This window comes from Neolamprologus brichardi, chromosome 18 (assembly GCF_056152115.1).
Source record: "Neolamprologus brichardi isolate AB-2024 chromosome 18, ASM5615211v1, whole genome shotgun sequence".
Classification (NCBI taxonomy): Eukaryota; Metazoa; Chordata; class Actinopteri; order Cichliformes; family Cichlidae; genus Neolamprologus; species Neolamprologus brichardi.
Genome location: NC_142121.1, coordinates 17,866,886 through 18,139,654, shown reverse-complemented (window position 1 = coordinate 18,139,654; position 272,769 = coordinate 17,866,886). Strand labels below are relative to the sequence as shown.

Here is a 272,769-nt window from a genome sequence, read left to right as displayed (position 1 = left end):
TTTCAAAATTAGAGAAATTACTTCAGATAACAAGTTTATGTTGAAATGGCTGTTCTAACTGCTATTTACAAGGAATATCTTTATGGGAGATATCGCAAATTAGCAGGAAGAACAGTTTTATTGGATAATTTGATCAAATTTGTTATGATTTCTCTCTTTACTCCAAGTTACACGACAGAGCAGTAAAGATAAACCGTTAGCCAATGAAGAAATACAGCTGTTTCATTATTTTATGTGAAAAACATCAACGTAAAATCCAACATGTGCCTTTATAACAAACTGTGATCTTATGAAATTTGTAATCTGACATTTACAGTGTTTATCCATCCATCCATCCATTTTCTAGAGCCTGTACTCGCCTTTCTTTTTTGTCTTTCGCTCTCACAACCGAATGTTTGAGGCAGATGGATGCCCCTCCCTGGGCCTGGTTCTGCCAGAGGTTATTTCCTGTTAAAGGGGAGTTCCTTCTTCCCACAGTTCCCAAGTTTTTGCTCACAGGAAGTCATCTGATTATTGGGATTTTTTCCTCTATCATAGGGGCTTTACTGCCCTGAAGCAGCTGTGAGTTGGAGTTAAATAAATAAAGAAGGTGGGCTACATCCTGGACAGGTTGCCATTCTATTATATCAGTGAGAGACAGACAACAATTTACAGTCATATCCACATTTGCCAAGTAATCTAACACACGTCCTTGGTGTTGGAGAGGAAGCTGGAGGACCCGAATGGACACGTAGAGAACATGAAAATTCCACTCAGAGAGGACCTAGCCGAACCTTTCTTGCTGTGAGGTGATATCTTCATACCATATTCCTGAATGTAGCCAAAATATTATGACAGCCATTTAGATAGCCCTTGCTACGAGCATGCACATTATCTCTGCGTTTATACCTCTCTTTGAGCTAAATGCTAAGATTAGCAAGCACCCGGTCTCAAAGGGGGATGCTGGGGACAAAAAACCAGAACATTCCTTTCCTTTCCTCTCCATCCCGGCCACTTTTGATCGTTTGCTGACAGATGTGATAGAGACAGTAGCTATTTTTATTATTTATTTATTTGTGGATATGGGTTGCATTAAAATTCCTCTCTATAAGTGTTAGTAAAGTCAAAGCACTGGTGGCCACTTCATGGCTGTTTTGATTTCAGGCACGACGCAGCAGCAGCCACCTGACAGCAGTCCTCAGTTGCCACTTCTTATGGACTCGTGTAAGTTTCTGGTTTGATAAAGCCAAGTTCCTAACTTCTGCTGTAGCTTACTATTTAAAAACCTCAAGGATGCCAGATAAAGAATGTCACCTTGTAAATTCTTAATGGCCCATGTGTTGGCAGAGCGTTTTATGGGCTAAATCAGTTTCTCTGTAAGAACAATTAAAAGACTTGTTTCACTTTATTTCAGACATAACTAATACACACACACACACACACACACACACACATACACACACATATACATATACATACATATATATATACATATATACACATATATACATACACATATAGGTCAGAAAGAGGTCAGTAACCTTTAGTAACTATTGGTTTTATTGTGAGGTGATAAACTATTAAGTATAAAATAGCCTATCAACATTACTAATATGTGGAAAGATTTGCATTTTAAATAATAATTAAATAAAAAATAAATAAAGAAAAACAAATTTTTATATAATTTTGATTTAAGTCAAGACAATTTCAAGCCTACAGGTAAGCCAGCAGCACAAATCTGTCCACAAACTGATAAATTATTGATGCTCTATTTTTCTCCACAGCTTTTATTTTTTTATTTATTGGATTTGAGAGACTCGACACCAAACTGTCATGTGTAAACCTCCGTCCACCCAAGAGGCTAAGGTGATGTAGGATATAACGTGCATATTAAAACAAGATTTGGCTACACACGAAATGTGAAAATATGTAGAAATGTGTAATAATCACACACAGAAATGTGAAATATAAATCAAAATTACAAAAGAACAAAACATCGTTCATTTCTATGGTCAAATCCAGTTTTATGTCAAAGCCACAGGGAATCAGCGGCGATGAGGAAAATGAGCCACATGTGGCCGCAGGTTCAAGACTCCTGCTCCGGGTGAATTCCACAGTGGACAATGGGATAAATTAGAAATGAGGAAGCTCGTTGTAGTTAACCTCTGTGTTAACCTTGTTTAGCGCTGGCATGCTCACTGACATTTGCAGACAGAGGGCAACAGTAAAATGTAAACACACCAACTCTGTCAAGTGATTTTCTAGCTTTAGGAACCACTCGGAGCGCTCTGTACCACACACGCCACATTCCCCCATTCACACGCACTTTGACAGAAGGCACACTGTTTATCATAAACACCCCAACAAAACATTAGGGAAAAGTGCAGGGGAAGCAGGTGTCACTGTTATGCTAACAATTTTTTTTCCCTGGGACTTGGTCATAAATTAAACATCAAGTAAATGATAATTTTGAAGCTGAATTTGATAAACAGGTACCACCCAGGCAGGAGGGATTTATCCTTGGGAGGCAGGAATGTCCTGTCAAATATGAAATGACAGTCCAGTTGTTCACTACAAATCAAAAGTGTCAACCTCAGATCATCTCCAAAGTCGAGCTCTCGAACTGAGGAGTACATTTTGACTGGCTTCCCCTTCATGACACAAGTTTTTGAGTGACTAAGTAATGATACAAGCAATTTTACAGAGTGGGGAAATATTTTTCTACTTCAACATGTCTGGTACTGCTGGAACAGTAAATAAAGCTCCACTCTGATATGCAAACATTTCAGACAAATAAAACGATGCTGGGATTAATACCCCGGCTGCCAGCGAGAAAGCTGCTCACATTTTGTGTTTGTTCAGTCTGTTGTTCCTCCTAAAGGTGAAGGCTGCTGGGAAGTTTCTGTTATGAATACTTCACCACTGATTCGCACACAAACATGAGGTCATTGCAAGGTTGACAAATTCTATTCGAACCCATCGGACTTTTAGTCAGACAAAGCTTTGTTAGTATTATTATTAGATTTGTTATTTGTATTGCATTGTAAGGTATGACAAAATTGAGATGGAGCTTTTAAATTAATTGGTAAAAGGCCTGTTTTTAGACCTCCATTGATCAGACAGTACTTTATGAACAAGCACTTGGAAACTTTTTAACAGGAAAAGACCTCCCACAGAACCATGGACTATATATACAAAGTGAATTTCATTGTAAATGATAAAATATGCTATAATATTATAAACTATATACAATAAAGGGAAAAGACTTTATCTACAGCTTTATTAGTATTTTATATTATAGCGGAGGAATTTTGGCAACCTCATCTTCACAATGTTGCTTCAGTTCATTTAAGTTTACGAGCATTTGTTTATGCACAGCTCTCTTAAGGCCCGCCACAACATTTCAATCAGTTTGAGGCCTGACCTTGGGTCTGACTGGGCCATTGCAACACCTTGATTCCTTCCTCTTATAGACATCATGTTGTAGATCTGCTCCTGTGCATGTGATCATTGTCCTAATCATTGCATCTACTAATTTGGGCCAAGAATTAGCTGTCAGACAGGTGGCTTCATGTTGTTGGTATACAGAGCAGTTCACGATCAACTCAGTGGCTGCAAGGTGCCCAGATGCTGTGGCTGCAAAACAAGCCCGACTCATCACCCACCCCTCCACCACCATACCAATAGTTGGTATGAGGTGTTTGTACTGATATGACATGTTTGGTTATCAAATGTGGTGTTGTGCATTACGGCCAAACATCGAAACTGTGGTGTCATCTGTCCAAATTACATCACTGGAGAACTCTTGTGATTTGGTCAGATGCAAATTAACAAATTTAAGATGTGCTTTAATGTTTTTGGGTTTTTTTGTTTTTTTTTTCCAGAGAGACGAGACTTTCTCCCAGCAGACCTTCCAAACAAAGACACCTGTTCAGTGTTTCCATAAATGTACTGTCAGGAACTTTAACATTTCACATGCTATGTGAGGCCTGTAGAGTCTGAGATGTAGCTCCTTTAAAAAAAAAATTCAGATTCTCTGAGGGTTGCACAGTCTGATCTTGGGATAAATTTACTTCCTCATCCACTCCCGGGTAAACACTGTGTACTGTGTTAACACGTAGTTAACTGTAAAAACTTCTGTTTTTATAGGGGAGCTCACACTTTTGGATGATCAATTACTCAAGTGCATGTTATTAGGAGCACCTGGCTACTGGTTACCCTCTTAACTCCCGTGGGAGCATTAAAGGTGTATATAATTTTCCACAGTCCTGTGGTATGACATTATGCACAAATGGTGACTAACAGCAAAAGAATCAAGTTTTTATCTTTCACTCCCACTCAAATTACTATTATTGTGACAAATCACATCATATTTATCTTAAGATTTATGTTCAAAAGCTTTTGAGTACAAAAAAGGCTGATATTTTTGGTGTTGCTTTCTTTGTGGGCTCATCTACTGGCTGCCAACCAGTTTAATTATTATTATTTTTTTTAGTAAAGACCATCTAAAGTCATGCTAGTGGCAGTGTGCTAAATATAGCCATAGCAATACACACTTCTCCAAAAATGCTCTGTTGATGTGGGTTATAATATTAATGTATTATTATTATAGTGCGTAGAAAAAAAATATTTCACAGGGGGTCTCCTGCGATTACATTTTTTGACACAAAGAACTTCCCTGCTTCAGCTATCAGTGTCACTGTTTAAGTATTGTCAGATAAGTGACTCTGTATGCTGATATACAGAGGGTCTGCCTGCACCAATCACGTTAGCTAAAGTGACACAAACACATTATTTTCTGTTAGAAATGAAGTAAGCTATATAACAGCTTATAATACTAAGAACTTCACTATGAGTTCAAGTTTCACCTGTCTCTTATTTCTTTTTTGAAACCCAAACTTCTTTCTTAATGGAGCCATCCCACAGGCTAACCGCTCTTGCGCTCAGCATGAGCTAGAAGCGCGTGCACCCGGACCAAACCAAATCATGAAATAAGCAGGGGGGAGGTGGACTGGATTTTGTTCTTTGTTGTCAAAAAACAACCAAAACTAATGATAGGAAACAGAAAGATTTATAAGTACCTTGTGAAGAAAAATTATTCAATGCTGACAGGTTAATATTTTTTTTGGGAAAAAAGACCAGTTGACAGCTCTACTTTTTTCTAGGGCTCCTGTCAGTCATGCCCCACCCCCCCTCCCCAATGGCGCCCCTATTAACATCTCTTTGGGTTATTGGCTGTTGGCTTTCTCTATCACCATTGGAATTTTTGTGGCCTGGGTAGCTTGCACCTTTTGTGCAAGAATTTATTTATTTTTCCATATCGCCACTCCTCAAAAGTTATAGACCTTTCAACCAGTCACCTCCTCCATACACACAAACTGAAATCAGCTGATTGCAGGGCAAGTGTTGAGGAAGAAGAAAAAAAAGCCCACAAATGAGAACATTTGAAACACACCTAACAATAAAACTTATATTACTGCATTACGGAAAAATATAGTGAAATTGGGTGTGATTACATCTAACTCTGCTTATTTAAGGTCAAAGACTGTATATAAAAGTAACAGCCACATGAACGAAGACATTTTCTTAGTTTATTATTTTGCCTGTCTGGGTTTGTGATTAATTTCCGGTGTTTATCAGCTGGTGATGTCATTAAAAAGTGTTACCTGAAAAGAGTAGCAGAAAGGGGCTTTTCAGGACTCTGTGGAGCCATGTTCCTGTCCTGGTCCTCCTCTAGCCTTGTTGCTTTCCACTTTTTGTGTATATTTGCAGGGACAAAGCAAAGTATGTGATGCCTGTGACAAGCATGGCAAACTTTGCATATCAAATTAGTTCCTCTTTTGAAACAATGCAAGGGCAGTTTTGTTGGGGTAGAGCTCTCTTAGTGTCTCATGGAAAAGTTATTTCACTAGCAAGCCCTCTGCCTAAAGGGCTTTGAAACGCTTCCCACTAAATCATGTAACTTGTGTAAGTATTTTCTGCTGCTGTGATCCAAAGGAGTACACTGAGATTCTTGGGAGTTCAGTGCAAGGTTACAGCTATCTCTCTCCCTCTTACTAGCCCAACAGTCAGCCTTGTGTCCAAGGCGCTTTGAATTAAGTTCAGTGCTCTTGTGTATGGGAACTCGAGCTCGCCGCCAAATGCAATACTTCCCCGAGTATTTCTGTCAGAACCCCGGCCTTTAAAAACAAAACACAGTGAAATCACAGCAGACCTGTTTTAATCAATTAAACATATGTCAACAAGCAATATGCTAATCATTGACTCCACAGGGAGACCAAATTCTCTCCTGCTGAAGTATGATCAGAAGTCAGTTGGGATTTTCATGGGACACTTGGACCAACGTTTTTTTTTGTTTTGTTTTTTTAAATGACTGACTATTGTGAAAAATAATGGGATTTTCCTTTTTCTTTTTTTGTTTGTTTTTTGTGACTTTGCCATTGTTTGCTCTTTATTTTCACCAGAAAAGCTATAATAAGTCAGACATGGTGATTTCCATGCTCCATACTCACAATTTTATATTTGTTATATGTGTGTCTGTGTGCCTCTGTTTGGCTTGGATATACAACAGGGGAAAATCAAGCCTTCCTGGCTGGTAGCAGTTGTTTAGCTTAACGTCTCCAGCCTTCCAGAGAGTCACAGCTTTAGTCACCCGGGTCGCTGTAAGGCTATGAATTTTTTGATGGGATTTCACCAACTGATTCTCAAGAATTCAAAGCAGAGCCTCATAGTTTAGCACCCACACTCTCTCAGAATGAGGTATGCTTGTGTAAACACGGTTCGGCTCACAGGAGTCTGGAAACTTTATAAATTTTCATCTGCAGCTCAAGATATCAGAGCCACATCATGAGGAAACGACAGGATGCTGCATCCTGACAGAGGAGACCAGTGAGGTTTCCTCTCATGTCTGCTGATTGGCCGTTTATCCGCTGAGAACTCTTGTGAACGCTCCTGATAACCAAATGAGCATTTAAAGTGAATAACTAGCTGACACATGGCAGGCTCCCAAACAGAAAATACACAAGCTCATTAAAATCTCATGCTCTGTTGAGAATAATCCAGAAAAAAAAAACACCCAAGTATGTGCAAAATAATATTAATAGAATATAACAAATTAATTTACTTGCTAGTTTTAAAGCACACTCTTTGATTTGTTAAAATGTCCACGTTTGACTAGCTTCATCCAGTTAATTATCACTTTAGTATTTTAAGTCATCAGTTATTGAGGGACATACCACTAAACATGTGAAGTTAAGCGTGTGCGTGATGTTGCTTGAGACATCTCAATACCGTTAACCCTAACCCGCTCTAAGCTAACATTTATGGGGAAATATGAGTACAAATGTGAACTCTTCCATAAAATATCACCACTAATCCCCATTGCAGTCCATGGGAGACTCTCCAAAGACACTTGATTCAGTTTACACAGCAAGTACAATATAGCTGATAGGGTTAGCAGAGCTAGCACAAAGCTAAAGTAGCAAACTCCAGAGGTGGAGATACCAAAACTTGCATTACCTCGAGCTGCCAATTGAGGCTGGCTTGAGAAATATGTCAACCTGTATAAACTCTCATTTTAAATACTGAAAATTAGACAAAAATTCAATATACTCAACTGGACTTTTCAGCCAGCATTATGATGTTGGTGGTTTTTAGAGCATTTTTATAGGATACAAGTGTAATTAATAACTAAAAGACCATCTGAGAAGTCTGTGATTCATTTGTAGAGTCTGTAGATGTCACGGACCCAGCTCTGGGGACTCGGGGTCCGTGGGCAGTGGGGACTAGGACGGTTGTTATTGTTGTTGTTATTATTGTTATCATTATTATTTGGTGTGTTGTCTGCACTGCCCCTGTGCACATCTGTATGTAGGCAGGTGGCTGTGTTGCCTGTCTTCTGTGGCCAAGTTACAGGCACCTTCAGCCCTGGGGGCGTGGCCTGACTTGAGGGCTGGCCACACCCGAAGTCCTTGCCGCACACCTGCTCCTCATCTGGGCTCGTCGGTGGAGCTATTTAGAAGAGTGATGGAGCTTCCACCGACGCTGGATTATTGCGTTTGACTACACGTCAGTCTTCGAGCATAGTCAAGTGTTAGTGTATGCCTGCATGGATACAGTGTGTAATGGCTGCCTCTATTGTTTTCCCCTCAGGAGGAGTGTGGGACGAGAAGGAGCAGTGAGCACGGGGAGTGCAGGGACACTGGGGCAGAGAGCACTATACGGGGACTTTTAGGAAGAAGACACTACACGGGAGTCTGGGAAACTGGGGAATTATTTTTGTTTACTTCACCACCTTGTAAATAAACACTGTTGCACTGAAGAGTCCGGCGTTTGGGTCCTATTTCCCCATCTCCCCACGGTCTGCCAGCCAGACCGTGACAGTAGATGCACGTTGCCAGCTGACCTTCTGACTCTAACAGGATAAATCTCAGCAGGCTTCAAAACAGCCAGTTCACAAAACAAAAGGTGATGGCACAGTGGTTAGAGCTGCCTTTTGTATACAATCTGTGGAGCATATCTACTAGTGTAATGACTGCTTGTTATCTTAGGCTGGAAGTGAGTCTGATAGTGGTTTTTGTGGGTTTTTATGTGTTACAGGAAATATGTTTAGCATATTTTGTAACTCTGCTTGAAATAAACTATTTTTCTTTCTACTTCACTCTCATCAAAATCCTGTTATAGACTGGCAATGTGTCCAGGATGTACCCACCCTCCCTGAACTGGGTAAGTGGTTAACAGAATGGATGGATCAGCTGGTAGAAATACAAGCCATATGCAATAAACTAAAAGAGATGTATGTGCACAAATGTATGGAGCTTTTGTAAGAAGCTGTAGATTTATTATATTTATCCTATTTTTATTGTAATAATAATATAAAGCCTAAGCAGTTCCAAATACAGGCACAAGTCCCTGTCCTATTGGGAACACACACATAGAATCTTATTTTTAGCATTTCAGTGCTGACAGAAAGTTGAAAACAAACCCAAAGACCTCACACAGAAGATGCTGTGGCCACAGTGACGATAGAAAGAGGTTTAAACAGAGACTTCAGTGCTACAAGTCTGACTGCTCATCACTGTTTTTATTGCCTGCTGAAGATCAAGCTTGGAGTCAGCATACATGACTGTGGCTCTCATGCATGCTCTGTGTTAGCACACAGTTTATGTCACGGGCACAACTGCCATTTTTCTTCCATTAAATTATTTTAAAAAAAAAGAAAAAGTACTGTCCACATCTCCACTCCTGAAAAGCTGAAGACGGCTTTATTATTTTTCTCATCTCGCAACAGGAACTGAAGTCAGCTGATTGCAAGAGAAGTGCAGGAAAAGGGCACTCTTGATGATTTTTTTTCTATCTGTCTATTGTGCACATAATTGAACAAGTCGAGTAACGACATCATTATTTAGTAACTGTAATGTGATTACTGAATTACAAAAAAGCTATATTACACTGAACCCTACCCTGCTTCCCACTGTGCTCTGCTCTTAAACTGGGCCAAACTCCATTTGTTGTTTTCTTTAAACAAAAAAAAAAAAATACATTCCTTTCTAAAAAATCTTTCCTTGCATGGTAGTTTGCTGCTGTCAGTGTATGTGTGTGTGAGGGTGGGTGGGTGTGCGAAACCTTGAATGAAAGGGACTTCTTTGTGTTAAAGCGCTATAGGTTATAAATACATCCACTGCCCAGCGTTATTGCTCAGCTCTTGTCTTCGCTTTTTTGTGTTTCAGTCATTTTTATAAAGAATAACAACTCTCAGTTGGTGTTCAACTTCCCAACGGATCCTATTTGTTACTTATTTTGGTGTGCACAAAGTCATCACAAATGACACACAATGATACAAAAATTAACTTCAAACTGTGGTTTCTTTTTAAAGTATGCCAACAGTTTGACTGTAGTATGAACCCAGTGGCTCAGTTCAACAACAGAGCTGCTTCCTTGTGCGCCCCTGACCAGGCAGACCCTTTGGCTGAGGCAACCAATTAATTATAGACGTGACTTTAAAACTTCCTGTTTTTCCCTCTTTAATTAAGCCAATCTGCCCTGCTGCTCTAAAGAGAGGAAATGCCTCAAAATAGTTCCTAATTTCAGCACATTCAATTATTTTGCGCCCAGTACAGATTGCATCTGTCGTGTTAATGTACGGATCAACAGTGTTTGATCAGAGGGAAATTATGTCTGTCATTTCTTCCTGCTTTACCTCCGCGTAATGTGGGAATTGTGGGGAGAGCTGGTGCCCGGGCTGGGCACAGCTAAAGCACAATTTAGCTACTACGTGCCTTCAGTCAGACCCATCCAACATCAATCTCTGACAGAGATGTTTATTATTACACTCATGTAAGTCCCTTATTCTGAGGGAAGAGAAAAAAAAATCCCTGATTTATGCTTCTACTGTTACCCTTTCCTGTCCTCATTTATGAAAACAAAATTCCTGAAAATGAATTCCTGCAGTATTTAAAACTAAGCAGTTATGAGGTCAAGTTTTCACTTACACTGCACAATTCAACTGGCTGGCCTCGATCCATGCACAGATATACATACTGTGTCTGCAGCAGCGGCACACTTCAAATCTCTCTCTCTTTCACTCTCTGTCTGCCTCTTTTTTTTTTCATTTACACTAAATCTCCAGTGAGTGTTTTAGAGCAGAAAGCCTGCTGGTGTTTTTCAGCGTTGTGCTCGTTTCAACTTTGAACCTGAAACTCCAGGCCTCACCCTTTGTGTTCACGAGGAAACAGGAAAAAGGTGGGGAAAGTGAAGACGTACGTGGACGCAAATGCAGGGCCGGAACATTTCTAATGAGGGAATATACATGAAGTACTTCATCAGAAACAGCCCTGGCTTGGCTTTCGTTCCAGTGTGACTCATTGTTTGATAAGCCACAGCAGGCTGTTGTGTCACATCAGTGATGTTACAGGAGAAAAATAAAAAAAAAACACGACTGCTTTCAGTTCCACACAATGACGGTGAAGAAGCCATTAAACTTTGATTGCCAGAGCAAAACGGTTAGAAGGTTCAACAAACCTTATTGTTTGGGTGCTGAGGTGACAAGTACTATGCAATGTGACACAGACAAAAAGGTGTTATCTTCACACCGTTTCCAAGGCCTGATGATTTATAACTTTATTACTTTAAAAATGCTGTGATTCAAAAAGTTAATAGTAGTCAGTATTAGAACGGTCACAGGCACCGAAGTCAGTAAGAAATTATAGTTTTTAAGTCAAGCATATTGGTTAACTTAAAAACAATACCGTGCAAAGAAAAGTCATCCCCCATTTTTTAAATATTTTGCTGTTTTCAAGGAGCCAGACTTTCTTGTAAATTTTTAAGTGGTCTTGAGCAATAGTTCTCCAGGCCTTCTGAAGGTCTTTGGATCTTTGGACACTGGCTGCTTTTTCACTCATTTTCAGTCCAGTCGTTAAACCTGACACTTTTCATAGGAAGTTTTCTTTTGTTTACTAAGTCACTGAACACTGATCTGTGAACCTTTGAAGCATAAAACCTCATCTAACTTAAGGGATGAACCACTGTTACACGTCACAGACAACAAAGAACCAATTGTAAACTGTATCTTTAGTCACTTTGTACAAATGGCCTGTTACACATTCTGTAACAAAAGAAAAATACCAAAGATAACAAAGTGTGACAGGCATCAAATAGTATTTTTGCACCAGCAAAGAGATTTCCGTGGCAAAAAATTCAGAGGAAACTAGACAAGTGGAGAACAAAAAGACAAAGTGGCAGGCCTAAACAACTACCAACAGCAAATGAACAGTATCTAAAAGCAAGGGCGTAGATTTGGTTTTGGCATTGGTGGGGACGGATGATTCAACCACTGAACTCTGCCCTGTTTCTTTTCCCCCCTTTTTGTCTTTGCTTCTTGATTAAAAAAAAAGTGAAATATACTTGCCTATATGCTATTCTACATGCTTTTAAATCATTTAAAATTACAATTCATAGTTTTATATGTGAATTATATAATGTTAAATTACTTAAGTATTGTAGGCTTTAGTTTACTTCAGCCATATAAATTAGGTATCGTACAAAAATAAAAATAGAGTCATGACAATAAAAGAATATGACTTTAAGGATTTAACAACATTACTTCAGTTATAGTACACCAACATCTCTGATACATTAGCACTAAGGGAACACTGAATGACCTGGTGGTTTTTGTCCATGAAACTACTCATTTCAAAATTATGCAACATTTTAGCCACACTATTGCCCCGATCAACTCAGTGAGCTGGGATTTTTTTATTCTAAACACAAACTACTGTTACAGCAACAGACATGGACTACTGGTGCCCCACACAACAACTCAATGTCCACTATGTGAAGGAGCCAAACACATGCCTCTCCTCTCGTTAACTGAGATAAACTGCTGGCATATTTGTTTTACATCTATACTGTCCAGTCTCTCCTAGTGGACATGGCATACAGCAGCATTGTTTAATTTCACTTGAGTCATTGTTAACCTTAGCCATCTTTTTAGTCTTCTGAGAGCACTGAAGCTTCTTTCAGCCTCAGTACCTGCATTTTATCCTCAGATTAAAATTATTATTCTGTGCTTGATGTGCCTCACCTTTGGCCCTGGCTCTTCCCCTCTGACTGCACTAGGACATATTGCTTCCTGATAAAATAACACATTGATTCGTGCCATATAAAAAGTGAGACATATCAATTCAGATTCTTTGTCAAATATACACTAATGAATCAATTTACATCAGCAGCCTAACAATTGTCATGATAATAAATACTAGTTAATCTATAGCACCAAATCATCAGTCAGTCACCTGTGACCTCGCCTCTTCACCTCTGTCTGAGCTACAACATGGCAGAGCTGCCTCTGTCACCTGATAAATAACAGTGAGACATTCCAAATACATGCAGTCACACATGTGCTTCAAATACAGTCATGAACCAACAAGTCATCATCCAATTTCACCTGTGATCTTGTATCACCATTGCTCTCTGAGCTTTGTGTTGGTTCTTCTGTCACCTGACAAATAGGACATACATGACAATAAGAATAAAATGGGGAGCTGCTTCAGTGTTTCTGTCAATTTGTGCAGATCTTGACTCATTCCACTACAAGGTAGAATATTTGCAAAATCATGACTACCTCATGATATATTGTCTCAAAAATTAACCCTATGAATATGTCAGTACCATTAGGATGAAATTGTTGTGTCACCAACATTTTAACGTTAGACATATAATTTTAACTTTCTCTGTAAACTAATATCCTGGCTTGCTTGAGGCTGCCGTTTTCCTTGACATTTTCAATCAAAATTAGAAATGCTACTCTGGGAGACTGAGAGAACTAATAGTGCTGCATGTTGTGCAGTTAGTTTCCAAAACACGTTAATCGTGGTTGCATACAATTTTAGACTGATGTGGGCCAAAGCCTAGCATAGCCTGTAACGTTATTATGACGGACACATTTTATTGGTTTACTTGGCTTTAAGTGACTTACAGGTTTCTTTGAAAAATACTTTCTTATATCCAGGTTCTTCCTTTGTGCTGCCATCCTCCTCTCCTCCTTGCAGGTCCTCGCAGCGCAGGCTTGCCGCTGCTAAAACTAAACAGAGCTCCCTGAAAGGCACAGCCAATCACATTGGCCATATTTGTCACGTGACGTAGGACTCCATTAGAGAACGTAATTTAACTCTGCACCGCTGGGTGAATGAGACGTTTACAGATGTTTTTTTCTTTTTATCGGGTTTGATTTTCTTTACTCGAAGAAATCAAATTATTGGTGGGCACAATTCAATAATCGCTGGATATTGGTGGGGACATGTCCCTTCCGTCCATGCCAAATCTACGCCTCTGTCTGAAAGTAATTTCCTTAAGAAATAGAAAAACACTCCACAACAAGCTGACGCAAGGCCTGATAGAAGTATCAGGCCCTTCAGCTGATTCATCTATTGTTCACTGAAGCCTCATCAGAAATGGTCACAGTGGCTGTCAAGAAGCTATTTCATTAATCAAAGGAAACAGGAACAGAGACTGAGACTTTCCTAAATTACACAAGTACTGGACAGCAAATCAATGAGAACAGGTTTTATGAAACATCAATGCAAATTTAAAATTTCTGGTTCTAATCATCATGAATCCAGAAAAGTACCATCACATTTTGATTCACCTTGCAATACCATCTGGAAAGTTTCTGATTGGCAATCGCTTCATTTTTAACCACGAGAATGATCCCAAACACACTGATAATGCAGTAACAGCATACCTGCATAGAAAGGCACACAGTGGTTCACCAGCCTGGACCTAAACATACAAGCAGTGTGAGAAAAGAACAAAAGGCAGAATGTCCTTCAAGAAACCTGGAGAACTCCTGAAGACTACTTAAAGAAATCACAAGAGGGCTTGCAGGCTGTGTTGAACACTAGAGGTGGTCATACCAAATACTGACTTTTGACTTTTATTGACAATATTGATGTTGACTTTTAAGCTCGTCAGACTTGTACAAACTCTTTTTTTGCCTTACATACTGCATTTCCACCTGTGTTTGCATGTTTCAATAAATTGCTGCACCGATTTCCCATCAAAACATAAAGCATGAGGGGTGGCTCAAGACTTTTGCATAGTACTCTACATACACAGCCCTTCCTGTCTCCCAGTGGTTCATTGTGTTCTTAACCCTCTGAGGTCTAAGTCATGATCAGCGATGACCCTAATCTTAAACTTGTTAAATTTGCTGTCCCAAGTATTGGCAGTTAAAGGACAAAAAGTAATCTGGCACAATAACTGACACACATCAAAATTATTATTATTTTAATTCCAATAAAGTTTTTTTCTTGTCTCGAAAACATCGAGTTAGGGTTTGGAGCTAGGAGCTGTCACCAGTGAGAATTTAGACCTCAGAAGGTTAACATAAATGCATCATATTAAAAGAGAAAAACATACAATCATGTCGCCATAGTTACATACTGTTGCGATGATTAAAGAAGTGATACATGAAAAAATTAAGTAATTAAGGTTGTTCTACACAAGACACTGCTAATAAAAAGACACTGGTATATACTACTCCCTCAACAGAAAATACAACCAGGCTTTAACCAGAGTAGAGAGAGAAACGGGAGGCCAGGGTGCACCACTGGATAGCAGTTCAAGAACATCAGAATCTCTAGCTTGAGATGCATTACAAGCTGCCAACTGGTAATAGTTTCGTATCTCCAAAACACTAGTCTGAGTGTATTCTCTGAAGGTTGCTCCTGTATGCTTAGTTCAAAATTTTAGTTGTTCCGGTAATAAAGAAATATGTATATTTGATATGTAGAACAAATAACAATACACGAAAGTCGTTCATCTGTCAAGTGTTTTGGAGGAGGACATTTGATGCTGTGCTGTGCTTTGGAGGTGATGAATTGGGAATTTTGTACAAAATTAAAGGGAACTTAATAAAAGGAGGCTATTGCTCTATTTGGCAACACTATGCCATACTCCATATGTATGTTTAACTGAAGCTGGTTTCCTCCTACAGCAGGGCAATGACACAAAGCACAGCTCCAAACTATTCAAGAACTATTTCAAAAAGAAGCAGTCACAGGATATTCTGTATAACGACGTGGCCAGCATACTCGCTGGATATCCGCTAATGAGCTGTTGTGAGAACAGTGTGAGTGGGGGGCAAGTAGGAAGAGTCCAATAAACATTTCTGGAGAAAGTTCTTCACATTATCTCAATTAACAGCTAGGATGGAAAAAAGGCCTGTGATTCATACCATCCTACCAGTCTTTATACAAAAATATATTTTTTCTAACTTAACTATGTTTTTATTACATCTACAGGCCATCTTATTCGTAGTTTAGTTTTTATAAAAACTACAAAATAATTTAACTATAGTTTTCCAGAAAATTCTAAAAACCAGAAAAATCTGAACTTTTGTGAGCTTCATTTCTGCCATGATTCCTTTACATGCGACTAATATTTGGTTGCATCGACATGCTTGCATTAAAGCTGATGCCATACTATTCAAGTAAAAACACAAGTGGATCATTTTAAATTTCATTGTTATTAGTTTACATGTATTTACATTCATAGTGATGTGGAACAGAAAGTTGTGAAAACCTAAATACACCCCATGTTTCAATAACTTAGTATTGTTTTCTATATGATGTCATCAGTCTCATACATTATTATTATTTTTCTTTTCGTACTTTTATTCAGTTCTTAATTTTAATCACATCACTTGCTGTTTTAAAGAACTTTATAAGCTGGTTTGGCTTAACATTCAACCTTCAAACTGGGGCCTGCAGAACCTGAGTTGCAGCTCTTGGGTTGTTTGTCTGACCTTGGGATGAATTTGCTGTGAAATCCCTTCCTGGGAAGAATGAAGCATTGTGTTAACACATACCTGAATATTCCAGACCTGCGCATTTTGCAAAACTTATACTTTTATAGAGCTGCTCACACTTATAATGTGATGATCAATTAATCATTTGATTAGCAGTCTCTGGCTGCTACTTAAACTTTTAATTCATATGGAAGCAGTAAGGCTGTACTTAGTTTTTGACAAGACTGCATAGAGTCCTGTGAAAATGTTTTTTTACATGACTGTATAAGAGCAGATGAGACAAACGCTTTGGCTAAATCAGTGAGCTGGTGGTATGACATCATCAGAGAGGAAACCCAAGCAGGCCTACTAGCCGTCCTGCCAGAGGCCCCTCAGTAAACAGGGTGGTTATCACACCACTAACATTTATTTAACCTCTCTGCAGAAGGTGTTCTCTTAGAGGGAGTGCAGGGAAAAGGAGCTGTTCCCGAATCTCTTCGGCTGACCTGTTGCCAACATTAACCAACAAACTAAAACCTCAGAAGTACACACAGGAAAGCTGATGGAGATGCATATATTGGTATAATGTAGAAACACATAGTTGCTGTCTTCTCTCAAACATTAAGTGTTTTTAGACTGTTCTCAAGATGCCGCCGCCCCCAACTCCCTTGGAACACCTCTAGTCTTGAGCTCCCACATCATCGAGTTCTCCCAAGTTTGGCTTTCTCTCTGGGACACATGACTGAAAACATGACTTCAACAGAAAGAAAGGCTGTAAGGTCAAGAAATGAAAGGATGAGAGGATGAAAGGATGAGGGGAATGCTTCTATCCTTGGATACCTCACAACCCCAACACTCCCCAGCTCCATTCTTTACCCATTTGTAGCGAGACAGCGCTAGCAGTTCTCTCCCACACATCTCGACATCCCAGCGCCAGGTCCTGTGTTTTCTTAATTCATTACTTAAAGGAAAGAAATGTAGCCCATACCAAAATAAATATAGCCCTTTTGGATCAGACTATGTGTCATAGCGATAGCTCCTCAAAAGAGGCTGTTGTTTTAACCGGAGGAGGATGGAACTCTTTGGCTCTGCAGAGTGTCTGTCACTCTGCTCTCTGTCTCTATCACACAGCGCAGACCAGCAGCTCACACTCTTATCACATGATTTAGACCTAAATACATTAATTTAAAGTGGATTGCCTACATCCACAACACTCAGGCTTGAAACCAGATTCCCTGGCTGCAGATTGGGAGTTGTTCTGGTTGAACAAGAGCTCGATTCCTTGGGTTTTAGGGGTCATTTTTGTATCTTCTATAAAACCTTTAAGTCATGTTGGCTCTACATTTCTGAGATTGGTTATGTTGGTTATATCCGCAGGTATCACGCCAAGAAGACGAGAATAAAATAAAGGTAAACACAAGACCTGTAGTTGCTATAACTTATTCTGACCTGCCACTTATCCCACATGGTGATACGACTCTTGAGGGTTTACAGCGGTTACAGTAGAAGTTTTTTAAGTTTTCTCTGGTGAATTATCAGAAATAGACAAAAGCTTGTTTCTGTTATTCACAGTCACAGTCAAATATAATTGTACAGGTTTGCTATAGCTATCCCATCATACTGATGTTAAATGTTCGTGAAGTAGGAAGTAGGTACATCGATTTACTGAAATGTGCAAACATGAATTCAACCCAATTCAGTTTTATTTATATAGCGCCAAATCACAACAACAGGTGTCTCGAGTATCTTTATATTGTAAGGTAAAGATCCTACAATAATAGAGAGAAAACCCCAACAATCAAACAACCTGCTTTGAGCAAGCGCTTGGTGACAGTGGAAAGGAAAAACTCCCCTAAATTGAATAAATAAATGGAAGTACAATTCTTATTAGCTTGAAAGTCAATATTTAATATTTTCAATATTTACTTGAAATGCAGGTTTCCTCTTCATTACAGCCTGAACTCTCCCAGGCAAACTTTTAGTAATTTCTTTAAGCAGTTTTCAGGAATATGTCTCCAGACTTCTTAAAGAACATCAAAAACTCTATTTAAGACCTGTTACTTCTTCTTATCCACTTTCCTAAATTTTTTTTAGAACACAACAAAGATATGCCATGTTTTCAGCTAATAGGTTTTTGGGAATCACCGTGGTGGCACAAAAATACTATTTTATGTCCGTCTGTGTCATGTTTGGCATTTTTCATATATTCAGCTGAAGAAATTTTAAAAAGTTATGTTTTTGTGAGTGGTTGGTAGTAAAAATGTGCCTAAAGATAGAATTTAAAACAAGTTCCTTGCCAAGGTGTCTGTTATGTTTACACACACTGCTAATTCATCAGGTCAGTGTTAAGTGGTTTAACAAACAAATTAAAGACATTCCTCTGAAAAGGGTCAGGTTTAACGACTGGACTGAGAATGAGTGAAAAAGCAGACGATGCTTAAAGAAAACCTTTGAAAGACCTTCAAAAAGTCTGGAGAATTATTGCTCAAAAACACTTAAAAAATAGTGCCTACTTGGAGGCAACATATAAAGAAATTAGGGTGGCCTCAGATTTTTGCATGGCTTTATTAAGTAGGAAGTTAACATGTTACAATCCTTTAATTTAGTATTGCAGTGTTAGCTACGTAAAAAACTCTTAAACTTGATTTAAATGTTGATACATTATTTCCTTAGTTGCTTTTTAAAGTTAGTTACATTTTTTAACTTTCATAATTTTGTGTTAATGTGTTAGTACTTAGAATACTGAGATTTCTAGGAACTGCACTTGAACAATAAAAAGGTCCGTGGTACTAGTCACTAATTATTATTTAAATGCTAAATTTCTTTTTAAAATGATGGAACATTAACAAAAATAATTAATAATGGGATTTTTCCCTCCTATTTACAGATACTTTCTATTTATTCTAGGGAAATCCAAGCACTTGTCATTAGGAGTCTGTAGATGTTCACTGAGTTTTCTCTTCGGGTGAGGTCTGTTAAATGGCCAATTGAATGCTCTGTCAAGCAGGACCTTCCAGTGACCCTTAAACACACGCACACACGCATGCACGCACACACACACACACACACGCACAAACACACACAAACATTTACCACGCTGGCACGGTGCAGCACAATCCTTAGCTAGAACATCAATAGTTTGTTTATAATTAGCCCTGGCACCTCTTGACTACTTAGAGAGAGTGATTGTTTTTGAAAATGGCCCCTGGGGTCCTGTTGACTGATTGGCCTGAGGTGGTTTGGGGGAATAAGGAGGGAGAACTGAGGGTCCGCAGAAGCAGAGGAGAGGCTGTTGCTGGCCCACTATTGTAGACCGCATTCCTCTCAAGCTTCTCTGGACCCTTGTCTGACAGCCACTCCGATAATATCCCAGTCAGAGTCGCAGGGGCGTCGTGTCTGAGCCCTGTTATGAATCACTCAATTAGTGCATCGAGGAGAGGAGGAGGGCTCTGAAAGGACTTTGTTCTCCAAGGCCAACAAGAGCAACACATAGCAATATACAAACAGCGGGCACTTAATTAATAGCAGCAGTGTTTATGCAGAGAACTGCAAGGTGTAAATACAGTTTGTGTGGTCCTGTGGCAACCTCTCTGTTGGTGGGAAGAGGTGTGAGACTGTTTGCGTGTCTTTGTGCTCACTCTCTTGTTGTTTATGGAGAGCAACAGCATCGGGACCCCACTTGGTTTCAGCCACCTGCCAAGTACAGCTATCACCTCAGTATCTAAAAGGGCTTGCACCTGTATCTGCAGGACAGAAATACATTTTTATAAAGCATAAAGAACAAACACAGTGGAAATAATATCTCAAAGTGAGATATTGCATGAGATCCGTTCACACAATGGTGGCTCAAATTTGGACCAGGAGCTTTGATCTGTAGTTGTGATGTATGCTTAAAAGTACTAGTTTTACATTACATTATGGTATGCCATGATATTCAGTATGCTAGTTCAACTAAACGTTATCAACCTGAATTAGTCCACTGATTTTAAAAAAGGAAACATTTTGGTTGTTCAGCTTTGAGCAGCTCTCCAACACTTCAACTTGAACTTCAGTTTCATTGTAAGGGATTGGATAAAGTTAAAGTGAGCTAAACTGGATGTGTAGAGGTGATAATGAGATCATTGTGTTGGAGGGAATTTTTAGTGTGTCCATGATGGTATGCACCTCGGTGAAGGTCATTTGTGCTGAATGTTCTCCTCACTCTCCTGACCTGATGGGAACCCCCCACTTGTGAATACTTTGGAGTTCTTGATTCAGCTGTTCGATGATTTTTTTCTCCCACAAGCTGAAGAGGAGATTGACTAAATCCTTCAATTAAGCAAAGTTGCTACACTTGCTGACTGGTTGCTTATAATTGTTGTCTGTTGTTGTTGTTCTGGCTCCTAGAACTTTGCTGCAGTTGCCCGTAGTTTGCATCGGAGATGATGCATTACCTGCAAACACTCTGAAACTGAGAAGTAGTGAAATTTTAAAAAGTGTAATGCAAGATAGAAAGAGAGATCATTTGCCTTAAAAGTAACACAACCAAGACATGCTACTTTTACTTTGATGAGGAACTGTCTCAATTATTTTTCATTGCAATTGTTACAGATTCACCACCACTTGACGAGTGTTTACAGACACAGCAGACTGCAGCAATCTGCTAGCAACCAAAACAATCACGTGACGGTTTTCTTTGAAACCAATTTCAACTGCTAGCGAGCTCCTGTGGTCCTGTGTGACTGCGGATGAAAGTGTAGTCCTTGAACTATGAACAACTTCAAGTGCCTCCTCTTTTTTCTGCATTTCTGCCTTTTTTGCACAGCTGCATGAGGTTGCAGAGGAATATGTCTGTAAAGGTTCTCAGCTATCCACGTCATCGTAGTCTAAGGAGCTTGGAAAGAAAAGCATCTGGACTTCTTTAAGTTGCTTGAAGATGTCTCACCTCTCATCCGAGAAGCTTCTTCAGTTCAGTTGCAGAGCAATAAACATTCAAAGACCCAAAGTGCACTCAACTAGAATGATCCTTTATAATCCAGGTCTTGCAAACTGGACTTTCAGAGTATACGGTATGCATAAGGAACAAAATTGAAAGCTAATGTAACAACAGACAGACCGACAACACATTACAGCAAACCAAAGACTAAGAAAACAAATCATTTATTAAGCTGTGTGAACCATGCAGGAAAATAATGTTAACAAAAACATTTCATGTCATTAAACATGGGTCTGTTTTGTATTTCCACCTTCACAGGCAATTTATATTAGTATTGGATATGTTTTACAGACTTTATGAGTGTATATTAAACTGTGGAGAAGACAGCTATTGCAAAATAGCCAATTACAAGAACAGCGTCTTAAAATCTGTGCCTACCCCAGACACACAGCTTACTCAGCCAGTTCTTTGATGAATGTGTCTTGTCCGCTTTATCACATAATGACCAGCGGCAGTGTTTGTTGGTTCGTTTTTCATCAGGCACATTGGGACGATTTGGTTTTAAAGGCAGCAGTTTCATTTCAGCGGAGGAGCAAGAAGGTTCAATAGTAAAATCTTAGGCTGTTCTGTCAACCTGCAACTGACCCCTCACCTCTGGCTGACCCGTCACCTGCAGACTCCCTCTGTGGCTGGCCTTTGATGGTGTATTTACTCTTATGTACAGTAGGGGTTAATCACACACCTTGAGAGAGCAACGTGGAATTCCATACAATGGATCCTCTGGCTCGTGTTGTTTTATGGCTCAGAGTAGGATCAGAGATTAAAAGGCAGTCACTGTTTGAGGTAAACAGCAGAGAACCCACTTCAGGTTTAGTCAGCGGATGTTGGTGTCAGTCAGGTTTCTTTCTACTATTTAGTTTTGAGTAAAAGGTTTCAAGGACTGTGAGCATGCAGTTTGTTCTCACCATGTTTTTACTTTTAAGCTGTAAGTTGTAAAGCTGGGTGTAGAAGAGTGGCAAAATAGAGCGTTCCTACTTTCTTAATGCTTGTTATTATGACATATGAACATGTGCAGATTATTGGTGTTAAATTAGGCTTAATTTAAGAAAGAAAACTCAGTAAAATATTTAAATAAGGAATAACCTTGGCCTAATCACTTGACATTCTCCTAATTATTAACAACGAATGTATTTCAAAGCATATGCTTTACCATTACCAAACATGTTTGGTAGCCTAAAATTAAATAAAGATGTTTTTCAGTAGAAACTGAACAAAGTTCATCCATAACTGCAGCAAATATGCCACATCTGTCATGCTAATGTTTCTGTCATTCTCAGAAGAGCCAAGGGAAAAAACAATTTGAACATCATTGATCTTCTAATCTGGGAAGTAACCCAACGTTTTTGTAATATTCATTAAATCTTTTAGCTTGGAAAACCTTGCCCGTGCTGAAAGACAAAGTCTTAAGACCAAAAAACATATTCCCGTGATTGCCGAGCACAGTACATGTACATGCATGTTAACTGCAACAAGAGCCTTCCTGAGGACCATGGTGATACACATACTAATGTGACTTATGGCGTAACCAATTCTCATAAAAAGCATTTTGTATTAATTTTCATGGCACAGAAAACAAACAGGAAGAAGTTATCTGCGACACGCTCTTAGTAGACAGTGAGAGCGCATTACCTAACACTGAACAAACACGGTTAATCAGAGCTTTTCTCAATTTGTAACTTCAGTGATATTAATCTTACTAAGGCAGCAACATGCAAGCAGAACTGAAATGCTGATGCCGGTTGAGGATGAGCTAGTTTCAACTAAATCTTTATGTTTACTTAACTACAGTTCTTATGTAAACAAGACTGAATGGTGAAGAAGAAAAATAACCGCCACCACCCGCAACTGGCTGCGTAGATGGCTGCCCCTCCCAGAAGTTTCTTCCTGTTAAAAGGAAGTTTTTCCTTCCCACTGTCACCAATTGGTTGTGCAGAGGGGGTTGATTGTTGGGTTTTCTCAGTATTACAGTCTTGATGAGTGTTTTCTGTGTCTGCATTTTCTCACCATGTCTGTGTGGGGTTTCTCTGGGTACTCTGCCGTCTTCCCACAGTACTAAGGCATGCAGTTAGTGGGGTTAGGTTAACTGGTCATTCTAAATGGGCCGTAGGTGTCTCTCTGTGGTAGCCCTGTGACTGGCAACCTGTTTCTTGAAGCAGTGTGGGATCATCTTGATAGAGAACAGAACAAAAGGCAGTCAACATCCAAAGAAGATCTTTTAATGTTCTTCAAGAAGTCTGGAGAACTATTCCTGAAGACTACTAAAATAAATTACAAGAAAGCTGCCTAAGAGAGTTTTGAAATTTCTGGTTGAAATCATTGTCAGTATGTAAGAAACTCAGGAGAGAGTTGCAACAGTGGAGGCTCTGTCATGGTTTGGGGCTGCATTGCAGCCAGTGGTGTTGGAGATCTTGTCAGAATTGATGGAATTATGAATGCAGAAATGTGCAGTCAGATTTTGATCCACCATGCAATGCCACGTGGAAAGCATATAATTGGCAACAGTGCTGTTTTTCAGTATGGCAATGATCTCAAACACATCGCCAATGCAGTAAAAGCATACCTAGATAGAAAAACACACAATGGAGCACCATCAGTCGTGGATTGGCCTCCCCAGTGCCAGGACCAGAACATTACTAAAGCAGTGTGGGATCATCTTGATAGAGAACAGAACAAAAGGCAGTCACCATCCAAAAAAGAGCTTTGAATGTCCTGTAAGCAACCTGGAAAACTACTCCTGAAGACTACTCAGAGAAATTACCGAAAGATTTGCCTGGGAGTTCAGGCTGTGTTGAAGAATAAAGGTGGTCATACCAAACATTGACTTTCAAGCTTGTAAGAATGGTACTAACTCTGTAAGTTACTGTATTTCTATTTGTTTGCACATTTTTTAATAGATAAGTGCATTTATTTCCCATTTTGGAAAATAGGCTGGTACTTTTATATAACCTTTTCACTCAAAGCCTCGTTCACACAGGCATTCATAAAAGCACGTTTCCTCTGTGCCTAATCAAACATTCACACACATCTACAACCTTCGGCATGCAGGACACAGGAATCTTTTCCTTGTTAGCTCTACCTGCCACAATTAGCGTAGCTTTAGTCTTAGAAAAAAAACAAAACAAAACAACTAAACATGTAAGCTGCGAAGTACTTCAGTACTTAGTTACTTTCCACGACTGAGCTCCAGCAGGACTCTCTGCACCTATAGACTGAATCTAATGGTCATGCAACGAACGCTGATATAAAATATAATACAGTTTAGTTTTGACCCTGACACGAGATAATACATTTAATACACTCCCACTATGACATAAAAACACACCACGCTACTGCGTCCAGGGACAGAAGCATACTGATGACTAAGAAAATCGCCATTTAAGCGTTGGAGAGTGAATCATGTTAGGGCAATATTTACTCTGGATCACAGCCTCTCAAATAATGAGCAATGAAACAGGAAATTCATGGGAAGATAGAAGGGAGTGTGACTGCTTGCATTACTTCTGTTGTAAAGTTATTATTTTCAGCCACAACAATAGATAAGCAACTTCACTGACTCTGTTACCTCCACATGTTGCTGTCAATATCTAAATCTGCCTCATTTGCCTGCATGAATACATGAGAAAGTGAGTATGATGCTGGCATTTGTTTCGACGCTGGCAAAAATAGCTTTTAATCACACTGACGTACTTTAAAATGATCTTTTTACACAATCAGGTTAAATGTTGCTGTAAATATAAGAGTTTTAGATCCACAGAGCGATCATTCAAAACATAATCAGAACACATCTGCTGGCTGCAGACTTTTTAAGTGTAATTCTCTCCCTCACAAGAGTTAGTGACTCACCTTTGTTGACCTTGGATGTTTTAAGTATTCTGGGAGCAGACCATTTTATTTTACTTGACACAGTCATAGTGACAGATTACAATAGGGTCATATGTGAGTGACTACATTTTAAACCAGGACCAATCCTAGCTTGCTGCATTTTACAGCCTGTGTGACTCACGCACAGTGAAGTGATTGAGAAAGAGATGAACTAATTTCAGTGCTCCACCTGCCAGTGCCAAGAGTTCATTTTACCATAGGTTTAACAATGCTCACGCCATTTGTTTCCACATTTGAAATACTTAAAACTAGAGTATTAGCCATGACTTTTTAAAAGCCAGATGTTCACATTTATATATTTAAATGAGAGGGTTAGTGCTAAGTTATCAGCTAACACTAGCAAGCCTGGTTGCATCCATAGAAGCAAAAAGTTGCTAATTTTTGGCAAGTAACATACAAATATTTAAATTCCACTCACCAAAACTGAAACACCAAGTTCTTCGATAGCCTGTACTATTTCCCAGATAATTTCATTAAAATACTCCAAAACATAGTCAAACGTCCAATTCAGAAAGTGGATATAGCAAAGGTAACACCTAGCAGAGACAACCATCACCTACAGCAGCCTGTGTGGACATGACTCTTCATTAGGCAGGAGTACACACCCAATGTTAAAAACCAAAACTATAGAAATGTTATTTTCGTGGTTTAGACTGGGTATTTTAACATGCGACCGGATGGGGATTGAGATAATTGTGGAACTGGCCTCTAGTGACCAAGAGAACTATTTTCAGAGCCACCATGTTGGTTGCAATTTTCAGCCTCAGAGGGGCTGCCTAATTTTCTTACGTATGTATTAAGGTTTTACAGTCACCACGTGTAACTATCTGACATTACTGTGTTCGCATTTTGGACATGTGGCAATGTAGGGTCAGGTGAATAAGGACCCGGATACACAGGCCTATAAGTCTATTGAAGCGTAACTAAGGCTAAGCTATCGTTGGACTAGCGTATAGCTAGCATATAATCTGTTGTTAGCAAAGATGTAACAATACTGTAAATATTAACTGGAAAACTTTGAGGTACTGTACATAGATGTTGTTAACTTTGGGGAGTAACAGTTTGTTTTATCTTACATGCATTTTATACTAAGCTAACATATCTTTTTAATGACTCCAGATTTACTCCAAAGAGTAAATGTGCACCTGTTGGAAAAGCCATATAACGCTTCCTTTTTCACATTTTTTTTGGCTCCAGATTTATATTAGACATATTAATACATACACGTAACAGTCAACACTTAGAACAAAATATGTCAAGCTTTCCCTTAAAATCCATTTATTCAGTCACAAACTTGTGTAATTTTGTTTTGCATTTGCAGGTGTTAGGTAGAGACCAGTGAATTGTTATTCAATAATTTTCCCAGAAAAACTACGGAGCAAGAAGAGGACTCATATTAAAAGTTATGAAGCATCTGGTTTTAAAGGAAATTTGCTGATGAGATTTCCAAGAAAAGGTGTCAGTAGGAGTCTGACTCTGCCTGTTAACAGACCTGGTTGCTCTTTGCACAATGTCTTCATCCCTCCCTGATGACAAACTAGGTTTAACCTCCCAGCTATGAGGCGCTGGGTTTAGCTTCATATTGCTTTGTGTGGAGGAGTTGCTTGTCTAGTGAAGAGATGAATTCTAGTGGTGGTTTATGATTCAGAGAAGAAGGAAGTGTAGAAGTATTTTCCTTTGAGCATACTGTGATTTGACTCACGACAATCCTTAGTTGAACTGCAATAGAGAACGTGCTGTCAGTCCATTCTTTGCAGCTATAATAGCTTCAACTCTTCTGGCAAGGTTTTCTACAAGGTTTAGGACTGTGTTTATGGGAATTTTTGACCATTCTTCCAGAAGCGCATTTGCATGAATATGGTAGCCATTTGAATACTGTAAACTCACTGTTTCCTGTTGTTAGCTAACAGGAGTTGCACCCAGTGTGGTCTTCTGCTGCTGTAGCCAATCCTCTTCCAGGTTCAACGTGTTGTGTGTTGAGAGATGTTTGTCTACATACTTTGATTGCCTTCCTGTCAGTCTGCACATTCTCCTCAGCCCTTTGACATCAATAAGACATCAAAAAGATCCTCTTTTGTGTTCCTGACCATCAGGTGGTAAATTTGGTTATTTTACTTTACAAACCTAGACTGGCTAAACTGTTATATATTGTGTCATGATGAGTTTTGTTTTTTTTTGTTTGTTTGTTTTTTTTGGGGGGGGGTTACACAATTTATTGTCTCTTTAGATTGTTTTCCATTATATTATGTTTATGAGCTTTATTGTTAATTTTACCAGGACTATTTTTGGTTGCAATGTTTTGCATTAGTATTAGTTTAGCAAATCTTTGATTTCAGTTGCTGTAACTGAGGTCTGCATGGTAAAACCTTCCTTTATACTAATGCAAATAATGGAAAGACAAAAAATTCTATGTCTACATTTACTGGGAAAACAGAAACAACACATGATTGAGAGTAATACACCCGTCTGGCACTAACAAATATTCAACAATCAAAGTCACTTGAATCATCTTTCTTCCCCATTCTGATGCTCAGTTTGAACTTCAGCAGATCATTTTGACAAATACCTAAATGCATTGCTGCCGTGTGAAAGGCTCATGAGATATTCGCAATAAGGATCAGTTGAACAGGTATACCTAATGAAGTGGACGCTAAGTGTGGATTAAAATTGTCATCCCTGTTTGTGAAATGCTGAGGTATGACTGTCAACTACTGTTTGAACTTCCCTTAAATACAAACTGCTGTAATAGTGCAGTATGCATGATTTCTGTTTAGAGAGATCTGGACACTCATTTGCTGGCAAGATCTAAATGACATTGGCCAGCGCACACTGGTTTAAATATAGTCACAGCAGGAGGAGATAAAAACTAGTGAAAGCTCAATTATCTGTACTTCAAAGCAGCCAAATTGTCAATACTTCCGCATAGCATTTCAAGTTGTGCCAGTTCTTTCATCTCACACATGGTTCTTGAGAAGCAGGCACTTAGATGGAGCCAGGAAGTCATTGGTACCAGTTGGCATTCTGGGATGTGGAAAATCAGACAGAACACTGTATACGACATAGAAACAACCATCCTTGTAGGAGCACTTATATGGCCAAACTTTCTTTCTGTAACCTGTGATCTAATGGTGCAGTTTGTCCTAACTTTACTTTCAGTTATCACTGACTCCCTGAGTCAGTGTCTGCAGACAGGAAGAAATCCTGTTATAGACTACATTAGAACTGTTGGGGGGAGAAAAAACCCTGACTATACAAAAACGTAAGCAACTTTCTCTCACAGTCACCACTTGGTGCCACCAGCTATGCTTTCACATGACAAATCATTCACATTTCCAGCCAGCCTAGGTGCTTCCTCCAAAACCATTCCAGGGACAAAAGAAACCAAAAAGTGCTGATGCAGCATGAAAGATGGTGTTTTCATAAGTGGTTCGACGTCTCTGTCACAAAGCCTGCCACACAACACCATCCATTATCTTTCTCTGGGACAGGGGAAGTTGTCTTGGGGACCTATTGTGTGTCTGGTGGAGTTTTGACTGTGTTTAATTGAGTTGGTGACACTTGTACTGTGCTTGGGTATGGGTGTTGGGGAGACCAAGGCTGCAGCCTTGGATCCCAGGGGAAAGTTGTGGCTCCAGGGGGGCCTGTCCTTCCCTCTGCCCCATCCTGGGCTGCCTGGGGAAATCAGGCGTGGAGACAGTAGGATAGGGGTGGAGGGGTGGGGGGCAGCATGGAAACATATGAACAGAGGAGGTGCTGGGCCGGCTCTTGCCCTCTCACTGACAGGATCTGGTCAATGTCCTGCCGCCGAGGGTCGCGGCCTAGCTTACGCACACAAACTTATCTCCAGTGCATCTGCCGGGCCGCCTGCGCAGTCAGGCTGTCTCCATTGCGGGCCACGAGCGTTTTCCTGCTAGGGGGTGAGAGCAGCATGGTTGGAGGATATAAGAAGGAAAGAAGAGGGGTGGGAGGGGGTGGGGGTGATGGGTAGGAGGAGGGAAGGATAAAGCAGGGAACGAGAGGGGGGCTCAATGTGAAACTGCCCCTTCCAGAGGCCTGCCAAGTCGCTGAGCTATATGGAAAACACGAGCCGCCTCCAGGGTAACAGGACCACTTCTGAATTTCTACAAACAAAAATAGCTCTGATGTCTGGCTACGACCTCTCTGTTTTCTGGCCCTCGTCGCTCTCTGTGCGTCTGTCACTTTTGAATTCCCACACGAAGACCAAGCTCATGTTCGAATCTAAACAGCCCTCGAGAACAACTTCATTTACTGTTGATGAGAGAGGGGGGGGGGAAACACAGAAATTTAATAATTGTGTGGAGCCAAGCGTATTTATCATTCCTTCTCTTCTCTCGAATGGAAATGACCTCTTGGTGACCAAATCGTGTAGACCTCAATTGAGGTCCCTTTGGTGAGCCATTTCATCATTTAAACAGTGCGAGTTCCAATTCTCATGACCTAATGCATTGTAGAATGCCTGAAATCTGCTGCTTGTGTTTTCTCTTCTCTCCCTCAACCCTTTCTCATCAACAGAAAAAGGGATAGCAGGACAAAGAAAGTCGGCAGTTCTGATTTACTGGGACAAAGTGACACGCGATTAACATCCCCAAACAAAACTGACCTGCAGACGCTGCATGTAAATTATACAAAATACCACTTAGCCACCAACAAAACCCCCCAATCGTTTACATCTTTTATTTTGCTCTGAGACTTATTTTTGTAATTTTGGCCTTCGTTTCTTTTGGGTATGATAATATTGTGCTTGGCAACAACGGTGCAATGGAGCTGAGAATTAAAACAATCACAGTCACACACTCACATGTTTTTAACAACACTTATAGGAGAACAGATTATCAAAACGTATTTACTGGAGGCAAAACTGAAAGTGAAAACAGCAGTACCTGTAGGTACGTACAGGAAAACTGTACTACAGGTCATTCACCTGTGATTTATCTTTGAAGTAAGCTTGATTACTCTCGACTCTTTGGTTCAAACACTGTTTTCTATACTAGTTGGACAATTCTGTAACATCACCGGACCAATATAAAGAAAGTTAAAAGGTTCACAGTGTTGTTGTTATCATTCAGAATCACAACTTAAAGGTCCTACATGATTTTAAAAAGCTACTTTAACTTTGACATGTCGCCGGATTGTGTTTTTCAAGTTCCAGCTCAAATACCGTACAATACCCATGGTATCCTGGCCCATAATGGCCATAATGCCGGCACCCTTTCTGCTGGAACATATACGGTTGAACTCCAATGAAGGCTGTACATCTTTCACCCAAATTTAACTGAGACACTTTAGAGTGAGAGTTAGCAGAAGCAGCTTTGGAGTGCGATTAAAAATGAATTAAATGACAGACAGCAAAGCGACTGCTAGGTTGGAATTTAAGGGCACAGTTTCCCAGAAAACATTTCAGTGCTGAATAACCGTTGGCTGACCGTCCATTTCAGACATCTAGTCCTGGTTGAAAAATAGTTTCAAACTTAAAGTTGTGTGGATGTCGCCGACATTACCTCACCGTCTGTTCAATGTCCTTCTTTATTGTTGGCTGGACATCCATCCTGAACATTTTAGCAAGGGGAGGTTTTTGCAAATAGATTTGTTGGCTGCGCATCCATGATTGGAATCTCCTATTCCATCACATCCTAAAGATGCTCTGTTTGATTGAGATCTGGTGACTGTGGAGGCCATTTGAGTACAGACAACTCATTGTCATGTTCAAGAAATCAGTTCGAAATGAATTGAGCTTTGCGCCATGGTGTATTATGTGATGGAAGCAGGCATTAAAAGATGGGTACACTGTGATCATAGAGGGATGGACATGGTCATCAGCATCACTCAGGCAGGCTGTGGTGTTTAAATGTTGCTCAGCTGGTACTAAGGGGACCCACACACATTAAACCACCAAGCAATGTTTTACCAATTTTGATGAACCTCAGTTTCCTGTACCTACCAGTCAGGAGTCTGGTAGGTACACCTGGTGTGATGTAATCAGCTATCTGCTTTAAGGTGATTGGCTGATTAGATATTTGTGATGATGAGCAGTTAAACAGGTGTACCTAACAAAGTCCATATAACAGACAATGCAGAAAGAATATAATTTACGTGTATACTGTATATACATAAATGTGTTTTTTCATCTTTAAAAACTGCTTTCAATCAAACAGATACCAGTATGTGCATTAATTGTTACAATATCATTAATATTTCCTGATTTTTAAGAAATGGCCTAACTGTATGCTTGTTTAGCTCACTGGGTGAATGTTGGAAGTCTTGTGCAGAGGCCCAAGTTTGAATCTGCTTTAAGATGTCGATCCCTTGGGATTTCACCTAGCTTTCCTGTCCTAATGCAATAAAGGCTAAAAAGTCTCAAAAATATGTTAAAAAAAGGAAGAGTCTAACTGGACCGTTACTGCATGTGGAAACAACGTCACCATCTGGCTGTCTAACCCTTTGACAGTGCACAGCTGGGTCTGTTCCAGCTGGGGAGGAGCCTCGCCTGTTTTGACACCACAGCAGGGTCCAAATCAAAGCATCATATTCATAAGAAACACTGGGGGTATGTAGTTATGCTCAAAAACAATGACATGTTGAAATTCTCATGTCATCTTTAAGCTGTAAAGCCAAGACCTCCAAACCTCTAATAAAAGAGAATTATCCTTTTATAGGTGCAGCTTTTTTATGCTTCCTTGGCTTTAAATTCTCTGCGTTCGGTGGGTCAGTTACCTTTAAGGATAAAGTTTGACATTTTAACTGCAAAACAGAGCATTGTTCTCCTCATACTAATCCTACATTACCAAAGACCTGCAATAGATCCTCCACGTCCAGCATGACAGCACACCTGACGCTGACACACAGACACCTAAAACCCTTACTGGCACAACTGCCGTCATCTGCTCCTCATTGGGTGAACTGTTAAAGCAGAACCTTTAACACAAAGGTAAAACCCTCTGATGGGTGTTTACAAGGCAAAGTTTACCCATGTGACCTCCCGCGCTTGAACTGTTTGACAGTGAGTGAAGGAGGAAGGGAGCAGCAGGGCGAGGGCTCGATTATGGCGTAGTGCTCTTCAACCTTTAAACGCGCCTGATGTTGAGAAGCAAACATTGCTGCAGTAAAATGGAGGCGATGCAGGTTGCGCCACTGAAAAAGCAAGAGGGAACAAAGTTGCCTAAATGAGGAAGAGAATTTGGGGAACTTTTCGGCCTCACCGTGAAGTTAGGAGAGAGTTTTGCAGGAAGAGAAATAAGAAGAAAGGGGAGGAGAAATTCCCTCCTTAATGTACATTCTGTTCTGCTTTGACTGTGATTCCCAAGGTTACCTATCTAGTGTGTGCACGTGTTTGTGCATGTGTGTGTGTGTGTGTGTTTGTGCATGTGTGCGTGTGTGTGTGTCTCCGTGCCAGGCACAGAGTCTCCTCCACAGTGCTCACCCTGCCCTGCACTCTCCTCCTACTATGGGCGAGGCTTGGCGGCGCAGCACATAGCAGCACTGTTAGCTGTGAACCAGACATCGCCTTGCAAGCCGCCAGTCGAATCAGCTGAATGATGATAGTGCATAAAAGAAGTCAGCACAGGTCACATTTCTCCTCTACTGTATAATTATTATGGATTGGCTGCTCCACAAGAACAAAAGAACTCAAATAAAAGTCGTCTTTCTCCTTCATCTCGCTCTTCCATTAACATCACCAGACACTCTCAGCCACTGATTTTATAAGTGAGACAAATATTCCCACGTGAAAGCAACTGCAAGGTATGCAAAGCTACATTCCTGAGGATGTTTTATCCTGATTTAAGGCCGTCTCGTTCATGTTCGGGCTCTCAGCTCGTTTGAAAACCTACACGTTAATATGAAAGGAGCCACGTCATCCAGTACCTGATTGTATCTCGCTACCAGTCCACTTTGTCTCTCACCCACTTGAATTCCAAATGAATATAAATGAGTGTTTTCACTGTGGGACAGACCAAAAACAGCAAACTATGTGACCAAAAACACTAATACTCTTAAAAAGAGCAAGCTCGTGTAAAAGAAAAACAAAAGAAGGAAATTCGTGCCAAGAAAAAGAGAGAAGTAGCTAAATTGTTTTTTTCATGTTTGCATTCAGTACAAACTGCAGAACAGCTGGGGCGCAAGAGTAAGGTGAGGAAGACCGTTAACATGAGAACAAGGCACAAATTCAGTAATTATGTTCATGCTGGAAACCACTTTCTACATATGCAGGTTTGTTTTTGGCATTTAATCTGTTAGATTAGCCAAACTGTCTCAGCCAAACAGTGAAACAGTGAAACCAGGCTGCATTCCTAGACCCAAAAACACTACAAAGTGACTAATAGGAAGGAGTGCAAAGGTCAAAGCAACAGGAACAAGTCACTGGACGTGACATGAATTTGTATAAAGGCGGTTCCGATTTTCACGTACATAGAGTCCAGCGTACCATTTAAAAGGGAAACAGGAAAAAATAATTGACCTTAATGTTCCCAAAAAGTGATTTCCTCATTACTGAGGAATCCTGAAAGATGCCAGGAACATGTCAGAAATATAAAGGAGGTTTTGAATAACCCTGCCTGACTTAAGGTCTGGCAGAAAGTATGCGCTAATGTGTTTACGGTGTTGCTGTACATGCAGAAACTACTAATGTATCAATCATCGCTGACAATCATGAGTATAAGCTAGGATACGTCTGATTTTAAGCGTTCTCCTGGTTCTTAGTACGACATGAAGCTTGTATCAGTTTAAATCTCTCAGTTCAGGACCCAGGCTGACCCTCAGAGTTAGTCTTTGTTTGGCAGACGCCTTGGCCTCCTTTAATCTTGTGAAGAGATAAATCCTTTGATGGACCTGGCCTGACTCGGTTGAAAGTGCTGCCCAGCCATCTCCATAGATCAACGTAATACGGCACGTTTGATGTTGGGGGTGGGGGTTGTGTCACATGGGTGGGCCTTCTATGACGGAGACATCAATCCTGGGACACCACTGCACATCCAACTACCTCGTCACACCGTCTGCCAAATATATCCACCACCCCCCTCCCTAAACCCACCTTCTCCTCATTTGGTGTATCCAACCACAACCGGCCCTGCCCTCTTGACCACAGAGCATTAACACTCAACCAGGATAAGCATATCTGCCTGTGTCAGGCACAGCTGTGCAGGCAGGGAGGCTGTAAGCTTTTGACACACAGACACACATTCCTAAATCAAAACGCACAGTGGCAACAATTTCAGGAAGTCACTGTCGCTGGAATTTGCAAGAAATAGTGTGGCACACAACCCTCCTGTTGAAACACAAGTTTCTGAGAGTTAGGTGTGCTGGTAAGATAGAGGCACGCTAGCGGTTTACTCTTGTTTTCTAAGCTGACAGCTGGTTTCATATTTTCTATATGAGGTGTTGTATCCGTTCTAAGTGTTGGCAAAAAGTCCCCAAAAGTCCAATATTCCTAATATTTATTTTCTTATAATCTTCAGTTTCTAGTAGAATCCTCAGGGATTTAATGAATATTAATTTAATCCCCCCCCCTTCTCTGTGTCACAAACTTATTTCCCATGATGCTCACTCTGGTGAAAGTGAATGGTCCTTGTGCCAGAGCACATCACTGAGCCATATAAGTGTCATTCAAAAGCACGTGGTTAAACAGAGGTGAACTTCAGGGAGCTCGTTAGATTCCTCTGATAAGACCCCAGCCCATTAAGACCGGCCATCCCCGTTTGAGAGCTCTGTGCTGGCCTCACACACTTGCTCTTATCTAAATCCTTCATCAGCACACACCTAATCTGATCACAGTTGTTAATGTTGATAGATTTCTCTCTCGGGAGTAACTCAGTGTCAAAAAAATCAAAACCTTTTTTTTTCAAATCTCTGAATAAAGACTTAATGCTCTGCTTTTTTTTTTCTTCTTTCTGTCATGCATTCCTCTGTGTGTGTGTGTGTGCGTGTGTTTGAATGAGTGTTTGTGTGATGTATCAATGTCAAATGTGTGTTCCAGCAAGGCCAGCTAAGGCAAGCAGTGACATTAGCACGCCTGAAATAGCTTGACAGGCATTTTAATTGCTTTACCCTGCAATGGCTCAAAATTTTGCTGGCATAGAAATAAAACAAAAACCAAAAAGGCTAACCTTTCCTGGGTGTAAATTACCAGGAACTCAAGTGCACGTCATGGCAACGACTTTCTCCCACTGACAGTGAAATTCCATGATTTTAATAGTACAGTAAATTTATGGACGATTCAACTTTATTTTCCCATTGTTGTGGCTGATCTTTACCCATTTCCTTCCACATTCTGCCCTCTCACCTTCATCTCATTTTTCTTTCAGACCTCTCCTTTCTCCTAATTATTGCTGTGCTGCACAGTAATATATCCATGACGAGTTGACTGTATTGTGTTTATACCTCTTTGGGCAAGGAAAATGTATGATGCATGCTTGCATGTTTTTCTTTAATCATTGTGCAAGTAATAGCAGAGTCATGTGCGCAGAGCCTCACAATGAGGTGCTGAAGTACTTCATGAGTAGGAAATTTCACACAAACACAGGAAGCTCACTGTTTCTCACCAAGGGCAGGAGTCTTTGCTGTGGCGCTGCAGGGACTGATGGGCTGCTCAGATTAACGGGGGCCAAAGAACCTGCAGTTCCTACTCTTCATTGTTGTCCAGACTGTCTACAGAAAGACGTCGCTGCATAGATCTATATGGTATAGTGTTCTAAAAAAAGAGCCTAATGTTAAATTTAGATATATACATATATATGGATTTCAATGTTGGGAACCAGGTCAGAAGGTAAAATAGTATTATCTATGTAACTATAATATATTATCATGGCCCTCTCTGAGCCTAGTTCTACCAGAGATTTCATCCTGTTAAAAGGGAGTTTTTCCTTCCCACCATCACCAAGTGCTTGCTCACAGGAAGCTGTCTGATTGTTGGGTTTCACTGTATTACCAGGTCTTTACTTTACAGTATGAAGGATCTTAATGCAGCTATTCTTGTGGTTTAGTGCTGTATAAATAAAATAAAACTGAACTGAATTAATTCAGTCTTTAAATCTGTATAGTTTTAAATATCATTAACATTACCTTAAGTATAAGGAATCGTCAATGCCATTATTATATTAACCTAGTTATGATATATCTAAAATTTAAAAAAAAAAAAAAAACCACTGCCAGGATTTTATTACTAATGTCATTATATACATGTGGCGACAAGTGTCACAAACATCAGTTAGTATAAATTAAAATTAAACTCTTGGCAATGCAGAGCATTCAGTCGGAAACATGCAACACAGTGCAACAGAGACCTCTAGTGGTAACAAAACGTTATGCTACTTGCAATCTTTTAAGAGCAGAACGACCAGTAGGCCCAGTTTGTCTTTTTTATAACATCTGCTCTAAGTTGATTTAACAGGTTTTCTTCTTTAGGACAGACTGTATTATTTTCTTGTTTTCTTTCCATTACCATAATGATAATTTAACATTTTGGCTTCAAGTGTGTATTTTCTCACAAGTTGCACACATTGTTAAACAGACGTCACACAGGTCACAGTGTAGGAACAGGTGCAAATAAACGAGCAAATAAAGGGATTGATGGCAAAACGAAAGTCGGTTATTTTGGCTTCAGTGAGATGATATGGCTTGTTGTCACACTGTCAAGCCTTTCAGAGGTTCTTGAGTCTTTGTTAAAGTTATCGGTTACACCTATGTTTACCTACTGTGTAAAAAAAATCATGTTAATCGCTTCTTTGACATCAGGTAGTCAAGTATGGTTTAAACTCCTGAGCTGACCTAAAGGAAAGCTTTCATTCGCCAAGAATGACAATTATAAAACTAGATAGATGCAGATATAATTTATTATACTGTTTTTCAAATTCTTTTGAATACATTTACCAAAATAAACCAAACTGTGGTTACTTTCTTTTGTTCTATTTCCTGTCAAGATGATCCTCAGTAATGTTGATCTCCGGGCTGTGGGGAGCCCCGTCCATGACTGATAGTGTTGCACTGCATGGTCTTCTATCCAGGTATGCATTTGACAATTTTGGTTTAAATTGTCATCAGTGTGTGTTGAATTCATGACTCTATAAAACCTGTTGCCAATGATTTTTACTCCAGCTATTGTTTAATCTGACATATTACAGATTTTTGCCCTGTTGCCCTTAAGAATGGCTTCTTGACAGCCATCCTTCCTTTGAGACCATTTCTGATGAGGCTTCAGCAAACAACTGAAGGGTCAGATATATTTATCCGGTCCTGTGTCAGGACTTTACAAATTGTTTCCTGTTTCTTAAGAACATGATTTTCAGGAACTGTTCATTTGTTTCTGTCCTCGACTTGTCCAGTTTCCTCAGTTTTTAAGAACACAGTGAACACTATGATGAGATATGCAAAGTTTTTGCCAATAGTTCTTTGTGAATACTGTTTTTTTTCCCAGTCAAGTTGTGCTACCTATGTCCAGTCAATAACATTCATTTTGGATCCTTGAGGTAGTTCTTCACCAGGAATGATGTATCTTTTGAGTCACTGTTGCATTGAAAGACAAAGCAAATGTCTCTCAAGCCAGTCTTGCTGCTAACTGCTGGAGGTTTTCTTTCAAAATCTTCACTTCCCTGTTTCTTCATGACTCCTTCTGCCTTGACAAGATTTTGGTGCATACTCAATCATCCAGGTAAGTAAATCCCTAAAAGTTGATTCTGATAATCTGGACGTAGCATTTTCAGTGGGAGAAACATTTCGTCACCCCAAACTTATAAACAGTACATTTGCATAATTACTTAAACTAGCACCACTGAAGGAGCAATGGGCTGGAAGGTCAATTCCTTGATGATTAATATGCAAATTCTCATGACCACTGATCAACAACCACTGATCAAAGCCCACTGATCTATGGCCATGAGTACCATTCACAGAGAGTTGGGGAATGACTGCAAAATGGCAAAAGATGTACCCTTAGACTCCCTCCTCAGTTCAGAGATGGTCTTTCTCTTTTCACATAAATGGCCTCCTTGACTCCCCGCTCAAACCAGTGTTCCTCCCTGTTTATAAGATTGGGGAAACCTGCAGTCGGCTGAGACTGAAGAAGTCACTTGGATGGGTGACGAAATGTTTCTCCCACTGAAAACGTTACATCCACATGAACAGAATCAACTTTTGGGGGCTTGACAAGATTCCCAGTTCCAGTGTTACTCCACTGGTTACTCCATCCATCTTACCGGGGGGACTGGACACTCGCCCAGATGTCATAGGGTGAGAGGTGTGGTACACCCTGGACAAGTTCCCAGTCTATTGCAGGCTAACACCGAGAGACAGACAACCATTTGCACTCACATTCACACTTATGGGTAATTTAGAGTTACCAATTAACCTAACCTCACTAACTGCATGTCTTTGGACTGTGGGAGGAAGTCGTAGTACCAGGAGAGAACCCAGGCAGACATGCAGAGAACATGCAAACTCCACACAGAAAGTGCACCACCAAGCTGTCAATCGCTACTTTAAAAAAAGTAGGAAAGCTATGACGACAAAGCTTGATACAGAATCTTCTTTAGATTTTTGTTTTTGACAGGTTAAACCATAATAAATACTAATAGCAGACAAGTGTGCATGTGCTTTTCTGCCTCTTATAACCCCAGTGATTTCCTGTGGTTTGAAATCTCATGTCATCTTGTGAATTTCATTAGATTTTTTTGTTCAAATTACAAGTTAGACTCTTGTAAAAGTAACAACCACTCAATATATTTTTTTCTGAGTGCATCTCTGTGGCCAAACCAAAGCTCTGACCAAAGAACGAGCTTCCAGTATGAGTAATCTTTCCTCAGGTTGTTTTTAGCATACCTCAATTTTCTTTCCAGAGTCTTCGAAATCTTTCACTTCCTGCCTCTGACAGGCTTGTGCTGCACTGTGTGGCTCTCTTTGAATTTCTTGATGATGCTTCTCACTCTAGTTCATGACGCAGGAAATGCTGTGATAACTTTGTATATCAACTACTCTACTCAAGTCTAAACCGATTTCTTTTGTTTTGTGCACGATGCTTTCTCAAGCTCAAATCCTTCTATATTGTGTGCAAACTTTTAACTGGATTTTACAAGCTTTGACCATAATAATGTTAAAGAACACCGTTGCACAACAGTGGTTTGTGCTATGGCTCCATAAAGAGGTCAGTTTTTTAGGTGGCTAATAATGTTGACCCTGGTAATTTTTCATTGTTCTGAAATAATTCTGTTATTGTGTGCAAATAGAAATAATTTACACTTTCTAAAGAAAACTAATATGTTTAGAAATGCCTTGTTGATAGGGGAATATATTTTTACTACTTCTGTGAGTGTAAATTGATTTCCAGGTTCTGAACATTTATTTCTAAGGAATTTAATTGAGTACAAATAATAAAAAAGGATCTTGGTGTTTCACTCTTAGGCCTGCCCTCTAGAGAGTTGCATCTACCCACAGCACATTACAGACATCTGGAGAAGCTTCTTTTAATTGGCAGAAAGTCGGTTTTACACAACTGAATCAAAGCGTCTCTGCCAAGAATTTTTAATTTATCCACATAAAAAACTACATGCAACTATAAAAGGAAATGATGAGCTGTTTTTGAGGGTCTAGTCACTTTTTTATAGTATCTACCTTCAGGCCTGAGAAAAGGGCGTCTAGAAGAGAAGAACTATGGTGAATAATACCATAATATCACAAACATATGAACTTAACTGATATCCCATTCCTTATCCATAGAGTTTAATATGATGCCAGCCCACTCCGAAGCTGTAACAGCTTCAACTCTTCGAGGACATCTTTCCACAAGCTTTACGAGTGTGTTTAAGCGAGTTTTGGACCATTCTTTCCGAAGCACATTTGTAAGGTCAGACACTGATGTTGGATGGGAAGGCCTGGCTTGCAGTGTCCGCTCTAATTCATCCCAAAGGTGTTCTGATGGGTCGAGGTCAGGACTCTGTGCAGGCCAGTCGAGTTCTGGCCACATCTTTATGGACCTTGCTTTGTGCACTGGTGTGTGGTCATGTTGGAACAGGAAGGGGTCATCCCCAAACTGTTTCTTACAATGTCTGTAGAAGCAGTCTGCACACCTAGGTGCTTGGTTTTATTCATCCATGATAGTAATTGGAACACCTGAATTAAATGATTTGGGTGGGTGAGTGAATACTTTTAGAAACATAGTGTATATGTAGTAGACTACAAGGCATGGGACAAGATACCCCTTTTTATGTCTTCCTGTCATATTTAATTTTTTATTATCACTGTTACAACCATTATTATTATTATTATTGTTAATGTGTGTTTTCTATTCGTTATAATTGATTTTCTAACTATGTAGTACAGGGGTATCAAACATTAGGCCCAACACTGAACATGCTCCAAATTTCCCTTTTTAGTTCTAGACTAAAATATGCTGGTTGCTGCAAGCACCCGTCAAAAAACTCCACTAGATGGCATATTTAATTGGGTTATGGCCAAAAAAAAAGCATACCCAGTACATGACAAGCGGACAGATGGCGCTATCGCTTCAGATATGCTGACTCATACGGTGCACGAAACCGATGGATTTTATCAAAACAAACAGAGCAAGGCCCCCATTCTATCAGCACACACCGATCCCCGCACATAACACATGTCTGCACATTTAGAAAGCCCAGTTTCTAAACGTCTGAATAAAATTAGAAATGCACAAAGAAGGATAAAAAAAAGTTTTGACCCTGCAGGAGTGTGAAGGCTGCAAAAACAATACAGCAGGTAGAAAAAGTTTATTGAAGATGTTACGAACATCTCGGAGTTTATGTAATTTTAGCACGCACTATCAGAGAAGTGGAGGCTTCAGCAGTCAGGAAAAAGAAAAAAAACACATGTATTCCCGACAGCTCATTGGTCCAAATTTTCCCTGTGCTGCCACAATACTGCGCACACGTGACCTCGCTGTTTTCACCCAGTTTAACGCGTGTACTTAAAAAGACGGGCGCCACCGTTCACCAACACAAGCGCGACCATCCCATCAGCACTCATGCCCGCGAGGTGAGACCGCTGCTGAGGGTGGGACTCGGACACCTGGAAGTGGACCATGGCGGCTGCCACGAGCAGCAACACATCCACAGCCACGCTTCAGATAAAGCACTCCAGTCTCGAGCATACGCGGAAACGCATCGACCCGAGGAGGAGGCAAGCGGCGCTGTCCTTTCTCAGCAACATTTCTCTGGATGGACGGCCCGTGCAGGACGATGCGGGTAGTCAGAGCGAAGGGGAAACCCCGCTGGAAGCTCGGACTAGACAGAGCCTGGTTTCTACGGAGCCCTCCGCGTACGGAGCCGCTGCTGCTGCGGCCGCGGCGGCTGCAGCGGCGGCGGCCACCACCACAGCCACCCAGGCTCTCGCTTTAGCAAACCAGGCTCTCCATGCCAGCAGCAGGGCCAGTTTTGGGACGGGTCCCACTGCTCCCCCCGCCGGTACAGACGCGGAGGGCGACGCTTTTGTGCCCTCGACGTTCAGCTCGCCTTTCTCCGCGGTCCCAGCCTCGACTAGAGGGAGGCTGCAGACGTACACTCAGGGAATCCTACCTGCGACCTACTCCAGGCAAGTCTCCCAGAACTACTGCCCGGAGGGCGGACAGATAGAGCAGCAGAGGTCAAGGTAACTGTGTACACAACGGTTTTACTTCACTGTCTGAGCGCACAACGACCAAAGTTCACTTCTGCACTGCAGGATCGCCATAGCCCGCTCATTAAACTGCACACGAAGTGCATCTTGCAGGCAAACCTTTTTTTTTCACTTCTGAAATCGCGCCAGCAGAATAGAATAGCCTTTTATTGGCATTGTACGTGTACAACGAGATTGTGGGTGCTCTACAGCAACTGTGCAGGAATGGAAATATTAATAGTAGGCAGCAGGAATATATACACAATCAAGAGACGTGTATATACAAAAATAAGAGAAAGGCACACATTAGAGAACAAGTTGCAAAGTGTTTGCACACTCACTGTATGTTGCATATCTGTTAGTATTTCTAAAGCACCATGGCACTTTTCCAAAATCAGTTTTATTGGATGTTGTGTTCCAGCAAGTTCTTAAGGAAATGTTAAGGATGATTAGCTTTCCAGACTTCAGACTTTCCTGCATCAGTTGTTATTTATTATGTTATGATTTAGAAATGGGGTGTCAAACATAAGGCCCCAGGGGCCATATTCAGCCAGTCAAGGACTCCAATTCGGTGTTGTAAATGACTTGTTGGCCCATGATCTTTGAAACATTTGTCAAACTTATCTCTTGTCAGTGATATTGAGCAATTTTAGGCCAGAAAGAACATTTCTGTTAGGGGGTTGAAGCTGCTGTCACTTTCTTGCAAAGTGACTTTTATACATCCTTTTATTTATGAATGGAAAACAATCAACGGCACTAAGAATGTCTTTTTCAAAAGAGATGCAGTAGAAGTTGCAACAAATATCATGTAACAGTTATATGAAGATATTTTAAGCCATCAAAAAGGACTTGATTCATCCTAAGGTACAACACAGGTTATGTTCAATAACGAAGAGGCATAAAGATGCTTGCAAAACAGGTCAATTCTTTATCTCATATATAACCCCTTCAGAAATCCTGTTGACTGCAGACTGCTTATCAATAATAAACAGAGGTGTTAGACATAAGAACACATAGAAACACTGGAAATCACTTTTTGGGGCACCAGCCCCACTGCATGGGTCTTGAAAATATGAAGGAGATTATTTTCTTAAGCTAAGCGTCCCTGATTTCGTAGTTTCTCATTGTTGTGTGACAAAAAGGGAGGGGCGTCCAAATAAATGAACTCTTGGCAATTTTCTTGCAGGTTTCTTATGATCAGCTGTTTTCAAAAGATACTTGCACTTCTGAGAAATCAGTCTTTCCAACACAGCATGAGGAAAAAGTTCAGCTGTGTGCTTTACTCCACGCAGGTGCCTGCAGGCTTATGACTCACTGATATGCACAGGGGATGGGGGGCAGATAATTTTGATCACAAGTCCAGCAAACCGTGGAGCTGTGCACCCTCGTTTCCCCCCGAGGAGAAAATCCAGCATCGCATCTTATTCAGTCTCTGTTTGTCTTTCTTACATAAACGTTCTTCAGCTCCTTGTCAAATTGTCCTCAGCTTATTTTTAGTGAGTGTCTTGACAAAACTTGGCACACACCTGCTGTCTACTTCATTTCTGTGTGACGTAAACATCCCGTAACTCTGCACTGCCGTCCAGCTCCGCATGCAACAGGGGCTTGTTGTTTCACACGAGTGTCTTTTTATTTGCCTTCTTTGTCTACTTTATTTTCACACAAGGGGGAGAGTTTGGAGGTCTCCACCTCGAAGAGGGACGACTGTCAGTGCGGGTCATCTTGTGGTTCTCTCACTGTCACAACCTGCCGTCAGATCTTCTCTGTTCAGAGCCCCCTCGTCTTTTATCCAAATCCTCGCCTCCTGCTGAAGGTCGCGCCAGACTTCTCAGGAAGTTCTGCTTCACAGGGAAACGCTCATGAGCCTAGTTACCTCACTGAAATTGATTTGTCAAATCAACTTGTTTGGAATGTCTTATTCTCTACTTTTCTTTTTTTGTGCTATATATTTAAATAGAGGGGGGGGGGGGGAGAGGAGAATGCATGGCTGACATCATTACATCACTAACACATTTTAACTGGCTTACAAGAGGCAGTATTATTGAACCAAACAAAATATCTACTAATGACAGTTGCTATAATAAAAAAAAAAAGAAAGAAGTGGTATTGGTTCATATGTTGTGCAGTATTCACTAGTATGAAACTTACCTATAGAACATGCAGATCTCGGTTAAGTTGATCAGGGTGTCATCACATAGTTTGTCCAGCAGAGGGCTTCAGCTCCTGTTTACTCTATGCTGTCTGTAGCACAGGTAGCAGAGTAGCATCAGAGCTCATCATTCAGTAGAAAGGGGAATCATCCCATATTTCACTCTCAATGTGATATTGTTGCGATTTTTAGCTTTTTTTCACTAAGCTAGCTGATTTAATATATTGCAGGAGATTAGCCCTCTTCTTAAAGTATAGTAGCATCACCAGAGTATTTACACACACAATATCGCTATGCATAATAGCGCCATACTATGCTGTATTGTTGCCCCGTCCCTAGTAGTGAAGCAGCGTCTTCACAGTAAGCTGCAGGTTGATTTGTGACATTCATTGCTGATATCATATATATATATTTTTTTTCACCTTTAAAACATTGGTATCCAGTATTGGTCAGGCTCCAGATCAATAGAAGCCAAACTTTTCAAATGTTAATCATTACACATTTTAAAGATTACGATAAGCTTTTGCTTTTAAATGCTGGTTTTAAATACTTGGAAGTCAGCTTGTACAAACCTGCCAGCTTTTCATATTTTGCGCTAATAAGCTCAGCACGAGAGAAATACTGAGTTCCAGCCACAGTGTTGCACATGTTGGATCCAGTTTCTGCTTTGCCATGTGATGTACCAGCGACCGGTTTGTGTTTTTTACCCCGCCTCTGCTGGGAGAGACTCCATCCCCCAAAGATCCTCAGCTGAATAAGCGGTTAAGAAAATGGATTTGATTCTTCTTATTCTGCTTTGCAAATACAGTTGGCATTTGTTAAAGCCTGACTTTACCCCCTGTTTTTGATATCCGCTCGAAGGACGCCCACATAAAATGAATTCTGATTTCGAGAAATATGCAACCTGCTGATTGAACGCGGCCATATTCCACCAGCGTGCGGACAGACGAGCGCTCTGCACAGTGCCTGGTCTGTTTTCTGAGGGCAGCTGGTGGAAACGTGTACAGAGGTCCCTCGCCGGGAGAGGCAGGATGCCCGGGCTTTCTGAGGAGCAGCTCTGGCTCTCAGCTCTGTATTTTCTGTCCTCCACTTCCTCTCCCAGGGGAATCGGAGACACACTCTCCCCTCAGACTTTTTGGCCTTCAATCCTGCTTTCGTTGAGGAAGCCGAAGAGCCTCTGATGTGTCGCCAAAATAGACTTTCTGAGCCCAAAGCTGCTTCAGACAATATCCTCATCAGAACCTAATGTGTGGAAACGATAGCTAATTTCATATTCCACTCCTCAGCGTTCATCCATCAAGAATCAGCCAAGAGCTGTGCTTTAAATATATAATAGTGAGTACCATCTGGTGCTGTCTGCCTGAGGTGTAGAGCAATGTTCATTATATTGTTTCCCCTGTAAAACACAGGCAGGTTGAGTCTTATCACGTCCTGCGTGGGTTATATTCCCATCACTATTAGATTACCCAGAAACATGTACTTTAAAGTATTTTAACAGGACTTTTTAAAAATTGTTTTGCATGTGGAAGCAAAACTGTGGCTGGAAAACAAGCAGCATAAGCCACCGTAATGGCTCTCTGGAGTCTTGTGTGTTCGGGTCACATACTTCTGGTTATGGGGCCGATTGCTGTTCGCTGAGATCATGGTTGGCATAATCTCAGGATTATATAATAATGCCTCATTTTCCTTCCCTGAATCTTTCGGCGTCTGAGTCGTGGATAAAAGGAAAGCTAAGAAAAGCCCCCAAAATTAACCAGGATCAGCCTGTGTGTGAAACGTGTTTTGAAAGTTATTTTGATGTAATTATTGTATCATTATTATTTTTTGTTCTCTTGTTTCCTTTTTGCTCGTTCATTCCTCGCGTTTGTTGCTACATCCCGTTTGTACTCATTATACTTTTGAACCTTTCCGGACCAGACGGGCTGAACTCCCCAGACTGCTATTTTTTTTGTATCACAGTAATCACATTTCCCTTTTTCCTGACTATATTTGTGTGAATAAGCCCACAACATTACATGTATTTTTCACTCAGCGACTCTGCAGGAAAATGGAAGACTGTGTCCTTTGGCAAGCTGCCAACAGGTCGTACGCGTGAAACGGTTTAATCTCCACATCTAAACAGTCAACTTGAGTTTCATGGCTTCATTGCTTAGCAGGATTGTCAATAGCATTCAAAAACATTTCTTTCTTATATTGCAGGAGCGTGGTGTGCATTTGTAGTGAAAATAATGTAACGGTATGCCTGACTTCATTCAAGAAAAGGTGTTTAAATCAAATCACTTCCCAGGCAACAGTGGCAGGAGTTGCTTTCAGAGACTCTGCTGTTGATTTACACGGACGCTTGTCTGACCCTTCTCACTGGGCCTAGTTAATGCCAGACTGGATGGAAACGGATTGCTCTAACCCTCCCTGGCAGGGTCTGAAGTGAATGAGTGGCCTGTCCCATGCTATTGTTTCCAGGATTTGCACCAGCTTGGAAAACATCTTTTGCATTAAAAGCACGTGCTGCTGCTGATGTTCATGTAGAGAGGCTCAGGCGAAGTTCAGTTCAGTCGTGAAGTTATGAACTGGCAATGTGCCCTTCGGCTAACAAAATTACTTTCTTTTTTTTTTTCCCCCTGGTATAAAATTCAGAGATTTAGACCGGAAAATGCTAAAATTCCATGAAGAATGGAGCCAAAAGACTGCAGTAGACATTATTTCTTATTTAGCACACTCTTTGCAGAGTTTTAAGGGGGGTGGGGGGGTTCTTCCTGTTGTAGTCCTACATGCATATGGAGCGGTTGGTAACTTGATTGATAAAATTTGGAAAGAAATGTACCTCCGAAACTTTCAAGATAGTGAAATGAAGCAGGTAACTTGCAGAGTTGTGGGCTTATAATGCAATTATTCACTGCAGCACCACATGGTCATAAAGAGAGACTGCCAAGAATGTAAGTTTGAAAGCTTTCCTGATTTATCTAACAAAGAAACCAACTCTATCCGTCCCAGTATTAAATTAGCTTTAGCTCCAATATACATCGTCTTGGTGGAATGTGGATTCTATCTTCTCTCTTTACATCCACGTGGAAGAACAGTTACAGTAAAGAATAACTTTTTCAGTGGATACGTTAGCATGTGAGTAATACAAGCAGATAAACTTGAAAAGCAAGCAAAACCTGTTTAAAGATTCATTTTGTGACTTTTTAAAATTTTTTCCTTCACGCGGGCTGTTAAAAACAACATGGAAATCCCCTTAACATGGGTCTTATTGCTGGGAAACACTGGCTTATTTACACAACCAGGATACACTAGTAGTAGTGGAGGGCTTTTGGAGTCTGGTGTGCGTTTTCTGAGTTGCTAAAATGCTGCAGCTGCAAACAAAGAGGATGAAAGTGGTGAGCAAACCAAAATGGTAGTTTGCCGGCCATAATGTCAAAACAAGGAGCTGGAAAAGCCTAAAGTGCTCTGCAACGCTGAAGAGGACGGTACTGTTAATTGATAATTATCCATATAAAACGATCAACCTGTTTTGAATCGCTCTAAGAGCTTCATGCAGCATAAAGTAGTTTAATGAATGAAGCGATGTTCAGTAGAGAAGCCTTTACTTTCCTCCGTATCTGCACTCATAGATCCCAGATCACCCAGCCAGTCCATCCCTCAGGGTTATCACTGAAGGAGGATGATGTAAGACTGGCCATAAATCACATTACACCACTTGTCTGACCCTTACGGAGAGGTCAGGCCAAACCCTTTTATTATGGCCCTTTCAACTCACGCAAGCAGGAGACAGAGTTTGTGTCAGTTGCCCACAGGTCTGATCATTCTTATCATTTAGACTCCGATTTTACTGCTCATGCCTTTTATGAAGGCTTGATGTTTTCCCCTTCAGTTTATGATCATTAAGCCCATTATATTGAGTGCAGAAGGTTAGTCAATACAAAGGCCTTAAGCTTTTTTTGTCTGCTCCAGTGGCCTGGCTTCTCATGTAAACACTCAGCTCACCCAGTCTCCTCTAGTATACACTGTTCACTCAGCCCGTGTTGGATCCTCAAGGACGGAGCTATCTTTTGTTCATTTGTCTGCACGCTCTGTCACTTATTAACCAGCTGCTTTACTTTACACGATACCGTCTCTCCCTTTGGTCAGCTGAAACGCTCCGGCGGGGGGGGGAGTGTGTCCGGTTGGATGTCTTCGGTTTGTCTTGATGCTGCAGCATCTTGCAGCGCTACAGCACGTCTTGATTTATGAGGAGAATTGGATGCTGCACAATTACAGGCTTTTTCCTTGCTTAGAATGGGCATTTGGGGGGAGCGTGCCTATGCACATAACCGTTATCTGTCCTTGTACAGTAGAGTCAAAGTGTTGGCAACCTCTGTTTAAGAGATAAGAGAAGAGAAGAGAAGACTTTATTGATCCCACAACGGGGAAATTTTTGCATCACCTCAGCTCAGGTACAGATATCAGAAGGAAATACAAAAATACAAATAAGTACAATCAATGAAAAAAAGTAAGATGATACACTATATACAATGGTAGCATACACAGTATGTGATTATGGATATAGTTGGAAATATGGAAGGCATAAACTATATAGCTTGGAAATGACAGAAATGTCTGCATTTGCTAATTTTTATGCTAATTCAGACAGTTTGCTCAAGCGAGCCAAACCCCAATTAACACAGACTGCTTACGAATTTGTCTCTGCAGGAAAAAGTCCTGCGTTGTATACAGTAGTAAGTATATTTACCCTCTTTCTTGGTAATGCCAAAGTGGCACTGTTACAGATTTGTCTTCTACGTCATGACAGATAACCCGCTGGGAAAATGTGTGAGCTTTTTCTTATCTGACCTCTAATACGTTAATTTCCACTCCTTTAAATGTAGACACTTTTTTTTTTTTTTTTTGAAGGACAACTAATTGGAGCCGGATCGTGTTGTTATTGTGGTGCTAAACGTGCAATTATAACCTAATTTTGGCACGGCTCAGACCTTCTTAGCTGTCACATGTGGGTTTGTTCTGAAACTGGCAGCTGATCATATAAAAGCGATCCAGCAGAATTAGACTGTTGAGTCGAGCAACTTAAGTGTGAAATAAAGGCCATCTGTGACAAAATGTGTTACACAAAGTGCTCGCAGAGCCAGCTCGTTATCCTCTCAGCAGCTCTGATCCTGGAAAATTCGCTGTGATCCACGCAAGACTTAGTGAGGGGGGCGATCATTGACCACACAGGGGCACAGTGGCGTTCGCTGATGACAGTTATAAGTCAACCATCCAAAACCGGTGTTTGCAAATTAATCTCAGAATTTATAGAAACGAGTTAAAATTGGAAACCACAGTTTAACCTTTGTTCCAGGCCACTGCTGACCACACGTATTGTTTTTAAAACTGGGTGTTAAACATTCAACCTTTTTGAGTACAGGCTAAAAATATAACATTGACACAGTGGAAAGAATTATTCAAAAAGTAGTTCCTCTTAAAGCTGACTGTTTAACTTGTGAAGTGTTGGTGTGATGTTGATTGATATTTCTTCATATCCCGTAACATGTAACTTCCCCTCTATGTCCCCCCCCCCCAGACGAAGGCTCATCTCTCAGCGCTCGTCGCTTGAAACTCTAGAGGACATTGAAGAAAATGCTCCTCTGCGCAGGTAAACGCTTTACATGTTCACACTGTGCTACTACAGTCATGTGGAAGGGGGGGGGCGGGAAACCCCTTCTTTCATTAAGCTTTTACATATTTGGACGTGTTTAAAGACAAAATCGTCACACATTCATTTAATGAAGACATATTCAAAATGCAGAAGCATAGTGTGGAAAAACTACGTGCACAGCTGCATCAGGTAGAAACGTTAGCAGCAATATCTTGACTTTATCAGTCTCTTCAAAATTTTAGAGGAAGTTTAGTCGATTTCAACGCTGCAGGCATTCATTTTTGCACAGGTCCGTCCACAGCGTTTTAATCCGGTTGAGGTCTGGTCTTTGACTGGGCCGTTGCAACGCCTTGATTCTTATTCTTTTTTTTTTTTTCTTTTTTTTTGCCTCAGTGGTTGAAAGTTACCCAGATCCTCTGATTGCAAAAACCACTCAAATCATCACCCCTCTGCCAAACATCTCAGCTTTGGTCTCGTCTGTCCAAAGGCTTTGCAAGAAGACATTGATTTAACACACACCCCAATGCCCCAGACATTGCAAACTGCCAAAATGGCTGTCTTTATAGAGGTCCTCACATTTACTCATGATTAATAAAACAAATGTATTTGATTAACACAACCTGGATGTTTCTTTCCCTCTTAATTCTTATGGCACTTAGCTTTTCCCACACTGCTTCTGCATATTGGCTTAGTTTTTCTTAACGAAACAAGGACTATGTGTTTTCTGAGGCTGTATGTAGCTTATTTTAAGGTCTGGTATGTAGAGGTGGGCAGATCAATCCAAATATCGATTAGTATCAGTGCTGGTATTGGATTGATAATAGCACGATAAGATCGTTACTTTGTTTCTATCCTCTGAGTTCAGAATGTAGCTCACTGAATTTAGTTAAATAATTTGCTTTTTTGGAAACAGACACTTTTACATCCCTGGTCTCCAAAAACCTTGCTTCAAATACACCAAAAGATGAAGTAAAAAAAAAAAAAAGTAAAAATCACAGAGATTTAGCCGTCCATTAAAATATGTTTACAATTTGCAAATTGATGGTGATCATCTCAGCAACCATGACACACTGCTATCGCCTACATAAGGTGCTTTCGTAGGTTAAAAGTATCTATATCAGTGTTGGTATCGACATTACTGGCTCTGTATTTACCTGGTTTGATACCAACATTTTTGCAGTATTGCACAGTATTACTTAGGGCTGTTCGATTTAACGATATAAATCGGATGACGATATAAAAACAGCTATCGTTTCATTTGACGCTATCGTTTGTTTTGTGGTGTCGCAAAATAAACTTTACGGCAATATTTTTTCATCATTTTGATGGTCACTGTAGTGGCTATATTAATTTCTTAAAGTTCTCTCTTTCTCTTATATTTAATATAACACTACGGATGGACAAGCGCCTGTTTTTAATGTGTTGTCGTTAGCAACAACGACGGTAACACCATAGCTGTCCGCTTGTTTATGTTCCACATAAACCTTTCACAATAAAGCTCAAGATCCTGTTGAGACTTTTCAAAATAAACTGAATCACGTGAAAGAGCAGTTTATTTACGGATGAGAAGTAAAAAGGAGCCGCCAGGTGCTAATAAATAAACCATAGACTCAAACGTTAGAACAGGCTTTTCCCCGCAGCACGCCGTGTAATAAATACTCACAAAGAAAACGGCGGCCGTTACAACTTATGTCTAAAAATGTGTAGTTTCATGCATCGGTTAAAACACTCGACTCCAGCTACATGACGCGCAGCTGGAAACACTTCATGCAAGACGAGCTTCACAGAATTTACAGAAAATGTTACATTTTTGTGATTTATATCGTTATCGGACGATAGAATTCTTATATCGGGATATGAGATTTTGGTCATATGGCACAGCCCTAGTATTACTGGTAAGGATTATATGATTTTTTTTTTTTTTTTTTTTTTTTAAATATGTATAATGTCCCAATATGTAAAACCTTAAAACTAAAAAAAAAAAAAGGTTTGCTTTCTTTTTACCATTCCTGTCTCAACATGAGCCACTTAGCACAGTGTCGTGCGCCCCACTTGGGGAACTGTCTGTTTCTAAGTTTTTTGTTTGTTTTACATTTCAGATGTCGAACCCTATCGGGTTCACCCCGACCAAAGAGCTTCAAGAAGGTCCACTTCGTAAAGAACATGAGGCAACACGATATGCGCAATGGAAGGTATGAAGCCAAACATCGCCTCCCCGGAGTCGATACAAGTCCTCACTGAATAATGGAGGCTGCCCCAGTCAATGAACTGCAGTTTGGATGTTTCTCACATTACAAGCCACATCGCAGACAAGCAGGCCAGGCCCCGGCCACAGTTTCAGCTTATAGATAGATGCAACTGCCTATCCTGCACGTGCAGAGGAACCTGATGAATTTTGATGTCAATCTTTATTTGATCACTGTCACAAATTCTGTAATCACGCCACAAATCACTCGCTACTAAATTATAAGATGACTGTGCTGTAGCATGAACGCAGCACGCAAATCTTTAAATGCAAACAAATTTTGGCAGAAATGTTCTGATGTTGAAGTTGAGGTCAACGTATCTAGGGAGCGTTTCTGTGTAATACTGACGGGGTGACTCTTATTATCACTGCCACTTCGTTTGGATTTAGACGAGAGTTCAGTTAGCTTTTATTTATCGGTGATTTGCGTGGCACAATCGTGCCCTGGTGATTTTCAATTGTCTCCTCTGAAATTCTTATCCAGTTTTCAGCTGATGTTGAAAGACTCAGCTTTTTGAGACCCTCGTGTGGAGTTTGTTTCCTGATGCTGATTTGTAGTAATAAGGTTCACCACGTGTCTGCGAGCCCGAGTTAGGAAGCTGGAATTATGAGGTTGTTGTAGTTAAAGTCAGAGCCGTTCTGCTCGCTGTGCTGTTGACCTCAGGTCATCGGGAAATGGGCTCTGATTGGATGCCTTAGTCATTAAAAATAAGGTCTTGTAACAAATGCATCACTGTTACACACAAACTGAGTGTATGTGCCAAACTGCAAGAAACTCAGAATAACACACCAAGAATGTTCAGTTCATTCTGTTACTGCAAACTATTACCAAGTGTAACCTGTGCATCTTGTCCGATAGATGTTGATTAGCTTGTTTGCCATTTTTGTTTTTGTAGGATAGTCCTTATCAGTGGCAGAAGATCCTTCTATAGTGTATTTTCTGTCCTGCCCTATCGAGATTGTAGCCAAGCGGGGTATGTATTCTACGGCATGCCGAACGTCGTAACGTCCTCCAACCTGTGCTTCCTCTTTCCCTTTGTTTTCCTCATCCCTCTTGTTTTGGTGGATGCATTTTTATCTTAATAGGTTAATAAAAATGTTTTTTGTTTTTTTTTAAGTAATCTAACAAGGACTTTAAGACTTAGATTGTGGCCTAATGCTTGTTGCTTGCGATACTTTTCCCGTGGTGGCTCTTGGGCACTCATCCTTCTTTGTTCAAGTCAACCCATTCTTGTCTGTTGCAGCTGTTGCTGGCTTCGCTGTTCAGCATTTAATATGAAGCCTTCCTGGTTATTAGAAATAGACGTTTTCGGTGTGTAGTCATCTGATTTTAATTCTCCACTGTGCTGACAGTCTAGGATTTCTATTGTCTGCACACTCATAACATGTTATTAACCACTTCTTTTTTAACTGCCAGGGTTTACATGTCTTAGCGGCGTAGATCTTATCTATAGATAATTTTTCCTGCTTTTCTTTTAAAGCAACATGAGCTCTGTGTTGGGGAGTTTAGCTGTTGTATGGCCTTGCTCCTGACGTGCACCCCCCCCCCCCCCTCCCCCCGCCCAAAGAATTACCGGTGTGTTTTGGAGGAAGCGAAAGAGAAAGGGCGACAGATAAACACCAGAGGAAACAATGCACAGAAAGAAAAGCAACACACCACGGCTTAGTGAAGAGCGGGGAATTTCCTAAGCCAGCCAAACAGTGCAAGGTCAAGGGTTAATAAACCTCCCGGGGCCGATAAGCACGTTTCACTGCTCCTTCACGCTAATTGCCCGTTTCCAGCTCGACATTGGCTGGGTCAGCCAAAACTCAAAAATATTTTATTAGACGACTTGTTACTTCAATTATTTATTTATTTTTAGAGTACATTCAGCAGACCGGTATCCCTTGCATCTTGAGTAATTTTGCAAATTTTCAATACAGAAGTTAAATACATGGTTAAATCTGCAGCTCAAAGTCCAGCTCGGACTTTCGTAAACTAAGAAGGTGGAATGCAGCAGGCTTCAGGCGGATAAACCTCAGGCTGTGGGTCATCACTGTCTTTTCATGGGCTAATTCTTTGAGTTCAAACACTTCCGTGTAGACTTTGCATGTTTCCTCTTTAGCAGCGCTGGATTCCAATGTTTCTCTGGCACGTTAAGGAACACTTCTGGCATCGGAGTGGAAAAAATTACATGGATCGAATGCGGGATAAATTTCCTCACAGGGATATTTGAAGTTAAAAAAAAACATACTTTGGAATATAATTGGAAGCAGTCACCCTCGACTGTTCGTGTGAACTATGAAGTATTTGTAAGGGGTCAAAGTTGTTTAAGCTGTGGTTATTTTTACTTTCTTGACGCTGAATTTCGAAGCATGCGTGACGAGCACTTTGCAAGAATTTCACCAATACTAACATACAGATGTTTGGCGCCAGTGATTCCTATTCGTGCATGCTGCTGAGCAGCTTTTCCTATCATTTCCTTTCATTTCTCTGTATTCTCAACCAAATGAAGCAAAACCTTTTTATTTTCTGGATGGCTTCATAGAAAAGCGCTCTCCCTAGAAAGCTTCCCATCTCTTCTTTTCCCCCCTTTCTTCTTTGATTTTCACTGTTCTGTAAGAGGTCCACTGCCTGGGGATCTCCGTGTCTACGATGCATCTGTCATCATCGTGTCCTGCCGTGCCTGTCTGCCAGATAACGCTGTTTTCATTAAAACCGATTGGCCCCACATGTCAACAAAACACTGGCATAGTCATGTGAGGACCCGCCGTGTCGTTAATGCTTTGTGTATGAACGACATTTTAAAGAGAATGCAAGACAAAGCAAAGGAAAGATAAGGGAGCCGCAGAAAAACAAGACGGTGTAGAGCCTGTACTTTCTGCTGCCGCTGTGAAATGTTGCAACAGTACAAATATTGAGATAAGGCTAAAGTTAATGTAACACAAACACAGGTGGAAATTTATCTGTCAGCAAACAGGCCACATTTTAATAGCTGTGGACTTTATTTCAACCCAAGGAAAAATGGGAGAACATGAATATCAGCTCCTGCTTAGAGCATTTTAATTTTCTACCAACCTTTTAATCACAAATTGCTGGAAAGAGTTAGCCTTCAGCTTACCATCAGTGTTATCAGTTATTCTTTGTGGCAGACTGTAAATGAAGTGGACTGCAGGCATGTAATCTTCTCTGTCACTGTACACAATTTAAATTAGCTTTTACTGACAGCGACCTAAAAATATCGCATCAAGTTAAATCTTAGCAGTAAACAGTGTTTACTTTAATTATGGTATATTTGATTTGGGCCATGTGTCGGTCAAGCTCCACCGACACACTTCCCTCCTTGGCCATCTGTTTTCTGCTTCAGGAGAGCTTTTGACCTACAAATCTCCCACAGCAGTATGGCATTTCAGGCAGCAGCTGAGTTTGAAGAGGCTTGCCTGCTAGAACGAAACCGTACTCTCCTCCGTCCTGCCTCCCAAGGGCGCACTTTATTACTGATTGCTCCGAGATGCACCCAAAGACACGAGCGGTTACAGAAACTAGGCCAGCTGATGAGCTCAGATCGATGCAGGACCCAAATCTGTGAAATGGAGAGTGTGTAAGTGAAGAGGTGAGCTAGAACAGGCCTTTGAAAGATTGCTAAGGAAAAGGAGTTTAAAGAAGCTGCAGGAAAACTTTGTATCATGAAAGATCTGTTTTTAAAAAAAAAAGTCTTGTGCTCGTTAGGGATGCAAAGCTGGAAGGAGGGCGTCAGCGGCATCCTTCAGGAGGCGCCAGGGAGATGGTGATTGGGCTGGAGGGAGTGGAGTTGGGAGCAGATGGAAAGGTGAGAAACCAGCAAATATGTGTATGTGTGTAAATATAGATTGGTGTGTTTACTGGGACACTTCACTGGATACTTGATACAGAAGTCTTAAACCACCACTCATTTCTTTATATCTTGTTTCCAAAAGTCAGACTTTGGTATAACTTTTAAAGCGGTCTTGAGCAAAAGTTCGACAGGCTTCTGAAGGTCTTTTAAAGTTTGTCTTTGATAAAAAGGCACCTAACTCGAGGGTGTCGTCGACAAATACCCAACAACTTTGCAAAGTATCTTTAGGAACTTTGTTACAAGTGCCTTACTTTTTACAAAACATATAAATTGTTCTCACTTCTTTATTTGAATCTACAAGAAAGCCAAAGATAACACAGCTTGAAAGGCATAAAATAGGATTTTTGCACCAACAAGGGGTTTCAAAAGAGCTATTAGCCAGAAACTCAGAGACAGGTGGAAAATAAAAGAAGTGGCTGACCTAAAACAAGGACAATATCTGAAATGCATGGCCTGAAGAAATGAGTAAAAATGGAGTCTAGAGCTACATCTGTCCTTTCAGTTGATCCATATACTATTTGCTAAAATTGTGTCAGTGAAAGTGTTTACATCAAGACATTTTTAGGGAAAGGAAACTGGGAGAAAGGGGCAAAATGCACAAGAACTGGACTGAAGATCATCTGCAACAAGTCTTATGGAGTGATTAATCCATTTTATTTATTTATTTATTTTTTGTTCAAATCGTCATCTTTATGTACAAAGGTCAGGACCGAGGTATAACAGTGAGTGTCTACAGCTGTCTGTAAAACATGGTGGAGGCTCTGTCGTGGTTTGAGTCTGCATTTCAGCCAGTGGTGTTTGAGATCTCATCAAAACTGATGGAATTATGAATGCATGAAGTGCAGTCAGATTTTGATCCTGGCCTCTCCAAAGCCAGAACGTCAACATTTTTGAATCAGTGTGTGATCGTCTCAACAGAGATTGGTAGCCAACATCCAAAGAAGAGCTTTGAATGTCCTTCAAGAGGTCTGGAGAACTGCATATATGTTTTAGCAAAGATTTCTCATTTTTCCAGCAAAATTTAAAGAAATGAGGGGTCGATCGAGACTTGTGGACATTATTGCACATACAGAAAGGCCAAAAATGGTTAAGGTTGGCTAAAAATGGCACATTAGCACCGTAATAGTTCAGAAGTGTTGTACTGTTGATGGACGTTAGCTAGCAAACTAGCTTGTTAGTTGCTAGTTGCTACAGAAGCTAGAATTTTATAAAAGTTTCTCCTCGCACAAATTACTTCCATTTAAGTATTAATGTTGGTTATAAACATTGTTTATTTTTCATAAATAAGGAAAATGAAGTGAAAGGCTTTTATTTTTTAGTGCTTAGCAAGATGATTTTTTTTTTCCAGAACCTAGTGCAATGAGCCTTTTTTTTTTTTTTTTTTTTTTTTTTTTTTTTTTTTTTGGGCACTATTTTGCTGTCAGGGGAGTCCAAACGCCCCATGTGCAATTAAGCACATTAATAACAACTGCATTCCTTTTAGCCAAGTCAGTTCCAGTCTCTTGTTATTGTGTGTGATGTCTCATGGGTACGTTATACTGGGACACTGTTAGTGCTAATACTTATTTTTGGTCCTCTTGTGCTGGAAAACGGATCTGATAACATTGATAGGTTGAACGGGTTTAATATCAGAGCGAGCAAGTCTTCTTTTGGCTCTACTGAATAGACATAATAATTTGTATCTGTGTTTGCAGACTGTGTCGTACACCCAGTTCCTGTATCCCACTTATGTGCTGGGTGGCCGAAGAAACACAATCGACTCCACCTCGTCCTTCTCTCAGTCTCGCAACGCAAGCCACCGCAGCCTCAGCTTGGCCCGAGCCAACAGCAACCAGAGCAGCTTAGACACAGGTTGGTTTGCAGGCTTTACCTTTTCATCGTTTACTACAGTTAGGTCCAAATGAGGGCTTGTTTTTTGTTTTTGTTTTTTTGGCAATTTTGTCTCTGTACACCACATCAGTTTATTTTAAATCAAGATGTGATTGAAGTACAAACATTAAGCTTTAATTCATAGGGTATAACAAAAGCCTTGCACATCTTTCAGAGGCACAAAATGAATTGGACAGCTCACTGATGAGCATTTCTAGGCCAGGTGAGACCCTGTTATTCACGACAAACTGATTAGATAAAACGTCTGGAGCTGAGAGGCCGTAATTAGGCTAAAAAGAGAGAGAGAGCAAAAATCTGGCTCATTCTTAAAAAGAAGCGTTTCACCAGCCAGATCAGCAACAGCTACTGGTTACACATAAAAACAGGAAGGACAAGTTAGACTTTGTCAGAGAGCATCTAAACAAACTTAAAAGAGCCCGTACAATCCAAAAGAAAAATCTTGAAAGCAAGATTTCCTCATATCAGAATAGTGTACAAAATAATGATAATAATAATTATAGTCGAATAAAGTGAAAAGAAACAGTCTGTGATTCAACGCATACCACATTACCTGCTAAATGTGCTACAGGAGGTGTTGTGTTGTGGGCTTGTATTGTTGCCAGTGCAACTGGGCCACTAGTGTTTGTTTATGATGTGAGCGCTGATAGCAGCAGCAGGCTGGACTGTGACGTGGCCAGGGCTATACTCTCTGCTCAGATTCAGCCAAACCCCGCAGAACTGATGAGACGACGCTTCTCAGTACAAGTGGATAAGGATCAGTCAGTCACCTGATTGTTTGAGCCTCTGAACATGGGGGACTACAAATAAAAATGGCTGTTAATTCCTAAACATTTATAACTTTATTTTATTTGCTTTGCTTATGTGTAGAAAAACAATGAGTTGGAGCAAATCTGCCTCTTCTAATAATTTAAGTTACTTTAATTCAAGTCATTTCTTCACTTATGGCAACTATTTCTCCCAGTCTGGTATTCTTCTTCCATTTTCAGTCTGCATTTGCGTTTTTCCACCATAATCACCCGTTGTCTATAGCTCGGTGTAATTCCTAAACATTTAATGCCAAATATTTTGGGTAAAGTTGTCGAATTAAAGCTCAAAGTCCACATGTCAGTCACACCATGATTATTTGATCTTAAAATGCTCTGTGTTGGTGTACAAATAGAAGAACGGTCTCACTGTCTGAGCACTTTTGGCCCTAACTGTACATTTTTATTGAAAAAGGAAATGCATGAAACTCTAAATCTGACTCAACCTTCGTTGTTGTCTGCGTGGAAATGGCAGGGAATGATTTCGGGGACTTTCGCGAGTACGACCCTAATCTGCTGGATGACCCACAGTGGCCTTGTGGTAAACACAAGAGAGTCCTCATCTTCCCCTCCTACATGGTGAGAAAATACTAATCTAATTCATCACAATCACAACAGCAGCAGCAACTGCTGCCTCGTAGCCTCTTGAGAGCAGAAAGGAATGGTTGTTTTTATCCGCAGCTTCATTTGCTTTGAGATGTTTTGTTCAAATGTTCTGAAATATCTCACTGGTATTTTTTATTTATTTATTTTTATCATGCTGGGCTTCTGTGCTCAGTTTTCCCACCACAACAGAGAACAATAAAACCAGAAATATTTGTCTAAGGGTTCCTTCACCAAAAATAAAAAATCCTCAGTTTTATCTGCTTATTTAGTCTTTATCAGCAAGGTCACTGGATGAGATGCTCTCCCACCGCTTTGGGCTTGATAGGATGCAGATACTTTATCTCTGTGTAGTTGGCAGTAGCTATTAAAGAGCTACTGTGGCTCTCCCTCAACACTCAACACTAATCATTCTTTTTACTTTTCCGGAAAAGCGCGGATGTTTTATTTTGGTTTGAAAAGCGGGGGGAAAAACAAAACGGCCCGATTCCCTCCTCATTCTTTCCGGGGTTCAGTTTTCGCTGTGGAGACTGGCAGAATGCACAACGAGTACTGACATAGTTGAAATGTTAGTCAAGGCCAGGCTTTTTTTTTGTCCTCTCTTCCTCCAATTACTCTTGACAACAATAGCTATTGTGTTTACTACCGCAATGGAAGCAGTGAATTCTCAGCACTTCAGGAATTGGACACAGGCTGCTTGGGAGACCTGACTGACAAGCTTTCAGGTTCAAACAGGGGATAAAATTATCTGTGCATGTTCAAAGTCTTCTTTGTATTTCCGGCGACGTTGCATAGTAAATGGGTTACACCCAAGGAAGGTTCCCTATTTGGTCCTATCAGCTCTCAAACTACAAATTCACCATCCCAGAGCAACAAAAGCAATTTTGTTTATGGACCTTTAATCCTGGGATTAATAGACAGGCCTCGACAGGGATCTAACTCCTAGCCCAAACTCACACCCACACATTAAGCTCTCCCAGTGTGACTCAGCGCTTGTTATGGCATGCTTTGAGTATGATGTGGCTAAGGATTGTTTAACAGACATTAGAAAGATAATAGAAAGGCAAGTTTAAAAAAAAAATAAATAAACCATATAAAACTGAAAACTAAGAATAATTCTAAAATAAGATGGAAAGATGCAGAGAAACTGAAAATCCTGCTTTTAGCAGCAGAACCATCTGTGTGGGATTGACTGCTAAATAGTCTGTGGCCGTCATGATGAATTAAAATTTGGCCAAAGGCATCAGTTTATCTTGTTACTGTCTTTTAATGCTACTTTTTGTGACACGGAGCAATTTAAAAAAATTTACAGTCTTGGTTTTTAAAAAAAACAAAACACAAAAAACCCAAAAACAGACCACACACTCTTTCATCATTTCTATGGCTTTATGTGTAAGGACATAATAAAAAAATTAATCTGGTCTCTACTAGGTTCTAAAATCATTTCATATGCAACCTCAGAAGAACAACATATTATATAATGTCATTATTTATTTAACGAAGGCAAAGTCAAAATGCAGAAGCAGTGTGTGAAAAATTAAATACACCCTCACTGCTTCCATAGGAATTAAGAGGGAAAGCAGCAGCCAGGTGGTGCTGCTCTAATGCACTTGATTAACTGATTCTCAGCAGGTGTGAACACCTCCTACAAAAGCTAAAGTTTTGGCAGTTTGCTGGCCTGGAGCATTTAGGTGTGTGTTAACACAATGCCGATGAGGAAAGTCGCCAGCAATGGTCTTAGAGAAGCCTTTCCAAATAATTTGAAGTGCTATAGTGAGAAAGATTACTTATTATTAAGTGTAAAACGTTCAGGACAGCTGCCAGTCTTCTAGCAAGTGGATGTCCCAGCGAATTCACCCCAAGGTCAGAGCGTGCATTGCTCAGAAAAACTGCAAAAAACCCAAAAATCCTACAGCCGTTGGTTAATATGTTAAATGTTAAAGTTACTGACAGTACAATTAGAAAAAGACTGAACAAGTTTAGCTTGTTTAGAAGACTTACCAGTCATGCCAGGAGAAAACGGACGAGACATAATTGGAAATTTTTGTGGTTGTTTTATTTGTTTTACCGTGGTGCTGTGCATTGTGGCCACACACTTACTGCCATACTGCCAACTGTCAGGCACGGTGGTGGCGGGGTGATGATTTGGGCTGTAGGACAAATTGGGTCATGCAACAGGACAGTGATGCCAAGCACAGCAGCAAACCTACAAGTTATTGCTGCTCTGCAACTACAGCTTTGCACACAGCTGCTCCTGCATTTAGTTTTTTATTTTTCTTCAAAAAAATATTGGCACGGTATAATGTATCATGTGCGGTTGTTTTTCTGAGGTTGTATTTATCTAATTGTAAGGATGGAATTTTTTATTATTATTATTATTATGTCCTGATATTGAAACTTTGGAATTGAAAGAATGTGGACTGTAGACTTGAATACAGTCAGACTTAATCTTTCAAAGTAATTTGTTCACTTTTAAAAAGAGATAAAATATCACCAGTGATAGAGGTGACAGCAGTGATGTGGGCATCCAACACTGAAGTGTTAGGATTAATAACTCGATTGAAAGTGTGGTCATTTTGACACCACCTCTGGTTTTCTTTTCCAGACTACGGTCATCGAATACGTGAAACCCTCTGACCTCAAAAAGGACATGAATGAAACCTTCAAGGAAAAATTCCCACACATAAAGCTGACACTCAGCAAAATAAGGAGGTAAAACAAATACCACACAGAATATATTCACCTTAACAGAAGCTCTTTTGTTTTCTTTACCAACTTCTTTCTCTTCATTTTTCCTTCCTTGTTCTTTTTTTTTTTTTTTTTTTTTTTTTTTTTTTTTTTAACTCTGTGCAGCTTGAAAAGGGAGATAAGAAAACTGGCCCAGGATGAGTGTGGCTTTGAGGAACCGACGGTGGCAATGGCTTTCGTCTACTTTGAAAAACTCGTTCTCCAAGGCAAACTAAACAAGCAGAACCGTAAACTCTGCGCTGGAGCTTGTGTCCTGCTGGCAGCCAAGATCGGGGGTGATCTGAAGAAACAGGAGGTCAAACTTCTTATAGATGTAAGCTTCCTCATGCACACATCCAACCCTCCCCCATCCAACCCCAATGTTTAATTACAGTACAAGAGATTAAAGGGTCAGTTCACTCAAATCAAAGGGAGAGGGCTTTCTTTCCAAATATTTGAGCATCATTTTTCACTGCTCTCAGTGACAGAGTCCACTGGGCTGGGTGTGGGTAGCAGATGAGGCAAAATCGACCCCTCAGGGTTCAAGTATAACTTTAAACAGGCTACACAACATAACATAATGGAATAAAATCATCTGTAATAAGCGGTCTACAAGATAAAGTGTTTCAAAAACTTACTAATATTTAATTGTGAGAACAGGGCCTGAAGCTCGAATCTCTAAATAGGAGAGCTTTTTGTTTTTTTTCCCCCTACAGGGTAACACATTGCTAGTCTCTTCAATGCTTTAAACAACAGCTTTGTTTAACTGGGAATCCAAGGGAATTAGTGTTGAACCCTTAACCTCTGGTTGGGTGTGGTAAGCTATGTGCTGAGTTGCACCTGGCAACCTGGTACCTGGATGCACACCCCACCCAGTTTCCCAGGGTCCTAAAGTCCACCTCAACATTACCACAGCGGCATAATAAAAACAAACCTTTTAAATATTTTTAGTTTTCAATGTGTTTAATCTCCAAAAAGTGCAGTTTCAGGTTTTCAATTTCAAGTGAATAAAAGAAGTGCATCGTATGATTATGAGTGAAGGAAATATTTAATATATAAAGCCCTGTCAGAGTAGCAAATGCTCCACTTTTTGTGACCATTTGTTGGCTTCTTGCACACGGTGACTAAATATAAAGCCTTCACTTTCACACTTCTGAGCCAAGTGTGCTGTGTGCAGTGCAGGGCCAGGTGTTACCACATCCAGGGTTAAAAATAAATAAATCAAAATAAGAAGATTATGAGTCGAGAAGCATTTTTTTTTTTCCTCTCACACTAACTTGCTTTATTTTTCTGCCAGAAACTGGAGGAAAGGTTCAGAGTGAACCGCAGAGAGCTGATAGCCTTCGAGTTCCCCGTGTTGGTGGCGCTGGAGTTTAATCTGCACCTGCCAGAGCACGAGATCATGCCTCACTACAGACGCCTCCTGCAGACCTCCTAGCATTAGTGATCCATCAGGAGGACGACCGCCAGGTTCTCCTTCTGATCTCCCAGCTTTCCAGTTACCACAGTATCCATCCTCTGTCTTCTCTCCTCGTCTCTGTTTGATCACTTCAAGGTACCTCTGGCTGTTGGCGAGCCACAGCCACTGATCACTACAGACAGCCCCCTCCTTCCCCTCGTTGGACCGACATCAGCCAAAGGGACACGTGTTTTTAAGCAAACTTTCCTCCACTGTTTGACTTCTGCATTCGGCATCACTACATGGACTGAAAGAAAAGGGTTCAACTGTCTGGAAGCAAGCTGGTTTTTCTAGTTTGCATCTCTCACATCGCATCCTTCATCATTTTGTATTCTTAGTCCTCATGTTGACACGAGGCTCTTTTTAAAAAAACAACTGAATCTGATAGTGATCTTTGTCAGTTAAAACAATCTGTGATTGTAACAATTTGATCCTTTCTTTAATCTTTTTGTAAACTTTTTATGATTGGTTGCCTCATGAGCTGCATACAATTTAAACAGAAGCCTTTTAAGAGGCTGGTTTTGTGGCTGGACTGTTATTCCTCAGCGTGAATCATCTTTTCATTAAAAGTGCACTTTTTTTGAAGAAGACACTGGGGCAGGGTGACAGTTTTTCAGACTTTTAACAAGCTTGAGAAGTAACCCTGAAGTAGCCCCTGCTGAAAAGTACGCGGTCTTCGTAAGCACTGTACAGAAGACATTGGAACGGACCATTTAGTTTTTATTTTCTCTCTCTCTTATGGTTTATTCACAGTTTTCCAACCACAGTCTGCATGAAAAGTAGTGATTCTTTGTACGCAGGTACCTGCCGAGAAGTTTCGACTTCCCATTTTTCACTGAAGTGTTCCATTCATTTTTCTACCACAGACTGTCTTTTATCAGAGTTGAATTTTCTGTGCTCTATGTTAGAGTGTATCGCTAGCACGTTTACAGTGCTTTAACAGATGCTTGTTCTGAGGACACGCTATTGACCAGTGATCAGTATCAGCAGGATGCTCGGGTGCCGAGAGGACATGCCAGTAACTATAAGTGTGTTTGAGCCCCTACAGGCTGCAGAGATGCATCTCTTTAGCTGACCCTGACCTCTGACCTCTCTCTGATCTCTGCAGAGGGGAAAAAATCCAGGCAAAATCTCACGTGGGATCTAGTCATAGATCAAACATTTACGTATACCTTGAATCATCATTTGATTTGAAATCCACAATGTTTTTTATTAAAAAAACAAAAAGTACTGAACATCTTGACCGCCGCGACCACTTAAAGGTGATTCATTCCATTTTTCTGGCATGTCACTTTCACAACTTGATCTTTTTGCTTCCTACCTTGCACTTGTCTCACACACTACCACAGAGTGTTTCACTGAATCAGAAGCTGAGGAAACCGAGAAAGATGGTATTTGATGCTGCTCAGAGCATTATGAGCTGAAATGATCACGAGACGAAACCAAACCGCTTTTGATTGTCTTGATTCAAAGTTGGGTAAAAATGCTGAGCTTATTTTTGTTTGCAAGCCCAAAGACGTGTTTGTAAGATGCACACTAAATGCTCCGCGAGGAAAGACTCACGGGTGACTCGCCGTTTACCTGTGTGTGTGTGTGTGTGTGTGTGTGTGTGTGTGTGTGTGTGTGTGTGTGTGTGTGTGTGTGTGTAAATAAATTGCTTTGCTTGTTCAATCAAAACAGAAAAAGACTGACGCATGCTTCTTTTTTTCTTTCTTGCTTTACCCAAATCTGCTGCCCATAACTGATGGTGACTAGATTTAGTGGAGTGTGTCTGTCTTTGTTTTCCAATAAGTTTCAAATTCTTTGGCTCCAGCGTCATCAAACTTAATATTGTTCAGATATCTGATAAGTTTTTTATTACTAGTAAATGAGGGAATGAATATTTCCAGCTAAAAATATTAAATTGAACCATGCTAATCATTACACCTACTTAGCATGTTAGCATAGTGACCATAGTTGCAGCACCCCCTTAGACCTCATGTCTCCCCCTCTCTTTCCATTTGCCCCGTTTTGTAACTACTGCTTTAATTTAAAAATAAATAAATCAACAAAAACAAAATCTGGGACTCTCCACCTTTTGACCTTAGAACTGAAGAAGCCTCTCGGATGAGAGGTGAAACGTCTTCAAGTAACTTAAAGAAGTCCAGACGCTTTTCTTTGCAAGCTCCTTTGACTACGATGACCTGGATGACTGAGAACCTTCACAGACAACAAAAACGAAACATCGGGCCACCTTAGTTTTTTTTCCCATCTAAACCTGATATACCAGGTCCTCCCACGGTTTTCAGGCTCAATGTACCATAATTTCAGGCTTAACCAGTGCAAACCGTCCATCTGAAACAGACCTGAAAGCTTTCCCTTAGTGTTGCACTGTTGCAGGATATAGTCTACAATAGGCCTGCATGCTGAGATACATTAATCATGTTGTAATGCAAGCTACACTTATTGCATACTTGACCTGAGCTCATGCCATAATAGAGAAAGGGAAGAAAGTCGAACTGTAAGTATTGTTTTTATAACTGTACAGCACAATCGAGCTGGCAGGTAACTCATCTTTTAGACAATTCATATTATTTTATTGATAAATAGTCTTGCTGTACACTTAAAGTTGGGTATTGTCAGTTTGACGTGCCGATATTGTGGATTTATTTTGAGCACATGTAATATTGCACAAAATCCAAAATAGCTCTGGAACAAACTGAGCTACTTGCACAGTGCCTGCACCAGTATCTCTCTTAGGTACATGAAACCGTGCTTCCCTTCAGTTGCTTTCACTAAAAATCTCTGCACTTGCTCCTCTGATGCAATCTGAGAGGTCTGTTTCTTATCAAGTGGGAACTGTCCTCTTCCTGACACGTCCAAAGTAAACAAGGCCTGCAGTCACGCCGGTCTCGTGCTGCCATCAAAACAAACAGGTCAGGCCTGAGTGTGGGCACATGTCCTACATGGCTTAGTCCCCTCCATTGAGGGCCTAATTCCCCCCTCACCACCTCATAAAGGGATCTATTGACAGCCCTTCCTGAGCCCTGCTCACACATAAGTGACCCTCATTGTGAAAATATGTGTACCATCGTTTGGGGCAAGCTGCAGCCTATTGCCCTTCCCTTTAAAATAACAACATTTGGCTGAAATGGCATTTTGCCCCCTTTCCTGTCATGATACAGTGACTCAGGGCTTTTCCATCATGTACAGTTTGTAAACAAGGAAACGATGAAAGCTAAGGATCGAGGCAAATTACTGTTGAGCAGCGAGTTCGGTGGTCTCTTTGTTCACATCTGCTTCATCTTTCAGTAACCACTGTGCTATTTTTCTAATGCTGCTGCATGGTCAGGAGGGGAAAACTCTGCAGGCAGACCTAAAAATCTGATCCTCTCCTCATGTTTGACGAGGCTACCTAATCTCTTTTGTTCCACCCCAAGAGTCTATTTCAGGGACAACTGAGCCCACTGTAACAAAAAACCAGTGACGCAAAGCAGGCCATTAAACGCTTCTTCCACTTATTTATTGATGGACACACAGATCAACTTTTTAAGTAGGTTGAGTGGACGCTCCAGTGCGAGTTCAAGGACGAGGCTTTACGGTTGATCTTTGAAAGCAGATGCGATGGTGATAGACGACATTTCAGAATTTAAAATCTACCAGGATACACTTGTGTTAAAAACAGTCAGTATTAGTTAACAGATTATTTTCTAGAACAGTCCTGTTACCCAAGAAAAAAATAATATAGTTTCCAGCTGCTGATAATCCAGAGTCACCTTCATCCAGACAGCAGTCACTGTCACAGTACAAATTATACAATGAGTTTTTTTTTTTAAATAATAAAATCATCCCCGGTGACTTTGTATGTGGGGGATTTAGACAACATACTGTAACCTTTTCACAGAAATGAAATCTACCTCGAATAGATTTGCAATTAGGTGAGCTGGCACACTTTGCACAAAAAGTAGATGGTATTGCAAAGATGAAATATAAGTGGTTATTAGAAAATATACACAACTAGACCCATTTTTTAAACCAAAAATCATTGTTTACCATGTTAAAAAGCTGATTGACTTGAAGAATCCTCTTAAGATGCAACAAATTTCGATGTCCAAAATCTATCCGGAAGAAATTTCTTCAGAAACATTTTGTTCTATCGTTTATTGTAAGAGATGAAGAGAATGACTAAAAACACTTGAGACCTTTGACGAAACCGTGCACACTGGCTCCAGACAGAGCAGAGCAGTAGAAAAGAACTTTGGCTCTTTTTGTTCAGAGGTTTATCAGGATCCCCGACTCTCTAGTCTGACAAACGGACACCTCAAGGGTTAACTTAATGAAAAGTTATCAGAGCCAAGCTGTGCTGGTTTGTGCAGGGAGTAGTAAATATGGAAGCTTCGGCTTTAATTGACAATTTCCCGCTTGCAACCTTCATCTGTTAAAAGCCTAAAAATGCTGATGAGTTGCAGAAAAACACCCTTTTTTATTGCTTCTTTAATCAGTAAAACAGCTTTAGTTGTGCCAACACAATAAGCTTACATTGCAAATTATAAACAATGTGTCATGAATGACACTGTTAATCATGGTCATGTACATTTTTGATCAATTTAATGTAGCTAGATAAAAACAAATGTGCTTCTCTTTTTTTGAAAAAACAAAAGATGGGTAACCCAAACTTTTCAGCAGCTGTAATAATAACTAGAATTTTATTGGGCTGCAGGTAAATTATGGATTACAATCACACTAATAAATCAACTAATCTTTAGTTTCAATTCCAGACCACAATTTTCGATTTTCACTTTAGTTTCAGGTTTTGGGTTTCAGGAATAATCATGAGTCATCATCTATTCTGGGCGTTACTACCAAGCAAAATTTGTCTAGTATTTAAGAGATATTCTTGTACAGTAGTGCAGAGGAAATAATTTCACACCAGCTGATTTTAGCCACGCACAAAGGGTTGCAGCGAAATGTTTGCCATGCTTCCCGTTTTTCTAAAATAACCTTACTGTGCACATCTGTCTCTGTCATAATGAAAGATGAGGAGAGGTCAGAGTCCAGTGAGAGGCAAGCCTCGCACATCTTACATAATAGTACTCCGACAACCTGTCTGCCTGATTCAAAGAACACTCCCTTCTCTCACGGGGCAGTGGATAAATAAGTCATGAGCTGGAGGATAGTGTGACAACAGCGCTCGACAGACAGTCACAACAACACATGCTGGCAGGAAGAAGACAGCTCTAGGTTTGGCAACTGCTTTCAAATGGGATGCGACTGTGACTGACGGCCCCCAAAGTGTTGGTGTTGATTTCCAAAAAGCTGCAAAACTTAGATGCTAAACTGTCAGCTCCATTAAGACGTCTGTGTAGCTGTGAAATAGTGACATGCTGCAGAAAACTAACTCACTGACTAATTAAAAGCACTGCAGGACCGCTTCTCTGCAAACCATAAAAATTAGGTCACTTCCACTACATAACTGAGAGCGTGATGCAGACAGAGCTCAGTGCATGGATTCAGGCGCCACACAGTGGTCAGTCTGAGCAGCCTCAGCTACATTTACTGAGTGGGTTATGCTACATTAGCGTCTGCTACAGTTACAGTTCACAGCACTGAAAATAATGAAAAACAACAACAACAAAAAGCTACATCAGCAAGATTTACAGCATATACTCTGAAAACAACATGAAGTAGGCTCTGCAGTATTTTTAAAAGTACTATTTATTTTATTTTAAAATATTTAAAAACTTAAGAATCCCAAAGGTTTGTTAAATTCAATTTTGACAACAAAATTCATCATTTTTAGACGCGATTAACTGTGTTAAAGCACAGCTCTATTAAAAGAAAACAAAAAAACACCACAATTCATTATTAATGATTACATCAGCTGTGCAAAAGCATTCTTCACATCCAGTTTAAATTCCAAACAATATCACTGCATCACTAAAAAACAAACACGGAACCATAAATGGAAAGCAATGGGAGGTATCAATGGTGTCAGCAGAGTATACTGTGGGTGTAAAAAAAAAAAAAAAAAAAAAAAAAAGTTCACCTCCTTTAGTGGAGAGACGCCGTCACCCGAATCAGACGTGCTGCGACCTGGGTGAAGCAAGTGAACAAGGTCCTGGAATGTAGTTACAATTTCAGAGTGCCCACAAATTAGTTGTTTTTGTTTTTAAAAGGACACCAGAAGGAATTCTAAGACAGTAATGCATGGTAACAAAACATTAATAGTTAAAAAAATCAACTACATAATAAATTAAAAGGTGAAGGGATGACTCTAGATGAGCACAGCACAATAAGTGTATTTTAATTCAGTCCTGTGAAAGCTTTTTCATGGCTGAATGTGAAGCCGCATCTCTCCACCTTCTTGGTGCAACACGTTGCACTGTAACTGTATCTAAACACTTCAATATAAAACCGTTCCAAGCACCATGGCTCCCTTTGCACCTGGCATCAACATGCATTCTGGCTGCATTTAAGTCCAACAATCCACATCTGCAGTCACTTGAGGCACTAAAGATAAATAAGCAGGTTTGAAAGTAAAAAGCGACAACTACCAATGTGGAAGCAAACAATGCGGAATGCACATATATGGAATGTTTTGGTTGGGCTTTGTGTCACAGTGTTTCAACACTGATGGCGTTTATATCCACCAGATGCAGAAAACGTCATCCTTCTTTAACGCTGCTGCTAAGCATAGTGTGAGCTGCAGTTTCTGTATTGCTTTGTAAAACCTGATTAACCTTAGATAATGTTTACACGCAGCCCACTGGGGTCAAATCGCTGGAATTGGAAAATGTGGTGATGTGTTGTTTTGTGTGATGTGAAGCTGAAGTTATGATTCATGCTAATGCCAGATATCATAAGAGCCTGTGATGCCATTATCATCATTAGCTCTAATGTCGTATAATATCAAATAGCTACATAAAAGTCCTGCTTTGACAAAATCCATTTACATGTTTTTGTGGTTATATACATTTATAATAAAAGTAACCAATATCACCCTTTTTAGTTTTCTCGAATCAGAACCACACGCACCATTTGGAACTGACTGAGGGTTTGTCTGTAAAATGATGCCGGGGGCGGTGAATCTCCCACATTCAGACTGGCAAAGTGTCTGTTCTGTGGTATGTTGCTCAAGCTTCAAACTCTGAAGTCATACTTATCCTGTAGTGTGAGTAGGCGGAGGAGGAAGGAGGAGGATTGGTGGGATCCAAAGTCTTCTGAGGAAGTTCGGTAAGTATGTATTCGGGCAAGGCCTCTGGCGCTCCCATTCCCAAAGTATATTCCTGAGTGAAATCCATGCATAGTAGTGGCAATGACGATGAGTGTGTCAGTGGTCACAGAAATTGCTCGCGCTCACACCCACGCATGTCGCTCACAGACAAATAGTTAGTTCATTGTTCACTGGCTCAAGCAAGCTGCTAGTGGTTGAGTAGGCACTCCCTTTCTGTGCCAGAGAAGCGCTTCTTAGTGGCGAACACCTTTGCTTTGTTCACTGACGGACCTGTGAAGAGTCAAACACGTTAAAGTCAGTATAAACAGCCTCTATATTGGTGCACTTGTTTCTTCTATTTACCGCATTACTGACCTATATAGCTGAGAAGTACAGGGAGGAAGATGAGGCCGTGCGCCGCCCCCAGCAGCACTATGGCCAAGTACATCCTAAAATAGAAGACCTGGAAGATCTGCGACTTGGAAAGTGCCAGAATTAAGATGCCTCCAAACTTTGTTAATGTGATCCCACTGAAAACCTGCAGAAAGAGGAAAAAGTTACATGAGGGAGTGATAATTAAAAGTAAACATGACCCTTTCATCTAGCAGTTTTTATGCACTGCATTACCAACATTATTCTTTAAGCCAAAAGAGATCATAATACGACGCCCTCTTGTGGATTTAATGAGAGGTGAAAAACTTACTGAGCTGCCCATGTGAGCTAGGGCCTCCTCAGCACGCTCCACTCTGTTGTTCTTCACGCTGACGGTGAAGGCTCGCACGATGTGACTGCAGAACTCCACCGAGATCCCACAGCTCTGCAACAGAGGACAGGAAACACCTCAGTACCACCAACATGAACATTCAGGAGTTCTATTCTGTGTGAGGTTTTCTAATGTTTTTTTTGTGTGTTTTTTTTTAATTAATACAACATATTACTTTGCCAACACATCTGCAAACCTTTAGGGACACTGTTACATTGCAAAGACAAAATCCCTAATTGGAGGACTAAAAATGTAAACAGTCCCAGTTTACAGCGTGTGAACCAGATGCAAACAGGAACAAAACTTGACTACACCTACATTTTTGTTCTATTTCACCTATTCTACAGTAACAATTGGGGAAACAGTGGCTGGAGGCAGCAGCACAAAATGACATCGGCCATGTCAACCTTGCTTTTATATACAAATATAACGAGAACAGTCAAGCTGGCAGCCACCGCGATCATTGATTGCAAAGATGTGTTGCCAATCTATAGGCGTTTAACAGTGAGAGAATTCTTTGGAAATTTGTCTCACTGATTGCAGTCAGACTGTGATTGTTTGAAGACAGGTTGCCTCCCACAAGTCAATCTGTGCAATTGACTCAAGTAGCTGCTGGAACTGCTTACAATGAGTTGCTGGATGTTAAAGTTTAAAAAAAAATAAAGAATTCAGTGCAATCACTGGGCAACCACAGATTTTACTCCTATTTGCAAAAAAGATATTGGCATTTTTCTCCTACTGTGACTGAGCTATTAAAGGTTATATCTTTAATAATATCACAAAAAAACAACACCTATATAAAACACTTAACGCTCAATGAACCAGTATATTAGGATTAGTTGTTACTGTATTGTGAAAAGCATGCAATAGAAAACAAAATCAACAAAATCTGGGTTTTAAAATACAAAGCTTTTTGGTTTTTCACTGTATTAAAGTGGATATTTTGGTTAAATAATAGACTTTCACATGATTACAGTGTAAAACAGGCTACCTCTATCAAACCTAACCTCAGAGTCCAGTGAATTCAAGGTGCTCTTACCATAACCAGGTTCACAAGTGATACTGCATTGAGACTGATGTCCCACAGCCACATGACACCGAACATGTTGACCAGAATCATCGCGATGGTAATGCTGACCAGCACGCCTGCCCACAGCTCAAAGCCCAGCAGCACTGTCGTCACCACAAATATGGCTGCCAGCGAGACGCACAGGTTCAGAATCGTGTCATTCATGATGGTGAGGTACTGCTCATAAAACACGTAGAAGACGCTGCAAAGGAGGAGAATACACATTAGTTAGCAATAAACTTATCTCAATAGATAAAAGAGTATGTGTTTAATACTTGTATTGAAATATTGGTCTATACGTTTAAAAACAACAAGGAACTGTCGCTTTATTACATTGCATTTTAAACTAGTTACCAATCATCCTGTTCTGACAAACAGCAAATGTAATTTCATAAAAAATAAAGTGAAATTTGTAGAGAACAGAAAACGCTTTAATGTCAAACATCTGCATTTCCATAAATGTTAACCTTTCACTGCATTATTCCTGATTCTCCTAGATAATATTTTTATATTTTGAATTGACCCTGAGGTGCGGTACCTATTTTATTTAGCCCCCACTCCTGGTTTAATTAGTGCTTCCCATCTGTTAGTATTAGTACTGGTGCCTGTTTTTGTACTTCGTTAATGTTTTATATCAATAACTTATTGCATTATTGTGAAGCACTTTGGTCTACCTTTGGTTTTAAATCTGCTATATAAATAAAATTGTACTGTATTGTATTGCAATGTTGTTTTCTTTGCTGTGTGCTTATCTACAACCTACTTCCCCACCTCTGATAACCCTAAAGTTTCAGTTCAAAAAATTCAGCATACACCACCATAAACCATAAAACAGTGGCTGAAACTGAAAACTTTTCATTTGGAACAAACTTTAATAAAGAACTATAAAATTATATATATGCGCGCGACAGGTTGCTACAATAGGTCTTACCTGTAGGCGAAAACTTTGTGGTCCATGGACTGACTGATATTTTTGGCCAGAATTCGAGCCATTTTCAGAGCCTCTATATAGTCTGAGGACTCCTTTAGGATGGTGTGGTAAGTCATGAAGTACGTGGCTCCTACCCCTGTGTTGTTGGGATACAGGTCAACTGCGGCAGCATAGGCTGCATGGCCACTAGAGGAATATGGAAAGAAGTGAAACATCATAATCCACAACAAAACTGGTACACAGTGCTTTCAATAGAAGAAGGAGATGCTGACAGAGCTTTAAAATTACCCTTTTCCGCATTTCAGGTTGGGGTTGTCAGACAGGAACATAGGTAAAAAGTGCATGAAGTCTTCTCCTTCAGGCCTCTTTTTTCCACTGGGAGTCATCGGCCGACAGGATACACAGGACGAGTTCACCACTGGAAAAATACATTAATAAGTACAAATACTTCTGCACATTTATTCTGACAAAAAACACAAGAACTGAAAACTAATAAAGCAACAAGTGAATGTTTTGGAGAGTCTGATATACAACATGGAGGTGATTAACATACAATATATACAGATCACACTGTCAACATTATTACTAAGATTACCATACCATATCATCACCATGGATACAGATTCCTGCACCTGTTTTTTGTTTTTGTTCTGAAAAATGTAATGCACCTTACTTTAACCGTTTGAGTTCTTATATTGCCTTTTTGTTTTGGCATGAATTATATGTTTTACAGCCATTGTTTCATATGAAGAACGAGAAATAAAAACCTTTGGCCAGACTGGCCCATTGTAACGGCAGGGTTATGGGGTTATGAAACAAGCGTTCAAAGCACTGAATAAAACTTTACCGGAGGCATTGCAGAAGGCCCCGGTGGTGTTGTAGTACCGACAGCAGGTGGACTGAGGCTTCACCCAGTCAAAGTAGTCATCCAGCCAGGAGGATGGTGTGCTGGCAATGCTTGTGCTATAAGCAGAGGAAAACATAAATAGCTAGCTCTGGCATCACAACATCAGAGCAGACAGGTTTCAAAACCTTTGCAGGATCTAAACTTAAACAGTGTCATCCTCAGCTCAGACTTACTAGTTGCTAATAAGTGAGGCTGTGTAGACCTGCTGCACCAGGGAGTTGTTGTTACACCCCACCCCTCCACACACAGCATTCTGACCCTCTGGGCTACTGTAGTTGAGACCGTCCTCTACCACAAAGTAAACAGGTGCTCCAGTGTGGAGATACTCGCTCATGTTCTTGAAGTACTCCAACACATACGAGTCCTAGAGAGAAAAAAACTGTCAGAGCTGCCCGCAGGAAAAAGGATGTGAGACAAGATATCATGCTTGTTCCATGCCCCCACACACACACACACACAGCTGTGAGAAATTATAGCACATTACATGCATGATTTAGCTTCCTGAATGACTAAGCAGCAAACTAACCAGACAACAAATTTCAACGTCACTGCTGAGTGTTGCTACAATCAACCTGTAGAAAACTTTTCCAAAAGTATCAAAATGGCTGAAATGGTGTACATAAAACTTACATCCGGCATGGATAACTTCTGGTCCAGTCCGATCTCAACTTTATTCACCACAGCAATACTGAAGGAGAGCATTCCCACAAACACTGCCACCTATAAATAACAATATGATCATGAATGCATGCTCATGACAAACAATTCTTCAAATCAAACCTGAAAACCTGTTTTTTTTTAGCTAATTATTAAAAGGCAGGTGTGCATGACTGCACTGAGGTACTCACTATGACTGGTCGCACCCACTCTGTGAGGATGAATGGGGCGAAGACTTTCTTGAAAAACTGGAACAGGAAGCCATCTGTTTTGATTTCCTGTCCTTCTGGCAGCGTCACGCAGCAGCAGATATCAAGTCGATTCCTCTATTAGACACAAACAACAAAGCATTTGATAAGTGTACGTTACAACTACTGACCTAGTCGGAAACTATCAAGAATATACACGCCAAACTCCACTAGGAAATTTGAACAATAATAAGAGACATCACTGCATCAATTTCATTTTAAATCTCCTCAAAATTAGATTAAGGGTTTGCTGGGACTAAAACTTTCAGCTTAAATATTTGGCAAAACATCTCCATAAACCCTCAGTCTGTAAATCTCTAACTCTGTTCATATGATCGTCTCACCTCTTGCCTTTTAGCGTCCAGACCGAGCAAGCTGACAAAGCAACTGATCTGCAAAAGGAAATCAATAAAAACAGCCAATCCAGCAAACATGGAGAACGTCCTGACTGCTGGCATGCTGGACAGCGCTCCTGGAAAAGAAAAAGAAAAGGATTATTTTATCAGTATGTGACTCACCAGGGCACTTTGACACATTTTGTGGCCATGGCAACAATTCGGACCAAACCAAAAAAAAAAAAAAAAAAAAAAAACAGCAAACGAAAAAAAATTATTCTAGCTTTTAATGGCTTTAATAAGTGTAATGGAAACAAACACTATTAGAATCAAGATTCAGACAATCAGCGTTACACAGCCTTGGCATACAGTCAGAAGAGTGAAATAAATAGCACCGTCACTGCCAAGTGACTCAGTTGTTAGAGATCTGAAATAGTCCCATCAGTACAAACAGTGTTACAGAGCATTCATTATACAATCACTGTTGTATAAACACTCTATGTCAGGGTAGGTATTGATGATAAAAAGAGCAGTTTGATCTGAGAGCTGTCTGTGTACTTGATGTAGTAATAAAGGAAAATTTAATAACCGATCTATTTTACCCAGGAAGAAGGCGACAGTCTCAGAGAAGGAGGACAGAAACAAGCTCGGGGCGATGTCTCCAAGAATACGACCGATCTGCTGGTGGAGTTCTTCCTGTGGCATCCGCTCATCCCTCTGTTCGAAAATACAAATGAAGAACCAAATTAGTACACGTAGCTGGTACAAAAGGGACCCATTTTTATTTACAGCTCCATTTTTCTATTCTTGGACTCACCAGAGTACCTTAACATGATTCACCGTCCAAAATAATCCTTATTAATCTTACACTGGGCTTGAGCGCAGACCCTCAGATCATCATCCATCTGAAACATGCCATCTTATCTCCCCTTCTATTTAGACCACCCCCTCTTTACTCTGATTGGTTGTCAGCCTGACTTTATGCATTTTCAAAGCCTGACCTTTTGGCAAACATGGATCACTTGCAAATAAGCTAACCTCATTATCTGAACATTTAGTTATGCTTATAAGAAAATAATTAAAAAAAAAAAAAAAGCAAAAAAGCATATTAGAGAGACAGAAAACTGGACAATAATTCATATTTAATATTAATAAAGGTCTAGAGTAGCACCACATTATATGGCAAACCACTTGTTAATTATGTGTCAGTTTAATGGACTGGATTGAAAGAGCTTACCTGGTATGTCTGTACTATGATAAAGATGTTGTCCACTCCAACAGCCAGCACAAGGAAGGGAATGACCTCAATCACAATGAGCGTTAGTGGGACACCACAGTAGCTGAAGATCCCCAGTGAGCAGGCCACAGAGCTCAGCACAATCAGGATACCTGCTATACCCAGGGAAATCTTAGAGTCCACCTGTAGGGGCAAAAGTATAAAAAGCCCATGATGTGCACATTTTATGCACGACTAGAAAAAAAGCTGCCAATCATGTTGATCCAGTTTAGCTAAATTAAAGTGTTAAATTCTATGGTCACAAACAGGAAGGAGGAGTTACAAAGCATAATGTGTCAAACTATTTCAGGCATGGATTATGTTCACTGATCATTAAAAGCACATGCACAGTGAAGAAAAAGAATTTAATTTTTACCAGCACTCTTCTAAAGCTGTGGATGTGACCCAGGGCCAGGGAGATGTAGATGAACATAATGCCATAGCTCAGGACCACAGTGCTGATGTCGCTGTTGCTCTCTCTGTTGATCTCATCTTCAATGCTCCTCTCTGCACTGAAAGCGATGGTCAGGTTGGGGTTGCTGAAGTTCTTCATAAATTTGATGAACCTGAAATGGAAGCAAAAAACCCAGATGTTAACGTACGAGCAGCATCTTGAGCTACCGTGAGCTTATTGATCGTTTGTTGTCTCACTCGTTTTCCCATGCCCGAGCTTTCTCCAGTCTGACGGTATCATTCAAATAGTTGTTGATGGGAAAGGTGATCACGAGCGCAGTGGCATTGTTGTAGTTTGTGTCTGTAGTGGGGAAAGAAGGAAAACCAAAAAACAAGATGCATGAACCACTTAAAATGCCTCTCATTTATCAATCATAATAATTAGGATTACTGAACTGACAGTTATTGCTTAATGTTCCTTTTGAAAAAGTGTACAGATTAAAATGGCTGGGGAAAAAATGGCTTCTAAATTACATTGTCACAGTTGGCGTAAGACAAAAATGGGAAGTTGTTCTTACTTTTGATTTAGGCTTTATTTGGATGCAACATTTCAGATCTAGTAATGCTCCATATTCTTGCTATTAGTACTTAATTCATTTGTTTTTCATTTTCTAATTGTAGTACAAGATCAGTTCTAATGATGTTGCACTACACTATAATAAATGCAATACCAGGGTTTATTCTGAATCAACACTACTACAACTGCAACATAGCCCAACACCACCTAAACCTCGCCCCGATACTTGTCTCCAACCTGAGCTGTCCCCTCTAAAGTTATTACAAAATGTATCCTTCCCTGGTAACTCCAACAAAATATTACAACATAAAATGAATAAAATTAAATTAACGTAGGTATTAATGAATTATATAATCAGTCATTTGGAAGGCCAGACATACGTTCCTATCTTTGTCTTCATTTTCTTCTACAACAATCATGCACTGTATTATTATTATTATTTTTTAATTTACCCATTTATATATTTTTTAACTTAACAACATTGAAATTTAGATACGTTATTTCCCCCGTTGGATTTTTCCTGCTTTTAACTTGCACAGAATTATCTTTCTTCTTTTTTCATTGTTTTTGTTTTGTATGCATTTCATGGCACTTTTTTCTATTTTTATTTTTAAATCTATTCCATTATTTTATTATAATTTTGAATTACATTTTTGGCACTTTAGGCCCTCCATATTCTGCTACAAATGGAAAGTTTATATGCAGAGTACAGCAAGTGATCAAAGACCAAAGTGTTTCTTTCAGCGCAGTAAAACTCAATAAAGGAATAATACGAGAAGCTGTAAACCAATTATGTAACTACTGTAGGGGAGAGAAAAAAACTATTCCCACAGTTCTGGGGCAAACAGCAGTAATGATTTGCACTTAGAATTGCTTTTCTATGAAACGTGTTGCATGCAACTTAAATGTACAATTTCATTAAAAGAAAATTCAGAATTGGTGAATACGCAAGTTTTTTTCCCCCCCAATGCAACAGTTTAACTACCAGGATGGCGTTCAAACAACTTTTAACATACAAAGCTGTGCCAGTATAACCCCCATGCTCTGATTGAAGTTGTAAATGCTCCCAACTCAAATTAAATTAAAAAAAAAAAAAAGGTTATCTAGTGTCAAACCGAAGTCATGTGAATATACTTCACAACTCACCATCGTATCCTCCCAGTGCAAGCCAAGGGAAGACAGGACCACCAAAGGTGCCTAAACAAGGGTCATGTAGCACAGTGGTGTCGTTGAGGGAAGCCGGTGCACTGCACAAGCAAAAAGTAAACAATTAGGTTAAAGACAACCGTCAGTAAGGGTTTGCAGAAATCTGCGTCAGATAAACATCTATTGCACATGACAGCGAATGAGGAAGTTTGAGTGTACTATTTTAAGAAGACACTTTTTTCAGTGACCTCAGCTGCACAAAGGAGATTCTTGTTAACTGCAGGTGCCATTTTTCAACGGTTGGTTTGCTTTTTTTAACTTTTAAAAATATTTCTTAGACATTTAACACAAATATGACAGCAACAAGCTGATAAGAGAAGTAAAGGCTAAATCTATCAATAAAACAGATACAAATACTTTTACCTGACACAGTAGAGGAAGTGGTCATGATAGTCAGCCCAGATATAAAAGTCATCTCCCATAGAGTGATCCAGTTGAGCGTGGCTGTTCTGGAAGTAGTTTAGGACACTAAGAATTGTACAGTTGTCATTGTACGGGGCCAGAGGAGCCAAGCAGATGTCCTTCAGGGTAACGGGTTTTTGATTATATGAGGCTACAAGGCCTTCAATTTCAAGCTGCAGATCCAGGACCTGGTAAGTTGAAAGAAAATGGAAAAAGAAAGGAGAACCTTTTAACCACTGTATGAAAAATTTGCTTGCTTTTCACGTGCAAAGCTTCTATTTTATCTAACAAAGGAAACAGTGACGTTGTTACAGAATTTACACACTGACAGCATTGTGGCTCGGTGGTTAGCAGTGTTGCTTCACAGTAGAACGGACTCTGGTTGAAAACCTGCGTGAGTCTGCATGTTCAGCCAATGGCATTAATGTGGAATACATTAGCCAAGGATACGCCCAAAACAAAGACACCATGGTGCTGTATTTATTTATTTCTTGAAGATAAGAAAGTCGCTTGTGTACATTGGGAGAGCATTAAATCATATTTAACCTCCTTGAAATATTTGGATGGTTCATTAATACCTTTTGTTTAAACTTCTATATAGTTTATATGTGTCAAAAATAGTCAAAGTAGACTGAACAGGCTTCCAAAATAAACCAGTGTGTGAATGGGTGAATGACTGAATGTAGCGTAAAGCGCTTTGGGGTCCTTAGGGATTAAGTAAAGCGCTATACAAATACAGGCCAATTGTTTTTTTCAAACCAGTCTGACTTCAACTCACCTGATGCAGGAGAGTTATGTTCAGAACCGAACCGAATGGGACAGATGGTCCTCCAAAATACGGATCGTAGGTATTATTGAGCTCGAGTGGAGTAGTTATGATGAGCTGCACAGTTCTAAAGAAAGGTCCAAAGTGTTTGTCGAAGTAATCCTTCTCTTGACGAGCTTGGCTCTTGGGAGATGACCAGAGCTCAACGGGGTCGGTGGTGATGCGCATGTAGGCCAGGCCCCCAGCTGAGGCTCCCACCAGTACCAGGCAACAGAAGAGGATGAGAAATGGATGCCTCACGCAGAAGGAACCCCAGGAGCTGAAGAGCATCCGCAGGCCATTCTCAAAACGCTCACCCAGCGTTTCACAGCATGATGCATTTACTGAAAGGTAGGAAATACCTAGAACTTAGTTTGGGCTGTGTGGTAATTACATCAAGACACATTTGGAGAAATTATGCAGTCTCAATGATATTTCATAGCTGTACCTTGATCAGGATCATCACTGTTAAGCGACAGTGGGTTATTACTGTCCAAAATGGGGCCATACTCAGATGTGATAGCTCTTTTCCTGCAAAGAAGGACAAACATACGATATCATCCAAATCTGTTTTCCACTCTGAAATATATTGAGCTACATTATGTACTGTTTGACACAGGACCCAACAGTATACAATCAGAAAAATTTGTTATTTTAATTATTCAACGAATTATAAGATGCAGTTACAATTTCAATGTAAAGCACAGACTTATTAAATGCATTAATTTAAGGATATTCCAACCCTTTTCCCAGGGGATCAAGGGTTTGGTGCAAGGCACTCTGCCCCCCGCCCTTTTTCTTTTTAAATTTGCTTGATCAATTAGTTTATGACCTTTTGCCTGCTTAACTTCAGAGATTGGCATTTGCATTTGGAAGTTGCGACTAAATGAATTCTCAGGGCAAGTAAATCAGACAATTCCTATGCTGCAAAAACAACACAGGTTCCTGCTCTTTTCATATGAATGCTTGAGTGAATGAATGAGAGAGAGAATATCAGGAGTGGGCTAAACAGTCTGGTAAACCTGTGGGAAAAATAAAATGAATCACAAAACTTGGCAACTTGAAAAGGCTCGAGTTGCAACTCAAGGCAAAAGTGGTGGATGCTTGCAGGATCCTTTGAACAGTAATGATAATTTAAAAGAATCACATCAACTCTTTGGACAGACAAGCGCAAAATCAGCATGAGTGACGATGTATTTCCCCAGATGAAAACCAAACCATAAGCAGAAAAACAAAAACAAAAAAAAAAACCCTGACAACTGAAATCAGCTGCAGTTAAGGCCTGGCAAAGCGTCACAAACCTCTTCACACAGTCATCGCCTTTACCCATCATGCGCGTGCAGTCAACCCTCAAGGCTTATCTCGTACCAGAAAAACCCTGCTTAACCTCGAAGTGTGTCATCATACAAATCTCTCCACATCCAACTATACAGTGTGTGTTCAAAGCTAAAAAATTCCATTACCTGTAACACCACACTCCCAGAAGAACTCCAAAAAAGATGAGCAGGAAAGCCATGTAGGAGATCCACATGATGACAGCCATGGCATCGATACCAAGGATGGTCCATGGAGGCGGGAGCGGTGGAGGTACGGGTTTCGGGCCACAGGACTTGGCGCAGTCCTGACAGGAACACGGACCTGAACCATCGTCCAGGCTTTCGTTACAGGCGTACGTATTGTTGTTCATCGGAGTGTAACCAGCCAATGGGACATCTAGAGTAAAGACATTGCACATCACAGGACAATAGAGGGATCAGACACTTAAAAATACTCAAGCTCAGAAAACTACTGCTTTTGGGGGGAAAAAAAAAAAAAGTACTTGAAAAATACTGACCTGTGAACACTGGATCGATGGGAAAAGGGGTCTGTTGATTGTTGGTATTGAACATGAACTGGATCCAGTTGGTAGCATTGCATGCTTTTGCAGTCTTGCCACACAGAAGAGATAAGGCCTTCACATTGCTAGATGGTGCCTGGACATCCTTGCATGCATTGTACATGGCTGGCAGAAGTCAAATGACATAATTTTAAAAACAAGGCAAAAAACAAAAAGGTGGCATATAAATAATTAAGTCAACTCCAAATGTTATAATTATCAGTCACCAAAAATTAAACAATTACACAAGAATTTGTATAGAACTGATAAAGCTCCCTACTGTTACAATACTGGGAATTTTGGCTAAAAACCTCACCGTTAGAAAATGTTTGTCCAATGTAGTATTGCACTGCCATTACGTCTTCGCCAGTAATATTGGTGACATTCATAAACTGACTCTGGTGTGGACTGCAAGTCAGCTCACAGAAGAGGTTCATGAGATTGTAGAAACACGCCGGGCACCTGCAGGCAGCCGCACAGTCAGACAGAAACAAGGAAACAGATTTGCTGCTATAACTCACAAAATAATAAAACAAGTTAAAGTGTAAAAGTCTGTAAAAGTTTCTTGGAGAAAACAAAAGTGTGCTGACATAAAATGAAATTCCTTTGGCCTTTGAGCGAGTCCATGTCTAAACCAATTAACGGGAAAATGCAAAGTTGACACTTGAAACATGGAAGACTGTCAGTATACTGTGTGTGCCACTGCAGAGTTTATCATCAGAAATTTAAAAAAAAAGGGAACAACGATGCCAAGTCAAGCAGGTCATGTGTTCTGGCAGTTTATTATATAACATCTTTGCGTACCGAGACAGGAACTGAAGTGGCAGCTGGAGACTGCCTTTGAGGGTTCGCAACTGGTCAACGTTGCAGCAGAGACTTTTGTTTCCATAGTCGTACCCAGGACAGAGCTCCTTCATATTCAAACACAAAGAGAATGACAACACTTGATAAGAAGATTTCTGTAAGAGAAAACCTGTGGCATGCTTTAGGTGTCAAAAAATGTGAGCAATAAGAGAAGAAACCCCCCCAAAAAAAACATCGAAGGGCTGTACGTACGGTGAGAAGCTGATGACCATCAGGTGGTAGTGGCTTAGGTAGACCAGTGTAGTTGCAGTTGTACTTTTTTCCAGCCACCGTCGAGTTACCGCACTCGCCGTACCACACGCAGTGATGGGCCACAACATGATACTTGTAAAACAAGAAAATCAGAAGTTATTTATTTAGTGATCGCAGCGAAAACTGCAGTGCAAGTTTATGCTCGTTTCAGCTGCACAGTCCAGTACAACATGTTTTTTGTTTTTTTAACTCATGTGACTCAACTTCAATTTTCACCAAGTGAGGATATGGTCAAAACCAAGAGAGCAAAGAGAAAGCCCAGACACTTAGTTTCTCTAAAGGCTACAGCAGACCATATGACTTTGTAGACCAATGACCTGACTTCCTTTAGATACATTTCCGCCTCAAAAACTTTCAGAGTGAGTGTGCTTTGAGAGCTGCAGAGATTTATGGAAAAAAAAACAACCAAAAAACTAAAAGTGTGATTAAATGTAATTGATAAAAGTTTACAAGATTAAATATCAGCTCAGGCTGTTGGAATGAGACTTGAAACAGTGGCAGCAGTTAGAACCACTTACACAGTGATTTTTTTTTTTTTTTTTTTTAAATTCGTCTCACTCACTCTCAATCACTTTTTTCTATAAGGTCTAATATTCGTACTCACTAACTTAAACTGGGGTTCAGCATTGTGCCCAGGCTGGGGCTAACTGGGGAATCGATACACCAAACTACCTCCTGAGCCACAGCAGAAGTGGGTGGCCCTTACGAGCATTCAAATATGTGTGAAAAGAGACCACCCCTTAACAGAGCCACATTTATGTATTCTTGTATTTGTGTTTGAGAGTAATGAGAGTTCATCGGTACGTCACTGCAGATTCTCACTTCCCTTACACAAACGCAAAGAGTGGCCACATTTGTCTCTCTCCGTTCCTCTCCTGTCATCCCTCCAAGAGGGTGAAGAGCTGAAGTGAATAGAGGGAGGTTTCCTTGCTTTCACTCCTCTCCGCCAGCTTTTCCTCCAGCAGACTGTGTGACTTTCATTGAAACTGCTTAAGGGGATTTAACAAATTTGGATGCAGACGACATTTAATAGAGTTAAATATCAGACCGGGTCTCATTTCCTGTGTTTCTAGTATCTTGTGCTTTGTATGTCCGAAAATAGTCACCTCACTTCTGCAAACATGTTTTCTTTTCATCTGGTATTTTTAAGAATACCCTTTGAAAAGCAGACAGACACATTTCTCAGTTTTTGTTTTCCAATCAGTCAACCGTGGAGAGATACTCTTACATAAAGATTTAAAACTAAACTTTTTTTTTCTGTTTATTCAGCATCAGTGCGCTCTCACATGCTTTTTTCTTTCCGATGAGTAACTTAAGGAAGTTGATTCACTTACTCCACAAACTTTTATGGGAAAGCCTGTCACACTTTGTCCTACTCGTGTCTTGTGGTGCGAAGATGACACTTGGCATTAGAATATCACTAAAAATTGAAAGTGCAGCCAGAGCTGGTGACCAAACTCTGCATCTATCAAAATTAAGTCTTGTTAATTCAGGGTAAAAAGCAAAACTTCACCTGGGAATATTCAGAGAAATTCACCTCAACTCAGGAGTCATGCACACTCAGAGGCTTTGCTAAAATACTTTCAACTTTATCCACAGCAGCCACAAATCAATACTCTTTTACTGATTTTGACATTCCTGCTGCTTCTGTCAGGATATCTTATCCTAAAGAGGTAATGATTAATCAGATTCTGGTGTTTTAGCAGGATTTCAAAAAAGTGCAGTCACTGGACTGACCCAATTACATCATGAGGAGGAGAGCAAACAATGCAGTGACAGTCAGGAGCTGGGAGGCTTAGCATTATCTACATTTGATTAAATCACAGACAAATTCTTTTTTGTCTGCTTTGATCAACAATCTCTTAAACTGATCTTAAATAATTTTATGGGTATTTCTTAAGGAGATGCAGTGATTTAAACGTTTATCAATACATGCAGAAGTTGAAGCTGGCACACAAAACTGTGCTTTTTTTATGTGAATTGATGTTAATCTCAAAATAAACCCCAGTAGTTTCAAGTCTCATGAGCTTCTGTATTCTCTCATTGCACTATTTTTTTATCAGCTCCGCGGTTACTACATCAGCTACATGACGTGTAGTTCAAATACTTGATACATCCAAATAAAAAGCGAATTTTTCACCACAGCTATTAATTCTAACTAGCTAGCTTTTAACTCGCAGGTTTTGTTCACCCTTTGACAGGCTTGAGATTTTAGCGACATTTATCATAGCTATGATGACATTTCGGGAGCCATTAGTCAGCACACGAATCTGGTTTCGACACTCGCTGAACCTGAAACCTGTACACGCACCGCCGGTCTCGTGTTAGTCCGCCACAAAGCAGCAGTACTAACCGCAGCTATATGTTCAAACCGACATTAAGCCAATTATCGGCTAATGCTGTCTGCAAAATAGGGTGAACACTTTTAATAGCTCAACTCAGCCTAAATCCGAGTTTCCCTCGACAACTGATAAACAAACACTAGCTACGCCTGAGCTGAGTCATTAAACAGTCACGAGAGCGGTGACGTTAAATCAAACTTACCGATCTAAAATAACCCTCGGCCAGGAATATAACGAGGAAGAGCAGACTTAAGAAGCTTCTCCCTGCCATGAGCCCCATCTCGGTGCCTGAAACGATCAAATTGAACTGACTTGCTCAGGTAAACTTTACATTTCCTCACAACTGTCTTCTTCTTCTTCTTCCTCCCAATATTTATTTGGGGCGGAGATAAATATTTATCCCAGCGCTGCCCCCTAGCGACTAAGATGACTCACTGCACCACGAAGGCCACGAAAGGAACTTCCCCATTTAATTTAATAATCCCCGTTACCTTTTTTTTTTATTGTCTTCACGTGAATTCACACGATTAAACTAGGAATTAGAGTGTTCTTGAGTCAGATACATTTGGGTTGTAGTGATAGACATCTGCTTGCTGCAGCTTACATAATAAAAGATTTACCTTATTTTAAGACAATAGAAAAATTATTTAACCTTACCTTATAAGGGGAAACCATATATACCTTATAATAAAATCTAACATTTTTTTTTAAACATCTATGGAACATATCATACAGTAGTCAATCATCAGTATCAGTTTACCACTCACAGCCCTACCCTGACCTATGTCATAAATACAACCATTAAAAAAGAGAAAGTACTTTATGTAAATATGTGTGCCAAGAGTTTGTTTGTTCCAAGATTTGTCCCGGGGTTGATGTGGCATTCCTTGGCCTTCCTTTTCCCAACTATTTTTAAACACTGCCAACCAGGAAGTGAGCATTTCTATTTTATTCTGATACCACAAACCACATGTGTTTTCAGCATTCCTTTGAAACACACAAGTTTGAATATTTTACCAAAACAGGGCAGAGTTCTGGCTCATGTGTCACCTGAACAGCTTTACATTACTGTTATAATTATGTATTCTGGAAATGTCCAAAGACAGGACAGAAACTTCAAGAAAGCAGAGGACATTTCCACATTTCCCCTGAAGCCAAACAATTTAATTTACCTTTGATCCTGCTGTGATGTTAGTGGCTCTCTGCAGTCGCAAATCTAATTTAAATAATTATTTCCTGCAGGCTGACATTTTAATTTCAAGTTTTTCTGCCCACAACCCAGCAGTCATTACCTTATCTCATGTCCTGGTACTGCAAGAAACCTTTTGTGTTTTTTGTAATGACTCTGTTTCCCTTCACATTCCTAGTTTTTGAGGTCCACCAAAAGTCATCTGCTAGGACAGAAAAAAGTGCATAAGCGACATATAAACCTGTCATTTGTTCTGCCGAATAAATTGAATGTTTTAGTCTATGCACAAAGCTAAAATTCAATCAAGAGCATATCTTGATGTCCGGATCTCTTTAAAGCTGTGAGCAGAACACCTTAATGCATCGTTGATTCACTAAAACAGAAACAGGAAAGCATTCAGGCTGCACTGAAATAACAACAAACAGGAGACATGTCCATAGAAAATAAGATTTATTCATTTACACTTTTGAATGAAATAATCACAATTCAGGAATAAGTGCATATTCACATATGATATGACAAAACTGTGTACTGAGTATAAATTACAGGCGACTATGCCGGGTTATATTACAGCATACACACTGTTACCTGTACATGTACCTGTGTAAAATCTGCAAAGGTAGGTTTACAGGCTGCTACAAAACTATATTCCCTTAAAACTAGGAATAAATATTTGCGAGGCTTAATGCTGCTGCAGGACTAAAAAAGGCTTTAAAGCTAGGAACAGATTCATAGATGCACTGTCAACATTTTGTGCGGAACAACAAGGAACCAGCCAAAGGGGTTCTGGTGATAATAACAGACCGCGGGCGTCAGAAACATTCATCTCTAAAATATTTCCCAGGGAAGTGCAACTACTGCTACAGTTCAAACAATTTACTCAAACAGCCTAAGACAGGTCAACCAGCATTTTAAACATGGTACAAACAAGACAAACGTACTATATATCTAGATCACAACTGGTGCTGCTGAGTTTTTTCCCCAACTTGTCTATCTATGATGCGGTTTTTGCTTGCCAAAAATAAAAAACAAAAACAAAAAAAACCCCAGCTGTTTTCTAAAAAGTACTCAGTCATGAGGGATACAAATGACTTCCTTAATACTCAGACTTTAGTATGACACACTGATAAAAAACCTCGGACTATCTCGCTTTGTGGGTCTCCACAAATATGCTTCATGTTACAAGAATGCTGCCGAATCTGAGCTACAAAACACAGCAGGACGAACGGGAACATTTGCTGTATTTACCATCACATTCTTCACATAGTTATGACAGGGAAAAACAAGAAGCTCAGCTCTCTTGTTCTATGCCAGGTGATGCGACAGTCTTTTTTAATACATACAGAATTAATTTAGAACATAAAGATCACACATTAATTCACACAATTCACCAGAATTCCCCTTTATGCCGACTGTACATTCCCTACATTCCAAGGTATCTGACTAATCCTCTACGAGGGGTGTCAAAGGAATTCTGGGGAATCTTTTAAAAAAAAAAAACTCCCTTTAATCTTTTTGACTTCACCACAGAGAAACGGCCTCTAACTAGCAAGTCTACAATGCATGTACCTCAAGTTGTGTTTTTGGGTTGCGCTGCCCGCTTCGGCATTCTTAAAATATTACCGGAGGTGTTTACACGCTTTTAATAGCATTCCTCCACCAACACATTTGGATCAAAAAATCTTTTGTGCATAGCATCTACGCATTTCTACTTCTCACATTTTCAGAAGAGAGTTTCCCTTCCTTTCAGGAGGTACGTCACAAAGGTGGAGTCTATCTGGTCTCTTAAGGTCAGCTGAGACATGCGAAACAACTTTTGTCGTTCTCATTGGTAGTTTGAAGGTGGTGTGAAAAAAAAAGTCTTTGGAATGAGACTGGTTTAACTTGAAAGCATGCCAACAATGCTGCTCAAACTGTCAGCTGACTCCATAAGATAGGACAGAGTAGGGTGGTACCACTCAGCAATCCAGCCAAGATACTGAAGATAACGCCTTTCATTGAAGGAACAGAAAGTAGTCTCTTATTTCCTGTCACATTCCACTAAGTCAGTCCGGGCCCAGGTACTCTGCATTCTCCGCGGCCGGTATGTGTCCATTGGTGTGGGTCTTGAAGGTGGGAGTGAAATCCTGTTGGTAGTCGGGGTTGTCTATGCTTTGCTGAGGCAGGTATTTCTCAATGCTGTGGACCGTGCCGTTTGACGTGAGCGGGAGGACGGCCGGGGACAGAATCTCATTGAGATATTCTGGTCCGGCAGCCCCGTTCTTAAAGTAGTTCAGGTACTCTGTCTCCGTATGGTCCGAGGAGATGGTGGGAAGAAGGGTGCGAGGTGGACCGGGATGCTGATAGATAGGATTCACCACATCTGAGATGGGAGTCTGGTTCATGTAGCCTGCAAGAAAGGCATTTACATTAACAAGGGCACCAGACAATTTCTCTTTCCATAGGAAAAAAGTAATGATCATAACAGGAGTGCCGCATATTTTAGGGTATTTATTTATTTAGATCAACTGACTATTTAGACATGGCATGAGTGAAGGCTAAAAGATGAGTCATGACATGCAGCAGAGACCCCTGGTTTGATGCGCCATGAGCTGAAACCATCAGTGCAGATCTTTTCTGAAAGCTCCCAAATAATGCTGTAATCTTTACGTTGAGCTATTTGCATATATTAGAGCTATTTCTTATATTTTGTAACATATATATATATATATATATATATATGTATATATATATATATATATATATATATATATATATATATATATATATATATATATATATATATATGTATATATATGTATATATATGTATATATATGTATATATATATATATATATGTATATATATATATGTATATATATATATATATGTATATATATATATATATATATATATATATATATATATATATATATATATATATATATGTATATATATATATATATATATGTATATATATATATATATATATATATGTATATATATATATATATATATATATGTATATATATATATATATATATATGTATATATATATATATATGTATATATATATATATATATATATGTATATATATATATATATATATATATATATATATATATATATATATATATATATATATATATATATATATATGTATATATATGTATATATATATATATATATATATATGTATATATATATATATGTATATATATATATATATATATATATATATATATATATATATATATATATATATATATATATATATATATATATATATATATTAGGGGTGCAACGATACTCGTATCGATATCGAACCGTTCGATACAGTGCTTTCGGTTCGGTACGCATATGTATCGAACGATACAACATTTTTAATTTATTTTATCAACTTTCCTTCTGACGATGCTGTCTGTGTTGAGCGCTCAGTGGATCTGCGCTCGACAGTGCAGCCTAGGCGGAGTAGTCGAACACAGATTCACTGAGCGCAGGGCAAGCTAGCTAGACAGAAGTTAAGCTCGTTGCAACATGGCAAATTGAACCTCCCCCACCCTCATTCAGATCTGGCGTTTGGAACTATTTTGGTTTTCATGTGACGTATGACCCTGAAGGTAAGCGTGTCATGGACAAAAGTAAAACAGTATGTTGGATGTGCCAGCAATGCTCAATTGGTGGGAACTAGTGTGTTAGCGCAGTTAGCTCGTTAATGTGTTGACGTCTTCCAGCCCCACTCATGAGGCGATCCGCGGTAGCTCGTTAACGGAGATTTGCCGTGTTGTGACCTTAACGTCATTTCAGATTAACGCTGACAGCACTAGTGGGAACACAACCAATATGACTGCACATTTACTCCGACATCATCCTAGTGCAAAGACAAGTGGAAGCAGACAAAAACAAGCACGCATGCTACAAACTTTACCCGAGTCATTTAGACAGCCGTTAGCACATGATTCTCCTTATGGGGACCTGATATGTTTAATATGCTGCTGAGAATATAGCCCAGAAGAAGCGTATAGTATAGCTTTTATTTTGGAAAGAGACATTTCTCCATAATAAACTCTCTTTTCCAAAGATGAGTGATTCCTCAATCAGATACAGGGCTCGCAAAATCGCTAGCCCGACGTCCTAGGGCTTTTTTCCAGTCGGGCTACCAAAATCTATCTCTGCCCTGCCCGTCGGCCTATCGTAGGAAGGAAAAATATATGTCAATGCTTTTGCATTCTTTCGGAAATGTAGCTGGGTAATTATGTCATTGGCATCGGCCACTGTCAATATGTGACATACTGAAATCGCGTTTGAGTTTGCGCTTGTTTTTTGCTTTCACTTTGCAATCGCGTGAACTGTGTATAGAGAGCGACAGTACTGATTGGTGAGTGATGATAATTTGCGCACCAATTCCTCTGACATCGTCTTATCAATCGTTAGCTTACTATGCAAACATGACAAGTGAAATCTCCTGCAGCTTAAACATGTGAGAGGTTGATCGCGCAGAGAATCGCTGAGCGTTATGTGAGTGCGTGTGTAAAAGCAGCAGGATATATATTTTAGTTCTGCTGAGCCAAATAAGACAGGTCAGGGTGAAGAAGTGACAAAACGGAAAGGTTATGACAAATCAGACTATAAGGCAAAAAGAAAGTGCAGCTTTATGGTTTCATGGACAAAAGAATTTCTGTGGCTGCAATATGACGAGCTAAATAACCAGGGCTGCACATAAGTGGTCCGCAGGTGCGCATTCGCTGTCAAAATAAAAACCCGCACAAGATAAGAAGTTGCAACGCGTGTTTGCGTACATAAGATTTTAAGGAAGAGGACAGACATTTGTTTAGAACTTTTAAAGATGTCGAAGAAGCTCCTTTAAACAATTACTGTGATGTTCCTCCACCTCCAAAGAAATGTCAGAAGGAGTCCGAACCACAAAAGAAGCACGTATTCTCGGAAAAGTGTTTGCAGGAGGTGAGCTGGCTTCAAACAAATGATGAACGCACAGAGATGTGGTACAGAATGTGCCGTGAAAATTTAATAAATGACAAATTAATAAAAAGGCATGAACATTTTTTTTGTATCGAAAAAATATCGAACCGTGACACCAAAGTATCGAACCGAACCGAACCGTGAATTTTGTTGTATCGTTGCACCCCTAATATATATATATATATATATATATATAGTATTATTTAATTTAGTTCAGTCTGTTACTGTTCTTATTATCTTGGAGCCACTGCAACCACATAATTTTCTTAGGGATTAATAAAGTATTCTGGTTCTGAAGACAAAATGCTACAAATCTACAAATCTATGCAGAAAGGCATTAATAAGACTCATTTTATCCAATAAAGAAAGTCTTCTTTTTCTTGTTTTTCTTCTGCCTCTATCTCACCTTGTCCCTATCATCCTCATCATCACTAACCCTCTCTCCATGTCCTCTTTCATTACATCCATGGCAGCTCCATCTCTCACATCCTTTGTCCAGTATATCTACGATCCCTCCTCTGCACATGTCCAAACCATCTCAGCCCTGCCTCTCTAGCTTTGTCTCCAAGCCTGAGCCGTCCCCCTGATGCACTCGATTCTAATCCTGTCCATTCTTTTCACTCCTGATGAAAATGTTCAACTCTGCCACCTCCGGCACCACCTCCCCTTTTTTTTGTCTGTGCCACCGTCTTAAGACCATACATCATAGCAGGTCTCACCACCATCCTGTAAACCTTCTCTTTCACACTGCTATCCTTATCTCACAAATCACCCCTGACACTTGTCTCCACCCACTCGACTCTGCCTGTACTCTCTTGTGCGCTGTCTGATCTTTGGATGGTCGACCCCAGGTATTTAAAGTCAGCCCCCTTTGCTACTCTACTTCTCACATCATGCCTGCTTCACCTGCCTCCCTCTCATCTCCAAAGAAACTGGTTTGGATAATCCTATTTGCTTTCATATTTTCAGGTGTTTTCTTAAATTTGATTATTTTACTGCATCTCTTTGAGTATTTTACACTCTTATTGCGTCATTATATGCTAGATGGTTTTACAGGCTGAAGGATAATGAAAGTAACAAGTAGCCAAAATGACAAGAGGACATGAATAGGTGTGGCACGTCAAGGTTGATTAGCATTAAAGACACATATGCAAAAGCCTTACAACGTCTGACAAAAAGAAGCGGTCAAATCACAGTGGAGATGGTAATAATAGTTGCTCATAAATTCTAATGCCTGATTGCTAAGCATTTCTCATTTTAAGTTCCCCACTAGAGGTTCTTAGGCTAAAGATCTGAGTGGTAACACTAATGTAACTAGTAAACAATAGATGGGTTACTGCATGTTCTGCTAACAGCATTACAAGAAGAGGGGGGCAGTACACTTGTTGGCCACTAGATGTCCCCCTTCCTCACTTAATCACACAAAGAACACAGAGGCAAGCCATGCTGAGATTTCTATTGAACTAAATTAAAAAGTAATGGCATTTAGTTGAAGGTTACTAACCTGGAGACGGCTGGAAGGCTTCATCAAGAAATTTGTCTGTGGGGTCTGGAATATATCGCAGGGCCATGCTTCCATCTCTGCTCGGGAATCCGTTCTGTAACAAAGAGCAGAGGTTTTCAGGGCTGTGGCACTCCCTGTGAAAATTTTGCAAAGAGGCCAGCACAAAGAGAAAAATCCTTTTCTTTACAGGTATAATAAGGGTTTAATGCATTCTCACCAGTAAGCCAGTTCTGCTGTGGCACGTCCCGATGCTGCTGTTGAGGCTCTGAAAAATAGGAAGGGCAAACGTTTTGTTAATCATCAAATGATGATGCCACATCAAATGCGACACAGGAAATTGTGTTTTATGAAGCCATAACATAATTAAATAATCCTCTATAAACCATAACGCAGCCACTGAGTGAAGAGGAAGGTTTAACATTTTATTAAGCAGGCACCGTACAAAGACAGGCTGCTTTGTTTAGTTTCTTTTATTCTTATTTTTTGTTACTGCATGTTTCTTTTGGACACAGGGACGGCAAGTTCTCTCTGAACTGTGACATGAAAGTGTTTTTGTGGTCCCCGAGAAGTTATGGCTGCCATTCTTAGTACAAGCTGATAGGGATCAAAATAAACGTTCGCCATGCAGATTCATATGGATTCAGACAATCTGACAAGCTTTGCTGTGTCAAAGTCAAAGGGCTGTGAGCGTCATAAAACCATGAAAAATGGGAAAACAGGGAAAACAGGGTGACAGCTGTGGCAATGCAATTACTTTCAACAAGAAAAGGAAATTAAATACGCTGAAGCACTGACCATGTGGGGAAAAAAAGAAAGAAGGCCTTACTGGGCCATGTCCCAACAGTAATATTACAAAAACAGACCTATTCTGACGTTTTATTGGACAGAAATATAAAAAACAACAAAGGAAAAAAAAGGCGCCTGTAAAGGTAATCAAACCTGAAACCTCATATGGACTAACCAGGCTGTCAGTGGCCGGCAATAATCGCAGGTAAAAGAGCCAGACCTACGCATGGCCTTCACTGAACCTGCAGTAGAAGAGTTCTGCTTATTCCACCTTCATCAATCACAGGACAACTGGGAGGAAACGTGGGAGAGGCACTGATTAAGGAGGGCGAGTGGGTGGCAGTCACGACAGGCCAGGTAAACAGAAGCAGGGCCGCTGGGGTCAAAAGCAGCCTTTTCCCACTTCAAGTCAGTAAAATTAGTTAAATTCTGTCTAAACACCTCTGGTAGAGTTTAACAGCTGCAACTCTGTTTCTCCTGACTGAAGGCATGAGCAATTGTTTTCAACACAGTAAAAGAAAAAAATGACTGTGTTTATTTCCATCCAGACTCACAGGGTAATGATTTATGCTGAAATCTCATTTCCCCAAAACACAGTTAACACAGCACAATTACATTTTCAAACAGTTGACTGCCTGTTGGTAAAGTGTTCACAGCTAAAGCTGTGTGAACCAAAAAGGTCAGTGTGAGTGAATCTGGTGTGGGTGTGTGTCTGTGGTAAACGCACCATTACATGGCTCATTAGGGGCCTTACAGCTCACAGCACAAACTACAGCGCCAATATTTTGCATGTGGATCCTGTATTTGTGTCAAAATCTTTTAAAATTAGAAGTGAACGTGCTGAAACAGGTCAGCAGTTCAGCATTTGGCTTCAGCCTTGTGCTAATAGAGGGAGAGCAATATATATATATATATATATATATATGTGTAGAGAGAGGATATATTGTAAGTATATAAGGGCTCTTTCTGTGTCTATAGTCATAATTGCATCAATTTTGCAAGATCCAAACCATGACAGAGCCTACACCGTTTACTGAGCCTCACTCACTCTTCCTGTTTCCCTTCATAAAAAATGGCAGATGCATCTCTCAGATCCTGGATTTTTCAGACACTGTTCATCTGCTGTAGACAAAATGCTTGAAGACACAATTTAAAATAAGTTTTATTTCCCTAAGTTGTCTGTTATGTGTAGACAACACTGCCTCATCCCCTGAGTTAGGTGCCTTTTTATGCTTGAATGACACATTATTAAGTATTAAGTGGCTTAAAAAAACAAACAAAAAAAAACATTCCTTGGAAAATGGTCATGTACAAGGACTGGATTAAAAATGAGTGAAAAAGCAGCCAATGAAAAACTTAATAAAGCTTTCAGAAAGTCTGGAGAACTATTGCTCAAGATCACTTACAAAATTACAAGACAGTCTGGCTCCTTGGAAGGAAAATGTGATGAAATGAAGAATTGCTCAAGACTTTTGCACAGTACTTTAGTTCCTAGTATTCACAGCAGCAGTGACTTCAGCCTTTTGATAACTAGGTGCACACAGCACAGTCAGTTTGTGTGATGTTCACAAGAACGATAGTGTGGGTTTCTGGTGAGCTGCGTCACCTTGTGGGTGTACAAGGAGTAATCACTACTCAGTGTGACACCAACGCAAGTTGTGATGATTTCCCCTCTCATAATTACATCATTTTTGTTTTCGCTTTCACTCGAGCTGCACTAGTTAAGCAGGAGCACGCTCTCCAAGACTCCTAAGTTTTGCATAATTTCTAATGATTTTTAGTTTTACTCTTACAGGCCTGTCCTGACAAAGCAGAAAAGCTTCACGCCATTTCTTTTTTTGTGTAAGGATTGCATGATTTATGAGATTTCTCTAAAATCTAAATTACTGTAAACCACGTACAGACTTGATTTTACATTTCCATAAAGGGGCTTACTGTTGAGTGAATCAGTGGGGTGCGGGAGGTACTCGGGCTGCTGAAGAAGCCACGCTGTGGCACCAGATATTCATCAGCATCCACAGCATCCTCCATGTCCTCCCCGCTAATCAGGCTGCGGTAGAACTTAGTGTCTGAAGGACTCGGTAGGTGCATGCGGTCATCCCCCTAAAATCAAAGAGTTTACCCTTTTTGTTATACGTAACAAATCACTGCAGCTGATCATCAGATATTCTGTATATTTAAGCAATTTTAAAGAAAGAAGTGGCTTAAAATTATACCTGGATGACAAGATAACGCGGTGGATCCCGAGCCATCTTTGTAAACTCAGCTATGAGTTCTCGGAAACGAGGGCGGCTGTCTGCATCAATCATCCAACCTGCGCACATGCATCAGCAGAGATCATCAGGGTGGGTTGACTCAGTAACATGAAGCTTTAAATTTGTGAGTACATTAGCAGACATAATCTGTAAAAATAGCAGGTCAGCAGGAAGCAGAACTGGGAAAGACGGATGATAAAGACAAAACTAGAACAAAAAAAACAAAACTCTTTCGAGCCACGAAACAACTGCCATAAAATTTGAGTGTTTATTGAACATTCTGACGAAAAAAACAAAACAAAAAGAAATTGTATCATATTTGCTACATCACATCGATGATGTAGGAGTCTCGCGTATCAGATATGATACTCTAGACCAGGGGTGGGGGAGCTCCAGGCCTCAAGGGCCGGTGTCCTGCAGGTTTTAGATCTCACCCTGGGTCAACACACCGGAATCAAATGATTAGTTCATTACCAGGCCTCTGGAAAATTTCAAGACATGTTGACGAGGTCATTTAGCAATTTAAATCAGCTGTGATGGATCAAGGATACGTCTAAAACCTGCAACACACCGGCCCTTGAGGCCTGGAGTTTCCCATCCCTGCTGTAGGCTGTACAGGGATAACATAAAAAAACAACTGTTTGCTAAAGTGCATTATGTCTTAAAAACAATTTAAAAAAATGGTGTAACTAATTATTACTTTTTCCTTCCTGATTCATTTGCTGTTAACTGTCATGTGTGTGTTTGTTCTATAAAACTGGAGCAAACAGACAAAAAACACCCCCCAAAAAAGACTACTAATTACTGCAGCTCTTACATAAAGTAATAAATGCACACGGGTTTTGTACACGAGCTTACATTTCACCATGATCATGTAGACATCTATGGTGCAGATTGGTGGCTGAGGCAGGCGTTCTCCCTTCTCCAGTACCCCAGCTATTTCACTGGCTGGAATCCCATCGTATGGTTTGGTCCCAAATGTCATCAGCTCCCAAACTGTTACTCCTACAGTACAGAGAGGAGGACAGATGGTAAATGTCAGTTTGATGAGCTGTCACTGACTTTGTTTTGCTTCCAATAAAAAGAAAAAAAGAAAAAGAAAAAGAAGGGAAGAAATGAGAGTGACAGGATGTACGCTTCTTAAGTATTGCACAGTATCAAAATAGCTATGTTGACAAATTGGCTCTGCATGCAGGAGTGGGAGTGAGCAGGATGCCTCTCTGCGTTGGAGGAACTGAAAAAGGGAAAAGGAGAAAAGGAAGCCCGCCACTTCTGCTAGGGTCTGCTGATGCTTTTGCCATACTGAGCGGAAGGCATGATCAAACCCTCGGGGAAAGAAGATTTGGAAGCTGGCCCACAAAAAAAAGCTGTAGTGTGTTTGGTTTCTGTGTGTGTGTGTGTGTGTGTGTGCTCCTGGGCTGGTAGAACTGTTTATGTGGGTTGAGGCAGCAATCTCTTCTGACGTGAAATTGTCCATCCGAGACTGTCAGCATGTAGGTGTGCGCTACCTAAAATCGCAGATGCTAACAAGATGTTCTCCCTTTTCACTCCCTGTTTGATGAGCTTTATTGACTCCAAAAACAACACGCTATCCGAAGCTTCAAAATGACTGCCCGCTCCCTGCCTCACTTTCTGTTAAAACGCTTTATTTAGCGATTAATAAATATTGCTCCAGTGAGAATGTCACCAATGCTCAGGAGCACGGAGGGCCAGCTGTTTTACTTATCAGAAGTTACACAAGGATTCGAGCTCAATCAGGGACAGCGCAAGCAAGGTTTTCTTTTCTTGTGACTCACCGTAACTCCATACGTCGCTCTGGTGCGTGTAAGTTCTGTTCAGGATCGACTCAAGAGCCATCCATTTTATCGGCACCTGTGGGAATAATCATTACAGTGTGATTAAAAAGAATGAAAAACCCGTGTGCACTTAAACTAATGACAAGTTACCCACTAACATGTTTATAATGTATGGTGTGTATATCATGTTGCATATGCATGCATGGGATGAATTAAATGTGACACTACGGATAACAGTGTGTTTATTTTTTGGCACCACTTTGCATCCCTGCAAGTATTTGCAGGGATGTTTTCAACTTAAAACGCTGCAGATCTTTATATTTCTGAAATTGATTAATGTCTCTGGCCAATTCATTAGAGTTTATGATGCAATTTTGCTGCCACCTAATGGTGAGATATACAAAAGTCTCTTTTTATTATTAACCTCTTGAGACCCGAACTCTTCCACAGCATGCATTTTTAATTTTTCTTTGATATTTGGGCATATTAGGACCCGATGAATGTAAAAACAAAGAATTACCAGATTTTTTTTAAAACTGATTTTTGTTTCTAAGAAAAATTAGAACCACATATGAGGATATTCATTTAAAATTTCAATAGAACAGTAGCAGTATAATGTCCTTGTAAGTAGATATCAGGCCCTTGTAGAGCAAATTTAGTATTTTGGTCTAAATAACCCAAAATGTGATGTCCACATATGTGGACGCCAGGTCCTAGGAGGTTAAGGCAGACTTAAGGTATGCAAAGACCATCACACAAACCTTATGGCAGTTTTTCTTCATAAGCCAATGATATTTTTTTTAATTGCACTACACAAAAGAGTGTCTGAAGTTTAGTGATTCATCTGGATTTGTCCAGATGTTTTTTTTAAAGACCTGTTCTTTTCCACACCTGCACATTTGGTGTTGACAGGCAATACAGAGAGATATCTGGGCTGAATTTGTATTATATTATTTCTCCTAATTACACCTGATATAACATGCACTGCTCACCTTGTAGTTACAGGCACAAAAAAACAAACAGCACAGCATGTTCTTGAGTAAGGAATCCTTCAGTTTCCCAAAGGAAACAAAAGACAAGAAACCCTTTTGATTTGTCATTTCTCTCTGAATGTAATTCACTGACAGAAGCTATTTAAATACAGGACCACTTGCATGAGACACAGAACAAAACAAAGTTCAAAAATATATCTTTTATGCAGTCGAGCTGAGTGAACTACAGGAAGTGGTCTGTCAGTTGGCAACTGGCTATAAATTTATTAAACAAGATCATGTTCATATTTAGGCCCATTTATGTGCAGCAACAACTCTATCCATCAGTTTTCTTCCACTTATCTAATTCAGGGTTGTGAGGGGGCTGGAGCGTACACTCTAGACAGGCCACCAGCCTAATGCAGGGCTAACACAGAGAGACAGGAAACCATTCACACTCACATTCACTCTAAGTAGGGCTGTTCGATATAACGATATATATCGGAAGACGATATAAAAACGGCTATCGTTTCATTTTACGCTATCGTTTGTTTCGTGGTGTCGCAAAATAAACTTTACGGCAATATTTTTTTCATCGTTTTGATGGTCACTGTAGTGGCTATATTAATTTCTTAAAGTTCTCTCTTTCTCTTATATTTAATATAACCACACTACAGCCGGACAAGCACCTGTTTTTATGCGTTGTCGTTAGCAACAACGACGGTAAAACCCTCGCGTGTCCGCTTGTTTATTTTCCATATAAACCTTTCACAATAAAGCTCAAGATCCTGTTGAGTCTTTTCAAAATAAACGGAATCACGTGAAAAAGTATGCAGAGTGTTTACGGATGAGAAGCAAAAAAGAATCGTCAGGTGCTAAAAAAATAAACCTTAGACTCAAACGTTACAACAGGCTTTTCCCCGCAGCACGCCGTGTAATAAATACTCACAAAGAAAACGGCGGCCGTTACAACCTATGTCTAAAAATGTGTAGTTTCATGCATCGGTTAAAACACTGGACTCCAGATACACGACGCCCAGCTGAAACACTTCACCTACCCGAGATTCACAGAATTTACAGAAAATATAATTTTTTTTGTGATTTATATCATTATCAGGACGATAGATGTTTTATATCGGGATATGAGATTTTGGTCATATCGCACAGCCCTAACTCTAAGGTCAATTTAGCATTGCAAATTAGCACAAAGCCATCAGTGTCTTTGGACTGTGGGAGGAAGCGAAAGCTGTGATGCAACAGTGCTCACAACAACTGACTAATAAATAATAAATAAAAAAAACCAACTAACCTTTCCTCCATCTGCATGGTACTCTTTCTCATCTGCCTTTAGCAACTTGGCCAAACCAAAGTCAGTGATCTTGACATGTTGAGGAGTCTTCACCAGGACGTTTCTGGCTGCCAAGTCACGATGCACTAAGTGGCGCTCCTCCAGGTAGTTCATACCCTTTAATCAAACAAATAGTGAAATACAGATTACATAAGAGCCGTGCTTTCACGAGCTCGCCGATATTGTTGGAAACGTGAAAACAATGCTTGCTCAGACAAAGTGAAAAATGACATCTGTCACGACAGACTTTGATAATCTGATTACTCAGATAAAAGAAACTGTATTTCTTTACAAAAAACGGCTGTTCTTTACAAAACCTCTAAAAACAAAAACGCTGACGACTTGACTCGCTCTGCAAATCTAAGTTTAAGCATATGTTTTTAAATTGCACACCCACTAAGACTTAAACCCACAAAAGCATGTGATTAATATTATTGTTATTGAAAAAAAAAATCCCTAGATTTATATCTTCATTGGCTGATACAGAGCTATGCGCATGTAAAACAACTCCAGCAACAACAGGTCCAACCTAATCAACAGATTACTTAACTGTAACGTGACACCTTTATGAACTTTCCCTCTTACCTTGGCTATCTGCACACACCAGTTGAGCAGGTACTGGGAGCCAATATTGTCCTTGTTCTCTTTGACATAATCCAACAGGCAGCCGTAAGGCATGAGCTGCGTTATGAGCTGCACCGTGGAGGTGAGGCAGATGCCCAACAGACGACACACGTGGGGGTGCTCCACACTGGCCATCACATAAGCTTCCTGTAAGATGACATAAATGATTTACATGATTTACAATTCAAAATTATGTTTATTTCTCTTCTTTATGTATTAGCTGTTTATGCAGCCCCTGAGCTCGTGTCTGCTTAGCGCCCCCTTCCTTTTAATGGACTTCTGCGAGGAAACCTGGTGATGGAAGCCATTTAAGAAATCCATGCCATGCTAGCATCGGATTCATGTAAGATTATTAAAAGAAAAAAAATTAAAAAGAAAACACAAGGTAAACAAATAACCAAATGTTTAGGACACATACTTTTATGTGTGTTTAATTTCATTTTTTGCAAACTTTGTCCACATTTTGTAAGTAAGTAAAGGAAAGCACAGGTTCCCTTCAAGGTACAAAAGCAAAAAAAATACATTTTTAATTATTCAAAGGTCCTGTGACTTATTGGCTGGTAGAGATATCCTTGTGAATGATAAACAAGACATTTTTTGAGATACCCGGTATCAGGCGATAAGTTTCTCAGGAGCAGTAATACAGAACGAACAGCTGTGTATTTTATTGCTCGACAGTGGAAATTATCAAAAGAGACAAAGTACTTTAAGAATTTAAAAAATGGGGATAAGGAAACCACTGCAAGCAGTAATTCAAACTGAACTTTATCTAGTTTCCTGTCATGAAAGCAGAAATGCATGCAAAATATTGTCTACACGCCTAATACGATATCAGTATTGCTCAATAAATTCTCGGCTTGGGGCTACGCAATTCAGACAGCCTGATGAAAACAAGGTTTCCAAACACGTTCTACCTTACAGTGAAAGACTGCCCTTAAGTTAAGAAGCTGAGAGGACATTTGTGTCCACCACAGCGAGTGGACGTGCAGTGACTGAGCAGCAGAACCACAAAATCCCAGAATCCAAGATGCACATTTGTCTGTGTGCATAATGCATTTAACACAGGCTGCAGCGCTGCATTCCTTTCCAGAACACCTCAGCCTTGGATTACACCAACGCCCACACGCTGCCTTCCCATGAATTAATCCCATTTCCAGCAGTCCCATAAGATGAATGCCATGTAAACAGACACGTTCTCCATTACAAGGAAAAGTGGCCATTAGCTAGATTATAGGACACATTAGTGGAAATTTGACAATCAGCAGCCAACAACTGTCGCTCCTTAAGGCCGATGTAGTTTTGAGTCAAAATATTGTGATAATTCCTTAAAAAATATGCGTAACATTTATAACTTTTAAAATGTATACTTTCATTTCCAGCCCTTAACAGAAGGAGGCAGGGAGGGAGTATTTCAAATGAGCTGTTGTGTTCAGCTCCAATTTAGTATTACAGTAAGCACAGAGGCCAAAAATTACCACATAAAATGAGTGAACCTACATCCAAGATCTCCTTGTTTGCTTTAGGGGACGTGGCCTCTCTCAAAACCTTGATGGCGACTGGGATTTTCACGTCCTCTCCCTCCGGGACCCACAGACCCTGCATGGACACAAGCATTTTATTTTATGTGCTGCAATTAGACCTGAATCATCAAGTGAGCGCACAAGCATATGTGTAAATGTTAGCATACACTGTGCAGTACAAGTACAAATATTGACATGCATGTGCAAGCCAAAGCTACACCTGCTCTCAAACATACAGTAAACAGTGCGTTTGTATTCTGCTTGCAGTCCATTCTTTGCAAAACTGTCCACACTACGAAGGTCAAAAAGCGTAAAACAGGCAGAAATACAAAGAAGAACATCGAGCTGACCTACAGTCTCGCCCTCTCTCTCTGGAGAGTTACGCTAACCTAAAACCGAACCCTAAAATAAATGGTTAACCTTGAGGAGACCAGTGTTTTGTCCCCACAGGGAAGGAGAGTTTCCAGAATGTCACTGCCTAAACGCATAAACCCAAATTAACACACGAGCACCGAAAGTGAGAGTGAAGTCACCCGTGCATGATCTGGCTTGTTAAAAATGTGGTTTTATAACAGAAAAATTGACAACAGATGTAGCAGATGAGTGAAAACGCTGACGGTGTGTTGGTTCTGGCTGTGAGAGAGACCCAGATTCAGTAAAGCTCAGCACTGGGGTTCAATTATAAGAAAAAAGAAACAACTCCAGGGTGCCGCTTTTTTTTTTTTTTTTTTTTACCTTGTAAACAGTACCAAAAGCTCCTGATCCCAGCACCTTGATTTTCTTAAACTCGGGTTCCTTCAGGATCCGCAGCAGAGCCTGGTTTGGTGCCTCTCCACTTGGAGTGAGGGGTTCGACCAACTAGAGAGAAGAAATCACAGTCTTGCATATTGTCTCAGCTGTAAATGAATGCTGACATTTCCTTCATCATCTTAATGTACTCCTCCAAGCTTACCTCTCTCTCTTGGAGCAGTCTACGCATGGTCCTCTTCCTCTTGATGTGGCGTCGGCGGAGCAACACAAAAACAGACAGGCCTGCGATGAGAGCGGCCAGCAGCCCACCAACAACACCAGCCGCGACCATGGAAAGACCAGGGGGGCTGAAAAACAGGAAGGGGGGGAGGTTGTCAAACAGAGTGCGTTTGTGAGTTTCAGCAGAAAGCAGAAATGTGATTAACACATCTACCTCAGGCAAAGTTAACTTATCCCTAAGAAGTGGTGATCTGTGTTGCTGTGTTTACTCACCCTTTACTGTGGCAGCCTTCAAGACCGGGTCCAATGCACCTGTAAACAAATGAGTGCGAAGAGTCTAATGCAACTGACAAAATCAGCACAGAGGCATTGTTTTCCTATGAAAAACCCTTTGCAACCAATCAGAAACCAATACTGTTGCCACGCTTATGTTTCCCAGCGTCTTTGATTTCATTTCTGCCACATAAAGCACCGAAATCGTCTGTAAAATGCCTACAAGACTAAATACTTTCAATCAATGCATCAGTCACTGGGGTCAACCGGGGACTGTTTATTTCCACGCAGTCCAGTGGTTTATTTATGAAACTACTAAACCCAGTTGTGGAAACACATATCCTATTCTTCTTCGTAACCGTCACTGAGGCTCATTTACACAGCAGCTTTCGGTGGTTTAAAGGTATTTCAGACGACTTCCCAAGTTACTCATTGGGCTTAACACTGATCCTCTATCATTGTGAAAACTGTGTCTGCTTTTAGTTCTGCTGTTGCTATTATTTCTTTGTTCTCAAAAGTACTACAGACTTGCAAAAACAACGTACAGCCTGAAAAGGAAAGTTTTTCACAGGAATCTAATCCAGTCCTCTCAAGGAATTCAGCTAATCAAAAGCACTTTAACTGATCACCACTAAGCGTGAGAATCTCTGGAGCATTCAGGTGTGTGTTAACAAAATGCCACAAGCTTCCCAGGATTGTACACCAGCAAACTCACCCCAAGGTCAGAGAAACTGGAAAAAATTCCACGAGCTACATCTCAGACTCTACAGGCCTCAGTTAGCATGTTAAATGAAAGTGAAGTTCATGATAGTACAATCAGAAAAAGACTAAGTATGGGTTGTTTGGAAAATACCTCTTCCTCTAAAAAACCCTCCAAAAAACATACTTGAACACAATCAAAGGTAGATCTGCTGCGGGGCTCTCGAGGGGAGTCGACCTAGCTCACCCAATCAGTGAATTCTCCTTCTTGGTCTATTCTGGCAGGTATTCAGAAAATCTGGTACCGTATGTTTCAGTTTTCTCCATGTTTACCTTCTCATACTGTCTCTGATGGGTCTCCAAGGAGGTCCAGAGGACTTGTGTACCTCACTCCCTGTCAATTAGCCCATCTCTTTGCCATGAGGGCTCTGAAGCGATCAGGTGGTCTTTGTCTTCCACCAGAATACGCTCAAAGACAGAAAAACCTTTATATAAAAAACTCATATGAGGCCCCTATTCTTGTGTTTAATAAGATTTACTATAAGACAGGAGATAATTTTCCTTTGGTATAGCTGAGTGTCACGGTCTGCGAGGGCAGGGTGTTTGGAGGACCCAGGTGCGGACACAGACGAAGGAGGCAAAAATGTTTACTGAACTTAAAGTGAGCCTTTATTAGGGCCAGTAAACAGTAAAGCAAAAAGAACCAAACATAAACTATGGCAATGACCTAAACAAAGGGCCTAAACTGGGAAACAACTAAAGACTAAGAAAAACTAAGACTCTGATTTGGACTGTAACTAAGAGCTATGCATACGACAAGAAAAAGCAAAGGACAGTCTTCTGGACTGGTACATGAAAGGCTATGAGAACAAGACCAGAACAGAGACTGAAAAACTATGCCGTGTAGCTAGAATGACGGGAATGTTAACAGACGACGCAACACCGACACAAAGACACACTGGGCTTAAATACGCTGAGGAAGTCATCAAGGAATTAGAGACAGAAGGGGAACACAGCTGCGAGGAATAAGACCTAATGAGACAGGGGGAACAAAGCTAGAAACACTGACATAAGACAGGAACATGGACCTTCAGAGTAAAACAGGAAACAAGACACCACTAAACAAAGACGCAGACACGACACTGAGAGACAGACTAGACACTGAACTAAACCTGCAATAAACATGAGAACAAAACCTACGAACTAATCCCTAAACAAGAATAACTGAAACATAGAGTCATAATCATCATTATCATCATAATAAGAAAAGAATCCAAAATGCAAAAACACACCAAAACATAACTCAAAATACTGGGTCAAACTGACCCAGAACCGTGACAGCTGAGGTGTTATATATACTTTTGCTATTGCTGCTGAAGGTGCCTATACAAGCCACAGCATCACAAGGTGTTCTTAGTTCTTCACAGAGAGCCTCCTCACATGACTGTAAACCTTCTAGGTCCAAAAAGCATTTAAAAGAAGAAATTAAGTCAGACATAATCGGTTTGTTTTAAATGGAAAAACACGCAAAACCACACAAAAATCCTGCAGTCTAGAACAACAACACGTCTCTTGGGGTGTCTGATTTTAATCAGAAGTCCAAGAACCGCCTCAGCAGATGCTTCAAGCTCGGGGCACATTTCTGCATCAGTGTTACAACAGACAAATGTTTCCAAAACAGAGAAAATTCCTGTGCCTGTTCTCAGGTCAGCTGAGCAGTGCTTTTTACCCCTGAGTGCAGTTTTTGTGGCATAGCTGGCACACTTTCTGTTCATCTGCGTATTTCCACACTAGTGCGTCGTCCTCCCCCAGCACGCCTTGCGGACAGCGGGACACGCAGAACAGTCCATCTTTGAAGTTAGCACATTTAGTGCAGTTAGCAGACTCCTGAAAGTGGAAAAAAAAGAAAAAGATTCATTATGTTTACGACTCTATTGAGAGCAGTTATAAATATTTGGTAAACTACACTGTCTCATAGTAATAATTTCTCAAAGCAAATGTTTGGCAAATACGACCCGTGCAGTCAAGTTAGATCTTTCTTTTCTTTTCTTCTTCTTTTTGTTTTTTTAGTTCAGGCTAGTGAAAAGACGATTCAATGCACTGATCACGCCTGAATAAATTAGCGGTAATTTAATACATTTCCCAGATCTGCCTCCCACTCTCTCTTTGTCAGGTTGTGTTTCTGTTTTTGATAATTGGAGGGTTTATTTCCCAGTTATCAAAGTAAAAGCAAAAGAAAACAACCAGATTGCACATTTTGTGGCTGCGCTGCACTACAGCCGATCAAAGCTGCTGCTGACTGACAAATCCGCAGAACTAACGTGTCTGGATTGGATTTCACGCTGTGCAAATGTTAATCTCTTCTAAGCAACGCTCACAGAACTGTTTAACACAACTGCAAAGTGTTTTGTTTTGTAATATTAGTTTAGCTGCTGATGGCAAACATACAGGCGCGCTGCAGGTTGCGGTCCCGTTCATGGGCTGACACTCGGGGTGGCACTTGATGCAGATTTTATTCACAGCTGTCTCGCGTGGCTCTCTGCAAAAACAAGAAAGAAAAAAAAAAACAATAACAAAGCATGACATGCCTAGTTTGAAACTATTATATGTGTTTTATTTTTAATTTTTTTTTGAGGACAGGAGTTAAACTGTAAGCACGTCGAGATTCTTTGTTGGACAGAGCTCTCCGAAGATAAACAGATGTGAGCGACTGTGTCGTTTCGCCTCCAGTGTTTGTCTTAAATCCACTGGAGACTGAATTTCAAAATGCTTCGGATCATATCTGCTTTTCTTTTTCTGTCAATTAATCCTCAGGCTTGGAAATACAAAAATAGACTCTGAAGGAGTGAACTGTACAGCATGGAGACCTGTTGTGTTTTTAGCTTGTTTGTTTTTCAAAGCTTATTAAAGACAGTCAGAGAGATGCCTCCCTCACCCCTCCAGGATGTTGCAGGAGTCGACGCAGCTCCCGTCGCGCTTGTAGTCGCGGCACGAAATGCACATACTGGGGCCCGGACCCCAGCAGCCGTCCGCCGTGCACTTCTTGTCGCAAGTGTCGTTTCTCAGAGCTGAAACCCAAACACACAATCTCAGCGAGAGCTCTTTCCTGCATAATTATCCAATTTTGAAATTAAGATCCTGTAATTAAATCTTGCTCGTGCAGCGCATAATCAAAAGTAACAACAACAGCAAAGATGCGACTGAAGCCGGTGTGAGACAAACAGAATTTACCGCAGGCGGCAGCGTTGGCATTGCCCTCTATATTAACAGTTTGGTGTGGTGATTTGAAAAGCTTCTCCCAGTGCTTTGCATCGGTGTAACAGAGTTCAGAGTTCTTAGAGACAAACACATCTCCATCACTGATTTCTCTGAGGGACCTCAGGCCCAGGTGGGTGATATGTAGCCCAGCCACAACCAAACTGCGGCTTCCGCTACCAAATGGGAAACGAGAACAAAATGAGAAGAAGAAAAAAGAAAACATTTTGTGACGGGTTGAATAACACTGCGGTTTGAATCAACAGGGGGTCTTTACAAGGAACATACCGTTTAGTTCTCCCCCGAACGACCTCCAGATTCTCAAAAGGACTCAGTGAGCTCATGGTATTTGGCCACGTTTGAATCCACAGGTACCCTGAAGCAACAAGGTTTGTTAACCATAAAACTGTTTAGATGCACGCATTTAGATGCATGACTCAGCCCTTACGCAGTCTTACCAGTAATTTCTTTAACTGTCTTAAACACATTAAGCTGGGCAGGATCCATCTTTGGTGTTTTGGTGAATTGATCCCTGAAAATGAGAAAATACACCGTACTGACTGCTGGTAAAGGTGATCGAGCACAAAGGCAGCAATGCTAGTCATAGCCCAGACTTACCCATAAATTGATGTGTGGATGATGTCGATGTTTCCATTGATTTTGGTGCAGTTTTCAAAGGAGCCGATGTTTGTGGCATTGATAGACAGAGTGTGAACCAAGTCTCCTGTTCCAAGTCCATTACACACTAAAAAATATTTAAAAAAAATACTAGTTAATAATAATAAAAAATAATCATAATAATTTAATAATAGTTTCTCATAGATTTTGGTCCATATTAATGTGATAGCATCACACAGTTATTGCAGATTTGTCATTTCAGTACACCAAACTCAAAATGTTCAAGAATCCAGTTTCAGATGATTTGAGTTTTGTGACGTGAAATATTATCTCGCTAGAAGCAACTATCAGAAGATGGGAACACTGTGGTCATAAAAGGAAGACATGGTCAGCAGCAGCATTAATTGCCTAGAGATCTGCAGCTAACTGGGTATTTTCTCTGGAAATCCTGGAAAATGTCAGTGGATCAGCAGTTTGTGAAATACTCAGAGCAGCCCGTCTGGTGCAATCAAAGTCACTAAAATCTTGCCCATTCTGATGCTCACCTCAGCAGGTCATCTTGAACATTTTAATAAGCCATACCTAATGAAATGAGTCAGTGCATAAAATCTGGCCCATAAATTTTCACCAAATCAATAATATTTGCTTTTTTATTCATCCCAGTTGTTTAAAATTCCTCTGAATATACGTAGGATGCATGACATGTCTTTGAAATCGAAATCTTATGTGCATTTAGTGCATGTGTCTAATATGCATTCATTATAAAGATTCAGGAGTTACATACAGTTGGTGCATAAAATCTGGCCTATGAGTTTTCACCAAAACAATGCCATTTGCTTTAAAAAAAAAAAAATCATCTCAGTTGTTTAAAATGCCTTAAAATGACTGAGTTTAATAAAAATGTTGTTCAGTTGTATTGTACTGCATCTGTGTTCCCCTGAATATAAAACCAAACAGAAATAGCTTAAGGATGAGTGACATGTCTTTGAAATTGAAATCTTATGTGCATTTAATGCATGTGTCTAATGTGCATTCATTATAAAGATTCAACTTGGCAGGAGTTATATACATTTCCATTAGAACTTACAGTGTGGTAAACATGCTGCCGTCCCAACTTTTTGAAGTCGTTTGCATCAAGTTAAAAACAATTAAACGTTTGTTTTCCTGCACTATTTTCAATTAAAAAGGGTTAAATTATTTACAAATTACTGCATTCTGTCGTATTTACATTTTACAGCTTAACCTCTGTGAAAACAACATAATAAGAAATTGTTCTTAGCGTAGCTACAAACAGTTTGTTTTTTGTACACGGTGAGAAATATTTGTCCAGATTGCACAGTAACAGCTTATCTTCCTACCTTTTGGACACAGCCCGTCACACTTGGCGCACTTCCTGATTCCTCCTACCTCCACCTCATATGTGTTATCGTTGCACGTCCGCACACATGCGCCGTAATCAGAAATAATATAATTACCTGGAAGAATATGCAAAATATAAGCTGCTGATGATAATCTCATATTCATGTGCACTAGATCTTAAATCATCTTAAAATCATATTAAAATATCTGGGGAAAAAAACCTTTTTTGTAGCAAATAATCTTTTATTAGTTATACAGCAGTTTAACTAATGTTGCTGAACTGCAGAGCTCCTTCAGTGACAGACTGCTGCATCCTAGATGCATGAAGGAGCGTTTCCGCCCTGCAGCTGTCAGATTGTACAATCAAAACCGCTCCCAACAAACATAGATGTTTACATTTGAATATGTTTGTTTACATACATATTTAATTTTAATACCTGTACAGTACTCTGCTTTTGGTAACTATTGTCCTTGATGTAAATATGTAAAAAAAAGGTGTATGTTTCTGTTCTGTTTCCTGTGTCCTGTTTGTTTGTATATATGCGTTTTTCTTGCTGCTGTTACAACCAAATTTCCCCTTGTGGGACAATAAAAGGATTATTCTATTTTATTCTCTATTCTAATGCATAATGATGACAGAATGTAAACACAGAAATACAGGGACAGACCTGTGCAAGTTAAAATGATAAAAAGCAGTTGTTGCATTAACACACTCTCAATCATTTGCTTTTCTTGTTTATACAGTTTAACATTAAACTTGGACAAACTGTCACGACTGAATGTCTAACCACCCTGAAGGACAACCTGGGCAACTGTTCAGCAAGTCAGCATGCCGCAATATGGAACAAAAGTGTAATCATGCATGATGAGCTTCATACTGCCGATTGGGACCCATTATTTTACTTTTATTTATCTTGACTGTCGAGACATAGCTACAATGCACGCATCAATGTTGGCTAATGTAATATATCTGTCTAGCAGGATTAAAAGTTTAACAGAAATAGGTGAAAAAAACTAAAATTAAACAAAAAAATGATCTGGTTAAAGCCGGCCTTACGTGGGCAGCTTTTGACACAGGTGGCCCCGAAGCTGTACTTTCCATGCGGATTAGGAACCAGCTGGTGCAGGTTGGGGTCATAACGATGAAGGCCTGGGCAGGAGTCCTTACACACTCCATTATCCTGGAAGTCCCGACAGGCCTGCAGCACAAACACGCGTCATCTAGCACACTGGGACCAAAACAGAGCCCCGCACTAATGATAACACTGCATTCCTTTATCACAGCCATGGCTTAATACTCATAGCTGCACAGAGAGGCAGAACAGACGCTGTTATTCAAGGCACTGCCAAGTGCAAGATCTAATCAAACGCTCCACATCTCATCTCTACTGAAACCAATAACAAACTTCGGATGATAAAAACAGATGTCTGAGAGTGAGAGCTTTATTCTGTTGGAAGGTCTTCTTCAGGAACCTACAGAGTAGCAGAATTACGTAGTGTAGTGTTGCACTTAGGAACAGTTTTTTATTAGTTTTGGTGACTTTGCGTTGGTTTCTGTTTGACTGGGAGTCTTACACTCACCAGGTACACCTGTTCCATTGTTTGTTAATGCAAATATCTAATCAACCAATCACGTGGCACTAATGGCTGCTCCTATTAGCTAAAAACAGGAAAATTAGGGTACAATTCAAACAGGTTCACCAAAATTGGACAAAAGAAGATTTTGTGTCGCAAAATGTGTGTGATGCTATCATGTCAGCATAAACCAAAATCTCTGAAGAAAGTTTCTAGTACCTTGTAAAATCAATGGCATGAATAATTAAGGTCATTTAAGGCAAAAGGGGATCCGATCTATATTAGCAAGGCATAACTAAAACATTGGCTGGTGAACACAGGCCTTGGTCACATGTTTATACGATATCACACAGTAACATTAAAAGTGTCTTTGTCTCACCAGGCAGTCTTCAGCTCTGGGTCCCGTGCACCCCGCGGCACAATGCTCATTGCAACAGTCACTCGGTGAAGGTCCTTTGCATCTCTTAGAGCACTGCTGGGCACAGTTCAGCTTTGTCACTGGAGATGAGAGCAGCAGAAGTTGAGTGGAGTGTCCAAGCCCAGGAATGAATTTGTTCTGCTTTTGATTCTGATGCCCTATCATCACCGTGCATTACAGTACTTTAAACATGTTCAAATTGTGAAAAATTGGAGGATTGTGTGCACAAATTTGTTTCACCTTACTCTTGTTTGCAGTAAATAAGCTAACAATTAATAAAACAGTGCTTACAAGTCTGACAGTTTTCAGGACCAGGTGCCCAACATGAGCCATTGAAACAGCCTGAGTCACATTTTCCACCTGTTGAAAAAGAAACGTTGCAAAGTACCAAATTAAAAACCTTTTAACTCGCAACAAATTATCTCTTTGTCTTCTGGTGTAAAGTAATACTTACAATTTTTGTTTTTGCTAGGAGTTGGATCAATGCTGATGTTTCCAACATTAACAATATCGGACCACTGGATTGTTTCCACATTGCAAAGCTGGTTGGTCAAAATTTTTACTCCTCCTTTAAGAATTTCTGCAAAAAGAAAACTTGGATAGGAACTACTACGCAAACATGCACACGTTGGAATATTTACATAGTTTGTAATAATACTGGCTGAGTGTCATATAAAACATGATTATTTAGGGGTTAACCTACCTGTCAGGCTGGTCAGAAGAATCTGATCGGTGCCCTTATTTGTAGATTTGTTATAATTGGAAATCACAGAAAGAGCAAAACTTCCATCATAGAGAGAATGGCCTCGAATGATGCGCAGGTTCTCCAGAGGAATCCTGGATACTGTATTGAGGGCGATCAGGACGTAGCCACCAACTTCTTTGATTGACTGGAAGAAGGAAAAAAAGACAAACTTAATTTTTGAATTAAAAAAACAAAAACCTTTGTATTTTCTGAACGACCTGCATTTATATACATTTACATTAATGTTTTAAGAGAAAACTGTGAAACTGGTGGTCCATAACACTGGTAGACAAAGATTAATCCTATTTTTATTGTGCTAGAGTCACATTCAGTTTGACTGATAGAGGTGTGTAAATTAATGCTCAGAAGCACAGGGACACCTACACATATCACCTAAATGAGCTGCTTAGACATCGAAAAATACCATGAAGCTCCCAGCATACAGGTTTTGTGCTGATGTTAATACCAGAGGATGTTTAAAGCTCAGCAGCTTTACACCTCCTCTGGCAGAGTGTTGGTGACTTTTGCACACCGTGCTCCTCAGGTACTGGCGACCCCGGCCTCTAACTTGCCACTTTCAGGCTGAGTTTCACTTTCCAATAACAGCACATAGAGTTGATGGTGGAATAAATTTCACAAACTGACTTGATGCAATAGTGGGATCCTAAAATAGCACCAAAGTCAAATTCAGTCTTTTCTTTCCCCATTCTTTCACAAATGTTTGTAAATGCAGACTGCATTGGTAGGCGTTCGATTTTACACGTCTGTTGCAATGGGACTGAAAACACTTGGGTTTGTTCATACAGTGTATGTGATGGATGCTAAAAATAAGAAAATATAAATAAAAGCTATGAGATGTATGGTTAACTCCACATTGTAAAATCTAAATCTTATAAATCAAATCGGGTTTTCTGTCTAACTAGAGTAAGACTCACGAGTTTGTGTACAAGTTTCAGTTTACATGTCATCCCTTTAATTCTATTCTGTACTATTCTGGTGAAAAGCGGTCATCAATAGCATATGAATGCTTAAGTTATGGCAAAATAATGTGTTTCATGAAGTCAGGGTGACCTTTATTTTTGACATCTTTCTTGAGATATTTCATGTAAAGGATTTCTTCGATGCACTCTTCACATATCAAATACATAAGAAACAGACAGATGTGCTCACAAGCCAAAAACATGTCGATGGCACTGAATCATAAAACTTTTAGCCAGAATATATTGCCTCAGGTCTACCTCTAGGGCTACAGACAGCCCACCAGTACTACTAATAGAATGGTTAACACAGTATGTACAGTATGCTGCTCAAGAGGTGATACACAGAGCCACAATAACTTCTGGTGATCGTAATTAGCATACTGGGTCGGCTCAGAGATGGGCTTATCTGAACTGTGGACGCTGGGCAAGTCCAAAGTGATGAGAGAGAAAAGTAAGGATGAAAAAATAGGACTCTGAAAGTAACATCATTTAAGACACTTCCTCTTAATATCAGTGGAAACAAAGCCTTAAAACCTCTGAATAATATCTGCTGACTGTATGCTTTTCTGTCTTTGTGTGTGCAACTCTTCATGAGAGTGTGTGTGCCCAGGGTGCAAACCCCTATACAACCTTAAGCAAAGCTCCATCCACAGCATTATAAATACACCGAATCATCATACCTATTCACTCTCCACTGATTTTAATTATCTGAACTGAAGCGATGCAAGAGGCTACACACATCCAGTATAAGGGGCTTGGACAACTTTTACTCGCACTCTTTCTCTAATCTGCTATGTACATGCTTATCCTCAACTCCTAACAAAGTGCAGCTTTTACCCGGAGGAAGGACAGGTCACGGTGATCCTCCATGTATGTGATCTCCAGGTTCTCCAAGACTACAGTGCAGTTGCTGTAGGTCTTCACCATGTTCCTGTAGTGGTCCTCTTTAGTTCCCAAAAGGTTTAAACGATTGGTTACACCTTGGCACACTGCAGGAAAGGAGAATTCATCATTGTTTCATTTAAATGTTAAAAGATTCAGATTGTAAATCATGTGGAATTGCAGTGGAGAGTCACAAAAGTATTTAAACCAAGGCCCACAGTGCAATCAGTCAGAAACAGAAACATTCCCTGCTTACGCAACACGCTGGCTCTGTTTATGACTTTCTGTGTGTGTGTGTGTGTGTGTGTGTGTGTGTGTGTGTGTGTGTGTGTGTGTGTGTGTGTGTGTGTGTGTGTGTGTGTGTGTGTGTGTGTGTGTGTGTGTATCTCTGTTGGAGAATTTAGTCTGTGCGGTCATAACTTGGCACGCTTTCATGTGAAAATAACAGATCTGGGCTGCATCTGCAACAAAATCAAATCTCAGTGACGAGTTAAGTTCTGGCCTGCGAGTCAAAGTCAGCTGCGTGTTTTTATGCTGGCAAAGGTCTCAATCTTTCCACTTGTATGAAGGCTGGTTAAAACAATCCCTGTGACCGGTAAGTCCAACCCATTGTGGTGTCCTCCAGAAAAGTTCTGGTGTGTCACAAATTCCATGACAGTTGTAGGTTTTTGGTTTTTTTTGGAGAGGAGATTCACATGTCTACATCTCAAAATTAAAAGTCTAATTTCTAGTTTAACCATATTTGACTCAAGCGCAGGATTCATGACATGACAAAATGACAATTTAGTGCTTAAACAATGTTGATAAATGAATGCTCTCTGAGTTTTCAGCTCCCAGAGAACAACTATGGGTTGATAAATTCGCCTATTTAATGTTACGTAATACAATGCGTGAATAAGGAAGGTAGTGCAACAAACAGGGAGGCTCTTTTTTTGTTTTAATGAATAAATGGATTTTATTTAGAACAGCTCATCTTCTCTTATGCATGTTTAGGCCCCAAGCTGGTCAAACAGGTTCTGACTAGCAATGAAGAGAGAGCCAACAGAGTTAATCACTGCAACAGCTATTTAACACACACACACACACACACACACACACACACACACACACACACACACACACACACACACACACACACACACACACACACAGTGTATGCACGCATAATAAGCAAGTAATTGATTGAGATTTAAATTATGGGTTCACTTGAGCAATTAACTCTGAAAAACAAAATATTCCTCCTCGTGGTTATCAGAAATTGCGGTGCTGGCGTAATCCCTAAAGCACATTCCCAAACATGCCTGCTCTTGACAAAAGAAAGCCATACAACTTGGTCCGATTTCTCAGACACACCTCACAACACATAACAGCTCATGCAGTTGTGCTAACCAAGGCACATGTGATTCACATCACTGAGGGAAAAGAACAGGGTTTCTCAACTGGTATCAAAGGATAAAACTGCATTTTTCAATCGCACTGTGTGTTTTACTTATGATGTTGTGCTGGGTTCATACACACTAAGCGCAAAAGGAAGCTAATCAGTGAGAATTAGGCACAAACAGCTGTCAACCGCCCTCCCTCTTCTTCCTCCTCATTAGCTAGTCCCTGAGGGTTCTCCCTGACATGAACCCTGCAGTCCAGCAGCCCAACACCCGAGTAACAGAGGCAGATGAGCAAAAGCAAGCTGACAGTTTTAGTTAGAAGAGCCACGTGAGTTGTAATTAGCCCTCTAATTATTACTCAGATCGCAAAAACCAAACTGTAACAAACAAAAGGTTGTCGGGTTTTTGCAGCTGTGAATATTAATAAACCTGATTTGAACATCGTGAACGCCATTTTGCAAACAGAGACAATCACTTAGTATATATAGTATGAGTATACTGAGTATATATACATGCATATCTCCCAGTTATATATAAGCAGTCTGCTCCCTTTTTGAGTTAGAATGAGCAGTGAAGGTGGAAAAAGACAGGTGAGGCTGATGGTTCAACAAATCTCCTCCAAGGGAAGATCAGACCTTGAGTGCCAAACAAGGAAGTAAAGCAAACAGCCAATTGGCCGAGCAAGCAGGCACACAGCCACAGTAAAAGTTCTCCTTGTCCACTTGGTGATTTCACAACTCTCTTGCAGGTGGTAAATGATCTGATATTCTATGACCATAAATGGACTTCCAGGAGCAACAAAAGAAAAAACAAATGAGGTCGGGCTGTGGGGACATAATTGTTAAAATCTGCTGTTAAAAAGATTGCTCTATAATTGTGCTGGGAATAATGTGTGTTAGACTTTAACCTGGGAACCTTCTCCAAGTGAAAATGACTCATGTTGAATCACATTTACAATAAAAGTTTGCAGACGTGGTAAGCTACCTTCGCTCTGAAAGAGACAAACTGTTGCTAGTGAGGAAATGAACACGCAGACTGGAAATGACAGGAACCTGTTTAGTTGCTTTTTTTGTCCATAAACCGTTGATTCTGAAATGTAACCTACTGTTTGCAGCCTGCTATGATGCAAGGTTAAAGGTGGGGTTTCTTATGATGTAACTGATACTGTGACAAAGACTAATTGCAGATTGCTTCACTCATTCCAGCTGTACTGTCGTCACAAAACGTCCAGGAGGTAGGTGCAGGGAGTGGTAGGACATGAGTGTGTGGGTGTGTGCACTAGCATATATGCAAGTGTGCAACATTCTAAGCGGCACAAGCTGGATTGAGCTCTGTTGATCAGCACCCAGTCAGAGAATGACAAAGGACCTGATAAACCCGATCACGAGTCATCTAAACTTGCAGAAACGTCCAGTCGCATGTTTTGATGTTTACTTGGGAACTAGTGCTGGAAGTCGAGGGTGTGCGGGCACATATCTGTTTCTGGAGGCTATGGCACCTGCACCACTACATAAAAAAGAAACCATTGTTTAGTATTTAAGATAATTATCTCATTATGTCTTTAATAAACATTTACAAAGAGAATACAGAATAGAATAGAATAACTTTATTATCCCGATCAATGGAAAATTGTCTTTTGTTCACCATTCATAAATACACACATACAAAACAACAATAAATAAACAGTACTGGTAATGACCAAAGTCCTTCTTCCCCCAAAGAAGGACTTTGGGGGGGTGTCTGTTTGTTCGCAGGTTAGCATCTATATTCTTTTAAGAGATGTTCAAATATCTTGTTCAAATTTATGTGTCTGTAGACACCAATAGCAGCGTGGGCTGATTTCATTTTGGTGAAAATTAGGTCAAGGTCACGCCAAATGTGAAAGACTTTCTATATCACACACTTTTTTATGTATTGGCTTCAAACTTCACAACGATGCTAGGTCTTTTGATTCACAACAATCACACACAACATGAATATATCTTAAAATCTCTCATTTTTCAGCTTCTGGAAGCCAAAAAAATTCTGCCAACCCTGCTTCAATCATATGGATAGAGATAATAAAATACTCCATTTTAATATGTAATACTTCAACGTCATGGTCAAAGCTCAGTCATCAGCGTGTTGTATACAAAAGGCTGATGTCAGCATGTTGTAATAAAAACATCATAAAACACCAGAATTTTAGTAGACTATGGCCCTTGCCCTTCGGGGGAAGTTGCGCTCTCTGGTTGCTCTTGTTTGCTGTGTGCAAGCCGTCTTTAATCAAAATGAAGTCAAGTCAAAAGCGCCAAAAACTGCAATTCCTCCCTCGGCCTCTTGAGGCTGGCTTCAGAAATGAGTCCATTTCACAGGCCCAAGCATTAAAATGCCCACCTTTAAAGCACAAATAAACATGTTTTCTAAACATGTTGCATTCAATCTCATAGCGTGGTGACAAAACTGTGAAAATCATGAACACCGTTTCCCTTGCACCTTTTGAAATGGGTTAGCTGTAGCGGTAAAATGTGTAAGTTTTACTGTGAAGGCAAGCGTCTCAGGTTTTGGATTGTGTCATACTTTTTCAAGTTCCACTAAGGCTCAATGACTAGTTCGCATGAGCAGATTCCTTGAAAACTACAGGCAACCTGCTAACAACCAAAGCAATCACAAGGAGGCTTTTCCTGCAACACCATCAACCTCCAGCTACCATTAGCCAACCATTCGGGGAATACACATTTTTCATTAGCAGCCGGTGGTTGCTGATCGGTTTCTAGGCCTGTATGACTGAGGAGTCAAAGGATTGGGTCCAAGGAATGGGTCAACGTTTTGGCGAATGCACATTTGTTTTCTGATGTAGGGGTTACATTAGAACGTCAACACTCTCTATCCTGGTAAATCAGCATAAATCACAAAAAATTTTATATTTTCTGTAAATTCTGTGAATCTCGGGTAGGTGAAGTGTTTCCAGCTGGGCGTCGTGTACCTGGAGTCGAGTGTTTTAACCGATGCATGAAACTACACATTTTTAGACATAGGTTGTAACGGCTGCCGTTTTCTTTGTGAGTATTTATTACACGGCATGCTCTGGGGAAAAGCCTGTTGTAACGTTTGAGTCTAAGGTTTAATTTTTAGCACCTGGCAGCTCCTTTTTACTTCTCATCCGTATATAATCTGCTCTTTCACGTGATTCCGTTTATTTTGAAAAGTCTCAACAGGATCTTGAGCTTTATTGAGAAAGGTTTATGTGGAAAATAAGCAAGCGGACATGCAATGGTTTTACTGTCGTTGTTGCTAACGACAACCCATAAAAACAGTCGCTTGTCCGTCTGTAGTGTGGTTATATTAAACATAAGAGAAAGAGAACTTTAAGAAATTAATATAGCCACTACAGTGACCATCAAAACGATGTATAAAAATATTGCCGTAAAGTTTATTTTGCGACACCACGAAACAAACGATAGCGTAAAATGAAACGATAGACGTTTTTATATCGTCATCCGATATATATTGTTATATCGAACAGCCCTACTAAAGGGCTGTCGTATGTTTGTGTTAGCATAAATATTCTTAGATTATATTCTTAGACTGACGTATATAATGTAAACCTTTTCTTTGATGGTTGGCAAAATCATAATTATTTATTGAGAAAATGGGTACAAATTGCAACGGGCCACAATACCACAGTCAAAGCAGACAATATAGTGTAAACATTTGAGAGACATTAACCAAACAAGATGAGATCGAATGTACAATCTTACTCACTAAACCCAGACAAGAAAAGAAAAAGTCAGTTGCACAAATTTACATTTGAGGTCTTATTTGCATGTTTGGATGAAACTTAGCTCCCCCCCTCCCTTTTAAGGCAATAACGAGTCCTCACGAAAGTAAACCAAACTTCCCCTGATATCCCTCTAATGGTTTCCTCCAACAAAGTGAGCTGCCATCTACAAAATTAAATCATAATGCTTTATACCTTTCTGCAGACAACAGAAATGGTCTTGCCGCTTTCTCTTCCTCTCACTCACTACCTGCGATTCAATTATGCTCTGTCCAGAGTCTCATAATTACATTACCTGAAAACGTATACATGATTAAAGGGAGGTAACAATGCTAAGTGACAGGACTCTCTCAAGTCAACAGCATTATGGTAAAATATCTTGCACAATTCAATCTCCAGTGTTCCGCCACTTTTATAACAAATCATGCCAAGATTAATTCACCTATTTAGAAGTACATGTGTATTGTAAGAGGATGGTGATGGGAAGAGAAGAAGAAACCATACAATCTGCTTTAGTTGGCTTCAGTTTCAAGTTGACAATTACTGGTGTTGTGGTTATTTTAGTTCCTGAACCTTCAGATTTAAGGGAATTGTAAATTTCTCAAAGGCAAGTAAGTTAATGATGCAAAAAAAATAAATTCAAAGGAGTACTCCTTTGAATTTTTTTTTTTTGCATCTCAGTACATTCAAGCTCCCTTTTCCCTCTCTTATGTTTTCTGATTGAGATTGAGAAGGCACTACAAGTGGTCATATGTGCATTCAGTGGTGTTGCGCTTCATTCATATAAACATACTTTGTAGTTAGGATATCAGGAATTTTTAAGTCCTGCTTTTTTTTGCTGAGGGGAAATGCACTCTTCCTTTGCGTGGGAGTCATATCAATCCCTAAGAGAAAACATCTTTGGACCTCAGAAAAGAAAAAGGGGTCAGTGTGGACTCAGAGGATACCCTCCCCTCCACACACACACACATGGAGACACTCTCCCTCCCTATCCCCAATGAATGCAAAAACACAAGGCCCTCTGACATCTCAGGAAGTTGCTCTTGCATGGGGTTAGCTGGCTACCCCGCAATGCTGAACCAGATGGTTGTTAACAGTCGTCTTTAGGGAGAGGAGGACACGAAGAATGATTTAAACTGAACTTCATGTACTATTTGAGAATAAGAAGTGACTGAAAGGAAATGACAGGGGAAAAAAACTGAAACCAAAAAGAACAAAAAAAATGTCAGGACTGGTTTGTGGTTTAGCCAACAGAGAAGTAAATGTGGGACACCCGGCTGTGGGGTCAAACTGTCGAAAGAGGGTGTAAAGCCGAACACTTGACGTATGGCCGTGGATGACCTTTCCCTAAAGACCAACAAAGGGGACAAAACATAGGGGTGGACAGCTGTAGAAGACCAGCAAATGAGGAGTCTTACTCAATACATCACATGTCCTCATAACAGTTCAGTCCCAGTGACTGCATTTGTTGGCCCTGCTGCAGATGGAGCGCAGTCAGTGAAGTTTAGCTGTTAAAAGCTCAGCAAAGTGACCAAATAAAGACCAAAAAGGCTCATGTTTACTCTCTGCTCCTGATGATTCCTCTCTACCAGTCACTGAGACACTCCAGATACCTGTGGCTGGACCCATCATAATGTTTACTCTCCACCTCAGTGTGAGGAAACTGTGGATTTAGGTTCTGCACAAACACAGGAAAAAAGTATGTATACTCACTGCTGCATACTGTGATCAGCATTTTCAAGACCTTAAGGCAGTACACAGTGCTGGAAAGGCTACATTACTTGGATAATCAACTGACCTTTGGGAGAAAGCAGTGAGCTCAATTTATAAACAAAAAAAAAACTACTACTTTTCCTTAATTTAGGCAACAATAATCAATATTTGATATTAACAACAGGTCAGCTCACAGTGTGTGAAAGGACAAACCTCGAGAAGGAAATAACACCTGATTATGAAGTTACCTTGAGCTCCATAAAACTCTATCAGCTCATTGTTTTGGTTTCTCATCCAACAGCTTTACCGTTTTGGTCCAGCAGTTTAGGTTATTGCACAATAATTCCACTGCGCCAAACATGATTTCGCTTAGAAGTCAATAGAAACCAAAACAGAATGAAAGGGACAGTGGATGCCAAAGTTTTGTTTGCCTAGTTGCTTGGAAAAAGAAAATCCTTAAAAAGCTTTGTTTGCTATCTACTGCTTGTGTTTGTTAAATACTCATCGTGTGATTATATGTGTCATTTTTGTGTTTATAGCCTGCTGTGTTGCTGTTGAATGTTGATGTTGAATGAAATGATGGGTTTTGGGGGGCACCATGGGCAAACGTCTCAGACAAAGAGAAGGAGAAACTAGAGAAATAAAAGCAACTGTTTGCTGGAGGCAAGAGAGAGAAAAAAGTGTGTTGGTTTTCTTTAACTTTCCGTGAACCAAGTTCACCCAATCCTTAAAAAATAAATATGTTACTGTATGTGCCTATTGACTTACAAGAGGCCTAACTCACTGACTTTTGACTGAGTTATTGTTTGAGCTTTTCCTGTGAATAATCAACATTTCTCTTCATAGTTAACAGAAGAGATAAACCTTCAGAAGGAAATTTGTGGGAAGAAAGTCGATTTTTCCAGAGTGAACTAAACAAAACTGTGCTCCTTCTACTCCAGAGCTGAAACACTTCCTGTATAAATGATGAGTATAAAAGTACAGCTGAAATAATTGAGGAATAGTTTTAATTAGGCGAGTCTCCTTCATAGCCTGTTGGAAAGTCCATTAGTGCACAGTAAAGGCACCCATCAGCTCCACAGCTGTAACTCAAAACTCACCACTTCATCCCCATTTACATTCCAATAATGCACCCACCATTCCCCTGAAATGCTCCGACATTTAACCCACTTCCTCTTTAACATCCAGACATTCTCCCTATTGAAGACCGTTCTGGCCAAGACAACTCCCAGCCCCCCACTTTTTCTCCTTCTCTTTCTCCTTCCCTGTTAAAACCATACTACTCTTCAATCCCACAGGAAGCTGGAGAGGAAGACTGAGCGAGTGGGCGTCGACTCCCCCCCCCCCCCAAATCCTCCTTCCAACAATCATCATTGAGCCATGCCTGGAAAAGAAGAATTGAGGGTGAGTGAGAGCGAGAAAGAAAACCAACAACCACTAGCAAAAGTAGCCCACACACTTCACACATCGTTCCAGCAAGACAAGCAGATGTGGATCGGGAAATCCCTGTTGGTTTAAGCATTCCCAGCCCAGTTCAACTGCCCCCAGGTTGGAGCACCTCAACACAGAGGACAGACAGATAACTCTCATCGACTGAAGTCCTCAGTTCATCCAAACAAAAGAGATAAACGCTCTTCGAGACACCCTTTCTGCTTAAGGGCTTCTTATTTTTAGCCCGATAGCTGACAGGCTCATTTCTGTGTAGCTCTAGCCACTGCTTCACAGCGCTGTCTGCCAACAACTCTGTTAGAGCCTTAGTCATGTCTCCAGCAATTCTGCCCCACTGGAGTCTTCACAGAGAGTGACCCCATAAAAGGAATATTCTGTAAAAGCCCTGGGGTTTGTGTTAGTAAGCCTTGCTCTGTGGCTCATCCCTTACTCACAAATTCAGCCTGCGCTTTACACATCAGCAGGCCTCAAGTCCACCGATGAGTAGTTTCTTCCTCATCCACATTGGCAGAGGGCAAGTGTCAGGGACAAACGGAGCTCAGGGAATAAGTTTGTACAGCTGAGGAACTCTCATAATTTTTCAGCGCTGTGAAAGGGTATTTAGTTGCGTGTTGTGTTGTACTTGCCAAAAGCATGACCGATTTAATTTGCACAGAAATGCTTTACAGTTTAGCTACGTCTTCCTGATGACACATCAAGCTAAAAATGCTTGAGATGCTATGGTGGGCCGCTGCCAAGCACATGAAGCCAGGGAGTGCTCTGTTAAAACCTTTGGAGTATTTTCATCTCCACAATAGAAGCATGAATAGCAGGGACTGACAGAAAGTGTTGGTAGTTTTTCATCAAACAACTCTCTCCAAAGGCCACAGCTCAGTTTTCTTCCATTGTTAACGTGCGGGGCGTTCTCCTTTTCCTGACAAAAAAGCACATCACACATGCAGCTCCAAAACAATGTCCAAAGCTTGCTTGCTTAAGTTGATTATGACTGAGGAGGCCACCCCCTCACTAGAGACAGAGAAGGGCGTTTGCACAACCTCAGGCCTGGCTGCGTTGCGTCAGTCATCAAAGGCATGAGACTTGGCAGACTAGACTCTTTTCTCGCTATCAGCTACACTGCTGAACACAAGGACCACGGCTCGGATGCACAGTCTATAAAACACACACTACAAATTCTAATGACTACACCAGAGGATGGACGATAAGTGTGCACGCCGGGATAAAGACAAAAAAACAAAACAAAAAAAACTTTCCAACATTAAACCTGCAGCGATAGAAGAAGAAAAAAATAGGCAACCATCTTCAATCCTTCCCCTATGGCCGCATGCCTGTCTTCAAACAGACAGGCATGCGGCCTAAGCATGTCTTTTATACTGGCTAAAAGTAAGTTAGAACTCAGTTCTGACTATGTACAAGCCTAAATCCCCACTCTCCCAGGTGGGTTTCCTTTAAAATAAACAAATAAAATTAGGGAAATTTGCTTGAGTGCAAATTTCTAGAGCAGGCATAGATAAGTTGACATGACTGAAATCTCAAGAGCGGCTACTAAATGGACCTTGAGGTTAAACTGACTTAACCTTTAAGCGAGAAGGTCTTTCAAGTGGCAGAAAAAGGAAATCTGAACGTCTCATCTACCATAATCAAAAGCCTCAGTCTAGTTCCTCAGTGAACCATGTACTGAGATTCCTTTGTTCATTATATAACCGTGATTTAAACACAGCTCAGCAGATGTAAAGATGCTTCCAACTCCAAACACAGAATCCCATTTCAGATTTGTAACTTTCTTTTTCAAATTGACCAGCAGTTGCCAAACATTTATTATTGATCATTTTATAGCTCAGAAGCACAAGGAATCAGTGGATTAAACAGTAACCAACGTGGACAAAAAAGGAAGAACGAAAGATAGCAAAGACGGCTTTCTAACACCAATATTGTCAGTGACTCGAGTGTTTAAAAGGAATCAAATTTAGTCGCCTGCTTACGTGTCCTCTGACCTGAAAACCCAATTTGGTTTTAAGTATTTTTAATCTTGTGCAAATCTTGGTGACTGATAATAAGAATAATACTAAAACAAGTGGATTGATATGACAAACAAATAATAATCTCAGACTCCTGCCTAATCAGCTCAGGAAGAGGTTGTTGATGAAGTGGATACAGTGACAGTTCAGCGGACTAATCCTACTTCCTGGCACTGGTCCAGATTTGCACTCTCCAGGGCATATCAGCCCTACCCATCCTCCACCCAGCTGAAGTGGTTTGTTATGAAAATGAAAATGTAGGTGTATATATTGACCATTTATCAGTAATGCTTTAAGAGTTATACGATTTGTGGGTATATAAAATATGTGAGCTTGACTAATGGTTTAGTGGGAAGTCTCGCAATGACAGGGTTGGGTTCAATCTTTTTTTATTGAAGGAAACACTGCCAGTGAAGGAGTGCTTGTTTTTTTTTTTTTTTACAAGCCTCTGGCTTCAATTATGAAAACATGCAGTAATGAAGATGTTCCGCTCAAAGTCCCACCAGGAAATTAATTCTGAGCTCAACGAAACATTGGTGTTGTTGAAACCTAGCAGGCAATTAGAAAAGGTACCTCACGAGGGGCGTTGAGTATATTACATTTTAGTGCTGCTGGAGTAAAACAAATCAAGGATCAACTCTGTAGAAGTCACTGCCACAGCTACAATATCATGAACAACGCTGTCAGCTCATCTATTAATGGCTGCGATGAAACACGTTTTACGATGGTGATGAAATCGGCGAGAGGTGATGCTGGCTTTTAAAGTGCTGGAACCAAAGCAAGAGAAGAGCTGATCTTCTTTTCCTCCTCTAACACACCCTGCCACAAAACTCTGCCAACAGCGTTATAACTGCTCGTAACTGAGGCAGAGGTTTGTCATAAGAAAGGACGGTTATTCACTTGTCAGAATTGTACTTTACTTGCTATCACGAGATAACCTGGTGGTAATCACAGAGCTCTTTCAGTTTTGGAGACAAACCTGTAGGCATAAACATAAGCCTTATTTCTTTATATTTTGCTTCCAATGAGATGCCTTTACTTGTAGTTTTTTTAAGTGATTTTAGAAATACATAATTTGGTCTTTCACCGAATCTCCCAAAAAATGCCAACAATAGCGCAGTTTGAGTTTGATAGGCATAAAAATAGTCTTTTAGCACCAACAAGTTGAATCCCAACGAGCTATTAACTGAGAACTTGGCATATCTCAGCATGGTCAGCAGTGTGTCCTGAAAAGAATGTGAAGAAACTGGACAAGGACTAAACGATAAGTCCTAATCCATTTGGTGTCCAGCGGTTCTTCTTTTGATATGAATGATTGGCTGAAATTTGTGGTGCAGTAGTCCTCGTTTATCACAGGAGTTACGTTCTAAAAATAACCTGTGAAAGGTGAAAACTGCGAAGTAGTCAGCTTTATTTTTTACAATTATATATAGAGATGTTTTAGGCCTGTAAAACCCCTCACTACACACTTTATACACTTTTGTTAGACAGGCATGAACATTGTCACTCTTTTCTCTCTTGTTTAAACACTCTCAAAGTTCGACCTTGGTAGAAAAATAAGTCCAGTATTATAGAATGAAACCAAAGATCAAACCCTGTTTTCAGGTTCAGAACATGGGAATGGAGCAGCTGTGAGAGAATTCAACATTAATGAATCTATGATATGGAAGTGGTAGAAGCAAGAAGAATAAGTTGAGTAAAGTTTGACTTATCTGAATGTTTTGTTTCGCTTAATGCGCCTTATAATCTGTAAAATACAGTAACTTCTACCTTCCTTTAGCATGTCCAGAAGTCCAACTTTTTGAGTGATGGTTAGCATCTTCTTCTGCCTTTTGGGTGCTACCACAGGTGCATTCGACGGTGCAAACGTTTCGTCAACATTGTTGTGGAGAAAACTTACATACAGTACAGCACTTCAGAGTCACCCTGCCAGCAATCAAAGATTTATGTAAATTTGACAAGCTGAACGCATTCTGTACTGTACAGGAGACACGGCACGAGATTGATTGACAATTGTCTACAGCCAATCAGGATGCAGAACACAATGCGCTGTAAAAAAAGAAAGAAAAAAAAAAGCATGCAAAATTGCACACAAAAAAATCTGCGAAACAGCGAGGCCACGAAACGTGAACCGCGTTATGGCGAGGGACCACAGTATTAGACTATTGGATGTGCTGCTTTACAGTCTATTACATTCAGTTATATCAGTACACCTGTCCCAGCTTTATTTGTATAGGAATCTGAATGATTAGCTGTACTGATCATTAACACAGTTAAAACAATACTTAAATATCAGTGTTTTCGCATTGTAATATGTAATCATGTTCTCAGAACCTATTAAACACTGTGTGCCTCAGTGGAGCTTTTCGTTTCCAAAAAAACTCTTATATCTAACTTGGATTTGATGCCCTGATTCAATATCAGCTCAACTGATTCTGCTATTCACGCAGCAGCCTCATGAATTTGAGCTAATAGGCATGCCTTTCTTCTCCCTGTTGACACAGGGTTGTAAAGTCATGTCCACATGACAAGATAAGGTCAAAGAAGTCTTGAATAAGGAACCCTTTGTCCAGACTTGGGGTTTCTGAGGCTGATGTATTCATGTTTCCTTTTCTTTGTGTGTGTTTCTCAGTCAAGCATGCACTCCTATTACCTTATTTAGAAGGCAGCCACAAACAGACTATGAATGCTGTTTCATTTCGAGCTTTAAAATTTGCTTTAGGAGAGAATCCTTCCTGTTAGGGAAGCTCACCACAGCTGGCACCCAGTAAGCTCAGATCAATCTTCAATGACAGGAAAAGGAGGTCTAGACTGGAATAAAAGAAATAAGTTAAGAGATTCTGAATGTCTGTAGATGTGAGCACAGCACATGACCACGCAATTTTCCAGTGTACATAGAGTTTAAACTAAATTCATGAAGTCAACAAGCCTATTTTCTCTTAATGCCGAAGTGTAAGCCGAGCTGAACGACGGAGAAAAGGTAGAAACATCACTGAACCTGTTTTTCTTTTCCACACTGAAGACACAGTACATGCCAAATTCTTTGGACAAAACAAGACAAATCCCTTTTGTTTTCTATTTGACTAGAAATTACTGAACAGCACTACCTTTTCAATCTATAAAAGGGAGTCGTATACTAAGTCTGTCTTGATTGACAACATTTAATGGAGCATATAATGCCTTAATAACAGAGGAAACACTCTTTTTCATAGGTAATAAAAACTACGGACCAGACAAGCCTGATCAGAACTCCTTTGAAAGGCATCAGGATTTGTGTTTGCCAAAAATTAAGCTGATAAAGTTTGATGTTCACTCTCAAGCCAAGCTTTACACAGTCAGCTGCATGAAGTCAATTTAAATCAGTTGAAGCAGAACAATTTTACATCAGTATCTGTCAGCGGTGTTAGGAGTGAGCATGGAAACAACAAATCTTTTGAGCAAAAAAATGGACCAAAGCCAATGCATGCCAATAAAAAAAAAATAGCATAATGCTTCTGGTTAAATGCTCTTGGGGACCTCTAACATCCTTTTGTAATCAGGAAGAGAAGCAGGAAAGCCCCTATCTTTACACTGCAAAGTGGTGAACAATTAAACATCCTGGACCTTTAGTGCAATAGTTTTTGACAAACGCTGGGACTCATATACATAACCTGGACTAATTAACCATATTGTGCCACAAGGTCCAAACCTCTAACACAGTCTCACATTAGTGAATCACGCTCAGACCGCACAGGAAGAGCCTAAATGCTATTAGGGAAGCAAGTTTCTGAGATCGGTCACCACCCCTCATAAACAATGCTTTCTTCTGAAATATTCTGAGATGGACATTTATTTGTGAAGCTATTGTTCTCGTCCCTGTAGGGGATTCCTCTTCTGTCCGGGATACAGTTAGAAGCATCGCGCCTCATAATGACGTGGAGGTCAACAGAGGTGACGACACACCTGCAGGAGGTCTGCAGGATAATGCTGAGAGACTCTCATCTGCAATTTGGATGCTAAACTGAAGCGGCGGCAAACTAAAAAAAGAAGACAAGGCCTCTTTGATGAACAATTAAACACGGATAACAAAGTCAAAGATCGCACTCCATCCTTCTGATGTTTGTTTGCGTATCCCAACTTTCCTGCTTGTCTCTGCTGCTGTGATTCTTCCTTTGATCTGTGCACAACCCCTGTCCGTCCCATTGACATCTCAATGACATGCACATCTATAGAGCTCCACACTGAATACAAATACACCAACCTATTTCTTTCTAAGGAAAAACGTGTTTCAGAACAGGCTATGCAGTGTGGCAGAACCATGGCTTTCATTCAGGCTAAAAGCCTGCCGGATGGAAATATGTTCAGCGCCCACTTTCCAGCTAAAGTCAGCTTACTGTTTCAGCAGTTTCACTGCAGCTTAACCCAAGTTTCATATTTACACATGAGGCACTCCTAGAAAAACACTGATTATCAACACACTGTGAATTTCTAGTACATTATGAATCAGATGTGAGCTGCTGTATGGCATGTTTACCAAAGATAAAGTCATTTTTCAGCCAAACAAGGGCTTGAAGCATTACTCCAAAAGGAAAAAGAATGAAATCAGACAAAAGTGTGACAATCCCACAACGCCCCTTTTCCCCACCTACCTCAGCAAAGCATTCTTTAAGACATACAAACGCAGTCATAATAAAACTATTGGAGCTTTGGACTCCTTTTCCTTTTGACACGACACTGCACTTGATGAGATGAGAGATAGCAGAAAGCCTTTTTTTCCAGCTCAACTCTGGGTCTCTTTCCACTGAATACTCCATGCACAACCAGCGGATCATGGAAAGGCCATAAAGTGCTGCGGATGGCTTTGTTACCATAAGTAACCCAATAAGTAACCCACATATCTAGCCCCTTACTCCATGCTGGTTTCTCACTTAATGTATATAAACTACAGAATGGGTAGCATCTTTAGTTGTTGCAGTAAAAACACTGGTTTACTGACTGACAAAACAAAGTTTTTAAAGACTGCAATTCAGGCCACTTGAGGCTGGCTCCAAAAGCCAGACAATCCCCATTGCCACTATAAACACATATCTCAATATGAACATTAATCTGCAGCAATGGTTGCAGTTCTTTTTGTTTTGATTTTTTTAGTATTCTAGCTGTTTGGTTTCAATCTGTCCTCCTTTTGTAGTCTGAATTCTTTTGACCAGTCATGTTTGAGCAAGCCTCAGTTGCCTTGAGGTAAACAGTCCGTATGGTAAGGAGGGATGGCTTTTGCACAAATGCTGTGAATATCCATTGGTTGCTGTCTATAAACTATCGAGTCTTCAATGAACAAGATTCTGTTTGTGGTGTTGGTGGCTTTTGGAGCATTTAATGGATAATATTGCCTAAAGTCTACACGCTACACCCCAGAAAGCTGATTCTGCTCATCTGGAGAAATGTTTCATCACTCATCGAAGAAACTTCTTCTTTAGGCTTTCGAGGATTTCTGGGTTTATGCTTCATGGTAGTGGAACCAAATGCATAACATTTACAGAAGTGCAATACTACTTGACTTGTAGGTTGACACAATAGATTTTATTGTCTTTTCAGAAAAAAGAAATGAGGTAAAAAGAACAAAAGCTGCTTCACTTCTAGGCTTCCTCTTGATGACATGGATGTCTAGCCTCGGGTGCGTCTGCTACACAGCACAGATCTCAGTTGCTCGACAAAAGTATCAGTGCTGCCAGATAACCTGCTTTCTACAGAGGCACTATTGTCACAGGGTGAAACCGAAATCCTGCACCTCTGCAGCAGTCTATGCTGCTCAGACCCGGTGCAGTTCATCAAAGCAAGTAGAGAAGGCGGAAGAAGGACGAAGAAATTATATTCCTGCTCCAATGGCCCAAACATTAAGGGGAAAAAAAAACATGATTTCTAACAATGACTGCAGCAGATGTAAATCTGGGAAGGTCATCAGCGGACCTGCAAGAGATAGCAGCAGCCACAGCAGTACTAGGATCACTCAGAACACTAAAATGCATGCAAGATGTTCTAGGATTACACAAGATCATAAACTATATTTCACTACTAACATTCATCCAATCCTAGAAAAGAAATGGGTTTCTTAAAGTGATGAAAAAAGAAAAAAAACAGATGACTTATGGGGGAAGCTGGCTTGTTACACAGGGAAAAGCACTTACTCAGGATGCACTGCAGGACTGAAATGTTGTCACGATTCAGCTTAACTTTTGCAGGTGTGCAAGCAGATTAAATGGAGTGATTGAGGCAGACTTCCTCCTATCTTTCTATCGCTTTCTATCCAGAACTTGATTAACTTGGGGGGGGGGGGGGCATATTGATATAAGCGGGTTACATTGTGTCAAAAGCAAGCGAGGGAGCCTCGCATTAGGGATTAAGGATTTAGCTCTTGACATGCTCCTGTGATTAGTTTCATCTTTCACTGGTTAACTCATGTGTCAGTTAGAGTGGCTCTTAGGAAGATTTTACTGCATATTTCCAGCTTGGCATCATTCTACAACAAAAAGTAGAAGTGCTTAGATATTTTTGAGTGCACAATAAAAGAAAATATATAATCATCACCTTTGCAGTACAAAGCCAGTCACAAACAGTCACAAAGGAGTAATCATTCTAAAACCATTTAGCAAATGTGAAATAAATCATCCGTTATTACTTGCGGTCGACTGCTGGGCGAAGCTGTGGGCATTACTCGCATTAACAAACTAATTATGCCAGTGTAAGGAACGAAGAGCTTTTCCATTTTGCAGGAGGAACACAAGAGTGACAAGTGGGCGTCCTGAGGGAAAACCCTCTGCATTATCAAATCTCAAATTCATTTCCAAAAGCCTTAATGGCCTGTCTATAGCACCCCTAGAACCAGGTGGGCTAAAAGGGCAAGCAAAGTGTAGAAATGTAATAAGCTAAATCATCACAGATGGCAACTTTGGCTGATTTAATTGCTTCTTTGGATTACCAGAGCTATGCCTCCAAAGTAAATATGAAGTTATAATTATAATAAATACAAAGTTACATCTGTAATGCTTCTTGAATCTTGCCAGCGGCAGTTCTGCATGTATTTTAGCTCTACCAGGTGGCCTCTTCAGTGAAACTGCTGATTGTGTTTCCATGACAGAAACTCAGTTCCAGCACAGAGACCTCCAGGGTCAAATAGGTCACATGATCTGTAAACTTAGATAAAAAAAAAACAACAAAAAACAGGAGTCCAAACACAGAACAATATGCAAAAAAGTTTCCATGATCTCAACCAATTTCAAATTTTTATAAACTTACATTTTCCTTTCTTTTCTTTTTTTTTTGCTTCTCCTAAGTGTAAACCACTGGCCAGATGTTCATTTGCTTCCCAGCAACACAAACACATTTTAATAGGTCAAACAGACACTGCTTAGTTAGACTGACTAGTCAAGCATCCCTGGAAAATGTGCATCTGCTGGTCTTGTTTTTTTAAAGTCCAAGGATTACACTCTCCTTGATGTCCTAAGAAAACGACCCTACTTTTTTCTAAAGCTTAAGCTGGAGTGGCATGGTGATGTGGTGGATAGCACCATCACTTTACAACAAAAAAGGCATTGGATCAAATCTACCAAACAGCTGGGGCATTTACTGGGGAGTTTGTCCTGTGTGGGTACTCCCACAGTCCAAAGACATGAATGCTAGGTTAATTGGTGATTCTAAATTGCCCATAGGTGAAAATGTGTCTTTGTCTGTCCAGGATGTACCCCACCTCTTGCCCTGTGACAGCCAGTATAGTTTTCAGAACAAGTGTGACCTTGGAGAAGAAAATGTATGAATATGACATCTCCATAAATATCACAATAAAAATATTGAGAGGGTGTGTCCGTAAAAATGTAAAACATCAGGAAAAGTAATTAAATACTAGAAGGCGTAACACACCCGCGCCCCCATTACTACCATAGTAATATCATGTATATTCAGTCCTACAGTAAGTAGACTGGTATCAGCATGTCTTTGTACATACACATGTAAATCTCCCCAAGACATGACTATAATCCAAGCACTAAACAGCTCAAGTTTTCAAGTGTTCATCATGTAATTATTAATAAACTCACTCCATATTTGGTTTCTTCTCAAGTTACTGGATAAACCTGCAGCACAGCGGTGGCACGACCCCCCCTAGTAACTCTTTCTTTAATCAATAACACGATTTCATTTACATGTTACTTGAGTTTATTACGATTGCACAACAGCCCAAATATCCAATAGTTTGTTATTTGAACTTTTGATTCCAAAGGAGCTTCATGGAGATGTATTTGCCATCTTGTTCAAATCAATTTGACTGCTCTGGACACTGTGTGCTAGTTAAAACACAGCGTGGCACATAGAAACATCTGTCTCAGCCCCTGGCCAAAAGCACACGAATCAACAACAACAACTTGAACTGTCAAAAACATATGTTGCAGCTCACATTTCACTGGAAATTCAAATGGGATGAATTGTAAAAAAAAAAAAAAAAACCTAACAAAAAGAAGTGTAATTAAACCTAATGGTACTGCACAGCGTATCTGTCATCACAGCTGCTCATCACTAATCTTCTCTTGTCTTAATAAAATTCCAAAATCCTTATTTACTGTGGGAGACTTGCTGCTGCATGAAATGTCCAGTTTGTTTAGAAGCCCAGAAATATTTAGGGACTCTGTCTTTTTGGCTCACAAACACTTTTGATTTGTTATGGTTCTCTTCAAAGCGGCACTGGTCTCCACTCGTGGAACCAGACAGGAGAGATGGGGCTTGCACGTGGGCTGGTGGCACTATGAGTACACGCTTATCCGCTTAAAAAGGGGAACAACACTGTAATGAATAATGATTCATGATTCATGAGAATAGGAAGTTAAATCCATTAGGGAGTAACTTGATATGTTTGGTCACTTTCTCTCCTAACATCTGGCATCTGTGGGTCCTGAGTAACTCAAACCAACAAGGAGTAAATAATATATCTATATCTATATCTATCTATCTATCTATCTATCTATCTATCTATATCTATATAATTTGTACGTTTTTGAAAGTAGGCTAACAATGTACTACTGATTTTCTAAATAACTCAAGGATACTGAAAATAGGGGGAGAAAAGTAAAGGAACAGTCATAACACTGCTATCTTTAAAAATAATAAGACTACTTTGACCTTATTTTCAGGGCCAAAAGAACACTTAAACAAAACCCTACTTCATATCGTTTGCGCAAGTCGACTAAGGAGAATGTTCGAGCTGATCTAGGAGCAGATGTTTATCACGTCTGAAGATGCTTAAAATACTAACAAACAAATGTGGCCGCTGGTGTGAGATCTGGTCTGTGAGAAAGGATAAGAAATCCACATTTATGAAGTGTACTTCAGCATATGCCAGTAAGAGTTTTGTCACAAAACGGAGTATGGAAAGCTCACACAGTGCTCGCACATTTCATAAACAGACGAGAATAAAAGGCTGAAATTTCCCAAATCCACATCCGTTGCCTGCCTGCATGATCCTCAGAGTGGTGCAGATTTTCTCGATACGGTCAGTGCCAGATTTTTTTTTGGTGGGGAAAGATTTGAACAAAAAAAAAAAAAATCACTTTTTTTCTCGTTTCTTTCTTTCTTTAAAAATAAATAAATAAATAAAATCAGTGTGTTCGTTTTCAGTGACTAACCTCTTCTGAGCCCCTCTGTAGCTTTAACCAGGTTACAGCCGGAGCAGCGAGACTGTGAGAAACTTTCTCCCCCCCCCTCCCTCCTATTCTGGATCAAGTTTCTCTGCGGCTTCGTGACCGGCCCGAGATTTCTCTGTGATTTTAAGTTAACGCTGACAGAGAAGAAAGTGAAAGCCTGCTTACCATTAAGACCCAACTACGTACACCTCACATACCTTTGTTTTCCGCCAGACCGCAGAAGCTCAGCCAAAGCAGAGACGTGAGACTGATCCACTTGAGAAAACGGGCTGCCATCGTGTTATTTTGAAGCTCCCGGTGAGAAGGTGTCATTCCATGCCAACAAGCCGAGATATTCCGCTTTCCCAAAACTTAAAAACGTCGCCTTTTCCCTCTCCTTCTCTGCTCGTTGAGTAAAAAAGACTTTTCCTTCTGTGGGCAACTCAAACTTTGACAGCTCCTCCTCCTCCTCCTCGCAGATATCTTCAGCAGTCCCAGCTCAGGCAGCGAGTGAGGACAAACTACTGGCTTGATCTGACGTCACCACGAGGTAGGACAGATGAGCCTCTCGCGCAGGTACACGCCGGATGTACAAAGAACTGCACAAAGCAAACAGGAAAAAACGAAAAAAAGGGGGAAAGAAAGGCAGTGTTTTCGGAAAATGGACTGCACTGTAGAAAAGTGGCCATAATGTGAGCTGCAGCGTGCATTAAAACATGTACAAATAAAAAAAGCTGAATAAACTTCCTTGAGCAAACAACGGCAATAACAGTAGCTCAGTAGCTGCAGAACAGAAACACCGACTTTTATGGTCTGTTTTCTTAGTTTGGTGAAGAAAAAGACAAACAAGCAAAAGAGGAAGATGTCCCTCATAAAGTCACTGACAACCTGAAAGAGCCTCGTCGATATTCGATGAATGGAATATCAGCTGTTTTCTTTCATCAGTACATTTTAATTTCTATTTTTGAAATTTGTCATAAATACGAAAATAAATACATAAACAAATAATCAAAAGGAAAAAAAATCCTTGTTAATTTTGTGCCAAAAATGGTTGTATTTAAATTGTGGTAAATGAGTTGTGGACCATATTTAGCCAGAGCATAGAAGGTGCAATCAGGTTTTTTTTTGTTTGTTTGTTTGTTTGAAAGTGACTTTTATATATCCTTTATTTATCTGGGTAAATAAAAGTGTAATTGACATTAAAAATGTCTTTATCAACAGATGAGACCAGTGGAAATTGAAGCAAATAACACATCAGAGTCATGAAGACACTTGGAAAACAGGTTATTTCTTTATTTTATATATATCTCCCTAAAAAATCTTCTTGACTATGGTCAGCATTTGCCATTACACATAGAAAATAGAAACACTGCAAATTACTTTTTGGCACAACACAGTTACACCACGTTGGACCGCATTTGCCTTAACCACCTTAGTTGTTTGTAGCATAGATTCAACAATCCGCTGGAAACATTCCCCAAAGATTTTTGCCCATATTAAGCATCACACAATCGCTGCAGATTTGTCGGCTGCATATCCGAATTTCCTGTTCCATCACATTCCAAAAGTCCTCTATTGGACTGGAATCTGGTAACTGGAGGCTGTATAAGTACAGAGGTTATGTTCAAGCAATCAGTTTGAGAAAATCTGAGCTGTCTGATGGTTGTAAGGAGCCATAATAAGATGGACATGGTCAGCAACAATCCTCAGGTAGGCTGTGGCTTTTGAAGGATGCTCAGTTCAATTCAAAATCCTGCTCCTCACATACAAGGTCTTAAATAATCAGGCCCCATCTTATCTTAATGACCTTGTAGTACCATATCACCCTATTAGAGCACTTCGCTCTCGCTCTGCAGGCCTACTTGTTGTTCCTAGAGTATTTAAAAGAAGAATGGGAGGGGGAGAGCCTTCAGTTTTCAGGCCCCTCTTCTGTGGAACCAGCTTCCAGTTTGTATTCGGGAGACAGACACTATCTCTACTTTTAAGATTAGGCTTATAACTTTCCTTTTTGCTAAAGCATATAGTTAGGGCTGGTCCAGGTGACCCTGAATCCTCCCTTAGTTATGCTGCAATAGACGTAGGCTGCCGGGGATTCCCAAGATGCATTGAGTTTTTCCTTTCCAGTCACCTTTCTCACTCACTATGTGTTAACAGACCTCATTGAATCACACCTGTTATTAATCTCTGTCTCTCTTCACAGCATGTCTTTATCCTGTTTTCCTTCTCTCACCCCAACCAGCCACAGCAGATGGCCGCCCCTCCCTGAGCCTGGTTCTGCTGGAGGTTTCTTCCTGTTAAAAGGGAGTTTTTCCTTCCCACTGTCACCAAAGTGCTTGCTCATAGGGGTTCATATGATTGTTGGGTTTTTCTCCGTATCTATTATTATAGGCTCTACTGTACAATTTGAAGCGCCTTGAGGCGACTGTTGTTGTGATTTGGTGCTATATAAATAAAATTGAATTGAATTCAGTTGTGATGAGCCTCAGTTTCTTGTTCTTTACTGGCAGGTATGACACATTGTGGTCTTCTGCTGCTGTGTCGTGCATTCAGAGATGCTCTTCTGCACATTTTGGTTGTAATAAGTGTTCATCTCAATTTTTTGCCTTCCACTCAGCTTATAGCAGTCTGGCCATTGTCCTCTGACCTGTGACGTGAACAAGGCATTTTTGTGCAGAAAACTGCTACTCACTGGATTTTTTTTTGCTTCTTTTCCAGACCAGAAGAAGACCCTGGAGATGGCTGTGTGGGAAAATCCCAGCAGACCAGCAGATACTGAAATACTCAGACCAGCTCGGCTGATCTCAACACCTAAATCACATTTCTGCCCCAGTCTGATACTCAATTTGTACTTCAGCATGTTGTCTTGATCACGTGTACACTGAGTTGCTGCCATGTGATTAGCAGATTAGATATTTGGATCAACAATCAGTTGAGCAGATTTACCTGATAAGGTGCCCAGTGAGTGCACTAATACTGAAAACTACAAAAATGTATAGCTGCATTAAAATCAGACTAATATTTATTAGTTTATATAGTAATTGATGATATCTAATCAAAATCAAATACATATTCACTTTAAAAAAACAAATAAATATTTGTTTAAATAAATATCTGAATTGTAAATAAGGATAGTACAAAATGGTTAAACATTGACTGGTTTTCCTGTACTTCCTGCTGGTTAAGCCAATACTTACTGAAAGGTGGCCACATTCCTTGTCACGATTTTCTAATGCGGCTTTAACAGAGACTGGTTCTGTCTGTTTTTGGTGTGATTTCAATCCTTAGGTATTTTTTATGTAATAACACTGACCCAAGTGGCTGCAACTGGACTATAGAGAGACAAATATGTACTTACAGCATTGTTTTACAGGCAAACGTCTGCTTAGTGGTGGATTTTTGTCACTTTGCAGAAGACCTGGATCTATTTTAAGTAAACACCTAGGCAGAAAAAGCTAGTATGATGATGACTCATCCAGGATACCAAGGCCTATAACTTTCAGAGGCCTCACTGAATGTGCCCATAAAAACAAGGCCAACAGTAAGTTTTGACATCCTGTTTTGATGTTATCCGTATTCATTTGGCGATGTATGAAAGACGGTCGTCAGAATCAGTGTCAAGCAGGGGTTGAATGTACAAAATGTCTTGAGAGTGCTGACAGAGTGTCTGTCTTATGAGAGCTGAGCCTAATTGGACGTCAAGCTGCTCGGATGTGTTTGTTGTTGTACACATATCAGACTCTATGGGGACAGAAGTGATGGAAATCATTTTTCACACTAGTGTTTATTTCATTATCGCAGCCTAATGGCACAGCAAAGCGTCTTTGCTCGTACTGTTGGAGGAAGGGGTTATTGTGTCTGGTGAAATTATAACCATTCTCCTCGAGGAGAAATTACCTAATGCGAGGCTAACGTTTCACTTGAGACGGCACAGTGAGCTTTTGTTCCCTGTGCTATGGTTGTGGTGCAACTGTCAATTTGACTGTTCTTTGTATTGTGATTGCTAAAAAAAAAAAAAAAAAGTCAGTGGCCCTTGTTGTTTATGAGTATTTGATCCACAAGCGAAACATGACTTAGTTCTTTGTTGAGAAACCTTTGTTGACAAGCACAGCAGGAACATGTTTCTTATAGATGGTCACCAGGTTTATACACATCTCGGGGGATTTTGACCCACTCGTCTTTGCAGAAACTCACTAAACCCTTCAGGTTTCTTGGATGCTGCTGGCTGCTTTCTGTAGGACTGAGGTCTGTAGACTAGCTAGACCACTCCATGACAATAATGTGTTTTATCTGAGGTGGTCAGATGCAACCGACCACCTGGTATTGAGGTGAAAAGGAACGCTATTTGTCCCTTTCTTCAGCTAGAATGAAAAAAAGACACAAAGCTGGAGTTATTCTTTCTCTTCACGCTGCTGCCTCTTCTTCTCTCATCCTCTCCCCCTCCCTCTCCTGTTGCTACTTCAATCACGAAACTGATCAGTGATCAGCTGATCGGCTTTTCTGTCGCCACTAGTCTCGTCTCTCTCGTTTGTTTATCGCCCATTTTGCGCCAGAACGAGGAAATCAGCGGATGTCGCGCTAAACAACAGCAGCACATTTAAGCTTGGTACGCTGTTGATAGAATTTATTTAACATTACTTTCTAGTATCAGCTGATGTTTGCTGGAGCCACATCGGTAAAAGCTGCTGGTCATGATATCGGTTTGGATATCTGTTGAGAGGGAAACATGAAGATGAAACCAGGAGATGTTTTTACTGAATCATCAGAGCTGAACAGGTGAAACAGGTTTACCTTTTAGGTGACATGAATGAGTTGAAGGGAAGTTATGAACTGTTTCTGAGAGACAAATAACACCAGGATCCTTTTCTAAGTAGCTGACAGCTGGTAACTGTGCAGAGGAGGATCTAGCAAAATTTTGACAGGGGGGCAGGCTGGGCATTAACAGGGAAAGAGGGACACAAATAAATAATTTTCTTTCTTATTCTCATTTAAAATATCTATCTTTTAACACATAATATTCTGAATCTTACAACCAAAGTGGTCATCTGATGTACAATGTATAGAAATCATACATATATACCAATAAGATAAGATACCAATAAGACCAATATTGTAAACTAAGGAAACACAATGAAGATATAAATTGGTACAAAGTTCATAAAGCGAGCCACGGAGGTAAAATATTCCTGTTGTACTTTTAGTGAAATAAATTTCACTAAAAAATTCAGAGGAACGCTGGTTTGAGCGCGGAGTCAAGGAGGCAATTTACATGAAAAGGGAAAGACCATCTCTGAATCGAGGAGGGGGCCTAAGGGTACATCTTTTGCCATCTTACAATGCTGTGATTGCAGCCATTCCCCAACTCTCTGTGAATGGTACTCATGGCCATTGATCAGTGGGTTTTGGTCAGTGGTTGTTGATCAATGGTCATGAGAATTTGCATAATTAAGATTATGGAACTGACCTCCCAGCCAATTGTTCTTCAGTGGGCTGCTTTCAGTCATTATGCAAATGTACTGTTTATAAGACTGGGGAAACCTGCAGTCAGCTGAGACTGAAGAAGTGACAAAACATTTCTCCCACAAAACGCTACGTCCAGATGAACAGAATCAACTTTTGGAGATTTACTTACCTGGATGATTGAGCATCATAAGGTTTGTCTGACACTCAGCCACATTTGAGGCAAAGAGGAAAAAAAGGGAGAGAGAAATCACCTTGGCTTCTTTCCAGAGACCAATTTCTACACCAGTGGCCAATATTTCAATTATGAAATGTTTCACAGTCTGAAAGAAAGGCGTTGCAGTCGCCATCCACATTCTGCTCTGAGGCTCTGTGTGTCTTGGAGAGCTGACAAAGCAGAAACACTGAACAAACAAGAATAATGGCCAGAACCAGGAAATCAAAACAGAGTAAGATAAAGAAAGAGAGAGGCGAACGTGTTCAGAGGATGAGAGATGACAGCTACGGCTGGTAAAATAATTGCATGTGCTACCTTGTAATAGTCTCACATTTTCCATCTCTCATGCTAAATAAGCGCTGCGTGTTGCGGTATTTGTTCCTCAAGTAAGATTATAGATTAGCAGTACGAGTTAATTAATCAAGCTCATATTTGCAGCTTGAGGTCTTTGAAGTGCAGTAAAAGTTGAGCAGTATAAATAATCCTCAACCTCTAAAAACATTTCTTTGACTAATGTTTATACAAGGACTCTTATTAAGTGGTTCAACGAGGCAGAACTGGTACAGTATGTGACCATGTTTCTGATGGAGATTACCCCTTTATCCCTAAGGTCTTATATCTGATAAGCATGACAAAGCCCAGGTGGACTGGCAACATCCCAAAATATATATAGTTTTAAAACAAGTGCAACAAAATAACAATCCCCACTGCCGCTGCTGCTGTTGTTATGTCTTTGTGCTGTTTCTTGTACATGGCAAGGTTGAGACTGCGCTGAAGAAGCAAAAAAGAAGATTAAAAAATACGGGATCATACAGGATCAGCTGTCACTCGGAGCCATAGCATCCCTAGTTATGATCCAGAGAAGGAGGATGCGGATAACCAACACAAATGAAGCAGTTTAGTAGCATAGCAGCAGTTTTTGATCTTCTACAAACTTTAGCTGGTTCCAGCTTCTCAGATGGGAAGTTTAATGCTTTCTTCTGCTCGTGTGATAGATTAACACAAAACAAACTATATTTTGGCCTATTGTTTGAGTGGGGGGGAAAAGTAATTTACAATGGGCTGTCAGAAATGATAAAGGACCCATTTACTGTGTTTTTACATTGTCCTCACAAAAGGATGCATTTTAATTAAGATGGAATAAAAACCCTGGGAAAGCTCTACTGTTTAGCATTTAAATGTGAGAGACCTTTTTTTCCTAAAGTAGATATAAGGCACAACAATAAGTAGATCATTTATTTGAGAACTCGTGATTACCTTTTTGTAGAAAGCATAATTGTACATTAGGTGGTTCTCCTGGAAAATTTTGTTTCAGCATCTTCATAATGCAGATTAATCTGCTTCGAGTGTATAGCATTAACTCTTTGACTCCTTCCTGTGAATCTCACTGCTCTAGTTTGGACTGTCATGGCTGCCATATTCATGACATACTGCAAGGCTGAGATTAGATGTGAGTGAATCCCTAAAAGCTTTAATAATAGCATGCTAAATCCTGTCTGCAGTAGTATGGTTGAAAGGCCCCAGGCATTCACAGCAAACTGTCAGCCACCAATTAATTAGGTTTAATTAGAGAAGCCAGTGAGATTACCTTGTATCGCACCATCTGGCCCCCCTCAAGGCAATTCTCCTTAAGCTAAACTTAGTAAATAAAATAGTAAAGGCAAATATTTGATTTTAGGAATTGTTTGGTTTGTAATACCGAGTTCACGTGCACACGCACAAACAAACACATGCGCGTGTGCTCGTGCATGCTCGTCTTATTGCATTATGGTTTACCTCTCCTGATGAGGCCCCTGGTCTTTGGCTCTGAGCCACGTTCAACTTGTCGGAGCATGTGGTCTCCATGACATCTCAGTGCGTTACACAGTAAACACCTCAAAGTAAATGAATGAACCTGTTTCAAACCAATGACCGTCCCTTTCTCAACTTCTTAACCGGTCACATCCTGTTTCAAAACATGGAACAGCTTGTTCACAGTTATGAGTAATGGCAATAATCTCCTGAAGGTTGTGTGTGCTCAGGCTTCACAGGTAATTCAGCTGTGTAGCTTTAGTATTGTGATGTGTGCAGCTAAGATGAAGAAACCATACTGGTAGTAGCACTTTACAAAATATGTAAGCGTGTGTAGTAAACGCATACACCAGCAAAGTAATACACATATGTTAGAATAGAATAGAATAGAATAAAATTCAACTTTATTGTTATTGCACATGTCACAAGTACAAGGCAACGAAATGCAGTTTGCATCCATCCAGAAAGTGCTTTAGCAATAATATAGATATATTACAAAAAAGGGTCTATTATAGGTATGTTACAATGTACACGGTATGAAGGTTTGTTATGAATATGTTATAACTATAAGTATGCACAGGCTATGAACAGGATATAAATATGAAAACTATACAGAAATATGAAATGTGAACTATATAAGTTATAAACAGTTGTAAAAAGTTGCAGAACAATAATTATTGTTTTGTACAGAATGATTGTCTATACAGCATTTACAGTAGTGCAGTTTAGATTAGTGATATGTGGCTAATTTCTACAGTGATTATATAAAGTGCAAGTGGTTGTGAGTGGTGGTTCAGTCCATGTTTGTTTTTGTCCATTGTGTGCGTGTTCAGTTATAGGTGGTTGTGGGTGTGTGTATGTTCAGTCCATGAGTTAAATGTGGGTCAGATGTCAGGAGGCAGAGTTCAGGAGTCTGACAGTTTGACATGGAGTCTTTTATGATTAAAAGATCAGCTTCACTAAGAATATGTTCATTTTTGATGTTCTGAGTATATTTAGTCCTACTCTTATAAACATCTAAATATGCATAACAGTCATAATAAATGGTTATAATCTAAGATGACATTTCCACTTATGTATGTGCTCCTTAATAGGCTTTCATTTCTCAGCATCACAGCTGGGTAGAGGGTTACTTTCCTAAATCTGGTGACACTGATCGCTTCCGTGCCGTGCCCATGCCATCATATTTCTTCAAATCTGTCATTCAGTGTGCGTGACTACAGGAAACTTTGAGTCATTCGTGAGTGATCGACTGGCTGCAGCAATGCACATTGCAGGTGATATTTAATCCAGCCTTGTATTGTGCAAGTGACAGATCAGAATTGCAGCGTAGATTTAAACAGCTCACCTTTCTCTGAGGGTAGCCTCATTCTTTCCACTTAAAACATCAGATTCAGACACTTTGAAAAACAAGAGTTCCTTTTGAAATTGTCCATAGGCCAGACAGAAGAGTGCAGGATAGGACACACTGAGAGGCTTAAACGTTAACTAGGCCACTCAGCTTTCCTTGATGTCTCCATACGATCTTTTTATTCAGTCCCTGAATTATTTTTTATCATTATATCGATATAATTATTATATCATGTCTGCTGGCAAATAAATCACACCTCCCTCCCTCCTGGGTGCAAACTGTGTGCAAACATTAATAATGATGGTAATAATAAAATAATAATTTTTAGTGTGATTTGACTTTTGTCATGAGCTCCTACTGCACTCCTTCCCACAGGCCTAGGGCCTTTCTGTGTGCCATATCAAATGAATGTCAGATTAATTTCTCGCCTCATTAGTTGATATGGGGTGGATTCCGGTCTCAGTTTGTCCTGTCTTCAGTGTCCTGGCAAAAAAAATAAAAATAACAAAGCAGCTAGTAGGCTCTTTCCTCAACGAAATGCTGCCATCTGGTGGCTCGTTATGCTTCAGGCAGGTTTTTGGTGCCGTTAGCGCTAAAAATGTCGATCAGGTCTTCTATTCTGGGTCCTCAAGATTGAGGGCACATAGTGGAATAAGTGCAAGACCAACATTTAAAGATAAACGATCATGCAATTGATCAGCATCTGTCTTGATACACTGTATTTGATGGTTATTCGTGGCACGGGACTATTTAGCAGTTTGTCTAGCGCATAAAGGCAGTTACCTACTTTATCAGAGCGAAAATGCAAGCCACACAGTTTAAAATCGGGCTTTGCGGCCTTTGTTTTTCGGTATTTAAGATCAAAACATGCGGCTACGTGTGCGCTTCAAACTGCACAGAGCCGTCGCCTTTGCAATGTAAACGTCAGATGTGCAGGCAGTGCTGAGAAATTGCGTTTTTATCTCGTATGCACTCTGTAGGGCAGCTCTTATGATGCTGCCAAGCAGCGCTGCGCTGTGTGAGAAATCAAAGCGCAGGCGTCGAGTCGGGAGGGAGCCTATCTTGCGCAGGCTGGATACTGTACATGGCCATTGATGCTGCTGGATAGATGTAGCCCCCGATGTAAATAAGAATGGCGAGGGCAGCGGGTCTGACACGCCGAGTTATCTCTGCTTGACATCGGAACATCACACCATCGGGATTATATTTAAGAAGAAAGAAAGAAAAACGCGGGGTCCGTTTTTTTCATCTGAATCTGTCTTGACAGCTCGCCCGATGGTTTTCATTTGACACAAAGCAGACGGGCGGCTTCTTCTAATAAACACTTGGGAAAAACGGGTCATTATGACCTTAGTATCCTCCAGTAAAAGAAAACCATCGGATTGTTTTTACGCGGCAGCATTCTGCTTGCATCTTTTGCTTTGGATTTCGTGTGCCGTGTCCGGAGAGGGGGATCATCAGTTCAGCGTTGAGGTAAGATAAATGGCCTCCTACCCCCCTACCACCACCACCTCCCCCCGACTCTGAGAATCATAAATGACCGTGCTCGCTCCTCCACATCGTCTGCCTCAGCGTGGAAAAAACAAAAACAAAAAAACAGAACATGTATGTTGAGTTACCCACGCTATCCGTGGGCACATGCGATAAAGCATAACATGGAGACATTCTAAGCCTGTCAGGACAGCTCACGCACCGGAAAAAAATATCCCTCATTTGTTGGGCGCAATGAAACAGAAGGATGCTCATTTCAGGTTATTACATTGCGGTTCATGAAGTGAGGTGATCCAGCCCACTGATCCAAAATGTGCACATATGAATGCACTGAGATCCGTCTATTTAAAGTACAATAAACCCAAAATGCCTCAGCGCTTCTGTTGTATTGCTAGAGAAGCTACTTTTTTGACAGGTCATCATGAAGTGAGATCTGCTCTGGCAGCATCACAGTGTTGGAGGAGATAAAACATCTACAGACACAAGTTGCATAATAGGATTTGCTTCTTTTTTCTACCTTATTAATTGATGTCATTTCCATCCTCACCACAGGCTCCCCTCCCACCACTCTGAAGAAATTAAATGCTGAAGCTGACAGTAACACACACACACCATTATTCAATTTAATGGCTCAATGAAATCTTGCCTGATATCTCTCTGAAATCTGTGCCGTTGAACAAACACAACTAATACAGGAAACACACCACGGGAGAAACCGGGGGAAAAAAAGAGGGATAAAAAAAGGCGTTTAGCAAAGCTGAGTAAGGGATAGAGGGAGAAGGGAGAGGGAGGGATGGGCAGAGGAGACAGTTAGTCAGATTAGCTAGCTGGAACATATCTCATTGGCTGTGTGGTGATAGGGAGGCACCTGGTTGGCGTGTGGACAGCTGTGGATAATGTGGGTGCCAAGCTCAATTTCAGGACTGAACCTGCCGGTGCCCCTGAATGATTCTCAGCTTCACCTCACTTGTTTGCATCAAATCCCACTCTGGCTTTTTAGGGCAGGAGGAGGCAGGGCCACAGTCCTGCTCATGAACACTGACCGAGAGCCGCAAGACACAAACACTGACTAAGGTCAGCAGCAGGGATTCAGCTGCTTTTGTTTTAGCAGTGCTGTCCACACAAGCAACCCTTTAAACCCTAAAAAAATGTGCTTGATAGACAATTTAACTAAATAACTGACTATAGATTATTGTATATGTGTGTGTTTCTCAAAATTAGCTTTTGATACTCTCAGGCATACTGTGATGTTAAATATAACACTGCTGCAGCTCATTCTGTTGTTTTATTTAATATTCAGTAGTACTGTAGCCAAAGGTTAGTCACTGTCTCTTGTGAGATGCACATTGAATGATGCACCTTCATATTATTATTATACTCCCACTTTTAATGTATTGTATACATTACAGGAGTTTGGTGGATATGTGTGTTGTGTGGTGAATCATATGCCTTTTGTAATATTCCCAAACTTGCAAAATGTGCAACACTGTAGTGTAATCTTTCCTGTTTCCCTCTCTCAGATCTGAGCTTTGGTCTTAAACCAAGACAAAATATGATGGCTCAAATCTTTCTCCTTCTTCACCCCTTGCAGGGATGGCTACAGAGGTATGGCTACCTTCCCCGCACAGAACCAGGCATGTCTGTCCTGCGATCGGCCCAAACCATGCACTCAGCTATTGCTGCCATGCAGCGTGTCTACGGGCTCAATGTCACAGGGACACTGGATGAGAAAACCAAGGAGTGAGTGTATACATGTGTGGTGGATGTACTTGCGCAAACACAAACAGCTGAGGAGCACATGCACTTCCACTAGGCCATTAATGTCATGTTAATGCATTATGCTCCACTCGTTCATTTAAAATGCAGAAGGACGGGCTATCAGTATTGCAAAGAATTAGTAAAGAGACAGAGATGTTTGTTTCACCTCGCGTCACCTCGCCTCACACAACCTCAGGTGAAGGTTTTAACACTTCTCCCTCTTCTCATTTTGCATGATGATGCAGTGATATCACCCTGAGGTGAGAATTCAAGTTTTGCCTATGTATTGTGTTTGTTTTGTAGTTGTGACGTGGGTATGAATGAGAAACATGAAGGGCTGTAGTTTGGAGTAGTTTAGCGCTGTTCTGCATTCCTTATTTTGGTTCTGTGATTCTCTGGCACCTGTCAGGAAGAGAACTGCTGAGTTCACTTCAATGCTTCGTGTTGTCTTGTGACGCAAAACTGAGATCCAAAGTTTTTTAGTCAGCAAACTTAAGTCACCCTCTCTTCTCTTCTCTTCTCTTCTCTTCTCTTCTCTTCTCTTCTCTTCTCTTCTCTTCTCTTCTCTTCTCTTCTCTTCTCTTCTCATCTCTTCTGTCATCACTTTTTAAGCTGGATGCAAAAGCCACGCTGCGGTGTTCCGGACAAATTCAGAAGCACGTCAAGGTCACGGAGGCGGAGATACGCTCTGACGGGACAGAAGTGGCAGCGAACACACATAACCTACAGGTGACAGACGGCTGAGGCATGTTGTCATAGGGAGGTTACGGATTCAGATCTGCTAGTGTTAATTTCCTCAGCTCTCCTCTGTCTCTCATCTCCTCCTCTTTAACCACCTGGGATCACATGCTCCGTGTTGTCATAGAGACCGAGCAAGTACGTCACGCGTGTGTGGGGGGCTCGCGCACAAAAATACAGTGATAATCACACATCCAGAAACACATAAATTAACACATAAATGCGCCCATGTGTGCTGCGAGTATGTTTGCTCCACAGTTATAAATAACTTGGTGGCGAAGCGAAAAAACCAAAAAAAACAAAACAAGATCAGGCTGTTTTGTTTTGCTTTTTTTTCTCCTGTTTTTTGTTTTGCTCGATCATTTTCATAAAACAAAACGAGCCGTTTTAGCAGAGCCGCATGAGAATCGGGGGCTTTTCGCTCCCCGATATTAAATTGTTTGAAAATTCACAGTGTAAATTATCCATAATCTCAGCAGAAATATTTAAACACTCATCTTATCAGGCCCGATTAAGCCCACGCTTTTAATAGGTTCTGAGAAGAACCGATAAACGGGTCTCTGGCACAACTGCAAATTGACAGGTTTCTGCAGTAATAGACGATAACACTGTCAATTTATTCAAATCCTCCCTTCTTGCCTGAATTTGAATTGATGAGCCACCTCTCCTAATGGAATGTCAATCAGTGCTGAGCCAGTGCTGCCGCTGCTGACTGCACTTTATTCGTGAAAATGAACGGGGAGCGAGGAGAAGATTCCCCATTCCTCTCTGCCTGCCAGACACTGATAACGACTGCTGTGTTAAAAGTTCAGTAAAAAGCTGCCGGCCTTGAAATAGTTGTCAAGTGCAACTTTTTTTTAAGGATCTGCTTCTCATTCTGAAAAGCGTGTGTGGGGGGGACGGTGATCAGACAAATTAAGAGGACAATGAAGCAGGATGTGTTTTATTTTCCTCCCTGAAGTTTGGAATTATATGCGATTTGTGTCTTTATGTAAACTCTGACTTTGCAGAGTATTTTTAGAGCGAGTGCCTCCACCACCTCTTCAGCAATCTTTTCACTTGGTATGCTTGTTCGGCTTCCCGCAGCATAAAAAATGTTACCCCGAAGGTGGGCGCCCGGGAGACTCACGATGCCATCCGGCGGGCGTTTGACGTGTGGCAGGGTGTGACTCCCCTACGCTTCGAGGCCGTTCCGTACAGCGCCCTGGAGACTGGCAGGCGTGACGTAGACATCACTATCATCTTCGCTTCTGGTTTTCACGGTGACAGCTCACCCTTCGATGGGGAGGGAGGATTCCTCGCCCACGCCTATTTTCCGGGCCCAGGCATAGGAGGAGATACACACTTTGACTCCGATGAGCCTTGGACGCTTGGGAACCCCAACCATGATGGTGAGTGAAAGGGAAAGCTGGCGTAAGGGATGAGACAAGGTGACTAAGACCAGCAACAATGGAGCAAGCAAAGCACAAGAAAGGAGAAGCTACAGCAAGATGGGAAGGGAGGTGGGCAGGGGGGATTTTAAGATTAAAAAAAGAAGGGTTTTAAATGCTGAATGTTGGCAGGAAGGTAAATAAACAAAAAACTGCATGGAAGATGTGAGGAAAGCACAGAGAAATTTAAAAAAAAAAGATAAATGAGGACTGACTGAAGGAAAACCATCTAAGTACAGATGGCTCGGCAGGAGGGCAATATGACAGAGATGGTATCACAGGGCATGAGTGTGAGGGATGCTTAACCAAAAAACTAAGAATGCAGAGATGTCTTTGATCCGCCCGTGCTCCGTAAAGACGCATCACCCCATCTGTCAGGATTTTGATGTTTTTTTGTGGTGTAATAAGCCCTTCACACGAGAGGATAGAAGGCCCTACTATTTTAAGACAGTGGTTGCTGGCTTATTCAGTTTTATTGAATTTGATGTAGCCCACTGGTATTTGTACCATTATATAATTTAATATTAATGATATTAGGCTACTTTGCTAATATCCATATGCTAAGTGCTTGCATTCTCCCATCCCATCCGGTTTAGGGTTGGCGGCGGTTACAGTTCACTTTGTGTTTGTTCTGGTAACCTGTTTGCCACCCATCAGCTCCTCTCTCCCCTTTCTTCTCATGCCCTAATGGTAACTGTCTCAGGCTCCCAAGTTGAATTCACGTTCCCCTTGTGCAGCATCCCATGGTTATCCATTTGGAGTGCTGGGGCTGATTTTGAAAAGCACCCATCTCAGCTTATGTGTCTGGAAAGCTTTGCAACCTTTAATGGGCTTTCACAGCGGTGTAATTGTAAATGTTGCATGTTGACATGTGCGCTAATGGTAGCTCGGGCTTGTCTCCTGGGAGTCCTTATGGGACAATTTGGGTTAGGTGGAAGAGGCTGGTGGTGTTAGATAAATGGTGGTGGGGGTGGGTAACCTTTTAGCTGCTGGCTGACGGTCAGTCGCTGGTCTGTGCAGCGCTCCTGGCAGAGGGGGATATCATGTTGTAAAGGGCAACAATCTCCTGGGGACAGCTTCAGTCACAAGCTGTACTTAAATGGTGTACTTCTCTCTAAATCAGGTTGACACTATGAGCTGAACGCTGGCCATATGTACCAACTGTGACATTTTTATTTTTTCATTTGTCGGTGTGTGTGTGTGTGCGCGCGCTTGCATGCAATGTGACGTAGACTCACAATGTTTGTTTGTGCCAACATTCATATGGGTTCAGGTGCATTAAATGAGCGCTTCTTGCCCGATGCCCTGGGCAGCAATGTGAGTGTGTCCCTCCCCGCTCTCTGATGCTCTCATGTGGCTTATCTTCCTTTAAGTACTAAAAGAGAAAAAATGCACCTGTTTCATATTTTACCTCCAGTTCGCTTTCCTTGTAACTTTTTGCACCACATTAGCTCAGTGGAGGTACAACTGGAGCAGATGGCAGTGAGTAATTATGATTTTCGCTGCTGATAAATTAACTATTATGCACTGAATGGTTAGTCTGTAAAAAAAAGAAAAGAAAAGAAAAGAAAAACTGTGAAAGCTGCACCTGGAGAATGCAAAGCCTTGAAAATACTTTGTGATTTTTAATCAACAGTAATCCAAAAGTAGCAGGATTTTAAATAACAAAACAATAAAAAGAATCAAATTTTCACATTTAAAATCCTGTGAGTAGTACATGTTTGGCATTTTGGGCTCGATAAATGGTTAAACAATTATTGGATTTGTCTGCACAGAGCAGGTTACATATTGATGCTAGGTAATCATAAAAACTGTTTTTCACACAGTATTTTTTTCTTTTTTGTGAATCTAGTTTGCAGGGTGTCTCTGTACTTTTCACTTGTTAAGCCTTTGCACTGGTGATAGCTGTGGATGGAGACCTGTGTTTACAGGTTCACCTGGACTCAAGAGCAAACAGATTTTAATTGGAAAGGTCGAGAATCAGGGTCATCATATCATTATGAGTGTTAATACTGTTAATATTTGCCTGTTCTGTTTTATCACAATGTGTAATCTCTCTTTATTTTTTATGTTACTGAACTTTTGGATTCTAACTCATGCCATCCTCTTCCTCTCTCCAGGTAACGACCTATTCTTGGTTGCGGTTCATGAGCTGGGCCACGCCCTCGGTCTGGAGCATTCCAATGACCCCACTGCTATCATGGCTCCTTTCTATCAGTACATGGACACTGAGGACTTCAAACTACCTCACGATGACCTACAGGGCATCCAGAAAATCTACGGTAACTTTCCCAAGTGAATTTCTCTTCAGAGCACGAGCTGAAAGTCTGAAGGAGCACGTAATCAAGACTCTTACGTCTTGTTTTGTTCCAACACTTCACTGAAGGTGTATAGCAAAACAACATAAATAGACAAGCGCTGAAGCTTAGTCACTTGCTTATTCAAATGCTGCTGCGTCAGTCATATTGGGTTCGATGCCAGTAAGCAGCATTTGTCAGCTGTTAAAGAGGGCAGCCAATCTATGCTTTCAAAACAACGTGAGTCCACTAATGCTCAGCCAAAAAAAGGATACAGTTTCCGTGCCAAAATAAAAGGCGCAATGGCCAAAAAGCTGTAAACTCACTGGACACCGACTTAAATCTTTCAGAAGTTTTGAAAAAGACGAATATAAAGGAATGCAGATAAAATACGTTCTATTTTTGTTTTTGTAGGTCCACCGGATAGAGCCCCACAGCCCACCCGGCCTCCACCCACAGTCCCACCTCCTCGCTTTCACCCTCCTTCCGACCCACGTAAACACGATCGCCATGCCAGACCCCATCGGCCTCCACTGAGTGCCAAACCCTCCAGCCCAAACTCCAAACCTAACATCTGTGATGGAGGCTTCAACACTCTGGCCATTCTCCGAAATGAGCTTTTTGTGTTCAAGGTAAAATAGGTCATCACATCAGAGCATTCTGGGATTTCAACGGTGGCGATAAAGAGCAGTGATGATTTGACCTTGTCCGTTTTTACAGGACCAGTGGTTCTGGAGGGTACGAGACAATTCGGTAGTTCCTGGCTACCCCATGCAGATAAGCTACTTCTGGAATGGCTTACCTCCCAAAATTGATGCCGTGTATGAAAACAGCGAAGGGAAATTTGTTTTTTTCAAAGGTAATAACAGCAACCGCTCTTTGTGTGTGTGTGGGTGTGGGTGTAGTTCAACTACTGGTAGTTAACACCCCCTTTACATTAACTGGTCCTAAATGATCTGTTGATGGCATTAGGGCACCAAACAGTCTAATGACTGCAGGACCAAAAAATAATGTATGTAAATATGATGGTGTATTTCAGTCAAGGTAGGTAAAGAAAAAACTAAACCATAAAGAGCAGGGAGGGGGGGGCAATGTGTGATACTGCACAAACAACCTCTAATAAATTTCTCGCAATTTTACCATTTTAGAACAAGACATCACATATTCTCTGAGATGATTAGGTCATTAATTTCAATAAAGAGAAGAATTAAGAAAATGTAAGAAGATCAGAATCAGCCTCTACACTCATCGCTACCGATGGCTGTTTATTATTGCTTCAGTGGCAGACCTAATCATATTATACTTTGCAATCAAAAGGGCCAGAATTACCACAGTTTGATGATGCATTAGCGTGAACTGAGCCTATTTAGAGGAAAGCAAATTAGACAAAGTGACAGCTTTTGTGCGCGTGTGCCATTTCCTGTTTATTGGAGGCACCAGAGGTGTGATTGATTGGTTGATCCACACATGCCAAAATTGAAGCTATTGCTCCAATATGACAATAAATGTAAAAACAATGCTTCGTTTAAAATTACATATGCTTTTGGGGCAAGGAAATGCATTCACATTTGCCAGGCTTTACTAAAAAAAAACATTTTAGTGTAAAAAACACAAATTTATACAACAAATCTTCTTTATCCTTAACTACAATATATGTAGCGAACACTTTGCCACTAAAAGTTAAACTAAAGAAATGTTCCTACCAATAAAAAATGGACAAAATGTGCTTTTATTAAGTATCCTGTGTACCTAATAATGTCTGTGATTTTGACTATGGGAATATAACATGGGATAAACAAACATGGCAGTATTTTTTAGTCATTTTTGAGTTCTTAGGCGTCCCAGAGCACACCTAGGTGAGAGTTAATCCATGGGTGTGCTCCCATACAGAATGAAAAATTCAGAGACACTAGTAAAGCTGCTCCTGTTTGCCTCTTTCTCACACACACATGCACAAAAGTCCAAATATGCTAATAGTCTCTAACAGCCTACCTCTTTCCACATTTTAAAAATACAACCCAACTATTTTTTTCATGTTTTTAGGCTTTTAAATGTTAACATCTATCTTCCTTCTGTGTTTGTAGCCAAGCTGTTTACCTCCAATTTTTTATTAGCAGCGAGCCACAGACCAAATTAGGCAGGAGAAACAATCCCACCACAATTTCTGCAGAAATTCCATATTCTGGTTAATTAAAACAATATTTTATTGCATACCATCACTTCAAGAACACTGGAAAGGGCATGTCGTGTTGTGTTGGTATGTATATGTGTGTGTAAAGACCTGATATTCAAAGCGCAGAGAAAACGTTTATTAGTCCAAAGATTAATCCAAGATGAAGGCCAGTGAGTCCAAACCACAACTAAACGCATAGAGAAACAGACATGCAGGTGACAGGCGACACAACAGAGCACAAATGAAAACACACAACTATTTATACTAGGAACACACTGAGGGTTGACATGGTAAAACTAATAGCACTACATGAGTGACAACAGACTATCAAAATAAAACAGGAAGTTACTCAAGAAACCGCAACAAGACTTAAGCTTGACACAGAAGGACACAAAGGACAGAACGAGAGATTGTAGAAAATAAAGCATAAGCAGAATACTAATGGGAGCAAACAGGAACTGAAACAAAGCATTAAGGCACAAAATACTAAGGACTGTGAAAATCAGGGGAGCAGGGCAAGCTTTACAGTACATATCTTTTTTTTTTTTTTTTTTACTGTAACAGGCGACAGTGAGGTTGTTTTGCTTTCTGTTTGGTAGGAGAACGAGTGCAGGTCCAGTGGAGCCGTCCGTCCACCAGGCAGATTAACATGACATCTGTCACTCTGTGGGATCAGAGTGCCTCATGCTTTATTTATTCACTCATAGGGACTTAACTGTGTGTGTGTGTTTGTGTGTATTGGTGGGTTTGTGCATGTGAGCGTCGAGCTACTTACTGCACAGCAACCCTTCTTTGCTCCGCCTGAGGCATTTATGATCAAACTGAATTAAATGCAACAATAGCTTCAATAAAGCTCAACACAACAAGTCTCAGTAGAGTTGTCTTCAGAGCATCAGCTTGCGGTTTATTGTATTATACTGTAGATAACACTGCATAGATTTTCCTGCTTCGCAATATTCTTAAAACAAGGTGACATCTTCCGACCCTTAAAATTACATGAGCAGGAAAAAAAAACCTTAATGAAAAGAAAGAAAAGCAACAACACAAAAGAGTTGAATGAGCTGAAATCCCGTGGTGTTTTTTTTAAGTCATTTTCTTTGTCCCAGTGCAATCTAACTTTGCCCGTGCATTTTAGGAAACCGTTTCTGGGTCTTCAAGGACACAACTCTCCAGCCTTCGTACCCTCAGGACATCTCGCTGTTCGGGAGTAGCATGCCCACGCAGAGTATCGAGACAGCTGTCTGGTGGGAGGATGTCGCCAAAACCTACTTCTTCAAAGGAGACAGGTCTGTGCAGATTATTTGTCGTGTAAAGATTTGGACAGAACTGAAACTGCTCAGAATAAAAACACCATGCACCATGGGGACATTTGAAGGATAAAATGTTTTTTAACATATTCTATTATAGATAGAATATGATTATTAGATTATACACTCATATATTGATTACATCACATCCACAGTGTGCCTTTTGTCCTGTCTCCCTTCCCTCACCCCAAGCCGTTCACAGCAGATGGCTGTCCCTCCCTGAGCCTGGTTCTGCTGGAGGTTTATTCCTGTTAAAGGGAGTTTTTCCTTCCCACTGTTGCCAAGTCCCTGCTCACAGGGGGTCGTCTGTTTGTTAGAGTTTTCTTTTTCTATTATTGTCGGGTCTTTACCTTACAATATAAAGACTGTTGTTGTGATTCAGCACTATACAAATAAAGTTGAATTCAATTTAAATATGTTTTAACCTTTATGTTACGCAGCAGATCCTAAAGACAAAACAAAGCATCTTTTTTTGCTTTCCTCTTCCTCCACTGCGATATAAGCGGAAGGTTTTTGGCTATGCTTGGTTTGGACACCTTTTGCAGCATTGATGGCCTGAAGTCTCCTACAAGTGTCCGTCAAGCTTGGCACATCTTTTCTTTTAAAAACATTATCTCTCATCCATCTTGGCAGAACAGTTTAAGCTCGATCAGGATTGTCAGTGAGCTCCCATTTTTCTAGTCTCTCCAGAAATGCTGTTTTGGGTCCAGAATTGGGTCCAGAATTCAAGACATGTGAGCTTTTGCCCCAAGCTGGACCACTTTGGAAAAGGTGTCCAGTCCCTGTTGCTGAAAAGCCTCCTGACAGCATCAGGTTGCCACCGCTGTTTGACTGTGCAGATGGGTTTGTGGAGGTGGTGCTCAGTGGGCGGTTTCCAGCCTAAAAACATTTAGAATCATGGTGATATACTTCAGTCTTCAGTCTGTAAAATGTTGCTTCTCTGGAGTTGTTAAGGTACCTTTTGGCAAATGCCTGGTGGCCCTAATGAGGAATGGTTTGATTCAAAGTAACCACTTGGTTCTTAGTTAGCAAATTACTGAGTTTGATCTGTTTGGCCAGATCAAGGTACCGCTGGAGATTTAAGATTTCTTTGATTTGGGAACGATGGAGATTACTACCTTCTTTGATCTTAAAAGCTTTGCATCTGGACTGTATGTTATCCTGTGCATGGATTCATGCAGAGTATAATTGGGTACCTGCAGTTTGAATCGAATTGAATCCAAGGATTCATTCCAAGACACCAAATATGAGAATCTGGTGTTTATCTGAGTGCGTTGCAAGTCCTAAAGTTTGAGAGCATGGATGATTGATTTACCACTTTCTGTGGTCATGTGAAATACTTGAAGTCTGTTGCTGATCGTTAAATAGTCACATGGAAAAAAAACGACATTTGATTGCGAGTTATAGATATGAGTTCGTGACAGTAAGCAGAAATCCAGTGCAGTGCTCTCGTCATCCCAGGATATAATGTCTTTGTATTCCTGAAGGTAAATGCTGAACTACAGTTATTGCTTTCTGGGCTTAGTGCGACTTTTAAGCAGACATGAAATGAAGGCCTGTTCTGTGTTGAACTGGTTGACCTACTGAGCAGTAGACCTATTTTCAGTGTTGCAGACATGTTGGTGAGTCCTGATTATCTCAAGCTAAACATAGACGTTGTCTCCCAAGTGGTTTTGTTCTATATTGCATAATTTATATGTTACACAAATAAACAGAGCTGTAGCATAAATTCAGGCAGGCCATGATGTCAAGCTCAGCATAATCCTGTCTGTCAGCTGCTTTTGCAACCCACTGTTATCCCAACTTCTCCTTTTAATGCTGTGTCTGATTATTATGTCTTATCCACTGATCCACTGATGGCTGCGTGTATATGTGCATGATCCCTGCTCATGTGTGAAGAGTGTTTCAAAACATCTGTCGCCATCAGTATTAATATCTCCAATTAGCTAAAACGTCAGTGTCATTATTGAGGTCCTGGCCAGCAGTTCTTTACAAATCACTGCCACCCAACGTCTTTGTGAAGTCCCGATTAAGGGAGCTGTCGAGTAAAAGAAAAACTTAGCGACAGTTTTTTTTTAAAAAAATATTTAAGTGTGTTTTGAGGAAAGTAGTCCTAACTCTTTGTATGATATTAATACCTGTGATGTTCAAGGCTACAGGGTTGTTAAAATGACAAATACATCTATTGTTTCCATTTTAAGTGACTAAGTGGTGGTAACACAAGTGTGCTAAGATTTTTTAATACTTATTATGACTACTGCACTAACTAACAGGTGTCCCTGAACCTCCGTATTGACTCTTTTTTGATATATTTGCCTGTCCTGTTGTAGATACTGGAGGTACAACGAGGACATGAGAACCATGGACCCGGGTTACCCAAAACCCATCACCATCTGGAAGGGCATCCCTGACTCTCCACAAGGGGCTTTTGTGGACAAGGCCAACGGTATGTTTGCATTACTGACTGTAAAATCTGTAAGAAATAATAATGTGATACCAGATGCCTGTAAAAGGTAATAAAAACAAACACAAAACAGGAAGTTGATAAGTTTATGTGGCAATATCCAGTTTGTTTTTGACTAGTATGTAGTACTATAAAGTACTGCAACCAGCTGTGAAATACATTTAGAGTAAGTAATGTGTTTTGAGTGGGCAGCGGGGGCAGCTGAATAAGACATGTTGATTCCAGCTGGAGACCTTTGATGCATCTTGCAATCCATTACTTTGTTTTCCATCTGTCTCTACACTGTTTAACAAATTCAAAATATCCCCAAAAAGTCTTTAAAAGACTGCCTATATCCCTAAATCCCCAGGTTTCACCTACTTTTACAAAGGAAAGGAGTACTGGAAATTCAACAACCAGCTGCTTCGCGTGGAGCCTAACTACCCGAGGTCCATTCTGAGGGACTTCATGGGCTGCGACAGCCTACCCGCCGACCCCGATTGGGACTGGAGCCCCACGGTGGTAGAGGAGCGCCACTATGACAACGGTGATGCAGACGTTGTTATCAAACTAGACAGCGCTGGAGGTACGGAGAAAGCGGTGGCCATTGCTATCCCCTGCGTTCTGGCGCTGTGCATGATGGTCCTCCTCTACACTGTTTTCCAGTTCAGGAGGAAGAGCACGCAGCGCCACATACTGTACTGCAAACGCTCCATGCAGGAGTGGGTCTGAGGGATTGTCGCTGCACTGTATAGAAAGGGTTGTAAAGCTCTGATAAAGGTCTAGTTATTGCTCCAAGCCCTAAGTACAGTAATTGGGAGCGCTGTAAAGGGTACAGCAGATGAGGTTTGCCATGTAGGCAGATTTCAGAACTGCTCGAAGTCGTGACATGCAAACTGCAAAGAAGTGAAACGATCAGCAGAACTCAAACGAGGACAATGCTGGAGCCACACCTATGTCTAACTAATATGTATGTATCAGCTTTGACTTTTTCTGTATCTTGGAATGAACTCAATTAAGTGAGACAGAGTTAAGCTTGTGTAAGTGGGACCTTTGTCTATCCCCATCTCTGCACGCCACTTAAAAAGCCCCAAGCACTAACTTCAGTGGACAAATTAGATATAGGCTTCTACTTTGCTTTCATTTCTTAATTAAATTGCCCTGAGCTGTGCTTTCCTTAATTTAGGGTCCCCTGTAAAAGATTATTCATTGTGCTGCGGATTCACACACGAACCAAATATGACCTTTTTCTTCCAAAGAGGATTACTGCTTGATGTGTTGTTTTTGATGGGATTTTTTTTCCCCCCTGGGTGGATCAAACTTCGTGGACCATACTCTGATTTTCTTTTGCCATGTCTATTCATATCCACCCGTCTGCTCGCTAATCTGTTGGGATAAGACGCAGCCGTTAGAGGTAGGAATTCAAGACTGTTGTGGAGTCTATCTCCAAAACAGGGGCCAAAAAAACCTCTCTGCAATATTCATGAGACTGCCTTAATCACACATTGCTTAAAGTTCCCTTTGCTCTCTTTCTCCTTTTCTCTGGTCCAGAGAGTTGAAGATGCTGAGTGAATTCCTTACTGCCCAGACATTAAAGCAGTATTTGAGGAGGTTTATTGTTCTTGAAATGTGCTAAGCTGTGCCTGGTGGAAAGTAGGCAAATCAGCTTTCATTTACTCCATCACCTGAGGGTATGAGAGAGGAGGGCGTTTGTTGTACGCTGTAAAAAACCAACAAACAAAAAAGGCACAAATGTGCAGGTAATTTACATTGTGCAATTTCCTGTTTTTGTTGTTGTTGTTGTTTTTGTTTTTACAGAAGTTTCCATGAACGGTAAGTGGTAAAATCAGAAGGTCATTAAAAAAACAAACCATGAGTAAAATATAAATATGGAAAATTAATTCATTTTAAAACCGTACATTGTATTGCATTTCTACTATTTTTTTTTACAGTGTAGGTTTGAGGGAAAAGAGGGGTGAATACCCGCATTATAGATGTACTGTACTATTATTGAACTATTATACTGAACAACCAACAACCTGCATCCTTTTTACCTGCCCAGTTTGGACAACAGTACTCCAAACAGCGTTAATCCATATATTTTAAAAAGCTTTACAAATCCATGTTTTTTTGGTACAAGGTTTGTAAGTTTACATAATATTTCATATCGAACAAAATAACTTGATCCACCTGTTTTTTTTAAGACAACATATTTCTTAATAGAAGCAAATAATCTCTACTTACCACAAGCACAACACGTATCAGTGGCCAGTGCTGTTGCCCAGATTGCTCCATCGTCTCACTACTTTGTGCAACAAGGTTTTGATGCACAGCACTGCGGTAATCAAGAAAATATGTCTAAACATGCAGAGGAATTAAAAAGCAGAAATAAAGACACTAACTTTTTTTGATATTTGAAAAAACTCTTAACCAGGTTTGTCTGTGTTTTTAAAACTCAGGCGGTTTTATGCAATCTAACTCTTGACTAATCACTATACAAACACTATGTTACATTAACAATTTACTAATCCCAGTTTATAGAACTAATAAAAAATGGAATTAACAGGATTATTGGAAAAACAAAAACAGCTAAATTTAATCTAAAATCTTTCTCATATACAGTATAATATGTGTCATTTAATATATGCATAGTACATATATAAATCTTATGAATTTAGGAAAACAAAACAACATAAAAAGACAGGCTCTCTCTGAGGTGAGATGGAGCCAAACTGAGCAAAAGCTTTTCTGTCACCATATAATGTGTTATAAATGCAATACAGCCTGGATCCTAATTAATATGTCGGTCTGCCATATATGTAACGACGGGGTTGTGCGGCGTAGCATTTCTCAGAGTATGCCAGATGATCCATCTCCATTCATGATGTGATTTCAGTTCTTTTTGCTACTCTTTTACTTGAAATGGTCCTCGGCACCAACTGTACATGATATCTTACATAACCCTCCGCTGATATTGAGGCAATGCCATTTTATAACATATCAGATAGGGAATTTTAGATTTAAAATGTTCTTATCTTTGAATGATCTACTGAAAGGTACATGTATGGAGCTGTGATTGATGGGTTAAAACCTTTATTATACATAATTTGTAACAGATACAAATTAAATCTTAAATAAGGGCAATGCATGCCGTGTTTAAACTAAGATGTCATTCTTTCATAGCCGTTGCCCGTGGGTCATCCTCGTACCAGTCTTTCCCTCAGTATTTAAATGAAGTGGCTGATCAGACTTGGATTTTTTGACATTGACAGTCATGCTATATGATCCATGTAAAAATGGCTAGCTTCCTTCTCTGTCCTTGCTGTTCTAGTTTTCATGCAACAGTCAACAGTAATGAAAGAAAATGTAAAGACAGGAGCAGCTTTGCTTTCCCGAAGCAGTGCTAAATCGCTGTGCACATCAGTCCCTGTCGATCCATGATCAGGTTGAAGCAAAAGCCTTTGGCTCAGTGTCGTGTATGATGTCTTATCAGTTTGTGTGTTTGTGGTGAGGATCTGGTGGCGTCAGAGCGTGTGAAGTGAGGCAGGTCAGTACTGTATTTATTGCCGTATTTATTCCTGTGTGCTCAGAACCTCAACTCTTGCATTGCATTGTACTGAGGGCAAGAAATTGTCAATAAAATGGGTTTGAAATGCAATATTTTTTCTAGTCTCACAGCTACTAAGTAATCCATGTCCTTCTGTTACTGCCTAAGCAACAAACCATTTCGTGTGGCGTATGGTTTTCCGTCTTTGAGAGGGAGACCAAATGTTTAAAGGTTAAAAACTCTTCAGTGAACTTTGTCATGCATCAAGTGAACGAACCGCTGGACCTTTTTTTAGATATGTGAAAAGCAGAAGGTCACAGCGCGTCAACATGTCCTTGGTTGTCCCCAGACTCCTGAGTGCTTTTTTTAAACGTCTGCCTTGACACATGCTGCTAAGCATTAGGGCTAATTTAGAGTGTCATTAAAGGAAGTGGATGAGGCTGATTAGACAGCAGTCATTACACCAGAGAGGCAAGAGACGAGGAGCATTCTGCAGTCACTGCAGTCTAGATGTGATAGCCAGATGCAGTACATGCCGTATATACTCCAAGGCACAGTGTATAAGAAGTAAACATTTGGCATAATATGTATATGTATATATATATATATATATATATATATATATATATATATATATATAAAAGCCAGACTGTATACTGTTTCCTTCAGGCAGTTCTGTTTTTAATCCATCCATTTCATGGATAAAGAACATGCTGTGTGTTGTAAATAAAACAAGTGCATAATGAACGTGTCCTGTTATCACGCTCTCACACAAACATAATCCGTCTCTATTACAGCGACAGCATGCAAAGGCACATTTATATGCAGCATTAAAAGATAATTTATTTAAGAAACTGGGATTCAGTTTTGCACAAGATACATTTAGCATGTCTGAAATGAACAGTGACAAAAGCAAGAAGACTCAATGTTCCAAGCTTTTAGGCCTTGATTTTGAGAAGATTAAAAAAATCACATTATTAAAGCTATTATTAAATCACTGACGATGGCACATGCAGGATAAGGAAGCCTACTCAACATGTAGCCTTTTGTGTGGGACTCTCCACTTTCTTTCAGAGTTACAATAGAAAAGTGCAGAAAATGTTCTGGTTCAAATTTTCTACATGTTAGAATTAAATGTTAAAGAAGGTAGGTGCTTATTTTCTCTGAGTTTCAAGTGTGGAAATACCTTGTTTGTATCCATTTCCTGATTTTAGGAAATGGACTGACCTGAGCTGCTGTACTGGGTTATGGTCTCACCACTGGTAAAGATGAACAAACTCCAGTGTTAGAATAAGTGGACATCAAAGGTATGATTTTCATAATAAAACATGTCTGTCTCTGATATATGCAGTAGTTTACATTTGTAGTGAAGTGTGATGGTTAGCATCATCACTTCCGAGGAAGAATTGAGGGTTTGAATAAGAGTTATTATAGTTTTGTGGGGGTTTTTTAATTTTAATTTTCATTAGTTTCAGTGTTTAGTCATTTTAAGTATTATTGCATAGAGGCAAGATTTAGGAAAATCAGTACAAGTACCACAATCAAAACACAACTACTGAAAGCAGTTGACGCACAGTGTTTTAGATATCAAGAGTCTTACTAAACACGTCGTAATAGCCTAATAAATACTGTGAATACACTACCATGTCTATAGACTGAGAAAAACAGAAGTAAAAGAAAGTTTTATTAATACAAAACCAAGTTACAACAACAGTAGCCTCAATGCACTTTAGATTCTAAGGTAAAGACCCTACAATAATAGAGAGAAAACACCAACAACCACATGACCCCGGATGAGAAACACCTGGCGACAGTGGGAAGGAAAAATTCAATTTTATGAATAAGAAACCTCCAGCAGAACCAGACTCAGGTAAGGACAGCTGTGGGTGAGGGGAATGAAGACAAGACAAAAATGTGCTGTGGTACAGAAAAAGAAATTAATCATAACTACTGATTAAATGCAGAGAGGTGTATAAAAACATAGTGAGTGGAAAAAAGGTGAGTAAAGAAGAAACACTCAGTGTATCATGGGAATACCCCCAGCACCCTAAGCCTATAGCAGTGTAACTAAGGGAGGATTCAGGGTCACCTAATCCAGCCCTAACTATATGCTTTGTCAGAAAGAAAAGTTTTAAGTCTAATCTTAAAAGTCGAGAGGGTGCCTGTCTCCAGAATCCAAGCTGGGACCTTGCTCCACAGAAGAGGGCCCTGGAAGCTGAAGGCTCTACCTCCCATTCTACTTTTAAATACTCTAGGAACCAAAAGTAAACCTGCAGTGCTCTACTGGAATAATAGAGTATGTGAGGTGTTTAAAATAAGATGGGGGCTGATTATTCAAGACCTTGTATGTGAGAATAAGTCTTTTAAACTTGATTCTGGATTTTACAGGGACCCAATGAAGCGAAGACAATATAGCTAATACCTTCGCTCTCTCCCTGTCACTACTCTCACTGGATCAACTGAAGAATTTTCAGGGAGCTTTTAAGGCAACCTGACAAGAATAAATTACAAAAGTCCATCCTAGAAGGCATGAGCTAGTTTTTCAGCATCACTCTGAGTCAGGTTGCTTCTCATTTTAGAGATGCTGGACAAACAGAAGAAAGCAGCCCTAATTTAATATGCATTATGCTTTGAAGGACATATACTGGTAAAATATTACTCTAAGATTCTTCACATTGTTATTAGAGGCCAGGGCAATGCCGTCCAGTAACACTGTGTAAGACTAAGCATCTGGTTAGATACCATATTTCTAAGATTTTTAGGGTAGACTACAATTACCTCAGTTTTATCTAAATTTAGAAACAGGTCTTTATGTTTATGTTTTCAAAATATTCCAGTTTAAGTAACTGGTGTTCGTCTTCTGGCTTCACTGACAGATAGACCTGGGTATCATCTACATAGCAATGAAAATGCATGCTGTACCTTCTAATAACAAAAACGTAATGGAAGCATGTCGTGTAAACAGAACTGGTCCTACCAAGGAACCCTGCAGAACTCCATATCTAATTAACCTCTGTGTGTGGTGAAGACTCCCATCTGTCTATTAGACAAATGTGATTCAAATCACTGCAGTACCTCTTTACATGGCTCAATTATTGCCTCTTTTAAATCACGACCTTACCAGCTGACATACAGAAATGAAAACACTTCACTATAGTTTGCTTCAATAGATAAGTGAAAGGTTTAACCTTTAACAATAATAACATTCATTTTTTTTAAATAAAAAGTTTAAATCCCTGGTTAGAAATCCTCATTCAAGAATCCAGAAGTGATTTTCTTTTTCTAAAGGTTTGGCCAAAATAAAAAAAAGTCATATTTATAACTGAAAGACCCAGCTCATATTTGTGTATGTTGACTGTTGGAACACTAATGCCTTTGACATTAGAAATTGTACTTATTTTACTAAACAGAGTTTAGAAGTGAGCAGAGAAAAATTTTACCCTTTCAAAGCAGATGAAGAACCTCTGAACTGTAAAACTCAGCAAAGCTTATACGTGAAGGAAAATAATTGCTGACCAAAATACATAAACTTTCCCTGAATGCTTGACATTTACAGAGAACAGTAATTCCTGCCTATAGTTCAGACATCAATTACAACACACAAGCTGCAAGATAGTACATTTTACACTTTCCACAACTATTTTGCTGGGTGAATACTTCAAATTATTATAAATTATTATTAAATTAAATAAAATAATAATTATTATAAATTCAGTTCTTCTTCTTTAAACCATATAGGAGTGTAATTAATGTTAACAGCTTAAATGTAGCACAGATCACAGGAGCTATGAAACAAGCCACTCCCGTCTATTGTGCAACTTTAGTTCCCTTTTATAACTGTGAAGTCCCCTAATCGCACCTTCTCCTATACCCCTCACTAAATTCTCAAACTGCCTAAACAGCCTCAATTGCCATTTCCTTCCCAACAGACAGACTTCCTTCCTGTACCTTGGGTGTGCTTGGAGGTGACTCTCTGGTCTTTGGACTGTTCCAGAGCCAGTTCTCTGGGACAGGGAACTTAGTCTGTCCAAGTCGAAGCCCATGGGTGCGGGCTCTGCCCCCAGATGCTCACCTCTGCCAGAAGGTGCCCCACTTTCCAGTGGACACTCTGCACATTTTTAAGCTGATTAATTAGTGCTCCCGAATTGCTCATAGTGTGCTGCAGGGGCACTGCAAGGACACACAAAACCCCTCTAACACAACAAGACAGCTGTGGAGGAAGTAAACATGTCAGCCCCGAATAAAACAAGCAGCCTTCAAGCAAATCAGCAAGACACAGTACCTCTCAAGGTTTTATTACATTTGGGCCTGTTCGCATCTGAGTATCGCTTACATCAGTGCTGCAGGTGTAATTCTTTAAAGAGAATAAACAAATACTGCATGACCTGGTTTCACTTTCTCTAGTGGGAGACTGTTTATGAGTTTGCATGTAAGTGTGAGTGCTGGTATTTGGAGATGTGTGTGGCTGTAATAACCATGGCCTGTCATGGCTATGTTGTGTGAAATCACACGATTATTCGATTTCACAGTAGGACAGTAGTTACTGGCAAATAACACGATTTCCCTTAGCGTTACATCTTGTGATTCAGCAGTCCAGAGAGACATGTTTATACTTGATACTGTATAACAAGTGATAGTTTATCCCATGCTCCAGGTGAACAGGAAGAAGGTGGATGGATTATTACATTAATAGACATTAATGGTCATTAAAGGTCAAAATAAGTTAATGGCAGGGCACTTGGCAGGGCAGGTAACTCGGGTTTGATTCCACCCCAGATCATTTCCTTATTTACCTTTTCTTTTAATTGCTTGTAGGTATGATCATTAGTAAATTAGCTATATAAAACTCAGCAGCATGTATCCTTTAGAAATCCTGTTTACTTGCATTTTAATTGCATTTTAATTTGGCACAGTCTGTTTCTCTTGGACTCACCAGACTTTTTGAGGCTGGAAACATTTACTCCAAGCACTACAACATACTGAGGATTGAATTCTGCAGCCAAATTTCTACCACGTTGCTACGTAGCCTTCAGAGATAGTTATGGTTCTAATTTTGTTGATTACACTGAAGCTTTTATTAACACGTCGGTCTTAATAACAGTAACATGGCTGTGAGAGCTGTGTGTGACTGTTGAGCTTTAAAAAATTACGCCAGTCACCTGCATGTCGTTTTCCCTTATCAAAGATGTTTAAGACGTCTAATTAGAAAAAGCAATATTTGCGTCACTTGCTACACAAGGATGACAGAGCAGAGCCACCTTCCATTACAACACAGACCCAGAGCCTGTAAATCAGTTGGGATGGGATCTTTTTTTTAAACACACAGAGCCTGACAACCAAGTCTTTTTAAATGCAACAGTGCAAAGTGAGTTTCACCTGAACAATAGATCCTTTACACTTCTCATGTCTTACACATCCAGATTATTAAAGAAAAAAGGGAGCAAATAAATGTATTTTTATGTGTAGAGCTAAATTAGTAGCATGTCTTTGGCATGATAAATTTGCTCTTTCTGTGATAATACCATGGAAATGGGAAACTGCCCCACCTCAGTAAAATAAAATGACAGAAATGTGTTCAAAATACTGAGGAAAACTTTAAGATGCAAAAGCTGCTCATGCACATATTTTGCTGTTAGGCTTGTTTGTTTTTAGGTCATGCCTGAAAATGCAAAGTGATGGCAGAAAGACAAATGAGAGGAGGTGCCTGTAACTGCAAAACCACCCCACAAACGAACCAGTCTGTCTAAATGATGATTTCTCTGTTGATGTTGTAGTCATGTTAAAAAAAAATAAAGAAACATTTTAAAAACACATCAGACCTCATTGATATCATACATGGATGGATATCATTACAGACATAGATACTGGGTAGCATGTTAGGAAAAACAATGTTAAAAAAAGGATATCTCTCTGTCTGAATTCCTGCCTGACAATGTTTGGAAATGAAATGACAGATGGTATCCTGGAGGATCTCCTTCCAGATCTGGACCAGGGCTCGCTGGTGCAACGTGGCAGCGTCGGACAGACTGAAACATAATGTCCCAGGGGTGTTCTATTAGACTTAAGTCAGGTGAGCGTGGGGCTAATCAATGAGATCAGTTCTTTCATCCTTCAGGAACTGCCTGCATACTCTCGCCATGAGTATGGGCATAGTTGGGCACCAGCTGGAACCCAAGGCTTTCATCCTGATACCTAATGGCAGTCCAGAATAGATACCTAATGTTGCTTAGTATGCTTCCCTCCATGGATATGTCTCCAAGACCATCACATAACATAACACATAACATAATGTGGCTGCTCTTATTTGTAAAAACCATAGGGCACCAGTGGTGGTCCTGAAAATCTGCTACGGCAAATGCTAATTGGGCTTCACAATGCCAGGCAGTGAGCATAGGGCCTAACTAGAGGACATCAGGTCCTCAGGCCAACCTCATGAAGTCTGTATCTGTCTCTGGAAGTGCTCATCCTGTTCCTCCTTGCACAAAGGAGCAGATACCAGACCCTCTACAGCCTTGTGCAGCTCACCTGAAGGAACTCCATGTTTCTGGCGATGGTACATTTTGATGGAGGAGTTAGACGATGTGTGCAACCTCAGCAAGGTCCAGGTATCACCTCATGCTATATACTAGAAGTGACACTGAGCCTAGTCATATGAAAAATTAGTGAAAAAAAACAGTCGGAAAAGACAAAACTGTTCCTGTTTAGGGGGTTTTCTCATTGTTGCCCCTCTAGTGCACCTGCTTTTATTCCATTAACACCAAAGCAGCTGAAACAGATTAACAATTTCTTTGAGCTGAGTATCTGTGTGTTTGGTTGGTGTTGGTTATATGTCAGTTTTTTCCTGAACAAATATTGGGAGAGTCACTTTATTAATCATAAATCATAATGAAGTTCATAACGTGCGTTCGTCAGTTTCACTAGTGTGTCAGCAGTTGGAGGAGTGAGTGAGTGTTAGGCGCAGAGTGTTATGTGAGGAAAACCTAAAATAACCAGGCCGCAGCCAACCAAACAAACTTTTAGATGCCCAGGGAGACTGGCCAGGTGCTCCCAGTTGTAATAATTAACTCCACCTACCAGCAAGCTCTAATTTGCCTCTATGATATGCGAATGCGTATGAGTTCTGTATTGATCTGTTTATGTACTTGAATGACTTTCCAAGCCCAGTCTACTTCTTATGGATTCAGCAGCATTCTTAATAACAGCCAAAGTTACAGCAACATGACCAACCTGCTGTCAGGTGAGAGTACTAGCCAGGATCTTTTTGAATAAACACATACTATTTGATTATTTGGAAGAAGCTGGAACATCCTAAATAATTCATTTTGATTCTAGTAAGTGAACTCACCTCTGCATTGGACTTCATGGCATTAACCAACGAATGGTTTTGCCTGGGATACAAACTTGCCACCTGAAAAGCCTGATAAAGTACAGAGAAGAAATTACTTGGTCTAATCTTCTTTTGTTTATTTTCAATGAGGCTCTACAGGTTGAGCATTAAGTATTTAAATTGACTTAAATAACCGATAAAAGCCAATCTCTATACATCTTTACAAAAGCAGACTGTCACTGCCCTCTTCTGATCCTCACTGTCGACTGTGGTTTGACTTGGGCAAATGAGAATATCCTGATTAAATTTACTCTTAGGCCACGTTTAAGCCGCGGCGATGGCTGATAGTGCTGAGGACAGGAGAGGACACGATTTCATCATGCAGTTAAAGTGGAGCAGCACCCGTGAGGCTCAGACAGCCACTGCCTTACTTCTCTCAAACAGGACGTCTGAACGTGACACATTTAATTGTGAGCGATTCAGTAGTCACATGACATAGCAACAAAATTTATGATTAGTTGTGATTTACAGTCCTGTTTTTTTTTGTTTTTGTTTTTTTTTTCAGGTGAATCGCTGTACAGTCATGGTAAAAAAAAAGTTCTAAGGTTTTACATAAGATGGCATAAAAATAATCTGACCTTAAAATTTAAATACATCCTCAGAACACAGGAAAAATTACAATACATCAATATTTATTCAACAAACATGAAGCCAGAATTTAGAAGCAGAGTGTCAAAAATTAAACATACCATTACAGCTTCCAATGGCGTTAAGAGGGTAAGTAACAGCCAGGACATCAGCAGCTTATATAAAAGCAGACGTTTTGGCATTTGGCTGGTCTGAAAGGAGAGGAGGAGAGTAACACAATGCCAAGGAGGAAAGACATTAAGCAACTGTTTTTACCCAGCAATCTGGAAAGGGTCATAAGGTCATTTCCAACACATTTTGAAGTTCTTTATTATACACTGAGAAGGATTATTCACATGTGGAAAACATTCCAGACTGCTGCCAATCCTCTTATGAGTGGACATCCCAGTAAATTCACCCAAAGGTCAGACAATGCAATGATCAGATAAACTGTAAAAAACAGGTGGTGGCAGTGTTTCTCCAAGTCAGTCCTTTAAATCAAGTAAATAGGACATAAAACATTATTATTTTAACCTTCTTCCTATACAGGGTCATCCTGCTTCTCTCGTATTCTCATATCCAGTGGCCCCAACCTCCGCAGCCTCTAAAACCGGCTGACAGGTGAGTATCTTTTATAAAACAGGAATGACTTATGTGAATGTGCATACTGCTGCTCATATTTGCACACTGCTTTCATGCATACACACTTTATCTTTCAGACACACACTCACACACTGATAGAAGCATCAGAGGCAATTTGGAGTTTGGTACATTGCCCAAAGACACTTCAGCATGCTGACTGGGAAGCAGCGATTGAACTGCTGATCTTCTTAATAGACCTCCTGAGCCACAAAATCAACTGGGAACCATCATGAAAGTATTACAGTATGGAAAAATAATTTCCATAAACATTGATTTGATTTTAGTAAGAAGCCTCATTTACTTATGATGAGAGCATGGGCTTGACTTTGGTAATGTTGCAGTTTTGCTACAGTTGATACACTATAGCAAAACTGTAAAAAAAAAAAGTGCAATTTTTAAATCTGCACTGATGTGAGATCTGGATCCGTAGCTATGCTCTGTAATCCTGACTCATTTTGTCAAATGTATGATGTTTAAGGTGCAACTTGTCATACCTCAGTATTTTCCTCCTGTTACCTTTCCTTAATGAAACAGTCTCCTTTCTACTGAGAACATTTCTGTAGTAAATAGTCCAAATCAGTTAAATTCAATTTTATTTATACAGCTCCAAATCACAACAACAATCACCTCGAGGTGCTTTATATTGTAAGGCAACCCTACAATAATACATACAGAGAAAACCCCACAATCATATGAGCTCCTATTAGCAAGGTGACAGTGGGAAGGAAAAACTCCCTTTTAACAGGAAGAAACCTCCAGCAGAACCAGGCTCAGGGAGGGGCGGGGCCATCTGCTGCGACTGGTTGGGGTGAGAGGAGGTAGACAGGACAAAAGACATGCTGTGGGAGAGAGACTGAGCTTAATAACAAGTATGATTCATTAGAGGGAGGTCTATTAACACATAGTCAGTGAGACAAGTGACTGAAGAAGGAACACTCAATACATCATGGGAATCCCCGGGCAGCCTACACCTACTGTAGCATAACTAAGGGAGGATTCAGGGTCACCTGATCCAGCCCTAACTATATGCTTTAGGAAAATGGAAAGTTATAAGCTACTTAAAAGTAGAGATAGTGTCTGTTTCCTGATTCCAAACTAGAATTAGGCCCCTCCACAACAGAGGGGCCTGAAAACTAAAGGCTCTCCCTCCCATTCTGCTTTTAAATACTCTAGGAACAACAAGTAAGCCTGCAGTATGAGAGTGAAGTGCTCTAATGGACCCTTCAGTTGATCCAACTGAAGGGTCCATTAGAGCACTTCACTCAGGGCCTCAGATACATCTCTGAGGTTCTGATTTTTTTTTTCCCTATTTCTTAAGCACGTGACTTTCAAATAATGCTCAACCACTGCAGTGTTTTTTTTGTTGTTGTTTGTTTTGGCCTGCCACTTCTTTGTCCTCCACTTGTTCAGTGGACATACAATATACAACCATAACTTTCACTATGGTTGCATATGTGGTTTCTAAGTCATACGTAAATGCAAATGCGTTTTGATGTATATAAAAATACAGTGTTTATACACATCACATCTATTTAAACAAGCTGCACCACCTGTATTTATTCCCTTTTCTAAGTGATTAAATATATCAGTTTGCCGACAGCACAAACAGACCGAACTGCATTGTACAGTAGGGATGTACTAGTAATGAAAATATCAGTAAAACATCAGATTTTATGCCCCTTAAACCACAATATCAAACCAATAAATCACCAGAAAGCCCAAGTATCCTCTGGGCTGAGAATTTGACTTTTCTGTTCCAGTTCAAGTCAATAGTGCTCATAAACATCGAACCCAAGTGAATTTTATTTCTTGTACATTTCTCAAGATCGTCATTTCAAAATGGGGGGAAAAGTTTTGTCAAAAGGTCAAAAGGAGTGGAACAAGGAGTATACTTTTACACATGGTTGGATTATAAACTGGGCAATTCAGCTTTATTCCACATAAAGGACAAGCTGATCCCAACCTATTTTGACAGCACTTTTAACCAACTGAAGAAAAAACTGGCACCGATTTTTTTTCTCCAAATTTCTACCTCATTGATCAGCTAATCATTTTAGGTTTGGAGTGCTGGCTGCTTTCTGGTTGCCTGGATAAATGAAGACACTGACACTACAGTGAAGATCTACGAGCCTGTAACAACATATTACCTCCTCCTTAAAGCCTGATCTCGCAACAATAATACACCAATCAGATTGACTAACTGCCTCCTGATTGTGTTCAGCCAGAAGGCAGAGGAGAATTCTTCTGATAAGGAAAACAAATGAAACCGACCATGACCAGTTGTTTTCCTACTGATCAAGAATCTTGTGGCTTGCATGACAAAGTCAGAGTGTTGTGCTCCTACGCTTTTATGTGTATAATCACTTTATAGTCGCTGTCGGGCGACCTCTCGTCGAACCCGTTCACAGTTTAGTGAAGTGAAGAGAAGATAAGAGATGAGAATATTACACGCTGTGACCAACTAAGATTGCTGTTCTGACTTTTGACCAGGCGGCTTTTTCAGGCCAGCATGTTTGATTTGATGCTTGATTGCTATCAGATTAACAGAAAAAAAGCAAAAAAAAAGAAACAACGCCGCTGAGAAAACACAGACGATGAAGCCAAGACTTGAAAATCAAGCAAATGATAACAGTGTTTACAGAAATTCAACTAAGAGTTGTCAATAATTCTTAATAATTGTGAACCCTAACTCTGTGAGGCTAATAACTGAGCTGTTCTTAAAGAAAATCCAATAAATCTGCTCAGCATGACCCAAAGCCTGTGAGAGTCAGAGCACAGCATGCTGTAGGTGGGGAACAAAAAAAGTCTGTTAATGGTCTTGTGTTTGTTTTTTACTATTATTTATTTACAACATTTAAGGTTTTTAATATATTCAAAATGACCAACGGACTTTATATGCCTTAAATTAAAACTGAATGAAAATATAGAATAAAGGATTATTGTTTATTGTCAGTAAGGTGTTTGTTTGCCACTTAAGGCAGTTAGTCTATTATTACCTCTTTTTATGAATGTAATAAAGAGGTCTTGTGTTATCATGCTTCTGATTTGTGCTCCAAGTAAGTTCATGCTGGCACATTTGAATTCTTATTTTTGGAACATTTGTCATCTTTCAGTGAGAAATAATAAAGTATAATATAGATGGATAAGCTGAAACTTTTTAAAATAAAATCACACATATTTGCAGCAGCAAATGCAAAAATAAGCTGAGACAGATTACTCAAAACCAAACCATTCAGAGAAGAAGTTCCCTTGCTAACGCAGAAACAGTGGCTTTGATTTCAGTGAACCTCTTCTTATTGTTTGAAATATTGTCAGAAATTCCAGTTATGGTGACAGATCACTTCAAATCTCCTGATTATTTGCAGGCAGAGACTCCAAATCTGAGGCAGAGCCACTCATTAGTGAACTCAATAAAGCCTGGAGCTTTGGTAAGTCCACTTCTTATCCAGATAGGAGACAAAAAGGTAAGACAGACAGTTACCGAACTCATTTACACATCATAGGTTTGGATTCTCACTGGATTTTCTTTGTGTGGAAGGTTTTCTTTGCGTATAAGAAACATTAGAGCTTAATATTAGAGTAAGAATGAATCCAGTCAGAGTGTGTGAAAACGTGCCTTGTATTACATTGTGCAGATTGCAGTAATTAGTACCATTGTCAAACAAGCTGTACCAAAATGCAGACACAGATGAACCCTGATCAGTAATCAAAACAAGCATGTTTAGCACATTTTGCACCAGAGTTAAGTCAAAGATCATCTTGTGTTGATCAGGTGTTGATCAGGTGGAGGAAAACATCTTTTACCTCTACATGGCAGCCCAGGCTCATAGATGTGGAGATCATGGTGAAGTTAACGCTCTCGACCTGACCGAGTGCAGAAATGTGGTTGGCCTGGATTAGGAATGGAGTCACTGGGCCCAGCTGGAATGGAAATTCAGTCAAATGTTTTTTTATTTATAAATATTTATTTCACCCTACAAAAAGAACACAATACTTTAGCAGTCTTCTGACCTTGTATGAACCCATGGCTTTAATCTGTGTCACAATGGTGAGGCTAACTTTATCACACAGGACTTCAAATAACCTGGGCACAGAATAAAAAAAGAAAAAGTCTATCATGTAATCTATCTATCAATCACTGTTGGTTAAAAGAAGGAAATCTGAAGTCTGTCCAGTCATGGATAAATTAACTCTTACCAGATAATCTTGCAGAAGGCGTGTGCTGCAACGGCAGGTCTTCCTGTTGTGATGATCAGAGATGGGCAGTAACGTGTTACTGTAATCCGATTACTTTTTTCAAATAACGAGTAAAGTAAGGGATTACTATTGCAAAAACGGTAATTAGATTACCGTTACTTTCCCGTAGGAATGCTGCGTTACTGCGTTACTAAAACCGTGATGACAACAGCTGTGTGCAGATCAACAATGGATCATATATCGAGTGCGGGAGAGAGTATGAGCGTGCAGCGTTTAAAGCGTGGAAGTACTGACCTTATTTTGAGTTTGATTCCATAAAAAGTGACAAAAACATTAGCATCCGTTGTGCGTGGGAAGAAAACTTCTTTTTACAGCGAAAAAACCCCCCTAAACTTCCCAGCAAGCACCGAGTGCGCGATGAGGTAATGGGAAATTCACAGAGAAACTCGCGGATTCTTCCACTGACCGCTGCGGCACACCTGCACCAGGGTAAACCTCCGCCTACCCTACTCCTGCTTTACAGGTGAAAATAGAGCAAAAGAACCGCTAGTCTTTGATTTTATTTATTTTCTGCTGTGTTTTACTTGCATCTATTTGAAAGACTGAGTGTAAACACCAAAAAATATTTTATTTTATGTGCTAGAATGTGCAGAAAATAGGTTTAAATTATTTAACAAATTTCTTCCAGTCAGCAAATGTTGCATATAATTAAATTTTTGCTTGATGCATAAAGTTAAAAGATTAAAACTGATAAAACAGGTTTTAAAAAAGGAGACTTTTCCATTTGATTACATTTTGTATGATGGATTATGTAGAAAAAGTAGAATTGGGCTGAAAGATCTATCACTTTATTACCTATTCAGGTTGTAAATCATGTTTTTAAAAAGTAACTAAGTAACTAAGTAATTAATTACTTTTGAAAATAAGTAATCAGTAAAGTAACAGGATTACTTTTTTGGGGAAGTAATCAGTAATTAGTTACTGATTACTTTTTTCAAGTAACTTGACCAACACTGGTGATGATGCACATTCCCATAAACAGAGCACAAACCACAACCAAAGCTTTCGGAGCCATGATGAAGTTTTTTTCTTGCTCCAGAAGCTGAACTGGGAGGATGTTTACCCAGTTGGTTTTTATATTGGAGATCACATGATAAGAAGCAACTTGAAGACCATCAACTTGTCATGTGGACCTGTGGTAAAAGCATGATGCTTTATGCAAAATTCATGGCCTCTTTCATACAAATCGATTGGGATTTATAGTAAGAAAGTACATTTTCATGGAGTTTAGAAACCTGTAATCAGTGTCCCATCGCACAGTGCAAGAAGAAACAGAATGTTTCTTCTTCACTCACCTTTTTCTTCACTAACTCTGTGTGTTTATGTGTTTATACACCACTGTGTATTTAATCATTAGTCATTATTAATCTCAGGCTCTCTTCTACACTGTGTTTTGCCTTGTCTCCCTCCCATCACCCCCAACTGGTCGCAGCAGATAGCCACCCATCCCTGAGCCTGGATCTGTCGGAGGATTCTTCCTGTTGTAAGGGAGTCTCTCCTTCACACCGTCACCAAAGGTCTTCTTCATAAAGGGTCACATGATTGTTGGCGTTTACTCTGTTTTCTCTGTATTGTTGTAGGGTCTTTACCTTACAATACAAACTGCCTTGAGGGAACTGTTGTTGTGATTTGGTGCTATGTAAATAGAATTGAACTGAGTTGAAAATGAACTGAGCTCATCTCTTCATGGAACTTTGCAACAATCAAAAGGCTGTTTCCTCTTCCTGTTCTGTTTGCAGCAAATATTAGGTTTTTTTATGTGTATATTCATTACTTTAAAACCACTTCATGTTTTAAATAATGCATTCACACTCTAAGGTGTAGTTTTACTCTGCAGAGCTTAGTTTCAAGTTTAAATCTCTTTATCCCTAAAAGAAAACAAAACCCCTAAAATCAGTAAAAGCAGCATTATGTTGAATCTCCAGTCTGGACTCATATTTAATTGGATTCCGAGAGAAACTTCTTGTTTTTTGAAACATGGACTCTCTCTGACCGTCTGTGTGGGCACACAGCCGCTTTTTTTTTTTTTTTTTTTTAAACAGTCTGTCGTGTTTATCAGATTCGGGAAATTTAACATAACTCGGTACTATATTTCACTTCAGTTATCTCTTTTTTTTTTCTTTTTTTGGGCCCTCTGGCTGAAAAAGACCTCAGACTGAGCTTTAACATCTCCTGTTTCAAGTGTTCCTGCACACAAAAGCAGATCATTTCAAAAAAAAAAAAAAAAGAGTTGACTTTCTTTGGCAAACAAAGAACCAAGAGCATGCACACAACCCTGAGGCATGCACATCTACCATAATACACTTAAATATAAAGTACACTGCGAGCCATGCTTTAACAAGCCAACATCAGACTGACCTCACTGATGCGTTTGATGATGTAATGGATAAAAAGCCCTGCAGCTAGAGATCAAGATCTTGTGGAAAGCCTTCACAAATGAGTGGTGACTGTTACAGTGACTTATTAATGTGTAAGCTGTAGCTGATACTCAACTGATATCCAGTGTTTCAGATGCTGTATGGTGAATCTTTAAAGATGTACTTTCTCTTCTACTTTAGTTGGATTTATGTATTTCCTGCCATTAATTTTTTTTTTCAAACCAGGCATGAAGAAAGGCATAATGAGGATGTGTCTTTTAAATGATAGAACAATCTTAATGAATAAAACCTGAATGGAAGGTCAGTGTTCAGTCACATTTTCTTGTCTGTGGACCATCAAGAAACCTCTGCCTCTGCCTGAATTTTGTAGCTACTTGAGAGTGAGTTTTGCGGTACATCATAGTTCATTGTCCTCATAATGCATTGTCTCACTTTTATTTCTTGACACTAATTTATTGATTCACAGAGCCTGAAGCACTGGTCAGCCTAACCAGCCTGAAAATGTGACACAGACCAGAAACAACAATCAGGCCGCCACAGCTTTTATTGTCATTCACATCAGAGTTATTGACTGAAAGAACCACAGTCCCCCCCTCAGGCAAAAGTACAGCTATGTGTATATTCACTTACATCAGTGGACAACAGTGGGTATTTAAAACGATTAAAGCATTTTATCTTTTGCCTTTCACATAAAACTACAATTGATGTTCCCTTAATTTGCCTCCAGAGGGCGCCAGAGCACAACATTTGTCCGATTTTCTGCTCCGCATACTGCCTGAAGTCCAGTCTTAGAGAGTTTTTAGCAGTCACAGCAATGATTTTAGGTTATGCGCAATCATATCTTGAATTTATATCTAAATTACAGTGAAAAAAAGGAGAAATGAAAATAAGATTAAGAATACGTTTCCATACACTATTCATTGGCGCGAACGCAGCGGTAAGTTTGGGCTTTCAGTGATTTTTTTAAAAAACCTTTTCCAGGATGGAAATATTGTACAGCATGCATCTTTAATGACTTAAAAACAAAAACAAAGAAGAACTGGGGGCACAAATTTGAATTTATTTTGGATTTTCTTTTATCCACACCGGGTAAAACTCACATTATTATTGTGTGATGTTGAAGGATCAACAGTCTTTCAACTCAACAAGATCCATTAACTTTTCATTAGTGATCATGATCAACTACAACTGGTTCTTTCTCTTTGCCACAATAAAAAGAATTGGTTATTGGTATTTCCAAACAACTGCAGATTCCAGGATCATTAGTTCAAACAGTTTTACATAAGTAGAAGTGATTTGGATGTGTCATCACTTTGCCATGGTCTGGAAGAAGATCCAAACTATCACCCTCAGATGAGTGGAAATTTGTTAGGATGTTCAGGAATAACAAAAGAACCGCCAAGACTCAAGCCTGCCATGAACTGGAAACTGCTGGAACACCAGTGTCACTGTCCACAGTGCGGAGAGATTTCATCATGGACTGAGAGGGTGCTGACCAAAAAAATAAAGCACTGCATGAAAATTGACACCTTCAAGTTCGACTGATATTTACAGCTGTCCACGTGGTAAAGCCAAATGCCTTCTGGTGAAAAGTTTTCTGGCCAGCCAAGACAAAGATTGAGCTATTTGGTTACAATGACAAGAAGTATTTTTGGAAGAGTAAAGGTGACGCTTTCAAACCCAAGAACACTGTACCAGCTGTCCAGCATGGTGGTGACAACATCTTCCCCAAAATGGACGGAATAATGAAATTCTTCAACTTCACATCAAATCAACAGCTAGATGGAGGTAACTTGGACACAACTGGGTGCTCCAAAAGGACAATGATGCCAAATGCATCAAAACTGGTTTTGTAATGGATAAAGCAGCCAAACATAAAACTGATGGAATTGCTTTTCCAAAACCCAGAGTGCAATCCTATTGAAAATGTGTAGGTTATCCTTAAAATCTGCCTCAAACTGATTTAAATTAACTCTACCAATTCTGCCAAGAAGAGTTGTCAAATATTGAGCCAAAGTTATGCCTGAAGCGCCTTTTCAAGTTGTAACTTGCTAAGGGACATTTGACCAAATATTAGTGGAGGTGTGTGTATAGTCTGGACCCTGTGTGGATTAAAGAAAATCCAAAACAAATTCAAACCAATTCATGTGATTAAAGATGTATGCTGTACAATCATTCCAAACCGGAAAAAGAACAGCCTGCACTCTACTTTTCAAATCTGATGGTTCTGATCAGGACTGAACAACTGCCCAAGAAGAACATTATCTCCATAAAATCAAACTATATATCTATTTTAAATGCTTGTTAAAGGCTGAGCTGGGCCTCGGGAAGTACAAGTCCACATGAGAGATGGTTTTACTCATGCCAGAGAATCTCCCTCTGGTTATGACCCTCAGAAATATGTCATCCATGCAGATGAATGGGAGATGACATCTTCTCTTGTAATGAGGAACCCTGCAGTGGTATGGTATGGGCTCATGAGTAACAGCACTGGAAAAATTCTTATATTTTGACTCACTACCTTTGTTCTGTATTACTGCTACTTTGCCTGATTATTTTATGTGCTTATGTAGTTGCTGTCACGGTGGCTGGCAGCATTGATTTTGCTTCTCAGCTTACTATAAGTAATATTGGTTGATTTTCTTTAAATATATATAAGTGCTTTTTTTGTGTAAGGTTCATTTTTGTATATTTCTGCGATTTGTCGTGTATTTTGGTCTCATTTTGAGTGCCTGTTTTGGGGAGTAAAACTGAGTCAAAATGTTTCTCCTTTATTTTTTGTTAAGAGTTTTTATTTCATTAAATGCTAATGAATAGACAACACAGTAAACTAAGGAAGATAGAGACATAAAACGTGATAGAAATAGATAAAAATACGTGGGGTTTCCACAATTTTTAGTCCAAAGGACACAACTTCAACTTCAAGTGGAACAAGGATCTAGAGGTGATGAAATAAAACCTAAACAATCCTGTTTGAACCACAGTTGGGAACAGTTGGGTTAGAGCAAGACAAAAAAATAAACATCCATCCATCCATCCATCCTTTTCTGCTTATCCTTGTCAGGCTCGCGGCAGAGAGCCTATTCCAGCTGTCTTAGGGCGAGAGGCAGGATACACCCCGGACAGGTTGCCAGTCTGCCGTGGGGCTTAAAAAATAAATAAATGAAAAAATAAACACAAAAATCCCACCACGGCCATATGGCCATTTATTCACTCTGAACATGAAAACTGAACCCAGTCCCATATGTTATCATTCTGATCTATGGAGTCATCTTGTTGACAAATGGATGCCACGGGCCCCTGCATCATGTGATTTAGCCAAACCATTTGCAGGGACGGCCAGAGCTATGGTGAGTGCTCACAGGGCAGTTCCCTGCACCAGCAGACCAAATGCTGCTGTGGAGACCATCTGCTGAGTGAAGAGCAAACAGAAAGAGTCACAGTCTGTCTCCCGAAGCCTGCATCATCTTCATATGTCCTCCCATTTGATGTGGTTACGTGAATAAATCTGTTAAATTGCTCATGCTTTCAAAATAAACTGGTGTTAACATTTCATTAATCGCCATCTATAAGAGGTTTATTAAGTGTTTTAATAACAGTTAGTACACTTTTGATTAGTCCTTTTAAGGTCAAGCTCACAATCAGCTGGGATGAGCTTTAGTTACCCCAGTGGTTCCCAAACTTTTTTTGCTGGGCCCCCCTTTGTTTTACAAGAAAAATGTAGTAACCCCCACCCCCCCGCACAAACACACCCTCCAACCCCCCCCCCCCCCCCCCCCCATATTTTGTTTTCAAATTCCATTGAAATTGGTGCCACGTTGTTGTTTACATGAGATGAATTGCAGAATGGCAGATAGAGACAAAATACTGTTAATCTGACTCCCTGCAGTTTTTACACGCTTACATATACACACCAATGACTGTATAAAGCATACATATAAATCTTTTATACAGTCATTGATACACACGCATTTACTGTCCCTCTATTTAGAAAGGCAGAGGCGTCACGGTGTAATTATTTTACGTGTAGTTGTTTTTTTCCTGTGTAATAATATTCAACATTGCTATCAATAATTTTTTTTAAAAAATGCCTCTGTCCAAAATGGGTTTAAAAACATAAACAACTGTGGGATGCTGTTTGTCCATGATTTGAACCAGGGGAACAAATTACAGCAGGATCAGTCTGCTATTATTTGTATCCTTTGTGAACTCAGAGTTAACCTTACCTGATCAGATAAAAGTTGGATGGATGTAAAAAATAAAATAAAATAAAATAAAAATAGAAGATAGCTGCTTCAATACAAAAAAAAAAAGACAATAAATTAATAAATAATTCAGATTCATTTATTTCTTTATTTTGTCTCTCCCAGCCAAAAACTGGCCACACCCCTCTCTCAGCCTGGTTCTACCGGAGGCTTCCTGCTGTTAAAAGTGAGTTTACCCTTCCCACCGTCGCCAAGTGCTTGCTCCAGGGTGTTGCTTGATTGTTGGGGGTGTTCTCTGTATTATTGAAGGATCTACCTTACAAAATAAAGCGCACCGAGGTTACCGCTGTTGTGATTTGGCGCTATATTTCAACAAACTTTGTTGCTCTCCCTGTTATATGCTACAAGAAGCGTATTCTCGCGATGTCTCGCGATGATCACCGAAGGCGTTCAGCTAACCTGTCAAAGCAGCTATCTGTACTCGGCTGAAGGAGGAGGTGGGCTGAAAGGTCAGCAGACTGTTTGTCTTACAGTTTATATACAGTTCATTCTAAAGCTCGGTGAAAGTTTAAATCCCCTAAATATACTGCTGCAGGTCTGACTCCGCTGCACATTATTTAAAGAGAAGCAGTTTTACTTTGTTCCAGTAGAGCAACAACTTAACGCGTACAGTGCTGGTCTGAAGGGTTTTTTTTTCATCGAGCATACAGCAAAGATTTGAGTAAGTAAATGCAACTTTTCAAAGTGTGGCTCGGGGTTTGTACTTGGCAGTCCAAAGGTCCCGCTCTGGTATGCACTGTAAAGTCAGCAGAGTGAGCGAATGCGTTGTCTTTTTGTCAACACACACGCACTCACACAAGTGCCTGATGTGTAACAGTGCAACAGTGCTGCACGGCACGGCCGAAACTTTACACGGGGACTATAAAACAAAGGATGGATGTTGTTATTTGGCTTCACTGATCGGTAACCAGGCTCAGCGGTCACGTGACGGCGACTGTCAAGCCAGCTCAGGTCTTCCGCGCGTGCACATTCAGAGGGTGGAGTTGCTAACAGATGACAGTGGCAAACATTGACAGGTCTACAGGGGCCCATTTGTTACTCAGTGCTGGTTTAAGTCATGTTTTATGTAAAGGGTCGTGGGTAATCCTCTTATATACAGTCTATGAGTAATCCTAAATAAATATGAGGAATTGAGTCAATAACAGAAGCTTAAAGAAGCAGACCTGCTGCAGCCAAAGGCGGGAATGAAAGATGCCTGCTGTTTGTGTTCACAAGCTGAGCAACGTCAGTGACCTTTAGAAATTTATAAGTTTGTTTACTTACAAAGAAATGAACAGTCTCTAATTTTAATGGTAGCTTAATTTTGATAGAGCGAGACAGAATGTCAACCAAAGATCTAGAAAAAATCACATCACATTAAAAATTATAAATTAATTTGGATGTCATATCTTGGACGAAAACCTCCTTTTCCCAGCAAGAACACTGAAGATGAGTCGTCCAGCATAAAAATGACCCAAAACATACCACCAAGCACATTGAGGTCATTGAGGGGAAACTCCCATTTCTTTGGAAGTGAGCAAACTTTCAAATTCAGCTGGGGATCAGATAATTGTTTCCCCCTGTGTAAATCATGGCTACATCTGCGAGGCATTTCTACCTGGCAGACATGTACAGCATCATCATATTGAGGTAAAAACTAGTTTGAGATTATTTTAAATCGGTTGGTATTTTATGTTGAAAATAAGCCTCGTGGGTGCAGACATGAAACTGTAGGTAATGTCATTTTTAAAAAGGAGCAGCTCTGCTTTACAGTCATGGGATGACCAAATTCCTCAATTACCTCAATGATCTTTCTATAAAAACTGAAATATTTGTCTGAGAGATGTAAAAAAAAATAGATGTAAAAAATAAATAAAAAATGATACTGTATGTCTTTTCAGGTTGTGGGAAATCTTGAACACTCCTCATAGCATCATGTCTGAGTTGAGCGGGAGGGTCCAGACCGTGCTGGGTTTAGTAGATCCAGACCAGCTTGGCCGTACTATGACCCACGAGCACCTGACCATGAGCTTCGAGTGCTGCTTCTCGCCCCCTCCCCCAGGTGACGAGGCAGTGGCGGAGAACCCATTTCAGATGCAGCACATGTTCTGGCTCAGGCAAAACCCGTACAGCTCCCCCGAGAACCTGCTCCTGAAGCAGGAGACCGCCGCTGTGCGGGACGAGCTGCTGTCCTACAGGAGCGCCGGCGGGGGAACGATAGTGGAGAACACCACCACTGGAATCGAACGGGACCTTCCCACCCTCCGACAGCTGGCCAAGGACACCGGGGTCCACATCATTGCAGGTGCAGGGTACTACGTGGACTGCACCCACTCTGAGGCCACCAAAGGAATGAGTGTGGAGAAGGTGTGTCCCAGTTTGTGGTGGGGTTTGGAGCTCACACACCTTTGTTAGAAAGTTTTAAGCATGCTAACTCAAATAGTGTGGCCTGTTTCAGTATGTGAGGATTTTTTTTTCACGCCTTTCGATTGATTTGAATGGATTTCTGACAACGTTGTCTAGTCATTTGGTAGCTACACCTGAGAATGACCCTGAGAATACCATACTCAGCAATATTTAGACACACTACAACTATGCTTTCATCATCTCCGTCAATCTTTAGTAAAGGGAAAGAGGAAAATTAGAAAACGTATTCTCAATAAATGAACACACGCCAGCTCCTCATTTCCTGACCTTCAGCTTACAGACATCATCATCAGTGAGGTCCTTCACGGCGCTGACGGCACAGACATCCGTTGCGGTGTGATCGGTGAGATCGGCACCAGCTGGCCCATCACGGAGAGCGAGACAAAGGTGCTGCGAGCCTCGGCGCACGCTCAGGCTCAGCTGGGCTGTCCTGTTATCATCCATCCTGGCAGGGATCACGCCGCTCCAGCTGAGATCGTTCGGATACTCCAGGAAGCCGGTGGTGACATCAGCAAAACTGTTATGTCTCACCTAGACAGGTGAGATGTCACTAAAATAAAGTCATTAAGATACAGCGAAAATTAGGGTGCCCTTTTCCTGTTAAACACACAATTTCCTGTCACACTCTGACATTTAATTTGAAACTTTTTTTTATTTCAGTATCTTTATACATTTTAGTGATTTAGCAGATGGAAGGGGAAAAAGCCTGGACCTTGGTGTCCTTGGTCAGGCTCGTGAGACTGTGTTACCAGTGACTGCTTGAAATGATGCTGTTTGCTCCATATTTCCTACTTTTTAGCTGCTGAAGGCTTTCTGGTTCTCAGACTTGAGTTACAGCTGGCCAAAAAGTCCTGAGACACCCCTCATTTCTTTTTCTTTGGCTGCTATTTCAGTAACTTTATACCTTTTATATGTATACCTGACCATATTTAGAGGAATGCTTTTTTAACTACTTAACACGGGCCCATCTAATTCAGGGGATGAAACAGTGTTGTATGTGTATAACATGCAACTTAGCAAAGATCCAGTTTTAAATTGTATCTTTAGGACTTGTTGCGAGCAGCCAAAAACACATAATTTTTTTAGTTGAACCTATGAAAATGTCAAAGATAAAACAGTTTGATAGGCACAATGTATTATTTTTACACAAACAAGGTTGCTCTTAGCCTAAAACTGATAGCTTTTTGAATATCTCAGCATGATGTGCAGTGAATCTTAAAAAATCTTGAGGAAACTGAAGAAGTGGAAGTGCTATGTACAGCAGATGAACAATATGTGAAAGTCATGAACTTAAGACATAAGAAAAAATCCAACAAAAGTCTGACACAGTACGTCAGAGATGCATTCTGTTCACTGAAGCCTCATCAGAAATGGTTTCAGTGGAGGGGAGGATGTCAAGAAGCCTTTTCATTAGGGAAGGGAAATGAGGAGAAAGTGATTGAGGTATGCCAAATTACAGAAGAATAGGAATGAATATCAGTGGTAACAGGTTTCATGGAGTGATAATTCAAATTTCAAAAAGCGCCGTCTTTTTTCTGATCCGCCATGAATCATTATCTGGAAAGCATCTTTGCAACAGCTTCGTTTTTCCAAACAAAGCATCATAACTATCAGCTTTATTTTGGCCTTTTTTAAAGGACGATATTGGATGAAGGCGAGCTGCTGGAGTTTGCTAAGTTGGGGAGTTACCTGGAGTATGATCTGTTTGGAACTGAGATGCTGAACTATCCATACAACCTGGACGTGGACATGCCCAGCGACAGCCAGAGAGTGAAAGCGTGAGTAAGGATTTCTTCTGTGTGTGTGTGTTGTTCACTATTTTGAAACCTCCAGGAATCAGTGTCCAGTCCAGTAATAGAAATCCTTGTGTTTGGAGCTTAACTCCACCTTAAATCTTTTACTTTCACCATAAAGAAGAGCTCATCGTGTAGTTGTTTTTTAAAGTAACGCTATATAGAAACACAAATTTCCCATAACGTTAATAGAGCTGAATAAGTTATGCTCATGTGTATATATATATTGTTCCTATATATGAATGAAGGCTAAAAGACCGAGGCCCCTCATTTTTCACCCCACTGTTTTCTCGTGTTCAGCCTGGCGTTTCTGGTGAAGGAGGGCTATGAGGACAAGATCGTGATCGCTCATGACATCCACACCAAGAACCGCCTGACCAAGTACGGCGGCCACGGCTACTCTCACATCCTGAAGAACATCGTGCCAAAGATGCTGACGAGGGGCATATCGCAGCACCAGGTGGACAAGATCCTTATCGACAATCCTAAATGCTGGTTGACCTTCAAATAATTAAAAAAATAGAGGCACGAGGAGGGCGAATTCACCCGGCTATTATTCGTCTTCTGATGACGACTCGTAATGAATACTGATCACGATCCGGAGTCATGCATTAATGTGTTCTTGGGCTCATACAGCAACGAGCTTGCCACCGTTGTATGTAAATTTTTCTTTAATTTCACCGTTTTCAGCAAAACAAAACGTCCATTATATTTTAAAGGAAAATAATTACAGGCTTTTGGATTTTTATAGAGGCTCTTTTAGTGCAAAACATGTTCTCTTTGTTTAAATATTTGTGATTATACATGATTCACTTTGTAAGCAAATTAATAAAGGAGGCCTTGCAGGGTCACGGTGCCTGTTAATGCACGAGAAAATCTTTTGCTCGTCAGTAGAAGTGTGATTGCAATCCAAGATAAATATTTCCAGGTGCTCACAAACATGGTGCTAATTGATTTTTTTTCTATTTTTTTTATTGTTATTTGTAATTTCAATATCATAGCTGCTCTCTTTGTATTCGTAGGCGACACTTATGCAAACACGTTATATGGAAGGGAAATAATGAGCGCATTACTAATCAGTATGCTGCTCTGCTCTTGACACAATGTGGCTGTGTTAGATGAGTTGTCCTGTTGCCCCTCGGTGGGTGTCTGCGTGTCTATGGGAGGCTGACTGGCTGGCAGGCCCGGATGAAGGACATGTTCTCCTCTCATCTGGGAACAGGTGGCCTCGCAGGGTGACTTCGCCACATGATCAATGGCGCGATCGCCACAGCTGACTGTGCGGCGTGAACAACTATCTAACTTTGATTAATCTTCTGAGGAGGATTACAAAGTGAGCGCGAGGATTTAATACCGCACTACATTTTACATCTGAATTGACAGTCGACTCTGGAGGAGTTTAATAATCAGCAAGCAGATTGATGAGCGTTATATAACATTTCTGTCAGCGGTGGCTGTCCAGTTTTGTGACTAACCACCAGACCACCATGTTGTCTCAACCAGATGCCATGTTGACACACGCAAGAAAAACGAGTTACACTGATGAATTCGTGCATCAGTACGAATGGCCCTTTACAGTTTTTTCTTTTCAAGTTTCTTAATGTTGCACAGTGTTAAAATGTCATTTTGATTAAACATGCATAACTACAGTTTTTCAACATTTTCATCCAAATTTCACCCACTGTGACTCTTTTTTTGCCTTTAAATAAAGCACACAAATGGTTTAACAGCACTGTAAGCAGTCATGTGAATATATATATATCATATTTGCACCTATAGGTGAGTCATCACATTATAAACTTTCCATCTACAGGGATATGTGTAACCACACGAGCTACCGTCTGCAAACTTAATTCATAAAGCACGACATTTCATTCAGGGAGCACGAGCGACACTAATCAATGTGACAAGGGTACAAGTGGGTGCTGTACAAATTAAAACTGTTATTTTGGTTTTGTAATTACACTGTCAGCTCGTCGCTATTGCCCAGCACAGTTTTCTGTTTTTGCATGACCTCCTCCACATCACTGCTGATTCTGTTCGAGTTATAGAAACGGTGAGCTCTGCCTCTAATAATCCAGCTGACATTGAACTGAGCACGAGCGGTGAAGCAAGCTATATGCAGAGAAGCTCTTTTATCCTCCCAGTCTCTCTCTCTCTTTCTCGTCTCTTCAGCAGATCTGTCCGTGTTTCAATCAGCATACAACATGAAGCCGGAGAAGGTGCTGTACTTGTTATTGTTGCCCCCGTGCGCCTTTCCGCCGTCCAGCTTAATATAAATCTCGTCCCCGGGCTCCAGGTGAAGAACCACACTGTTGCTGGCGTAGTCGTAGTTCTGGTCGGCGTCTTGGGCGATGGCGCTGGCTCTCACCTGAAAGGCAAATGTGACAGTTTGTGAAACGGCTTCGTTTCGAAATCAGAACCGCGGACAGCTCCACGTCTTATCTTGATTTGAAGCTTTAAAAATCCCTCACGTAACTTTGTTTGTTTCACAATACCCAGGAAGTGTCGCTCTATGTGCGACTTGTGCGTAAAAATCTCAAAAAGTCTACATTTTTTGCAAGCAAACTAATATCAAAATAATCAAGTTTTTTTTTAAATTTTTTATAAAGCAATCGTGAGTTGTCCTACCTGGTTGTTTTTACAGAGGTCAGCCCACATGCTTGTTCCATCCCCGCCTCTCATCAGCACATGGTAAACAAAGAAGTAAATCCCCGGTATCGAACAGGTGAATTTCCCGCTAGAGGGATCATAGTGGTTTCCAAGGTTTGTAACAACATCGTCAAATTTCAGTATTTCATATCCCTCGTGCTGCTTCTTCAGTCCTGCGTAAAAGGCTATCTTGGGGACGGTGTTGTAAGTGGCTGCACTGATGGCACCGTTTGGCCCGTTCGCTCCCGGTGCCCCCGGTGGACCCGGAGGGCCAGGTGGCCCCCTCTCCCCGGGCGGACCGGCGGGTCCAGGTGGCCCGGGTTCGCCCATCGGACCCCTGGGACCCATCCTCCCGACGCGTCCCGGCTCTCCTTGAGGACCCTGAATGAACGTGGGAAGCGACTGAACCAGGCGGTTGTCTTTGATCGGGTTGGTTGCCTTGGCTGTAGCCGTAGCTGCGGTCCCGTGGGAGTCGCACACCATTTGACAGGATCCGAGCATCTCATAGCGGGCTGGAGTTCCGGCGGAGTTCACCACCACCGGAATCAGAACCACCAACCCCAGCACCAGCGCGACGCCACAAACACCAGATGCGATCATCTGCGCTCTTCGGATTCGCTGTGATCTCCCGGGTGGATGGTCTTCCAGCCTGCCTGCGGAGGATAGGTTTGCTGAGGGAAGAATTTGACCTGCTCCTGCACAGCCCTGCAACTTATGGAGATAAAATAGTCCTTTAAATATTTGTGCGCGAAAGTAACCATCCACAACTTTTTTAATGCCTCTCTTTAAGCGTCGAACTGGTTCATCTCCACTTTCTCAACGCGTGAAAGAGCATCAGTCGTTTGGAATCGCTTGGAGGAAGATGCCAGTCTGCGTTATGCGGTGCAAAGTTTCTGCCTTCCACGGTGCCAAAGGAGAGAGTGGACAAGAAATTAACCGTTACTCAATTCTGGGTTTGAAGAGTGGGAGGAGGGATGGATGGAAGTGATGGATGGGATACAATCGGTGCGTTTCTTCAGTCAAAAGACAGAAGGTGAACGACAGACAAACACTGATGCAACTCTGAAGCACTGAAACGTGACTATTTTATTTTATAGAGTCGATTTTGAAATAAGGGAGCAACTTTAAAAAATACAAACATTTAATGCAGAGGGCTTTGCATTACTTTCATTGATTATTGTAGCGTTACATCCCACAACATTTTATCAGCGCCTATTGGAACAGCTCTAAAGGTCCTCAGCATAATTAGGACCATTTAAGACAAAAAAGCTATACCCCTTTGACACCTGGTCACACCTCAGCGGCTCCCTGTGTCCAATTTATCATTTGGAAAAAATCCATACAGCCACTGATAGAAAGAGGAGAGTCACTAGGAGCTGGCAGTGAAGGATGACTTTGCACAGATATAGTCATGAAATGAATGCTGAGGCAATTCGATGGGAAATAGGCTGAAGTTACTTATTAATTGCCAGTGGGAATTTACCATTTGCATCCATTAGTTTAACAAAAATGTTGTAATATTGTCCTATTAACCCGATTCAAATGGCCCCAGCCATTTCTCAGTGCCCCATGCAGATAAAAGTTAAGCACTTCTAAGGCTTCTGTGAGATTTGAGTGATGAAGGGCTAATTCCTGGTGAGGAGAGCAGATGATGATGTGCTCATGAATGCAGAGGATGTCACTTTGTCGATGGCACCTCGCTGCCAGGTGGGAAAGATGGATCACAGAGAAAGAAAAAACACGGATGGTCCGGCTTGTTTTGGAGGAGGAAAACTTTGATTACAAATTTTATGGAAGTCAAAATGCAAAGTGTGTTTGTGGGATTGTCGACTCAAAAGTTGCCATAAGAAAGCTGCTGGCAGTGCTAAAAGTATATGCTGTTTAAATGGTGTAACATTTCACAATGAAAATGGTGTTACTTTACAAACTTAGGTCATCAAACCCATCAACTAAACAGTTCAAAGGTTATATATTTATGCTATGTGTTTATATAAAACCACCTCAGATCAAGGGTTTCACAGAGTCCATCTGGCTTTTTACATATTCCCAAAGGCTAATCAATACTTTTCTTTCCACATTTATTTCATTTCAAAGCAACAACCGCAATGATAACCACAGGTGTAAATGCAATGGGTCCTTACATGTCAGTGAAAAACAGCACCTCAGATCCCTATGTGTGAAAAACTACACGTGTGAGCATTTCTGCAAGGATTTGTTTGTTTGTTTGTTTTATAACAGATTTAGAGGGAATAATGGAAATGGAAATAAAACCTGTATACATTCACAACCAAAGAAAGCCACATGTAGTGGCATTTAGGCAGGTGTCTGGCTCTGAAGGGCATTCACAGTCAGTTTGAAAAGTGAGCGAGTTAATGTCCAGAATACCGGCTGGCATGTAGCTCGGCCATGAAGGCTCTCCACCTCTGGCTGTCTCAGGCCAGTGAACAATAAAGGGAAACCAGGCTTTAGATGTGGTTTAAATGATTCATTTAAAAATGAATCAGTTTCTTAGACTGACAATGCATCAAGGCCTCCTCTCTATGAAAGAGGGAGACGAAGTCCTCTAACTGAGGAATAATCAACCAGCTATAACAATGACGCATTTTTGATATTCAAGATGAATCTCCTATCAGTATTCTGTTCTATAAATCGATTCTAGTCTATAGTTTCCTTTGCTCATATTGTCTTGAGATCACTCACAGAGCTGAACTACCTGTACACAGTGTTGATAAGGAAAAGAAATATATGAAGCTTAGATTTTGCTGGTATTCTTCATTTAAAGGCCATAAAACATGACATCAGTTTTATGTTTGTTTTTGTTACTTTGAAAAATTCATTTCAAAGTTGATGTTTTTTTTAATGGAAAACCCCACAAAGTGAATGTATACTCACTTGCCACTTTATTAGGTATAACATGTTAGTTTCGGGTTGGAACCCCACGCTGCCTTCAGAGCTGCTTTAGTTCTTCGTGGCAGAGATTCAACAAAAGGCTGGAAATATTCCTCAGAGGTTTTGGCCCATCAGAAGATGGTACACTGTGGTTGTAAATGGATGGACATGGTCAGAGACGATACAAAACGATGCTCAGTTGTTACTAAGGTACCCAAAGTGAGCCAAGAAAATATCCCCCACACAGTTACACAACCATTATCAGTTTAAATTGTTGTTCCAAGGCATGATGGAGCCACGCTTTCATGTTGTTTATGCCAAATTCTGACCTTACCAACCAAATGGTGCAGCAAAACATGAGACTCATCAAACCAGGGAATGTTTTTCCGATGTTTTGTTGTCCAATTGGTGAGCCCGTGGTAATTATAGCTTCAGTGACCCGTTATTAGCTGACAGAAGTGACACACAGTGCAATCTTTAAGGTCAAGGTCAAGGTCAAATTTATTTATATAGCACATTTCAAACAGCCGATGCTGCACAAAGTGCTTAACAATATAGAAATGGTATTAAAAAGCAACAATGTAATACAATAATAACAATAAAAAACAATAATAGGACAGTAAAAGAATTAAAACAATAACTAAACTAATTCAAATAAGACCAAAATGCTTGGGTCATAGTGTGTTAAAAGCCAGGGCATAGAAATGTCTCTTTAGTAATGATTTAAATTGCTCAAGTGTTTGTTTTGATCTAATATTTAAGGGGAGACTATTCCAAAGTCTGGGACCTGCCACAGAGAAGGATCTATCACCACGGGATTTGAGGTTAGTCCGTGGGATGGACAGCATTAATTTTGAGCTAGACCTCGTGGTTTTTCCTGGAGCATAGGCAGAGAGGAGCTCATTTCTTTAGAGATGCTGCTCTGCATACCTTCATTGTAATAAGTAGTTATTTAAGTTACTATTGCCTTCCAATCAGCTCAAACTATTCTGGCTATTCTCCTCTGACCTCTGACATCAACAAAGCATTTTCACCCCCTAAAACCCCCCAATGAGATATTTGCAGTTGAACAGGTGTACCTGTGGCTGGTGACTATATATTATAACTTATTAGTTTACTAGGATTGCAAAAAAGTGCTTATTAACCATGGAGTAAGTTAGACTTAGAAATTTATCATTCATTCAGAGTCATGTTACTGTCAACCTAACAAGTGTGAACAACTTAAGTCTTTGCTTTGCTTCTGTTTGTGTCAACTCTTGGGAAAAATGGCTTTTTAACAGTTAAATTTTCAACACCAGTTGCTAACTTCATCTGCCATTTGGTGCCAGCCAGGTGGTGTTCAGTGACTTTTAGAAGTACAACAGCTTGGTGTCATTTCCTATGATGAGACAAAAAGGTGTGCTGCTTTTATGATGAGCCACACTGATGGAGATGTAAAGAAAAAGCATTAATCCTCACCTCTGCATTGCACTCAACATTTTACATCTTTAAGTTTTAGAAACCTTCATTGGAGACAACTTAAATTCACAGATAACCCGCTGTTAGTGGGGCTGAACCAGCTCACCCCTTCTAATGTCTTCAGGTTTCCGACTCAGTGACATCTGGTCTGATCGTCATCAGCAGCACATTCGCCCACAATATGTGCTGGTTGCTTTGCGTGCTGATGTCATAATTTAGTCCACATAAAAACAATTTATGAGAGGTGCAACTTCCCTAATCATGATTTTAGATGATGTAGCCTAGCATCATTTTCATGCAGTGTTCATGTTTGGGCATGCAGCCTTGTCTTGGTCTTCTTCCATTAGTAGAACCATTAAAATCGTTTTTTATGGGTTATTGTAAATTTGGACTAGAGGACATCATCTTTCTGGGTGAAAGTAAAAATTTGGTGTTGCTGACTCTCTAGCCAAATTGGAGGGTCAGATGTCACTGGCACACATTGGTATTTGACAATTCAGGGAGGCCATACAGGCCACAGGATTCTCGGCACCTTGCCGTCATACGAGCTATGAGATCTTCTGTATGCCAAAATATTCTAGAGTTAAGTATTAGCCCGTTTATCAGAAAAGCGAAAGAAATTTAGTCATGCAACGGGACAATGATCGCAATGCATAGCAGAGGCGGATAAAATGAAAAAATAAAAAATCAAACAAAAATACTTTCTTGTTTGTGCATTTCTGCTACAATCAGCTGATTTCAATTTATGGAAAACAGTGGACTGTCAATAGGGTCGGAGACATGGACATTACTTTCATTTTTATAGCACAAAAGGACAAGAGTGCAAGCATCTGCACAGACTGTATGCTAACGCTAAGCTAACTTTATTTCTACCTGTTTGTGGTTCTAAAGTAGAATCACTGTGGCAATCGGTGTAAAGTCTGTTTGTGCTGGTTTTCTTCTTGTCTTTGTGTTGCTGGCTTTCTTTTCTTAACTAAGAACAAAAAGAAAAAATATAGAATAGGGATTTGTGCTGGTGTGTGGGGGTGTAGCCTAAGGTTTGTATTGTTAACTGATAATTATGTGACAATGTGTTTCAGGTCATTTTACAGTGTGATAAGGAATCAGTGTAACGAGTAGTGTAACAAAGTACTTTCTCCAAATGAGTAATTAAGTAATATACTGCATTACTTTTAAGAAAAGTAATGAGTAATGTACAAAATATTTCTCTCTTTTTTTTTTCTTTTTTTTTTTTGAGTAATGACACCAACACTGAAGTCCAGACGTCAACCTCATTGAAATGCTGTGGTGGGATCTTGAGAGAGCGGTGCATAAACAAATGCTCACAAATCTGAATGAAGTGAAGCAGCATTATAAAGAAGAGGGGGCCAAAATCCCCCCACAATGATCAGAGAGACCGATAAAGCCATACAGAAAACAATCACTTAAAATTCCTGCTACTGAGCTGAGTTTTTCAAAGGGCTGCACAGAGTCCTATGAAAACTTTCTTTTTCACATAAATTCATGTTTTATACTTAAATATACAAAGAAGAATGAATCAAACGACATTTCCAAGCTTTTGAAAATTCGATAAAGCAGGTTGTAAAGGGTAGAGTGATAGTTTGAGAGGTTTGTTAAGAGTGTAACTAAAAAAGTAATCTACTACATCTAGAACTAATCTTTAAGATTTCTTTTCCTTTAACTGTGCAGTAAGAAAAATGTGTGTATAAATGTAAAATTAACAGGGAATTTTTCTTCTCATTTACTGTTCTCAGTATCTATTTGTGACCCAGTAATGTGCTCGCAAGTACTCGTTAAAATAATGCCTTAATTCTCCAGATACTAAAATTGCTACCTTTTTTCCAGTATGTTTTGTTATGTTATGTTTCACAATATCTAATTTAAGCAGCTGCAGGAGCTGTTGGCTATTTTACTGATTCAAAGAAGCAAAATTATACCGTCGATCATAGACTGTGTGAAAGTTATTGTAAAGACTCTCTTTACGGTTGAATTGGGATCTATTTTTACTCTTATATCTTTTCATTTTATCAATTAGGCATTGTTGCTGATGAGCTGTGGTTCTTAAGGGCACCGTGTGTGAGCTAAAATACATGAACATTTCTAAAAGAACACATTTTCTGTGGGATGGGTGCAAAGTGATAAATAGAATGGTATATAATTGATTAGTATATAAAACGCACATGCACAGTCACACATGCACCAACACAGTGGGACATACTGTGGCGGCTCTGAGTCAGTGAGCACTTGTTAATGGTCAGGCTCTTTCCCTCCAGTTGGCACAAACCTCCAGTGACTCAGGGAGACTTGTCGACCAAGAGCCAGAGTGAACAGCAGTGTCAAAATTTACCAAAAGCTGTGGGAAGAAGGCACAACTTGTATTAAAAGCTTTTCACAGTATCATGAATCAGAGTCTAAATATTATGTTTTACTTCAAAAAAAGAAAAGAAAAAGAGAGAAAGAGACAACTTGCATGAGTCCAAAGCTGACTTTAATGAATCTTTACTGGAGCAGTAGATCTCGGCAGCCCACCTCTGCAGCTGTACGGAGAGATTCCTCTGGCGGTGAGGAGATGTGACAGGTTGTTTTGAGTCTCAGCTTCGGAGTTCATTTACAACCAGTCAGGCAGGAGTCCTCTGGGAATCTGATGATTTTTGACACCCGGACAAGCAGATGTTCAGAGGACATGAATAAAACATACAGCCCATCTGACCACAGATCGGCGGCTTTCCGAGTGTCTAATGAAATATGAGGCGTGATTTCAATTCAACAAGGAAAAAGAAAAAAAAACTTTGTCAGATAAATGCGATGCCGCATGAAATATGTATGACCTTTAGGTAGCCTGACCTGATTGGCTAAGCAGGGTTCAATTGTGGTTATGACAATCAAAGCCGAGACAGGTTTGTCAAGGAATTTATGTGGTGAATGGGAAGGAAAGTGAATGGACCTCTCATAAGCAGCCAGGAATATAAAGAGAAATATTATGTGACCGCTGACGGCAGAGTGTTTATCAACTGATAAAACACCATGTGTGCTGGGTATCTGTGAGGAGATGCATGTACTTTTCACATGCTGCTCTTTCAGAATTTGGTTGTTTATTTTTCTTTCCACTGAAAGCCAGTTTAAAAAAAAAAAAGAAGAAGAAGAAAAGGGAAAAAAAGGCTGGTCTCAACAGTTCAGCACCACAGGGGGGAAAGCAGCATGCGTTACCACACAACCCACTCAAAGCTGGTCTTTTACTGTATTTAAGAAGGAAAGTAATCACAAATGTCCTGGGTGGGACTGGAGAGCAGGGCTTTTCATTCAAGTGAAAATCAGGGCGTGATTGGCTGCGATTGTTTTCTTTGATTTCTTCACTTCATTCCAGTTACCCAGAAAACAGCTGCATTTAAAGCCTCTTTGATGCGTGTTCATGTCCTTGCACCGCTGTCCTTGGAGTATATTTCTTCATTAAAAGCTTAAAAAAAGCTCCTTGTTGAGCTCAGATAGTAACCTTATGAGAGTTTTTTAAAAGAAGAAACTGAATTTAGATTTGTTAACATGCAAAAGCATTAAGCAAGCTTATAATTCCTAAAAGTGAAAGATGAATAAATTTTTTTTTTTAAAAAAGAGCAACCTATTCAGAGCTTCAAGCACATTTTGACTCATGTGCAGAGAAAAACAAGTCCTGGATCAGAGTTCATAAATATGGAATAGTATACACACGCGTTGGAACTTCTTTCAGCTATAGATATTTTAGCACCTTCTACAGGCCAGTTTCTGAACTGTATAAACATTTGCATGTAAATTACCAAGTTTCCTCATGTTTCTATAGAAGCGCATCGGAATTTAAGAGAATTATCTCAAAATTTTGCGTTACAGACTTAAACTTCAGAGAACGTGACTCAAGTTTGAGAACATAATATTGGCATAATCATAACATAATATTGAATTTAATTTTTTTTTTAATTGGCTGAAGCAAGTTTCCATAAGTCTCCCTGTAATCCGAGAAGATCAAAATGCCAAAAATCTCACTGAAATCCAAACTGACCAGAAGAGAACAAACAGAAACGGGCTGAGTAAATATCTTTACGAGAAATCTTATAAAACAAATGCATAAACAGAAATCCTCCTTTCCCCCCTTTCAGTGTTTTCCTAAATTTTAGAGGAAAAAAAACCCAATATCTCAGTGATTTGAGAGTCATTGAAAATCACCTTGTTTCAAACATTAAATCAGACATAAAGTATGTTAGTGGCTTTTGGCGCTGTCAACGGGTCACTGTTGTATTTTTATTTGTGTCAAACCAAGTGATCAAAGAGAGCCTGACATCAGCCAATAATGAGTCTTTTTGTACAATAGTTTAATCAAGGCATTGTACACTTTCCTTTGATACAAAGTTTTCTTAAATATTAAAAGTGCCCAAAAACAAAATATCTAAGAACACCTTTAATAACAGTGCTGCAAATTGCTTCTTATTTAATAGCATTAATGACTGGGGTACCATTTCTTGTAACTAATTTGCTAATCATGTTGCCTTCTCTGAAGGCAGTCTCTGAATAAGATGTTGAATCATGAGCTGCAGCCTGTTAGAGACTCAGTAAGAAGATACTTAGAAAAGTTATATGAATGCTTTGCGTTTTAACATTTTTTTTAGAAGTGCAACATAACTACTTAGTCCAGATGACTCACTTGAGATTTAATGGCTTGATAATCAGGTGGAATTGTTATTTCATTCCACTTCACTGTTGGGGGAGGCAATCAGAGATCCAGGGATGACGTGTGAAAGCTGAGAGGAGCTTTAGTTCAAAACAACTTGCAGGTATTAAAAATATATGTAAATTTCTCTACAACATATAAGGACAAGCACAGAGCATGAGATATTTTTTCATAACAGCCACACAGACCACCCATACATACAAGGAAAGCATTGCTTGTTGCTTTAATTTTTTCTGGGAATGTAAGTAATGTAGGACAAAATCTGAGATGTATGATATCAAGTTAGAAGCTCTTTGGGCTACACAACATAACATCAGTTATTTTCTTCTCTGTCATTCCCGAGCTGCGACATCTGATTTCCGAGGTAGCTGGAGTGCAGCCTTATATGCATTGACCCTTTTAAATAAACATAAACATGTAAGGAAGACAGTGGAGGAACAAGAAAAAAATATTTGAAAATGAAAAAAAGGAACTTTAATGCAGTTTGTCAAAAGTGCATTCAGGTTTTTTACTGTTATGTTCATTTGCAAATTATTTCCAGTGATTTATTATTCAGAATAAAATGGTGTATTCTTTATTCCACTAACGGTGGTTTTTACTTAAGAGTCTAAATGGTTTTAAGTAACAGATACTTGATTAAAATATTAAAATATTGTTTATTATATATATTTTATGAACAACAGCTAACTTCCATGAGAAGTTACACACAAGTTACACACAAGTTACACACACTTGTGTGCTCACAATAAACTTAATGCATTGCAACCCGAAAAACAGATTTACAACAAAGGATTATGACAAAACTTAATCCCCCATGCAAAAAAAAAAAGAAAAAAAAAAGGTAGATTGATTTTCATCGAGATGTCAATCGATGCTCTGTTTTGCTGAAGGCATCAGAGGGCGGAGTGTCACATTTTCTGCCGATGAGATTGAGCGGCAGCGAGGGGCTTAGTGGCAAATACAATCGAGGAGTGTAAACATACCGAGGGCTACAAGAGGCCGATCAATGGCTCCAGTCTGGGATTGATTAATTACCCCAAGAAAGAGACTGAGGTGTGAGGGCACCAGAGAAACCTGATCAGAACAAGATTTATCACCCAATCTCGGTATCATCACTCCACCCCTCTTACTGTTTTCTCTTTTCATACTTTTCCCAATCTGGCCTTCTTAATTTACAGAGCTGAGTGTGTTTCGTAAAAGTCTGATTGGCTCTTTAATATTTTTGACCCCATTTAGAATACGTAAACAAATCAGTTAGGTCAGAGTAAGGTTATAAAATGATAAACATAAGGATATAAAACTGTTCCGAGATATTTCACAATGAACTTGCAATGGATGATCATGAATGGAGAGACCTTCTGATAACATCCAGAATAGTCAATGTTGTTATTAAAAATTCTACTTAAATCCTAATGTGCTACGTGCACCTTCATTTGAGTGCAAGATTAAAAGAAATCATCAAAATACACTTCTGGGAAATCTGTTAGGTACGCCCTTCTGTCTAATGACATGGTGACCTACTGAAGTTCACACTGAACATCAGAATCATGAAGAAAGGTTATTTAAGTGTCTTTTGATAATGGCGTGTTTGTTCGTACCAGACAGGCTGGTCTGAGCATTTCATAACCTGCTGATCTGCTGGGATTTTCACACATGACTATCTCTAGGGTTTGAGCTCCCATGAGCGGCAGTTCATGGAGTGAAAAATGCCTTGTTGATGCCAGAGTTCAGAGGAGAATGGCTAGACTGCTTCGAGCAGCAACACTAACTCAAATAACCCGTCAGCTCTGCTTCAGCCAAAGTATGCAGAAGAGCATCCCGAGTGCACAAACAGCCAAACATTGAAGCAGATGGGCTACAGCGGCAGAAGACCACACTTTTGTCAGCGTGGGCTCGCCAAAATGACAAAAAGCCCCAGCCTACCTCAGTATTATTGCTGACCATGTCCATGCCCTCATGAGGACCCTGTATTCATCTCAAACTGGTTTCTTGAACATGACAATGAGTTGCCTCTACAGTCTCCAGATCTCAACCCAGTAGAGCACCTTTAGGATGTAGTGGAACAGGAGATTCATGTCATGGCTGTGTTGTCAGCAAATCTTAAGTAACTGTGTGATGCTGTCAAGTCAATATCAACCAGAATCACAGAGGAATGTTCCCATCACCTTGCTGAGTCATGAATAAATAAGGCAGTTCACTAGTACTGTTACAGTTTTTGAGTTCATGGCGACTCTGGCAGGGGGAAAGTGGCTCTTATATGAAAATGAAAGAACGTCTCTTTTTTCAGCCGGACTAAAATTATGCTCACAGTCAGAAAACTGAGAAAGAAACCGGCAACGGAGCACCTGAATGTGGAAGCAGAAAATCTCCTTCTTTCCTGATTACACCACACCTACTTGTAAATCATTATGTTCAAAACAGTGATTGTAACAGCTAAGTTTAAGTTTAACCTTAAGTAGCAGCCACATACGTCTTCAGGGAAACAATGCAGTGGTTGATTGGAGATGAGGAGTGTTTGTTTCACTCATTTCCACCTCCTACAGTGCATCGGTTTAATTTTCAGAACATTTTACTTTGCGTATGATGACAGCATAGGACGATAAAAGAACTAGACCAGAATAACTTTGTATTTTGGAGTATTTTACCTTCTTTGTTGACTTGTCTTTTTATACAGTCCAACCCTGTAAGGCTCCACAAAACAAGTGTGACTGCATAGCTTAGTTATCGTACCTGTCACAGTCAAGTGTCCATTTTTTTTATCATTGGAAATGAACAATAATAAATTTTAACCAAGTTATTTAATGTTTTTCTCATTAAAAAGACAAAAAATATATGCAGCTACTTTGCATTCGTACCAAACAGCTAAAGTCAGCAGCTACGCTGTAGCCTGGAGCAGCTGAAGTGTGATTAGTACCCATATACTGCATGTAAAAACTGGACTTAGCCACAATAATATTAACTACTGATATTTCTAAGCTTTGTTTTGAAGCATATATTTTGGCCTTATGGATTACTATCTTGTTTTTGTTGATTGTTGAGTTTTTGCTTCCCACTGTTGCCAAGTGCTTGCTTAAGCCAGTTGTTGGATTGTTTTTTCCCCTCTATTATTGTAGGGTCTTCACCATGCAGTTAATAACTCCTCGAGGCAACAGTTGTTGTGATTTGGCACTATACAAATAAAATGGGATTGTAAATTAAAAGTATCTTGTGTAAATGTACAAGATAACAAAGAAATAACCAGCATTATGTTTTCATCCAGGTGAGGACATCAGCAAATACTTGGGCAAAAATAGATTCTGTCTTTGCTTAACGCTGATGGCTTCTAAATTTCAGACCCCTTTCTGTCTGCATCATCATATCTTTTCAGATCATGATGTGGCCTCAGAAGCTCTGTAGGGTAATGCAATCTAAACATGTTTATTTGTGGTTTTGGCACCACTTCGTTTATTGCTTATCACAAGTCACACAAGTTTTGGCATTTTCCCCTGGCAATTTGTGGAGATTTCCTGGAGTCAGCTTTAAGTGGACATTTAAAAAACTGTAGTTTTGTCACATCCATAATAGATTTTTAATTTTTTTAATTTTTTTTTTTAGCTTGGACAGTTTCACTAAGCTATTATAATATAAATAATAATAAGCTTAATCCAATAAAAATAAAATAAGACAATAGCTGGCTGCAACCCTTTCTCTTGTTTTAACTGAGAAACTATTGTTTTGATGTTTTTTTCCCAATAATTAAATGAACTAATTACAAATTAAAGTACCTTTCATATAAGGTTCACATGAGATTTTATGTTAAGTCACTTCACAGCGTTACAATTTTGACCAAACTGGTTATCATCAGTGTCCACGCATACAATATAATGAAGAATTATGAAGAATTGTCTGTCCACAAACACAGCTGAGGCTCAGTAAGATCTTCCAGTCAGTCAAATAAATCTCGTATAAGAGTGTACACAGTGAATAAAGACTGGTCATTGTCAAAACCAGGACAGCCACATGACGGCCCTGATGTCTGATGCATGACTGTCCCTCTGTCGCCCTACATCCTCACCCGAACTAATGATGACCTTTGATTCCCAAAAGATGTCAGGAGACGGGAGAAAAACTGCAAACGCACCCAATTAATTTTGGGTGAAGAGGACTGGAACGTGTGAGTGCGTCAAGCAGCTGGAGTGAATAGTGAAGGGCTCCAGGAAAAGACAAAGCTCAGTGTAATTAGGATTCAGGAGGCCCTTTGTCAAAGATAATTAAAGCTGACAGCCACTGTGGAGCAGAAGGGAAGAGAGCAGAAAACCCCTTCAAACTACAAGCTTCACTTTTAACACACACTCTACATGGTCTTTCACTCTTTCTGCCTCTCATACACACTTTGCCACACACAAACCTGTATCACCATCCATCACCCATACTTTCTCCGAAACTGCATGCTAGGCAATAAAATAGATGAAAGATTAAATAAGACAGTAAAAGTAGTCGTGGTATCTGCATGTACGTCCTCTTGAGCCAGAAACATCTGAACAATGTGATTAGAGGAGACAGCTTCAGTAGTGAGCAGACAGCTCACACTTCACCATCTCGACAGTCTTTATTGCTGCAATGGAATATTTCTACATTGCTTGTCTATTTAACTGTTCCGTTTTGTTATTACAAGGACATCTTCCTATATTGAACTGGTTTGATTAAAGATGCCACTGAATACTTCTGTATTTCAAAGCTGCTCTGCTCGATATTTTTATATGAGCAATGGATCAAAGTGACAGAAACAGGTAGTTTGCACTGCTCTGTTTACTCCCTTACACTACCTTGCTATATGGAGCCTGTTCAGAATCCTATCTGATACCACGGGGGAAATTCAGTAGCTATGGATTAGAGGTACAAACTCCCTCTGATCATACTGAAATGAAACGTTTTCTAACTTCCAACCTGTTGAGCATGGCATTTAGGCATCCTGCAATATCACTTTAATCATAGTTTCTCTCCATTGTTTTCCTGTTTATGTTAGAGATTATTTTATTTTTCTTAATTCATAAAGTGACGCTACTTTTGCTTTAGGGTCAAAATGTTCAAGGGCTTTCGGTGTGTATCAACTGGCTTCACGGATAAATAAAGATGGGTATCAAGGGAAGCATGTTTAATGTAAACAGAGTTGGTCCTAGCATAGAGCCCTGTGGAACTCCATAATTAACCATAGTGTGTGGGCTCTCTCTGGGTACTCTGGATTCCCAGACATTCACATTAGACTAATTCTTAATTGAGTGTAAGTGTGATTTTGAGTGTGAATGGTTATCGTTTCTCTGGAATAGACTGATGACCCATTCAGGGTGTGACTTGTGATAAGCAATAAACGAAGTGGTTGGAAGGACGTATTACAATTTATTATTTCCTTCCCAAAAATCTCTCACCATTTAAGTAAATGAGAGGAAGAAGCTGACAATGAAAAAAAAAAGATCATGTGGTACCAAATGTATCTCCACAGAAATCATTTTACTACCAAAACGTAGAAAAATCTGGCTTCTTTCAAACAATGTCTTAATCAAAGCCAACAGACATACACTTTTTAATCTGTAGGCATCTGAATGAGAGGAGTGCCATCTAACTTCCCTACAGAAAGTAATTGTATTTTTTTTCAAGGATTTCTGAAGTGAAGCAGAAGCTACCAGTGGTTTAAAACCAGGAACAGAAAACAAAACAAAAAAAAGATCTGTAGAGCAGCTCATCAGGAAGTTCACAGTTTTTAAACCACGTCAGTACGACTTCTGACTCTATCAGCCGCTTCTCGTGGGTAGTGCTGAGCAAAACTTTACATAGATTTCACTGTCAGTCACGCGGAATGGCATCACCATGGTAACTTTCACTGCTTCACTGACACAGTGTCACTAACTGCCAGTTGATTCATTTGAATATTGCCGTCTGATTGGTTTGTTTGACTCTAATCTCTCTCCGTGTGGTTTGACCTGTCATGCGCATTCACATTACAATGCTTTTTTCTCTCAGAGAAAATTATTATTCTGCCCTGCTTGAAATGAACATTACACACTTTAGGTTTACGCTGTTTAAACCTAATGATCCACCTGTCTCTGAGTATTGCAGGTAAAGCAACTTCTTGAAATAAAGATGGAAAAAAATGCTGCAGCTTGTGTTTCACATATCAAACAAAGAGGGAAGAGGACAAAAGGAATCCATTGAAATGATGAAGGGTCACGGCTAAAGATAACTCCACCGTAACAGATGTGTTAAGAAAAATCTTGAGCAGCAGGACAAAAATTGACCTGTGACCTGCTGCTGCCAGGTCATTCTTCTTCTTCTTCTCCATTCTCTTATATGTTTCAGTTCTTTCCTTTTTGAAGATTCAGCCTCCTTGTTTAGTGTTTATTAGGGCTTAATATAACATACAGTTGCGATTGCAAGTTTAAGACCACTTGAAAAGTCGCAAAAAATCATATTTTGGACCTTAAGAAATTAAGGCTGTCACTGGTGCCGACTGCAGCCTCATAAATATCAAGCCCTTCATCCGAGACTGAAGGGCTTCAAAAACAAAAAATGTCTTCAAAGTTCTCATCAGGGAAACAATGGAGCTTCAGGAGGTGCAGGGGTGTCAAACGGCCACTGGCTATGTCCAGATGTTGCAGAGAGCATCCCTCATGACTGAGGCCCTCCTCTGTGTGGTAACGACTGGGTTTTTCAACAGGACAATGCTACAGTACACAATGCCAGCAGGACAAGGGACTTCTTCTGGGAGAATAACATCACTTTTTTGGACCATCCTGCATGTTCCCCTGATCTAAATCCAACTGAGAACCTTTGGGGAAGGATGGCAAGGGAAGTTTACAAAAATGGACAACAGTTCCAGACAGTAGATGCCCTCTGTCAGGCCATCTTCACCACTTGGAGAAATGTTCCCACGAACCTCATGGAAACGCTTGCATTAAGCATGCCGCAACGAATTTTTGGACTGTATAATGAAAGTGAAGTATTTGGGACAAAATTCCTTTTAGATTGTCTTCTTTTGTCCTATGGCTTGATCAAGTGACAGTGACATCACATGACCTTCTGACATCATACTTTTGAAAATGGTGTGTGAGATCAGCTGTTCTGCTGTCAGTACACTTATCTGTGTTTGTCAGAATGGTCAGATGCTGCCAACGCCAACACCTTTCTTGTGAATGCACGAGTAAATGTGGAGTTAACTCAGCGAGTTAATATTCAGCTTTGCATGATCTCTTATCCTGCTTGGTAATGATAGGGTAACTGAAACCAAATAATAGACATATGCTGGGGTAAACTTTGTTCACAGTACAGTATAGTATGTGTTGTATTTTCAAAATAAAACCCTTCACTTTCTTCTTGGGAGACCAGTATGTTTTAAAATTTGTGCAATAAGATTATTGAGAAGAGCTACCAGTTACACAGAGTTTTTTATTTATGGCAACAATATGCAACTTTCAAAATAAAAGACCCAAGACAGTTATTGGATCTGAACATGATTCTTTAAACTTAAATAAAATCCTCCATTTACTCAATGGGAATCATCAATGGTCTGCCTTTTAGTGTATTTTACTGTATATAATAACCATTTGCACATAACACAAATTACTCTTGTATATTTTAGTGTTTTTTTTAATGTTTCTTACATCCTTCTGTTTTTATTTTCATAATATATATAATTCACTATCTTCCTAAAACTAACAATTTCAAAATAAAAGCTACTTGATGCTGATATTTCTATTTTTTTAAATATAAGCCCTAAGGTTAGTTATGTAAATTTACCATATTTTAGGTGTCAGATTTAAAAGTGTGTGTGATTGTGAAATGTTTTTTTTCTTCAGTTTTCACCCAGCCTTCTGAACTACCATTACGGAGGAGGAAGCAAGAGATGAAGTCCAGCTGACAACAGTATGTCTTGTCTTTCTAATAGTTTATATTCTGTGCTCCCTGTTCCTCCCTTAGTCTAGTTCTGTTAAAAGGGAGTTCTTGCTCCTCACTGTTGCCATGTGCTTGCTCTTAGGGGAATGTCTGACTGCTGGGGTTTTCTCGTTAATGTCGAAAGTTATAAGAAAAGAAGATGCTATAAAGCTTGAGGTGACTGTTGTTGTGAATGGTGCTCTATACATGAAGCTGAACTGAAAGGCTAAGGCTGCTAAAATTACACACAATGTGCTGATTTTATCATTTGTCTCAAGGATGAAGACTGAGGTTAAAGAGGGTCACCAGACTCCGACGAACAGATGTCAAGTAAAGACAATGCTACTTTTTCAGTTTGTGGTATGTGACATAAAACACCTTCAGTGAACAACAGAAGCATGTTGAACCAAGGAAATAAGATCGCTGCCATAGAATTCAAGGTCAAAGGAAAAGAGAAAGGAGGCTCTTGTTTTTAAACACACGCTCCAAAATAATGAGGCAAAACATCAGAGCATTACATTTATTTTGACACTACCAAATTACTTACTACCGAACCATCATGCAAAAGAAGCTTTTTCAGCATATTCTTCCAGTTGAGCAAAGCCTACAGAAGTGGAATATTTTAACCATTTTGTTTTGCACATTCTCAGTTTCTAAGCAGCATCACTGTTTTCTTCATTCTTCGTTGCACCTTCTTTATAACTCAAGACGCAGAGTCAAGCCATTTAGCAAAATGAAAGTTACAGACCTGGAGTATATACATCTTTTAAAAACGACACAGATAATAGATTAAGCCATGTTGCACCAAAAAAAAAAAAAAAAAAATGAAAAGGACACAGGTCTCTGATTTAATTTAATTTCGTACTTCTTCTTTCTTTTTGGCACAAACAGTGCCTTAAGACAAAATTCTGCAAATGTCCAAATGTGACAGCTATAGAGGTTGGAGTGCGTCATCACAGAGGCTACCAGAGCCACTGCAGAGAAGGCACTTAATAGTAACAGATAAAATTCTGGTCGGCTGATACTTTTTGTTGTGTTTGGCCAGCTCCTCCTTTTGTGAATGGAGCGGGAAAAATGCGGGAATTTAAGAATATTGCTGGGTGAATCTCTGGTGGAACTCTTTGACTTTATTGAGGAGGATCTTCAGCTTGTCGGTCGGTGGCAAGATGGTCATTCTGGGCAAGAGGAGCAAAGAAAAGGAAAACACAAATTAACCCTAGTGATGTAGAAAACAGCAGATGGCCCAGCTGAGACTTCTTTGGACTTCCAGAATCCCAGAAGAATTAATTTAGAGGTTCTGACAGGGATAATATTTAAGATGATATTTTTAAAAAAATGACATAAAAAATGTTTTGAGCCACTCATTCAAAGCCACTCAGGACTGCACTAAAACCAACATTTATGAAGGTGATTGTTGTTTTATAAAAGTGCATCTACTGAATAACTGAATATCTTGATTTTCGGACTGTAGGTTGCACATTTGCTGTGTACCTGAAATGGTAGGTCCCATCTTTTTGGCCAAAGCCACTGCCAGGTACGAGGCAGATTCCCGTTTCCTCCAACATCTTCATGCAATAAAACATGTCTGGCTGCTGTCCCTTTTCCTGAGAGAGAGGAAAGGAAATATTATATGTACAAATCTTGATAATTTGGTGGCATGGGGCTCTTTAACTAAAAGCTATACTTATAACAGAAAACTGTGAGGATATGCTTAATTTAACTTAAATAACAGTAAATAGTATTTTCAGTTCAAATAAACAAAATTAATCAATTAAAAGCTCAACTGGAACAAATTACAACAGAAAAAGCTCAATAAAACAAATACCACAATAAAATAAAATAAAGTACCACATTAAGCTGTACAACATGACTTGAGGTTTAAGATATTTTAAATGTCTTCACTATGGTGACCCTCAGGTACAAAATACAACTAAAAAGAAAACATGATGTTTGAATTTTGAAAGGAAAAAAATCCATATGATTTTAATTTATTTAGTGAATTTTAATTTATCTGATAATGAATAGCTGATAGAAGATGTATGACATAAAACCCCCCAAAAAGAAACGCTGTCTGTGACTTTTGGACAAAGTTAAACTTGTGTTTTCTAAAAAGATACTTTTTGGGTTGTTTTTTTAAATCTCAGGCCACAAGGCAAGTTAAAGAGGATTAACAGCAGATCTGTGATAATGCAGGTATGTGTGTGTTTTTGGGATAATGCTACTCCTTTGTGGTCAGTCATAGGAGCTGACCACATGTCAGTGGGTCAATTTGACGTTACCCTCTCTAAGGCTGATCAGATTCTCGGTGCTTTGATTCATCCGCTCTCCGTGAAATTCCTACAGAACAATTGCCCGTGGGACAGAACTGAAACCCTGAGCCATTGGAAATCATTTGTTCTTCTAAGACAGCAAGGTGGCGCGTTGGCAACAAGCTTAGCTTCTTTGGCACGTTGCACATCCACCGTCTGCATGTTGTATTTAATGGCCATTCCTAATGTGGCTTGTATGTAGTGTGATATGAATGCAGTTAAGGCCGTGAAGGTCACAGAGAGACATTTTTAAAACAATAATAGCAGGACTGCAAACATGAGCGATTGGAGATTAGAGAGAATGTTCTGTAGAAATTCTTGCATAACTGCAATGTCTCTCTTCTTTTGTTGCTTCTGACCAATGTCATCACCCTGAAACAGAAATGGTGAATTATTTATAAAAGAAGGTTCAGGACTGACCGTGGCCTCTTTGACAGCCTTTTCAGGGATGGTTATGCGAGGAAAGGAGTACATAGCACCCTGCACAGGGTTGCAGCTGATGCCTTGGACCGTGTTGAGAACTTGCTCTGTAAGTTTGGCCTTTTCTGCTAAGGCACTTAATGTGGCTGTGCGTTCCTGGATGTGGGAAAGAGATATGGGGGGGGGGCACAAGATTAGATCCAACATATATACATTTATGATGCTGGGATTCACTTGATTGGATTACTTTATCTGCATGTTGCAATCTTCTGTGCTGTAAGCTCCAAAAAAAAGTTTCAAATTCAGCAAAGGGTTTTTATCTTATCCCTCCCTGAATGACTCTGAGGTGCACTTGGTCAGTTTACTGCTTAGATTTACATCACACATGACCAGAAGCAGGGGCGATTTTAGCCCAGTTTTGGAGGTGCTTCAGCACCCCCAAAATGAATCAAAGCACCCCCAAAGATGTCTTACTTTTTTTGAAAATATTTGCTGTTTGTGGGACACACTACTAAAAGTATAAAAAGCATACAGTACTTAATTGAGATGGAACATTTTAACAACAAAAGTATAGATAACCCCTCCCCCCTCTCAAAATGTTTTTTTCCAGCTCGGCTCTCTCCTACTTGCTTTAGCACCGTTGCTGCCAGAGCGATGGTGGCTGAGACGCAGCGGAGCAGAGGTGGAAGTGCCTGACTTAAAACAGGACATATTAGCTGCATTTAACTTTCAGTTACTCTTTATATAGTTAGGTAGGAGTCAGACCATGTTTCTTTTTAACTGAAAAACATTACACCAGGTAACCTGCTGTGTTGAAAATAGGGCTGCCACAATTAGTCGACTAGTCACGATTACATCGACTATCAAAATCATCGACGACTGATTTAATAGTCGATGCGTCGTTTGAAGCTTTGTAAGAACACAAAAGACGCAGGAAAAAGTAGTAGAATTTAAGAGTGTAATAACGGACTGAAACAGAAGATGGCAGCACTGCATGTACAAGGATGCCAGCTGCCGTTAAACCCCGAAGAAGAAGAAGGAGCTGTGTCCCAGAATTCATAGCGCAGCCCAGCTCAGTTTCCAACAATGGCGGCAGCTAGTTAGTTTTAATATTACTCTTATTATTCTTTCTGGGTCACAAAATAAACGTTTAGCATATTTTCAGGCGAGAATGTAGCTGTGTAAACCTCAAATATCTGCTCAGTTTATCAAGACACCACATATTTTCAAAAGCGCTCCGACGTTTTCGGAGACGTCTGTTACCCACTAGCTTGATAGCTAGCCGGGGGCTAGGCTCACTAGAGCCATGAGAACACCGGACTCCCGGTGTCGTGCCAAATTAGGTATCCCCGACAGAATTTGTTTCCCCTGCGTCGGGAGCACACACTGGACTGTCCAAATCACGGACAAACAGTATCCCGCATTGTTGATTTTTAGTTTACAAACACTTCTTATAATGACTAACTACTCCTGACATTTTTGAGATGTTAGCTCTTTATACAACGAAGTTATAGTGGGATACAAATAATATCAGGCTGATCCTGCCACAATTTGTTCCCCCTGTGTAAATCACGGACAAACAGTATCCCACATTGCTGATTTTTCGTTCACAAACACTTCTTATTATGACGCATTACTCCTGAAACTTTGGAGGATTTAGCTCTTTATATAGTAAAGTTATAGGAGAATAAAAATATAAAAAATAGTTATCAGCCAAAACGTTAATGGTTTGTTAAAATAATCCCATCTGATACCCGTGAGCAATAAATATATAATTTTCTGTTGTAACCCTCAAACTGAATGGTAATGTAACGATACTAATTTTTCACTTTTTCACAAAATGAAAACATTACTACTTCTTGCGTGCTCCCAGCACAGGGGAAACAAATCCTGTCGGGGATACCTACTTTGGCACAACACCGGCAAATCGTTTTCAAACCCACTGCGGTCTTTCGCTACTCAGGTTAAACATGATATATAAGTCACTTAGATAACTTCAAAATGTTATTGTTTGGCTTTTTTTAGTATTTTATTTGTTCCTGAGTAAATCGGTTAGGCTGAGATTAAAGTTATAGTTTTTACACAGCTGAATAAACGTCAAGCAGACAGCTGATTATCAGAAGTGTGAGATGCTCGAGAATTTACTCCGGTGTCCTGTTATATTTTAGATAGGAAGGAGTTTATTAAACTTCACCGAAACAATCTGCAAATTTCATTCAAATTTAATAAACTATCATCTTGTCTTTATTTTTAGTTAGCACATACCTTAAACACTTAAAGCTGTAAGCTAATGATAGTTATATAAGAGCAGATGCTGCTGGTGCAATAAGCTGTAGTTTTACGTCCAATGGATGATGATCTGATTAGTCGACTAATTGCAAAAATAATTGGTGACTAGTCGACTATCAAAATAATCGTTTGTGGCAGCCCTAGTTAAAAAAGTGTTTTCCGACGATGTTTGCTCTGTAGTAAAATTAGCGATATTTGACTGCCCTGTTGATCTCATTGAAATGTATACAGCCTATTTAAAATCTAAAACTTAACATTGTCCGTAGCCTGCTGTTGTTACCACTGTCCTGTTTGAAATGTAATGAGAGAAACTGGTTATTTTGCCATATATGCATGTGCCGATATTGAACCCAAGGTACTAACTAGCTAACTGACTGGATGCCCATTAACCTTATAACTCCTGTTGTGTGTGTGTGTGTGTGTATGTGTCTACAGATTGTCAGTCCAAAGAGGGAGAGAGGAAAGAGGGGAACATGAGGACAAAGTACAAGATCAGGAAGTACCAGGTAAGAAAACAGACAGGGAGTACTAACAGGCAAAACAGTAACTGTTTAACTGGCAAAGAAAAAGAAAGACAAACAACTCATACCATCTGGAAGTTGTGTTCTCCCTATATTAAAGCTGCTATACAGAATCTGCAAAACAAACTGGGTTGTCAGCCCTGGCACTGCATTACCATATTGAGCTTCAGTCAGAGGAAGTCACGGTTGCCAAAGACTTTATAAAGCTCAAGAGTGAGGCTGGTGCCATTCCAGATATGTTAACATTGTACAATCTTCTGGATAATCAGATCTTCCCCAAACTGAAAACTGTTATTCAGGTTGCCCTAACAAACCCAGTTAGCAGCTGTAGCTGTGAGAGGTCTTTTAGTGTCTTGAGTCAGCTCCATACCTGGCTGAGAAGGACCATGGGTCAAAGCAGACTCCAGCACCTGGCTGTGATATCAGTTGGGAAAGAGATGCGTGAGAGACTTGACCACCAAAATGTGATAGACAGATTTACCAACCTCAAGGTGAGGCGACATAGGTTAAAAGAAAAGAAAAAATCTGCAGAGCCATAGTAGTATCTGCAGTAAAGATCTTTTCATACATTGTATACATTGTACCAAAGGCCAAGTGTCTCCATTTTCTAATAATATTTTGTATATTTCAAGGACTCTTCTATTTTTGGAGTGTATTTTTTATGTATCTGTATTGTATTATACATACACTTTAGAAGTGAATCTCTGTCCAAAAAATGCACTCAGTTTACTTTTTACTCACTATGAGCATCATTTATCATTTTTCCCCAGTAATTAAGGTTAGGATATGTATTTTTTTTAAAATTCCAATCCATTCTTCTTTGGCAGCATTTTAATAACCTTTATCAGATTTGATGGTTTTGTTACAGACTTTAACAAAAGTGTTTTGCTATTCTTTCAAAAATGTGGGATTAAATTGTGTTAAAATGTACAAAACAGTGATGTCATGTTTTGTGACGAGGACCGAGGCACAGAGAGACGTGATGAATTTAAGAAACTTATGATTTAATAAAGAAATTTGCAGACTTGCACAGAGAGGGTAAAATTATGATGACTGATAATGGAGATGAAGACAACAGACGATGAGGACAGGGAGGAACAGGGGTTTAAATGCACCAAGGAGGCAGTCAGACAGAACTCGGGACAACTGGAGGCATTTAGGGATGCAGGGACTGACAGAGACGGGGAAGATGTCTCATCGTGATGAGTAAAGTTTACCTTGCCTGGATGGGCAGCTCTCTGGGTGCTCAGCACCCCCAAAGCTCTGATCCTAGAATCGCCCCTGACCAGAAGTAAACAACATGGGCAGGATAATGCGGAGCTCAAGAGCTTTTGATTTTAAGCTTTGTTATAAGCAAACCATGAAACATTGTTTGTGTTCTTCTGGATGAACTACAGTGATACGTGAAGGTAGGGCTGCAAAACAATAAAATGATTATGACTGAGCGATATTTAAAATGCAAAGCAAACAAAAATCAAGTGGTCCATAAATCAGCTCCTGATGGCGTGCTTGCATGAGCCAATCACAGGTGTTCCCTCCATCGTAAGGCATGAATTTACCTGGATTAATCTGGACGAGTGACACTGCGTTAAAAACAGATATAGAACAAAATGTCTGGCACAGCAGAAGGTGAACGGCTTGTCCCTGAAAGCTGATCATTAGCCGTTATTTGAAAATACTTCCAAAAAGAAATCATTTGCTGTGTGTCTGTAATGAACAGCAATACAACTAACTTATTCAACCGCCTGAAAAGACACCGCAAAGTGCAGTAATGATGAATGCATGAAGGCCAAGAAAAGCAGTGCAGTGGTTTCTAACGTCAGTCACCCAACATCAGCTCAGATGTTGATAAAAGCGAAGCTGTACAGCATGCCAGCGCAGCCATCCGCCTCACAAAAGCGCACTGAAACCACCAATGCAATCGCACTACAGCTGGCCAAAAAAGTGCACCTAATAAACACGGTAAGAAATGGACATCTCAGGGAAGTAGAAGAAAGTGGAAGCTGTACCCTGATGTTTTGTGTTCATGCAGCCCTACCTGACGGCACTAACAGGAAGTTTGTCTTTTGAAAATTTACCTTTTTAGCGAAACCCTCGCTTAACCCTCGATGGGCTGGATGTCTAGAGGTTAACGTATTCTGGTATGTCAGCAAGTTGAGTAAAATCCATAATCAATAGTTTGTATTCAAAAGTACTTCAAACCAGTGACTGGGGCTGTAAGTCATCATTAGAAGAGAGTTTACTGATCACTGACAGCTTTTATGCAACCACAGGGGTCACTGCTTGCTAGCTGTGATAAAGAATGTAGGTTTATGATATTTAAGCTTCAGTGTCATCATTTTATTTATATACAGCCCATGATGGTAGACTGAGTACCTTGATAAAGCTGCCATAAGAAGGTTCCCCAGGCTGTGGAGGGTTAACCACCAGGTCCATTAGAGCCTGACCAGGAACAGGAGGGCACAGACGAACTGACAGCAGCTTGGTGAGCTGGTCCTTCACTTCATTGTCCATGTTGATGATTTCCATGTAGCCCCCACGAAAGCCGCACCTACAAGGCAGATTATAATGTGAGAATTACAGCAAACACAAAACAAAACACAAAGAAAGAGAGAAACGCAAGCTATATATTGCAGCCTTACTGTACTATAGGAGCTAATTGTTGTAAAACCTCCCCTTCAAATAACTATTTTTTCATAGCTATTTTATCCCCAGCACAAATAAGAGGGAAAAAAACCCAACTTACTCTCCCATGTAACACTTAGAGGTTGAGTGGAAAGACGCCAGTTCCACTGTTTCTGCGTACTCGGGCCCCATCTCAAACAGGACCTTCTTAAAAGAGTGGAACTGGCATCCCTCAGCATACACATTATCCTGGTACACCTGGGAGATGAGGACAATAGGATAGATATTAACAAGGTGAAGAAGATTAAACATCAGACAGATGTCTTAAGACATTCAGAGAGATTACCTCATCAGCCATGAGAAAGAGACGTTCCTTTGCAGCGAATCGAATTACATCCTCAATGCACTGTCTGCTCTGAACCTGACCTGTAAAAATTAAGAGGCTCATGATAGGGCAGTGACTTTAGCTTCGCTGCCATCTAGTGGCTCTTCCAAAATACATGGAAATGTGTGTTGGGCCTGGTTAGGAGACAGGACAGTCTTTTCTTGCAGAAAAGATTTAATCCAGCTCCAGTCTCCCCCACAACTCTGAATTGGATAAGCTGAAGAAATTGGGTGGATGGATAATTTAATATCAGTGTGTTATGGTGTTTAGCTTGTCTATTAGGATATATATATATATATATATATATATATATATATATATATATCTATATATATATATATATATATATATATATGAATACAACAAAAAAGATGCAAATGTAATGCTAAAACAACAAGGACAAATTAATCACATAAATAGATTAAATGATGATAACTCTGATAATTCTCTGTAATAACTACTTGATTAATTGACTTTGACATATGCAATAATATGTAATGATAGTGATGGCTCCCAAATCATAAAGAACTTACCTGTGGGGTTTCCAGGGTTGATGATGCATAAGGCTCGGGGGTTGCAGTACTGCCTGGCCTCATTTACAGCACGCTGTAGCTCAGTGATGTCCAGGCTCCAGCACTTTTCCTCATTAAGGAAATAGTCGATCTGCACAGCGCCCAGTTCGGCCAGTGCAGCTGAATACAGGGGATACTGAGGTATGGGTATCATAACACCGGTACGGGTTGTACCTTCGCCACACACCAGCAGCTTCAGCATTGTCTGAAGAACAGGTCAGAAAAGATTTGTGATGCTTCAGTTACAATGCTGACTGCACTATGAAAATTACACTTTTTTAAAATACTGGTGGCTGTCAGTGCTAACTCTTATCCTCCTAGTAGATGCACCTTTGGTATCAATTTCAAAATCCCACGTTGCTTTGTTCTTTATTGCATTTACAAGTTTTTCAAAAAACTTGACCTCTGACCTTTACAATGAAGTCACTGAGATTCAAATTAGTCTGAAATTTTTACAGATACCTCTATGGTATCAATTTCAAACTCCTATGTTACCTTGTTCTCGAATTCTTGCAAACCTACATCTGCACGTTGCCCACTGGTCCCGCAGGGTGATGATGTTGTTTTCTAAAATAATTAGGTTATTGTGTGCAAATAGAAATAATTTAAGCTTTCTAAGAGAAACTAGGATGTTTAAAAATGTTATGTTAAAACCTCATGCTCTGTTAAAAAAGCACTTGGAAAATTTTTGACAAAAACTTTGGGGCTAATAATTTTGCCCTCATCTGCCTGTACATATAATCAGATTTTCGAATTACGTAGTAGTTTGGCTGCATCTTGCTTAACCTGAATGCAATATATAACAAATATATACACGTACAACAGAAATGCACAAGAAATTGGTTCTTTGTGAGCATTCTACGAAAAATAAATATTATATTTGAGTAAAAACTCAGCTAACATTACTGACAGATAGAGATGCTATTGTTTTAGGTCATTTCTCTTGGAGAACAAAACCGTTAAACAGCCCAGACAACCCATGAAAGGGGTCATGAGAAGGTAATACCCATCTAGCTAGCCAAAATGTTCATGCATCAGTGATCCAGTTTCAGCCTTTCTTTGATTGGCTGACATTCAATAGATTTGTTCTCACACGTATTTATTTCCCTGCTACTTGTTGCATGTACAATGCATGCTTTAAAAGCAGGCTCACTGCTGAGGCTTTAATTTCACAAGCCTGTTTTTGTAGTTCAGTGTTCAAAATCAAAATTGAGCTACTTCCTTCACTGTTGCTACAAGACAAATGTGCATAATTAAAACTAAAATGGAGACATAAATCACAGTACCACAATGCCGTCGCTGGCTCCTGTGGTGAGATAAATGTTATCTGGGTCACAGGCCACACCGCCATCCCGTCGTTCAATGTAACGGGCCACGTCCTGACGCACAGAGTCTATGCCTTGACTGGCACTGTAGGAACCTGAAAGAGATTCATATGGAGACGATGCAAGCTGCTATAGTAACACAAGCTCTAGAATCACCGCAGTGGCTATATATCACTCAGTAGGTGTATGAAAGGACTAAGGGTGATAATTACTAACAAAACCTCATACACACCCATACTGTTCCCGCCACAAGACTGCAGAATGCGGCATGCTCTACTTTTAGCATCCTCTGGGAATGTGCTGTCACTCAGCAGTTCAGGGTAGGAGCAGAGCGCCAGGACCTTTAAACAACGAGATTGAGTAAGCATAAGGGTGTATTATCTGCATGCATTACCACATAAAACAGGCACACTGACAATGACGTATCTGAAGAGTCAGCGTTAGTGTGAAGTACATTAACAAACATGAAAAGAGTTGTTATATTTAGATAGAAGTAAAGGGAAGGGTTTAGGAGCAGACCTGTCGGAAGAAAGTGATTGGCTGCTGGCCCATAGCATGCGCGTCACCAATGTTGGCCTTAATGACCTCTGCAAAGGGCTTCTTCATTCCCTGTCAAACATAAACACAATTAGCAGAAGTTTAACTATACATTTTGTACACAACAACAAAAACTACTTTGATACATGAAAAAGCTTTTAAAAATAGACAAAGACCATCAGCTGCACCTAAATAACCTTAACACTATGCCTGCACTCTTTTAAACACGTACATAACTGTTCCATACACACGGACCCCACACTGGTTTACTCGACATGAGACTTTATGCAGCTGCAAGTTATGCAGAAAAATTAAAAAGTTGCTTTAGGGATCCAGTAACATGTTGGCAGACACTGATATGATATGATTGATAATCACCTATCAACAAATAGTATGATATTTACACATGGCAGTGACTTTAATTTGTATCTGTTGAGCCATATTAGTTTACTGCTAGTTAAATGTGAAAGACAGTCTGATATTTATTTATATATTTTATATCAGCTGATTCCTCCCTCCACCACAACAGGGAAGCTAGAGTGTCAAACATGCAACATCAACACTCATGGTTGAAAATTGTGTTTTTTGAGTTTCCTCTTCCTCTTCACAATTTGTGCATCCCTAGTTTGCTTTACTGAATGTCATGTCCAAGATATTATCCTGAACAAAAACACTGGGGAAAGTTTTAGCAGCTTTATAGCAAAATGCAAATTCTTTCTAATTTTTTTTCAGTCAGCAAGTTTTCTGGGTGGAAGTTGGGGGGGTTGTTTGTTTGTTCAGTAATGCATCAACAAAGCCAAAGAAAGGCATGGCTGATAAGCAACAAAAGCTGATGTAAACAAATAACGACCCCCACCCCACCCCCTCAAAAAAGGAGCCAAAAAACAAAACTCTTACAGACAGTTAATAAATCAAAATACCTTTAGTCTCAAGGCTTATGATTAAATTCTATGAACCCGGTCATTTAAGTAAAATATAAACTCCAGATAAGACAGATAAGCATGCACAGCATTTGTGTTTATTCAGGAGGAGACGCAGACCACTTGGAAAAGTAGTTTAGTGAGTCTAGAACAGCTTTGATGGAGGTCAAATGTGCAGACACAGTTTCTGCCTGAGCAAACCAGCTTATCACATCACTTCTATTAACCTTGTGAAACAACCAGACTAACATTACACAAAAAGCTTTCAATCTCTTTTGTGCAACCTTTAAAAATAAAAACAGCATGGATTACATGAAGCAACAGTAAGCTAAATGTTTGAAATAATTAGCCATGAATATCATCTATATAAGAGCTATTTGTTTATGGTCTCCCAGGCAAATAATATAATACTCCAAGGTCTGAAAGATAATCTCCTGACCAGCTGAGACCTCTGACGGAGGATAAACAGCAACACAGGGAACCACACAGAGACACATGCACGCAAACACATGCTGCTAACACCAGATGTTAAAACACAGTGCGACAGTGCAGAAAATCCACCAGTGAAACTACACGCTGACACCCTGCAGAAATCCAAACAACACATTTGATTTGTCCAGTTCAGTTCATATTTTAGGAAACATGAGTCCCTTGCTCTCCCATTGGTCACACACAAGAGGCGTCTCTCAGGCTGAGCCAATAACATTAGACAGTGTGCATAACACCCCTGGGTCAAAGAAGCATCCATTCATGATGGTGATCTTTTAGAAAAAAAAGGCTGACCTCTGCTCCTGGCCTGTGCTTTTTGTTCATCACTTATAAAACAGGAGAAAAAAAACAATGCTGAAGGTCCAGCAGGAGAGGCAGTGTTTCTTTCTACTGAGGGGCTTTCAACAGTTTCGATTTTGCAGCAAAAAGTCTGTTATAAAAATGTGTCTGTTTCTTTGGTTCGTTCAGCTAACAGTGCTCCGGCAGAATTAAAATATCTGGCAGCTCATTCAAACAGCCCCATTCACTATCACATAGCCGCTCATTAAAACTAAACAACAACAACAACAGTGTGATATTTATCACTGCATATGCATACCGTCTTGTTTCTGTGCTCTTTGAACAACACATACTTTGTATGTGCTAGAAGGAACAAGGCAATACTGGTCCTCATCCAAAAAGCAAACAAAATTTACAGAACAGGGGACACAGCGTGCCTTCTAATGTGCGTGCACATGCTTAACCTCCTAGGATTTTGCTCAATTTTGCTCTACAAGGGCCTGATATCCACTTACGAGGACATTATACTGCTACTGTTCTACCGAAATTTTAAATGAATATCCTCATATGTGGCTCTCATTTTTCTTAGAAACAAAAATCAGGTAAAAAAAAAAATCTGGTAATTCTTTGTTTTTACATTCATTGAGCCCCAATATGCCCAAATATCAAAGAGAAATCAAAAATGCATGCCGTGGGAGAGTTCAGGTCTTAGGAGGTTAATGCCCGGACAAAAGAGAGAATATTTTTCTGACTCATTTCCCAAAGTGATCTAAGACTAACCAAACCTGTTTGAAAAACAAAACAAATGAGCAAGGCATGCTGCAATAACTACGAACAATTCCAAGAATAATTGGCATAATTTGGTGAGTGCTTCAGAAAAAATGGAGAAGCTGAGAGTAAGCTTAACTGAGATACATTTCTCCCTTCTGGCTGTGCAACAGTATGCAATTAGAGAACTAGTTTTAGTTAGTAGTAAAGTTTATTACAGTTTACCAACAGCTGTAAAAAGTTGTTTCACTTGAGAAAATTCTCCTGTACCTTTAAACCTTAACTGTGTTTCTACCAACTGAATCCAGCTACAATTTTGTCTGCTTTTTGAGCACCTAAACATCAATTAGCACCTGATATAACTGTTGTAGCTGAGAAGAAAATCCCATATGTAGAGAGAGTGCTCATCTGTGGATGAGCATCAGTCAAAGTAAACAGAACATAATATGTTTGGAGTAATTGAACCATCTGGGTAAAGGGCTACCACCGTCATTAGAGACCCTGTGTCCCGATGTTACCGTGCATTTGACCTGAGCGAGAACCCGCTCGCATACTCATCCTTTAACTAAGCAAACCACTCAAGAGAGGACAGTTTTCACACCAGACTGCACTCAGCACACTAACAGCTGGTTACCACATCACCATAGACAGCTTGTGAAGAAGGGAATGAGCAGAGAGAGAGAGTGAGAAATTAGCAACAGGTTCTTATTTGGTGCCAATAAAGTGCAAAGAAACTTTTCTATTATTTACTTAATTTTAATGTGGTTATATAAGAGCTGAGAGTTCATTTTTAGGAGAAGAGAGCAAATCTCTCTTAGTAATTCAATTCACCATAATGACAACAGTTTTTTTCTGGAATGCAGAAAAACGTATGTGGATTAGACTATGGACTTTCACTGTGAGGTCAGTTTGTATTTTTACATAAGCAGTCATGTTTAGAAACAAGGAGTCAATAAAACCAGCTGAAAAACAAGTTAGAAATTAACCAGGTGCACCACAGAGAGACAAGAGGAAGCCATCTGGCTTTGATAACAGGGGAGTTTACCAAATGTAAACAAAGACTTTTATTTGGCAACAGTAGTTTGTGCCTAAACGTTAGAAGCCAAGTAAGTACACGCACTAACTTGTTGACACACTGAAACTCTTTCACTGAATCATATCTATCATTTTGTAGGACTTGAGAACAAAGTAACATTTAAAGTCCCATGAGATTAAAATGGGCACGGGAGGTGAGTGGCATTTGATTGGTAAGTAAGTAAGTAAAACTTTATTTATATAGCACCTTTCAAGATAAAAATCAGAAAGTGCTTCACAGAAGCTAAAACCTAAAAATAAAAATCAACCAAAAGTTCACAGCTTTGCAATAACTTTCAAAGTAACCCACACACACAATACATTCATCTTACATGGCCACATCAGAAGTTAGTCTTTATTGTCTAGTGAGACACAAAGTAGTGTTCAAGTTGGACTCTAGGCACCCTTGTACAAACCTCTGAGAGCTCCCTCTCTAGCTCCACGGCGCGCTGTACGATGGGTCCCCGCACGGCGTACTCCACCTTCTTCACCGTGGGGTTCATGGTGTCGATGGTCAGCACCTTGGCCCGGGACATGATCCCATTCTCGGACATTTTCTCTTTGGGAAGTCCACGCCGCGTCGCACTCAAACTCGATAGGGCTCTGCCGGGAGAAGAGGAGGATGACAGAGGGGGACAAGTCAGTGAGCGGGTCCTGGGGTCGCCGCCGGGCCGCTGCGCTCCGCTTCTACCGGCAAACACCTCGTTCCGCCCGCGGCTTAAAAGCCGGACGTTTCTGGAGGAGAGCACCTGCATCCGAGCGGCTGACATGTTACCAGACTCTTTCAAAACAGCCGAGCGACTTTAGAAAACACTTCTGCGGGCACAGCCAGCTGTACCACTTCTCCGGTTGCTTCACCGGAGAAGGAGTGAAAATAAAGTTGAGCAAGAGGAGTGTCCGCCGGGATCCTAGAAACGACTCCGCGCGTGCACAGTCGAACCTTTAGCACGCGCTGAAGTTAAAGGGAGGTTTCGACAAAAAAAATATTGCGTCAGAATCTGAGGGTGGTGACAAAATACGACTGAGTTATAATACACTACACAAAGTTTTCACTGGGACTTTTTTCTGAGGCGGTGCATATTTAACAACACGGCCGCCAGCGAGCGTACCCCTCCCCTTTTTGTGTAACCATCTATATCCCACCCGCTCTCCTCCGTTACCCGCCGCTCCGTGAGGCTGTCAATCAGCGACGGTTCTCCGGTTACTCAGGCTAAACTGCTCCACGCCGGAAAATAAGCTAACCGGCTGCTGACTGTTAACTTCACCGCGCTTTTCTCTTTGTCCCGAGATGCCCACGCGGTCTGGGAGGAGACAGAAGCGCTCCTTTATGTGAACTAAATAGTTATCAAAGCCCCTCCTGCGTGGACTGCAGCTTTGTTAAACTTCCCTCACGTCCCCATCCCCGTGGATTAATGCAAAAGAATGCGAGAACTCTCCATTTCCTTGTACCACAGGAATAAGCTGAACCACGCTGCAGTTTATGTAAAAATCTGCACAACACGTACACTGTTCCTGGATTAGAAGGAGGCATTGCCGTTTCTCATGCTCAGCAGTGTTTCCAGGCCATTGGGAGTAAGGGTCAAACATAAGGAATAAGGTCTGGCCTGGTAACACTGGTACTTCAGAATGGGGTGGTCTTTGTCTAGGATTGTGTCTCCTGGCTCACAGCAACTTCTACTAAATGCAGAATGAGTATGGAGTGCAGTGCATCTGATGAGAAGCGAGGACTAGAAAGCACTTACATGCTACTGATCCTCAGTGATTTTCAGTAAAGCTGAGTCTTCACACTGAAACGTGAGAGTGCAATAGGGTTCCTCAATTTATCGCTGCAGTTGTAGAGAAATGCAAAAACACTGTCATTTATTCATCACCACCAGAAGTGCTCATTCAGCAATGGTGTGTTTCATCAGTAATCACAGCTGTTATTACACCATCAAGTCCTGTAAAATTCTTTTTTTGTAACGCAAAGATGTTTTCTTTTTTTCCCCCTTGCATGTAAGTTTCCTCACAGCTTTCTAGAAATGTGAAAATGTTCTAACCTGCTACTAGCTGGGTTATAATACATAAATACTTAAGCATATTTAATGAAACCCTGCAAAGTTTTACCCTCATACTATGAACATTTCTATGGTTATGGGCTTTCGAAATGCTTAATTTTCTCAGCATTTTTTACTCTAATTATTTCTTCATGCTGGAAGACAGAAATGATCTTAAACACACATTTGAGCTCAAATAAAAAGTGTAGCTAGTCCTTGTTTCTGTGACTTTATATAATGGACAATAAAACTGGTGCTGTCTTGCTACCGAAACTATACATTCTGCACACAAACAAGACTTGAGTGGATATAAAATTGGACTGGTTACAATTTTTAAAACACACATTACATGTACTTTTCAGACTTCAACATTTCTGTGTCTCCTCTGCAACATTTGGGCCTCAAACATATACTTCGAGGGCCTGTAATTTAATTTAAACTTTATGACTTAGCTTTGACAGACTTCAATACTACTGACAACATTTTGTTTCATTTAGGAAGTGGTTTTGAGGTTGTACTTTCTGTTGTACAGCTGGATATAAAATGGATCTGGTTGCAGTTTTTAAAACACAGCTTAAATGTACTTTTCAGACTTCAAAATTTCATGTAGCTAGTTCCTGTACTTGTGTCTCCTCAGCCACATTTGGGCCCCAGACATATACTTCGAGGGCTTGTAACTCAAAACGTTCATACTCTCGGTGCAAGGCTTTATTAAATACACTAAAGTTACTGCACAAAAATATCAGCTGATTCAAAGAATGCTGAGGTGGAAACGTTCAGTTTTGACCACTTTGATTACTCAGCTTTGACTGACTTAAATAATACTGAAAACATTTAGTTTCATTTAGGAAGTGGTTTAGACGTTGTACTTTTTGTTCTACAGCTATTGAGTTTTGCAATGAATCTCTCAGCCAGTAGTGGGCACACCCATCAACATGAGAAAACAAGTGAATGACTGACTCAGTGACATCAAGACCCAGAGAAATTAACCAACTATATTTAGACAAAATATAGTTGGTATATACAAAATATACAAAAACAGCAGGCAATTTTAAATCCAGTTTAACATCTTCACATTATTCTCCAGTATATTTTAATACACATTGTAACAGTGCTGCCCTCTAACGTAGTAACCAGCTCATAGAGAGGCAGGGCAGTTGTGCAACAGTGATGCAAAACAAAACTCAAAGCACTTTGGTGTAACATTTCAATGTGTTTTTATATTTTGCCAGCATTAGAGGCAGCGTAGTAGAAACTGTAAGAGCTCGAGTAGTGTTTCATTGTTTCTACCATACATTTGCTTACCAGTGTACAGTTAATCACTGTCTTTACAAAAATAGTAGCTGATCTTTATGATGTGAGATTTGTGTGTGAGCATATAATATGCTTGCGTAAATCAGTAAAGAAAATGTAAATTCACATTAATGTTATAGCTATTCACCTGTGATTTTTTTTTTTTTAAAAAAAGGTGTTAAACAGCAAATTCAATTAGAACCCTGTGGCTGCTACTATATCAGACAGAGTCTGTGTAGCCAGTGTACGCAGTGCAAATGTGGGCACAGATGGTAAGATGAGCAGAAACAGCTGGTGCTGTGGTGTTTGAAGTCCATAGCTTTTGCATTCCTCTGTAACTAGATAACATTGTTGGGGCTGGTGGGAGAATCCAAGAGGAAAGTCTTCAGTGTTGCCTCTTTGAGCCTTTTCTTCTGTGGAGACACATAAAGGCTCTTCCTGGGTGAAGTACCGTGATGTGCTGAAGATATAAAAGAGTTTCAGCAGCTCCCAGCAGCGGGCCCTGGAGAGTAATGGATCATCGTAATGGTAATTGGAAGTCCGTACACAGGAGACTGCACGACGTGTTTCGCGGTTGATGAGAAGAAGTGCCAGCACATCGGGCCGCACGGATACAGACCCTGGTAGGCAGCGTTCTCCAACAGCCAGGCACTCTCTCAGGGTCTCGACTAAAGGAGACCAGAAACGACCCACCAGCCCAGTCTCAGCTCCATGCAGGGATGGGGTTGGACCGCACAGCACACATACGTCTGCTCCGGGCAGCAGCTGGAAGCGGAGAAGACGGTGGGCTACAGTAGGGCTGCCATGAGGAAGGAAAATTGGGTAATCACAAGAAGCCGATCCAGAGGCTGAGTGTGAGCGTATCAAAGCAGAAAGCAGGACAACTTCCTGCGGAGCGAGGCGCCACCACTTTTCAGTTGCTGTAGCGATTCGCCCATGAACAACGAGGCAACCAAACTCGCTGTCTGCAGCCTGAGCAAAACCATCCACTGCCTCCTGAAAAAGAGTGGGATTTGGGGGCACCAGTGAATCAGCACAATGTGTAAGGTTTCCCAGAATACCCTCCTGCTTGTCCTCCAGCAGCTCATCAATAAGACTAAAGCAGGACCTGAGTTCCCTTTTAAGCCTCTCAACATTCCGGACATTAACCAGCTCATCCAGCCCTAACACCAGCACCATGCAGCCCCACACATTCTCCAGGAGGCGTTGTAGACGGGCCTCCTCCTCTTTGCTGCTGCCCACTCCGCCATCTCCACCTCCACTCACAGCGATGAGTATCACACTGTCCTGGAAAAGTCTCCACACCACCTTCCCTCCACCTTGCGTCTCAGAGCAGGTCAACACTACCCCCTGACCACCTCCGAACATGTGAACACCATTTAGAGAGCCTATGACAGAGAAGGGCAGCTGTTTGGAGGCTCCTCTTGTGAAAAGAGGGACCCCGCTGCTGGCTGTGAGGCAAAGAAGCTGTGTAGCGCCATCCTGGAGCATCATCGTGGCAGTAGTGATTTAAGGTTATGCATACGCCCAACAATCTAGCTATTCAGCTGCATGAGATTACTGAGCCAGCTAACTAACGGGTTTAAATGAGCTGACTGTATAATGACAATGACCGAGTAAAGTTGCATCAGCTAGGGTGAGCCGTTAGCATCACGTAATCCATTTTCTTCCAGCTCACTGAACCGGCCACGAACAATGAGACAAGCTATCAAGCAGCAAATCTAGCTACTATACCCGGATATATTCTGCCGGCTAGCTTTGTCAGATAACTGTAGTTAATATGTCAGGTTAACAAAAGCAGTTACCGTCGTTTCCACAGTAACGCTGTCCCATGATTCATTCTTCACACTGGTGAGAGCGGTTTCATTCGGCTGGTCGAGCTGCAGTTACGACTTAACCGCTCTGATGTAACCGCTCAAGGAGACGGACATGGAGACCGACCTGGGTTCAGTGACCGCGTACATGGAACGGCTCTCAACACGGGTGTGATTTCCGTACGTTCACATCTCGCGAGAGTTCAACCAACTGCTCACCCACAGTCGCGAGCTCGCGAGCAGATAAGATGCCCAGTTCATCATTTTCCCAGAATATTGTTATACAAAATGCTATACCGTTTTTACAAATGCAAGCTGCAAATCAACATTAAAAACAGCCTGAGCAGACTAAAGAGTGTCCTTCTGTATACAAATATAATAAAAATGTACGAGAAAGAGAATAGAGAATGTCATTTCTTTGTATTGCTTTTGTTTGGGGTGGTCCTGGGTGTCTTTTTCCTTTTCTTTTCTGGAATTCTGAGAATAAAAAAAGACAGAATTTAATCTCAGAATTTATTTATTTATTTATTTATTTATTTATTTTTTGGGGGGGGGGGGGGGGGGGGGGGGGGCGCATGCCCTTTTTCCCCAGTGGCCGTAATCCTCTTCCATAGTTTTTCCACCTACTGGTCACAGAAGAAATGGTCTCAATAGAAGCGCAGCCGTCATTGCCACTGTTAGATTTTGTTCCAACATGTTAGTACTATATGGAGACCATCCGATTGGTAACAACTTCATTTTTTATCATGACAGGGATCTGCCAATACAGTAAAAGCATAGTTGGATAGAAAAATACAGTGGGCCACCTTCAGTCGTGGATTGACCTCCCCAGAGCCCAGGTCTCAACAATATTGAATCAGTGTGGGAACAACTTGACAGAACAGAACGCAACAAACATCCAGACAGCTTTGATTGTCATTCAAGAAGCCAGGAGAACTATTTCTGAAGACTCCTTAAAGAAATTACTGGAAAGCTTGTCTCAGAGTTCAGGTTTTGAAGAGTCATCACACCAAATATTGACTTTCAAACCCTTTAGACGTGGACAAACCGTTTTTGCTAATAGATTATATTTCCACATATGTTTCAATACTGTTCAGACTGGATTTCCATGTGTGCTTACATACATTTTAATAAATTGCTGGTCTCCTTTCCCATTTCCAGATCCCAAGATATGGCAGCAGACTTTTTGCACAGTATGTCATACCATAAAATTCCTATAATATACATTTCCTCTCAAGTTCTTCCACATCCTGTATCATAAATTTAGCTGAGTATATTACTCCAAGTTGACTCAGGTAACTGTGTTATTATTGTGCTTTTAGATTTAACTGCTGCCTTTGATACAGTGGATCATAAAATTTCTATTTCTCATTTAGAGCGGTTGGTGGGTGTTAGCGGTACTGCACTGCAGTGGTTCAGATCTTATTTGGCAGAGGAAACTTTCTCAGTTTGTATCCTCTGTTGCTTCTCTTCAATGTGTTGTCCTACAGGGTTCAGGTTGAGGCATTCTTTTCTCCCTATATCTGCTACCCCTTGGGCCTAATTTCAGAGTCCCTGAACTACTGAGCTACTACCGCCTGCCTGCTCCCTTAGGTCCTCCAATCAGCAGCTTCTTAAGGTGCCAAAACTAGGCGTAAATTTAGACGTGACCATGCATTTGCTATAGCGGCTCCAAAGTTGTGGAATGATCTGCCCTTGCAGGTTAAGCAGACCTCTTCTCTTTCTGAGTTTAAAACTCAGAAAACATTTATTTGCTGAAGCCTTTAGCACTTTTTAAGAAGTTGACTGTTTTTTCCGTAATTCTCTATTCTTAACATGTTTTGACTTTTTTTCTGCTTATGCTATTTGTATATGTACACCACTTTGTGGACCCTGGTTTATTTTAAAGTGCTTTATTTATAAAGATGGTATGGTACAGTAAGCTGAATACAGGAAACAAATCCTGTCAAATTTAATGCACTATAAACTGTGTATGCACATTTAAATATCACAGTTTGGAGTCCCGATCATGACCTAGGACACTGCAAAAAAAAATAATTGAAAAATAAAAAACAACACGAAAATATAGAGTTGCTAGAAATTTTACACTGTGCCCATTTTAATTTTGGCTCAAGAAACAGATCAAAGTACTTCTTGCATTACCAATTTCATGTATAATGCAGCATCTTTTGACCCAAACTCTTCCTTTGGTCCATTTAATGATTCATACACAAGCTGTTTCCATAACTGTTGCCTCTAAGGCTACATGAAACTAATTTCTCTCATATTAGCTGCATTTGACAATAATATGGAACTATATCAATTTGCTGAATTCTGATTTTGTTTGAAACAAGAAAAAGATAATGGCAATAACTTGAGTAGTAAAGAATATTTTATTCATTAAATACAAAAAAGTTGAGAACAGTGATGACTAAAATAGAATAGAAAAGGCACAATAATTGAGTCAAAAATCACACTGTGCCGTGGAAAATAATACCGTCTCCTGTCTTCTACCTTATCTAAAAATAGCCAGTCTTCTTCCTGTTTTAAATCCATTGAGTTCTACTTTTGAGAATTCCCGTGGCAGTATAATGGCTTGGCATAAGGAGCAGTGCTGAGGTCAATTTTTCCCTGTAGCATCAAAATGAAGGCCTACAGAACAAGAGAAAGGGGAAAAAAAGAAAAGACAATCATTTTAAATGGTTGAACAGCTCAGGATGAGAAGATTTTATTCAGACTATTTTTACTGGTTTACAATGCAACAGTATTTGTATAAACTGAAACAAGGTTTCATAGTATTAAAAAAAGCAACTCTTTTAGTATCCACCTGTCGATCACAAGTGTTAGATCAATTTATTAAAAATAATGTCAATGTAACTGTCAAGTCTCAGATGTTTTTCAATTCAAGAAAGAAATCTGAATACACAGTAAAGACGGCATGTGTAGCTCAGCAACAGAACATGTATGTGCATATTCAAAAGTGTGGCTGACTTACCAATGGACACAGAGGTTTCACAAGAAGGAGCAGACCTTCTGCGGCCTGAAAGGGTTGGTGCTGGATGACACACCGGTGAGCAGGGGGTCTTGGAGAGCATTCTGTATGCAAAACTGTTGTAGATCTGCAGCTGCCTGAGAAACCTGGTGAAGACAAGAAAAAGTACATAAGTCATTTAGAGCAGGTGCATCCCAATATTTTTGAATGACTGCTCAGTCACCTGTATGATGCTTTTTGGAGCTGGGAAGAATGGAAAATTGACTGGATCTTATATAGTGCTTTTCTACTCTACCTGAGCAGTAAAAGTGCTTTATATAACAAGGCTCATTCAGCCATTATTGGAAGGTTTAAGTGCTTTCTATCAAACATCGGGGTTAGCATCTTGCCCAAGACTGTTTGCCATATAGACTGGAGGACCTAGGGGCTGAACCACCAATCTTCCGATTGGCAGATGACCTGCTCTACCAGTTACCCCTGAAAATACAGGAACACACACAATCGCCAATAGTATGTTTTTATAAAAATCCCACACATAAAATAAAACTCAGTGGATTTTAGAATAGACCATAAATAAAGCTGGACTGCACCAGTTTAAACCACAATTATCAGGGTCAGAGGTTTGCTTAGTGTAAGCACAGTAAAGCCTTTGTGAAGCAGACTGCTGTGAACAAGGCTAATAATACTCCACTGCACAACTGAGAAGGAAACTGTAGAATGCACTTTTTAAGCCCGACCAATATCAGAGATGAAGCCTTGGTGTCCAATTTTGCTTGCGGTACAACTGGAAATGCAGGAATTCTTTTAAAATAGATGCTCTTCATTTACATGGAACTGTAAACAAGGCACATCTTCTCCAACCATGACTGAATCCAGTCTTTTAGGTTGTTTGAATGTCGTTATAGACAGTATTTGGAAAAAACGTTCAGTGTTTGAATTTGCATAAGTAGCTAATAAAAACGATCATTGTCATTATTTATCAATTATGTGCTTATGTCAAGTTACCTATTCAAATCTTATAACATAATAATTAGTAACATAAATATGAATTCAAAAAGGAATGCCCACTACACTTAGTTTACAAAAATTTAAACAAAATAATACATCCGTCTCATACATGGCGTTTCCCTGGTCTGTAAGTTTAAGAAATTTGCCATCTAGTACCTTACTTTGAATAATTATTTTGTCAAGTAAAACATTAGCTACACTGGGGGTGGTGGAGGGGGGAGAAAATATTGCTAAGCTACAGTTTCAACATTTGATCTTAAATCGCTTCGTTAAATTCGTAACCAACTACAGCTATCGTGTCGTCATCATCTTATGTTACTCGGGCGTTGTTTTATGATTACAAGCAGCGCGAAACTTCCAACACTTCCCCCTCGGTACAAACAACGCCCTGCTTCACAGATACTCTCGGCCAAATTAGCATCACGGTGCTAGCATCCAGCAACAGCTAGCGCTGTTCGCAGATTTTTCCGTTAATTGTCAGGAAAAAAAAGTCACTTTTACTTACCTTAACTCTGTTTATGCTCGCCTCAAAACGAAGCTGCTGTACCACCTTTTTCATGGTCACCAGGTTGGATGAACCCGACATTTTTATGACTTTTCTGTGATTGAAATAAAACGCTGGGCGGAGGGAAACACGTCTCTGCTGGTTGCTGCTGAGACAAAAGCAAAGATGACGATATCCGGATTCCGGTTGTTCACACTTTTAATTGCAACTCCCAATTCAATCCACCAGGGGGCGACAAATGAAAGGGAAACTTATTTAATTATATTTAAAAAAAAAACTTTATTGTTATTACTTCTTGAGAGCAGATCTAATCGATCTAATGTTAATGCAATGCATACTTCAAGTCATAATTTATACTTATAGATTATGTAAACATAAAAGGTAATTTCAGTACAATCAACAGGTAGAAAAGAATTTCTGGCTACAACAAACTCTTATCATTGCTTGGTACCCTTGCTTGAAACACAGCTTAATATCTGAACTGTCAGTAAAGAAATGAGCTATGGCAGACTTAAAGTGCTTTCTTGTGTGATCAAGCTTTGGTGAATTGTCTGTGCACATCCACTGAAAAATGATTGTTCAGAGCTGATGGATTTCAGCCACAGATTTAAACTAAACTTTGTTGCAGAGATAAAAACAAAAAAGGCACTTAAAAGTTCTTTAACTGAGGCTGTTCTCATCTTCACCCATAGAGAAAATACTCAAGTCACTGCATCGACCTCCGTTTTTTGCCTTGACCCGATTATCTCCATCTTCAATGGTGCTACACTCTTGCCAGAGTCCTCGATTTGAATGTCTGGAGGAACTAAAAAGAGAAAAATATATACACTAAGTAAGAGTCTCTTATCCTCACTGACTCATGCATCTGTTGTTAAGACATTCACATTTAATATCGTGCAGAGCATTTCACTGCATGAATAAAATGCCATCCCTGAAAACAGTTATCTAGTAACTCACTAATACCTGCTTTCTGGTATTAAGCGGAGTGTCCGGTAAAGTTCAGGAGTTGATGGCACAGCAGCACTTTGTGAAGATCTGGGAGTGGAGAACGTTGTGTAGGTAGATGATTTGGCCAGCTGAGCTTTCACTGAAGACATTCTGATCTCTGGCTCACTTCCTGCAATACAGACCGTGTTTTAAGGACAACAGTTTTCTGGTAATGCATTAGGTGTTCATATGCAGTATTAGAAAATGATTATTTGTTAGTCTTTCTCTTACACCAAGTTTTTGTAGTTTTCACACTGATGTCCCCAAGCAGATGGTACTGAATAAACAAGACTGACTTGGCGATGTGATATTGTGGAGCCGTGCAATGATTTGGATAGCTCATAAATTGTATTCACAATAGAACATAGGAAACAGATCCAGTGTTTAAACTGAGGGGGGGAAATATTGGTTCATTTTAAATTTGATGGGAGTGACACATTTCATAGCTCAGACAGAGGCCACAACAGATTGGAACAGTAGGAGGTACTAAAGAACAGCAGGAGGAACATTTCGTAAGTAAATCGGTTAGTTAGTAACAGAAATATGATGGAGTGCATTTTAAAAAAGAAAAGAAAAAGTGCATCTTAGAGAGGCTGAGTTTCTAGAAAGGAAAGATGGAAATGGGTTCACAAAATTCAGAATAGTGTTCCTTAAAATAACATTGCAAAGACCATGAATATGTCATCATCTACAGTAAATGAGATCGAAAAGATTGGAGGAATCTGGGGAAATCTCTGTGTGCTAGGGACAAGGCTGAAAACACTGGATGTCTGATCTTTGGGTTCTCAGGCAGCACTGTATGAAAATTAGATACGATTCTGTCATGGAAGTCACTGCACGGGCTCAGGAAAACTTCCAGAAATCTCTCACAGTTTGCTGTGCTGCCCACAAATACAGGTGGAAGCTCCATCATGTAAAGAAGAGACCATATCTGCACACGATCGAGAAATGCTGACATCTGCTATGGATTAAAACGCTTTTAAATGGACTGTGGCAAAGCAGAAAACTGTTCTCTCGTAAGATTTTATGGACGATTGATAGAAAGAAGAGGGGATGCTGCTCAGTGGTAAACACGGCCCCGTCTGAACTTTTGAGACGAGTTAATGGCATCGAATTTCAAAATGAGTGAATATTCTTCTTACAATTGTCCATTTTAAAACATTTGATGCTTTCTATGTCATTGTTTCTACCCTGAATAAAAATCTGGAATAAAAAAATTAATTAATTCTTTGCATTTACACAGCATCCCAACTTTTTTTCAGAAATGAGGTTGCAATTGTGCCCAATTTTAGCCACGTTAGAAGGTAAAACATTTAACCACTGAGAGGCTACGTCATTCAACCGCCCACTCCAGAAAGCACCTTAATTTAAATTGCACCAACTTACTAACTGATAAGGCACTGTGACCATCTGATGAGGAGCATCTCCTTCGGTCTGTAAAGGGAGTCAAATTCAAAAACTGATTCTTGAGCCATGAAGCGCGATCCTCTTCGAAGGCCTTTTTCTGTCGAAATAAAAAAAAATGATTCCAAAGAAATAAATGCACCACCACCATCACAATGTGTGCTCAATTTAACTACGGGACCAAATCAGAAGCCTTCAGCACCTCTCGGCCCAGACGAATAGCAGCCTCGGTGAAGTTTTTTCTCTCCCTCTCGAAGTTTCTCTTTTGTTCTTCAAAGAGCCTCCATTCCTCTTTGAGACGCTCCTTCTCCTCCAGTGTGTAGCAGTCATTAAGAAGAGCGGCAGTCTCATCGTCAAACGAGGTGTTGAGTTGTTGCTGCAAAAGCAGGAGTGGTTATTCCTTTGATACCACATTATTTCTTAATGTTCCTAAATCATTTTTGATACTGACTAACAGGCCAGAAACATCCTCGTGGGGACATCCCATTGACATAATGCTTTCCCTAGCCACTTACCTTAACCCTTAGCCTAAACCTAACCCTAACCCAATTGTAACCTTGACAGTAAAACCACATTTTAAGTGTGAAAAATGCCTCCAACCTCATGGGGACCTGAATTTTGGTCCCCACCAAGATAGTAATAACCCGTGCACACACATGTCCCTCCCCTTTGTAAACACACTGACTGCCTCTCATCTGATGCTGACCTGAAGTAGCTGCTGTTGTGCATGAATGAACTCTTTGCACTGCTGGACTTCACACCTCATCCTCTCCATCTCATCCTCGTGGGTTTCCAGAGGAATCATCTCTTTATTAGACTCCAGCTGATTCTGCACTTGAGAGACTTGACAAACAAAAACCAAATGGATAAGCTGATAATTTTTGTTTCTTTCCAGGCATGACACATTCAGCTACAAAAGAAAGGTTTTGCAGATGAAAAATGTTTAAAGTTGTGCCATTGTGTCCAAGCCGAATCTACCTTGGCTGTCTAATTTCTCCACATGGTTCCTCAGCTTCCTCCACTGCTGACGGATGCTGTTTGTTAGCTGCTCCCTGGCATGCTCACAGGACTGATCCAGAGTTTCTCTGCTGGTGTCTCCTGATTTCTCCTCCCCATCTGAATCATGATGCTGCAAAACAGCCAAAACAATATAGTGGGCTTAAAAGGAGGAAATCAGGAGATCTGAACTTCAGACATGTCATTTCTAATCCTCTGGTAAACATTTATGGACCAGTTTTAGTGCTCTTTGTATTTTGAAAGTATCTCTATGCAAAAAACAAACAAAAGCAACCATTTAATATGGTAACAAGACTAAAGCATTGTACCACTTTCGCTTACAGGTATGATCTATTGGTGTATTGGCTGAGTCCATTTGGCAAGGTTGCGTAAGACAACGTATTGGTCTGCTTTGTTAAATATTCTACTTCAACAACAAGTAACACCACAAGGTGGCGTCTCATTCCTTGTTGTACTCTCAGGGATTCTTGTCACTACCATATGTGCGTACGTATGTAGGAACATAAATTTTCTATGGCGATATTGTATCGATACAGTGACAGCAAATATCGACATTTTAAATAAATGAAAATGCTATGAATAAGGGGGCTCATCTCAACTTATACGAGGTAACCTTTCTACAAACAGTTGCCGTCTGACTTGATTGACTGAAATCACTCTAGGAGACAATAAATGCCGTCTAATTTATAAATGCAGACTAACTGCTACCTTGTTTCCATCAGTCTGAATGAGGCTTTGTCAGTGAGCACAACTCGAGAGAATTTGACTCAACCAGCTGCCAATGGAAATGTAATAGTTAAATGTGAATTTCTGTTAAATGTGACTTTCTATAGACAGGATCAGAAGTGATATTTTTGACAATCACAGTTTCTGTCTCATCAGGAACATATTGCATGTGATTACCAACTTGACCCTATCCGACTGCAGACTGATAGCAACATACAGTATAGTGTTTAAAAAAAAAAAAAAATTCACAATAATATTGTGATAATATCGTATTGTGGGGTGTGGTGATTCCCACCTCTAATGATCTAAAGTAATTTACAACAAAGCCCTGAACAGCTTTCTGGACTAACAAGCTATGCAGTGACAAGAAAGTACCCGCCTTTTGCAATTCTGAATTAAACCTACTCCTGAGGAAACAAGACCCAGCTCTTATACACCCCCCCCCCCCCCCCCCCCCCCCCCCCCCCCCGTTGGAGGCATAGGTACACCTGAGTTTTGTAACAGCAATAAAAGTCCTCTTCTTCTTTTATGTTTTGGTTTACTGTCCAAAAAGCAAAGTCCAAAATGATTTAAACATAACAACCTGGTAATTTCAGTGCATGAGCTATTTATGGGCTGGTTCCATCTTATTTATGTGTTTATGTGTAAAAACCACAACCAATACAGCCTTCGTTCGCACAATATCATACAATTGATTGTCCCAAAAATCAGAACAGAATTGGGGGAAAAGGCTTTTAAATACGCTGCCCCTACTTCCTGCAATAATCTGCAGAAGGAACTGAAATTATCAGAATTGGTTACCTTGGGAGAGTTTAAGTCTGTCTTAAAGGAACGAGAGAACAGCTCTTTTACTCAGTGTGATTGTTTTTAATGTACTCTTAATTTGATCTGTTATTGTATATTTTACACATGTTGGTATGGGATATTGTATTTGTTTTAAATGTTATATACCTATGTGGTATGTGACTTTTGTTGCCATGATGCCAGGTCTCTCTTGGAAATGAGATTTTTAATCTCAATGAGATTTTTTACCTGGATAAATAAAGGACTAATAATATGGGTAAAAAAACCCAAAACAAAACAAAACAACCCAACACAAAACAATTTACTGGGTCACTGATTAAACAATTTTTAGTTTTATAGTAAGACTTTTATTCATAAGGTAGGCCTGTAAAAGTTGTGAATAGATACCATCACATTATTGTGACACCTTGCAAGGATAAATATTATAGCCAGTACCAAACTTTCAATCTAAAATATCATCTGATATTTTTTCCCCTGACACATTAATGTACATATGAAGTTCATGATTCACCATCTGGATGGTTTCCTCCCCATAAGAGAACCATCAATCTTTTCAAACCCATCTACCAGAGGTGTGTGTGTGTGTCAAATACCTGCTCCTGGCTGTCATCAGCAGTGGCTCCTCTGCCAGAAGAACTGCGTGGACTCAGGATATGAATCATCTCCTTCTTCATCTGCTGGAGGACTTTCTTAAGCTCAGCGTTCTCCAGCATCAAAGACTTCTGACTTGCCTCGTAGTCACTGAGCAAAGACTTGTACATCTCACCCTCGTGGCTGCAGAAATCAATGACAGATCAGTTTATGTAAATAATATTACACATTTTTCAGTTTCCATGGTTAAATGAATTTCACTTTCAAAATACCTGGCTGTTGCTTTTGCAGTCTTCCAGTGACCCCTTTTCCCATCTGACCGTCCCAAGCAATTCAGTACATCGATAGCTATTTGAGGAAAAAGAGAAAATCCAACAGAACTGACAGAAAATTATGCAAATCATTGTTTGTTTAAGTTAAGCACATTTACCTAGTTTCTTATCCTTTCTGTCAACCAGCAGCTGGCTGAGGCGCTCTTTGAGCTTTGCAGCTTCTCTCTCTTTTCTTTTGGCATCATGACTGTACTGAGAGGCACGGCTAGCAATGATACTTTGGAGCTTCTGGACCTGTCCAGAAATAATTGATTATTTACAAGCTGTCAGGTTTTTGCATCCTGAAATAACTAGTATTAGTAACAAAACCACAGTGTGAGAAGAAGCTTTACCTCATCCTTTTCTGTTTTTAAGCAGCTCTGCAAAGTCTTAATTTTCAGTTGCAGCTGCCTCTCCATTTCATGCAGACCAGATTTCTCCCTTATTGACAGTTCCAACTGATCCTGGAAGGAAACACATGATACATGACGTAAAACTGTTATATGCCGTCTGAAGATTTTCTATAAATCAAATTAAATAATCAAATAAACTAAAAAATACACTATAAATGAATAATAATAAAATGAAATTCTATGTGAATCAAATGACTTTTATTTTTTCTAGCAGCATGTTTAGAAAAAAACAAAACAAACAAACAAAAACAGGGACTATGCATCACAACCAGATACCATCAAAGTGACAGGAAGCACGTCAAGACCTCCCAGCACACAGCTCTAAAAGGTCTGTCTTTGCTTGACTGACAATGTTCAGTGGGGATATTCATAGTGTATACACACTACCATGCTTTCATATCTCTAAGAGGTGACAAAATGTGACACTGCATTACTCCACCTTTACTCCAAGACATCTGTACGCAGATTATAGCCTGAAGAAATAAAATGTTGGCTCCACAGAGAAACGAAAGAGACACTTTCTCTCTTGGAAGTACATTAACAGAAAGATCAGCGGTTATACATGCCTTGAGTCTGGTATTGCTCGTCTGCATAAGCTCCATGGTGCTGGATTTCTTTAGCTGCTCTTTCTCAAGCCCTTCTACAGAGCTCATAGTTCGCCTGTGAATCTGTAGCAGCTCATACATGGCATTCAGAGCCGGCACTGCATTCAGGCCAGTCCCCTCTGGTGAGGTGGCCTCAATATACGTAGAGGAGAGGCCCAGTGAGGAGAGCTCCTGTGGGGGGATGGAAATTAAAAGTATGTCCTTGTCTAGGGGTTATCTTTTTGGAGACAATAAAACGTTTCCATATAAACCAAACACTTCAAGTAGTAATAATAACAATCAATAATAATAATAATAATAATAATAATAATAAACCTAGGGCCTTCCATACCTGATTGATGTATGAAATGCACTGAAGAATGTTATCCTCTGTGCAAAAGGCACTTATTACACTGTAGGAGCTTTTTGCCAAGGGAAACAAGTACGATGACACAAAGTTGTTCTGTCTCGAGGGTGACATCGTAACATGTGATATGCTGGATATCTCATAGTTTTCTGCAAACACAGAACAAAGAAAGGGAAAAATATTGAAACTGTGGAAACATTACATCTACTGCTCTCTTCCTCTAAAGAGAGGCTTGAATTAGGTTGCAGATGAGAAATGAGAACAAAAATGTGGGTCACCTCTAAAGCTAATGGGACTTGCTATTCTTGAAGCGCTCTATCAAATGCATCGTTTCAGCACACACACACACACACACACACACACACACACTTACCCATCGATGCCTCAGTTGTCCACCACTCTCCCATATCACCAACACATCAGGACACGAGGACACGAGGTCATAAGTTGTCACCAGGGAGATGGATTAAGCAGCCGGGGGTTGTGGATCAGAGGACAGCACTGGAACAGAGCGCTGCAACAGAGCATCAAGTCATGAGACAGACCAGCAACAGATAATCTGAGCCGAAGCTTCATCCTCACAGGATTAACTGTCAGATGTGTGCCGGTTTGGAGGGGGATTCAAATGGGTTTTAGGAGGGTGCTCCTATTGGTTACTGGCATCCAAACTGCTGGGCTGTAAGATGATCTGAGCCTCAAACCAAAGGATTACAGAGATAAAAATAAGAGAATCCATTACAGAGAGTAAATCTGACAGACTCATTTGTTCTACGTGTTTGTTTTTTAACTTTAATCACTGACATGCTCGGTGAAACAGGCTGAACCACACACTAAACTAAAGGGGCCACTCCCACAGCTTTACCGCCGTGACTTGCATTCAGGTACAGGTTCATTGTGTTGATGAATAAAAAGAAAAAACGGCGCACTGAAAAGCTGGGGCGTGTTAAAACGGTTGGACGCAACCACCAATCATGGGAAATGTCTGCTGCCTCACAAGCCAACTCTTCCCAGTTTATCTAATGTAGCAGAGAGCTTACACAGCTTTTATCTAGAAATACACACACTGGGGAGGCGATAAAGTCAGACGTGCTACGACGTGACACACTCAATGCTTAAGGTCAGGAGCTGCTTAAACGTACGTAGTCCAGCAAACATGCTTGCTTACTTTGCTGTGTCGTTTGCTAGACCTCTACATGGCTATAGAGAAATACCTTAGAAGCTTAACGCTGCTAAGCATAAATAACGTTCACACATGCCGTGTTTCTCCCCCGTGATGTTAGTTAGCCAACAAGATAATAGCCATGCTAACATGACAACACTACAAAGATACTCACTCAAGGGCGTGAAACGGGTCAACTAAATCCAACAGTTTACCTCCGTGCTGCTGCTGGCACGGTTAATACACTCCTTCCCTGAAAACACCTCCAACTCCGGTGTAGACTCCAGTCGACATCCTGTCAACAGCGGCAATAAGTATCAAAACTCCCGACACAGCCCAGCAAATACCTCCACAGGTTAATGGGCAGACTCTGGCTGCTGCGGCGTTTGTATTTTTTTTTTGAAGTCTATTCCTCCGCTGTCGTCCAATCAAACTGCATTGTTATTGGTGGCACCGTTGTTAGGCAACCAGTATGAGGGCCGTGCATTGGGTGTACATTATGCAAATGAGAAATGCCGTCAGGTGCCACAGTCAGGTGTCATAAATGTCACTGCCGCGCCCCCTGTGGCTGCAGGAGGTATTACTACACATAAAGCCTGTTTTGACAGCTTTATTTATATAGAGCTGCCAAATTAATTGTCATTACACATAGACTCATTGTGCTTGAAATAGAAGATAATGTGTTTCACTAGTCTAAACTTCTTTATTTGACTATAAGGACCAATTTCCCTGAGCCAGTTTGAGAATTTTCTAACTTTTGATATGTGACAGAAAGCACTTCTGATAACCTTATTAATATGATTATCAAAACTAAGATCATTGTCCAAAAATAATGCAAAGATTCTCAACTTACTCACAAAAGAGATGATTAGTGTAAAAAAAAAAAAATTCTGTCTCTGACTTTCTAGACCAACAACAAATATTTCTGTCTTGTCTCTGTTCAGCTCTGTTCAAAAGGTTTGTAGACATCCAGTAGTTAATGTCATCAGAGAAGCTTATTAGGTTATGTACAGGGGTTAAATCATCAGTGGAACAAGGTAGGCACATCAGTATCATTTGCATAAGAATGATAGGATATATTATTATTCTCTATGGTAATACCAAGCAGGAGCATGTAAAGGTTAAAGAGTAATGGGCCAAGGACAGACCCTTGTAGAACTCCTGATTGAATGTTCATTTATGCAGATCTAAATCAAATATTTGAAACAAAAAAAAAACAACTCTAGCCTTTAGGTACAATACAATGAGACCCAATCAAGAATCGGAACCTGTTAAATCAACTGGATCATAAAGTCTTTGAGTTGAAATGTCCTGATCATCAGTGTTGAAAGCAGCAGTGAGATCAAACAGAGCTAAGATCTGCTGATCTTAAGGTCACTGATGACTTTAAAAGAGCTGCTTCTGTGCTATGATTGGTTCAGAGACATCATTGGTACATGTCATAAGTGCTGTGAGGTAAAATTAATTCAGCTGAAACAAATGTTTTATTTTCAGATATTTTGCTGACCATGTTTGTGAGAAAAAAGTCAGATTAAATTTAAAATAGGTGCCACTGTTATGGCTAAAGGTGCGCTGAAATATATCCAGAAGGGACATGACGGATCCTAAGAAGCTCTCAGTACTGAAATTCAAGCTTTATTATCCAAATAAGGTGCTCAATTTGACATTTTGTGCAAAAGAAAAAATACAAGCATAGCAAAAATACACAAAGTAATTTATACAGGTCATAGGATATGCTTCTGTATTGCTGACAAAAAAAACCTGTGCTCAGCACAAAATAAAGAGATGAAAAGCAATTACGTTTCAGGAAATTCACTTTCACTTTACTTTGCATTTAAGTTGTGAAGTTTATTTGAGAGTTGCATCTTTTAGCATGGTTTCCTCACAGTGAGAAGGTTCTGGGTTTGTACCCCCTGTTGGACTTTGCATGTTCTCCCTGTGTGGATTTCCTCCAAGTGCTCCAGTTTACAGCATGTCCTTAACATAGGAACTTTGCTAATTTACTAGTTCTAAAAAAGTCAAAACTCAAGTAAAAGTACATCTGTTTAAGTTGGAAGATATTCCATCACTATCACCCAATAGTGTTAACAAAGGCTCTATACAGACTCTCAGGACCCTGTGGGGCATTTTGCAGTCACATGAGGGCAACTCGTTGCTCACACTTGGCAAAAAGATGACACTACACCCTGTTATCCAAAGCAACCACTTGAAAACATGCAGCAGGTCGACTCGTCAGTAATCTGGTATCGTCCAGACTCAGGCTGATCTATGCACTCTGCAATGAAGGCCTGAAGCTGGGACACTGGCTCCTTGTCTTTCTGATGATGCTGAAAAAAGAACCATTATAAGAATAAATACATAAATAAATAAATAAAATATGCTCATATTCAACTGTAAATTACATCCCTGCAAGATATCAAATATCAAGGTGGCTCGGACTGACCTTGATGGTTTCGTACGTGTCAGTGATGAGAGCAATGAACAGACTGAGCACCATGTAGATGAAGATAGAGATGAAGGAATAGAGGTAGAGTCTGCTGAAGAGCCACACCATGTAGGTTTTGTCTCTCATCCTCAGAAAGGTGGAAAACATATCATCACCATTGAGGAGAGAGAAGAGGCACTCTGTCACTTTAGCCAGTGTTCTGAACTGTAAAACAATGTTTAAATAACGATTAACATTCTGACATCATGTTTCTGGAAATCATGTCGGAACAGATCACCCTAATGTTTGTGCTGTAATATGAATTAAAGTGTTTATACTTTGTCGTGGTAAGGTCCAAGGACGATCCAGCCACAGAAACAGTACCCGAGGTAGATTATGGCTGCACAGACGCAGAATCGAAACACATTGGGCAATGCCGCCCTCAAGGTTAAGATTAAGATCTAAAACAAAAAGAAGAAGAAAAAAATGCCAGTCCCTCTGGAAATGCATTTGCTCTTTTTGTATAAAGTAATTTTTGTTAGGCACTGTTAGGAAAGTCTTACATTGTACTTCTTGAAGAAACTCAGGTAACGAATCACACCAACCCAGACAAGCATCGTGGCTGTTCCCAGCAAGATACTGCAGACGTCATAGTTTGTTAAGAACTGCAAAAGAAAAAAAATACTACTGATAAATTTGATAATTCTGCAACCCTTTACATCAGAATCAGAATCGTGTTTATTGGCCAAGTATATGTGTTTTTACATACTGATTTCAGACCATTTAGAAAATATTCACTGATTTCTAAAAGAAAAAAAGAAAAAACCTTTGTTTGTATTCCAATTTTCAGCACTGATCCAGTGATGGTCATTATGTCACTGACAATAATGAGGATGTACCAGCCATTCACAAACTCCATGCGGTCTGACCAGGACACAGTTTTATTGTAGTAGGCACTGAAAAATATGCTGAACTCCTACATATGAGAAATTTATCAAACAAACAGACTGTCAAACAAGTCAGCTAATGAGATGTTACTACAGGCAGTAGTAACAGGCACATTTTAACATGCTTAGTCTATTAGCTAATACTATAAAGCAATACTGTGCAAAAATCTTGAGTCACCCGACTATGTTTTTGGGTCTACACATATTGGCAGTCTGTTAAAACATGTCACACATCAATTGTTCCCATTTCATAAGTTGAATTTACAAAAAATGACAAAGATAACGGGCATAAAATATATTTTTGCAATAACAAGGTGATTTCTAAAGAGCTATTATGCCATAATTTGGAATATCTCTTTATGGTGTGCAGTGTATCCTTAAAAAAATCTGAGGAAACGGGAAAAGAAAAGAAGTGGCATGCCTAAAAACTATCTAGAGCTGAAGAACAATATCTGAAAGTGCATCTAGCCTCATCAGAAACAGTCTTAGGTTGAAGCATGGCTATCAAGAGTTATGCCAAATTACAGAAGGACTGGACTGAAAATAAGTGGTAGTGTCAAATCATCTTGATAGACAGAAGAATAAAGGTGGTCATGCCAACATGTTTGCATGTTTCCATAAATCTCTGCACCTATGTCCCATTTTCCCAGCAAAATATAAAGAAATGAAAGGTGGCTCAAGAGTTTTTCACAAAATTATATGTGCTCTTCTTAAAAACGACATCATGTTACCAGTATGTAAAGCTCCTCACCAAAAGTATAGAGAACATTACTTGATTGACCTCATCAACTATAATTATGGCCTGCCTTGGGTGCTGTTTAGTGTCTTAACTGAGCCAGATGCTAAAAGTATTTGTGTGGTGATACTTACAAACTGGAGCTGGATGCCATGGACGACAGATCGTAGGCAGAGGATGAGAGAGGCGAAACAGGCGAGGATGACCACAGAATCAAACGACAACAGGAGATAATCGTTCTTCCCAGCTAGAATATTTGAGGTCAGGTGTTAATATTTTGGGGCTCTGTGTCTATAAAACTGAGACATAACCTTTGTCATTTCTTGGATCATGCAGGTACAGTTGCAATCAAAAGATTACGTACACTCAATATGGGCATGAATGTCATAGTAATTTGGGGTTTTTAGTGATTTGATTGAACTGTTTGTTTTCCAGGGTGGAGCGATTGTACAGCGTACGACATTGGATTTACATTGGATTTTCTCAAATCCACATAGGGTCAAAGTTAGACATAGCAGCTCAAACATGTATATACACCCCCACTAATATTTGTTTAAATGTCCTTCAGTGAGTTGCACCTCAAATAAATGCTTTTGTTAGCCATCAACAAGCTTCTCGTGTAATTCTGGCTGGATATGCGACCATATTTGCAGAATTGGTAGGGTTCATTTGAATTGGTTGGTTTCATGACATGGGCTCAGCTTTCAAACATAGTCCAAAAATTTCTAATGAGAAATGAAATTATCATCTATATTATCCATTCCAAAACCAGTTTGATGTGTTTGTCCTTTTGAAACACCTAACTGTGCCCAAGTTTCAACCATCTACCTGTCGATTTGAGGCGACGTTGAAGAATTTGGATGTGCTTCTCCATCATTATAATTATTCTACCCATTTTGTACAATGTACCAGTACCAGTGGCAGGAAAAACAGTTGGTACACTGTTCTTGGGTTTGAAAGCTTCACCTTTATTCCTCTAAACTTACCCCTCACCACTGTGGCCAAATAAGTCAGTCTATCTGGTCTGAACATCTGAAACTTTTCTCCAGAATGCATTTGGGTTTTCTTAAATGTGTTGATTTGGGAACAGTAGCTTCTTTCTTGGTCAACACCCTCTCAGTACATACTGATGTAAAACTCACATCACTCTGGACAGTGACTCTGGTGTCCCAGCAGTTTCCAGTTCATAGTAGGCTTGAGTGGTTCATGAACATCCTAACAATTATCCATTAACAGTTATATGTGGGTGACAGTTTTGGGTCTTCCTCCAGACCATGGCAAAGTGGTGACATGTTAAATAACTTTACTAACATACTGCTGTTTGAACTAATGATCCTGGAATCTGCACTTGTTTAGAAATGGCTCCAACACAGCTTCATAACCTGTGTAAATCTACAATTCCTTGGACTTTTCCATTGGTCTGAGTATTGGTCAGTCCAATGAGGGCTGTCAAACCAATCCTTTTTATGCTCCAGCTTTAGTCAGCCATAGTCACAAACATGAAGTTAACAGACTTGCTGAGTTGAAAGACATTGTAGAACTTTCTGCACTTTTTATTATACTTTTGACCTAATCCAAAAAAAACCCCTTTTGTATCCAATTTCCTTTTTTAATCATTCGACACTGGAAAAAGAACACCTCAAAGAAATCATTAAAAGCACAAAATGACCATGACATTCATGCCTATGAGTCTGAACACAGCTGTATTATGAAAAGTAGAAAAGTGTTACTGTGCCCCCTGCTGGCGTTTGACTAACACTAACAAATATTTTGCTTCCTGGTGTCTCTCAGTACTATTTCTACTCACATGTGCCTTCCACGTTCCAGTCACTGCATTCATAAATTCTAACATCATTTTCAATATCAACCTTTATCTTTCCGCTGTGTGCACGATTGTCAAAAACGATCTGTGTAAAAACAAAGGATGGTTCGTCACTGAGCTTGTAAAATCTCCTAAAATATTATAGAAAATATATCTTTGAGATTGTGCCACTTTTCAGATAGTGTCACCAACCACTATGTGGAAGTCATAACAGTCTGGTAGCTCGTGGTGCCGCACAGTCTGCAGATTGATGCTTTTCAGAGTTAGGTAGATGTTCACAGATAGCAGCCTGGACACACAAACATATATTAGCAGCCAACACTCTTATCATTGGACATGAAACCAATATTTTTAGTTTAGCCACCTTCTGAAATCCAAAGAGAAGTTGGGATGCGTTGCCAGAGTGTTGTTGCTCAATGATTGCATAGGATGTATGGAAATACAATCTGTGGTGGAGAAAATGTGTTCAGAAGTTATTTCAGTTTGTATTATTTAGCAGAGGAACGATGAAGCACGAATCCCTGTGAAGAGTAGAACAAGCTTCCTCTTTTCACGTCACAAGCGCACAGTGTGATTATTTTCCATTCTTGCCATGAATCAGCTTCAATAAATATATCTTGCACGGAATATTAAGCATTGACCTAAACAGTGTTGCAGCTACTTTATGTTTTTGTACCTTTATCAATATGCGGATCAATATCAAAGGTGTCGTTTTCAGGATCGATGGTGCCGTTTCTATAAAACACTTGACACAAAGTCAGAGGAGTGTAGTCGCCATTAATGAGCTCATATGCAAGATTACCTACAGTCAGGTTTTGGAGATTGGTATACTGAAAAAACAGACAAAGAGAAAACAGAAAACATCTTTTAATGGTGTGAAATTAGAATTAAATAGAAGATGCCACGTGATTAAACAAAGGTTTCAGTACCCTGTTGATAATGTAGTGAATGTGCTCATTCACATCTCTTTTGGTATAAAGGGAAAGGCTTCCGTGCCGGTGATCCTTGTATCCTTTGAGAAACAGATTCCTGAATGTCATCAAATTTTCATCCTTGAAAGTCACCATCATTTCATTACTCAGTCCAAAAGACACCAACTGTTTGGAAACAGGGGGAGAAAGAAAGTGTCACAGGTAAAAAAAACAAGTAGCTCCCGACCTCTGTACACATTCACACGTAACTAAAGGATTACCTGGATAGTAGTGATTGCAATTTTTAATATTTGTATCGTCAGTTTCCATGGTTTCCGACCCCTGGCTCTGTACTTCTCGCAGGGATTCATGAAGAAGTATTTGAGCCTCCGTCGGAAATCCTCCACCGTCTTTGTATCTAAGCTGCAGCAGCCGTTTCGCTGACTCTCCTCTGACCTGGCAGCCAAAAGCTGCTTGGAGTCCTCCATTAGGCTGAAGGCAGCTTTGTGACACCTGCATCAGAAATGTTTAATAGATAAAGAAAGCATCTGGCCATTCCAGTCATCCTGATCTAACTGGTTCTCCAGCCTGTGTACACTGCTACTATTCTCTTCTTTATAGTTTAATTGTTATACTTCAATACATACTAATTATGCAACACTGAGCCACAACACACTACAAAACCACAGCTGTGTGGTTAGCACACACTGACCCATTTTAGCTCATAGGGCTTCCTGCAACAGGGAGCATCAGTACCAGAGAAATGTACAGATTTGAGAGGTGTGTGAAAACAATTACTACACATATTTTTGCTTAATAAAAAAAAGGTAGCTGCTTATATTGGATGTTATTATATAATTATATATATTTTAAAATCAGATGCTAACTACATGTGTTAAACTTCACTCTACATATAATTATGATAATAAATTAAATACCTGTTAGCGTTCGCCGAGCACCAGCGACCCAAAGTTCACCCAGTCTAACACTCAGGGCTTCTCAGCGGTGTGTGAAAAACCAGGTGATACAGTCAGCACTGCAGCCGTCACCACAATGACTGTCATTCCTCTGCGCCACTTGTAGCTTTTCCAGTTTTTTCCAGAAGTAAAAAAAAAAGCACGTCTGCGCACCCAGAAGCTGACGACACATTTAGACGTTGGAGGCCTGTCACTAACTTCATTTTGACCTCGACAGATGATGCCCTATTTTAACAATTATCGGCACTCTAACATTTTGATTTTTCATAATCACTGCAGGAAATCAACCACACAATGAAAAAAGGAAAAAAGAAACACAAGCCCAGTTCATATGTGAACAACTTTTAGTTTTATTATTACATGACCAGTGAATAAAGAAAGAAATAGGATGTCACTGAAACTATGTTTACTAATTCAAGACTATTGTAGTGACAAAAACATGAAGCAAATTCTTGATGACTTAATGCACACACATGAAAACAAACAACAGAAAAACATGAGCTGGAGTTCTGCTCCAAGACTGGCTCTTTATACGCACACACATGGATATATATGCTCAAGTAGTCGTTCAAGTGTGTACAACATAGAAACTGCATTCGGCCTTTACAGCTCATCAGAAAAATCACACCTCCTGTCACAGAAGGGGAGTAGGAGAGGTTAGAGAAGGTGAGTCACATTTTCTTCACTCCTGACACATCACGCTGGAAATCTAACCGCGTTAGAAATGCATCTGATGCACGCGCAGATTTCCTCTTTCTTCTTTGATGGCACCGTTGTCTCATTTTAGTCATATTTTCCATTTTAAACTAGGCAATCTCCATACCCTAGGGTTTGGTTTGGTAACAAATTGGCACCATTTGAAAAACAAAAAAAACAATCTTTAAAAGTTATCCCAGCCTAGCTGATGAGAAAATGCCCCCATTTTCATTCTAAAAGTTAGCTAATATAGTGGTAGTATACAGTATATGCCCATGTGCAGCAATTTCTCACCAACTGCCTCATTGAAGGCACGAATATCACTGAAAAAGAGAGAGTGAGTGTTGTGGTTGTCTTTTTAACCGGTTGAGAACTGTCTTATTGAGATATGCTCCTAAAAGATGCTCCTAGTTGAAGTTGGCGTGAGGGAGCGCGACCGGAGGGGCTGGAAGTTTGGATCGCCTCCACTGCTAGTGCACCCCGGCGCTCCAGCATCTATGCTGGAGGGGGACTCGACCATTACCTCGTCCGGCAGAGGAGGCGCCCCGGGGTCTCCGGGCTTCGGGAGGCTGGATGAAGTCGTGGAAGGCGTGGCGATGCTGGCGCAAGCCACGGAGGAGTCTCCAGCTTTTTGCGAAGACAGCAGATCGAGTGAGGTGCCCACATCTGAGTTGGAAGGGCTTTTCTCACTGTCCGGGTGAAAGAGCAAGGTGGAATTGTTTGAAAATGTTGACGGGAGGTCGCTGGTTGAGGTTGGAGTGCTGAAAGTGGAGTCAGATGAGGAACTGGAAGCTCCTGCTGCTGAGTAATAGAAGAGGGGGGAAAATAGGGGAACAGTTGTAAGGCATAAAGAACAAACGCATTAAGCACTTTTTTGCATTACACACACACACACACACACAACTATTTTAGAAATTGACGTATTAACCTCTGAGGGACTCGATCTTCTCATTTTTGGCCTTCTGCACCTCGTCTGTGATTTTAGTGATGATAAAATTTTGCGAGCGCATCTCCCGGATCGACTCGATCAAGGCATCCAGGCCGCGGGGGTTCTCAGCCAGTATGTCCAGCAGCACGGCCGTCCTCTTGGTCTGCGTAGTCCTGCAGCTGATCTCTTCTGCGTCATCTCGCGTCAGGATCCTGCGAGAGCGCAGATAGTCCAGGTGGCGATCTGCTCTGATTTTATCGCAGAGGTAGTGCCGCAATCTGGTCAGCACCTGGAGAGCCACAGGAAGTCATGGAGGGCAGATGAAAAGAGGGCAAAGTGAGGTGTCAACGAACAAGAAACACACAGTCCAGGGTTCACCCCCCCCCCCCCCCCCCCCCCACCTTCCCCCAAATCAAAGACTACAGCAGGCCTGGATCTGCTCTCTCTGTGGCACATACAAAGTAAGCTGGGTGTCCAGATGTGCCCTAAACGTCCATCTTATTGTCCTGCTGTTAAATCCTACAGAAAGTGGAAATGGTGAGGGCACAAAGAGGGTGTGGTGGGGGCATTTCCTCCTTTTAATAGGCCTATAGCGCTAAGCAAAGCATAAATATATATTTAGCAGTAAATCTGTTTCCACATGGCTCCCCTTATCAGATTGATCTGGCATCTGTTAGGAAGCCAGAGCGTGCCTGAAGTATAATACTCACGTCTTTCTTTATCTCTGCCATTTCATCTTCAGTGAGGTGAGGAGCATCCATCCCTCTCCCCCGCAAAGTGAAAATCCAGGTGGTAACGACTGAAGATTATTTTAATAATCTCGTCGTGGTGGATTAAAACACAACAGCGAATAAATTATAGAAGTTAAATAAGCTGACACCTTATTATTAATCGATAAAAGGTGGTCTATCGACTATCCATTCAACTTTTTTTGTTTCAACAACGGAAAAAAAATCCCCGGACTTCCTGATTGTGTCGAGGCTTAACTACGTCAACACACGGCAGAGACGTCGGTTTCACACTCAGCGCTGGTTTAAACCGGTAACGGTGAATAAAAAAAGTCCACGTTCACCTCAAGAGAGTTCTCCTGTTTTACCAGAACAACTCCAAACTGAGCATTTTTCTTCGCTTTGAGTTCTGATGTGCGACTTCTTGCGCTTCTGCACTTCCGACCATGGCCACGCGCGCTTCTCGATAGCTCCATTAGGTGGCGCTGTTGGACCTTCTCGCATACAAACACCACGTTTGGCAGGTTTAGTTTAGTCTGACAGCATTCATTCAAAGAAAAGTAAGTGTTACACTTGCCTAAATAAACCCAGTAAACTATAGGCCAGTGGTGTCAAACATGTGGTCCAGGGCACAGAAGTGGCCCTCTTAAAGGCTCCCATGGACAGCTGCAGTGAAGTTAGTGGGGATGAAAACGTCTATAGTTTAAAGTATTATTAGATCTACACTAGTTGTTTGAATCAGAAAGATTTAAAATAAATCACTATGGCCAGGTGTCCTCCCACTGTGATCTGTAAACTTTAGTGTAAGGATAATATTGATGAATGTGGAAAAACTGAGACATAGTTTTGCAGTTATTTTTCTTTTGTGATCTCAAGGTTGCTTATTAAATAAGAAAAGAAAAATAATGGGAAATGTTACCACTTGTAATCTGGCACGGTTTTCAAGAAGCAGGAGGGATATGAGCTTTTTACTTTACTAGTTTACTCTAGTTTACTCTTTGTGGGCAATTAACTAAGCTGAGTTTGGAACCCTTCTGTACTGTGTGGCTACTGCACAAGATATTTCTCTAATCTACAAAGTAACTTAAGTACAGAGCGACTCTCAGTTAATTTCAATTTCAATTTATCATTTTTTCTGAATTTTTGTTGCTGATTTATTGTAATGACGCAAATCTGAGGTGAAACGTAGGCTTTTTTAATGTGATGCAGGGCTTTTCAGTTGCTTCGCAAAAACGTCTATGCTTTACAATCTGTTTGCATGTTTTGTATGTGGAGCCACTGCAAAGTAGCTGTCGCCATCAGATAAATTTTCCTTGTGAAAAACAGCGTAGAAGTTAAATAGTGTTAGAAAATTCAAGCGCCTTAAACTTGAGTAAATTAAACGTTTGAGGTTTGCCTGCCAGTTTCTTATGTGCACCTAAGACGTAAGACATCCGAACATTAGATTGTTCTCTTCTAGTCTGTAGTTTAAACTGTTAATATTTAGTCTAAGTTCCTCCGTAGAAGCTGGATGAACAGAGCCTTGGAAAAAAGCTCAGAATGCAACAAAGATAAGCTCAACAGCACCACAAACTAAACTATCTGAAACAGCGTCTGCAAAATAATTATAATAAGATTATTACTACTACACAAACAACTAAGGGTTTAATAAGTTATTTGGCTGTGGTGGAGCTGATTTTATGTAAACTGTTGGTTTGCTGGTCTTGTTTGGAAAATCTGCACAGTAACTCGGAGAATTAGAGTTGGACATCAAGTAAGTATATTTCTGTTACTGTCAGTCATGCAGCTGGACACATTTTAAAGTGTAGTACTGAGCTTTGAAATGCGATGATCACAATGTAAATTTTCAGCAGGCAGAGGCTGTATCATAGATTAGGTCACAGAACAGTTTATATACGAATAAAGCTGAAGGGTCATAGCATTAAAATCATCAGCAGTTCAGAGAGAACACCGGGTCAAAGTTCACATATACAAAGTGAATTGCTGCGCGGTAGAAGTGATCTGACACTCTGGTAAACATGAAGTCTATTACAGAATGGCTGAACGCAGACAGATTTTCACTTCCCCCTAATCGCAGTATAGCACAAAGAGAGGACGGGCACTGCCTGAGGAGATGGTTATCAGGCTTGTTTTGTCATGCTCTGCAGTGTAGTACTGTATGTGCTGTGTGAAAACACCATCAGCAAGCAGAAATGTATATGAACTGTAAATCAGATCGCAGGACTCATGCAGCGATAATGATTTAAAGCCCCTCACAGCTGTCTGGCTGCTGTTTCATCGCAGCAGGAGAATGTCAGATGTTAAACAAAAATGTGGAATGAGCGTTAACAGAAACAGACAATGCGTGCCCACTTGTCCTCGCCACAATTCCCTTCATTCATGCTGGACAGCAGAGCTCAGCAGCCTGGAAATAACCAGCTGTGCGTTTCAAATGAACCCAGTGTGCTGACTCCAGAGTGCCCTTCGTGCAGAGCCAGACACAAAAGAAAAGAAGGCATTTATAGAAATGATGTCACCGACGGGACTTTCATTCATATCAGCACAAAACCCACTCTCACGTAACAGCCAAGACACCACCGTGACCTCGCATCCACTGTGGTTTTACAATATGCGTAAGTGAGGAGGTATTTGTGCTTTTCAGTCGAAGTACCATGCAAAATTACTTCTTTTATAGCTTTTTTTTCATACAGCCTATTATAACCTGCCCACCCACCTTACTCATTCGAGTGTATTCCATTAAGTATCAGGGATATGTAATTTTAACAGGGCGCTGCAGAGTACTGTGCAATGCACGTCCACCCATGGCTTGTATCAAGTATCTGGATAAAAGGTCTCTCCAGCACAATAACTTTCAAGTAATTACATGTCGCTCTCATTAAGTGAATTGCAAGATATGAGAAAATGCACGCTTTATATACGCCTCTTTGCAAGAGGCGTATATAAAGCCCTCTTTAGTTTCACATCTGTCTGCTCTTGTAACCAGGTTTGAGACCCACTGGGTTCATATTCATTAAGCATCTCAGATATATATTTAGGGCTGTTTGTTTGAAATCTGTACCTTACTGGAAGTCAAGGCAGGGAGCTGAGAATCAGAGCCGTCTAACGGTCTTTTTAGTAAGGACAATAAAAAGAGCATCGCATTAGGCAGCCCTGCGAGACATAAAGACATGAATAAGCTTCTCTGGATCTTGTAAAATGTAGTAAGAAGCTCAGGATGTTCCTTGAATTTGAATCATCTTTCATTGAACTTTCTAATACGATTTTCTTCACATTTTCTTATTTATAATTTGTCTACTTTTAGTCTACTGATTTTATGCCCGTGGGTCAGTGTCTTATTTTATCGATTGTTGTTTTTGCACATGATGTGAAAATTTGAGGTAGAGCGGAGGTTTCACTTACAGTGATCAGTTCAGCTTGTGATACGGCGTGGCACTTTTTAATTTATTATTTCTTTTTGAAATATAAACTTTCAGCGGCTTCCAGAAACAGTCATATCTAAAGTATCGTTCTGCTTTCTATATGCACTGAGTTGCTGCCATATTAGATATTCAGCATCACTGATATCTGCTCGAAAAAGTGATGACTACTCCTTTAAGCCAGGGACGTCAAACTCATTTGAACTCATCGAGGAGCAGATACAGCCAACTTTGATCTTACATGGGCCAGTCTTAGTGTAAAGAAGCTTAGTTTCCCATTAGAAAAGACCAGTTACTTTGGTGTAGCGTGAATGACCATGGCTGAAGTCTTTACCTGCAAAAATGAAGCTTATGAAAACACAGTTAAAAGTCCAAGATTCATGCCTTCCTTCATTTTTATCTAAAGCTGTCCAGTGGGCTGGACTGGAGTCTCCGTGAGGCCAATTTTGGCCCCTGGGCCTAGTGTTTGACACCCTGGCTTTCAAACTGTTGGGGTAACAGTGTTTTAGGATGTTAAGAAAGAGGAAAGATTCAATTTCTCACTTGTTTTATTTCACATTCATTTTCTGAACTGTGGGAAGAGGACATGCAATTTGCCCTCCACATCCACCTCTGTTCTTCTTACCTAACATGTTTGTGCAGATTCTTGATATTATAATTTTGGAAGGAAATTTCCACACCAAGCCACAACAGTCACACACCAAGCTCCCGCTTGTTCGCTCTTCATCTGCCGGAGCTGGCGCTGACTCAGACCGGCCTTTGTAACCTTAGTTAGATAAGACGGCGGCTGTGCCAATCTGCTCTGCTCAGCCTGTTATTCTCACAGGTTATAATGAAAGGAAAGGTATTCTCTCCCTTATAAATGCCTTCGTTCTTTGATGTGGATGGAAGAAGATGCTTTTTACCCTGGCATCTATTTCAAAGAAACCTGCAATGCTCATCCTGAGAGGAATTTTGCTTCAGGCATTGCTTGGGTTTTCTTTTTATTCTTGTTTTTTTTTGTCTAGCATCTCATTCTGACTGCTGTTATTTAGACTAAACAGAGGATTACCAAGTTTCAAACATTTCCAGGAGGCTCTTGTCTCTCATTATGAAATCTTGAAGTTAAACTCAATTCCATCCACACGCCCTTACAGGGTGACTGAAGGGAAATTTAACCTGTAACACTAGCAAGGCTGGAAAATACAAACATTATTCGCAGACAACGTGCAACAGTCTAAACAGAGCTTCAGCTCAGGGAGAAATTCAGTCAGTCATAGAAATATGTGGCTTTCCTTCAATATTTATGTCAGAACTTGCAGTGGCCTGGTGTCAAATCCCTTAAGGAGCCATGTTCACATGCATTTCAGCTGCCAGGCATACATACATATATGGTCCAGCACCAGCTGGTAAATTCTTGGTTAGGAGCAAAAGAGCTCCTTCATAACAGTGATATAGACTGAATAGTGCAATCATTGTGTCACAAAACAGAATAAAATCAGTTCCCAGCACTGCAATCAAAGAATTATCCATGCCATTGTTTTGCATGTTACATAAGGTTTTATTTCTGGAGAATCTTAATGGTCGAAAAGTCAAAAATATCTGCTTTCTTTGGAAATGAGAAAGCATTACACAGTAAAACCGGAGAGAAAGCCCTGGCAGAGTGGAAGCTGCACAGGGTGGTTCTTGGCACAGCGAGTGTGAGAGGAGGGAGGGAGAAACTTCTGCTTGGCTTATGGGAGGACGTGTGGAGAAGCATTCCTCTCATACTTTCGGGACACCTCTTCAGTCTACGTCAGATCTGCTTGAAGTGGATAAAAGGGGATGGGGACTCTCAAAGAGGGAGAACAAACTGCCGTCATCCCGCTGCCAGGTCTGCTGAGTGATATTAAGGAGGCTGGCTTTTCTTTTTCACTCAGGAGAGATTGCTTCAGCTGGAGAAGATGTGGAAGGTCTTTGTCGTCGAGATCGTCTGCTTTACGCTGGTGAGGAAAAGGTGTCTCATGCCTGCTGTTGTATTCTGTGGGTGAAAGAAATGTTGATTACAAAGGTGGGATGTTTGGTCTAACCTCAGGTGTCAGCCTCGTGCCCGAAGGACTGCCAGTGTCCCCTTGAAGTCCCAACATGTGCAGACAGCGTCAGCCTCGTGCTGGACAGCTGTGGATGCTGTAAGGTTTGTGCCCGGCAGCTCTTTGAAGACTGCAGCAAGACACAGCCATGCGATGCCGCGAAGGGACTGGAGTGCAACTTCGGAGGGTCGGATAAGGGAGTCTGTCGAGGTACGCTGACTTCATTTCCCTTTTCTGTTTTTTCAACTGTCACCTTTTCCCTTTTCATCACATCAGCCTTTCCCTGCTTCTGTTTAACAGCCAAATTAAACGGGAGAACATGCGAGTACAACAGCAAGATTTATCAGAATGGGGAAACCTTCCATCCTAACTGCAAACACCAGTGCACTTGCATCGACGGTGCAGTCGGATGTGTCTCCCTCTGCCCACGTGAATTCTCGCTGCCCTTGTTGGGCTGTGCCAAATTAAGACGGGTCAAGGTACCGGGAGGGTGCTGCGAACAACTAGTCTGCTCTGAGGAAACAGAGGCACAGAGCGCTATGATAAAAAAGCACAGAAGAAAGTTCAGCAAAGTCAAAACCACTGAAGACGACCTCTCCAAAAAGAACGAGTTCACCTCTGTGTGGGGAGAATCAAAGTCTCTGCCTGGTGAGCAGTCTTGATATTTATTGCATTTAAGTCTTGCTTGCTTTTATCTATTATTTTATCCCACCTTTAACTTAAAAAATATCTGCTTAAAAACATCTGCACAGCTTTCAGGAGTCATTCAGTGGACCACATGTTTGCCCGAGGAGTCCAGTGCATGCCTCAAACCACAGCCTGGTCACCCTGCTCCAAATCCTGCGGCTCTGGTGTGTCCACGAGGCTGACCAACCGCAACAAACAGTGCAAACTGGTGAAAGAAACTCGGATCTGTGAAATCCGTCCCTGCAAACAGTTGACCTCGAAGGTACACCATATGCTGATGAACATATACAGTGATTATTTCATTAGAGGTTGAGAACCCATCCATGTTAAGACTAAAGCCTAGATACATTCTCTCTTGCAGAAAGGTCAAAAATGCAGTCACAGAGGAAAAGCGAGCCACCCAGTTCACCTGTTATACGCAGGTTGTCGTAGCCTGAAAAAGTTGCAGCGCAGGTACTGTGGATCCTGCTCAGACGGACAATGCTGCAGGCCACACAGGACCCGGACAATGCCTCTCCATTTTCGGTGCAAAAACGGAGAGACCTTCAGGAGGATGGTGATGACGATCGAATCGTGCAAGTGTAATCTCGACTGCTCCAACAACGCTAAAAAGACACCTGAGCTCTACAGACCTCTCGATGACAACCACAAACTGAAAATTTAACCGAAAGACTTGATTTAAGCGCAAGAAGACTTCTGCTTCATATTATTGGAGCCTTGTGGTTTGCTTCTTTGTGAAGCTGCTTTTAAATGGTGAATGCTGCATTTTTTAAAAATGTTTTTCCTGCTTATTCTTTGTACGTACTTAATAATATTTAAGCCTCTAATGACAAAACATGTTAAATCGCAGTGTGGAAAGTTATGGCAGCTGCTAAATGTGTCGTCACGCGGTAGCTGTTTCTTTTGATTCACTGCACTTGTGTTATTTAAAGGGATTTATGTTTCATACTTTCTTTCTTTTTTTTTCATTTTACTGCAAAGTTAATGTTAAGCATGGAAAACTGTACTTTTGGTTTACTGTCCTGGTCTCTGTAATTGGTTGTCAATGCAAAACGGAAATATGATTGAAGCCTGGACACACAGACTGTTAATTTCATGGTTAGCAGATTATAATCTCCAATAAATTCAAGGAAAACCAATTCAGTTCCCCACTATCTTACTTAAGAGTTTGTCTTGAGAAAAACTGGAAATTCTCAGGGGGTCTTTGCTGCAATGATTTTCAGTCTCTTTAGCATCTGGCTGACCTACTTCTGAGAGGACCTACATGTCACTGAATAGTTTTGGGAATGTCTGTAATGTAAACTTCTCAGCAGTTTGCCTGGTGCTGCACAGATGCTGGGCACAAGTTGCAGATTTTTGCTTTCTGGCAGTGGTATAGGCTTACACTGATAATCTAAACCCTCCACTGCGATTTACGATACGCAGAATAGAAGGCAAATGTGACTGAAATATGACTGTGAATTGCACGGCCGTGGCCGTTGTTGCTCTCGTGTCCTTAACTCTTCAGTATTTCTGTCAAAGGCGGGCTCTGCTGTGCCATCACTTGGCTCTGTCACAATCACTCTGTCTTTGCTGCTGATTAGAGAGATGCTGGTGCTGTCCAGCATTCAGTAGATGCACCTGGTTAAGGTCTCATTGAAGACTGCTGTTTGTGATTCACACACTAAGATGTGTTCTGCTGATTCGGTTTTAAGGCTATGAGCAGATAATAAGGAGCAGTGATGATGTTTTTGAGGTGCTTGTGTATGCCTGGGGTTGTGCACACATCAGCCGTTTCTTTTGTTTAGCTACATTAGGGAAAAGGGTGTTGCTGCTCTGCTCTTTGTTTTGGGCAGGGAGCTATTTTCTTTTGAACTTTAATAATCTCTTGAACTCTATAAATCTCCTGTCTGTTTTTTAAATTTTCTTTGATTTGCCAACCCCTATTTATGCATGCAGTTTGCCTCTTTTGTAATTCATAAATCTTGCGTTTGGCTGTCTGGTTGAATGGCACTTTCCATCACCCCTGAACTGAGCTGGGACATAACTACTAACCCAACCAACAGGTTTACGCAGAGCTGCAAGGGTTTATGCGTCAGAGAAGCCTCTGTTCGTTAGCGATAATTGGCTCTGCAGCATCAAAACCCTCAAGAAAAAACAGACGAATGGGCTATCGAAGTTGTTGAGCCTAACGAGCACATAAGCACAGGGTGTTCCCATCTCGGCGGTGAAATGCCGAAAGTCAGATGTAAGCAGAAAGCAACAGAAAAAAGCAAATTCCCAAAGTGATCGACAGAATTACGTAAACAGGCAAGACCACAGGAGCAAAGGAAAAAAACAGAAGTACTGACGCACGCAGCCATGAAATCGTTCCATCCCCTGAAGGAGAGCACAATAGAGCTTTGTCTCTGAGAACTTGAGAGGAGGCCTGCTCACTCGAGGGAATACGTCCGATGCAGGAACACATCAGTCTTTCAGAGGTCTGGACTCACAGTAGTTTATTACCATAGATACAGCAGGGAAGCACAAGCAACAGTGAGAGCACAAAAAGAAATAAACACAGTACATTTATGGCTCAGTTTTTCGGTAAATCTCGGTAAGTCACACTGCAGCTGATACCGGAGCTCTTGTGTTTGCCTCCAGGCCAGATTAATATAGATTTTTATTAGACAAACCAACAACAGAGATAGAAGTGGGTAGTTACATTTGCAACCTAAAGGTATGGACTTCACAGCTAATGGCTACACATAATTATTCTCAATCCAGCTGAGAATCCTAATACATAACACAACCAGTGCACACCACACCTTTGCTATGTCCACTACCAACAAACAAACACATGCCTGTTTCCAGCACCGGGAGGATGACAGGGAAATTAAAAGTTTCGATGTAAAGACGCTGAATTTTGAATCAGCTTCACTAGTCAGAGCAGAAGATTTATCATGGGTGATGGGCAAAGTCACAGCTGGAAATATGGATTCATTCTATCACAGGTAAACACAGCTGGGACAAAATGTGACCAAACAAAAAGTCATTTGCAATTAAAATTAGATTTTTTTTTTTTTTGTGAATCCAAAAGTTTTGCTTTCTGCTGAACTGACGATGGGAATGACGGCGTGGAAGCTTCCACGGTTATCAGCGTTATAAGATCGAGCCCGTGGAGAAGATGGAGCAGAAATTTGTTTCTAAATGTATGAACTGCTTATTGCGTATTGATAGCAAGAATGTTATATTTGAATTGGGATTCATATTATTCTGACAGCCTTTAGGGGCTAATTTATAATTTTGCCAATTATCTGATATCACAACCCTGACAGAATGTGCAAGTTTAAGTGAAGAGGCCATAGTGTTACACGAGGGTGGCACTTATTTCAGGTACTACACACAGTGTGCTACGTCTTTAATATGGCAGAGTGTAGATAGCCATTACTGGCAGCTGGGAAACCCTTCCACCAGTGATGCACAATTCATAAATTCACATTTTAATCACACATGTATCTGACTTACAATCAAACATTATTTGAGTGCAGTGCCTGCTGCTTTACTTGCACATGTAATTTATCATCGCACACGTGCACTGTTTGAATGCATTATAAAGACACAAAGGTTACTGAAAAGGATGTAAGCACCAATAAAATGTTTCGTTTTCAAGCACCACTTGCATTGGCCAACAACTGCTGTCATAATTTCGTTGGTGTTCAGATGCAGACTGTGGAAAAAAGTTGTTCAGCTGTAGCCACTTGCATAAGACAGATCAAGTACATACTGCATTGTGCCTAAAATAACCTGACTGCTAGTCCTTCTAGCAATTTCATTTTACCCTGCTGGAAAGTCCTTTTGTTTTGTTTTTTATAAATGAATCTATTAAAATTTATAAAATAATAGAAATTGAAAAGAGGTTTCCTACAGTCCAGTGTAGTCTTTGCTATCTTACATTCACACTTGAAATGTGTAATATTTACGCAACAGTACTATTAGGTGTTACTCAACTCAGAGTTTGGCCAATCTTATGTAACAGTTATGCAACAAGCTCCTTGTCATAAGGACAGAATAGCACCAAAACATCATAGTTCAAGATGTACAAACATCTGAAAACATTACTGTATAAAAACGGATTTAAAATGCAAACCTCCATCATTTCAGAAAATAAGATGTTGATGTTTGCAGTCCTTCATCAAACATGGCCTTATAAGACTTTTTGAGGAAATCGACATAATTCTGAATGCTTCGCTTGTGGCTCTCTGATTGGTCCAGGCTAAGCTGCAGGTCCTTCAGACGTACCTCATACTGCTTCTCTGCCTGCAGATTGAGAGACACACAGACAGATAATACAGCTCAGCGCTGCCTTCCAAGAAATGTTCAGTCTAATGTGAGCGCATCTTCTCTATGGCCCTTACGTTGAGCTTGCTCTGGCGAAGAAGCCTCAGCTCGCTTTCCCTTCTGCTCTTCTCGGCTCCCAGCTCCAGGATTTTGGTTTGAAGAGCCTCTTCCCTGGAAACAGCCTCTTCTTTCACCTTAGTGACCTACACGGGGTGAAAATGTGAAATATCATTATGTGATGCGCCATTTTCTGCACGACAAAACTCTCTTTGACACCAAGCTGGAGTAACACAAGTTGTTTTATACAGATACATGCATATCTAGCTTTGCCTGTTTACTATGTATCTTAAGCTGGATTACTTACGGCATGGCTTCAAACAAATCTCGACTGAACTGTTAGGTTGTAATGTCTTACTTGATGATCTGAGTGAAGGACAGGTGTTGAACTGTTGGACAGCACTCCAACATCTAACCCGTACCTGTTGTCTGACGTCCGCTAAAGCTGTCTCCAGCTGTCGGCTGACGGCCTGACACTCTGATGAGCGCTGATCCAGCTGCCGGTTGCTGTAGCTGAGAGCTTCCTCCTGAGCCGCGAGCCTCCGTACCAGCTCCAGGTTCTCTTGCTGCAGTTTGTCTGTCTCTCTATACACACACACACACACACACACACACACACACACACACACACACACACAGAGTAAGCATCAATTTCTATACTGATAATATGAGCAGGCTTTTGATATTTGGGGTCTTACTTTTGGATAGAAATCAGTTTTTCTTGTAATTGTAAGTTGGCCTCATGAATGGACGCCCTCATCTCTGCAGATGATCTCAGCAGTTTGCTTTGACTCTCCATCTGCGTGTGCAAAACATAAAATTCAGAGTTGCCTCCACGGGCTACAAGTAAATCGTGCAGAAAACGTTTAATCACACCACGTGCACAAACGCTACTTTAAAACAACAACTACCTCCACGATCTGCTGAACATTTATCAGCCTCAAATCGAGCAGATTCGGGATAAAAACTCAGTATTTCTGACGGAAACACGTGGTCGTCTGGTTCTACCAGAGATCACACTGGGGAGCACAAAAGACTCGCTAGTGGGCTCAACCTAAACATTGCACAGCAATCACAAACATCGAAACTCACAGCAATATTAGAAACCACAATGCACCAGCGGTCACCTGAGGCTATACTGCCACCCAGTGGTCAAAAAATAGGAAAATAACTGCATTTTACATTGACCACAGCAGCTGGCTTTGCACACCTTAACCTGCAGTTGCCTATTGGACTCTGACTTTTCTGAGCACTTCCTCTCCAAGCGCTGCAGGTTTTCCTGGCACTCAAAGAGACTCTGCTCAGCTGCATTCAGTAACTCGGGGTAAACGTTCAGTTCCTCCACGCGCCCCTGCAGCTCCTGCCTCACCTGGGCTCCAGAGGAGGAACGGCACAAAAAACAAAGAGTTGGGTTTCGGGAAATGAAACACAGTAATATGCTTTAAAACTCAGCACACCTCTCCAAGAGATGCTCACGGATGTACATGATTCATTCAGCTGTGGTTATGCAGCTGAAAAAAGAAAACTAAGTGCACAATGACTGTCCATTAAACAGCAGGTGAAACAGAGCTGGGCAGACTTGTAATGGGCTGTTAGAATGAGTTTTTAGCGTAACAGAAACTGTGCACATAACGTAAATAAAATAAGGCAAATTAAAGAGAAGGGCGGTGGTACCTTCTCAACTTCTGCCTCTTTTCCATCTCGTGTCTTCTCTGTTTCTCTTAAAAGATTTGTATATTTTATCTTTAGATCATGGAGCTCAGCTTGAAGTTGTGCAACCTGGAGGGGAAAAAAAATACAGAACATTAAAATGAAACCTGCTGTGGCCTTCCCTGTCATTAAAAACTAGTGTCATTCATTCAGTGGCTTCTACAGACTACATTCTGTATCTGTAAATAATAGGTTTGTTGTAATCCTGTTTGGAAACTACTTTATCCTAACTGCGTCAGGAAAAAAAAGACCTTCAAACATGAAAAGATATAAAAATACTAATAAAAAAAACAAGAACTGAAAGATTAATATTTGAAATTAATAGATGAGAAGTAGAAGGTTTGAAAGTTTTAAGAACATAAAACACTCTTTGTTGTGTGTTGGTGTTTATTCAGAAATGATCTTTAAGAGGATCAAATATGATGAAAGAGTGCCTTTTTTTCGACATTGCACATTTTTTGATGTTTGTTGACTCCAGAGTAAAGTAGTGGGTCTATAAAAATAACAGTCATTTACAAACATGATTAAAAGTTTCCCTGCACACACGTAGCAGAGAACAAGGGATGGTCTATGTCTGGTTTGTCACTGCTGGAAAAAAAAAAACTATGATACATTTGATTTTTGAGGTTCTGCCTGCACAAAAAAAGGAAGAGGGCAGCAAACCAGATGCTCAATTCCTTGCTGTGAATTTACAGGACAGTCACCTGTACTAATCTTGCGTGCATCGGACATCTCACAGGCACAGCGTTGCGGAGCTGACCCACTGTCACTGGGTGATGTCTGGAATATTTCAGGGCTGGAGCACACGAGAAAGTAAAAGGTTTTAAATCAAAATACCAACCTGATAACGGCACTGTTCAGCTTGGTGCTTCTTCTCCTGTGAGACGATCTTCTCCTCTACGAGGGCAGACTCGCACTCAGCGAGCTGCTGCTCCAGCTGAGCTACAGATTCCTGGGATAGCAGAGAAATTCAAACAGTTTTAGTAAAATAAGGTCCTCCTAACTCCTAAATATGGAAACCGGACTTCAAACTTCTTGCAACATGTCTGTGCTTTTTGCCTTTCACAGTAATGACTCTCACATACAAGCTGTTCAGTAACTTGTACCTTGAGTGTTGCATTATTTATGCCGAGTTCTCCGTTGTCTGAGCTGAGTTTTTCGAGCCTTTGCATCAGAGTTTCATTTGCTGCAGTTAGCTCGTCCTTCTCCTTCTGCACTCTCATTGTCAAGTCTGCAATTTGGCTTTAATGGAAACAGACACTTACAGTTAATGCATCATCTGAATATTGATGTACTCAGAAATGAGAAATGGCTGGGAAGGAGAACCAACCAACCTTTTCAATAAGTCTATATGAGCAACGAGTTTGTCTTTCTCATCTGTCGTCTGCTCCTTCTGTCGTCTCCTCGAGTCTCTCTCTGAATGGGCTTTGGCCAGCTGAGCATCCTGTTTGCCAAACAAGACAAACAAAGTCCAAACGGGATCCTCAACTGCTTCTGAAGCCAAAATAATGAACCAATTTGACCTCGTACCTTTTCCCTCAGCTGTGCGTAGCATTTCTCAATAGCAGCTTCAAATCTCTCCGCTCTCAGTTTCTGAGCTCGGGTGGCTTTCTTCAGAGATTCTTTGTCCTGTGCTGCCTTTGCAGACAGAGAGGTGATAGACCCCTTCAGATCATCAATCTCCAGCTTCTGCTCGGTTATGAGTCTCTCCAGAGCCTGCAAAGACCATGAACCCACAAGTGTGCAGTTTTAATTTATACATTAATAAAGCAGTTTAGTCTACAGCACAGCCAGCTGATAAAGGTGTCTGTACCCGTAATTGTACAGTAAGGCGATTGTTTTCAGCTTCCTTGTTGCGTAGCTGTCCCTGTAGGTGAGCACGTGTTGCCTCTGCTGACTTGGTCATGTGAACTGCACTCTTTACGTTCTCCTGTTGAAGCCAGCGTGAACATATAATTTCATGGGCAATGACTTAATTCATCTGCAAATAATCTCTGCTGTACTTACCTGCTCTTTTCTCCGCAGATCTATCAGCTCCCTGACCTTCTGTTCACTCTCACTCAAATCTTTCTTTAAATTCTGTGAGAAAAACATGGAAACCAATGCATATTATCACATCACCATATCTTCACTTTAGGGGTTGCTTTGTGCATTAAAATTGCTTTTGTAAAGTTAACACCTTTAGAGTTTGTCATGTGACATCAGAACCAATGTGGCTGTGCTCTCACTAGTTTAATCACCAAAGGCTGCCCCTTTGCCCCAGCCCCTTCCTCCAGCTCATCTGGGGGAACACCAGGCATTCTCAGGCTGAAAGATATAATCTCCAGCGTGTCAAGGGTCCACTGTAGGGCCTTCTCCTGGAAGGACATGCCCGAAACACCTCACTGAGGAGGCATCCAGATACCCAAACCACTTCAACTGGCTCCTTTGATATTAAGGAGTAGTGGCTCTACTCTGAACACCTCCCAAATGCCCAAGCTCCTCAGCCTATTTATAAAGGAGAGCCCAACCATGCCTGGAGAAAGCCCATTTCGGCTGTTTTTATCTGTGATCTCTTTCTTTCAGTCACTTCCTAGAGCTGAGTCACACTCAAAGGTAATAAATCATTTGAGCTGATACTGAAAACTACATTTTTACTTCTGTTCCCCAGAAAAATGTAATCAGTGAGGGAATCTATAAAGAATTTGATCACAGGCGGAGACAATGGAATTTGAATAAATGAAATATTATTAATAATCCATCTATCTAACCACTATAACTTATCCTTTATCACTTTGTTTCACTGACTAAATCTTCACAAGCTAATCACAAAGCTTAATTCCCTTACACTTCCCTCTTTTGTGCCAATGCATAGGTGTAATAAAACACTCACCTCATTTTCACTCTCAGCCTGCATGATCTTCTTCAGCAGCGTGTCAATCTGCTGGTCTGCATCAATTCGATTTGCCTTTGCGGAATTATTTAAAGCGAGGACATAAATAAACACATTTTCAGACTAAATACAGTTGACTTATACGGTGTAGTAGCAGTTTAACAAACCTCCACCTCTTGGAGCTGTTTCAGTTTCTGTCGCACTGACTTATTAATTTGTCTAAAGTCCTCTAGCTTTTCCAGCAGAAGCCCACGCTGTCTTGCAATTCGGCGTTTATCTTTGGCAAACTGTCTTGAATCCTTAATTGACATTAAAAAAAATTAAAGAAAGAAAATTAGAGAAAATGCAGGACAGCAGTTGCAAAAACATATGTCTAATTTAGGAAACCCTTTGGCTTTACACAAAGCTAGCTTTATCCAAAATTGCTGCAGACCTACAGCATACTCATCGTCCATGGCGTCTTTAAACGACACTAGCTGGATTGCTGCAGAATTGGCAGCTGCTTCTGCATCCATTAGCATTTTCAGGAAAGGATTCTTTTTATTGCCAAAATCTCTGAGACTAAAATAAAAAGGAAAGCAAGAAAACACTTTGAATCAGTAAAGTTGTGGTAGCTGGCAAGTGCATATTCAAATGCATCATCCTTGTAGGACCTCACCAGCTGATCTCACACTCTGGGGTTCCTGTATGGAGACTGCTGCGTGCCCTGGTCCTACCAACAGGCTCATGACTACTGTCTAGGTCGCCACGACTCAGAGTGAAATCCTCCCTGGTACCGCTGAAACCAAGGGGGGGACTTCGAAGGTCATCCTCTGGAGACATGCCTCTTACTGTCAACAGATGTGCATATAATATGTTCAAATGACATGCGCAAATATACTATGCGCAAAACCCGCCTATGCATGGGAAATACAGAGTTACACAGGCAAACCTCCGAGTGGCATCCCTGGGTGAAACCAAGGAAAGGGTGTAGTCCTTCATATGACTACTGGACTGTGGGGTCACAATATTATGTGTGACAATTTCTTTAGCATCTATGATCTGGGGCAATACCTTCTCAGGAGGAAACTTACCATGGTGGACAAAATAAAATAAAATAAAATAAAATACTTTACTTTACTATAACGTTACTATAGTTAATAATATTAAAATAATAATAATAATCAGAATAAATGTATTTTAGACATCTTGTTGTAATACTTCTCAGTAATAGTTAGGTAATAGAACCACAACCTTTTATTTCTTTATAAAATTCTCTTAAGGTTCAGTTTATCGGGGGGGGGGGGGGGGGGGGGTTAGAATGAAAAGAAGCGATATAATGTAATTGATCATTTTAATTCATAAAAAAGCCTAACAATGTAACCCATAGGTTAAAAACAAACTGGATGATAAACCGCTGTTTTGAAGGTATTTTCTGGCTTATTTAGAACACTGGTCAAAGGCGACCCTTCAACATAAGAGATAGTTACAGACAGCTAACACAAGAGGAAGGTTAAAAGTAAGTCCTGCTTGGACATGAGAAAGCCAGTCGCCAAGGAAGCTACTTCTTAGCAACAGACAAGGTTAAGTGGCTGTTAAGCTTTAAGGAACTCTAAGCGTAGCAAGCACTTTAGTAATTATACCAAGTAAATCGTCATTCAAGTCTAGCGTGTTTAATAACGCCTAAACCAAGTAACCACTTACAAAAGCATGCCTGAAAATTTAAACAACACTTACTCCTTCGCCTTGTACCTCTTGTAAATAACGCTCCTCCACTCTGGGGAGTCGCCTCTTGGAAAGTCTCACTCGATTGGTTAGATGTGAGGCAGCGTAACGACGTCAACTTACTATCTTTTTGTTGATTCGTTCCCTAAGGGTTGAATAGGCGGGGCCAAATTTGATTAGACCTGTAAACAGCCAATGAACAAGAGAAAGCAGAGAGCCTGGTTGAAACCATAGAAACGGAAAAGAAGTTTACTGTCGCGATTGCTAGTACTCCATCCTCGGGAAGCATCGAAGATCATTTAAAGATATATATATATTATTAAGTAAAGGTAAAAATATAGTATGACGTGGTTTAGATATGTACGCAGCTAAGTCTGGCTGATTTCCATTTACCTTGCTGTTGCGATACTGCTTCGCTATCCCGGAATTTTTAAAGATAAATTAGCTGAAAAGCTAATGCTAACCAGCGTCAGTTGAGTGGAAATGTTCAAAGCTAAAATACTCTTTGTTGGTCCCAATGAGGTGAGTAAATTCTCATTTGACTGTACACATATACAGTTGCTATTTTACCTTTCAGATTCCAGCAGGTAGCGAAAAGCGTCAACAGTGAAATGGCTAATATTAGCCAAGGCATATATATGGAAAAGGAGTGATAAGTACTATGCAAAAGTCTCGAGCCGTCCCTCATGTTTTTTTTTAATATTTTGATAGGTAAATGGGTGCAGAGATTTATTGAAAAATGTGCAAACATAGATTGAAACACAGTATATTAAATAAATTAAAAACTGAGTTTGTAACATAATAACAAGTTTGGAAGTCGATTTGTTGAGAACTGGGCTCTGGGGAGCCCAATAAATGGCTGGTTGTGTTCAAAATGCGTGTTTTTCAGTTGTACTATTTGTGTGTGCATTTGCTGCATGGGCAATATGTTTGGTACTTCCAATAGTGTTAACATACTACACAGGTCATGAACAAGATTTTTTTAAATTTTCCTTGTAAGTGGGCTAAAGCAGTTAATTAAAAGTAGTCTAACATAAATGTAAGTGCTGTAATTTGATTACTTTAATAAACCATGTAACTTGGATGGATTCGATGCTGGTGTGACCACAGTGCACACGTCTGCTGTTGCTCACAGTGGTCCAAGGGACCGCTCAGGGAGCTTGTATGTTTGTTCAGACACATGAAAAATTAGAGGGAACATTGGCCAGATGTATCTCTCAGTTTTTTCCCTATATCTTAAGGACATGACTTTTTGTTACTGTTCAATTACTGCAGACAGGTTTTATCTTCTTCAACTTGTTGAGGTTCCTCAAACTTCCTAAGGACACACCATGCTGGTACATGCCAAGTTTTCTGCTAATAACTGATGTGGAATCCCCTTGCTGGTAAAAAATAAGTTTTTTTGCGCCTGGCAAATTGACTCATATTTTACATTATTGGCATTTCAACTAAAATATCCATCCATCCATCCATCCATTCTCTTCCACTTACTCTTATCAAGGTCACTGAGGGGTCTGGAACCTATCCCAACTGCTACAGGGCCGGGTACACCCTGCCAGTCTGTAACAGGGGTTCAACCAGAATTATGGGACCAAAATTATATGTTTGTAACAGGCTACTAATAACAAAGTGCCTAGAGATACAATTTAAGACAGGTTTGTTGCTGAGTTGTCTGTTCTGTGTAAACACAACACTGGTTTATCTCTTGAGTTAAAAGGGGAAAAGGCAGGCAAAACTTTGAAAGAGCTTCAGAAAGCCTGGAGAACTATTGCTCGAGACCAGTTTTAAAAAATTCTGGCTCCTTGGAAGAACGACAAAAAGTAGCTCAAGACTTTTGCACAATATTAAAAAATAAATATAAAAACTTACTGTACTTGTTTATATTAATTGAGGGGTGTGTATTGGTTTTAATGTGCTCATACGTACAAGAATGCTTATTTTGTGCCACCAAGGAAATGATGAAGGTTCAGGATGCTATGAGAGGAAGTGTGGTACTGGATGAGGAAGTCAGGAGTAGGGTGAGGGTGATGGAAGACATGCATGAGGACAGGTTGAGCTTAGAGACTAAGTTGGTGAGGCAAGGATGATATGTTTTGGACATGTACAGAGGATGCTAATAATGAAGCTACAAGGCATGAGAAAATAAGGAAGACCACTGAAGAGGTTCATGGATGTGGTGAAGGAGGACACAAAAAGGGCTGAGGTGGCTGATGTGGCAACCCCTAAAGGGAGCAGGTGAAAGGAGAAGAAGGGACATATTCTACTTTTTGCTTTTTTAAGTAATACTAGTAGTTAACTTTAAAGTTAATATTTACTTAAAAACACGAGAGTGCAAACCTCCACAAGGCAGTTCACTCATGAATAACTTGAGCTTGCAGCTCATTCTCTTTCTCTTGACAGTACTTATTTTAAAGATATAATGCATTTTTTCGGTCAAGGTGAAAGAAAGGCAGATTTGAAATGTGACATGATATTTGGATGCAAACTATAGTGTGATATTTAGAGTCCTCATATACCAGTATTATTTCCTAAATGTTGCCAATACAAATAATGGCAAGGAAGCATAGTTAGCTCTATATAGCATTACTATCACTTTGATCTTCAGTTCAATTTATTGACCTTTTAGAAGAGGTCAGAGGTCAAATGTGACATTTCAAATCTTTGTATGGTACATTCTATATGTTGAAAATGCACAGAATACTTACAAGAATCACTGTTTCTAAGTTATAACACTTTTTGTCAATTTTCAACCAGTAAATCATTACTGGTTGAACAACAGGTCTTTGACCCCAAAGACCTGTTGGATACAAGTCAAATTTTAATAGCTTGTAAACATGGCCCCACTCTACACCCTAACAAAGTTTTACCAGAATTCATTCAAAACTTTTCAAACTATCGTGCTTACAGACAGAAAGAATGTCATGCATGCAAACGCTACCAAAAACATGACTTCCTTGCCAGAGGTAATAATTCCCGTCTGTCAGGCTGGGTAATGCTACTATTTTGCCATTGTACCTAAAGCCATCTGCTTTTCTGTTTTTCAGAGTGGGAAAACAGTTCTTGCAAATTTTCTCTCAGACACAACAGAAAATGTGGGCGGTGAATACAGACCTACTCAAGGAGTCAGGTACAAATCCTATGTGAGCTTTACTGCTTTCAACATTAAGCCACTCCGAGTGTCACTTTAGTGTAAAAATCAGTCATCGCAATGACAAGATTGAACCAATATCATAGCCTTCCTTGACAGATATCAGTCTTTGTGTGTAAAAATACAAAGTGCAGCTACTTTCTGTTGTTTCAAGGATACTGGAATTTGAATCACAGCCTGAGGGCAGCAGTGACAAGTCGTGCGAGGTTGAACTTTGGGACTGTTCAGGGGATTTCAAGTAAGTGGAGGCATAGATGTTATCCTTACCTTTATGTGACAATTAAGAGAAGTGTTGTTACTTACATTGTAATATGATGGTAGTAAAATGTATTTTCATACAGATTTGAATCATGCTGGCCTGCAATCATGAAGGACTCCAGCGGTGTGGTGATCATTTTTAACCCCGATGTTCCAAGTCACCTCAAAGAAATAGAGACGTGGCATTCGATGTTCATCTCCTCTCAAGGTCTGCAGGACAGCCAGTGTCTGCTCATAGCTCACCACAAGCCTGGCAGTGGAGTGGAAGACAGACGGCTGCCTTTAGGTAACTTGTGCTGCAGTCCTCTGAGAGTCATGAGAATCATTATCTCTGGGCTAATGTAGTCACATTTTCTTGTGCAGCGTCACATCTAAGCAGACTGCTGCTCATTCACTCCAACCTGGAAGAAGAGCCAGAGGATGTGAGGCAAGCTTTCTGCAGATACCTGGGAAACGTCGTGAACGCGATGTCGGAGAGTCGAGAGCGAGAGGAGATGTCCATCATTACGTAGCAGTAGCATCTATAAAATATGCGGCCTGAATTAAGATGTGTTTTGTTGCCATCTGCAGTACTACCACATTTTCACTCTAAATTATACATGTATGCAAACTTTAATATTCTCTACAATAGGTGTAGAACATATTCAGCGTTGGTTTCTTGCATTTTGTAAATCTTTTATGAATAAAATATGACCCAGTTCTCTCTTGAAATTAATACTCGAGACACAAAATCTACTCCTGTATACAAACATCTGTTTATTTGGAAGAATGTGGTGCAGGCTGTTGAGAATGTAATGACTGGAAAAGCAAGAGGAGGAAGAAAAGTTCATTTTTCAGACATCATATCCAACAATGCCTCCTTTGCCAATGCACTCTCCGATGTAGAACCACATCAGCACTTCAGTGGTCACCAGTCCATTCCTTATGGCATCCTGCAAGGAAACAAGTTGTCACTCAAGAAAACTCCTTAAATGTTTCTAGAATAACACACTCAGTAACAGTCGCTGCATGAGGCCTGATAATGTAACACAAAGAGGGTTTTGTAAGTAATTGTTGAGATGTTATTCAGCTGGTGTTACGGCACTTGTGTTTACCTATTTTTACTTTAACATGTTCTGTAAAGGTTTGTGTGTGTGAGAGACCCACAATGTTTACGTTGAGACAGTGAAACAGACTTTGTAAAGAATAAAGGATGTTGTAAAGAATAAAGGATAGTAATAACTATCACAAGTGTAGCTGAAGTTAACATGGAATGATGCTTAAAGTCCCTAAAATAGGTGTGAGGCGTTTGATGAACTCATCTGGAATGACCCTCAAGCAAAATTCACAACCTACTGGTAAATATTCAAAATAGGTACTTTCTGGTGCACAATATAAAATCTAATCACTCAGGGCCCTGAAGTCCCACAGCAACATGGAAGCACACATCTGTCAAACTATTTGTTTATTACACATTACAGGCTGGCCATTCCTTCAAGGTCTACTTTCTGTGCAGCAAAGTTAATCTAAAAGGTAAACAGAGGTTAATCGACTCAGTTCAAACTTACTTTCACTGTAGTTTGTCCCAGGCGTCCCGTCTGATAGCTCCTGATCATTCCTTTTGCAGCTTCTATGGCTTTGGGGATCTCAGCTGGGCTCGGTGGGACCAGCTCCACTCGGGCGTAGTGCCAGAAGGTCGCTAGCCGGGGTTTGGAGTATGTAAGAGCGGCTGAAAGTCACACACAAACCACGTCAGTCAAAGAGCAGTAAAGCCAGCAAAGCCAAACGCAACACGGTTATTTCGCCTCTCATGAAAAACTTTATAAAGTACAAATACAAATTCACAAACTTATAAAGATTTGCTAGTTGATGTTTTGACGCCAGAGGTCACAGTGCAGCTGCTACAAACTGTAAGCAACGCGACATTGCCCCTGCTACACGATTCATGGTAAGTACCTCACTTTTTGTTCTAGTATAAAAAGAAGAGTGAGAAGACTTACCGCCGACTAATGCGGGAACTTTATTCACAACTTTCTTAACTGCCTGCGCCATGATGAGGACTTCCCAGGAGGTCACCAGAAGAAGAAAGCAATCTTCCGGGTCGTCGATTTTCAAAATAAAATGAGATGTGCACGTTAACAAGTTAAAGTTAAGAGCAATTAGTTAAATATTTATGGAAGCTTGTTTCAGCCACTAACAAAAATATATTTTTTGCCATCCATAAGTGAAAAATTTAGGTTAATATCTAAAAAAAACTTGACTTAATAACGCAAAAATTCATCTCATTTTCTCAGAAGTTGGAAAAAGAAAGAAAAACGCCCCCGTAAGTCAAAATTTGGGGTAAATTTTGGGTAGCTCAGATTTTGAAATGAGTCAGTAACAACTCTAAATTTCCAGTCAGTAACCTGAGGATTTGACTTCAATTCAGCTTCGTTTCAGGTTTACCAGGGTGAGTTTTCTTGTCTGAAGTTAGTTTTTACTTATATTTTTAGTTTCAGCAGCCTGCCATTTTTATTAGTTCCAGGGAACATTTTTCTTGGTTTTTTCCCCCTTTTAATTATCAGGTTATTGTTTGGAGCACATTATGAGGGGCAATATTTAGGACAGGTATTACAATACAAGCACAAGACTTTGTGAGGGCAGTTGACCTCAGAAACTCTCCTAATTGGCAAGGTCGTCAGGTTGTGCTGCTGATTTTTTTTTTAACCAAACTGACAAAGCATAAAATCATGGACAGTTCCTCTATGTTTGGTTTTATTTCGTTTTGTAATTCACCAAATTCTTATTCAATTCTTATTGTCTTAAAAAACTGCTAAAAACGAATCTTTTAAGGCTTGCATTTAGTTAGCTCTTTTTTTATACTCTGGTATTTTCTTTTGAAGCACTTTGTGATGTTTATCTTGAAAAGTGGTATAGAGATAAAAATGTGCTTACCTTTTTTAAAATTATTTTTACATCAATTAACTGAAAGGTTTTATCCCACTACGAAAAAGACAAAACTTGTACCTTGTACAGTAGTGGGTGTGGGTGTAGATTTCTTTTCTTTTCTTTTTTTAGTATTACAGGGATGACTGAATCATTACTCACTGTCCTCTGACTCACTCGACAGGCCACATTAAACAAAACAACTGGAGCAGCACCAAAGTACAAACAAGAAAGGAGGCCAGAGCTGCATTTCCCAGGTAAACGCCCAACACCCGGTACTATTTGTTTAATTCACTGTTATAAAGCTTTAGCCAAATCACTGCATGTTTTCACACGCAAGAAAATAAATGATTTGTAGAGCTGGAAGAATTTCTCACATTTGAGATGGCCATAAAGCAAATTGAAAAGTTCAGTGATGACTTTCTGCAGGTTTCTCATCCCATTTTCTGAATCCCTGCAGAGTGCAATTCAAACAGTGGATATACATGCGGTCAATTTGGCAGGAACTTCAACTAGATTTTTAAACAGCAAATCACTAGAGGGTGCTCTCTAATATCTTATAACCCCTGAAAGGCTTTAGGGAGAAACGCACACCTTGTTAAAGTCTTTTGCATGTATGTTCTTATATTTTGATGTTGTCAAATGGTTCTCAAATGATGGTGGGCCCATCCCCTACAAACTCGTGTTTCCCAGCCAAACACAGTTACAACTCCCAGTGTTTTATTTTGAAAGTAGCTAAAACTGCCAATGCAAAACACCAAACTTGTCATCTTAGATTACAGGGAAATATAATCGAAGTAAAACAGGTTTCAGAAAGCAGAAAGAATTTTCCATTTCACGTTAACACTTTAGATTACATTCACTGTAAGTCTGACAGCTCCTCAGTATATTTATGAACAAGCAAAGGAAGACTGCAAACAGGCATGTGATGGCGTGGAAAAACATTGAACTCTGAGGCTATTTTAGAGTAACTTTGGGTATAATGGGAAACTGTGGAAAAAGTGTAATTTACTTTAATGCACAACTCAAACTGCTTCCTGAGTAAGATATTTTTAAAAATGTTTCCTTGATGACCTTCAAGATTTAGATGAGAGAAATGCCTTCTTAAGTAAAGCTTGGTCTATAGTTGATGACTGAGAACACCCTCTTTATTCTGATTTAGAACCAGTTCCCTCTCAATGACAGCATAGGATGCCTCTGGTTGATAAAAAATGTGTAAAAAATGTGTGAAGTATGGGTGAAATCTCATAAGTGCTTCCCATGTCTCTTGAGGCATAGAAAAGGAGGCAGTGGGACATTGTGTTTTTTATCAATTTAAAATAAAGGGAGGGAAATAAGGGATCATTTGTGTTTTTATTTATTTATACACTCCAACCTTCACACAGCTTGGCTCTTTCTCCCTGTTTCCACTCATTACGCTTACTTCCTGGCATCTTAATAAAGGCAGAGGCTTTAATTTTCTAACGTAACTCTTTGCAAGAAATCAAATGTATGAACTTTCCTCATTGGGAATATCAGCATTAGTAAAAGACCAAAAAACAAAAAAACGAATAAAGTGAATAAATAAATAATGTAAGGAGGGGACATGTGCTCCGGATATGACTAAGAGCATAGAAGAGTGAGGTGTTCTACACAGTGATCCAGAAGGACACTTGCTGTGAGTCATAGAAATAGATGGTGACAGACAGAAAGACAAAGGCAGATGTGTACAGAAGCTGCAGTGACGACGTAAATCTTGCCTTTCATGGTATAAAATGGCCCATACATGTAGTTGAGATTAAAACAAATGACATCACTTCCTTTGTTTTGGCTGTTGGCACGAATGCGCATTTGGAGATAGATCAGCAGTGCGGGCAGTAATCAGTCGTAGCCCGCAGGCTACGAAGACAGATAGGGACCTCATCCAGTTCTGTGTGCTGGTCTGCAGGGAAGTGTGTTGCTGATTGCCAGCACTGAGGTGATGAAGTCATTTGTTTTAATCCCATATGCAGCTACATTTTTTTTAGTCCTTAAAATTAGCATCTTTATCCTAATCATTCTTTTTCTCCCCTTCTTTGCTACCTGTTAAAATTTCCTCTCGCCGTCTGGTCCTCTTTAGAGTTAATCCATCAGAAACAGTGCAGTTCACAACTTGCAGAAAATTTGATGTCAGATGAATTCTGATTAGATTTTGCTTTCCTCCCAACATGCAGATTTTATCTGTGACAATCTGTGCTCAAGCTCCAAAAGAAGATTATTGTGTGTGTATATTTACAAAATGGATAAAGCAATAAAAACTGAAAATGAGGAAAAGCGAAAAAAGTCAGATGAGGGTGAGTTGGAACAATCGTATCAGGAGTTAGACGAACTGTGCTTGGCACATCTGTTATAATAAAATTCCCAGAGTTGGTCCTTCAGTGAAAGAATATGAATGAATCCGTTTGAGTCTGGTTTCCACCACAAGCCTGAGAGCTGCTATACCCACCATTTTTATGATGAAATGGCTCTAATTGATTTGCATTTTTATGTATTTATTTTTTTGTTCTCTCTCACAGTGTTGTTTCAGCCAATGCACGTAGCTGTTTTCAAGAAAAATCTGAAAAATCCCCTGATAAGCCCTCTGTGCACTAATCAGAACACACAAAATTAGCAAAGTCAAAAGTCAAATATCTAACGATGATATGGGGAATTTTAGACTTAAATATATCAGGTGATCAGAAACTTAATAAAGTATATTTGTGATCTACATGTTTACCACCAAGTTTGCTCTATGAACCTGGTGGCATATAATCTGTTGGTGCTTGTTACACTGCTCCTAATGATCGCAAAATTCAACGAGATGCTGAACACAATTTATTCCCCTTTATGCAGCTAATCGTCTTTTACCTGAGAGCCACCAGCTGAAACAGATAGGTGATAAAAAACATCAGCAAACAGCAGATCGCCCATGCTAATGTCAGCAAATGAACTGTGTTCTGTAACAACACTGTGACATTGTGAACTCTTGCTGGAGTCTAGTAGCGTAAAGGGACCAATTATAGCACAACTCCCTGCACCTCGCTCGGCTTGGATAGTGGAGCGCATTAACAGTACTGTGATCATTATACCAAACCACAGAGGTATTGAGAGTTATGAACCTCTCGACATAGGTCTTGATTCACAGATCTATCTTTTTTTTTCTCAGTCTCTGGGAAGCTCAGCTGTGCACAAGGACCTCAGAGTTAAGTCATTCCTCTTCCATGCTGAAGAGTTCCAGGTGATGTGATGGTTTGGTGAAGACAGTTGTAATTATATATTTAATCCCACCCACACCCCCTCAGAGGGACAGAGATTCTGGTAAGACAGTAAGGAGACAGATGAGACTGCAAATGAGTCTGAAAAATAGGCTGATGGATCGGTGGAGGACGGCGATTTGTTATGTGGAGGAGACTTGCTTAAAGGTGGCAAATAAGCTTCACAGTTCTTAACTTGCAAGCTCGCTTTAATAATGAAACACATTGTTTGGGAGATGTATTCATATCCTTGCAGCAAAGCATTCGTCTTTTTCTAACAGTGCAGTGTAACAAGTAAACAGATGGTAGCTTTATGTGTTTTGGCTCTCTTGCGTCAAGAATTGTGCTTTTAAATAAAGACAGGAGGGAGAAAAGAAAATAAGAAATGCATCAACAGACTATTTGGATCTTCTGAGAGTTTTGATCAAGAAAATACAGCTTTGTAAATATAAATTATACCTCTGTGCAGCAGTCATGAGCCGCCCCTCATTTCTTTATATGTTGCTTCCAAGGAACCAGATTTTGTTGTCATTTTAAAAAGTGGTCTAGAGCAATAGTTC

General features: G+C 40.2%; 16 protein-coding genes across 30 annotated transcripts; 5 read left to right on the top strand and 11 right to left on the bottom strand.

The window, feature by feature from the left end:
• The first annotated feature begins 41,043 nt into the window (after positions 1-41,043).
• cables1 (Cdk5 and Abl enzyme substrate 1) lies at positions 41,044-64,794 on the top strand. Of its 3 annotated transcripts, none has more exons than XM_006792117.3 (10): positions 41,044-41,741; positions 49,454-49,525; positions 51,628-51,720; positions 52,670-52,747; positions 55,483-55,582; positions 57,322-57,478; positions 58,796-58,899; positions 61,529-61,635; positions 61,777-61,984; positions 62,948-64,794. In XM_006792117.3, the coding sequence occupies exons 1-10, from the start codon at positions 41,176-41,178 to the stop codon at positions 63,086-63,088; spliced, it is 1,626 nt and encodes a 541-aa protein (XP_006792180.1). In that variant the 5' UTR covers positions 41,044-41,175; the 3' UTR covers positions 63,089-64,794. The 3 variants fall into 3 exon arrangements, with proteins under 3 accessions (XP_006792180.1, XP_006792179.1, XP_035764221.1); XM_006792116.3 differs by having other exon boundaries at positions 58,787-58,899; XM_035908328.2 differs by lacking the exon at positions 52,670-52,747 and having other exon boundaries at positions 58,787-58,899.
• Positions 64,795-68,787: 3,993 nt separating this feature from the next.
• npc1 (Niemann-Pick disease, type C1) lies at positions 68,788-85,564 on the bottom strand. Its single transcript, XM_006792118.3, has 25 exons — positions 85,407-85,564; positions 82,803-82,934; positions 82,551-82,657; positions 82,063-82,208; positions 81,705-81,872; positions 81,334-81,583; positions 80,319-80,401; positions 79,844-80,214; positions 79,027-79,253; positions 78,604-78,704; positions 77,139-77,241; positions 76,864-77,053; positions 76,449-76,631; positions 75,814-75,928; positions 75,221-75,348; positions 74,820-74,954; positions 74,602-74,691; positions 74,145-74,335; positions 73,912-74,027; positions 73,353-73,482; positions 73,065-73,250; positions 72,104-72,335; positions 71,005-71,118; positions 70,677-70,839; positions 68,788-70,592 (listed from the first exon to the last, which is right to left on the bottom strand). The coding sequence occupies exons 1-25, from the start codon at positions 85,482-85,484 to the stop codon at positions 70,510-70,512; spliced, it is 3,822 nt and encodes a 1,273-aa protein (XP_006792181.2). The 5' UTR covers positions 85,485-85,564; the 3' UTR covers positions 68,788-70,509.
• Positions 85,565-86,842: 1,278 nt separating this feature from the next.
• Positions 86,843-134,404, bottom strand: egfra (epidermal growth factor receptor a (erythroblastic leukemia viral (v-erb-b) oncogene homolog, avian)). Its single transcript, XM_006792119.3, has 28 exons — positions 134,109-134,404; positions 113,886-114,037; positions 112,027-112,213; positions 111,778-111,903; positions 111,615-111,683; positions 111,285-111,403; positions 110,388-110,529; positions 109,330-109,446; positions 107,972-108,098; positions 107,812-107,885; positions 107,642-107,729; positions 107,330-107,529; positions 107,034-107,166; positions 106,547-106,637; positions 105,828-105,985; positions 103,400-103,438; positions 103,110-103,254; positions 102,893-103,015; positions 102,135-102,233; positions 100,599-100,784; positions 99,975-100,130; positions 97,695-97,770; positions 96,757-96,903; positions 95,860-95,957; positions 95,579-95,746; positions 93,075-93,122; positions 92,858-92,951; positions 86,843-88,782 (listed from the first exon to the last, which is right to left on the bottom strand). Exons 1-28 carry the CDS (start codon positions 134,221-134,223, stop codon positions 88,439-88,441), a joined length of 3,621 nt encoding a protein of 1,206 aa, XP_006792182.1. The 5' UTR covers positions 134,224-134,404; the 3' UTR covers positions 86,843-88,438.
• A 9,268-nt stretch (positions 134,405-143,672) lies between these two features.
• On the top strand, positions 143,673-160,435 carry mmp16b (matrix metallopeptidase 16b (membrane-inserted)). Of its 2 annotated transcripts, XM_006792120.3 has the most exons (11): positions 143,673-144,179; positions 145,789-145,937; positions 146,201-146,215; positions 146,568-146,684; positions 147,780-148,084; positions 150,244-150,405; positions 150,835-151,052; positions 151,141-151,279; positions 153,729-153,879; positions 156,231-156,346; positions 156,714-160,435. In XM_006792120.3, exons 1-11 carry the CDS (start codon positions 144,051-144,053, stop codon positions 157,073-157,075), a joined length of 1,863 nt encoding a protein of 620 aa, XP_006792183.1. In that variant the 5' UTR covers positions 143,673-144,050; the 3' UTR covers positions 157,076-160,435. The 2 variants fall into 2 exon arrangements, with proteins under 2 accessions (XP_006792183.1, XP_006792184.1); XM_006792121.3 differs by lacking the exon at positions 146,201-146,215.
• Positions 160,436-179,518: 19,083 nt separating this feature from the next.
• Positions 179,519-185,311, top strand: pter (phosphotriesterase related). Of its 3 annotated transcripts, none has more exons than XM_087831649.1 (5): positions 179,519-179,552; positions 181,267-181,732; positions 182,066-182,331; positions 183,430-183,570; positions 183,886-185,311. In XM_087831649.1, exons 2-5 carry the CDS (start codon positions 181,301-181,303, stop codon positions 184,094-184,096), a joined length of 1,050 nt encoding a protein of 349 aa, XP_087687775.1. In that variant the 5' UTR covers positions 179,519-179,552; positions 181,267-181,300; the 3' UTR covers positions 184,097-185,311. The 3 variants fall into 3 exon arrangements, with proteins under 3 accessions (XP_087687775.1, XP_006792185.2, XP_006792186.2); XM_006792122.3 differs by lacking the exon at positions 179,519-179,552 and adding an exon at positions 179,588-179,835; XM_006792123.3 differs by lacking the exon at positions 179,519-179,552 and adding an exon at positions 179,588-180,047.
• On the bottom strand, positions 183,143-187,223 carry c1ql3b (complement C1q like 3b). Its single transcript, XM_006792124.3, has 2 exons — positions 186,217-187,223; positions 183,143-185,956 (listed from the first exon to the last, which is right to left on the bottom strand). Exons 1-2 carry the CDS (start codon positions 186,835-186,837, stop codon positions 185,777-185,779), a joined length of 801 nt encoding a protein of 266 aa, XP_006792187.1. The 5' UTR covers positions 186,838-187,223; the 3' UTR covers positions 183,143-185,776.
• Positions 187,224-204,017: 16,794 nt separating this feature from the next.
• gpt (glutamic--pyruvic transaminase) lies at positions 204,018-222,999 on the bottom strand. 5 transcript variants are annotated; one of them, XM_006792129.3, is made up of 13 exons: positions 222,830-222,997; positions 219,438-219,521; positions 218,112-218,298; positions 214,148-214,237; positions 213,861-213,969; positions 213,590-213,723; positions 212,265-212,508; positions 211,693-211,772; positions 211,468-211,604; positions 211,098-211,272; positions 205,912-206,067; positions 204,674-204,786; positions 204,018-204,357 (listed from the first exon to the last, which is right to left on the bottom strand). In XM_006792129.3, the coding sequence occupies exons 3-13, from the start codon at positions 218,247-218,249 to the stop codon at positions 204,267-204,269; spliced, it is 1,467 nt and encodes a 488-aa protein (XP_006792192.1). In that variant the 5' UTR covers positions 218,250-218,298; positions 219,438-219,521; positions 222,830-222,997; the 3' UTR covers positions 204,018-204,266. The 5 variants fall into 5 exon arrangements, with proteins under 5 accessions (XP_006792192.1, XP_006792190.1, XP_035764176.1 ...); XM_006792127.3 differs by lacking the exon at positions 219,438-219,521 and having other exon boundaries at positions 222,830-222,999; XM_035908283.2 differs by lacking the exons at positions 219,438-219,521; positions 222,830-222,997 and adding an exon at positions 218,856-218,997.
• On the bottom strand, positions 220,778-222,821 carry fuz (fuzzy planar cell polarity protein). Its single transcript, XM_006792125.3, has one exon. It carries the CDS (start codon positions 222,516-222,518, stop codon positions 221,220-221,222), a length of 1,299 nt encoding a protein of 432 aa, XP_006792188.2. The 5' UTR covers positions 222,519-222,821; the 3' UTR covers positions 220,778-221,219.
• A 2,192-nt stretch (positions 223,000-225,191) lies between the features above and the next one.
• LOC102785208 (guanine nucleotide-binding protein G(I)/G(S)/G(O) subunit gamma-5-like) lies at positions 225,192-227,504 on the bottom strand. The gene is made up of 3 exons (XM_006792130.3): positions 227,323-227,504; positions 225,813-225,955; positions 225,192-225,469 (listed from the first exon to the last, which is right to left on the bottom strand). The coding sequence occupies exons 1-2, from the start codon at positions 227,401-227,403 to the stop codon at positions 225,830-225,832; spliced, it is 207 nt and encodes a 68-aa protein (XP_006792193.1). The 5' UTR covers positions 227,404-227,504; the 3' UTR covers positions 225,192-225,469; positions 225,813-225,829.
• An 88-nt stretch (positions 227,505-227,592) lies between these two features.
• Positions 227,593-236,131, bottom strand: ssx2ipa (synovial sarcoma, X breakpoint 2 interacting protein a). 2 transcript variants are annotated; one of them, XM_006792136.3, is made up of 14 exons: positions 235,861-236,131; positions 234,900-235,040; positions 234,512-234,675; positions 234,142-234,351; positions 233,516-233,626; positions 233,282-233,417; positions 233,124-233,199; positions 232,854-233,034; positions 230,692-230,842; positions 230,420-230,556; positions 229,916-230,089; positions 229,696-229,813; positions 228,286-228,439; positions 227,593-228,127 (listed from the first exon to the last, which is right to left on the bottom strand). In XM_006792136.3, the coding sequence occupies exons 2-14, from the start codon at positions 234,931-234,933 to the stop codon at positions 227,983-227,985; spliced, it is 1,791 nt and encodes a 596-aa protein (XP_006792199.2). In that variant the 5' UTR covers positions 234,934-235,040; positions 235,861-236,131; the 3' UTR covers positions 227,593-227,982. The 2 variants fall into 2 exon arrangements, with proteins under 2 accessions (XP_006792199.2, XP_006792201.2); XM_006792138.3 differs by having other exon boundaries at positions 235,901-236,131.
• A 1,379-nt stretch (positions 236,132-237,510) lies between these two features.
• Positions 237,511-243,569, bottom strand: mcoln3a (mucolipin TRP cation channel 3a). Its single transcript, XM_087831516.1, has 13 exons — positions 243,465-243,569; positions 242,808-243,039; positions 242,545-242,712; positions 242,292-242,445; positions 241,980-242,061; positions 241,808-241,904; positions 241,601-241,700; positions 239,928-240,040; positions 238,937-239,086; positions 238,674-238,775; positions 238,449-238,571; positions 238,129-238,335; positions 237,511-238,012 (listed from the first exon to the last, which is right to left on the bottom strand). Exons 2-13 carry the CDS (start codon positions 243,012-243,014, stop codon positions 237,875-237,877), a joined length of 1,641 nt encoding a protein of 546 aa, XP_087687642.1. The 5' UTR covers positions 243,015-243,039; positions 243,465-243,569; the 3' UTR covers positions 237,511-237,874.
• Positions 243,570-243,833: 264 nt separating this feature from the next.
• bcl10 (BCL10 immune signaling adaptor) lies at positions 243,834-246,308 on the bottom strand. 2 transcript variants are annotated; one of them, XM_087831517.1, is made up of 3 exons: positions 245,838-246,308; positions 245,128-245,416; positions 243,834-245,000 (listed from the first exon to the last, which is right to left on the bottom strand). In XM_087831517.1, exons 1-3 carry the CDS (start codon positions 245,886-245,888, stop codon positions 244,594-244,596), a joined length of 747 nt encoding a protein of 248 aa, XP_087687643.1. In that variant the 5' UTR covers positions 245,889-246,308; the 3' UTR covers positions 243,834-244,593. The 2 variants fall into 2 exon arrangements, with proteins under 2 accessions (XP_087687643.1, XP_087687644.1); XM_087831518.1 differs by having other exon boundaries at positions 243,834-244,997.
• Positions 246,309-250,992: 4,684 nt separating this feature from the next.
• On the top strand, positions 250,993-253,150 carry LOC102786468 (CCN family member 1-like). Of its 2 annotated transcripts, XM_006792135.3 has the most exons (5): positions 250,993-251,235; positions 251,325-251,529; positions 251,620-251,967; positions 252,072-252,268; positions 252,368-253,150. In XM_006792135.3, the coding sequence occupies exons 1-5, from the start codon at positions 251,194-251,196 to the stop codon at positions 252,668-252,670; spliced, it is 1,095 nt and encodes a 364-aa protein (XP_006792198.2). In that variant the 5' UTR covers positions 250,993-251,193; the 3' UTR covers positions 252,671-253,150. The 2 variants fall into 2 exon arrangements, with proteins under 2 accessions (XP_006792198.2, XP_035764307.2); XM_035908414.2 differs by having other exon boundaries at positions 251,325-251,967.
• On the bottom strand, positions 251,126-262,737 carry LOC102785601 (outer dense fiber protein 2-like). Of its 3 annotated transcripts, none has more exons than XM_006792134.3 (18): positions 262,661-262,737; positions 261,603-261,774; positions 261,382-261,505; positions 261,112-261,243; positions 260,945-261,019; positions 260,080-260,151; positions 259,886-260,002; positions 259,603-259,788; positions 259,407-259,516; positions 259,179-259,314; positions 258,914-259,024; positions 258,037-258,141; positions 257,573-257,731; positions 257,061-257,161; positions 256,785-256,947; positions 256,383-256,508; positions 256,267-256,284; positions 251,126-251,270 (listed from the first exon to the last, which is right to left on the bottom strand). In XM_006792134.3, the coding sequence occupies exons 2-18, from the start codon at positions 261,764-261,766 to the stop codon at positions 251,181-251,183; spliced, it is 1,989 nt and encodes a 662-aa protein (XP_006792197.2). In that variant the 5' UTR covers positions 261,767-261,774; positions 262,661-262,737; the 3' UTR covers positions 251,126-251,180. The 3 variants fall into 3 exon arrangements, with proteins under 3 accessions (XP_006792197.2, XP_006792194.2, XP_035764306.2); XM_006792131.2 differs by having other exon boundaries at positions 251,185-251,270; positions 256,115-256,284; XM_035908413.2 differs by lacking the exon at positions 257,573-257,731 and having other exon boundaries at positions 251,185-251,270; positions 256,115-256,284.
• A 113-nt stretch (positions 262,738-262,850) lies between these two features.
• ift22 (intraflagellar transport 22 homolog (Chlamydomonas)) lies at positions 262,851-267,263 on the top strand. Its single transcript, XM_006792139.3, has 5 exons — positions 262,851-263,170; positions 265,693-265,775; positions 265,951-266,034; positions 266,138-266,340; positions 266,418-267,263. The coding sequence occupies exons 1-5, from the start codon at positions 263,132-263,134 to the stop codon at positions 266,564-266,566; spliced, it is 558 nt and encodes a 185-aa protein (XP_006792202.1). The 5' UTR covers positions 262,851-263,131; the 3' UTR covers positions 266,567-267,263.
• On the bottom strand, positions 266,788-268,156 carry LOC102787760 (ATP synthase F(0) complex subunit g, mitochondrial-like). The gene is made up of 3 exons (XM_035908415.1): positions 268,034-268,156; positions 267,602-267,762; positions 266,788-266,986 (listed from the first exon to the last, which is right to left on the bottom strand). The coding sequence occupies exons 1-3, from the start codon at positions 268,083-268,085 to the stop codon at positions 266,888-266,890; spliced, it is 312 nt and encodes a 103-aa protein (XP_035764308.1). The 5' UTR covers positions 268,086-268,156; the 3' UTR covers positions 266,788-266,887.
• Between the last annotated feature and the right edge of the window lie 4,613 nt (positions 268,157-272,769).

What these genes read in the sequence shown, in the direction of transcription:
- LOC102786468 (XM_035908414.2), top strand. Translation starts at nt 251,194, where the DNA reads ATGTGGAAGGTCTTTGTCGTCGAGATCGTCTGCTTTACGCTG. An exon ending in AGATCGTCTGCTTTACGCTG is followed by an intron (nt 251,236 to 251,324) that starts GTGAGGAAAAGG and finishes GTCTAACCTCAG; the next exon opens with GTGTCAGCCTCGTGCCCGAA. An exon ending in GCAAACAGTTGACCTCGAAG is followed by an intron (nt 252,269 to 252,367) that starts GTACACCATATG and finishes TCTCTCTTGCAG; the next exon opens with AAAGGTCAAAAATGCAGTCA.
- mcoln3a (XM_087831516.1), bottom strand. Translation starts at nt 243,014, where the DNA reads ATGGAGGACTCCAAGCAGCTTTTGGCTGCCAGGTCAGAGGAGAGTCAG. An exon ending in CTGGAACGTGGAAGGCACAT is followed by an intron (nt 240,041 to 241,600) that starts GTGAGTAGAAAT and finishes CAAATATTCTAG; the next exon opens with CTGGGAAGAACGATTATCTC. An exon ending in ACACGTACGAAACCATCAAG is followed by an intron (nt 238,013 to 238,128) that starts GTCAGTCCGAGC and finishes TTCTTTTTTCAG; the next exon opens with CATCATCAGAAAGACAAGGA.
- egfra (XM_006792119.3), bottom strand. Translation starts at nt 134,223, where the DNA reads ATGACACCTTCTCACCGGGAGCTTCAAAATAACACGATGGCAGCCCGT. An exon ending in ATCCACACATCAATTTATGG is followed by an intron (nt 107,886 to 107,971) that starts GTAAGTCTGGGC and finishes TCTCATTTTCAG; the next exon opens with GGATCAATTCACCAAAACAC. An exon ending in CTACATGATCATGGTGAAAT is followed by an intron (nt 95,958 to 96,756) that starts GTAAGCTCGTGT and finishes GCATGTGCGCAG; the next exon opens with GTTGGATGATTGATGCAGAC.
- ift22 (XM_006792139.3), top strand. Translation starts at nt 263,132, where the DNA reads ATGTTCAAAGCTAAAATACTCTTTGTTGGTCCCAATGAG. An exon ending in TCTTTGTTGGTCCCAATGAG is followed by an intron (nt 263,171 to 265,692) that starts GTGAGTAAATTC and finishes TCTGTTTTTCAG; the next exon opens with AGTGGGAAAACAGTTCTTGC. An exon ending in GACTGTTCAGGGGATTTCAA is followed by an intron (nt 266,035 to 266,137) that starts GTAAGTGGAGGC and finishes ATTTTCATACAG; the next exon opens with ATTTGAATCATGCTGGCCTG.
- gpt (XM_006792126.3), bottom strand. Translation starts at nt 218,465, where the DNA reads ATGTCAGCCGCTCGGATGCAGGTGCTCTCCTCCAGAAACGTCCGGCTT. An exon ending in CAATCACTTTCTTCCGACAG is followed by an intron (nt 213,970 to 214,147) that starts GTCTGCTCCTAA and finishes CGTTGTTTAAAG; the next exon opens with GTCCTGGCGCTCTGCTCCTA. An exon ending in AGGCTGTCAAAGAGGCCACG is followed by an intron (nt 204,787 to 205,911) that starts GTCAGTCCTGAA and finishes CCTCTCTCTCAG; the next exon opens with GAAAAGGGACAGCAGCCAGA.
- cables1 (XM_006792116.3), top strand. Translation starts at nt 41,176, where the DNA reads ATGGCGGCTGCCACGAGCAGCAACACATCCACAGCCACGCTTCAGATA. An exon ending in GAAAATGCTCCTCTGCGCAG is followed by an intron (nt 49,526 to 51,627) that starts GTAAACGCTTTA and finishes TTTACATTTCAG; the next exon opens with ATGTCGAACCCTATCGGGTT. An exon ending in AGTTGGGAGCAGATGGAAAG is followed by an intron (nt 55,583 to 57,321) that starts GTGAGAAACCAG and finishes CTGTGTTTGCAG; the next exon opens with ACTGTGTCGTACACCCAGTT.
- ssx2ipa (XM_006792136.3), bottom strand. Translation starts at nt 234,933, where the DNA reads ATGGGAGAGTGGTGGACAACTGAGGCATCGATGG. An exon ending in GACAACTGAGGCATCGATGG is followed by an intron (nt 234,676 to 234,899) that starts GTAAGTGTGTGT and finishes CTGTGTTTGCAG; the next exon opens with AAAACTATGAGATATCCAGC. An exon ending in CAGAAAGGATAAGAAACTAG is followed by an intron (nt 233,200 to 233,281) that starts GTAAATGTGCTT and finishes TTCCTCAAATAG; the next exon opens with CTATCGATGTACTGAATTGC.
- LOC102785601 (XM_006792131.2), bottom strand. Translation starts at nt 261,766, where the DNA reads ATGTCTCCAGAGGATGACCTTCGAAGTCCCCCCCTTGGTTTCAGCGGT. An exon ending in CCATGGACGATGAGTATGCT is followed by an intron (nt 261,244 to 261,381) that starts GTAGGTCTGCAG and finishes ATGTCAATTAAG; the next exon opens with GATTCAAGACAGTTTGCCAA. An exon ending in GCCTTACTGTACAATTACGG is followed by an intron (nt 259,789 to 259,885) that starts GTACAGACACCT and finishes TGGTCTTTGCAG; the next exon opens with GCTCTGGAGAGACTCATAAC.
- bcl10 (XM_087831517.1), bottom strand. Translation starts at nt 245,888, where the DNA reads ATGGATGCTCCTCACCTCACTGAAGATGAAATGGCAGAGATAAAGAAA. An exon ending in TGGCAGAGATAAAGAAAGAC is followed by an intron (nt 245,417 to 245,837) that starts GTGAGTATTATA and finishes GTGGCTCTCCAG; the next exon opens with GTGCTGACCAGATTGCGGCA. An exon ending in GAAGATCGAGTCCCTCAGAG is followed by an intron (nt 245,001 to 245,127) that starts GTTAATACGTCA and finishes TCTATTACTCAG; the next exon opens with CAGCAGGAGCTTCCAGTTCC.
- fuz (XM_006792125.3), bottom strand. Translation starts at nt 222,518, where the DNA reads ATGATGCTCCAGGATGGCGCTACACAGCTTCTTTGCCTCACAGCCAGC.
- pter (XM_087831649.1), top strand. Translation starts at nt 181,301, where the DNA reads ATGTCTGAGTTGAGCGGGAGGGTCCAGACCGTGCTGGGTTTAGTAGAT. An exon ending in AAGGAATGAGTGTGGAGAAG is followed by an intron (nt 181,733 to 182,065) that starts GTGTGTCCCAGT and finishes CCTGACCTTCAG; the next exon opens with CTTACAGACATCATCATCAG. An exon ending in GTTATGTCTCACCTAGACAG is followed by an intron (nt 182,332 to 183,429) that starts GTGAGATGTCAC and finishes CCTTTTTTAAAG; the next exon opens with GACGATATTGGATGAAGGCG.
- npc1 (XM_006792118.3), bottom strand. Translation starts at nt 85,484, where the DNA reads ATGGGGCTCATGGCAGGGAGAAGCTTCTTAAGTCTGCTCTTCCTCGTT. An exon ending in TGGACGCTAAAAGGCAAGAG is followed by an intron (nt 74,955 to 75,220) that starts GTGAGACGATCA and finishes TGTGTCTAATAG; the next exon opens with AGGAATCGACTTGATATCTG. An exon ending in CACTTGTGAACCTGGTTATG is followed by an intron (nt 71,119 to 72,103) that starts GTAAGAGCACCT and finishes CCTCTGTTGCAG; the next exon opens with AGCTGTGGGATCTCGGTGGA.
- LOC102785208 (XM_006792130.3), bottom strand. Translation starts at nt 227,403, where the DNA reads ATGTCGGGTTCATCCAACCTGGTGACCATGAAAAAGGTGGTACAGCAG. An exon ending in CGAGCATAAACAGAGTTAAG is followed by an intron (nt 225,956 to 227,322) that starts GTAAGTAAAAGT and finishes TGTCTTCACCAG; the next exon opens with GTTTCTCAGGCAGCTGCAGA.
- LOC102787760 (XM_035908415.1), bottom strand. Translation starts at nt 268,085, where the DNA reads ATGGCGCAGGCAGTTAAGAAAGTTGTGAATAAAGTTCCCGCATTAGTC. An exon ending in AGTTCCCGCATTAGTCGGCG is followed by an intron (nt 267,763 to 268,033) that starts GTAAGTCTTCTC and finishes TGTGACTTTCAG; the next exon opens with CCGCTCTTACATACTCCAAA. An exon ending in TGGGACAAACTACAGTGAAA is followed by an intron (nt 266,987 to 267,601) that starts GTAAGTTTGAAC and finishes GTTTCCTTGCAG; the next exon opens with GATGCCATAAGGAATGGACT.
- c1ql3b (XM_006792124.3), bottom strand. Translation starts at nt 186,837, where the DNA reads ATGATCGCATCTGGTGTTTGTGGCGTCGCGCTGGTGCTGGGGTTGGTG. An exon ending in ACCTCTGTAAAAACAACCAG is followed by an intron (nt 185,957 to 186,216) that starts GTAGGACAACTC and finishes TTTGCCTTTCAG; the next exon opens with GTGAGAGCCAGCGCCATCGC.
- mmp16b (XM_006792120.3), top strand. Translation starts at nt 144,051, where the DNA reads ATGACCTTAGTATCCTCCAGTAAAAGAAAACCATCGGATTGTTTTTAC. An exon ending in GGGCATCCAGAAAATCTACG is followed by an intron (nt 150,406 to 150,834) that starts GTAACTTTCCCA and finishes TTGTTTTTGTAG; the next exon opens with GTCCACCGGATAGAGCCCCA. An exon ending in TTTTGTGGACAAGGCCAACG is followed by an intron (nt 156,347 to 156,713) that starts GTATGTTTGCAT and finishes CTAAATCCCCAG; the next exon opens with GTTTCACCTACTTTTACAAA.